The 210,998-nt window shown below is 44.3% G+C and overlaps 4 protein-coding genes across 11 annotated transcripts; 2 read left to right on the top strand and 2 right to left on the bottom strand.

Moving 5' to 3' along the window:
- Positions 1-12,228: 12,228 nt before the first annotated feature.
- On the bottom strand, positions 12,229-15,360 carry RAG1 (recombination activating 1). The gene has a single exon (XM_006195031.2). The coding sequence runs from the start codon at positions 15,358-15,360 to the stop codon at positions 12,229-12,231; it is 3,132 nt and encodes a 1,043-aa protein (XP_006195093.2).
- Positions 15,361-43,387: 28,027 nt separating this feature from the next.
- On the top strand, positions 43,388-62,410 carry TRAF6 (TNF receptor associated factor 6). Of its 2 annotated transcripts, none has more exons than XM_032488473.1 (7): positions 43,388-43,605; positions 48,726-49,041; positions 52,584-52,734; positions 53,637-53,795; positions 55,208-55,279; positions 58,097-58,174; positions 59,513-62,410. In XM_032488473.1, the coding sequence occupies exons 2-7, from the start codon at positions 48,743-48,745 to the stop codon at positions 60,380-60,382; spliced, it is 1,629 nt and encodes a 542-aa protein (XP_032344364.1). In that variant the 5' UTR covers positions 43,388-43,605; positions 48,726-48,742; the 3' UTR covers positions 60,383-62,410. The 2 variants fall into 2 exon arrangements, with proteins under 2 accessions (XP_032344364.1, XP_032344363.1); XM_032488472.1 differs by having other exon boundaries at positions 43,389-43,605; positions 48,721-49,041.
- Positions 62,411-79,323: 16,913 nt separating this feature from the next.
- Positions 79,324-210,510, bottom strand: PRR5L (proline rich 5 like). 7 transcript variants are annotated; one of them, XM_006195033.3, is made up of 9 exons: positions 210,320-210,510; positions 130,317-130,603; positions 128,333-128,413; positions 115,900-115,948; positions 103,549-103,606; positions 99,090-99,181; positions 95,488-95,628; positions 90,616-90,742; positions 79,324-82,121 (listed from the first exon to the last, which is right to left on the bottom strand). In XM_006195033.3, the coding sequence occupies exons 2-9, from the start codon at positions 130,478-130,480 to the stop codon at positions 81,727-81,729; spliced, it is 1,107 nt and encodes a 368-aa protein (XP_006195095.2). In that variant the 5' UTR covers positions 130,481-130,603; positions 210,320-210,510; the 3' UTR covers positions 79,324-81,726. The 7 variants fall into 7 exon arrangements, with proteins under 7 accessions (XP_006195095.2, XP_032344368.1, XP_032344366.1 ...); XM_032488477.1 differs by lacking the exon at positions 210,320-210,510 and adding an exon at positions 147,139-147,420; XM_032488475.1 differs by lacking the exon at positions 210,320-210,510 and adding an exon at positions 147,155-147,420.
- Positions 162,344-166,501, top strand: LOC102520672 (cytochrome b-c1 complex subunit 8). Its single transcript, XM_032488480.1, has one exon. The coding sequence runs from the start codon at positions 164,448-164,450 to the stop codon at positions 164,823-164,825; it is 378 nt and encodes a 125-aa protein (XP_032344371.1). The 5' UTR covers positions 162,344-164,447; the 3' UTR covers positions 164,826-166,501.
- Positions 210,511-210,998: the final 488 nt, after the last annotated feature.

Here is a 210,998-nt window from a genome sequence, read left to right as displayed (position 1 = left end):
TGTGTAAGGTACTATTGCCAAATTTAGGGGAAATATAAACCATACTGGAGATGAAATCCTGGAACAAAAGTTCTTCTGCTAACAGTTCCATGTCTCAGATACTGAAACTAATTTGAAAAAAATTAAACCATGCTTAACTTTGTTTCAGCGATGTTGCTTGATGAATTTTCCTTTTAAATAATTTGCTGTACTGTTGTTTCAATTTTTTGTTGTTTCCATCACCTATATAAAGCTAATAAAATATGAAAACACCTTCTGTTTATATTGATTTACTCCAATTTTACTCCAATTATTAACATTTGTAGTTACTTGGTTACAGGCAAAATTATACTATTTAATTTTCTCAGGATCACTCTATTTGAATTTCTTTTTTATCTCTTAATAGAAAGTGGCATCACTTGGAGCTGAAATATCCTCCGCAAGGTTCAGAAGGGTTATTCCCTCAAGTAGTATATGCGTTCTCTTATCTTGATTTATCTACAGTGAGAAAGTGGCTAAAAAATAATTACCCATATTTGTTTTGTAGTCAGTGAGATCATGTGATAATCGAAGTGATTCAATTAAGAACTCACAGGGTTCTACAAACTCAGGTCTTGTAAGCATAGCTGCTTTTAGGGTGTGTGTTGTGTGTGTGAATAGCAAGTTCTTTGGTTTTTCTTACCATATATTTGAGTCAAAATAGGTCTTTTTAAGTCATCTCACCAGTGAGTCCACCAGATGTGACTTTAAAATAATAAACCTTCTTTTTGAATAAGTATATGCAGACTTTCAAATGAAGCACATTAGAAGAGTCCTCATTTATTCCAATGATATAATGCTTTTGCCTAAAATATTTCTAGGACTTACTTTACAATCACCTTCAGAGCCTATGGTTCATTCCTTTGAAGATACTCAACAGTTGTGCCTCTTCCTCCGTTAGAGATGGATTTGTTTTCTGGAAACAGACAAATGTTATTCAAAGCCTAGTAGGGTGTAACCCTCAGTATTAAATTGCCACTTTAGGTAAAAAATGAAGCCTGAGTCCAAGCTAACAAAATAGATTTCTGATATACCTCACAAATCAGTTCTGAAAGTTAAGTCCCAAAACTGTTTACCCAAGAATATTATCAATAAATAAGTACATGGCTTTCCAGAGTGACCATTTTAACGAATACTCATCAAAAGTACAAATGAGTTCAGTGTGTTAGGAGAAGGCAAAGCATAGTTAGTCTAAACCCCGGAGGGTGAGATGATTGTCCCGTTTGAGGAACAGAAAGAACATCAGTCTGGTGAAACCATAGTAAACAAGGGTAGTGTGGACTGACACGAGCCTGGAGAGATGAGCAGGGCCAGGGCCATCAGTTTTCCATCAGTACAATAAAATCACATACAACTTCATGCATGTCATGTTGAACTGTCCCTTCCTGCCTACCTCTCTGTTTTACTACTCTCTTCACACTTTGTGCTCAATCTCCAAAAATGCTGAGCTAATAAGATTTCTGATGAGTACCTCTGTTTCAGGGATACTGAGGGCTTTGGGGAAATCAATTCCTTCTGTAGGGCATACCTTCCCTCTTGTACTTTATAACTCCTGCTAATACCCTGATCTCTCTGGCCCATTCCTCTCCACTCTTTCTATTCCAGTTCAGACACCTGCCCCCCACCAGGAAGTCTTCTCTGAACCCCATAACCTCCTTGATAGCTGTAATGCTTACAAATCTCTGTGTATAGACTCAGAAGTAAAAGAAATAATCCATTTTTTTACTGTGGGTTGCAAATTTAATTTTAAGAAGTTTAGAGTTCTCTGTCTTCACCCAACTTTTTCTTCAAGTTCCAGGTAGACATATAATGCTGAGCTGTCGAGAGCAGAAGGGAGTGAGTGTGAAGCATCTGGTACTTAGGGTCATCATCCCTCCTCACCAGTTGCTTCTACAACATCCACGCTCCCACCTGGCCTGAGGTTAGCTCAGAAGATGATTCCTGAGTTGCACCAGGTACCTTGTGGACTCACATGATGAGGAGGAGAGCTATCTGCCCCTTCCTTTCCCAGCACGGCCACAGTTCTCTCTGCGGGACAATCTAGGACTTGCCCATTTTCTGTGCCACTCCTGTGCACATCCTGCTCATGCACCTTACTGGGTCACAGAACCTCTTCCCAACTGTCTCTGGCTAAACCCACTTTACCACCATTTCACCTCTGGAAGTCACTGGCTTCCTCTACTCTATCAGGAAGGTAAGTAGCATCTTCTCTCTGCTCCTGAGTTCCTGAAGCTTATCTGGGGTTTCACTTGTTCTGCCAACTCCACTGCTTAACACAAAATATAGGATAATTTATAATTTCTATATACCTACTACTTAGCATGATGCCTGGCATATTGTAGGCACTTAAATGGTCATTGAAATGAATTAAATTCTTTGGTGAGTTGCATCTATATTTCAGTATGGGGAGCCAAAGTGACTTATTCATTGTCTAGCTTAACACTAAAATAAATATTTAGAGTAAAATAGAGTGAATAAATTATATTAACTGAATATGCAAGAGTTGTAAGAATAAATGGAACCAACAAGCCTCTGAATAACTACATAGATGAGATAACAAAATAAGTACTAGTCAGGATAATTGATACTGGCTGTGGTAACAAAAAATCCCAAACACCAGTAAACTGTCACAATTAAAATTTACCTCTCACTGAAGCAGAGTCCAATGCAGGTTTCTTTTATTAAGCGATTCACCTGAGTGGCTTTCCTCTAAGATGTGTCTCAGGGAATCAGGCTTTTTCAGCTTGGCAACTCTGCCATCTTTATCTTTACCTTGCATCCTCAAGACTTCAGATACAAGGAAAAGATACAAGGAAAAGAAGGAACATGGAGAAGGAACACCATCTTGTAAATGTTTCAGCCTGCAAGGGATACATCATTTCCTCCGATATTCCATTGGTTAAACGATAGTCATATGGCCCCAGCTAAATGCAAAGGGGCTGGGAAATACAGTTTAGCTGTGTGCCCAGAAAAGGTGAATAGATGCAGTAAGCGTGAAGCCAATATCTGCTATAGTACACATTTAAACCTCCGGATGAAATAGCCCCGTGTACCTTGAAGTAATAATGAAGGGTACTAACATAGTTCTGTTAAACTAGAAACAAAGCGACATGCTCTACACACTGCCCCACCCATATTATCTTCTACTTACAGTGTTGAAACAACATCCTTAAACAACCTCCCTGCCTCCACCATGCTCCACTTCAGTCATCTGACTGTTCTGAGACCACAGCAATCATTCTAAAATAAAAATACGATATTATGTAGGTAAAAACGCTCTAGTGATTCCCCATCTCCCATGGGGAAAAAAATCCAAATGCTTCAGTACTATATGAGATGATTCTCTAGACACATCCTCCTGTCCCCTTCTCCCTTTTGTACTTGATTCTTCATCAAAGCTGAACTTTCTCCATCTGGAAAATCGCTCCCCCTATTGAATAACTGTCATCCTTCAAGATTTAATTCAAACTTGATGTTGTCTATGCACATTTCAGCCCAAACAGAGTAGAACACTAACCTCTGTGGCCAAGACATCTATCTTCACCCACTGTCTCTCTTTATAGCATTTATCAACTTATATAACATTTATATGCCTTCCTCCCCTATTTGGCAATGGGGTCCTTGGAAACAAGAACAGTTTCTTTTTCAACTTTTATCCTTAATATGAAGCATGGTTTCTGTTACAATATAGTTGCTCTGAAAATGTTTATTGAATTGAATTAAGTGTACTGTATACGAACTAAAATGTACTCAGTTCTGCAGTTGTCTTACTATCTTTCCAATTCTTTAATAAATGAAGGATTAGATATGGAAATAAATCCCTTGTATTCTAAATATCTTGATCAGTCAAACCATCTCATCTCACAGAACCTGGAAACCAAAAGTACAGTGAAATTCACAGAAAGATATGAGGTGAAGTCTCGGGTTAAATTTATTCTCTATCTAGTGAAAAGAGTTTAGAATGAGTATCATGATAAGTTTAGATAGAACAGGCAGTCGTTCTAATCCACAGTGACAAGATTTCAAATTATTTATATGCCACCAAATTCCATTCCAGCATAGAATACTGCTTTTTGACTTGGAATTTACCATAGATGATATCATATTTTCCCAAACCTAATTCTGCTAGGAAACATCTAGTAGAGCCCACTTATTTCTAAGAGAACTAATATCTCATTCTATCTCTAGATATTAATCTATAAATATGTATTCATTTAAACCATCATTTGTGAAAATGGGAAGGAAAGGTTATCAGTAACACTCCTTTTAAAAGGCTGATTAGTACGTATAGCTTGAGGATAAAGATCCCTTGAATCTATGGCTTAATTCCTCTGTCAGTAGTCCTTTTCTGATACCCATCATTAAACCTTTATTAGAAACCCAAGATCCACAATAAATATCATGGGACCTGAAACAGAAACATAAAAGTTGAGTCTCATCTTTGGGGAAATTAAAAACATTTTTTTTTCTTCTTTTTGTGGGGGAGGGATTGGGGGAAATTAGGGTTTTATTTAGTTACTTATTTACTTATTTATTTTAATGGAGGTACTGGAGATTGAACCCAGACCTCATGCTTGCTAAGCGTGCACTCTACCACTGAGCTATACCCTTCTGCACAGGGAACTGTTTGTCTCTGAGTAGAACTGGACTAGGGCACAGGGCAGGAGAGTTATAGAAAATAAAATAATACACTTGGAGCTGTTTGGTGATAAATTTGAAATTGTGTAATGCAAGCTATCCATGTAATAACAGTTTACTTAAAAAATAAAACCTGGGATGCAGCAACATGGATGCTCCTGGAGAATGTCATTCTAAGTGAAGTAAGCCAGAAAGAGAAAGAAAAATACCATATGAGATCGCTCATATGTGGAAGCTAAAAAACAAAAACAAAAAAACAAAGCAAAAATACAAAACAGAAATAGACTCACAGACATAGAATACAAACTTGTGGGTGCCAAGGGGGCGGGGGGTGGGAAGGGATAGACTGGGATTTCAAAATTGTAGAATAGATAAACAAGATTATACTGTATAGCACAGGGAAATATATACAAGATCTTATGGTAGCTCACAGAGAAAAAAGTGTGACAATGAATTATATATATGTTCACGTATAACTGAAAAATTGTGCTCTACACTGGAATTTGACACAACATTGTAAAATGATTATAAATCAATAAAAAATGTTTTAAAAAGCTATTAAAAGATTTAAAATAAAAACAAAATATAACTGGTCATAAAAAAATGTTTTGTATAGAAAATATTTTTTCTATTTCTCCTGTTACAATGGTGGAGTAAAGAGACATTACATCCTGAGTTTTTGCTGGTGCTTATCATAGTTATAGGAAAGTAGGTAAATGATAAAAATAAATAGTAGTAAATATTTGTTTAATCAGTCTATATGTAAGTAAATAGTGTTGTCTAGATGTAATAAAAAGTCAATAGTTTAAAAAAAAAACCTGGGATATATTGGTAAAATTTAAAAATTGGGCAAATTATTCCTGAGCTTCAATTGTCACATTGACCTTTGCTAAAGAGACATTGTCTCCAAGATAACTGTAAAATGTAGAAAAGACTGAAAAGCCATGAAAAATGTACAATGATAACTCAAAAGCAGAGAGTATATGTGTGTGTATGGGAAAGATGACTGGATCATCAGTTTTGATTCATGTAAAAGTATGAATGTGGTATTGTAGAAAGATATTTGTTCTTTGCCCCTGGTTCCTGGCCTAGAGTTCTTAGAACCCTTGGAATTTCCCGAGTGATAAGGGTGGTAGGAACATCTTTTGTTCTAATGAGGTGACTCTTGAGGGGCCTCTAGATAGCTCCAGGATGGGGGCTGGTTACCCCTAGAAAGACCAAGCCTAGGTTTGAAGCTTGGAACTTTCAGCCCCACCCCCAACCTCCAACCCTCAACCTCCTAGGAGAGAGAAGGGTAGACATTGAGTTCAGTCATCAATGGTCAATAAATCATGTCTACCTACTGAACCCTCCATAAAACCCCTCAACAATGAGGTTCAGAGAGCTTCTGGGCTGGGAGGGTGGCACACCCCAATGCCATGAGGACAGAAGCTCCTGCACTCAAAACACTTTCAGATCTTACCCCAAGTTCCTTTCCATCAGGCTCTTCATTTGTGTCCTTTGTAATAAAGCAGTAAATGTAAATTATGTGGATTCTTGAGTTCTATGTGACAGAGCCGGGAGGGGCGGTAGGAACCCCCAAATGTATAGTCATCCAGGCAAAAATGTAGGAAGCCTGGAAACCCCATTTGTGGCGGTTGTCTTAAGTAAGGAGCTGTCTTGTGGGCATGAGGCCTTAACCTGTGCGGTCTGGGCTAACTTTCGATAGTCAGTGTCAGAACTGAATTGAATTGTGATACGTCCAGTTGGTGTTGGAGAATTGGATAATTGGTTACTGTGGGGAAAAAAAACCTCTCAATGAACTTTTGGAAGATAAAAATAGAAAGATGGCTGTGTGAGCACTAGGTATTTATTTAGACCTTGATCTGACCTCAGTATAAAACAAAGATCCCAGCCTCTCTGTGTATGTATTCTGTGCAGGCAGAAATATATTGTCATCATCAAGAAGGTGAAAAAAAAAAGATTACATAAAAGCCAAAGGGAAAAGGAAATTTCCATGAGAAACAAGGAAAAAGGTCAGTAGAAGGAATGCTAACTCTATGAGTAGATAAGGCTGCCAAGAACCTTCCTTCATCCCTCCTTGGGGCTGCACAAACTCTCTTCATCTCCTTTTTGGACACAGTCATCTGAGGGAGTGAGATGTGAATCAGCAGGCAGTGCATAACTGATGTCAAAAATGTTTGAAATTGCTACTCCACCATTTAAATTTATACGCACAGTCCTTCTCAATCTTGGATAAATCCTCTCGTATTTAATACCTTCCAAAAGCATTTCACTAGTGTCCCTCTCCTGGCTTGGTGTGGATTGCATCAGTTACCTGCCTCAAATTCTTCGATGGTTTCCATTTGCACTTAAGGTAGGAGTCAAGGTCTTGACTCAGTCCACCGGGGTATGTATGAAAGGGCCTCAGCCTGACTCTCCAGACCCACGCAGTCCCTCCCTCGTCTTCTCTCTGTCTGCTCCTGCCACAGGGACCTTCCTTTAGTTCCTAACCACCACCAGCCAACCGCTCTCCCACCTCAGAGTCCCACCCTCATCCCACATTCCACTAGTCCCCACTTAAACGTTTCTTCTTCCTTGATGCTTTCTCTGATTCCCCAATTTCAATTCCATTGTCTTGTTTTACTTTGATTGCACCTCGCACTTTTCCTTCATCACACCTACTAGAGCGGAATCAGGCACTTATCAGGTTTGTTGTTGATTTAATGTCTACCTCCACCTGGCTCTTTGTGAGCAGAAACAATGTTGTTCACCACTGTCTCTTCAGTGCCGAGCACACGTTGCCTGCTCACAGAAGGTAAAGGTTTGTTTAAGAAATAGGCTGACATAGTTACAAAGGGTATCAGGAACCACAGAGAACTTAGCTGCCCTTAAAGGGTAAGGAGATGCTTCATTCTCAAATGCAGGCATAATATTCAAAAACTTGGTCAAAGGGCCCAAACTTTCAGTAATGAGATGAGTGAGTTCTGGGAATATAATATACAGTGTGGTGACTAGACTAATGATACTGTACTGTCTTATACACTTGAACTTTGTTAAGAGTAGATCTTAAGTGTTCTCACCACACACACACACAAACACACACAAAGGTAACTATGGAGGTGCTGGATGAGTTAATTAACTTGATTGTGCTAAATATTTTACAATATATTCTTGTATCAAATCATCATGTGATGTACCTTAAATATGTACAATTTTATTTGTCATTCATTCCCCAATAAAGCTGGGGAAAAAATAAAACAAGGCAAGGATAGTATGATTTAAAATAAAATCAGAGAAGATGGTGCTGGAGCAGTCTCCAAGGCCCCCTGCTGGGCCAAGAGTTAACCACTTACTTGCTGGATCCAAGTTCCTGTGGGATGGGGCTGGGGCCGGTGGCAGGAATAGGAAGGGTACTGGGGACTTTGGGCCACACACTATTTACCTACAAGTAAAAACTTATTTTAATGTTTTTAAAACTGGTATAGTGGCATGGACGTAGCCACACTAAAATTCTGCTCTGAGGAGGAGAGGGCTGGGACTCCTCCGGAAAAGGTAACTTGAAAGTTCATGAATGATGTGGAGATGACGGACTAGCGTGAGGACGAGATGGACAGAGCTAGAGGGGGAATTGTGACGGCTTGGTTCTGCCATTTCCAGTGACCTCGTGTGTAACATGAAGAAAATAACAGTATGGACTCCAAAAGGATCCAGTGAGAAAACCAAATGCAAAGCTCTCTCCACACTGCTTGGTCAGTGGTAGTTATTATTACTGTTGTTGCTGCTTCTGTTGTTGTTGTTGTCATTAGGAAAAGCACTGGTCAAAAGTGGGCTCTAGCTGGGCTCTAGCTCGCTTCTGCCACCATCTGTGTGGCCCTGGACAAGTTAATCACGCTGACCAAAACTTTGCGTACATATGAATGTGTGAATTTTCTGGGAAACAGATTCATATTTTTATCAGGCTCTTAAGAGCTTAAACACTACTCATTTTCAAATCCTACCTTTTCAAATTCCACATTTACCATACGTGTCAGGAATCAAACTGTCTCTTTTTACATTAGTGTAAATTATACTCATTATTACTACTCCATTGTTTTTAATTATAAGATCACCAAATTTATTTTGTATTTCTTCAAGAAAAATACGTTACTTCATTTTTAAATGTTGCCTTCAATATTATCATTTGAATACAAATCACAATACCCACTATTTCCAAATTTTAAACTTTTATTTCAAATACTTAAACATAAAGCTGTTAACAATAACCATAATATTAGTGAGTAGAAATAATAAAATATAAAAATAAGCATTGAAACACATATTTTAATTTGAAAACATTTGACACAGAAATACAGGTCCCCTGTATCAAATAAATCTATTTCATCCTGGTACCTGAACTTTTCCTAAAACAAACAAACAAACAAAAAAAATGAAAAGAAGATGACTCTGAAAAGTCATTAAACAAACTTTACAATGATTTGTATGAAGGTAAAGTGAAATATAATTCCACAAAAAGAAAAATTTTGCCAAAAATTATTGAGGTATATTTATGTAAATTACTGTAGTTACATGAAAAAATAAGGACAAAAATATCTACTCTTATTTAAAATCTCTTAAGATTGAAAGAATAGATCACCTCTCATACAACAACTGAAGTCACATACATATCTGCCATCAAAAAACACTTGCATCTAAATGATGATTCATTCTCCGACCACCACTGGTGCTCACAAACCCTGCTTCCTAGCTGTGTGTAATTTGAATTCTGTTTGATGTAATGAGAGACCCACAAGCTTAACCCCAAAAAATCTTTATCTTCATCTATATTTTGTGAAAACAAATTGAGGCAAAACTAAATTCCAAATTACCTGGAAGGAAAAGACATCTTTTCCTCCTGGTCTTGCTTCTTGGTACATGTTTATTAATCCCAAAGCGCTTTTTGACCTCATACCGACTATTCATCAGTTTTCATCAGCCATTATCACTGGTCCCTGCAGTGCACCCCAGTGGGTTGGCAGGAAAACTTGTTGAATCAGGTTTCATGGGAGAAAAATGCATTGCACTTCTGAAGTCCCAGTCTATACTTGAAAAAAAAAAAGGTCCGTTCAGTGTGGTGAATTTCCCTAGAGTATGTGGCTACATTTACAATGGGCATTACCAAAACTAAAACTCAAGTATAAAACTAGAGTCTAGGATATTACAATCTCAACAATAAAGGCAAAAACAACCATAGGCAGCATTTCTACATATTGAAATTCCTGCAGCCGGATGTTCTTGGGGTTTATCAAAATGTGATCTGATTAAAGGACTATTGGGAGGGTTGTGCTATAAGTCATGCTGTTAGTCACATGCCTTCAAAATAGTTTCTGCAATGCTAGAAACGCTGAATTTAATATTGGAAAGTACTTACATTGCCACCAATCAAATAACAGAGTGAAAATGGGGGGGGGGGGGGCGGCGAAATCTACAAACCAGCGCCACCATGCTTCAGGGAGTGGGATGATTACATGATTTAGCTGTTTATTAGTGCAGACACGTGCTGTAAGGATTAAACTGGATGAAGGAAAGGGGTGGCTTCGAAGCCCATTAGTTTACAAAATGCAAAACTTAAATGTTTTCAAAAAAAAAATTAAAATATGCGTATCTTTTTGACAACTAAATTACAAATGTCTTTGTAATTTATATATTCTATATATAAAAAGCAAGGAACACTGCTGTGTTTTTTTTTTAAAATGGAAAATGCCGGGTTCAATCCCTGTAAAAGCACCAAATGCGTACCATTTAGGATAGTATCACTGATGCACGGATGTTTGACAACTCAATTACAAAGCTCTTTGATATACTGGGTATGAAGAGTGGCAATTAGGGCCAATAAAATCAAAGAAAGAAAAAAAAAAACTAATTAACACTAACATATCATTATGACTCACTAGCACATAAAATCCCATGCTTGCTCTAAATTGCCAGCAATTGGCAATTCTCAAATTCCTGAGGATACAGACAGTGGTTTCCAAAAACTGAAGCCACCAGAGGTTTAGGGGGCTCTTGGGAACTTTAGGGTTCTTTCTTCTATGAAAAGGCTCAAAGCACATCAAGGGCTTAAAAACCCACCCATCCCTGCCCCCAAGAAATATAATCTTAAGATTATGAACTGTAGTCATGAGTTGTGGATTCTAAATAAATTATGTTACTGTCTTATAAAACAAACAAACAAACAAAAAGGTTAATTTTTGCGTTAAAAACAACATGGAATTTGGAAAAAAGGCCTGAGTTCAAATTCCAGATCAGATTAATTACCGTCCTTGTAACTTTAGGCATATCATTTAATTCTCCACCAAATGGGAATAATAATAAAGTCTACCCAACAGAGTTGTTGTGAAGGAAAATGTGGCAAAATACACATGAAAATATTCTAAAATTGAAAAAAAAAGAAAACCCTCCACAAATGTTAATTCTTCCACTGTACCATGAGCAGGCTCTGTCTAAACTCAGCAGATGAGAAAAGTACAAAGATTTACTGCTACAAAAATCTGAATACACTGAAAGTAAACTGATCATAATAGAAAAAAATAGCACACTGCAGAGGGAAAGACTCCATGAAAACTGGATTTAGCAAAATTGACCCAGGCTTCAAATGGAGAAAACTTGGCAGAAATTTGCAGCAAGACATTAAATCTGTTTTTATACAGTGAACAAATCCATATTTTAAAAGCCTCTATGGCTTTGGGATTGTGTGGAAAAGCATTTGGAGAATCTGAATTAATTAAAATTGAAAAGTAAAAATAAAAATTATACTTGGCTACTGATAGCTAAGTAAACACGTATTGTCAAAAATTTTAATAACTAACTGCAGCTAACAGTTTTACTCCTCTAACTTCATTTTGAAAAACCCATGGTAGCAAATGATCTCCTAAACCCTGATGGTTACAGTGGACACATCATTTAAATCCAGAAAAGAACTGATTTTCCAAAAATATTCTGGATGTTTCCGCATAAGCATACCAAATAATAAAATGCATCAAGAACACTTTGTAAAGATCATTGTGTCACACAAATGTAAGGTATTATTATTAGAGAAATCTGAAAAGCTTTTTTTTTAATGTTGTAGAATAAGACAAAAATATATGAAATCTATAAAACAAAGAATTCTACAAAAATGACACAGAAAACACTTGTATCTCAGTATAAACCAGAATAACTTGAGTGGGGAGAGATGGAAACCACAAGCCAAATTCCTTTCCTGGCTTCACTGGCCGTTCTTCTCTGACAACCTTGGCTTTGATTTTCACGTCACTCCGTCACATACACAGATCTTTGTTCATCTCTGGTCCCCTGTGGCTACTCCTGTTCTGAGCTATTGAGCTTCCACATAACTGATTTCTCCTGTTGCTTTCCCAAACTCCCTAAACAACTCAAGCAATCAGCTCACCAGTTCTCCATTGCTGACATGGGTTGAGCATATGTGGCCTCCCCAACCTGCCACCTCTTGGGTGCTGAAGCCCCGCAACAGGAGTGAAGGGTGCCAAGAGCAGGTCTCCGTGCAACCCAGAGGAAAACTCATTTGCAAAACCAACTCATAAGCGTTTGCCCTGCTTAAAATTCCATTACATCTTGAGATTCTGGAGAGTCCTCTAGGTCTAACAAGTCCCCTAAGCTTCCTTGTGAGTTTAGGGTGAACCCCGAGTTTTTTAACGCATTATGAGCATTCATAAACTTCTGCAGGTATTTGGAGGTGTACAACCAATGATGCTTCAAGACATCTTCCATTTCGTAGTACTTGGACTGCCTGGCATTCATCTTCCGGAAACGCCTGAACAGTTTGTTGCCAGACTCATTTCCCTCGCTTGCCCAGGCCCCAATAGAGCCATCCCTCTCAATAATTTCAGGGACGTGGGCCAGGGTCTTGTGAAAATAATTGGTGATCTTGCCCTCATATCTGTACTTGAACTTGGTGGAGAGGAGCTCAGCAAAACGCTGTGAATTGAAACTGTACTGGCAGAGGGATTCTGGGCACTCCTTAGCAGGGCATGACGATCGCCAGACGGGTTTCATCTTCAAATAAAGGTCCATCAGTTCCCTCAGAGCTTCGTGCCTCTCCTCGGAGGGAACTAATTCACAGACTGCTTCAACCGTCTCTTTGGTCATGAGCTTCCTGGCGAAGTTGCCGTTCATCCTCATGATGGGCTTCAGGTTCATCTTCTTCCGGAGGTGCTTGTCCAGGGTCGCCTGCCATCTTTTCCTCTCCTCCCTGGAGGCACTGGGATTCTTATACACCTCCCCTATCTCTAGCTGGAAGATCTTGTAGAACTCAGCCGCGTTGCCAATGTCGCAGTGGAGCGCGTCGATGGACGGGACCGTCTCGATGAAGGGTTTGGCCGAGACCCCCTTCACCCGATCCCGCAGCTCTTCCACCGTCTCGTGGTAAGGGTTGGACCGCCAGACCTCGTAGCGCTCCAGGTTCTCAGCGTGGCTCCTGGTTATGGAGTGGAGGACAAGATTCTGAGAGGCTTCCAGGCGGGTAGCATCGCACAGAGTACAAATGTAGACTGAGCCAGAAGCCTCGAGGCCTTCCACTTCCCGGACAAGTTTCTCGTCATATCCGGTGCCCCTGAAGATGAACTTGAAGGTCCGGAGGATGCCTCCCATCTCCAGCATTAATTCGCTGCTCTTCATGGCCTCCCTCTCGGCGATGAGGGGGCTCAGGATGGCCGTCAGGGTCTCGTGGTCAGACTCATCGGCCAGCATCAGGCACAACGGCTTGCAACACAGCTCAGAGTTCGGCTTGGCTTCCTCGAACACCTTCACGTTCTGTGACCCATGCGCGATGGTAATCTTCATGATCGTGAAGGAAAACCGAACCGCCTTTTCCGGAACTGCAGGCCCGCTCCCGTGCTTCTCGCTCACGTCTCCCATCCCATCACAAGACTCCTTCACCACCACGGTGAAGGGGCCATTCAGGTAGTCATCAAGGTCCTGGCCTCTCATGCCTTCCAGGATGTCTTCTTCCATGTCCATCAGAGCAGACACCAAAGCTGAATCATAGCGGAAGCGCTTGGCAATGGTGTCCACCGGGTAATCATCCACAGAGGAGGACAGTCCGGACAGCCCGTCGATAATGCCCACGTCGGTGCTGGAAGCCACGTTCTTCAGAGGTGGCTGCCACTCGAAGGGGTGGTAGCCCGGCAGGAGGACCTTCTCAGCGTTCCGAAGGGCGTGCAAAGGCTGGAAAATCTGCCTCCCCGTGATGGCTTTCACAGTCCTGTACATCTTGTGGTACTGACTGCAGCTGAGGAAGGTGTTGACGCGGATGGCCAAGCAAACAGCTGGCTGTAGACCAGAGCCCCGTCCCTGCATGATGGCCTCCAGCTCGTCTGCTTGTCTGTGCTCATTCCTCGCCCTCAGCGCCAGCAGGAACAAGGTCAGGCACACCGACTTCACATCCCCACCTTCTTCTTTGTCAGCAAAAGCCTTGACTTGCAGCTTGAGCTCCCTCAGACGGTGCTTCTGAGCCCTCCGGGTCAGGGACAGGAGGTGCTGGCGGGGCCGGCCTCCTTTATTGATATGCACAAAAGTCTCTTTTGATTCCTTATGGCTTGAGACATGGTGATTGTATTTTTCCAAGCTGACCTCCTCATTGCACTCTTGTGCTGGACATTTCACAGTCAGGGAATTCAGGATGCTCAGAAAAGACCTCACTGGACTCTCCAGGTCGGTAGGGAAGCAGGGATATTGGCAAGAGGGACAGTAGCTGCCCGTGACTTTGATGCACCTCAGGATGCAGATCCTGCAAAACACATGCTTACAGCTGGTCTCCACAGGGTCAGCCAGAATGTGCTCACAAATCTGGCAGGAGATAGATTTCACAAAGTGTGCAGGGAAGTCCACTGCCAGGAGCTTGGTGCTAAGATGTATCTTACTGCAGCTGGCAATCTTCTTCATCAGTTCCTTGCTGCTGATCCTTGCCTGAGCTCTCCTCTTGCGCCGACGGGCTTGTTTTGCTCGGTCAATCACAGTTTTGAGTTTTTTGCTAAGTTGCAGGTTTGGCTGCTGACTCTTCCTCTTGAGTCCCCGACGGGCAGCGTGGCAGATGTCGCAGGAGGGTGTGTGGGGATGCCACTCCATGGTTTCACTCTTTGGGGAATAAACCTCACATGGGGCACTGCTAAACTTCCTGTGCATGAAGCTCCAGCAATTATGACAGAACTCAGTGGGGTGGATCGAGTCCACATCTGCCTTCACATCGATCCGGAAAACCTTGGCGATGAGGTCTGGCCAGGAAGTGGCTCTCTTTTCTTTCTTTCGCAAAAGGACTTGGGTTTTCCCGTCCACAGGCCCGTGGACTGGATATCTCCTGTTGTGCCCATCGCTGTTGAAAGAATTCCCACAGATGCGGCAGAGGTGTCTCAGGTTGGCTTGGTGGATGGCTTTGTCTCTCGCTTTCCCATCATCAGGGGGTTTCTTCAAAAACTTTGGGTGAGGCTTTAATGCTGGTTGAGTCAGGGCTGGCTTCTGACCACCAGCCTTGCCCAGGACTGCTGGAGATTGCTCGAGGGAGGGTTTCCCCTCGGAGGAATCTTGCTTTTCCTTTTGAGCATTTTCAGGGGCCTTTTCAAAGGATCTCACCCTGAATAGCTTAAATTTCCACTCTGAAAATTTAATATGTGGATGCTGGATTTCATCAGGGGTGGAACTGAGTCCCAGGGTCGGGGGCAAAGAGACAGCCATGCTGGCTGAGGTACCTGGGAACAATAAAAACAAGTCAGATTAGGAAAAAATTTCAGTATCCCACTGATGCATCTTGGAAGGACTGCAAATGTATACATTTGATTATTCATTTATTAAATCATCCAACAAGCTAGTTGTTAAACCTCCTATTTTAATATACTAGGTTAGGTGCTGATCATATAGCAGAGAACAGAGTCATTTCTTGTTCTGACAGTGCTGGGGTGATCATTTATACCATGTATCTAAGTACATGCACCACCATGGTTTGTTTTACATATATATGTACAATCCTATTTCTTTTTGTAATTTATTATTTTTTACTGAGGCATAGTTGATGTACAGTATTATGTATATACAATATTATTTCCTTTCTACCAAAACCCTAAGGTCTTTGAGGACAGATTCTTTGAGTGATTTATCTCTGTCTCCCCAAGGTTCCTAGCACACATCAGGTGCTCAATTGTTATTCACTGAATAAATGCAAGGAAAAAACTGGCTACTATAAACAAAGAAAAGTCATATTTTCTGCATTCTATCAGCTTCATTGCACTAGCTAGATGATATATTTCCAGCTTTTTAAAGCTGTCTCCTGGGAGGTTGGTTGTTTATTTCTTCCAAATGGGACGTTAAGGGATGACAAAGCTACAAATCCAAAGAAACTAATTACTCACTACTTGAAAGGATGAAGTGAATTTTGAGCTTTATGAAAGCACACTAATAATAAGTATCATGGATAGTAATTATGCTTACAATTTTAATTAGTGAACGCCACTGTAAATTATAAGGCTGTGTCTACATTAGGAACAAAAGCCACAGAGCTCTAAAACCTGCAACAAACCACAGCGTGCACAAACGAAGATTCCCGAAGATGAAAAATTCAGGTAGTTTCAGATAAAATTCACACAGGCCATCCTGAAAGCCATTAGTGAGCAACGGTCATTAGCTCTATAGTTTGTAATAAGAAGAGGTAGCAGTAATATTTTTTCTTCTACTGAAAAACATTAGCAAGTATATATTCCAGGAAACCCTAGCAATCTGGGTTGTGGTGTAGACATCAATAGCACTGTTGAGAAAAAAAAAAAAAAAAAGCCTAAAAATGCCACTTGAGTGTCTCTAGACCCAATTAGTCCAATTATCTCAAAATTCTCCAGTATCTATAACTGGAAAAACAGCAACTGTATTTTCAAACTATCATCTCTATTTCCCGAATTTGTCTGGGTTAATGCTCTTGACCTGACAATTATATCAAACAAATTTCCCCCCTCAATTAACTAACTAACCAAACTGATGATATTTTCATAGTCGTGTGGTCATAGAGACTAATTCTCTGAGGAACACACTTGGCCCAGGGGTGGGGACTAGGGGAGAGAGAAAGGAAGCCACAAGCTTTATCCTCACTACTGCTAACAAAGTTTCCTGTTAGGTCGTCCCTTTAAACTACGGAAGCTTTGTTCTATCTTGCGTGCATTATGCTCCAGAGATTCATGTTTTTCTTAAGAACTGAAAGCCAGCTTCCAAGTCTTGGTTGCAAAGGAAATCCTGTTACACTGTTCTATAGGCAGCACTGGGTGAGAACTAAACAGTTCCAAACCATTTCAAAGGTCTCATTAACCTCAAATGTCTTTCAACTTCAGCCCAACCAACAGCTCAAAGCTGCTTACAGTTCAGTTATGTTCCTAAATTCTGTCCTGAGGTCAGGGCTGTGATATTTCCATGTCTTCCTGGCCCCATTGGTTAGAACTCATTCCTAAGTGTCTTTTTCATTTTTTCAGCCTTTCCCTTCCCAGTCTTTTTCTAACATACTAGTTCTCTGGAATTCCAAGGTAATACTTTGATTTCTTATTAAGAAACTTCATGGCCATCTCTAGTGCTAATCAAGTTGAACTTTGACAATGAGTAAGTCAGCTACAAGGCCTGTTGGAAGGCTCCCTAGAATTGTCTCCTCTCCCTACCCACTCCTCTCCTGACTCCCACTGGCCTGAAATGTTACGTCAAAATCTGCCAAAATACATTTGTATAAATGCTCCCTTGGAAAGAGTACCATCGCCAAGCAGCTATTAGCCATTGACATCCAAATTCATTTGTTAGATTGTTGTTCTACTCAACTGCTAAAATTTTACCTAAACTAGAAGGAAGAAGGGAATAGAAGAAATGTGATATTCTTGTTTTTAAGAGAACACACACCAAGATGCTAACAGTGGTGATCTGTGAAAGCTACAAATGTTTTATATTTTTTACCCTTACCTATGATTTTTACTTCCTGTGACATAAACATATATTACTTTTAGAAGATAGAAATTTTAATGACCAGTTCTAATAAGATATCTTTTATCTATCTAATTGGCAAAGGTTAAAAATATTGATATTAATCAGCATTAATGAAGCTGTGGGGAAATGTAGGTATCTTCATATGTTCTTGGGAGAGATGTAAATTGGTACAATATTTCTAGTGGACCATGTAGCAATGTCTTTTAAAAGTTTAAATATATATTTGTTGCAATAAATCTGCTTTTACAAAGTTATTCCATAGAAACATTCCCACAGGTTATTCCCACAGTAATATTTCTATGAAGAGAGACAGAAAGAAAGAAAGAAAAAATAATTTAAATCTGTTTAAAAAATTGTTACTTTGAAAAATAGAAAACAGCATAAGTAATCACCAATAGGACATTTTTTAAATAAACTGTGGCCCATGTACACAATGGAAAGCAGCGCAGAAATTTAAACTTTGTATTTGCATTAATGCATAGGTGCAATTTATTTATGTATCAAGATACAGAAAGATGCCCACATGACAAAGCAGGGAACAGAACAACAATATCAAGTATAGAAAGACCTTATTTATGCATATTTGTTCATATTTGTATACACCTAAAAGTACAGAAAATCTGGAAGAACTTGCACCAAAATCTTAATAATGTTAACTCTCTAGAAAATGGAATTGGTGCTGGGAAGAAAGTCTTTTTAATTTTTTATTTAATTCACTTTTATATTACTTGAATTCTTCCCAACAAATACATATATTTCTTTAAATTTTTGTGATCTATTCACTTTTGGGAAAAATGTTCTAACGACTAGATTTCTATGTACCCATAGTCATTTTTCTATATTTCTTTCTAAATTTTCCCCAGAAAAGTTTAAGATTTGGCTAAGCCTCAAATTTGACCACCATTCTTAGCTTATCTTTCTTTTCTGGTGTACATGTAGAAAGGGGACTAAAATATGGACCTATAGACAGCATGAACTGAAGATTATGAAAGAGTTATCTTGTGCTTTTTTTTTTTTTTTTTTTGACACTCAGGAATCCTGCAAATGCTTGGTCTCCTCTGGTCTAACAGGAGGTCTCAGCAAGGGACCAGCCTCAGACCCTAAAAAGCAGAGCTAGCTCAGCCTTGTTTCCATCAGGCTCTGTCATCTTAGCACCACCATCACCTGCCATCACAGCTACAGAAGTCCTTCTCTCCACGGGCATGGATTCATTTTGACAAGCCAGTCTGGGTGGCTTGGCTGGGGCAGAAGCTGTCATTCATGCAAATGCATCATTAGTTACTTCGGGAGGCTGAGTCCCAGCAGTTCCATCCCCCACTCCCAACCCAGCCCCCCACCCTACACACACACATACGTGCTGGTACTTGGTCCACAATCTCTCTCTTAAGACCTTCAACTTGGTCCATACACATGTTCAAGTGACTACTGTGTGCCCAACCATGATCCTTATTGGCACACCTGTTTCATTCATTTATTCATTCACTCCACAAATACTACTGTCTACCATTTGCCAAATATCATCATCAAAGAGTTGACAGCATCAAAGCCTTTTGGGAAGTTGCAGCCATCCACAAAATGACCTCAAGATTCTTGCCCTTCCCCCAGGCAACTTCTTGCTTGAAGCACTTCAGATAGAGAAGTGCACTGTCATACCCCCTGTTCAAGGATCCTGTTCAAGAACATAACCTCTGTGTAGGGTCTCCACAGTAGCAATTCTCAAAATTGTACCAGAATCACTAGGGAGCTTTTGTTTTTAAAAAATAATAATGCAGATCATTAGGTCCCAAAGAGTCTGATTCAGTTTACCTGGGATGGAGTCCAGAAATCATAATTTTTAACAAACATTGCATGAATCCTGCTACTGGCCGCGCAACAGTCACTCTTTGAGAATTATTGGTCTCCTATCTAGTCTAATCTAGTTCAGGAAATTCCTGGCAATACTTGGCAAATACCTGGACAAGTATACATTTCCTCCCATCCTGGAATTTGTTCGCTCCTGATTATTTTTCTTGCCTGCACCAGCACAGTATCTCTTCCAAGAGTCTCACACCTTTCCTTCTGCTGATTCATTTTACAAACCCATTGAAGAGGCACTCCTTAAACCCTTCCTCTACCTGCCGCCTTCATTTACAGGAATTCGGATATTTTGCGTCTCCTTTATGAACCTACAGTGTCTTCCTAAACTTGCTTTCAGGTTCCTTTCCTATTTTTTGTACATTAGCAAGAAAAACCAAATGTATGTCAGTTCCCTCCTCTCATTCCCCGTAAGGCAAAAAGCCCCAGTGCTTCTAATTAGAAACATAAAAATGTAATAAATATTGTGACTTAAGACGTGAAAAGTATGTGTTACCTTGCTCAGCAGGCTGCCTGGGCCAACTGTTGGGATGTCTGCAATTCAGCTGATATTACTTGATATCAAAGAGAAGGCAAAGTGCGCTCTCCCATCCCTCAGGGCAGACCGCTGCATTATTTATCAGCCTCCACTGTCCTTCCCAGCCTGCCCCACCGCAGAGGGCTAACCACAGGTGATGGCAGCCAATCACAGGCCAGGAGCCCCCAGCTCCAGCTGGCACCTGGCTCTTCAGGAAGCTGAGCTGGGGGGAACCTGAGTGCAGAACCACACACGGGTGGGTGCTGGAGCACTGCCAAGGATACCAGTTCACTCCCGAGGACTGGTTGGTTGGAAATGATCTTGTCAATAGAAGCTCCGGCTTCTGCCAAGATTCTTTGGCTCTGTGCCTCAGTCTCCCCATCTGTAAGATGGAAACACTAATAGTGGGTATCTCAAAGAGTCAATGAGGTTATGCAATGAGAATTATTATAGGACAGTACTTGGGACATGCTCTGTCCTTAGTAGATACTCACCATGATAATTTTTTTTTATTATTATTTTGAAATGGTCTCCAAACCACCCCAGAATCCCCCTGCCTGATCAATTCTCAGAGAGGGAAGTTTGTGCTCCTTACAAAACCACGACATTTACATTACTAGAGTTTTGAAGTCAACAGACCTGGATTTAAATCTTGCCTCGGGTCTTAGCGGTATTACCTAAACTTTATGAGCTGCAATCGCCCCATCCACAACCTAGGGTTGATAGCATTAGCCCCTAGTTATCCACAGCAATAGGCCAGGCTTCTAAGTGCTTTACATGCCACTAACTTGTCACAACCCATCCTATGCGTTCGATATTATTTTCTCTAAAGAGAAGCCACAGAAGTTTAGAGCAATGGAGAAACTTGCTCATGGACACAGGCCACTAAATAGTGAAGTGGGATCCAAAGCGTATGTCTTTAACCACTTCGCTATTCTGGACAAGGAGATTACTGAAAGCCATTGGCAGTAATCATGTGAAGATGACTCAGTGTGCACTTCAGTATAACTAGCACTGTCTCTCCTTCAGATCCCCTTCGTAACTCTAAGACCAGATTTATCCCCGAAGTACCTCTGTGCTCAGCTAATATGTAAGAGGTTGCTTTGCTGTCATTTCATCTTCATCAAAAACTGTCAAAGAGGCAGGTGCAAGGACTTCTCTGTGCTGTGCTGCCCTCTTTAGATAATCCTCTTATATCCCCACTATTTTGTGCTCAGGACCTGTCCAACCATAAGACAGCCCCGGGGGACACAGCTTCTTGCTCACTAAAGTAAAGACTGGGGAGAAGACCCTGCAATAGTATTGGGAGAGGTGGCCTGTGGCTTCTGGGAGCTTCAGTGTGTGTATACCCAAGGTTTGTGTGACATTGTGAGGCTGGGCAGGTGGAAGGCTGAGAATTTGCTGAAGGTGGAGCCCATATTCAAACCAGCAGGAATCAGGGCCGCCAGGATGTGGCTTCATGGTCTTGATGTCTTTTTTATACAATGGGGTCAAGTGGAGAAGGGGTCACAACATACTGACATAGAAGAAGATGCCCTTCCCATCCGTCCTCCCACACCCCCAAACCCTGAGTTTCCACTGGACTCACAGAAAGAGAAACGTCCCGAGGTTCTTGACTCACCTTGGAGGAAAACAGTAATACCACACAGAATTGGAACAAAGCAGCAAGTCCCAGCTTCCAAGGGTCAGGCTCCACTACCCTAGACTCACTTACGAGTTAAGTGACTCCAGAGTGACCAACTGTCCCACTTTGCCTGGAACTTCCCTGAATTTAACCCTGAAAGTCCAGGGCAAACAGGGTCAGTGGGTCATCCTTCAACCCCAAGCCAGAGTGCGAACATTTCTCTGAGCTCCAAAATTCATAAATGGAGTTCTTTTCAGTTTTTCTTAGGAAAGTTAGATGCTCAAAGAGACTTATCAGAGAATATGTCCCCCCTAGGGGACAGGGACATGAGGGTCGGACCAGATTACAGAAGAGCTTTGTCTTTTTTTTTTTTTTATCATATTTGTCAAAGATTTCTGCATTATTTAATTTTCTTTTGTCATATGTTCTTTTTAAAACAGAAAAATATATCTACAAATAAAAGTATTAATGAATTTAAAATGAAGTAAAATAAAATATTGGGTGCCTATGAAGAGACACTTTTTATAAACATGAAAGTCTAAATTTTTATACATCAGATTCTTCAAAGGCAGGATGCCCAATATTTTCAGATCCTTCCCCATTGCACCTGGGGACCTCTTTCTCCCACCCATGTTGAAACCATGTGGCTGTCACCTGTTCCCTGCTGAGAAATGACACCTCCATTGGGATCACCAGGAAAAATTGCTGAGCCATGAATCCTTGTCCCTTTTTCTGGCCACTAAAATTCCACCCACTATTCTTTTTTCACACCTTTTGCACATGACAGATCCCACCTGAAGCAAACCTTGACTTCCATCATGGAACAGCAAAGCCAGAGCTGTCAAGGATTCCACGTTGCTCCAAGCAAATTAAAAATAAAACATGGCCGACAGACCATAGCCAATTTAGCAGGAGGAAAAGAACGAAAAAGGCAAACTAGAGTTTGGACGATTCAATGCCAGTTTCCAGCAATAAGCAGAGCCCTCCTGGCTGAGTGACTAGCTAGGGTTAATCCCACACTGGCCCTGCCTGGCTCTGGGCACAAGCCCCCCACTCTCCCTCCCTTCACCAGCCTCTCCATCCAAACCCCAAACCCTCCTTAGCAGGTTGCCTACACCTTTCTCCCCCTGGGCTCCCTGCAGGCCTTTTCAAAAGAACTTTTCAAATTCTATTTCCTCCCAGACAGCCTGGAATTCCAGTTGCTGATTTCAATCAGAATCTACTCCTGCAGCTGCGGTCTGAGTGTGTGAACACTGCATTTTGTGCCCTTATCATAATTGGGCAGATGTCGTTTACTGACACTGATTACACATGTAAGCATGTATCTATATATCTCCAGCTCACAAAACTCTTCTCGTCTAACATCACCGAACTGAATGCCAGAGCTAGGAGGGGACTTAGAGGTTATGTGACCCAATGGATGCATCTTATAGGTGAGAAACAGTCCCCGAAGGGCAAAGTGCCTGTTCAATGTCACATGAGGGAATTAGTAGCCGAAATAGCATGACAACCTTGTCTCTGGAGTCCCAGGGCAAGATTCTTTCCACTACACTGAAAAGCCAGCAGCCCTCCCTTCGCCCACCCCAGTGCCTTCTTGCTTCCCTTAGCCTGGAGAGGAACTCCACTTGGCAACGAAGCAGAACTGTAACAGGTTATTGCTAGGTTAGAGCCTTCAGTGACTGTGCAAACTTGCCACAGCACTGGTGGTAGGCAGCCAGCAGTCCCCACACGCTCATTTCTCCCCCATCCTCCCCAGTCTTGAGATTGCTTTCCAATTAACTCAATGTGGGTTATGCCTGTTAGTAAATTTTCTAATGTGTTGTTAATTGCTCTAAACGTCAGCTGCAGCTCATTCTTCGAAAATTCCGGAGTGCCTGGGCAGGCCTTCTGACACCAGCTAGGCTGTTTTCTAAACAACTAGTGCCATCGTGTGGGCAAATAAGTCTCTATCATTGCATTAAAGGGATAAAACGGTAGCTTGAGATTTGCAGATACTAACTACTGTATATAAAACAGATAAACAACAAGTTTCTACTGTATAGCACAGGGAACTATATTCAATATTTTGCAGTAACCTGTAATGAAAAAGAATATGAAAATGAATGTATGTATGTGTACGTATGACTGAAACATGCTGTACACCAGAAATTGACACAACATTGTAAACTGACTATACTTCAATTTTTAAAGACTGCTCATGGAAAGAAAAAAGGAAAGGAAAGGAAAAGAAAGAAAAGAAAAGAAAGAAAAGAAAAAAGAAAAAAAAAGCATTGGAAAAAGTCTTAGCCAGTCCATGAACCAGTTCAGAAGGAGTCAGTAACTTTGGTTCTCTTCCCTCTTCCTTCTATCCCAACTTCTATCTTCCCTACTCATCTCCTCCACCATCACCTACCTCTGCAGGAGTATTTTCACCAAGAAACATTCTCACTATAAATTGACTTTCTCCTAAGAAAATTGATATCAGTTACTTTTCCAACTGTCCAATAGAGGCCAGCCCCTTCTCCATTTTTAGTGACTCCTACATGGCTGTCAATCTCATGGGCCTTCCTCCCCCACGGAGCCAAGGCCAGCCAATCAAAGTCTCCCAACCCCTTAGATACAGTAATTGGCCAGGGTTATCTCATGACCCTAGTAGGCAGGTCCTTCTAGGTGACTGATATAAACAATGGAGAGAAGGGCCCTCTCCTCTTGACAACTGTACACCCAAAGGATTTCATAAATCTGTAGCTGCCAAAGGCCACAATGCTACCTTATGACAAAGCCTATATGAGAATGAAGTCCAACTAGACAAGAGAAAGAGAGAGGTAGTGGGAAAGAACCGATGACATCGTTTAAACTCCTGGATCCAACTATGCCTGAAATGAGTGAGATTCAACCCTCAGATGTCTCAGTTAAAAAAGACAAGAAATTCCATTCTCTGCTTAAGTTAGGTTGAATCTGGGATTCTGTGCCACAAAATTTTAAGTCCCAACTACCATATGCACAGATCTTTCCTCCTGCCAGTGTAGATCTTCCTTAGAAACCATGGCTTCCTGGAAATTTGGGGTAACATTATAAGTAAAAGTTTAATTCAACCAGTGGAATGTTTGGTACTTTAGAGCCTCTCTTGGTGCTGGAGGCAACATGAAGGCTGCAAAGTTTCCTGTTATAAGAGCCAATGGTTTCCCTTTTCTTTTTCTCTTTTCTTTTTTTGTTTGTTTGTTTAAGCTAGCTCGAATTTGGGTTTTTGGCTAAAGCAAGTATCTAGCCATCTTTTGATCACATGGACAGCTAATAATTGGAAAGCCATATCATTTATTTTTTAAAGTCTATTTAAAAAACTATTTTAAAGATTGTCCATTGTAACACTGTTATGAACAGCTGAAAATGACATAGATGTCCATCAGCAGAAGAAGAGAGGCTGGAAGAATTACAAATCATTCCAATCTGTGTGGGTGGCAATTTGGCAACACTTGTCAAAATTGCTTATGCATTGTATTAGCCTTCTCGGGCTGCCACAACAAAATGCCATAGACTGGGTGGCAAAAACAACAAAAAATTTATCTTCTCACAGTTCTGGAGGCTGGAAGTCCAAGATCACAGTACCAGCAGGCTTGGTTTCTGGTGAGACCTTTCTCCTTGGTTCGCAGACCATGGCCTTCCCACTGTGTCCTCACATGGTCTTTGTGTGCATGTGCTCCTGGTGTGTCTTCCTCTTCTTACGAGGATATCAGTCCTCCTGGATCAGGGCCTCATCCTTAAAATCTCATTTAACCTTAATAACCTCATTAAAGGTCCTTCCTCCAAATACAGTCTCATCGGGAATGAGAACATCAACACATGAATTTGGGGAAAACACAAATTCAGTCCATAACATGCCCTGGTACTTTGACCTAGAAATTCCATATCCACTAACTTATCCCAGGGATATTCAGCTGTACTTGAATGCAAACAAAATGATATACGTACAGAATTATTCACTGAAGTTCTGTTTGCAAGAACGAAATATTGAAAACAACTAAAGTTGTCACTAGCTGTATAAATTCAAATCTGTATTTTCAAAGGAATGAATGCAAACAGAAAAAGGAAACGATGTATTTGTATGAAATATTCTTCAAGAGTTATTGTTAGTGGGGGAAAACACAGGGTACAGAGCAATGTACATACTATTGTTTAAGTAAAAAAGAGAGAAAATATATAAATACATATTTTCAACCAAATATTTCTGGAAAGATGAGCAAGAATCTAGTAACACTGGCTTCCTTCAGAAAGGGGAACTGAAACTTTTAGATTCCTCTAGTACCTTTTGAGATTTGGAAGATTCTGGGGATAAATTAGTTGCTTTCTTCTTCCCTTCCACCCTCTAGAGCTGCATGCCTTGTGTTCCATCAGATTGGCCACAGGGTTTTTTTCCAACCTCTGCTTCAGGGGTCACATTGCCTTCTTCTCTCCTGTCTGTGTCAAACAATCCTCTGCCTCTCTAAGGACTCTTGATTGCATTTAGGGCCCATCTGGATAATCCAGGGTAAGGCCCCACTTCAAAATCTTTAACTTAATTACCTCTGCAGTATCCTTACCATCTAAGTAACATTTGGAGGTTTCAGAGATTAGAACCTGATGTCTGTGGGGACCACTATGCAGCCTATTATAACTACCCTAAAAGAATGGCTAAAGGAAGTTTACTGACTCACTAGTTGTGGCAAATGTATCATACTAACGTCATAGAGGAAACTAAGTGAGGGATATATATATAAGACTTCTCTGTACTGGCTTCTCTGTTTACTGTAAATTTGAAATGATTCTAAAAAAAAATCTATTAAAAAAAACTAAACATGCAGGTTCTGTATGACCCAAGAATTTTGCACTCATGGGTATTTATCCCAGAGAAATGAAACCTTCGTTTACATCAAAACATGTATTTGAATGTTTACAGCAGCTTTATTTGTCATAGCTGAAAACTAGAAATAATCCAGATGCTCTTTAATGGGTGAATGGATAAACAGACTTTGGTGCATCCATACAGTGGACTACTATTAGGCAATGAAAAGGAACAAACCAATGATACACACAAAAATTTGGATGAATCTCCAGAGATTATGCTGAGTAAATGCTAATGCCCAAAGTTTATATACTGTATGATTCCATTTACATAATATTCCTGAAATGGCAAAGTTACAGAAATGGAGAACAGATCACTGGTTGCCAGGGGTTAAGGAGGGAGTGGGGGTGAGGAGGAAGGAAGTGCAGCTAGAAAGGGGCAATGTGAGAGATCTTAGTAGCATTGGAAACCTTCTGCATCGTGATCAAGGTCCTGGTTGTGATATTGTACTATAGTTTTGCAAGAGGTTACCCTTTGGGGAAACAGTCAAAGGTGAGTGGAATCTCTCTGTATTACTTCTTAAAATTCTGTGTAAATCCATAGTCTCAAAATAAGAAGTTTCATTTTTTAAAGTGATTTTGAGTAAGAAATGTTTATACATCTTAAGTGAAAAAAGTCAAGTATTTTATTTACATGCAAAAGTATATGAGAAAAGTTTTTCAAAACTTAGGGTATACATCTAAATCCTAATAGTAATTATCTCTAGAAATACAGGGGTTTTTTCTCCTACTATTTTTTCTTCTACTATTGCATGCACTGCTAGATAAATTTTGAATCATTAACCAGTGTGTTCCTGTTACCATCTGGGGGCCTTCTCTTAACTCAGGCAGGTTGGCCACTTCCCCAGTCTTGGGAGGGAGAACAAAGACAATTCTTAACTTTGACTTCAATTAGCCTGTTGAAATGCATTATCCAGAAAATAACTCAAAAAGAAACAAAATGTTTTGATTTGCCTTAGCCTGGGCCTTCCGAATGTGGTGTATCGCATAAATAACTGATTTGGACCAAGCACTAGACCCGACCCATTCTCGGATGCTTTCAATATCCCCCGGGGGAAGAAAGAGGTTGGAAGGAGAAAGAAAGGGAAGGCAGGAGGCCAAGCAAGAGAGAGATGCTGATGAGAGCCTCCAAGAAAGGATGCCGCCTTTCTTGGCCCCAACTCGGACCAAGCTGAGAGGAGGGGAGGTGATGAAAACCACATCCCAATAAGTTTTGGGACCTGAGAGCACAGAGTAACTTCCAGAGTTGAGCCTGGGAAAATCAGCAGAATGCCACAGCTGCACTATGGCATGCCTGCACGAGGCCCAGCAGCAGAGTTGATAACCCTGTGTGGGGTGCAGGGGATCAGAGATCAGAGACAAGCCACGGGTTCTCTGATGCTGAAATGGTGGGGAGGACACAAGCAGGACTTCACCCCCAGGAGGAGGAGGCTGAGTTAGCGTCAGATCATCAGTGATGGAAAAATAGTTACATCTGGAGACACTGGGATGTGATCAAGACTACATCCAACACCCTGAGTGGATGTCAGCCAGGCCCTCGCCCTCCATCTCCAAGCCATGATGTCAGACATGGGGGAGCCACCAAGGAAGAAGGAGAGAGGACAAAAGAGAAAATCACAAGGGCTGACTAGTTTCATCTGAAATGACAGGGAAAACTAGGCATTGTTTAGACTAATTTTCCTGCCTTTGGATTGAATGGAGGTTCCGAATGGAGCGTCTGTGGATTCTGAAAATAAAGACATTCACTTATTTGCACAACTGAGACTTGTAAGCGCTCTGCACATGAATTTTATATAGAATTTCTACTTTTTCATATTTTTCTACATTGAAGGTATATGACATACATAACAATAATTATTTGGTTGATTGATTAAAAGGGAAAAATCAAAAATATGATTTAAGGCTTCAAGTTCAACTACTGACACCAAGATTTATTGCACTTCACACAGCACTACCAGCTCAAATGCCCCTTTGATATGACTGAAAGTCCCAGGTTTCTCATGCCTTTTAATGCCACGGAGACCACCCTCCCAAACTGCTAACATTCTTTCTTCTAGCAAAGAGAGGAGTGGAAGTGTGGCTAGTCGGAGACCTTCTCCGTGTGTCAGGCATCACCATCGTGAAGGTCCAAGCAGGATGCCAATGCCAGGCTCTGGTTACTTCTGGGGAAGCCTCTTGAGGGCATCCTGGTCATAACAGATGCGACCAGTCAATGATCCCAACTCTCCCAACTCAGCCTCTCAGTGAAACATTACAAAAGAGGCTTCAGTTTCTTCATTTGTAGAAGCAAAGGGGGAAGGGATGCCAATATCTCTATAATTTCACTCTGTACCACCTTCACAATGTTTGCCTTATCCAAACACCACCTGTACTATTATTTGTTTAATATTTGTCTTTAAAGGAAGTAATCTTGTTTACTTAAATTACGTAGATAAGGACTTTTATATGTTATCAAATGTTTGTAGCAGAAATACAGTGTAGGAAGGAAAATGCTGTCTCTGTTAAAAAGGTTAGTGAGTATAAGGTCTACCAGCATCCAAAAAAAAAAAAAAAAAAAGATTGAAAGAAAATTGTAAAAGCAATTCAGTGTTAACGTGCACCCAATATTAATATGTCCCCACCTGAAGTCATCTTGTGTGCTACCTAAACTCATTTCGTGCACCTCAGTGAGACTTTGTGATGTCTGAGAGTCCTCCCAATGCTAAGAAGCTATAGCTTGTGTCTGTTACAAATTGCCGCACACCTGTCACCGAGCAGCTGACTGTGGAGAGTCAGTTCAGGAGTGTGGCCAGTGCGTGGCAGGATCGAGACAGTGCCACAGACGGAGACTTTCTTAATATAGCGCCCCTTGTTTACAGCTCTCAGCCTGCGCTGCACAGCTCTTCCTCCTCACCTGCTGTTTGTCTACATCTGTGTCTGGGTCCCCGTGGAAAGCAGCAGACCAGCACATCACTTCATGTGGAAACCAGACTCGGGGCTCCAAAATACTCACATTCGTTGGAAGGAGTCCCCAGCTCCCTCACTCCTCGTGGAATCTGAATTTGCCATCTAAGCGTAGGAAACAGAAAGGATCAAGAAGATCCCTGTGCCCTGGACCCATTTTTAAGTTTTAAGACAATCAACAAACCCTCCACCATTTTAAAGGATTGTGGAACTTAATAACCTGCTGCTTGCAAGCTGAGTTAATTGGGCAGATGATATTCAAGCTGCTGCTATTAATGAATGGAACAGATATGGCATAACTGGTAAATTACATGCTAAAGACCATGAGAAATGTAAAATTTCAGAGGAGATGAAGGGAGAGCCAAGGGGACTCTTCTTCCCCAATGTCCCACGAAAATGTCCATAGAAACATCCAAAATGAGAGAAAATTTCAGCAATACCAGATATGTGATGAAAACTAGACATATGCCAAGATCCCCAGAAGAAGCGTCTATAAATCAGCAGAATGATGGGTACATAGGTCTGTGTCTGTCTGCTGGGGCTGTCGTAACAAAATACAGACTGGGTGACTTAACCAGTGGAAGTTTATTTCTGACAGTTCTGGAGGCTGGAAGTCCAAGATCAAAGCATCATCAAGTCTGGTTTCCCACGGAGCCTCTCTCCTTGGCTTGCAGGCTGCCTTCTTGCTATGTCCTCCCATGATCATTGCTGCTGCCTCTTCCACTTCTTAAAGGGACACCAGTCCTATTGGATTAGGGCCCATTCATATGGCCCCACTTAACCTTAATTATCCCTTTAAAGGTGCTCTTACCCAAATATAGTCACATTAGTGGTTAGGGCTTCAACATGAATTTGGTGGGCAATACAACTCAGTCTATAACAAGGTCCTGATCCACTCTTCAATTTTTGCAGAGAAAAAGCCTGAAAGGAAAACAGGCAAGAAAGAGGAGATAGGGGAGGGACGAGGAGGGGAGGGAGAAAAGAGAAATCCTACTGAGGACAGAATTAAAGCCCCCTTCTTGATAGCCTCAGGGACACTGACCAGCTTGGAGATGGGGAGGGAAGTGGCCCAAAGCAGAAAGATTTTGGAGAGCAGAGTAGAAGAGAGAATCCACCTCAGAGAAGCAGCTGTTCCAAGTATCTGGAAGCCAACTCCAAAGGCAAGAATAAAAATCCATTCCAGGCAAGCCACTATGCACTAACCAGGAAATCAGGCAGAGGGGATGGGTTAAAGAGCTCCTCAAAAAGCCTCTCCCTAAAACCTCTTCTGCCAAACCGCAGCTTTCGAGGCACATAAAATTCATTCTCAGCTCAGAGTCAGTGAATTTGTTTTATTATGTTAAAAATACATTATGACATGGAAAGGGGCCGACAGAATATACAATAAGCCAAGCAACCTACCCCTAGTTGCCTTCTTATTCTGTCAAATAAGAATCCATTGAATCAAGTATGAACCATTTCACTGTGCTTCTTTTTGCATTTGCATTGAAGTGTTTAACATTTGGAAAGAAAGGTGCCATTGTTTTTTCTTATACGGAGACCTCATTTTTATTGCTCTTCACTTTATTGTGCTTCACGCAGACTGCGCTTTTTTTTTTTTTTTTAACAAATTGAAGGTTTGTGGCAACCCTGCATTGAGCAAGTCTACCAGCACCATTTTTCCAACAGCATTGGTTCACTACATGTCTCTGTGTCACAATTTGGTCATTCTCGCAATATTTCAAGCTTTTTTGTTATTACCATATTTTGTTATGGTGATCTGTGATCTTTGATGTTACTATTGTAATTGTTTTGGGAGCACCACAAGCTGCACCCAAATTAGACTGTGAACATCATCAATAGATGTTGTGTGTGTATGTTCTGACGGCTTGACCATCCAGCTGATCCCCATCTCTCTTTTTCTCTTCGAGGCTCCTTATTCCCTAAGACGCAACACTATCAAAATTAGGCCAATCAATAATCCTGTAATGGCCTCTAAGTGTTCAAGTGAAAGGAAGAGATGCATATTTCTCACTTTACATCAAAAGCTAGAAGTGATTAAGCTTAGTGAGGAAGGCAAAGTGAAAGCCGACACAGGACAAACGCCAGGCCTCCGGTGCCAAACAGTTGGCCACGTTATGAATGAATGCAAAGGAAAAGTTCTGGAAGGAAATTAAAAGTGCTCCTCCAGTGAACAGCTGAATGATAAGAAAGTGAGGCAGCCTTATCACTGACATGGAGAAAGTTGTAATGGTCTGGATAGAAGATCAAACCAGCCACGACATTCCCTTAAGCCAAAACCTAATCCAGAGCAAGGCCCTAACTCTCTTCAATCTTCTGAAGGCTGAGAGAGGTGAGGGAGCTGCAGAAGGAAAATTTGAAGCTAGCGGAGGTTGGTTCATGAGGTTTAAGGAGAGAAGCCGTCTCCCTGACATGTAAGTGCAAAGTGAAGCAGCAAGTGTGGTTGTAACAGCTGCAGCAAGTTCTCCAGAGGACCCAGCGCAGACAATTTATGAAGGTGATTACACTAGACAACAGATTTTTGGTGCTGATGACATCAACATCAAACATCAGCCTTCTATTGGAAGAAGATGCCATCTAGGACATTCATGGCTAGAGAGGAAAAGTCAGTGCCTGGCTTCAAAGCTTCAAAGGACAGGCTGACTCTCTTGTTAGGAGCTAATGCAGCTGGTGACTTTAAGTTGAAGCCAATGCTCAATTTCGGTTCCAAAAATCCTAGGGCTCTTAAGAATTATGCTAAATCTGCTCTGCCCATGCTCTATAAATCTAATAACAAAGCCTAGATGACAGCACATCTCTTTACAGCATGATTTACTGTGTATTTTAAGCCCATTGTTGAGAACTACTGCTCAGGAAAAAAAACAAACAAACCTTTAAAACTATGACTGCTCATTGACAATGCACTTGGTTACCCAGGAGCTCTGATGGAGATGGACAATAAGATTAATGTTGTTTTCATGCTGCTGACACAATATCCATCCTGACCCCATGGATCAAGGAGCCATTTTGACTTCCTAAACTTATTATGTAAGAAATACATTCTGTAAAGGCTATAGCTGCCATAGACAGTGATTCCTCTGGTGGGTCTGGGCAAAGTCAATTGAAAGTCTTCTGGAAACGATTCACCATTCCAGATGTCATTAAGAATATTGGTGATTCATGGGAAGATATTCAAATACCAAGATTAACAGGAGTTTTGAAGAAGTTGAGTCCAGCCCTCGTGGATGGCTTTGAGGGGTTCAAGACTTCCATGGAGGAAGTTCCTGCAGATGTGGTGGAAATAGCAAGGGAACTAGAATCAGAAGTGGAGCCTGAAGATGCAACTGAATTACTGCAACCTCATGACAAAACCTGAACAGATGAGGAGTTGCTTCCTATGGGTGAGCAGAGAAAGTGGTTTCTTGAGATGGAATCTATTCTTGGTGGAGATGCTGTGAAGGCTGTTAAAATGACAACAAAAGACTTAGAATGTGACATAAACTTAGTTGATAAGGCAGTGGCAGAGTTTGATAGGATTGATTCCGAGTTTGAAAGAAGTTCTAACGTGGATAAAATGCTATCCAATAGCATCGCATGCTACAGAGAAATTATCTGTGAAAGGGAGAGTCAGCTAACATGACAAACTTCATTGTTGTCTTCTTTTAAGAAATTGCCACAGCCACCCCAGCCTTCAGTAACCACCACCCTGAGCAGTCAGCAGTCATCAACATCAAAGCAAGACCCTCCACCAGCAAAAATATTACAACTTACTGAAGGCTCAGATGATGGTCAGCGTTTTTCGCAGTGAAATTTAATTAAGGTATGTACATTGGTTTTTTTAGACATAATGCTATTGCACACTTAATAGACTACAGCATAGTATAAACATAACTTTTATATGCACTGGGAAACCAAAAAAAAAATGTGTGACTCACTTGATTGCAATATTTGCTTCATTGTCATGGTCTGGAATAAAGCCTGCAATATCTCCAAAGTATGCCTGTCCATGGAAGGTAGGTCCAGCCTTAAACTCAAGCAGATACTACAGGCAGCCCCTGGAAGGAAAGATGTGGGGGTTCTGATGGAAATAGAAATATTCTCTATACAGAATTCTCCTCTTTCTAGGAAGAATAATAGAAGACAATCAACATGGTATTTATAAAGGAATTCTACAGCACAGAGAAAAACCTTTTTAAATGACCAAATAATTCAGTGGGAAATGCTTTTTCTGAAACAGAAGAAAAATGGGAAAATACCTATTTACTCATGTTCCTATAAGGAATTGCTTCTGTTAAACAAGCAGGGGCCTTGAAGAGAAGATAAACCAAGGTAAGAAGGGAGGGCAATGAAACTAACACCCAGGGAGAAAACATAAAATAAATACATTGGATGCTATAAAAGACACATTTGCTGCTTACTGATACAGCAGACAAACTGGAGGAAAAACTCTCAGATCACATAGGAAGTGAATGAGGAGGCAAAACTAATGAAAGAAAAAGATAGAAATAGGTACTGTAGAATACATGAAACGGTGAAATGAAACCCAAAGAATGGTGGGTGGTCCGCCAAAGATAATTGAATCCAGTCAAATCACATGGAAGAAAAGCATTACTCAAGATCCTTGGAGTCAATTTCCCAGCACTAAACAAAGCTTTGGCTCTAGGAGAGCTCATATTCCTGAAAAGATACTGAACAGAGAGAGATCTCTTCCAAGGTGTAGGCTATTAAAACATTCAAGTTTAAAGAATAATAAAGAATCGTGACAATATTCACTCATGGAAAAAAATTATGTTTGAAAAGCAAAAATTAAGTATGATCAATATCAATGACCTTTACTGTGCTATCTGATACTCTTTCTTTGATGTCTACTATGGTTGGGATAACTCTTGCAGCCCTGCGTTGGTTTGCTTTTGTTTTTATTTTTAATTTACTATAGATAGATGATGATGATGAGAGACTCCATCCTTTTATCTATCTATACTACCTTTCTCTTGAACTTATTTGCTTTTTGAACACACTGTAAAATGTATTAACACATACAGAAGAGTGCATAAAAACATTCATGTATGGATATCTTCCCCTTGAATTCAGACAGAATCTGTGATTCAGTCTAAGCAAGGGAATATGGCAAAGGTGATAATCAGGCCTTTGACTATTCTACATCATACAAGAACCTGTCTTAGTAGTCTGGAGAAAGATTTTTCTGTCTTTTTGGGTGGAAGAAGTAAACTTCCACATTGTGAGAGGGCCTACAGAGAATGTCACCAGACAGGGAAAGGCTGGCAGACTCTCTTAACTGAGAGCAAGCCACTAGGCAATAGTAAGAAAACAGAGACCTCAATCCTATAACCTCAAGGATGTGAATTATGCCAATTGAAGTAGATTTTTCCCCAGTCAGGTCTCTGATGAAACTGCAGCCCAGGGAAACTCTGGGTACAGCTAAGCCTTGCTTGGATTCCTGATGTGCAGAAACAGTAAGATAATGAAATAGCCAAGGGGCGCAAGCAACCCGTGTCCATCAAAGATTGACTGGTTTTTAAAAATGTGATACTACATACAATGGAATATTATTATTCAGCCTTAAAATGGGAGAACATTCTAACATACGCTATAACGTGGATGAATCCTGAGGACAATATGCTAAATCTAAGTCAGACCCAAAAAACAAATACAGTTTGATTCTACTTAAATGAGGTACTCAGATTAGTTCAATTCAGAAAGACAGAAAGTATAGTGGTGGTTGCCAGGGGCTGGAAGGAGGGGGAAAATGGAAATTTGTTGTTTAATGGGACAGACTTTCAGTTTGGGAAGATGAAAAAGTTCTAGGGGCGAATGGTGGTTGATGGCTGCACAACAGCATGAATGTAATTAGTGCTGCTGAACTGTACACCTAAAAATCATTAAGATGATTGATGTAACTTGTTGTTAAAAAATTTTGTGGCCGGTTGGAAGTGTTAACTAATGCTATGGTGGTAATATTTTGCAATGTATAAATGGATCAAATCGACACATTTTACATCTTAAATTTACACAGTGTTATATATCAATTATATCTCAACAAAGCTGGAAAAGCCAAAAATAATTCAAAAAAGAAACTGTGAGATAATAAATAGATGTTATTTTAAGCTGTTAAGTATGTGATAATTTACTAAGCACCATAGGAAAGTAATGAAGCACTCGATTCATTTGTTTAAAAAAGTGTATACAGTCCGATGAATGCTTTAAAGGGAATACTGATAGAACTACTACTCAGATCAAGAAATCGTATATTGCCAGTCAGCACTGTAAACGTTCTTGTGTGTCCCTTCCTGTTCACACCTTAGAGGAGACACTTTCTTGTTTTATTTTACACTTTTACTATCTGGTAATACATTCTTAAGCACAAGTTTTTGAAGTTCATTTAAATAAAATAGTGATAACTTATTTTTTTCTGTCTGACTTTTTTTTATTCAACATGATGTGCGAAGATTTGGTCAGTTTGTTGTGTCTAGCTCTACCTCAGTCAATTTCGTTGCCATAAAGTTTTCTACGGCATGAATCTACCCTAATTGACTTAAGCATTCTACTCTTGGTGGCCATTCGAGTTGTTTCTAGTTTCGACTAATAGTATTTCATTTGAACTGGGCTTTTTGTAAGTAATATATAATTGGATTTAGTGGTTTTTTTCCAGATTTTTTTTCCCCTTCACAGTAGTTTCTTCAGGAAAGTAGAAATGAGTTTCAAAAATTATAAGGGGAAATTTTTTGCCTTTTATTTTTTACTTTCTGTAATGATTATTTTATCTTGTATGCATATTTTAATTTCCTCTTGAAGTCATTGGGGTATATGGTGTGATGGTGTGTGTGCATTCATTTGGTTTTTTTTTTTAAATAATACTCTATTATTTAAATCCTAGGGAGAATGAGTAAGATAGATACATACCAAGAACTCAATGAACAAAAATTGACAGTGTTTCTGGTAAGTCATTTGAAACAGAAGTCATAAGTATCCACACCTTGGACCTACCAATTTCCATTGAAGGAACTCATCTTAAAGTCATAATTAAAAATTATGACAAAGATTCATGCATAACATTCACCAATACATTATAAAAGCAAATACTATACTAGAAATAACCTGATGTTCAAGCTTAGAGGACTAGTTTATTTATTACAAGTGTAGGCATTTAGATAGGAAACTATGCATTCTTTAATATTATCTTAAGGTATTTTTAATTATATAGGAAATGCTTGATATAAGAAGTGAAATAAATACAAACTATTTCAAGAGCAACGGAACTAAAGCTGATGAATCATTTCCAATTTCCAACTGTGTTCCAATTTCTAAAACTTAGTTCTGAGGAATTTGCTATCAGTAAACAATGCCTCTCTGGTCATGGTAAAATTATCTTGTTTATTGATTTCTAGGATTGACCCTTCATATCCCTAGTTCACTGGTACAGAAAACAAAAAAGTGTAAATGACCCTTAATAAAATGCCTTGAGAAGAAACTACCACCACTAGCCTAAAAAAACCATTTTGGTTGTACATCTGAAATATGTGTAGTTTACTGTACAGGAACCATACCACAATAAAGCCGTTAAAGAACATTTTGGAAACCTTCCAGTATGCATATGCAGAATCTTCAAAGATTATTATTAGTTTAACACAGTTCTTAAATGTTGTATCCCCCACAGAATCTCCTTCAAGAAAGCCTAGAGTATTAGCTACATTCAGAACATGAAAATTACTTTATTATGAGAAAGTGGTCAGTCACGTGTTATTCATCAAAGTAGTATTTTACTTAGAAAATCCAGAAAGAAATATATTCTGTTCTGGCAGGAACAAGGATGAAAGCATGCTCTTTTTGGTGGATGAAATACTGTAAGTTCAATTGAAATGGAAGATTATGTTGTTTTAACAATCTCAAGGCATTAACAACAGCACCATATGAAGAAGGCAAAAGGGCAAAGGCTTCCGGAATGGAACTGTCCAACTGTATGTGATGAAAAACCAAAAGGTGTGATAGCATTAACAGCACACACACACACACACACACACCTTCCTTTTCCTTTTATAGTAAAGCAGCTTTTAATTTATTTAATTTTCTTATTATAATAATCTTCATTGTAGGCTGTTCCCAATATAAAAAGAATTATATATCCTCCCCCAAAGCATTTTTACTGAGTTGTTTGGGACAAAAATACATACTTTCTATAAAAACAATGTTATAAATTGGGACTCGATTCCCCATCTGCCCCACAAAAGACTATTTGACTCGTATTGTATCTGAAATACGTTTGCAATGAAGAGATCCAATTATGGAAAATAATACTGGTGCTTGAAAGACACACTATTTCAACTTCAACTGGGGGCAATTCAAGGAAACTAAACATTATTTAACTGCCTTTTTGAGAAATTATATTATAAAATCTAATGAGGAACACGGGAAACATTTCTCCTGTTCTTCCCACCAAACAAGCTCAAACCACAGTTCGGGACACTTCCTCTTTCGTGCCTCAGATTTTCTCTGCTTTCCGCTGCTGCTGTGAGAATCCGCACACCCAGGAGCCAGCAGGAACTCCCACAAAAGAGGCTTTTGAACTCAGAGCCTTCCTAAGTGATAAGCCCTTATTTATTTCAGAATATAGATAAGTCAAACACTTAACTATACATTTTTGGGTTTGTGTTTCAGTTTGTGATTCAGGTTGTTTTTTGGGAGGGAGGAGGGGTTTGTTTTTGTTTTTGTTTTTGTTTTTTTTAGGGATCCCAATGTCCTGAAAGGTTCAACATTGTCCCATTTAAGAAGTCAAACATTAATCATGCAAATCTCTGACTGAGCAATTCATTCAATATGCAAATGTTGGACAGAAGCAGAGTTAAGCAGGAATATTGTAATGTTAAAGCATAATTTTCAAAAATGTCAACACAAGACTGCCATAGACATAGAGAATAAACACATTCTAAGATTTTATTCAGTTCTTTAATTAATAGAGCCAGTAAGATGATAAAGCTGGTTCAAAGGAAAGTTGGAGAAACAGAGTTTATACAGTCTGTCAAAGGAATGCTGAATGCTGATTTACTAGCTTAGCAGTAGACACAGACTGGTTAATATCCCATAGTGCATTAACCTCTTGAGCTGTATTTTTTTTACTGGACAGAAATCTATGAGTTAATGTGTAACTTCAGTGTCTGGTCTCTAATCAAATAGTAAATAGCAAAGTCAAAAATGTGAATTCTCAGACACAGACAATTAAATAATTAATAGGCAAACATGTTCAACAATGACACTGAAAGGACCTTCTTCTAACTTTATTTCAAGCTTTGGAAGATTTTTCTTAACAGTAATTGTTTAAAAAGTGTTCAGAAGACAATGTACCAAGGGAAATCAAGAGGTATTATTTACCTTGGGGAAATAATCTGATCCTTAGCTCTATCAGTTCAAAAACAGAATTTTTTTTCCCACCCAGTGTGCCTGTACACTAACTCAGCTCACAGGAAACAAATATACAAATTAGACAAAAGCAGTTTGTTTATGTTAGGAATATAACTCATGAATAGATCGGATACTTACATCCTATTTGCTCGTGCATTCTTTCCCCCAGGAAAGCAGTAAATTTGATCAAATTATCACCTCAATGTTGCTTGATGAGCAGTGGTGAACAAGGAAAATCTGGCAGCAATGCCGCAGAAATGCCCCACCCTCCCCGTTTTTCCAAATGAAGCAGGGGAAGAGAAGATCTTCTCCTTTGTCTGAGAGCAGGAGAAATGAATGTGGCTACAAAAAAGTCCAGGTTCTTGATTGGGGTTTGGAAAGATGGCAGAGAGTTAAGGCAAGTATTTTTACTTTTTGCTACGGATGAATTTTACTAAAGAAAACTTATTGCCAAAGACAATATTGAAGGAACTTCCATAGATTCCAAGGTGGGTTTCAAAACTAAGCTTTTGCTTCCTGGTAGCTCAGAGTCTGCTCTCAACCTGGACAGTGAAATGAACCAAGGGCATAGCCCCAAAGTCTGTTATTACTGTCAGCAGTCTTCCTAGGAGCCATCCCATATACACCCATATGTCCGCACACCTCGCTCGTCTTCCTTCATTGCCCACTCCCGCTTCATTCCTCATTACCCATGCTCCCCTCTGCTCTGAGAACTTCCCCTTATTTTGGTGGAATGGGGTGGGAGGAGAGAGGGCAAAATGGCGGAGGCTACCCTGAGACTTAATGTACTTGGAGTATACATATTCCAAGGTGAGACCCCTCTATTGAGTAACAGTCCTTTGTGTGCTCCTCTGGCTTCATTGAGACACTGTTAGTGATCATGAAATCATTCGATAGGTAATAGCTTTTGCAACTCAAAGATTAATGACATCAGGCCACCTCCAAAACTCCTGCCTTTGAAAATGTCTAGCTAGGAGGAGATTTTGATCCAGGGCAATACCTCCTTCAAACACAATGGACATGGGAGATGCCACACTGGATCTCTTTGGCCTCTCTCTAGGGTCCATCATATCTAATCTCTCCTCTAATTGACTCAATCTTTCTTTGCAATTTTATCCAAAGTTCACATATTTACTTTCTTGCTCATCCTGCTTCTGGTGTGAGAAAGATTCTGACTTTAAAGAGCTTTTGGAAGATGATATATTCCATTGCATACTCTTAGGTTGGCATATGTAAAAAAAAATTTTATGTTAAGTTCAAATAATTGTGAAAGATATAATTCTACCTGCTGTATATTTTACAATGCCTTACATATTTTTTGACAAAACTTTGCAGCTTATTCACGTCAGATTCAATTTATGGGGGGAAAATTCACTATAGAACCTAGTTAACAAAGTCAGTCCTTATTGACAAACCAAGTCAACCAGTCAGATTCACTTTCTGTCAGTCACCAATCAAAATAAATATAATGATGTGCATCATTAAAACCATTGCATTTATGAATTTTAACTGTCAAATAGACATAGAGATCCTAGATAGTTAGGTAGACAAATGGATGGATGTAGAAAGAAAGAAAGAAAGAAAGAAAGAAAGAAAGAAAGAAAGAAAGAAAGAAAGAAAGAAGAAAGAAAGAAAGGAAAAGAGAGAAAGGAAGGAAGGAAGGAAGTAGGAAAGAAAGGAAGAAAGGAAGAGAAAGAAAAGGTAGGGCACTGAGGCTTGTCTAGAGTTTGTTTTCTAAATGAAATAAGATGGAATCACTCAGAATATTTCTTAATGAATCTGTCCTTGTTCACCAAGAAATTCTCCCTTAGAAGCTACAAATTCTTTAATTAGTTCTTTTGGAACCTTGGAGACAATGTAGCCCAGGAAGTCACATTCTATCATTTTCACAATATTCTATTGGTTACACCCTATTCAACGTGGAGGGGGATCACACAAGGGCATAAATGCCATCTTCAAGGCTGACTGTCACATATACATAATGGTTGTTCAATAAATACGTTTTGAATTAATGAATTGTGTTTTATGTTTATAATTTAACTCTTAGTCATCTTATTTCTAAATGTTTAGGGGGAAAAAATCTCTCACCCTCCCACCCTCACCTGGGACAGTCTACAAGGTGAATCCTACTTCAGTTTTCATGTAGAATGTGAAAAACAGCAATTCAGAAATAATATAGTGATGATATTTTTGTACATTTTGAATTACTTATATAGGACAACTAGAAAAATATTTTATATTAGCAGCATTTCAGAAAACCTAGGCACTGTGGTTACTGTACATACCAGGTAAATCTACTAATCAAAATATTCAGTTCCTTCCAAGTATAGCACTTCCTCGCTTACAAAGAATTTTCACAAATATGATTTCATTTGAACTCATAAAAGCTCTGAGGAAAAGGCAGGATAGATTTTATTCCAACTTTACAGATGAAAACACTTGACCAGGTCCCAATTTTAAGAGGCGGCAGAACGAGGAGTAAAACTTTGCTTTTCTGATTTCTTGTCCAAAAGGGGTATGAACTATCAGAAAAGACTTTTTTGCATAGGATAGGCTGGGTTATGCTGCAGAAAAGACAACCCCAACATCTCAGTGGCTTAAAATAACAGAGGTTTGTTCCCTGCTCATATAAGTCCAATGCAGGTGGGTTGACTTTCCAAGGCAACTGCCCTCCATACAGTAATTTAGTGACCCATCCTCTTACAGCTGCCCCACGGTTGCCATATGAGGAAGAGGGTCTTTCAATGAAAATCAAATAGTTTGGTCTTGAAAGGATGTACATCCCTTCCCCTCACAGCTTGTTGACTGAACTATTCATATGGTGCTGCCTGACTGCAGGGGACATGGAAGTGTAAGTTTCCTGTGTGCCCAGGGCATGGGTGAGCACTAATCCTCTCCACCATGTATAAATAGGGAGGAATAAATAGGATTTGTAGAAGCAGGAGGAGGCCCCTGGAGACTTATGAAAATGGTAAAATACACACAGAACATCTAATCTTTCTGAAAGCCCAGTGCTGGGTTCTCTGACATACATGTTTTTAGTTGATCCTGACAACAGCCTGGAAGGTAAATATTATCCCCTGTTTTACGGTTTAGGAAACTGAAGTTCATGGAAGTAGCATAACTTGCCCTAGTGCTCATATTAATAAATGGAGGAGAGTCTGACCCCCTTGCTCTTCCTTTTTTCCATCTCTCAATTCATATAATGATCTCTTTGTCATGGCATAGGGGATTAATTTAAAGGACCAGGGGGACCACTGGGGAGGGATATGCAAGAGCTGGTAATTCTACTGGCAATGTTTTATTTATTGAGCAGGGTGATGAGCACACAGATGTGTGTATAATTCTTTTTGTATCTTAAATGTTTCAAAATATTTTTTTAAAAGAGAGAGGGGGCCAGATGGAGTCTCAGAACTAGTGACAAGTTCTAATCTTAAAAACATAAGCATTTTTATCAATACTGGCAGTCAGAAAGCAGGAAATAACAGTATTAACATTTACTGAGAACATACTATATCCTAGATAGTTTTAAATAATTTGTTTCCAAGTACTAACTTATGTCACCCTTCCAACTGCCCTACCAGTGAAGTAGGTACTATCATTTTCCTGATTTTAATATTGAAGATGAAAAAATTGAAGAAAAACAGATTAAGTAAAATATTTAAGGTCATATAATTTATAAAGGGAAAAAACTAGACTGGAACGAAGCACTCTGGTTTCAGGATATTCATACACAAAAACCACCACCCTGTAATACCTCCCCTAAGAGGTGAAGGATGAGTCAGATTTGCGGAGGGGCTTGAAAATCTTTCATGCATATCCTGACAAGTGCCTTTTCCATTCCTTAGAGGCTTGCGTGCAATTAAACAGGAAATTCAAAATAGCTTTCTCATGACATTGACAAAAAGAAAAAAGGGATGGGGTGGTTGACAGCACTTTCAAAGAAATGTTTAATGTATGGGTTTGACTCCCTTGGACTGGTTCAAGGGGAAAGACCAAGTGATAATGAAGGGTTCTAACTATCATGAAACTTCCTTGGCAAGCAGGGTGGAGTTGGGGAGGGATTTATGAATTCCCGAAAGTCAAGTGATCTCGCCAACTTGGGGTTTTTCTCCTGCTTGGATACGGTAGCTATAAAAACACAGTTTGTGATTAGTGCTGTTGCGGCTGCTCCCCATATCACAGTTACTCCGGGACAGATCTTCTCATCGCCTCAGCTCTTATTTCAGTACGCACAGGGACACAGACACACACACACACACACACACCTGTTCAGGATAGCGCACACACAGGCACACACACACACACACAGACAAACACACACACACACACACACACAAAACCTGTTCAGGATAGCGCGCGCGCACACACACACACACACACACACACCCAGTTCAGGATAGCGGTGTAAGGAATTCCCAGGTGGGATTCCCAAGAGAAATGGAAGCCCCGCGGGAAAGCTGAGTTGACAGCGCACTCGCTGCGGCCCTCCGCTGAAGAGCGCGCCAGTGGAGGACTGCCGCCAGGGGGCGTCCACACCGGACTCCGCCGCTCTGTCTCCTCCCCTGCCCGCTCCCCGCCCCTCGCTGTCCCGGGGCGAGCAGAGAAGGCGGAAGTGAGGGCGTCCGCCGTCTGGGCTCGGGCTCCCGAAGAGCCGGGGACGCAGCAGCGGCGGCCTTCGGGTGAGGTGATTGGCGTTCCGGCCGCCGCGGTGCCCGTCGTCTCCTGGCGCCTTGGCCGAGTGGAGTCGTGCCGCCGGGTGGAGCCGGCGGCCCAGCGGACCGGAGCGGTGAGTCTCCTTCGGACGTCTCCCAGCGGTCGCGGCCTCCCTCCCCACAGGCTAGTGACGTCTCCTCCTCTCCTCTCGTTTCTCACAGGCTGGGAACGCAGCCTCCTCTCCCCCCAGGTCCCCCCAGCTTGGGGACGCCACCCGCTGACCCCTCACCTCTGCTCCCCCGGCCCGTGGGCACCTCCTCCCTGGCTCCCTTGATCCCCCCGCAGGAGTCCCGCGCCCACTTTCTCGGGGCCCCACCTTCCCCAGCCCCGCGCATTCCGCTTCCCAGAAAAGGAAATTGCCTCCTGGATTTTCCCGTCGCTCGGAGTTGATATCAGCCTTAAAAAAAAAATCCCTGTGAGTTCCCACAGACTCCCTCTGTCACTGTCATGAGAAAGCTATTTTTGGGTTCCCTGCTGAACTCGATAGACGTCCTAGGCAGCAAGTTAAAAAAAAAAAAAAGTTCAGCTGACACTAGTTTCCTCCCCCACCCCTGCACTTGGTAATTCTGGCGATTGTTCCAGACGCCGCGCTGATAAAGCTGTTCCTAGTATTTGGCTTCAGGGGAACTCCAGCTGAGAGTTAGGACTGTCTTGAATGTGAACAGAAAGCACCTCCGAGTTTTAGCAGCTTGAGTGTATAGTATGTGCGTGTTTTCTCTTGTTTCTCGGGAGAGTAAATTACTAAATGTTTTGCTACACAGGCATAGAAACGAGAAGAACTTGAAAAAATTTTTTTGAGTGTTGGCCTTGGAAACCTGGCCGCTGGCATTTTATCCATTCACCTGTGGTTACTAGGGGAGGTAGACGGGGCTTTTCTGATTTTGAGGTTGCAGGTGGAGTAAGGACGCTGTGGCCACTTTTGTGACTCCAGCAAGAAATGTGTCTCAGGCACTTGCCCATGTGACGACCTGCAGGCGTTAGGTACTTCACAGTATTCCAGAATTGTTACTTGAGGTCTTTGCTGTGATACATTTGAGGCCCCTAAGATTTTGAAAGAAGTTCAAATCCTTGCTTCCTGAAGGAGAACAAATAGTCCCTAGGAAAGAGAATGCCCCGCGAGTTTGTATTCAGACGTAAGGCCCAACGGTTGACTGTTTTGCAGCCCTTCGTGGCCATTGCAGCACTTTTGCAGGTCTTTGCATTTTAGGACTAGATTTTAAGGAGTTAGTAAATAGTTGTAGTTTCTAAAGGTAGTAACAAATATAAGATAATTTCTTTGTATTTCGTATTACACAGTTTTACTTTATACGAGTTACATGTTTGGCCGTGAGCAAGTATTCATTGACTTAAAGATTGAGCAGTTCAAGACACAACTTACTGATTTCTTGGGAATGTTTCTCTCATTAGCGTCTGTTGCTCTTAAAGGAACACATTTTTGTGCATCACCCTACACCCCCCCCCAAGATAATTTAACACTCTGCTCTTTGGATTATAATGTATAACCCAGATACTAATAGGTGGATTTAAACCATGACTTACTACAAGGCTATTTTCAATATTTATTCATTTTGCAGTCAAAACAAGTTGATAGTGGTTACATCCCACAATATTTAATTAAGGTAGTGCTTACTATACTAGATTCACAACTGCAAAAATGGAATTACAGTCTTGAAGCTCTTAACCTACAGGGTAAGGAATAGTTTAAACTTTGTTCTATCCCTTGAATTAATTCATGTGGAAGCCACATGAATTCTTAATGTTAGAGTGGAAAAGAGGCCATACGAAATCTTTATTTGCAAGTAAGAATATATGTTTACTCCTACTTATTCTAGTTTATGTAAAGTGAAGACTACCTCTATAGCATCTGATGAAGTGAATACCTAAGGCACCATATTAGGTTAAAAAAATTCTTAAAAAAAATTAAACATTAAGAAAAATACAATTGTGTAAGATGAAAAAAAGAAATTCGGATAGAGCATATTTTCTGCATGGTTGCCGGATCACTTCTGTTCACTTCTATAGCTAACTCAAAGCACTTTTTGTTCTTTTCTTGGTGTCAGTTAAAATAATTATTCATTGTAGTTAGGAGAGTGATTTTCACTTAAACCATCACAGTCCCTAAAGAGTAAAGGGGAAAAATGTTTTAACTTGCCAGAAAGAAAGACTAAACCTTAAAATACTGAATGACACTCAAACTACTGCTTTAGCTTACTTTTCCCTTTGCAGTGTAGTTACATGGGACTATATACCGTAGACACAGAGAGTGACTACCTAAAAAAGTTTATTTGGAAGATGTAAAGCTTCTGTATTACTTCTTAAAGCATGAAAAGTAATGGCGTCTCGATTTTTAAGAGTGCTGACTTTCATGTCTGAACACTGCATTCCTCTAATGGGATTCCTCTTGTGGAATTGTGACTGATTGGACAGCAACGTATGTGCTATAGAAGGTTTCTTTAAATCCAAATATCTTCAAGTCTTTTGAGCTGGACTGCAAGAGGGCAATATGTAGACTCTCCGATAAGCTGAATTTTAGCTGGACATTTGGGCAGAAAAGGTAGACTTAGCTCAGTGACTTTCGCTTTTGTCTTCTGGCTAGCACTTTAATATAAGTTGTACAACCAAATAACGGATATCAATTTCTCAAAAGTGATTTTACTTAAAAAAAAAAAAAAATGAATGGTTAAAGTTTTGTAAGGTGAATATACCTGGAATTGTCAAAGATATTTTGGGAGTGGGAATTAAAAAGCCTTTGATATTGGATAACCAACATCATCTATCAGAAACCATAAAAAGTTAAATACCTTTTGACCTAATAATTCTACTTGTAACAAATTTACCTGAGGTAATAAGTGAACACACAAGTGTGTATAGGAAGAAAAGTGTAGCATCACAGTGTCATCTGGCCTCAGATTTGGAGGGTGTAACAGAGGCCTTATACCCCATCCTGGAGCACTAATGACTAGTTTTGCCATTTGCCATTATCTTGCTGTCCCTTCCTTCTTACCAGAGTCTTCCCTAGGAATCTGCATTAGCTATAACAAGACTTTGCAAACTGTTTTTAACTCTTCCAAAATATTATATCAAAATTAAAAAAGTAAAATCACAACACCAGTTTTTCTATATTGATTCTTTGGAATTCTGTCAACCCAACCTAATAACACTGGGCAGCTCATGTTTAGTAGAAGCTGTGGTCAGCATCTTAGTCTAGTGTAATAAAAATAAATGGAAAGAAAATTTCAATACAGCTTTATAGACAAAGTTGTCCAAACACAGAGAGACAAACATAGGGTAGGACAAATTGCACAGGCTCTCGGGTCAGGTAGACCTGGATTCCGATCCTAACTCTTTTTCTTATTAGTAGGGCAGTCCTCAGCGAGTTACTTAGCCTTTTAAAGCTCCATAGTTTCCACTTTGATAAAGGGGTGTGGGGGGTGACAATAAAATTATTAAATAAAGTAACTTTATAGAGCTGCACATAACAACTATTTTTTATTTCCAGGCACAGTTCTATATATTAACACATTTAATCCTCTCAGTAATTCTGAGGTGGATTGGTTTGTTATGCCCATTTACAAATGAGAAAACTGAAGTACTGAAAGGTTATATAACTTGCCTAAGTCATACTCCAGGTGATGGAGAAAAGACTTAAACCCAGATCATCTGATTCCAGCACTTAAGCTCTTTACCATTTCATGGTACTGCCTCTCCAGCCAGAACAGTGCCTCATCCTTTGTAGGCACTTATCAAATGGTTCTCAAAATCCTTTTAAGAAGAAGAAAAAGGTATATATAGTGGTAGAAAGAGAGAAGATTACTATTTTCACCCACTATTTGGCTTGGTGGCAGCCAGGATTTCTACATAAAAATGAGACAGGCAGGGAGGAGATACATTGTACCACATTGCCTGGAGGCTCACGTTCTGTTTCTAGAACTAGAGTTGAGGGTTGAACAACATGGGTTTGAAGTGCATGAGTCCACGGGGATTTTTTTTGGTAAATGCTACAGCACTAAATCATCAGAGGTTGGTTGACCCTGTGGATGCAGAACCACAGATACACAGGGCACACTCTGAAGTTATACATGGGTTTTTGACTGCCCAGGGTCAAAAACCCCTGTGTTGTTCAAGGGTCAACTGTATATCTGGCACATACTGGGAATTTTCCTCGGGTGTGATTATCTACAACAGAGACCTGGTTACAGAGGCTGTGAATTGCTTTTAGATACTAGCTTTTCACTCGTAAATTCCATAATGGTCTAGAATTTGAAAGCATCTCACTTACCCATGAGAGCAATAGTTTTCCACAGGCAAACAAAACCTCACTTGTTTTTCCAGTCACTAATAATGAAACATAGTCACTTGACTTGACTAAAGGCACAAGGACATACAAATACACTTTTTCAATTCCATTCTTTGAACATGATAGAAATTGCCACACTGAACATTTGAAAGTACAGTTGACCCCTTGAAAAACACAGGTTTGAATTGCACAGATTTTTTCAATGAATGTTGCAGTACTACAAGATCTGTGGTGGTTGAATCTGCAGATGAGGAACTTTGGGAACAGAGGGCCAGCTAGGATTTTCTGTTGTGTAGGGGTCAGCACCCCTAACATCCACGTTGCTCAAGGGTCAACTGTACTCAGCAGAATTTTAGATCTGGAAGAAGAGACCAAGATCCAAATGGTTACATTGTCCAAAATCACATGTCTCAGTTTCTCATGATCATCTGATCCCTTGTGCTTTACTCTTCCTTGCACTGCCTGCTGGTCGCACTGTTCTCTCCAGCTCAGGATACTTGAAGGAACTTAAGCAGCCTAATTCAGTTCTTCAGCAGGTTCTTAATGAACACCTGTTATGTGAAAGATCTTGTGCCAAGTACTGAGGATATGAAAATTCTTGAAACTTCAGTTATAGAAGACAGACATTTAAGCACATTAATTATGCTATAGCTAAGTATTACAATTGAGGTACTTTTCCTCTTTTAACCTTGTTTTCCATCTTTCTATTAGATCATGAACTCCTTAACTTACAGTAGTCATGAAGCAAACTCAGAAAACTTTGAAAGTGTTCTATAAATCATATTAACACAGCTAATGTGTATCAACTAAAAGGTAGCTTGCATAGATAGCTATGATATGTGTGTGTGTGTATGTGCATGTTAGGACATTTCTTCCTTGCTGTCTCTGCAGAGCAGTTGGTCATTGTGTTACTATGAGTCTGCTACACTGTGAAAACAGCTGTGGGTCCAGCCAGTCTGAGAGCGACTGCTGTGCAGCCATGGCGGCTGGCTCCTGCAGTGCTGCGGCCAAGGAGGACAGTGTGAGCGGAACCGCCAGCACTGGGAATCTCTCCAGCTCTTTTATGGAGGAGATCCAGGGATATGACGTGGAATTTGACCCGCCCCTGGAAAGCAAGTATGAATGCCCCATCTGTTTGATGGCGTTACGAGAAGCAGTGCAAACACCATGCGGCCACAGGTTCTGCAAAGCCTGCATCATCAAATCAATAAGGTACGTGAGCATCAAAAAGACCCGTGTCCTAGAAGAGCCAGGTTCAAAGAACATTATTATGTAAAACACAGGACATCCCAAGAGTAGTCTTAAACGTAAAAAGCTACTTGGGAAAAAGAATACTGGACAGAAAACTAAGAAATTTACATTCTTATTCCAGTTCCTACTATAGTATGAAAGATAATTACTATCTCCTTCCCTCCTCTGACCTTCAGATAAGTAAACAATAAGTCGCTACTTTAACTACTTAAAGCAGTTCTATTGTAGACAAGGGTGTGTCTTTAAGCTTTAAGAAAACAATATAAAATAATGTACTTTAAATGATGATGCTGTTCGAATATGATCATGTCAGCTGTACAAAGAATGCTGACTCTGTAAATAATCATAATCATTATTCTGAATTTTAGCCACATTAAATTTTGTCTGTTACCTGATGTCTATGGACAACTATAAAATAACCAGTATTTTTAAGGAAAATATTAATTGATGGCTCCACCTTCATAGTATATCCAAAATTCAGTCCCTCCTCACTGCCTCCACTGCTGCCACCCTGTTCTGAGTCACCATCACTCTCTCACCTACCCTTGCCTTCTCCAGGCTGTTCTCAATGTTGCAGCCAGAATGAACTTGGTAAAATAAGTAAGATGATGTCATCTCTGCTCAGAACATTGCAGCCGGTCATCTGAGAGTAAAATCCAAAGTCCTTGTAAGGCCCTATATGATAGGTCCATAAATTTTTTCACCTCCTCTTTATTAAACTCTCCTTCCTTCCACCAATTCACCTTTTGCTGTTCCTTGAAAATGTCAAGTAGCCCTTGAGGGATTGGCTATAGCTGTTCCCTCTGCTAGGAACAACCTTACGTCAGCTAATTGCCTAGTCAATGCTCTTTACTCCCTCCAATGTGACTCAGTTCTCACCTTCTCAAAGGTACCCTGGCTACCATATTTACACCACAGCATGCCTAGCCCTGCTACTCCCCGCAGTCCTAATCTCTCTTACCTACTTTTCTTTTTTTCTTTAGCACTTTTCGCCTTTAAAAATGTGTTTATGGTCTTCTTGCCCACCTGGAAGATACACTCCTTGAGAACAGGGATAGATCTGTTTTATTTCTTGATATTTCCTAAGTGCTGGGAACAACTCCTGATACACAGTAGGTGCTCAGTAAATTATGATTGCTTTAGCTGAATAAAAGTATGTGGGATTCCCACAAATGTTTCAAATTCATCTCCTAAGTTAGAGATACATTTTACTATAATTCAGAAGTAGATGGGAATATTTTTAGGTGACTAAGGAGTTCTATACAGAACAAAATAATGGAAGAAGTGGGGGAATTTTACGTTCTTCAATGAATAAACACCTAGTTATATTGGTAAGATCAATGTAGAGCTGGAGAAGGATTGGTGTTAATTCTTGTTTAAATGTGTGATAGAATTCACCGGTGAAGCCATCTGGTCCTGGACTTTTATTTGCTGGGAGATTTTTGATTACTGATTCACTAACCTTACTAGTAATCAGTCTGTTCAGATTTTGTTTCCTTATGATTCAGTCTTGGTTGTATGTTTCTGGTAATTTATCTTACATGTTATCGAATCTGTTGGCATATAATTTTTCATAGTAGTCCTTTATGATCTTTTGTATCTGCGATATTGGTTGTAGTGTCTCCTTCATTTTTTATTTTATTTATTTGAGTCCTCTCTCTCTTTTTTTTTTTTTTTTTGTTGGTTTCTTTTTCTCTTTTGAGTCTGGCTAAACTTTTGTATAAAGTTTAAATTTGCATTTAACTGTATCCATACTTGAGAATTGGCTTAAGTTACAAGGGAGCATGTGTCTTGTTTCGATTTGAGGGAAAAAATGTGTTACCCAGTGGTGAACTGGCAGTATCTATTTAGGGTTGGTTTTCTCAGCCTCCACACTGTTAGCATTTTGAGCCAGATACCTCTTTGTTGTGGAAGAATGCCCTGTGTTTTGAAGGATGATTAACAGCATCCCTGGCCTCTGCTCACTGGATTAGGTTAACATCCCCACTTCTCCAGTTGTGAGACTCAGAGTGTCTCCAGACATTGCCAGATGTCCCCTGGGGGCAAAATTGCCCCAGTCAAGACCACTACCTTAGGGTATACATGAGAGCGGTGGTAAAGGTTCACCTTTTTTTCTATTTATAATGATTTTTACTTACATTGTATTTAGATAGAAATAGGACTATATTATGGATCACTGATTTTCCTGTAGGTAGAGGTATGTAGTGTTTTACCAGGTGTCACCCATGCCCAGGAAGGTAGCTAATCTTTAGCAGTTTTTTAATAGCAAAATACTCATGCAGGTAGTGGGACAGTGGTCTGAAAAGAAAGTAAAACCCACAAAAGGAAGTCTGGGGCTTTTTTTTTTCCTATCTCCCTCTAAGCTAGAAGTGATCATTGACTTTGACTTTAATGTTCTTAAAGGAACAGTTTGGAAATTTCTCATTGGTTATAGTCATTCAGAGAATAAAAATGCATCTCAATCCCATTCCATTTTCTTTTGAAGTGATCTCTAATCTGTGGATAATGGTTTCCAGCTTACTTTGTAAGGTTCTTCTTTCTTTCTCTTAGATATCCGTCACTTAGGTTTTGGGACGACATTTCAGTAAGTTTGTTTATGGCTTTCTTTGCTTCTCAAAAAATACCTGACAGTGTAATAATAACATACAGTCTGAAGAGGCCTCATAAAGACTGACTGTGTTTCTCACCTTTGTATTTCATTTGATGGCCCACCCCCTTTTTTAGCACCTTTCCTGACCACAGCAACTACAACTGTTGCTTAACACATAGGAGGTGCGCCACAAATGTTTGAGTGACTAACACTCTGCAGGCTCCCTGACCTGCCACATTTTGTGAGCAAAGATTGAGGCATCACAAAAATTTAAAGGGGAATGACAGACACCCAGGCTCCCTGGGGATAGTTTTTCTCATCATGAGGCGGAATAAACCGTTGGGAAGCAGGACACAGATGTCCTTCAACTTCCGACTGCATTGTCCCCGAGCTATAAAAATAAAGGAAGCCTTTGTTGCCCCGAGCCTGTGATGGTGACTTCTCAGAATAAACTTACAGAGTAAACTGGGTTTACTAATAACTACAGACATTAGTATATTCCGAGCAGCATATATTTAGTTACATCTCACTAGTATGTTGAATAGCTGCTGACAGAACAGAGGCCCTGTCCTTGACTGTCACTTCATCTTATGCCAATCAAAATATGATTTTTAGTCAATCAGTTTTTCTCATTTTTTGGTTGGAATCTATCCCAGAATCTAAAATTCCTTAGTTTTTAATAGGTAGTCAATATAGTGCCAGTCGTATCCATTTCATAAAAGAACAGTTCATAGCCGTACATTAAAAGGACAGTTTATTTTAGTAATATTATACAATATAATGTGTTAATTTATTTTCCATGGGAAGTAATACATGGAGGATTTATATGTGCTGAATTGAAAGTTATCTGTATTTTCTAATGTGAGCATTTGTTTAAATCTACTAAATGTATGTGTTTTATTTGTTTTTTTAGGGATGCAGGTCACAAATGTCCAGTAGACAATGAAATACTGCTGGAAAATCAACTGTTTCCTGACAATTTTGCGAAACGAGAGATTCTTTCTCTGACGGTGAAGTGTCCAAATGAAGGTTGTTTGCACAAGATGGAACTGAGGCATCTTGAGGTATTAAAGTTAACTTTCTAGCTGTAGCATATGTGCAAGGAAGTTCCTAGAGAATAGGGACTTCACTGGGTCCATCAGGGTATTGCCAGTGCCTAGCATGGAGTGGTTGGTTAATGATAACAACTCTTTCATTGTTGACTATAAATGTAAGTAGAAACCAGAAATTTCTTACTCCATTTACTCTGGCTTTGCCCCAGTGATAGTAAATAAGAAATCAGTATTCTTCTATAAATATTTTGGGTGGAAAATTATCTGCAGTAAAAGTGAAGAGCATTTTAAATACAAGTGTCACATTTTAATCCCATAACTTCCTTTCTTTTATTTTGAAATAAGCAGCAAATAAGCATCATCTTGGTATCCTCATCATCATACTTTTTTCCCTGGTTTTCTAAATTAATTCATTTTATTATGAACTCAATGGAGTTCTCCTATATCTTGAGATTAACTGAAACCACCAGATAAAAGAATTTGCTTTTAAATTAAACAAATCATTTTTCTTAGTGTGGTGATTTTATAAGAAGTTAAGTATTGTTTATGTTCCATTTGAAATTAAGCATTTAAAATATATTTGTAACTTACCCCTTAGCTCCTTTTGAAGGAGTAGCCTTTTTGACACAGGACTAAATAGGTAATCAGAAAATGTGACTTCTTTCCAACTCTCTTGCTTAACTGGATACACGAACTTGAGAAGTCATGTTCTTCATATAAACTTTGAATTCACAACCATTATTTGAAAAAAAATGAATTAAGGCCTTCATATGTGGTTCTGTGGTATATATGAGGCAAAGTATGTTCAGTAGCCAATTATGTAGAAAAGAACAGTATATTCTTTGAAAAGATTTTATGTAGGAGATTTCTTACGGATTGGCAAATACTAATTGATTATTTTCTCCTTATCATAGGATCATCAAGCACATTGTGAGTTTGCTCTTATGAATTGTCCCCAGTGCCAGTGTTCCTTCCAAAAATGCCAACTTAATTTTCATATTCTCGAGGAGTGTCCAAGGAGACAGGTTTCCTGTGTAAACTGTGCTGTATCGATGGCATATGAAGATAAGGAGGCATGTACTGACTTGAATTTGTTAATTACATTACTTTTTTTTTTTTTAATGTACGTTGGAGGGGGTTGGCAGTAGATGAGGATGTTAACCCAATTCTGAGTTTAATTTATGTTACCAGTTGTGAGAAGATTGATTTTTTAAGAAAGTAAGTTTAATAAACCATTTTAGTAAATGAGTGTAGGATTTATATTTGCATCTCTTCCTTAGAAAGCATTGTTTATACTATTCACCACTGTAGTAGATCTGCAGGTAACAAAAGCTTCCAGGAAAGACATAAGCTGATCCGTTTTCCTATGTGATGTTTTAATGACCAGTCTTGGATTAGAGACAAACATAAAATGATTACTGCATAAAGACTTACACTTTTCTCTTTGAGAAGGAGAATAAGTTATTAAAACTTTTATGGAGATTAAATTAAATCCCACAAAGTGTGTTCCTTGGGTGATAATTCATCAAGTTATACACATACAATGAATTCACTTTTCTGTTTGTATATTATACTTTAATTAAAACATTTATTTTTAAAAAGAAACTTCATGGTACCTGACAGCCTCATGATGATAGGACATTTTTTCCACTTAGAAACTGAGATGTAAGAAGTTAAGTAATTTTATATTAGTAATGTCAGTGGCAAAGCTAGCACTGAGATCCCCATCCTATGTCTTCTTTACTAAAATAGTATACATATAATTTATGTCCTTTATAACTATTGAGATACTTCCTTAGCTTTATTTCTTATAAATTCACCTCAGTAATTTTCCCTACTTTCTAATGAGATCCAGCATATTATACTCATTAAGTTGATGAATTTAAAAAAAAAAAAAAAGCTAGCTTGCTAAAAATGAAGAGAAGTTTGAGGCATAATTAGAGCAAATTGGCATCTTCCTAAACTTCAGTAAATTAAATGGACCCAATCAGAAAGGTTAATTATTTCTTAAATTCATTGTATTCTAGAAAACAAGGCTAACCTTCCTGGGGCCTGTGAGAACCTGGGCACCAAGGCCTCCTGCCCTAATCATGCTTCTGTTGTTTAACCCTCCTGAAAAGAGTTTCAATTAAATCATCATTGCTGCTGCTGGAAATTTTTGGAAGGTGCCTTTGGAGAATTATAGTGCTGGTGAATGTTGCCTCAGCTAGTCACAGTCTCCGCCTTTAAAAAAAAAAATCTCTTTTGTATACTACTGTATTCTTTTAAAGAGCTAGAAGGCAGGATGAATCTTATAACTACACTGGCAAAAGGGCAGAAAATAACCTTTACAGATTATGCTCACATTTTTGTTTTACACACACCAATGTCCTTAATTTGTTCATAGTGAAAAAAAAATTACTTTTTATACAAATAGTATAAATAGGTTGTTTTTACCTTTGCAGGTTTTCTCACGTTTTTCTTACATTTTTCTCATAAAATTTAGATTCATGACCAGAACTGTCCTTTGGCAAATGTCATCTGTGAATACTGCAATACCATGCTCATCAGAGAACAGGTATGACGATTCCCTTTCATAAATTGGTGTTTCCATAATAGATTAAAGAAGTGAATTAGGTTTTTAATTGGAAATTTAAGTCAATAAGGCAAAACAAACACAGGTTGAAGAAGAGTTAAAACTATGTGCATTTTAAATGCAAATCAAAATCACTATGTGGTGTCACCTCACACTGGTTAGAATGGCCTTCATCAAAAGTCTACAAATAATAAATGCTGAAGAGGATGTGGGGAAAAAGGGAACCCTCCTACACTGTTGGTAGAAATGTAAATTGGTGCAGCCACTATGGAAAATAGTATGATGATTCCTTAGAAAACCAAAAATAGAACTACATACATGATCCAACAATCCCACTCCTGGGCATGTATACCGAAAAGATGAAAACTCTTATTCAAAAAGATGAACATGCACCCCAGTGTACCCCATAACAATACGATTTGTAATAGCTAAGACATGGAAGCAACACAGGTGCCCATCAACAGAAGACTGGTTTAAGAAGATATATATTCAATAGAATATTACTCAGCCATAAAACAGAGTGAAGTACTGCCAGGTACAGCAGCGTGGATAGACCTAGAGATTATCATACCAAGTGAAGTAAGCCAGAGAAAGACAAATATGATATGTTAATCACTTATGTGTGGAATCTGAAAAATAGTACAAATGAATCTATATACAAAGCAAATAGACTCACAAATAGAAAACAAATTTAGGGTCACCAAAGGGGAAGGTGGGGGAAGGGATTAAATAGGGGTATGGGACTAACAGATACAAACTACTGTACATAAAATAGATAAGCAACAAGGATTTACTATATAACACAGGGAACTATATTCAATATCTTATAAGAACCTGTAATGGAAAATAGCCTGAAAAATATTTATATGTATATAACTGAATCACTTTGCTGTACACCTGAAACTAACACAATATTGTAAATCAGGTATAGTTCAATTTTTTTAAAACTATATCAATTTTTTCAAATAAATTAATGTAACAGATACTTTCAGAAAGAACAAAATACTCAGCCCTAAGTACTTAAAATTCTTAAGCCATTAACAGTGCCCGTGTTTATATATATTCATAAAAGTTCCAAACAAAACCAGGTAATTTTAAGATAAAAATAATTTAATATGAGAAATGCATATTTACATTCTGTGAAATAAGGATCTTAGATACCCAGAAGCCAGTTGAAAGAGTAAGATAGAATACTGAAATAGAAGGAAGCAATTCTGTTCAGTAGCAGAATGTTATTTGTAGCTATGGCCCCTGAGACATACTGGGAGATGTTGAGATTTCCAGGATCTGTAGCCACCTTCTGTTCAGTTGTCTGTAGACCAGTGATGGGGCATCATCAAAACTAGTGGTTCTAATAGAGAACTATTCATTTTTATTATTAGTAGAGAAAGGAAAATTCCATCTGATTGCTATCTTCTGACATTTGGAGAGTTTACCCACAAAATATGAATATTAGTCACTAAATATTTATACACCCATGAAATCTGCAAACCCAGAGATCATAATTGATCACTTTACTAAATGGGAACAAGCAAAACCTGTCGCTCGAGTAAACTTTTCCATTCATCTGTTAACAGAGTCCTTTAGTTTGTTTCCAACAAAACCTTAATTTGAAGGTGTTAAACTTCTTTTTGCTTATGAAGTCTCACCTCCCTGGTTTTTCTTTTTGCTCTGTTTTAATATTTAAAGGAAACCATTCAGCACATCTAAAATCCAGCAAAAGCTGGAACTTAATGTAGGAAAAAAAAAAAAAACCCTAGGTTAAAAGTCAGAAAACCTAGATTTTGACTCTGATTGTGCCACTAACTTGCCCATTGATTTCTGGCAAGAAAGTTGACATTCTGGATCAGGGATCAGCAAACCAGCCCACCAACCAAATCTGGCTGCTGCCTGTTTTTTGTAAATAAGTTTTATTGGAACCCAGCCATGCCCATGTGTCTGTATGTTGTATGGATAGAGTTGAGTTCTTGGAACAGAGACCATAGGGCCTATAAGGCTGAAAATATTTACTATATGACCCTGTACAAAAAATTTTGCTGACCACTGTTCTAGATGATATGAAATGAAGGATTGGATTAAATGGTCTCTGATGTTGTTTCTGCTTGAAATATCTATAACTATAGCTGAACTAAATTTCTAAAGGAAATGTAGTACCACTTTCAAAGAACATGATTCTGTATAAAGATCTCACCTTAAAGAGTATTTTTTTTAAGAGTCCCCAAATGCTGGGATTTTCTTTAAAATTTTATTATAGTGCTTAAAATACCTTCTGACATCTGAGTCTTCCCATTATAGTCAAAGTATGCCCAGGTTAACAAAAATAAGATTTATGAAAGGTGGCCATGAGGGAAGTACTAGGTACAGTCGGTGGCTCTAATGTATGCAGTTTACTGGTCCCCGTTAAGTGTCCTGGACCACAGGGAGGGTCCCTGGGTGTGTTTACGGTCATGGTTGACACCAGAAGGTGATTTTTGTTTAAAATGCCACTAGAGGGTGCCAGTTCCCCAGCACTAGGAATAAATTTATTTTCTTAAAATGAATTTTGAGTGATTTCGGGGAACGTATGAAATGATGATATTTTCTTTCTCTGTGACTTTCGGAATTAATTATCATTTTAATCTTTGTGGACTAATTAGTTTTTGTTGCAGCTATTCAACTCAGCCATTGTAATGATAGCAGCCGTAGACAATACATGATTTTGTGTAGATGAAATGTGATTCTTGATTTCAAGTGTGGTCTCATCAAACTAGGACATGATAGCAGGGGAAAACATTTTTCAACCTCTGTTTTGGTTTTCAGATTCCTAATCATTATGATCTAGATTGTCCTACAGCCCCAGTTCCATGCACATTCAGTACTTTTGGTTGCCATGAAAAGGTAAGGTGTGTTTTTGTTTTTTTTGTTTTTAATTCTTAAATATAGATCAAGAAAATTAAGTTCTGTAGTGTAGTGGAGAATACTGGTGGGGATGGAGCTGGCTGACATGCATTGTACATGTGGTCTTAAGCTCTGAAGAGAAATTGGGACTCAGAATATTGCTTTGGGAGAGTGGTTCATGGTGATGATGGAAAGTGTCATTAAGATCATCCTGAGACAGTGTAGTGTGTACAGGAAAGAGAGGTAGACCAGGAAAGGAGCCATGAATGAACAGTCTTAGAAGGTGATGAAACAGGCAAGGAGAAAGTATTGTTACGATCTCCAAAATTAGTCTCAAACCCCAGCCATCAGTTGTGTCAAAAATCTAAGAAAGATCATTGTTTACAATATGTCGTTCTTTCTGGAAGTGCAGTTACACTTTTGCTTTTCCACTGTGCTTTTTTATGTGACTTTTTTTTACAGTAAGTATGCATTTGATTATAAAAAATAAAATGAGCAAATAGGGAAATGTGGGGAAATTCTGTATTGTCTGTGTGCACAGAGAAAAAGACTTAAAGGAGATGTATGAAAATGTTAATGATTGTTAGGTCGGATAATAGGTAAATTATTTTCTTTTTGATTATCTGTGTTTTTCTATTTCTCTATAATACACATGAATTACCCTTACAGTCAAAATTGTTATATCATGAAATTTTTTTTCATATAACAGTTAGGATATTCTTGATGCCCTTAGCAGAGAATGAAGACAGACAGGAGTCCATTTTGCCACAGAGCTATAGAAATAAGTGAGGGATTGAGGGCAGTGCAGGTGGACTGCTCTTGGTTATGAAAGGAAGAGGGAGAAAGGTATCAGCTAGAGGGAGATAGAAGATCAGCAGAGAGGTCTGCCCTTTTCTTAAATGGGAAAGACTTTAATTCTGAGAGAAAGAGGGAGAGAATGCTTGAAGATAAAGGGAAAAGGCTGGATAAGCAAAATCTCTGAGGGGTTGGAAAGGGTGGGTCAGAGCCCAGGTGAAGCGTTAATTTAGGACAAGAGGAGAGTCATCTCTGATCAGAAGAGAAGGAGGAGTACAGATCCTGACACTCTTACAGGTGAGAGGGAGGGAGGTTTATCTGAGTGACAGCTGAGAGAGCGTTCAGCAGGTGGCCTCAGGTTTTCAGGGAATTAAGAGGCAAAATCATCTCACTGGATCAAGAATCTGATGAAGACAAAGAAGGTTGAAGGAGATCGAGGGAAGTGATGACGTGACTTAAAAACCTCTTCTTTGGCTTGGCTAGGTCCCTTTCCTCGTCCTCCCAGTATCTGTTCCTAACCTGAAGCTCGTGCTTGAATTTTAGATGCAGAGGAACCACTTGGCACGCCACTTGCAGGAGAACACTCAGTCACACATGAGAATGTTGGCCCAGGCTGTTCAGAAATTAAGCCTTGCAGAAGCTCCCGTACCTCAGCGTGAAATGCTTCCATATGAGTCTCCCTTTGTGTCCCGGGTTTCCTCTGGGTGTCACTCAGAGGTCCAGAATTTCCAAGAAACTATTCAACAGTTAGAGGGTCGTCTTGTAAGACAAGATCATCAAATCCGGGAGCTGACTGCGAAAATGGAAACCCAGAGCATGTATGTAAATGAGCTCAAACGAACCATCCGAACCCTTGAGGACAAAGTTGCTGAAATAGAAGCACAGCAGTGCAATGGGATTTACATCTGGAAGATTGGCAACTTTGGGATGCACTTGAAATCTCAAGAAGAGGAGAAACCTGTTGTCATTCACAGCCCTGGATTCTACACTGGCAAACCCGGGTACAAACTCTGCATGCGCCTGCACCTGCAGCTGCCAACTGCTCAGCGCTGTGCCAACTACATATCCCTCTTTGTCCACACGATGCAGGGGGAGTATGACAGCCACCTCCCTTGGCCCTTCCAGGGGACGATACGGCTCACGATTCTTGATCAGTCCGAAGCTCCTATAAGGCAGAACCATGAAGAGATCATGGATGCCAAACCAGAGCTGCTTGCCTTCCAGAGACCCACAATCCCACGGAACCCAAAAGGTTTTGGCTATGTGACTTTCATGCATCTGGAAGCCCTGAGACAAAGAACCTTCATCAAGGATGACACTTTATTAGTACGCTGTGAGGTCTCTACCCGCTTCGACATGGGTAGTCTTCGGAGGGAGGGTTTTCAGCCACGAAGCACTGACTCGGGGATGTAGCAACCCCTCATTTGTTAAAAAAAAAAAAGACCCATTTGGAGAAAATGGTGCCTTTCCTTGCCCTGTTTGCAGCAATGATGTACAAACAAAAAATGCAGTGGGAAAGATATAACTACCAGTGAATGTGGTTTAACTTCTTCCTGTTAAAAATATCTGAAGAAGTTTTTTCTCGGGAATCTCCGTATTCCCTGCTTTTTCAAAACTGTTACAACCAGAGTGCCTGTGGCCTATTGCAGCGGCTGTTCATCAGTTAGGATACCTCTTTGTTGTACTTCCATGGGCTTTTGCTCCAGGGTTTTTTATCGTCAAATCCAGGGTTGGAGTAGTAAAGCTCAAATCTTTTAATAATAGTGGACGTTCCTTAAAACTTCAGTGTATTTTTATAGTATTAGATGTAATATATTAAACTTGGAAATCACTACCGTCTCGTGCTGGTGCCAGCAAGAAGAATTATTACTCTTGAATTCAGTTCTCATTTTATTTGACATCCTGTAGGTTTCAGAGGATTTGAACCATAATCCTTGGAAAGCTTAACAAGTTCTCATTCACCCTGGTTTCTTCCCCCTCCCAGGGTGTTACTAAAGATATTTAGGGACTAGTTTAAACCCTAAATATCACCTTGCCTGTTTAGTGTGAATATGTTGTCCGTCAAATAATTCTTATTTAAGTGTTTCATTCTACCTTGCTTTCTTATTTCCTTGAGGCAACAAAGTAGCGTCTTCTCCAGAGTATAGAACTCTGAAAACATGTGGAAACCAGCTACTGGGTGTTATGCTGTGAATCCTTTTTTGTCTGTTCAAGCAGAGTGAATTCCACAGCCCTGTGTATGCTCTCTGCTGCTTAATGCTTATAGCACAAGGAGATGCACACACGTAATCACCAACATAAAAACTAAAAATGACTCAACTAGTCAACCAATATGGCAGCTCATTGGTGGTGGCAAAAGCTATTTGAGCCAGAAGTTTTCAGCTCTTTTGAACACCTTCTAGTTTAGTTCAATTAAAAGGAAGAAAATTGCTTTCCTAAAAGCAGATTATTGGCATACCTGAGAGGCCACCGGATTAAGGTTGGAAGTCATCGTGGTTTTATCAGGACTCGCCAGGAGTGGGCGGCATCAGTCTAACAGTTCATACTGAGGAGGATCATATGGAATGTTATTGAAGTGACCAAATGTTCCAAATAGGGAAAGATGTATTTTGTGCCATTATATATTTATTAAAAGCCTATAGATATTAAAGATTATGGTGAAGTTCAGTGCTCGGGAGTCCCACAGCGAGTGTAGGCTCTCACGAAGAATCTCCGAGGACCCACCCACCATGCAGTTTATATGGGATCATTTCCAGTTGTCTGAGATGGTGCTGCACCTCCAGAGCGGCCAAGTCAGAACCCCCTGACCAGGGTTCAAGATCAGCCTTCATTTCAAGAGGAAGCCAGGGGACTTTGTGCAGAAGAATGGTTTCAGTTCCAGAGACCCAGCCAGCGACACTGTGACTTTCCCTTTGCTTTTCTCTCTCCTCTCCCTCCCCACCCCACATTGCGGCTCCTGCTCTGGGCTTAGGTTATAAGGTGGAAAGAAAGGTCATACAGAGATCCTGTTCCCAGAGCCACCATCAGTGGCACCTGCCCAACACTGGTTTCGCAGTTGGCTTGCTGGTAGTTTGTGTTCCGCAGCTACGGAGCTTTCCAGCCAGCTCCTGAGCATCCCTGCAGCGTGACCCTGTAGGTGGGGAACCCTGCATCACTGCTATTTGCTATGATTGTTTTTCAGTCTTGTTGAATTCTATGTAAAAAATAAATGGCAGTTACTCTTTTTGCATAGAAAAAACCTGAAGGAAATACATACTAAGCTATTTTTGATGACTTATTTTCTTTGTGTTTTCTTGTATGTTTTACCTTTTTTACAATAAACATGTCCTTTTCTCAGAGAAAAAAAAAATATTGCCACAACACATTCAACCCTACCAAAAAAGGAAATAATATTTGAAAGCTTTCTGGTCAAATTTCTATTAAAAGCATGGTTGTGCATTAGGTACTGAGGTGAGTCATTTCCTGCTTTGGTTTTATTATTTTTTTTCTATTAACTTGGGAGCCTTAATCCAAACAAAAACAATTTTTTGCCTACCTTCAAACTCATCTAGCTTCAGGTTTCCCATCTGTAAAGTAAGGAGTTGGATTAGATATTTCTCAGGTCCGTGCCAACCATAAATTTCTGTTTCAAGAAATGAAGTTCTAACTAGCAAAATGTTGACCATACTTAGAAAAGTATTTTGCCAGTAGAAAAAAAACTTGCTTTTACTTTTTTTTTTTTGCTGATGTAATCATTTACTTCAATTTAGGGTCTCCTCTTAATTTTAACGAGCAATTTTTTTAACCCCCAACATTTGGCATTTTTGTAATAAACCTGCCACTTATTTTATGCTGGTCATTCATTGTGATAGAGAATAAAAGTAATGGTCAGACTGTCTTTCCAAATAAAACCTTGTTGATTTCAGCTCAGAATCAGGTCTTTGCTGGAAAATGGGTCTCTCCCTTACATTTTTCAAGTCTCCTGCCCCACTCCGAAACATGCTGATTTCATCCAGTTGGCCTGCAAGTATTTGGGCTGCATATTTATATTTTATTAACCCGTTCACATTTATCTTTTGATATCACTCTTGGACATGGCTAAATTAAAAATTGTTTCCTCTTTTCCCAGGGGTGTCCAACCCAACGTTGGATGAAACTTAATGCAGGTCACACCCTTTGCTATTGGAACACAAGTCAGGATGCTGGTTTGCAGCTGAGTTGTTTTTTTACTATCCTTTGGCTGTTGCAGCAATGTCAGTTTCTGGCTCTACTACAAAATGATTCAGCTTTTATTTAAGGGAATAAAAATAGAAAAGAGTAAACTAGAGTGAAAATTGAGGTTGGTTGGTTTGTCTTTTTCCCCTTATGGACTATTAGAGAGATGTTGGATGATCTCTAGCAATTAGTTTTTGTGGCAGGTATAAAATTATAAAACTGTCCTCCATTACTGTTTTTATCCTGTAAGTCTTAGATAAGCTAAGAGCATATTTGTGAATTATGCATGCAGTTGGAGTACATTCTCGTTAAAGAGGAGCAGCTGCTTGTCATTCCTTTATCCAGGGAATCTTCAAGTCTCTAGTGACCAGAAAACATCTTTAATTGTTACAGAGGTTTTTCTAATTTAAGACTGTGAAATACTTTTCCTTTTTTCAGTTACTGCTGCTTTTTCTTGTTTTGCCCCAGTTGAATGCTACTTACTGTATTATGTGAAATACCATTAGGTGTTTTTGTGATGTCCAGTTCCATAGAACCCTAGCAGTGCAGTGCCTTAAGGAAGTGAACAAGGGACAATAAATAGTCGTTTGTGTTTTTCCTTTGAAATGCATTTTAAAAAAAATTCCCGGGTGCATGTGATAAACTGTAGTTAGTTTCAGTTACTGTCCTTGAGTCTGTAGAGTGGAGTTGGTACTTCCAAATTCCAGCGCCCAGAAATGTGACCTGATGAAAGCAAACCAGATTCATCTCTGCACACTGTAATGTTCAGTCACAGCCTTCACTTTTGGTCAGACACTTGCAAGGAGATGCCTAGTTGTTTCACTAAATGTCACCAAAGCCTTTAATGTTTAAAGCTTTATCCTCCCTGAAAATTTTGAGTTGTCATTATAAAATTATAAAATAGTGAAAAATAATTCCTAGATGGGGAAACCACTTTGAGGAATGAGGAGATGCGGTTCTCCTTTCTCTCAGGTCTCTGTCAGCAGGACGCTGGCCCTCCCTTTAGGACAGGAAGGAAGCGGGGCAGAGACAGCTCTCACTGCTCTGCTCTTTCAGGGCTGGAGGCTCTGAGGTCGGTGCAGTCCCGCTTCCCGGGAGTCTACAAAGCACAGCTGGGGTGCTGCAGTGCTGTCTCCGAAAGGGAGACGCTCCTCTTGTCAGAGCTCCTCGCCTCTGCTGACTGATTGCATTTATCCCAAAGTCCCAGACCGATTTCAGGATAAGAGCTAAACAGCACGCCAGTGCTGGAAGGGCAGGTGGATTTCTGTATTCCAGGAGAGAAATGCTGTCAGTGGTCCTGGAAGCACGTAACAGTTCTAATGTGCAGAAATGTTGAAAGAATTGTACAGTGAACATCCACCACCTAGAATCCACAAGTAACATTGTTACATTTGCCTTATCACTTAAGAGATGTGCTGCTTTTAATGAGACTTCTTCAAGTTTGATTTCTCTTTAAAAATTGTGTTGCTAAGATAATGGAACAGCTTTAATCGAGTGGTTTTAAACTCTTTGGGGAAACTTGTGATATTTGCATTATAGCAGGAATTGTATTCCTTACTTTAAGCTAGTTTTAAACTTGTTAATCTGTCATGCTGAATTTCAATCCTATTTATTTTGCTGGAAGGGATATTTCTTACAATAGAATTATTTGAAAGCCCTTGATCAATTGTGCAGAATATTCTAATGTTATTTTCACGCTTGACAAATTATCCAATTAATTCCTCTGGTGAGAATGTAATTTTGGGCCCGTTTTGCTTATACAAGGTTCCAAGATTATGTTCCCAGAGGGTTTGAAGAGTCAGGGTAATTTAGCATGTAAACCGCTAAATTAGGAGCTAAGAGATTGAGATTTTATTCCTGTCTGACCATGGGCAAATCACTTCTCTTTGTCTTTGTGTCCATTTATCTACTTGTGGGGGCTAGAATCTGAAATGTAGACATTATTAAGTAATGGGTAACATTTATTAGTGCTTGGATCTATTAAAAAAGACACTATTTTAAAAAGAAAAAAATACACTCTGGATCCAGGGAGGCTCTCAGAATTCTCTATTTGACAAGCTATGAAATGCACTTGACTTTTGAAAAGTAGAAGCACGGGCCATGGTTAGAGTGTCATCAAGAAGCCTGCTATTGCTTAGAACTTACTATTGCCGTGAAATTTGTGAGTGGTTTTCCTAATCCATCTGGACTCAAAATAACTTGTTTTGTGAGGGGGGTGGTGAATGCAAAGATGGAAAGAGGGGGACATTAATCATAGAATGAACATCTGTGATCAGTTTAAGAACAGATTGTGTGGAGGGGCGGGGCTCTAAAGAGTTACCCTGATTCACTGCCACACTCCCTCCACTGCTCCCCCAACCGTCACCACACACAACCCGGAGCGCCAGTCCTGTCCTGCCAGCTCAGCCTCAGGTGGTCTCCGTCAGGGGATACAGTTGAATTGCAGGGTCGACCAAGGGCTAAGCAGGGTCTCTGTGCTCCGTTTAGTAGATGAGTGTGCCATGTTCTTTCTAAACCCAGGTGATGAGCGTAGATTCACATTTGTCTCACAGAGGCTCTGGACTTTTTACTTTAGATCACATCTTGCAAGGTTATAAGCAAAACAGTTCCTTAAATGGCCCTTGTTGACTATTAATTTAGAAGAAAACAAATGCCAGACTGGCACACCTGTCCCTCCTGTCGGTTGTTGATAGTCCCTTAGCCTCTGCATTCCACCAGTATATCCAAAAAGGTACTCTTAATTCAAGTGAAATACAGGCATTAAAATGTAAGCACTATTACAAGTGTTTTCTAATAAAACAACTAGAGTGCTTTGATTTTTTTGCCTTATCTTTGTTCTATTTTGGAAACTCTGTAACTCACTATTTGGGGAGGAAAGAATGATCCTAGGCACTAGTTTTCACTTGAAATAAAATTAGTATTTTTCTCCTTCTGGAAAGAGTAAATGAGGATTCATTCTAGTCCTTGGTTTAGGCTCTGGTTTCTGCTCTGGGGCCTGTAAGACTGCATTTTGCAAAACAAAATTAGGCCCAAAATAAGGAACTAAACAAGTAAAAGTGTGAAACCACACAACAGGTTGATCTTATTCCCAAAGCAATAAATGAAGAGTCTCGGTTCTCCCCAGTTCCTGGGCTGTGGCTGTCCCCACCTCTCCTTAGTTAGCATTCTCCCTGGATGAGTTCTTAAGTAACGGCTACCTCTACTGTGGGGCAATTAAAATCATTTTTAGTAGGCTTTCTGTGGGTCAACCCCTATCTCTTCTAAAATAGACTCAATTTCCCTAAGTGGAATATAAAAGCTGGTAAGACATGTAATTAATTACTTTACAAAATTCCACCTTAATTTTTAAAGTTCCAAAAGTGAAATACTGCTATTAATCCCCGAATAAGCCATCAATTTTTTTTAAAACATTCCACTTCTATTCTGGGTTACCTTCTTGACACTGTCAGAAGTTCAGGAAAAAAGCAGAAGTAAAACCAGTGAATCACTGAAGTAGTTCATTGGTCAAAGTTTATCTTGCTTACACAAAAACTTGGCAGACCAGGAGCATTCAAACCAAAACTTGGGAGGCTCAAAGAGACATTGTTACAGTGCAGCTTGTCTAGTGTGGAGCAGTGTTTATTCTTCACAGTTATTAGTTACAATATTAGAATTTTCTTAAATGAAAGGGAATTGGTTAGTGGTTACTTCATATCAATTTTGGGGAACACTTTAAGTTTCGCTTATAATTTTCAGAGGCATAAGCAAGAAATGACTCAGGTCAAGTTAGCCTCGCTTGTCTTGCAAAATAAGCTAAATTAAGCTTTGCTTGTATGACTAAACTGGTTTTGTCTGCTCAGGGAGTTTTTCAAGTGCGATCTCCATTTGTGTTTGATTTTAACACTTATCTTCTAGTCTGTTCTTATGAATGTCTGTTACACTGTTGTCACATTTAAGAAATTAACTTTTGTATAGGACCAGCAGGGGCTGGATTACTTTAAAAAATGACAATTGTAGCCTTGGCAGAAGATGATGCAATACTCACAGAATTTTTGCTTGGTCTGGGTAGGGAGTTGTACATTTTAATAAAAAGGTGAGTCAGCGAGTCTAAGCTTCACAGTATTTATACTGTTGAAAGTGAAATAATAAAACTGCACTGAAAAGTAGATCCCCAAATCCTGAAGAATATTTCTTCCCCTCCTTAACCCCGCCTTCCCACTGACTGCTCTGTCCTGACTGGCAGAGGTTGATTTAAAAATAAAGAGTGAGTCCCTGTCTGAGGAGGGCTGGCCTCTTTGTCTTAACCCCAGGTTCCTTTTCCTGACTGGTCATTTCACTTGAGGTGTCTAGATGCAGTACACAAAGCCCCACCAAACGTGCTTAAAGACTGTAACTAGTCATTCCCTTTAGAGCACTTAGGAGACTGAAAGGAAAATTTATTTTCAACCTAATCTGACATTCCTTTGGAGCCACCATGAAAGAAGAAAAGGAAAGAACTCAGAGATTTTCTGAATACTAAACTAATAGAACTGAAATTGTTTTTTCATGCTTTTAGGGTCAGTGTTTTGCAGTCCTTTTTTTCTTTTTTCTCACTACCCACAGTAAATTAAATAGAGATAAATTATATGTACACCAACTCACCTGACACAAAAGGTTTATGGAACACTTGCTTTTACTACGTCTGATGCATTCTGATATTTTCTGTTCTTTTCTTCACTTTTAAAAATGTAGCTCCAGAACACAGAGGAGTTTATCAGAATGCAGCCTGCCTCTTGAATCAAGATCTGAGGATTTAAAATAGCCCGTGGATTAGAGGCCACATTCACTCACACACACACACACACACATACACTCTCTCACACCGTCAAGTGTCCAGTGGGGGTCAGTGAGGATTTCCAGGCCATGCCTTGCTCTCGTTCCTCCCAGCCTGGGCTTCAGCCCATCTGGCCCTTCAGCCTCGCCTCTCAGGGCCCAGTCCTGATGCTCCTGCCCCTCTCTCCCTCAGCCTCGGGTGACCTCATGGTTTTGTGGGAGGAAAGCTCCGTCCCCTGCTTCTCCAGGGCGTGGTCCTCTCCTGTTCCACTGCTCCTCTAAGTTCTTCTATGGAATGAAGCTTTAGGAAAACAAAATCCAGAAAGATTTACAGACTCCTTTGTTGTTTTGTTTTGCTTTGGCCGTATACCTCCCCTGAGGCAAAGAGGCAGTGTGCTACCTGAATGAGGCAGGTGGGATATGGGGAGAGGAGACGGATTTCTTAACATCTCAAAGAGTTACTGGCAGTATTAAGTGTCTTCTTAATCAGACCATGAGCTGTCAAGGAAAGGAACCAGATGTGAATCAGAGTTCTTTAATAGAATCCTGGCTTTTGTTAAAGGATAATTTTCAGAAAGGGTCAAATTATGGCTCTCATACAGATATCGAGTGAGCATGGGTTAAAGACTTTAACTCTTAATCAGGCAGATGCTATAACCCATTCAAAGGAGACTCCAAATAATAGACACACTTAGAGACCAGGAATATTTACAGGAATGTCCAAATGGAGGCAAATACTCGCTTCTTTCTTGGTGGTGGAGGAGGGAAGTCATGCAAACGTCTCCCCACAGGACATAATTTGTGTTTCTAGAAACAGGAATTACTTTGCATTGCTCTTGGTTATCTACAGGACAGAGCTGTGAACTAGCTTCCCTAGAATTGGAATCTAATAACCCTGAAGGGTGTGCTCTAGGCTAGACAGTGCACACTGTTCCATCGAAGCACAAAGTTCCCCTACACCCTGTACTAACAATAACTCATTGCAATGTGTGAATCATAAATAAATACACCCGTGGTGCCCATTCCTGCCTAGAACTGGATGACTCCAGTTGCTGTGAGCTAACAGCTTGTTCTTGCTCCTACAAAACTCCAGGCATAATAGAGCAAACCCCGCTGAAGAATTGTTTGGCAGTAGGGGGCAGCAAAGCTTCATCCCTAAAGAATGCAGCCTTCAGAAAGAAATTCGTAAAATAGGATTAACCTGGAATCCTAGCCCTTTTCAGGAGCCCATAAGCCCCCCTAGATTATAATGCATTTTTATGGGAAGAGAGTCCTTAATTTGTTTGCTTTTGCTTTAAGTCCAGTGAAAGCACTTTCCCCCAATACTGGAAATTACATGTCCCAACTGTCATTGTCACCAGTTGGTTGCCATATCAGCTTCAAATTGGAAACATCTGAGGAATTATTAGGTGGAGCCATACAAAATCACCGTTTTTGTAAGGTCAATAGAGAGTATGAGTAATTTCTTGAGGTTCAGTCTATGTATGTATTCAGATTGCTGGTGGCCCCCGCTCCCCTGCCCCTGTTCTGATACACCCATGGGGTAGAGGAACATCTGAGCTCAGCTGCCATCACAAAACAGAAGTTTAGGAAGATGAACTGTTGCCTCAACGTTTAACAGCCCCCCTCCCCCGACAGTCGTCTCTGTTCACGCTGAACAATGAGAACCACGTTGGCATTAGGACCACAGCCACCAGGCAGTGCACTGGGGGGCTTTCCCACGGTGTCCTCCAACCTGAGGGCTAGCGGCTCAGAATCTCCCGGACTGCTGATTAAAATGCGTATCATTAGGCCCCACCCCAAACCCCCAGAATTAGACTTTTTGAGGAGTGGGCTGGAGAATCTGCAATCTAAATAGGCTCCCCAGGTGACTCTTCTGTAAAATAAAAAGTAATCACAGGATTTGGGAAGAGAGTATGATCTGAGGTCTGTCAGTGGAAATCAAAGTATAATTGTTAAAATGGTAAAAATCATGCTCTCATTCACGTATAGAATGGGCACGCGTCAAAAGTTTTGTTTAGCTCATTAATTTATGATGGAACCATTTCATGGTAAAGCTGATTACAAGAGCATTTGGGGGAAAAAAGTTTATATAATCTAGCAAGAAAAGCATTTTCAAAACAAACAAAGTTAGAATAAGATTGCTAAATTATAGTAGAAACTGGGTGTCCTGAAAGCTAATAAAGCCGTAACCTTTGGGGTTATCTTTCCTACCAGGAAGAAAAATACAGATTAACATGTAACTTTGCAGTATCTGGGCTATAATCAAATAATAAATAGCAAAGTCAAACACAGATAAATTCTCCCAGGAAATTAAATAATCCTTGGGTGAACTTGTTAAATAACTCCCCAGTGTGACTTTGAAAGGACAGACGGCCCAACTTTTTGCTTTATTTTCGAATTCTTTTTTACAGTGAATGAAGACAGCAAAACATGGAATGTGTGGACTACCAACTAAAACTTGGCACTTGCCATCTAACTCTGCCTGGGTTACATTATGAGGTGCTGCAGCGGCTGACCTCCAACACTCCCTGAAAGGAGTTCAGGCATGAGGCGCTCTAGGCTCTAGAAAACTGGCTGAATAGGCCTTCAGGTACTTAGATATTTTCAGGAGAAGGTTTTATGAGCCCAAATTCTTGGGTGTCCTCATATCTAGAGAAGCACTAAAATCATTAACAGTGACATCTGCTCCTTGTGACTAGCAGCAAGCCTCTGCCTAAGTGTGTGCCTGACTGCACGTGCCCCCTTCACTAAAATCATATAATCCTGAGCTCCCCCCTGCCTCTTCGGAGCAGCTCCTCAGAGCTATCTCAGATGCTGTCTTCTGGCTATAGTCCTTATTTTGCCCCAGATAGAACTTAACCCACAACTCTTACGCTGTGTGATTTTATTTCAGTCAATAGGACACTACACCTCTGGGTGGGAAAATTCAGGCTGGAGCAGATAAATTCAAAAACAAGGACCAATTAATTCAGAGGGAGGAGAAAACTAACTAACATTTAGAATTCATGTATAACTTCCTTGGATTTATTTTAGACACTAGCAACAATCACTGCCTCCTGCTTTTTAAGTCACTAATTTGTCATCTTTGTAGTTATTTGGCTTACAAACTAGTCATTTGCTAATAATTTCTCTTAGAAGTTTATCTTAAAAGTTTGCTAAGGTTTTCAACATTTTTCTTTGTTTTTCATCTGAAAATTCAGGTACTTTATATTTTTTTAAACATCAGAAATATCCTGATTTTTATGAAACAGTTGTCTGCCTGGGAGATTAAACTTTGACCATTAAGAAACATGAACGGAAATAGAAAAACCATGAGTCCCAAGTCAACCTCAATATTTTTTCATAACTTTTTTTTTTTGTCTTTAGAGAACTAGTTTAGGAATGAATATCTCAGTTCTGAATAAATATCTGAAGTTCAACAACCTCATTTCATTTCATTTCAGTTCCTCCTACTAATTTCAAGTAAAATTAAAATTTGGTAATTTTTGTAAAATAGTCCTTCAGTATGTATCTTCAAGTGAGATTACAGATATTTCTTTTCTTCTTTGTACTTTTCTGTAGTTTTTTTTTCTTAAACCAAGAACTTGTCTTTTTTATTAAATTAATTTAATTTAATAAAAAACTCACTTCATTGATCAAATTTACCACTCTTTAAGTTATTGATAATAATAGCATCTACCATGTATTGGCTCTTTAAATTTTGGAAAACTTTTGTTTTAAAACAGTTGTACTGTGTTGTACATATCATAAAACCCACCGATTTCAAGATATTTACACAGCAATTATTATTATTCACAAGTCAAAAGATGGAAAAAAATGTCCATTAACAGATGAATGGATAAACAAAATGTGATGTATACATGCAATGGACCATTTCTCAGCCTTAAAAAGGCAGGAAATTCTGACACATGCTACAACATAGATGAACTTTGAAGACATTATTCTAAGCAAAATAAGCCAGTCACAAAAGGACAAATATCGTTTGATTCCACTTACACAAGGAGCCTAGAGTAGTGAAATCGATAGAGAGAGAATGGTGGCTGCTGGGGGAATGGGGAATAATTGTTCCCTGTGTACAGAGTATCAGTATGGGAAGATGAAAATATTCTAAAACTGGGTGATGGTGATGGTTGTACAACAATGTGAATGTACTTGATACTGAACTACACACCTAAAAATGATTAAAATGGCACATTTTATGTATATTTTATCACAATTTAAAAAAAATGCAATTTCAGATGTGTGGTTCAAATGACTTGGTAACTTTATCAGTGGTGCTACCATCATCATTAATCAGTTTTAGGACATTTTCATCCCTGCAATAAGACCCCTGATGCCCATTTCTGGTTAATCCTCATTCCCATTCCCCACTCTAGGCAACCACTAATCTGCCTTCTGTCTCTATAAATATGCCTTTTCCGGGCAATTCAGATAAATGGAATCATACAATAATATGGCCTCCTGTGTCTAGCTTCTTTCACTTAGCATGACGTTTTTGAAGTCTGTCCATGATGTAGCATGTGTCAATAAATAGTTTATTCCTTTTTTTTTTTCCAAGTAGAACTTCACTGTGTGGATTTAACTAGTTTTGTCTATCCGTTCATCAATTGATGGATGTTTACGTTTCCAGCCCAAAACTTCAGCCTGTTTACTCTGTAGGCTTTTCCAGTTGTGCCTATCCAGGAAGAAAGAGGATTGGCAGTTGATGACAATATTCTGTGAGATAAAATTTCCCCTTCATAGCTCAAGGGCAGCGAGACCTCAGCCCCAGGCTCCCAACTTTAGGAAATGCTTCATTTGTGGTTACCTTCAAGTTCCTCCCTCCCACCCCCCTGATGATGGGCCCATTTGTCCCCTACTCTCTCGGGGCTCTCCCAGCCCCTTCTGCATGAGCCTGTTACCTGTCCTCCCCTCCAGGCATCTTTGCAGTTTAGGTGAGGGCCAATGCTAGAGGCAGGTTGGGAATGATTCTCTGGGGTTTTTCTGCTCTGGTTCCCACTACCCACATATGCATGAATTCAGAGACACATCTCTCCTTTTCCCTGAGAACTGTTGAACCCTCCCCTTCAATTCCAAGGGAAGGATTTAACAGTTAAATCTGAAGCCATGTGAGATGGCACTCCTTAGCAGCAGCCTCATGGCTGAATCAAGGGTGGATACATGATTCTTGAACTAGACCAGATTCTTGAGAATTCCTCAGAAATTCGAAGAAGTCAGGCTGCAGTAGTCCATGAACTAGAAGGTCCCTGTACCTTTTGGGGAATCATGTGTTTGGAGAGCAGAGCATTTACACAGAAGCTTGTGTGTGTGTGTGTGTGTGTGCGCGCGCGCGCGTGCATGTGCACATTGTGTGTGTGTGTGTGTGTGTAAGAGAGAGTCAGGCAGACCTTAGTTCTATCTTAGGACCTTATTTCTTGAAGGGTTTCCAGCCCAGAGTTCCAGGAGATCCCATAGAATATCCTCCCCTTAGGTTAAAATATACTCCTGTGCTTTCAGGGGCCTCACCAATTGGTTCAGGCAAGCATACCACAAGCAATATGGTGCTTAGAAAGCAAAGCAGTGATTAAAAACTCTTTGGGTCAGACAGCACTAGATTTAAATCTTGTCTCTATCGTTTTCTAGTTATGTGATCTTAGGCAAATTGCTCAATCTCTTTGAGTTTCAATTTCTTCATCTAATGAGTATGATAAATTTTACTTCATAAAATTTCTCAGAGGAATACACAAAACAATGAACATGAAGTACTTAGAGTGGTCCTTGGCATGTAGTTAATGACTAATAAATGATAAGTTATGTATTACAACATACATCTTTCTTTTGACCTTTTATCATTATGAAATTTGCATAGTTCTAAATTAGCAACACCAAATTTCTTTTGCTAGCATTTACATGGTATATGTTCTCCATCATTTTATTTTCAATCATTCTGTGTCCTATGATTTAAAGTGTGTCTCTTATAAACAGCATGTTGTTATTTTTTAATCTAGTCTGGCCATCTCTGTCTTTTCATTGGAGTGTTTAGTTCATTTACATTTAATGTAGTTTCTGATAATCATTGTTTTAGTCTACCTTCTTGCTACTGGGCATAACCCTTACTCCCAGAATGTGGCCCTTCCTGGGCCTCAACCAAAAGCCCAGAATGTTTGCCAGAGTCCCTCCACTTTCAGTGGGACTTGAACCTCTGTCTCCTCCGCATGCTTTCTGCAACAGCTGCTGTTTTCTGCTGGGTTTCTTGGAGTTCTCACTGCATACTCAGATTGGGATTCAGCCAAAAACTTAAGGGAACTAGTACGCAGATTCCTTATCCAGTTCTCTCCATCATTCTCCCTTCAAGTTCCAGCAACTCTGGCAGCCTTAAATTCTGATCTCAGCCCAGTAACACTGCTGCTTGCTGCTATCACCGACTTCCACCCACCTCCACTCCTACCAGTGATTTGGGGAAAAACCCTCTGGAAAAGCCAGGATGAATATGAAGTTTTGCCTAATTTGTTTCCCTTCTCTTTGGGATTATCCTAGTTCAGATTCTGCCTGCACTGGGTGCTCTCCAGTTCCTTCAACAGCTGGTTTATATATTTTATCCAGCTTTTATAATTATTTTGGCAGAAAGTTTAATCTGATACGAGCTATTTCCCTATGGCCAGAACCAGAAGCCGCATGCTGTTTCCACTTACTGAGCCCTTTCTCAAAAGCCTTGAAGTGGGCAGCAGAAGTTTCTTTTGGCAAGCAATTGACTTGATCCTAGTTCAGTCTACAAAGAATGGAATGACCTCATAAGTTGGACCCCAGACAAAGCTATCTGAGATATCTAACTGATATCAGACTGAAGTTTGGGTATTTGTTAAAAGTTATGTGTTCCTAAGAATATGAAAGAATTCAGGAGCCTGCTTAGGATTCTTCCCAAAGGTGATTAGACTTCGGCCAGAAGAACCAAGGAAGTTAAGAATCAATTTAATGAGTGACTTAGGTGGGGAAAGCATACTTCTGAAGGCAGAAGGATGAAGAAGCAGGCAATTGTCTTATACTTCTTTTAGGTGATGAAGTCATTGACTAAGTGATCATAAATAGCACCCAGTGTCTCTTGGGGCTGCTGACAAGAATCAAGTAGGCTTCACTGGTAATTTCAAAAATGTTGAGGAACAATCACCAGAATTACTTGAAATACTATGGTTTCCTTAGGTTACATGAGAAGAATCACTCAGAGTCTGCAGGTCTCTGTCTCACATCCAAAGGAAATTTCTGATAATGAGTAACCTTGGTTAACTGAGATGGTTACTGTGTTCTTTAGTGGATGTGTAGTTTTCAACCCTGCTCATCAGTCTGAGTCTAGTCAGGGGCACAAGCCACATCCATCATTTTAACAGAGAGGATTTAATACAAAGAGTTATTAGTCAGGTATTGGACCAATGAAATGGCAAAGAGTGGAAATGAGGAATCACAGAATTAACCACACAAAGCAACTACTCCCCTTGGTAGTGGGGAAACAAAAGGAAGAGTTGGGGATGACTGAGGTATAGAGGGTTGGAGGAGGGGCGTTGAGAGCTGGACAGCGGACTTCTAAGCAGGGCCCAGGTCAACCGGTGCGGCGCGCTCTGGGGTGGGCGGGGGTGGGGTGTGGAATGCTGAGACGGGTTCTGGGAGGAAGGAAAACTTGTAAACTGGAGCGAGCTACTGCCAGTGCAACACTGACAAGGCAGGAAGGAGAGATGAGCGCATCTCATCTCACTCCACCAGCCTCCCAGGCTCCCTCTAGCGCCCCCCTACTGGCAGGGCTAACAGGGACCCAGCTAAGAAGACAGATGTGTGGTGTGCAGAATCCCAGCCCTAGCGTCCCAAAATACAGAAAAGGCTCCAAGCTGAGACAATAGTTTAACAACCAAAACACCAGAGAGATTTAGGCTTAACTGGAGAAAGATTTAAATATTTTTATGTTAGGAAGGAATCTGTGCGTATTTGGTTTTTCACACACATGATATTTAAGAGAATGAGACCCGTTAGAATGACAGTTTTATAGCTCCACTTTAAAATGTATAATTGAGTAATTAATTCAGACTTGTGATTTTTTTTATGGTGACATCTAAGTTTAAGTAGAGTATAAAAACACTTAAAGTTTCCCTTATTTATAAGTTTAATTTATTAGTTTCTATAAGAACTTAGGATTGGGGAAGACTCTGTATGCTGTCAGAAAAACTGAAGTACTTAAAAAAGCAACAAATAAATTTATAAATGCATTTAAAAGCACTTGAAGTGCTGAGCTAAGCTTGTAAATAGAACCACGCATTTTTCAAAGCCTCCTCCAAAATTACTGCTACAATCTTCTAGACTTATAAATAGAATAATAAAATTTGTAAGCTGAACTTAAAAGCCTAAAAGTTTTAACTTGTATCTTAAATTGGAATATTGATTTCAAAGACAAAATTATATCATGTATTAAATGATTACTAATTATTAAACTTATTAAAATATTTTTAAAGCTGAATTTAAACTTACTAACTTTTAAAGATAAACAATTCATTGAAAAAATTCATTGAAATCTTTTCTACATAAGAAATTCACTATCCAGGACACCAGGGTCCCCCCACCCCTACTCCCTATGCTAGGAGGTTTTCTAGAAGTGCCTAGAGAAGAGTAAGAGAGGCAGCTTTGTTTTCTGCACTTTTCTGGAAACCCTGAAACCATCTCACCTTGCAGCAGGCAGAGGAGAGTATGCCCCTGGTCTGTCTGTTTTGCATGCTCATTTGCTATCAAGCCAGGATACCCTACAGAATAGATAGGGGTGACCACTGGACTTGGGGTGAAAGCAGCTGGGGTCGAGTCCCAGCTCTACTCTTTAAGGAACACAAGTCTCAGTTTCCCCATCTGCAAAACAAGAGGATGCCTGCCTCGCAAGGTTGCCATGAGGGCCAGCACAGAGCTGGGCACACCAGGGCAGCAGCACTAGAGTCGCCCTTGTGCTGGATTGTGAGTGCCGGGGGTTAGGACGAGGATGTCCTTGCCCGAGCACGTGGGCCTGGGCTGCTCAGTCTTGCTTCAGACCACAGGGGCTCTCTCTCCCTCAGGCGCATGGTCCAGGCTCCGAAGGAATTTCTCACTACAGACAGAAAGGGGCCAAGAAAGAGGTGGCTGGCTCAGGAGCAAAGCAGCAGCCCCGTGCACAGGGGGTGACTGTGCAGGGACACGGCAGCCACTGGCTGGAGCAGGAAGGGGCAGGGCTGCAGGAGGGCTCAGACCTGGCCCCCACCTGTGTTCACAGGGTCACCTGCCCCCACAGCCTCAGCTGGAACATGCTTAGAGAAGCATCACAGGGAAGGTCCCCACCTAGGGAGAAAGGAGGGGGGTGAAGGTCCTTTCTGAAAATTCCTGGGAGAGGTGGGTAGAGATCAGAATTATCACCACCTCATTCATTCATTCGACGCACTCTGTACCGCTAGGCCCCAGGCATGCAAACAGAAATCCTGCACATCCTTGCCTTACTAGGACAGCACCTCAGACTATGTAGAGGCAGAAGTGCTCCTTCTACCGGGATAAGTCAGAAGGAGCCACAGGAGCAAGGCGGAGGGGGCGGAGGCGGAAGTCAGCATCCTGGGACAAGGAACAGCCAGAGAGCGGTAAACGAGGCAGGAAAGATAGGTGGGGGTCAGCTTGGGAAAGACCCTGAAGTCAAGTTCAGGTGTGTGGATTTTATTGGAAGTCAGGGAGAAGTTTTGGGCAGGGATGGCATTTTAGAAACATCAGCTGAGGGGTGTCCATAGGGAGAAATGGAATCTGGAGACAAACCCAGGAAGTACCAAGCCGTAGAAGTCCAGACAGTGGATGATGAGGGCCTGGCAGGCATATGGGTCGGGAAGGAAGATTTGAGTGGAGACTCCAGAATCATGGTCACCGTGGGAGTCTGGGCTTAACACACCCCTAGACCAGGCAGACCAGTGTCCCTGGACACTGAGACCAGCACCCACCCGCCAGATGCAGCCTCATCTTCCTGAGGTCCCCAGCACCACTTGGCTGGACTTTCTCCTACTGAAACATCAGCAGAGGGGGCAGAGAGGCAGTGCCCACAGAAATCTTGAGATGAAGATGATCCTGGTGGGCCCAATGGAATCACAAGGGTCTTTAAAAGTGGAAAAGGGAAGTAGGATCGAGGACGGGGTGACGCAGTGTGTAAGGTTCTCAATCCACTGTTGCTGGCATTGAAGATGGAGAGGGCTGCAAACCAAGAGATAGGGGCAGCCTGCGAGAAGCTGGGAAAGGCAAGGAAGTGGATTCTTCCCTGGACCCTCCAGAAAGGAAGGCAGCCCTGCCAACACCTGGATTTTAGCCCAGTGAGACCCAGGTCAGACTTCCAGCCTACAGAACTGTTAGATAATAAATGCGTGCTGTTTTAAGACACTCATCCGTGGTCATGTGTTACGGCGGCGAGCAGGAACAAGAGCAGATCATAAGGCTGGCTCCTGCTCACACGGGTCTCAGCCTGGGTCAATTTCAGACAGACCTTCTCTATCCACCTGACCTTGGGTCACCCTCTCATCACCCTCTCTCTAGTCGCCGCATTTGGCCATTTTATTTTGCCCAGTGTTGTTGGTTATTTGAAACGACCAGATTGCCAGCCTTCCCCCTTTCAACTGTAAGCTCCCAAAGAGCAGGCACCCAGGTCATCTGTCCATCACGGCATCCCCAGCACCCAGAAACGTGTCTACAATGCAGTGGCAATTCCACAAATATTTGATGGGAAGATGAGTGTCTGGATGAGTGAATACAGGTGGGGCACCGATGGTGTGAAACTACCGAGGCAGAACACTTCTGTTCATAGGTCATACTTACAGCCTCTGAAGGCTCAGCAGAAAATATGAACACTCTCCTTTACCTCCTCCAGAACTCTCAATCAGTTCAGTTCACACCTCTTTGAAGGCTCTCACGCAGCCCTCAGAGGCCTCAGGCTAACACTGCCCCAGCCCTCCCAGGAGAATATACGCAGAGAGTAAAATATTATAGATTGCCTCTGCCAAACAGAACCAAAGGGGAGTATGTGAGGAGACAGTCCACGAGTATATACGGTAAGTGTTCCCTCCAGGGCAAACAGTCCGGAAAAGAGACCAAGCTGGCTTCAGAAGAACCCTTGCCTTCTCAGACTTCAGTATATTCCAAGCTCCACAGACAGGCTGTTTCTCTAGGAAATGACTTGCCAATCCAGACAAGGATGGCAAGCAAAGCCCAGGGCAGACTGCCTGAGGTCAGGCTGCTGCCTAACCCTGGGGTGGGGGCAAAAGGAAATGGGACGTGGAGGCAGGGAAGGCAGGCTCCTCACACAGGATGCTTGAAAGATCTATCGGACCCGCTGCACTTGCAAATTCAGTCAAGACACACAGCCTGGGAACAGGGTAACACATACAAAATGATGTTTATTGAATCTGTCTTGGAAACCGGCAGCATGAGAGGTTTCTGGTTTGTGAGCTCACTCGGAGTTTAAGAGCCATGATCGTTTCCTGTCATTAAACCTCAGCCACAGGAAGATCCTAGCTTAAATAACAAAAATGAATCTTCATCTCACGAAGAGGAGAAAGAGCGTTTAAAAACACCATGGCGGTCGCTCTTGGAATAGCGCTGATGGCTAGAATGCTCTTAAACATCAACACAGTCCTTATATGTACAGTGTTAAATATTTACTATACAAATATCAGGCGTGTGCATCAAAGGTAAAGTTGTAACCTGGCTAACAGTCATTGGCAATTAAGTACACAGGGCCTGTACTGACACTCCCATTCTCAACCTAAGAGCTTACATATTTAACTGATGTCTGCTGTCCTCATCAGGGGCATTTAGTATATGGAAAAAGCATTTAAAAACATATGTCATTAATGTTGTAAACTAAAAAAGGAAACCCAAGCATGATTAATTACCTTGCCTGGATCAATAAATACAAGTCCCAAGTGCTAAGTGGACCAGTGAGGACAGAAGCCATCAGTTAAATAAATCATCATGTTGTTACCTCCTGATATTCCATTTGCTAATGCATGTTAGTGAATTTGTGGATTTTATCCAACACATACAATAGAGATTATTTTTTGTCTGAGACTCTAGGAAGATCTCCTTTGGACATTTCTCATCCATCACTCTCTTAGAAGGATGAAAATGAAACAACTTTTAAAACAAAATTTCCAAATTACAAGCCATCAAAAGCACGACTCCAGTCATATTTCAAATCAGAAGGGAGATGCCGTCAAGATTTAGATGAGCTTAGAGCTCTTCCCCTGCTGGCAGCTTAAACTGTCCTCATCCTCTCCCGGTCACCTCCTGCCATAATGGAAGCCAAGCTGGCTCACGTCTCTGACATTTCATAAATAAAGTTTCCAAAGACTAACAGGAAACCTAGAAGGTGCCAGAGGGTCCAGGGGCCTTCTCTTTTTTCTAGAGCTGTTATCCGTGGGGCCAACAGACAAATATAAACAGAACAGGGGGTCAAAGGAGAGAAAAACCCCAGGCTTGAGTAGAGGGAGCAGTGCTGAGAATCTATACAGCGTAGTGCCAAAGCCTGCTGCCCCCAAGTGCAACTTGAGACCCCACAGGTTAGAAATTCCAGGCACTCTGGGCACTTCTTTAACCACAGGGAATGAACATCTCTTCAGAAGGTCCTGCCCACGTCGCCACAGTTTTCCCCCCCACTGTGAAACACTGAGCCATCCCTCTTGCTAGGACTCTCTGCTCACGAGGCAAGCTGATTCTCCCTACCACAGTGCAGCTTCTCCTATAACCCGCGACACTCACAAACACAGGCCATCCTGGAGCTCTGCAGCCTCTCCTCCCCGCCCACCACTGCCAGTCTCCTTGCCTGCAGGGGGGCGTTGCTGATTTTTCAGTTTGAAGACACACCCCATGGGAAATGAGCGGTGCAAGATCCTACGTGTAAATATTTGCAAGCAATTTATTTTTGAAATGATGCACATTTAAAAAATTCAAGTCAAATCCAGGCACAGACTAGTTGGTGGGTATCAGCTGGCCCCACCCCCACAACAGGAAAACGGTCCATCTCTGAAATGAGAGAGGGAGGAAGGCACCAGCTACTCCACCAGGGAGGTTAGTTCCTCGAGCTGTGGAGGGGGGCTGAGAGGGGGACACTGAGACTTCGTCAAAGATGGGGTTCCTCCAGCCATGTGGCCCTCCTGGGCCCAGAGCCAAAGGCAGCATGTAGGGTCTGGCTAAAGGTGAGGGTGCATCCACACCCGCCAGTGGGGCAACTCTCTCCTGGTAATTCTAAAAGCGAAGGATGCGTCCCCAGAGTCAGGCTTGGGAGGGGCTGCAGCTACTTTCACACCACACAAGACGAGGGAGGAGGGCACCTCCCGCCCGCCTCCTTTCACCCATCAGCTTCTGTATCACCAGAACCTAGAGGGGAACTCCATCTGCCAACACAGCCCTGCTGGCTTTGCGTGTGGCTTGGACAACCTCCTGCTACAGTAACACCAGGGGCCCTGGGGCAGGTGGTTGGGAGCATCAGATAGTCCAGTATCTGAGGGGAAAAGCCCAGAGAGGAGGAGCTGAGGGGAGTCCGGCGGGCAAGACTGAAAGTCAGAAGGTGAACATTAGGCAGTCAGGTCAGTGTGGCCGCAAAGGGTTGGGGTTTATGACGGGGATTTCCCATAGAGCACTAAGACCAGGCCTGTACCCGAAAAGGCAGAAGGCAGCATTCCCCAAAGGGAGAGCCCCCATGGTGATCCTCAGGACGAAGCCGCCCTCATCCTGGTTGCTAGGCCGAAGCCAAAAGACCCGGAGGCGGGTGCTCAGCTGAGGGAAGCACAGTTCAGCTCCGAGTCCTCCTGGCTGCCCGCTGCCACCTCCTCCGGCCCCTCCGGGCTGTCGGTGATGTTGGGCTCGCTGGAGCACTGCCGGTGGGGCGGCGGGAAGCTGGGCGGCAGGCGCAGGCCCTTGTCCTCACTGCTAGGCTCCTCTCCTAAGCCTGAGTGCATCATGGTGGCCATGGCCAGCAGCTGGATGTCGGAGTGGGCGTTGGCCACCGTGTGTCGCCGGACGCTGCCACACTTCTCCAGGTAGGCCTCCCCCTCTTGCTCCGTCAGAGGGGTCAGGGCCATCTCGTTCAGAGGCCGGCTGATGGTGGCCACTGGGGTGGCGTAGTTCAGGAGAGTGACCTTGGGCCGGACCCTGGAGTGGCGCCTGGCTGCAAGAGAAAGACCAGCTGAAGGCTGTAACTGGGGAGGGGAGGGCGAGGGCCCGAAACTCAGAATCAGTTTGGGAGGTGGTGGCTCCCCCTTCGGGGGCAGCTTTAGAGGCAGCCCTGAAACGCAAGGGAAGAACTTGGCGATGTGTGTGTGCACTGCCGCAATGTCACTGAGCGGGGGTGACAGTGTCCAGAGCAACAAGAGCAGCCCGAGCACGATGCAGAGACCGCCACAGCCCGGCTGGAGCACTGAGGACGTGCAATGGTGCAGAACGTGCCCAGGCAGGCAGGATGAGCCACGTCACGGGAGGGCCCTGGAAGGCCAGGTGGGACCATCTGCGACCCCTCAGACAAGACTTGGGGCAGTGGGGGCAGGTAGCTCTGCAGATCGAAGGGCAGGGTGGAGGCTGTGCTTCAGGAAGAGTTACCTGGCAGGAGCGGGCAGGGTTGGAGCCTGAGGGGCCAGAGTGGGGAGAGCCAGGAAGAAGGCTCATGCATGATTTTCTGAAGTAAGTATGGATTACATGTGGAAAAAATCAGCACCAACATCAGAGCCGAGGTGAGCAGGGCAGGAACTAGAGCTGTGGTGGTGACGAGGGAAAGGTGAGGAAGAGGGTGGGCTGGGGACACCAGCCTGACACCACAGGAGCCAGCAAGTAAGGCTTCCAGGGAGGGGGCGGGGCAGGGAGGGGTCCAGATGATGAGGCAGAGGGAGACAGTGGGAGGGGCTGCGGCTGGGGGGCAGAAGCAGCAGCTCGCCTCCGGCCACACGGAGTCTGAGATGCACCCCTCCACAGATGGATATGCAATTTTGAAGCTGGGGAAAGACATATGGCTAAAGATAGAAATTTGTGTATTTTCAAAGAATACTGAGGGGAGCGTAAGGAGATGTTCACAGCACAATATTTGGTGACGACAGCAGAATACAAACAGTATCATTATATGCAATTTTCTCCTTTTTTCAACAAAATGGGGTTACACCACATACATCCACACATGTATAAAAACCAAGAGATCTAGACATCAAAATATTGATAATAGTAGAAGGATGACTAGCGATTTTTAAAGCTTCTTTTTTATCCATATGTATTTTTCCCCCAATTTCATTTCACGTGCACGCATCTTTCATAATGAGAAAAAAAGCTTCTGGGATATGAAGACCGTGGAGTCACCTGGGCCTTGGTAGTGGCTGGGGCCCTCTGAGTGAACATGACCTCTGTGAAGATGAAGAGGGGGTCAGGACCAAGTCGCTGTCCTGTGCACCTGTGTGTGGGGTGGCGGGGTGCGGTGTAACAAGAAGGGTCACAGAATGACAATAAACTAAGAGCCAGCACACATGCATTGAAGAGCTTCAAGCCGCTACTCTGAGCGTCTCACATAACTGAACTAACGACATCCTCTCAACCCAGCGGGGTAGGACCGTGACCGTCACTGCCACTTTACAGATGGGGAAGCTAAAGCACTGAGAGGCTACATAAGCCACCTGATGTCACAGAGGCGGCCAAGCTGGGACTAGAATACAGGTGTCGGCCTCTAGAAGTCAAGCACCTTTCTCACGGGCCCCACCGCATCCCAAGAAGGGAGGCAACTGTAGGATGGGCCGGAAAGGAGGGAGAAGAACAGGAACGCGCAAGGAACTGAAGGCCAGGGAGAAGAGCCAGAGGAGGAGGCGTGTGTACCAGCGACACCCCCGCTCCGAGGCCCTCCTCCCTCCCGGCTTCACAGGGACCATGCCGGTCCAGAAGTCTACAGTGTGGCCGGCCGGGGCAGGGACCGGGGCAAGTCTGCCTCCCTCGGTCCCCGGGAAGCCTCCGCTCAGGTATCGGCCTCTCCTCCTGCTCAGGCGTCTGCATCACGAGCTAGATGAAAGACCTCAGCAGGGCAGAGGAGGGGAGGGCGGTGCGTTCTAGTCAAAGCCCCTTCTCCTTTTCAGCCACCCTCCTCCTGCAAGTGCACAGGTCTCTTGGCCTTCCAGTTGCCCGCCCCACTGTGCCTGTCACTGCCTTCCACAGCTCCCCCATCCCTGAGACCCCGAAGACCCCCTAACGCATCCCTCTGTCAGCAGGGCATGCTGCGGGGAGAAGTGGAAAGGGCCTGACTGCGTGGGTGCCCTCCACACTCAGACAGGATCATGGGGGAAGACCCAGTCTCCGAAGGGCAGGAAGACAGCGCTCGCAGCTCACAGACTGGCCTTGGGGACACGGCCTGTGCTGCTCTGGTTCACTGTCGCCTCTTCCCCTGGATCTGGAGGCCCTGATACAAGCAGTCATCGCTCCCAGAGTTCGTGCTCCTAGACGGGCATTGTATTGAGAGTGCCGTGTCTGTCCAGCTGTCCCCATCACTGGGCGGTTTACATGTCCATATATGCACGTATGTACATGCATATGTGGGTATATGTGCATACGTGTCCATGTGTGTCTATACGTGTGTGTGCGTATATATGTATGTACAATGACAAGAGAGTGAAATCCTAACCCTTAGGACTAAGTCTCCAAGACTACTGGCTTGCAGCCCCAAGGGAACTGTTTGAAGGTAACAGCAATTATTTCTCAAAATCAAATAATAATACATAGAATTTAGAGTTTACTGAGTGTGTTCCCATCCACTGTCTCACTGCTGAGTCCCAACCTCCCTCTGAAACACTAGGATGGCTCTCATTCTCCCCATTGTTCAGGTGAAGAAGACTGAGGCTTGGCCCCGTCCTCTGAGAATCTAAATGACAACGCCCAGACCTTCACCGCTACCTGCTACTGAGTCTCAGGGTGCTGCTGCGGCCCTTGGAGGACATGCCCCTGAGCCAGCCCGCTCTCTGAGGTTAGGGAATAGCACACGCGGCCTCCAGCAGGTGCCAGACAAGGCGCTGGGTCATCAGCCCCTCTCTTTGGGGAAGAATAGGGTACAAAACGCAAGGGAGCCACCAAGACAGAAGGATCTACGCCAGGCGTTGGCAGAGGTCCTCTCTGAAGCATGGGTACCTGGATGCTCCAAGCCGCGTGTTTCTAATAATGTTCCCACATTTTTACAATAACCATGTATTACTTTTATGATCACAGAAATCAATAACTGTAAAGCAGAAGCAGCGGAAGAGTTCAAAGCAGCACAGATCCCCATTAAAGAACCATCCTTTAAAAAGATGCCCTTGAAGACAATTCACTTCTCTCCCGCTGCTGTTAAAAGCAAGCACTCTAGGTGGGCAGTTGCAAAACCCAGGTTGTGGCCTGAACCCTACAACCAGCCTGGCAGGTGACTGGGCCAGACTGTTTGGTGAGCATTTACTACGTGCAGATCCAGGAAGAGGAAAGAACTAGAACAAAGGCTGCGTCCAGGACGTGGAGGAAGGCGAGGGCCTGGGGGATAGACGTGCATGGTGGACACACGCAGCATCTCTGGAGAAAAGGAGAATTTGTTTGATGATTTCCATAGTTCCCAGCCCAGTAGAAGGAGCGAGCAAGGTGTCTCAGATGGGTGCCTGGACGGTCCATCTCTCTCACACCGTTAGTCCAGCAGCCCAAAGTCCCTGGAGGCTCAACAAGCAGCCAACTGACAAGAGAGGCCACTTGGGCTGCTGATGAGAACTGGAGCCCGAGTGAGGGCGGCCAGCCTGGAGGAGGGGGTCCCCATGACAGCTGCCCCTTCTTTCAACAAATACACCTTAAGCTTTGTGCAAGATGCTGTGCTCGCTGCTGAGAGCAAGAGAAACACAAATCTGACGTGGGACCTGCCCAAGGGCTGGAGGGGTGTGTGTGTGTGTATGTGTGTGTGTCTGTGTGTGTGTGTAGACAACGGCATGTAGGGTCTTAGGAGCAATCACTAACTGAGCACCTACTCAGTAACGCAGCAAAAAATGGGTTGCTTCACTGACACGATCTCCTCCTGATCATTTTGCAAAAAAGGAACCTGAAATTGAGATGCTAAATCATTCTACTATCATGGTTAGTGCTGAAAAGTGGGATTCAAGCCCCGGGCTGACAGCAGAGCCCCTGACCGCTGGGAGGCCCGACCACAAATCGTTGTTAAAACGAGCTCAACGTGGCGAATGTCAGGGCTGCAGACAGAGCGCTCTGGGGATTCAGAGGAGGAGGAGTCGCGGAGAGAGGGCGCTCCAGGTGGGCCTGCCCCTTTGGGAGGGGACTGACAGATCGAGCCCCCCACCGACCGTGCGCTCACTCCCTCCCTTGGAGAAGAGGGCTGTGCTGGGCCTGGGATGCAACGTGGGCCACGTGCAAGGGGGAGACCAAGAGACAATCAGGCTGCGACCACACCACAGGGCAAGGGCCAGGACATGGCTGGGGGGTCCAGAGAAAGAAGGGAAGGGGAGGCACGAACAGCTCCTCCTCTGGAGTGATGCCATGGGCCCAGAAAATAGCGGGGGGCAGCTCTGCCTGGGCCCTGCCCTGAAACAGGGCAGCTTCTTCCTCCACTGTGCTCAGCCTTCTGTGGCTCAGAGATGTTCAGTAACTTACTCCAGGTCACACAGCTGAAGCCCAGCGCTTGCGGTTTCCAGGGCCCGCCTGGCTGCCTCTGCCTCTCTCTTTAGGGCTGCCGATGACTGGAAGAGGCCTCCCACTCTCCCTTCTGCTTTCTGGGCAGAACGTTTTGGCTCCCAAGACTGGGTGCGGGCACAGCCAGGACCACAGGGGCCGCTGGGCTGCAAGAGTCCCCCGGGCAGACAGTGTTCCCTCGCGAAGCTCCCATTGGATGCCAGAGCCAACCCCCAGACAAGTATGCTGGCTACATCCCCAGTGAGGTCAGCCCCTTGGGGGCCCTTGGGAGGCCTTAAAACTGAGTATGAGGCCTAGAGCTGACAGTCTGCTCCCACACCCTTGCTGCCTGCTCTCTTCTCTTCTTCTCTTTTCAAAATTTGCATCAGGGAACGTGAGGCCCCGCCACTTTGAGAAGGAAATCTCCATTAAGGGACTGATTAAGTTGTGGATGCCCATCGCAAGGGTGCCCTTTGAGCAGGGAGAGGGGCTGGGCCGGGCCACCTCCTGCACCTACCTCCCAGCCTCCCCCTGCCTGTCACATGGGGTGGGGTGAGGGGAGCCTTATTTCTCCCTCCCTCACTCCCCAGGCGCCCTGCAGAGCCCCGGCATTCATCCCTGGCTCCGCTCCAGAGCAGCCCTGGCAGCTCCTTTCAAGCCCCCAGAGAGAAGCAAAGCCTGGGGGAGGCGAGCCTTTGTGGGGACTCAGTTCCCAGGCCTTTGATCTCTCAGGCTTGCCGGTGGAGTGATCCCCTAAGGCGGGCATTGTGACCCCTGCACCCCACGTCCACAGGTGGGCATCCCTCTCCAGGCCCCGCACCCAAAAGCCATGAGGAGGAGAAGTTACTGTATCTTGGGGGAAAGGGCCCTCCCCCTGGAGGCACAATGGAGAGAGATGTGTGGGAGGCCAGGGCTTCTGTGGGGGAGAAACCCAGCGCTACCAGAGCCAAGGCAGCAGCTGGAAACCTGGGAAACTAGAAAGGTGGAACGTGGTCTGGCCTCTGACAAATCGGCCTTTTGTTTGTTTTTTAAGATTTCATTATCCTCCTCCGCACTCCCACACTCCCTCTGCCCTAGAAAAGTGACAGCTTTGGAGGGGAGGACACACATGTACGCACACACACTCCATCATGGACTTGAAATCATCTTTTCTCTCTGAAGCAAGCCTTGCACACCCATGGGGTGAGGCCTAACTCCTCAGACCCGTGGGCCTGGCCGGCAGGAAGAGGGCCTGTCCCCTGAGTCCTGGGACTGACATGCTTGGGCACGTGGGTCAGTGAGGAGCCCCTAGTAAACCACCTCTCTGGCTCTGGTCCCCTACCCCATGTGACACCAGGACAGTTCTTAACAGCGTTGTGTCTGAGGTCACAACAGCACAGCCCCCCACCGCCGCCCTAGGAGTCAGGCCAAGTGCTTGCTCGGAGCCCAGAAGGTGATGGACACTTCACAAGGGGTGGCTTTTGAGTGATGGTCCCAGCTTCTCTGGACCTCTCCACCCCAGTCAGGCCCGGAGGGGCCGCGGCAAAGCCCTCCCATGGGTCCAGGGGTTTCTCACATCCATTGTGTCTCCTCAGTCTTGACATGAGCTGGTTGTCACAGAGCTCCTCTCCCACAGGCAGGAGGAATGTTACTGCCTCCATTTGACTTGGCGGGGGCAGGGGGGGAGACTGAGGCCCATAAAGTCCTCCCTTTATCTGGAAAGGGGTACCCTCAAGAAGGCAGGCACTATTGTGGCCATTTTAGCTTTTCGGCGTCCAGAGGCTTGGGATGACATGTCGGCCTTGGACCCCTCTTGGGGGTTAAGGTGCGATAGAGAAGGACCAGCCCCTCTGCTGTCCTCAGCAAAATCACAGTCACCGCCTAGGAGTTGACAGGGGCAGGTGGGGGAGGGGGAGGAGTGTGGGACAGCCGGTAAAGTGCGAACAACTCGGGGCTTTAAGGCCTGGCTCCCATAGCCAAGCGACTCTAGGTGGGCATCTGCCTCACCTGTGAGTGGGAACATGGTACCCGGCCCACCCTGCACAGTGCCCAGGACAGGGTCCATATCTAGTGGCTTCCGCTGCCGTCAGCCACTCTGCAACTCTACAGCTCCCTCAGTTCCTCAAACGTTACACCCTCCTGCTTCCTGCCCCTCCACCTCAAAAGTCCCTCCCAAAGATCCTTCCCTTTGCCTGGGACAGTCTTCCCTCCTCATTTACTCAGCTAACTTGTATTCATCCTCCAGGTCCCATTACAGATGTCACTTCCTCCAGGGAGTCTTCCCTGATTTCCCAGTCCAGGTGCAGTCCCCCTGCCATGGACCCTGTACTTCCCCGCTCAGAGCACCTGTAAACTGATGAGTCATTGTCTATTGTTTGTGACGGCCTCACTGGACCATGCGTGCCAGGGGGCAGGAATGGGTCGGTTTTATCTCCGATGTACCTGCAGCACCTCACAAGGTGCCTGGGACAAGGTCTCAGTACTCATTTGCTGAAATAATTATGTAACTTTTTAAAAAATCAGAAGAGGGTCATTTCCTCTCCTCTCTGCCCCTACTGTGACAACGCCCGAGGTGAGGATTGTCTTAGTACAGGAATAAAACCTCAGGCCTTTGCTGTATAATTTGATGAAAGTATGTATCAGTCTTACTATAGCTGAAAAGTTGAAGGTAGCCCCTCTTAGAGTGAGTCCTCACTGAACAAACTTCAGAATCCACTCTCGTTCCCAGCTCCAGGCCCAGCGGATGGTGGCGTCCCTGCCAAGGCCTGGCTAACCTGCTGGCGTCCAGATATCTGCCTGGATCCCCCAGCCCCAAACTCGAGGGCCAGTCAGCCCAGCTGAAGCAGGAAGGTGGCACCCAGCTCACGGTCGGGGAGGGCAGGGGACTGTTTTCCTTCAGCTGTCATAGCTACGCCGCCTTGTGTTAGCTCCCGCGGGGAGGGAGGGATGGAGAGAGGGTGGAGGACCTGGCAGGCAGCAGGCTGGGGCCAGCACCCTCTGATCTGTGTGGCGGCTGTGGTTAAGCTGGTGTCTCCAGAGAAACGCGAAGGAGCCCTGAAAACTGCGGCTGGCCCTGCCTTTTTCTGCAGCAGTGAGGCCCAGGGAGGGGCGGGCACCTCGCTGGAGTCTGCTCCTCTCCCCTTTCCTTTGAAGCTCAGACATGTCTTCATTCATGCAAGAAAGGGGGGAAAGGGACACAAATTCACTGAATCCCTTTCTCTGTGGGTGCTGGTCACCCTGGCCTCAGGTGCAGACATCACCCATCCGTCTCACAAGTATTTTTGAGCTCCCACTGTATACCAGGCATGATTCCGGCTGCTGGAGATGGAACAACAAAGAGAAACTTCCTGCATTTGTGGGGCTGACATTTCAGAGGGTAACCGAGGGACATCTTTTATGATATTGTATAGCTATTTCCCCATCTAGACCGTGGTCTCACTGAGAGAAGGAACACATTCAGTTCATCTCCAGATCCTCCAGGGTGACCAGTACACAGCCTGAATGTGAGCTCTACAGCCACTGCAAAAGGCCCCAGTCGGATTTGTCCCCCAGTCCGAGAGCCCCTGTCCTTGGTGTGAAAGCCCTGGCAGTACCGACAGAAGCCGAGCGGGGAGCCGGCAGCTCAGTCTCCAGCCATGCAAACAATGAGCTGGCTTCACATTTCGAGCTGCTGTCATAGGGAAATTCATCACACGTGGTTTTTCCACTCATGGGGATGGGGGGTGGGGTGCAGGAAGGTACAGTTTCTGGTATCAGAAACAGGAAAATTCACATCACAGGCACAGGAAAAGATCAAAGCCACTGATCAAAGATGCGGATCAGACAAGCACCACCACAGAGGTACATAGGTATCGGCCCCTGGGGAGGAATTGCCAAGCAGGGAGGTTACCACGACACAGGCCAGCGGGAGACGTGAACCATGAACAGGCAGAGGTGTGCACGACCCACGTGGGAAACAAAGGCACTTCATCGGGACCCAGTAAAACACGGCCGGTACCATTATCACCAAGGCTCCCGGCGAGCCATGCCCTTACCCAGCGTGTACGTGGGGCCTGAGACACCGCGGTCCTCGCTGACGCCCAGGAAAGGAGAAACCACCTGCTTCACCAGCTCCTCCAGCTGCAGATAACCTTCACTTGGGCCTGTGGGCTCATGAACGCTCTGGAAATAAACAATCAAGAGAGACAAAGGTCGGTCCAAGTCATCATGGCCAGCCGATCCTGACTGCCCTCCTGCTACATTCAAGTCAGTGACATGGAGGGCTGCACCCTCGTGGCCGGAACCAAGGAAACCCAGGCCTGAAGCCCCAGGAACCTGTCGGGAGCAGCAGTGATCAGAACCGTACATGGAGAATACCATGGCCTCTCTGACGCAAGGGCAGTGGGACTGTCCCCACCCCAGTCCCGGGTTGAGGTCTGACCATCCCACCCTCACCATCCCAGTGACTCCTCCACACCTTTCACACAGCACATTATGTAAGCACTTTATACGTTTCAGAGCACAGAGGCCTCCCAAAACCCCAGAAGAGAGGCACCCTCATCATCCCCTTCCACGACACGGAAAGTAAGACCCCGAGAGCGTAAGTAACTTGCCCAGGAAAACACAGCTGGCAAGTGGCAAAACCCTGGGACTGGAACACAAGCTTTCTGGCTCCGAGCCCATCTTACAGTCGCTTGTTAATAGGCTAGAAAGGAAAGGGGGTCTGAATACGGAAAAGTCCAAAACAGTAGAAGAAAGGGAGCATTATTGTGGAACTAGACACACATTTAGCACCAAGATGAAGAGTCGGTTCAAAACCCCAGCATGACAAGAGTCCTCGGGGCTGAGAATGGCCAGGAAGTCACCAAGGTTTTCCAGAAAACCAGCAGACTCCAAAGGAATTTAGTTTCTCACGGCAAAGAACTGGAAGCTCTCATCCTCCTGCATTGAGGGGATGCCAGGGAGCAGAGACAAGACTCCGCAGGGGGCTGTGCTCGGCCCAGCCGGTTGTCCCCTCAAATCCTCAAAACAGAATAGATTTTAAATCACCCCCACTTGAAAAGTGAAAACTCTCTCCTGCATTGCAGTTTTAGAGATGGGACCATGAAGTGGGAAGGGCCAGCCCAGCAGGTTGGAGACCCCTGGCCAAGGGTAAAGCTCCCAAAGAAACCGGCTCCATCACACTGAGACGGGAGGTGGCGGGGGCAGTGGGACGGAGGGGGCGGCTTCAGGAAACACTGTGGAGGCTGAGGATGGGGCTACGGTGCAGAAGACCTGGAGGTTAGGACTCGGAAAGTGTCAGAAGAGAAGAGATACAGAGAAAATGTGAGTGGGGCTGCCTGGCGCTTGAAGAGGGTGATGACGGGGAGACGGTTTGATGGTTTTTCATGCTCCCAGGTTTCCGATACAGCTCAGCAGGAGCTGATGCACTGGAAAGGCTTGCCGTGGAAATAAGGTGCTTTATTTAGGAGTCTGGGATTAATAGATCCACATTACTGTATAAAAAATAAACAACAAGGACCTAGTGTAGAGCACAGGGAACTATATTCAATATCTTGTAATAACCTATAAAGGAAAGGAATTGGAAAAGAATATATATATGTGTATGTATATGTATAGCTGAACTGCTTTGCTGTACACCTGAAACTAACATTGCAAATCAACTACCTGTCAGTAAAAAATGAAATTAAAAAAATAATGGTAAAATAATTTTTAAAAAATGCTTCACTTAGGAAGGTTCACACAAATTTGCCCAAAGGGAAGGGAATCCTCAAGGCTCTACAGGGAGCAGGGTGGTTACTCATGTTCCCAGGGACACACCCCAGGCTTCAAAAGCAGAGCAGTTTCAGCCCCAAAACCACCAGGGTTGGGTTGCAGAGCCGAGGAAACTTTCTCTGTCTCATTTTTTTTATGCCTGGATATTTTCCATCTGACTACTCCTCTCAAGCCTTGCCCCGCCTACAATCCCTCAGTGCTAAACAGGAAGGGAGCCAGAGCGAGGAGCGAGGCAAGAGGTGGGAAGAAAATGGCCTATGAACACGTGATTCAGAGCTGACGGTCCTCTCCCAGGGTAGCTGCTGAGAACTGAGCTCGCACACCCGGTAGCCGGGATAGGCTGAGTGGGAAGGTAAAGAGAGCAACAGCCCGGGAATGGGTGGCAAAAGCCAGCTCTCTTACAAATCATTATGTGACCTTGAGCCAGTTTGCCCACCTCTCTGAACCTCCATCTCATCTGTGAAACAGGAAAACAGGGACTGTTTCCTTGCCTGACTTCCCGGATGTTCGTCACGGCCACGGAGTTTCTCTGACTGTTCCTCCCTCTGCCAAGAGAAGGGACCCCAAGTGAGGGTCACCACCATGGGATCTGGGGCCAGAGACCTGGGGTCAGTTCTCCTCAGGCTCTTATTAACCAGGGCCATCGTTCACTGAACAAGTGTTTAATTAACACCTACTATATGCCAGAGACTGCACTGGGTGCCTTGACCTGTCGAAGTCATGGGCGCTGGGAGACAATGTTCCAAGCAGAGGAACAGTGAGTACAAAGATCAGCTGCAATTTGCAAATATTAGCCACCATATGTAAAAATAGATTAAAAAAACAAATTTCTTCTGTATAGCACAGGGAGCTATATTCAATATCTTGTAATAACCTTTAATGAAAAAGAATATGAAAACTACTATATGTATGTATATGCATGACTGGGACATTGTTCTATATGCCAGAAATTGATGCTTTGTAACGGACTATACATCAGTAGGAAAAAAAAAAAGATCAGCTGCAGCAGAGAGAGGTGATGAAGGCCAGTGTGGCCGGAGGGCCGAGCAGCAGGAGTTGAGTTCCAGGTGAGGCTGGAGATGTGGGAGGGGCCAGAGGCCAGGAACAGACTTGGGCTGTCCTCCTGAGACCAGTGGGGACCACTGAGGAGTTTGAAGCTGCCCCATGGAGAGCCCACTGGTGGGGGCCAGGGCGATGCAGGAAGATTCTCGCAGGCAAGCAGCGGAACCTGTCTTTAGGGAATTCAGGGGGACGATGACAGCTTTTGTGAATGGTCATTGGGTGTCTAGCATGGGGCCTGGAATGTTGGGACGTGGTGAATGTGTTTCATGATCACAGAGTCAGGCCCCTCCTGGTCAACTGTCCACAGGGGAGAGCCTCACCTCAACTCTCCTTCCGATAAAACAAACCAAACCACAGCAACAACGAAGGATTCGCCTCCCATCCCCAGACTATAAATGAAAATGGGAGACTGGAAGACCGGCTCTCTTTTCCCAGTCTTCCTCTCTGAAGCCCAAAGAGATCCTTTTCCTTTTTAAATTTTTTTGGGGGGAGGTAATTAGATTGATTAATTAATTAATTCATTTAATGGAGGTACTGGGGATTGAACCCAGGATGTCATGCATGCAAAGCACACACTCTACCACTGAACTCTACCCTCCCCACCACAAAGGGCTCTTTTCTAGACTCCTTATTCAGGATCCAAGCTCTATTTTTTGTTTCTCAGACCTGAGCTCTGCACACATAATTTCTCTCCCCATTCCTTCTCCTTCCTTTCCATAAAAACACTTGACCTGACATTCCAGCCAGTTTACACCCCCTCTCGTCCTGCTAGGCAACTCCTCCTCCTCTCTGATTTCAGGAAAGGGGGAGAAGCCCAGAAGGACAGCTGAGCTAGGGAACCAGGAGAGAATGGCAGCTGGGGGCGGGGCGGGTGGGCAGGGAGAGATCGGAGGTCCCATGCCCGACATTCCACCCCTGCTGAGAGGGCAGCCGGGGGTCCTCACCAGCTTGCTCAAAGGTGAAACTGTCTTCCCTGAGGACAGGCTCAGAGCTGACGCTGCAGCATCTGAACTTGGTCCAGAGGTCAGAGAGGCTTAGCGGCCACGTTTTGGGAGTGTCCCTAGGCAAACAAGCCTTATTACTTGGAATTGTGCACCTTTATCCATGGATCTGGGCTCGCTGAGGCCATGTTTATCCTACTTGCTCCTTCCTACTCAAGGTCACAGCCGATTGGGCAAAGGGAGTCGTGTAGCACGAGCTGGACCGATCCAAGTCTTCCCCTGAGTGTACACAGTTTGGAATCTTACTACCTCGTGCTGAGGGACCTCAGGCAGGCACATAAACTTCCTGGGTCTCAGTTTCCTCGTCTATAAGATGGCAATGACAACAGGGCCCAACTCATGAGGTTTAGATTATTTGATTCAGAAAGCAACTCACTTTTAAATTCTGACATTGACCCGGGCCGGGCACGTAGCCAGGAACCGGAAAAAGTCAGCCCACCTTCCTAACGTTGATTTCAAATTGGGATTGAGAGACGCTAGGCGACCATCTGGGTCGTCCCCTGGTGGCAGTACACAAGCTGTGGGATTCCAGGTTTCATCACGTACAAAGCAAGGTACTGAATGCAACTGCAGAGAGAGGGGCGGGGGGAGGAAGGAACAGAAACCAAGCCCCAGAAGGACTAGGCAGGGCTGGGAGAGGCAGCGTCAGAGAGAAACCAAGTAGACCGGATACAAGTGGAGACCAGTCAGTGGAGAGAGGCTGGCAGCTTTGTGGCCCGACGCGGTCTTACTCGTGGCTGTAGCCCCTGAGGACCTTTCCCATGAGCTCCTGTTCTGGCTCAAGCTGGGCTGCAGTGGGATCTGGTTGCGACTTACAATGAGGCTCCTTGACTTGACAGGGGGCGGGAGAAGGATGTCCGCTCCCTGAAGGACAGGTGGCGCTTTTCTTGCTCCCCACCAACCACCCCACCACCACGGGGAACCCAGTAGCCAGCACAGCACCAGGGACCTGGACGGTGCTTGGTGGATGCACAGCAAAGGGACAAGTGAGCTGGACCGTCAATGACAACACTACAGAAGACTAAACTGGACTCTGGTCACTTGGTCCCCTCCCCCTTGTCCCTCAGCGGCCTCTTCACTCTTCCTCACCTGCAGGACCAGCAACATCTGGATGATGGATGAGGGCGGCTGGGGCTGGGCCAGCAGCAGCAAGTCGTCCAGCTTCACCTTCAGCAGGACCAGGTCGCGGAAGCCCAGCAGGGAGATCTGGCGGATGGTCAGCTCCTGGCCCTGAGGAGGAGAGAAGAGGCAGGGTTGGAGGTGAGAGCTCACAGGATCCGCCATCAACCACACGGTGGCCAGGATGACAAATGAATGGGGCGAGGACAAGGTTCCAGGGAGGCTGTCAAAGATTCGAAGACTTGGCCCCTGTTCTTCAGAATGAAAGCCTTTATTTAAGGTAAGGTGTGACTCCCTAATTCAAAAAGATAAATGTACCCCAGTGCTCACAGCAGCATTAATGACAATAATCAAGACATGGAAGGGTCCATCAACAGATAAGTGAGTGGATAGAGAAGATATACATGGAATATTACTCAGCCATAAGAAAGATTGAAACTCTGCCATTTGCAACAACATGGATGGATCTAGAGGGTATTAAGCTAAGTGAAATAAGTCAGACAGAAAAGGGCACATGCTGTAGGTTATCACTTCCATGTGGAATCTAAAAAATAATACAAACAAATGAATATAACAAAACAGATATAGAGAACAGACTAGTGGTTACCTGTGGGCAGAGGGAAGGGTGCAGGAGCAACATAGGGGTAGGGGATTAAGAGATAAAAACTACTACGTATAAAATGAATAAGCTACAAGGCCATATTGTACAGCACAGGGAACATAGCTGGTACTTTGTAATAACCTTAAATAGAGTACAACCTATGAACATACTGAATCACTATGTTGTACACCTGAAACTAACATAATATTGTAAAGCGATTATAATTCCATAAAAAAAAAAGATAAGGTGTGACTCAACCTGCCGAAATGACTCAAAGGTGATAGCAGCCTGGCAGAGCGGGGGCCACGCTGTGCTGTGAGTGGTCAGGAAGGAGGAAGAGAGGGGAAGGAGGGGAGAAACGAGAGAAAAGGCCAACAGCACCTCCCTACATCCAAGGCTGCCTCCTCAGCGTCACCTGTGAAATTCCCGAGCACCTATTGCACGCCCGGCAAAGAAGGAGACACGGCACCTGTTAGACTCGGACGCAAACGCAAGTAACTTAGGAAGAAACATCACTGGGAAAGTAGAGGAAAGGGATCTGTTCAGCCATGTAGGGTGGGGGCCGAGGATGAAAACAGTAACTAATCTTCATTAAGAGCCGACCCTTACTAAGCCGTGACCACGTGCCAGGCGTGATTCTAAACTTCCTGGGTGTAAGTAACACGTTTCATCCCCATGCCCATCCATGGAGACACACACTATGGCAAAACCCGCTCCACAGATGAAAAACCCTACAGCCCAGAGTGACAGGAATTGACCCAAGGTAGAGATGGATTTCAAACCGGCACTGTTGGATTTTAAGGCTCCTAAAGTTTCCCAAAACAGAAAGGGGACAGGGGGCTCACTTCCCAGACTCTCCTTTGCACATGTATACACAGCACTCCCCAAATCCTGGCTGCTCTTGGTAGACATCAGCTATCATTAGGGTGTCCTCCCAAAAAGGTACCTCCCATGCCTCCAGCTGGCTAAGGTTTAAGGAAGTTCTGCATTTCCTGTAACTCCTTAGGGTTTTACAGCAACTCCAGAAAGGGTGGTTCTGCCATCCCCACATGCCCCCACCCTCTGGTCCTAGGAGACACATTCCACCCACGCCTTATAGGCTCCATTTAACACTCTTACCTGATGCCTGTCCCAACCATCTCCAACGGCAGTGGTCCCCCCACTCATCACTTTTCCAAGTTTTGATTTTTTTTAACACCACATCCCAGCACTCGGCACTGACTTCCTCTCTCATACCTATCTGTGCCCTCACTTCATCTCCAGGACACCTTTCCTGTACAGGATAGAAAAAGAAGGCAGAGTTCCACACCCCAGAGCACAGCGGGCACTGAAACACATCTGTCCAAAGAGGAAGCAGGTCTCACGCAGACACTTACACAGGCAGTTGTGAGAAGGTCCTAGCTGGACTTGAGAGAGACCTCTGGGGATGTTACTATCAGGAGTGGGAACACCCAATTCAGGGGTTCTCACAGTAGGATGTCTGGGTCAGCAGGAGCACTTGGGGAGTTGTGGGGGAGGGGTGGACAGAGGCAATACCGGCTGTGGTCAGATCTGACCATTTTCCAACTGCATCACACTCAAAACTGTACAACTGAGCTCCTGCCTGGATCTGAGGCTAAGAGGGCCCCTCTTGGGCCTCCAATGATCGTACAGGGGCCATGCCCACCCAGATCCCTCACTCTGCATTCTAAACCCAGCTGGGTACCCGCACCTTGGAATTCCCCGCCCAAATGGTCTTAAGCGGGACCTGGGACTACACACCCTCTCCAGGAGGGTGGCCAAATAAAGCAGAGGATGTCCAGTTGAATTTGAATAGTTTTCTTAGTATAAGTGTGTCTTATACACATCTTGCATCCTTCATTGTAAACTTGATGTAACTCAGCATCCTGTATTTTGATTGGCTAAATCTGGCGGCCCTACCTCCCAGGTGTGTCTTCTCAAGACCCACTGCTGGCCAAGGAGTGGGCACTGCATGGAAGGGAGAAGTCTGCAGGCACAGGGGGTGAATCGTCCACAGAAACACTATAAATCCTCTCGCAGGGTGCAGGATGGAGCTGAAGTTGGGATGAAAAGAGCAGTGGGCTGCAGGCCTGAAGCTTCTCCTGGAATTGTTAGGGGCAGGACTGAAGTGGCAAATGGACTCGGTGGGCATAACTTCCCAATTGAAACACATTTGACATGTATTTAAAAGCATTCTGAATTCCTTTAAAATACGATTCAGAGCAAAAAAAAAAAAAAAAAGGACATGGGCCCTTACGTGTGGTACAAGGTACCTTTGTGAATGGCTGTGTTATTGCTGTGCCCCGTGCCTGCACGTCAACAAACCTGGTTACTGTGAAGCCTCCACCTCAGGGGAGGAAGGGGGCAGTGAGCTCCTGGCAGTGGAAGCAGATGACAGAGATGTATGTTTTGGAGAAGAATATCTACTGGTCAATCTGCCTCAGGGGGTGTCCATTCTGGCCTGGCACTGGCCAGTCTTGCCGCAGGAGGGTAGACGGAAACCAACACACGTGGTGGGATGAGCTAAGGTCGCAGGAGAAGGATCATAAGAAGTGCTATTTACTCGATTTCGCACTTTGCAACAGAAGAAATGGAGCTGTGCTCAGAGAGGTGAAGTGAGTTTGCCCAAACCCAGCTACTGAGTCTGAGTCTAGCGTTCTTTTGGCTACATCTCGTCTTCAAGAAAGAAAAGGGCAAGAAAAAGTCTCCTTTCCCCATCTTCCCTACTTCTGAAGAGTAAGAAGAAACAAGCCACTCCAAGAATACACAGACATACTCAAAACCAAGAGGGTGGACAAGCACCCACGAATTACTAGTTACGCAGGCACTGTTCCTTGCTTGAGGTTATATGCTAAATATAGAACAGAGAGCCCTGCAAAGATGTCCGAGGTCCTCGGCCCAGTCTCCTGGCTCTCTCCCATTCATTGGCAGGTCCCAGACCGGCAAGAGGTCATTCCCCAGTGAGACTGACCTGAACCGGATAGAATATTGCCTGCAGGGTGGGGAGAGTCTCAGTGAAGAAGTGGTCCCAGACTTCAGCCAGAACCTCAATGCGATTTTCACCTACACAAGGGCGAGAAGATGGGAGGGGAGAAAGAAAGAAAAGAACTTGGTCATTACTTGCAGGAGACCCCAGGAGACAGTTCCATGTCCAGTGGAGCTTGGGGGTGGTTGGCGGCAGGGGGAAGTTCATTACCTACATTTGATCTGTAAGGTGCTACCACAGTAAACGTGGGATTGGATGGGAAGGCTCAACTGAAAATATGCAAATAGGCCTTCTCTCCTTTAATTCAGAAAAGGGAGCTGAATTTTGAGACGCACATAACTGCTATCATCACGAGATGGTTACAACACTATCAGGCACTGTGCAAGACCATCTATTTGTAAGATATCTCACGAGTAGACTCTATTACCCCACTTTACAGCTTGGACAGGCCAGCTATCCGGGCTCAGAGTCACACAGCTAGAAGGCAGAGCTGGGATTCCAGAAACCACGCTCCTGACCAATGTAATCCAGGAAGACCATATGCACAGTTATATATTATTCTGTTTTTGTAATCCCAAGAGACTGGCTTTTTAGTCTAGATTTGAGCTGTCAGTTGAGGGAGATAAAAAGAGGGCTTAGAAACTGTCACTTCCACCCACGGCTTTGCAGTAACCGGCAGGGCAACAGTCTCTGAATAGTCTCTGCAAAGCACAAGACCCACCCCCAGACACTGCTTATCCAGGCCCTGGCCAAGGGCCACCCCCAGGGTAGATGGACACGGGCCACCCAACGCCACCGGAAGGCTGTGCGAGGAACTCTGCACCTGCAGAAAAGGCAGGCACTGGCAGAGGGGAGCCTGCGCAGGGGCTGCCGTTTAATGACCTAGATAACAGAGATGCCTGGGCACCGTCTCTGCTCAGCTGAGGCTGGGAAACTGGGTCAGCCAAGATTAGACACTGAGATGCGTCTGGTAAAATGTTGCCAGTTCCAATAAACAGGTCTTGATTAATTGAGCATCGCCCATCTATTGACTTAATGGACAACAAAAGCAGTGCCTGGGAAAGAGAACAGAACAAGGCATGACGAGTAGCCAGCAGGGCCAAAGACGTGCAGATTTTGAAAGGTCAGAGTGAAATACACTGGGGGAAAATGCAAAGCCACAGCACCCTCTACTTTCCCCTGCCAAGCGCCAATTACACTCTGTTGGAGTCACTCATTTACTTCTGTCTCCTCCACTAGAATGGGAGTTGAGGGCACCAGCCCTGTCTGTCCTGCTCACCATTCTATTTTAGCACATAGTGTGGTGCCTAGTGCATCGGTAAATCAATATTTGGAAATCTTTGAATGAATGAATGGCAAGTATCAAATGTACTGTTTTTGCAGATACAAGCACTGGTGAGTGGAAGGAGGTTACCTATCAACCGAAATATGAGGCTGGACAGAGTAGGACTTAATAATTAGCTTCAGAATTTCCCTTTGCTCTTAGATAAAGAAAACCTCCACAACCTGGGCAACCTGGTGGGAGTCTGTTTCCTTCTTCTGTGTTTTCATCCTCTTCTGTCTTCCCCTCAGCCATTGGGTCCTAACTCTGTGAATTTATTTCAGCCCCTCACACTCACCATGATCCTTCATGCCACAGGGCCTTTGCACATGCCAGTCCCTTTGCCTAGATTGTTCTCTCCCTCCTCTCTTTGCCTAACCTACATTTGTTTATCTCTCTAGGTTCAACTCCAGCCTCAATTCCACAGGTGAGTCTCCATCACTGGTCAAATCCCCCTACTATGGATTGTATTCTTTGTACTTGCCCCGGTAGCAGTTTTATATTTGATGGTGGTTTGATTAGTATCTGTCCCCCCCTCACCGGGTTGTAAGCTCCACGAGGGCCTGTAGTCCTACGAAGTTTTTGTTCACCACTGTGTCCCCAGCACTAAGCAAAGTATCTGGTAAACAGCAGCTCATCAATAAATGTGTGAATCAATCACCATCCTCGTCTCAAATGTAGGCTATGCTCGTTCACTGCAAAGAGGAGTCGGGAAGTCAGGAGGACCATGTGAAACGTTAGGTCATCCTGGTACCTAAAACCAACGTGGACTCCAACTCCTGGTTAATGTATCTCAAAGGAGAAAAGGCTATTCCAGCTCATATATTGATGGCCTTTATCCTAAGCTTTCCATTACAAAGACCAGCAGAGGCCCTCCTGACCGAAAGAAAGGGAAGGAGAGTCCTGTTGGTCACTGCTGGTGCCTACCTACTCCCCTTCCCCGCCAGGATAGAACACCCATTGGCACATGAGGTAATCCTCCAACCCGGCAGCAGGAAGGTGCCTCTCCGGGGAACCTGCGTCTAATTGCTGGCTGCAAACTTCAGAGAGTGATGGGGGTTTTGGAAAGTGTTCAGAGAAGAACATCAGAGACACAGGCTAACAAAACAGAGTAGCCCTGGGAAGAAAGGGTTAAAGGAAGGAGATGACTTCACCTCCAGGAACAGCCCACAAGTCAAGGACTTAGCTCCCTGCAAAGATGAAGGGGGTTTGGATGGAAGGTTCTAGAGGACTGCCTATAAAAATGATCCTCTAATTGCCATGGAAGTTTAGATCACCAGAGGTATACAGAAGAGGTACGAGAAGCTTCTTTAAAGCCATGGGCACTAAAGTTCTAGAAAAGATTACTGAATGTAACCAGGCATGTTCTGTCCACGAAAGAGCAACACGTGGGTGAGAGCTGCCTCTGCCCCACTGCGGACCGCAGGCAGGGCAGACGTGCACACACTACTCGGTCAGTAAAGTCTGATCAGTGATACGATGGATCCTATCCGTTGTTTCCAAACTCTATTTTATAGCAAGAGAATCCTTTGAATCCAAACAAAATCTTTCTTGGAGTTATCACACATAAATTAAAAAGTGGAGATGTTCTGGTTGAAGTTGTGAAAACCCTACAGATTCCCTACCTGCCCCCTTCACTGTGCAAAAAGGACCCTGACACCTGGACCCCAACACCTGGACCCCAGGACGGCAAGCGACCCAGAGAGAACACCTTGGAGCCGAAGCACAGAACCTTGGATGCCCTGCATTTAGCCCATCAGCTCCGTGCCCAGGTTTTCACTCTGAGTGTAGCTACACTGGGTGTCACTTGGGCAAGAGACATTCAACTTTCCCTTTTAAGGGTCTTTGAATCTCTGGGTTTGCTCAGTGTCTCTTTCATAACGCTGGTTTCCCACATTTCCAGGAGCATGGAATAACTCCCCAAGGGATTTACAAATAATGTGGGCAGAGACCAGGCAGCCACCTTCCACCCTGTGTACTCGCCTCACTCCTAAATGCAAAAAAGGCCATGAAGCCCTCGTCAAAGCAGGTCATTCAGAAACAAGACCTTGGGTTTGTGGGTATTTCTAAGGTTGAATGAGTGTCAACGTAGTTGTGTTTGAGGGACACAGGGCTGCAGATTCAGTTAACTCTCAAATACACAGAGGTCAATTTCGAACCTCTCTTTTTCCAAAGTTTTGGTGAGCACTTCCTGTGGTACCTTCCAGTGTCAGTTTCTCATTTTTCTTCCCGCTTTGTCTTTCTAGGAGACACTTCCCTGGATGCCAGTGTCTTTCCCAGGGAAGGGGGAGAAAAAAGGGATGACCTACTGCCTGATAAGTCTGAATCTAAAAGTAAACTTGACCTACAGATAGAGGCCTCTCAGCTGGAGTAGGAAGAAAGGAAGGCACAGTTTGCACACCTACCACGTGCCAGGTCTGAAACTAGGCTGGTTATGCTCTGTATGCTCCCTACAACCCCTAGTCCCATTTCATCATTTAAAAGTTATTAAAGGAAAAACCCCAAGGCTCACAGAAACCATAGTCTTGCCAAAAGTCACCCAAGAAGCAGATGACAAGCTAAGATCGGGATCCGTGTTTGTGGAGTCACGTGGTTGGCCAGTCTCGCCTTCGCCCCCATCTCCCACCTTCGTTCAGTAACTTTCTAGCCTGTCAGTCAGATTCTAAAATCCTCCAAGGCTGGGAAATTTTTCTTTGCTTATTGAATCACATCCCACAGAGTGGGCGCCTGCCCAGACTCCTGTCCCTCTAATGGGTAGACCTCCTGGCACGTCTGACTTCAAGAAATCACACAAAGGCCAGCAGGAAAGAGCCTGGCTCAGACAGGATCTGCAGGATCATTTTTCCCTCCAGAGGAGAACCACCACCAAGCATCCCATGAAACCCCCCTTTAGTGGGGTCTCCAAAGAGGCCACCCCAACTCCCCCTCCTTCCCCCAAACACAGTCTGACTTGCACGGCCGGGAGTGGCTGGCTCAGACTGCAAGGCCGCCGCCCAGCTGGACGGGCAGTGGCTGGAGCCTCCCGCGCGGGGAGCCCGCCTCCCCTGGCCGGGAGCGTTCAGCTGTCCAAACCCCCAAGGCTGAGTCGGAGGCCCCACCGTGCCAGCGCTGCCTTGTACTTGCCTTCACACAGCTGAACCTTCTCCTCCACAAACAGCAGGCCTTTCGCGAGAAGCTGGTTCTGCCAAGAGAGAACAAAGGACACAAGAGTTGGGCTACTTCACCGCGTGGCAGACCCTCAGCTGCTTCCAATGGGCGAGGGCACGGGGTTCTAGGCACATGGGTGCCAGTCACGCCTCCACGCTGAAGATGTCTTTGGTCCTCTGGGAAGGCCAAGGCTTCCGGAGGAGTCACTGAGACATCCCACAGCAAAGGGAGGAGGCGAGAGCCAAACCCAACCACCATCCCATCCCTCCAGCCACAGGTTTGGCTGAGTTCTACGGATGGACGAGGGTGGACGCCCGATGTCCTTCAGGCCCTTCCTCTGAACTCAGAAAAGGGAGCATGGAGGCAGTGGGATATTATTTAGAAATAATAGATTTTTTTATAAAAATGAGAAATTTGGGGTTTCTCACACTAGCAGGAAAGAATGCCTGAGAAATTTTAAGCAGCAGTGAGCATGTGTCCACCACGAGCGTGTGAGTGGGAGAGTCAGGGAAAGAGAGGGTAAGCTTAAGTCCCTTTGCAACTGCAACTAACAGACCGCTGAGCATTTTGCATCAATCAGAGGTTTATGTTCATCTCATCTAATTCCAACCCTCCCAATAATCCTACCAAGTTGATGCCATGACCCTGATTTTACTGATAGTCAGTAAAGAGACTTGCCTGCAGGAAAAAGAGCCAGTCTTCATGGCTCCAGACGCCATGTTCTCCCTACTCTGCTTTGCTGCCTTCCAGCAGGCCTTCCCAGACCCCTTCCTTCCCCCAAAAAGGCTACGGCTGGTCCCATATGACACGGGAAGCCTCCCTAAAGGTCACAGAATCTCAGAGAGCAAGGAGGCCTTGTCACTCACCTCACATCTTCAGATTATCAAAGGCCTATTTTCATGGGGTGGGGGATCCACAGGGGTGTTCGTCCTACCAGCCCCTAATGCATTTCTTAGTACTCTCCTTGATAAAGCCCTAAAACCCTGCTACAGTGATGCTGAGAGCTTACATGTCAGAGCGGAAAGAACCTGGACATCAGACAGGGGTTCAAGTCTCAGCTCAGCCACTTTCTAGCTGTGTGACCTTGGACTTCATCTCCTGGAGTCTTGAGTCCCTCATCTGCAACATGGCATGACACTAGCAATGCCATAAAGTTCTTGTAATAATTAATCATTATAAACACACACACACACACACACACACACACACACACACACACACACACACACTCACTAGGTATTTTATGTTCTCAGTCATCATCATATCCTGTCTGTGGTGCTCTTAGTCAAATTATCTTCACAAAGGGTGTGGGAGATAAAGATAGTGATGAATGGACCTACATCAAATACATTTAAGTATTGTATCAAAGATATTATTACATTTCTGTGACTAATACATATGAACCAAATTTTGTAGATCCTATTAAAATTCACAAGATATAATCTAATTTTTAAAAGCAACTGGCCACTAGTTAGTTTCAACATGGAATCCCAAATCAAAGTTAGAGTCATATCCTATAGGAGTGCCCGAACTCTGTTAAAGGACAAAAAAATATCCTTTCCCTTACCAGGAATCACAGCACAGACAGGTCATGAAGGTGAACTCGTCACTGTGTTCTCTGTCTCCCCGCCAAGCACAAGAACCCCAGCAGCAAGAAAGCCCCACGGCACCCAACAGAGACTAGCAAAATCAGGACAGCTGAGCTGGTCAGGGAAGGGTAGGGGGTTGTTTCCAGACGGCAGTCACCCCACCTGAATGTTTCTGAGCAAAAAAAAAAACCCCATTTGGGGTAGACCCTGTGGCCTACGCCTGGGTCCCTGTCACTGGCCCAGATGAGAGTCTCAGGACGTCCCCTGGGCACTCTGTGCAAGGCCTTCTGAGGCACTGTTCTCTGTCACCAACTCTACTGCCAAGACAGATGCCCCGGCCTTCTTCCAGAACAGCCTCACAAACCCTCCTTGATTTCATGTTTCTGAGATGCACCTCCCAATGGAAGAGAGACTCCGTCCTGCGATGCAGTTTTCATAATCTACGTTTTAAGGGTGGGGGGAGGGGAACTAAGGCACCAAAAGAAATAAAATCCTGGTCCAGGTTACATACTGAGTTAATTACAGAAGATTAATTCAAACCCCATATCCTATGTGTTAGGATTTTCGGTCCTTCAGGGTGAAGGCCATTTATTTCAGTCCTTCTGGCTCTGAGAGGGCCTAGAACACAGTGGAAGTAATAAATATTCACTGAGTGTATATTCCCTGTTTTGGTGCTACAGACCACTTTCTGCTTTTAAGAAATCCAAGTGAAAGACAGAATATTTTTAAGAGGAGAGAAAATGATATAGAGTCCCTGAAACTCTCACGCTCTTAGGAATATGTTACATTCTGCTCTCACTTTACAAATGGCATTTTCTTCGTTTGATAAAAACGACTCTGTATCTGAAGAGATCAACTTTAAAAATTGGCCTGGGTTCTCCTTCCTCCTCTTTTCTAGGTCTTACTCCTTCAAGGAGACATTTGGGGCAAAAAAAAAAAAAAAAAAAAAAAAAAAAATTCTTTTTTCAAGGAAAAGAAGTTATCTGTGTACTATGGAGAAACGGAAAAGAAAACATTCTTTTTAAATTTCTCATGATACACAGCATGGAAATTCTGTAGCTTCAACCAAAATAAGAGGAACAAACTTGGGGTTAGAAGGGGCCACAAGAATCATCTAGTCATGCTCCCCTCTCCCTGGTCCTGTGGTCCAAATCAATTGGTCACACGCAGTTTCGATCATTTTTAGGTGGACCCATTCTCCGGGAAGCTCAAGCACCTTTCAAAAGCGTCTTGAAAATTCTTACACTCCTAGACCTTTGAAGGTGCTGCTCTTATCTTTCAGTTGAATAAACTGCAGCTAGCAGTATGGTCTCCGTCTTTTATTTGGCACCTGCAAGGTGAGTCAGGACCTTTGGGACCAGCCTGACCACAGCCCCACTTCTCTGGAGAACTGCCCACCATCTACTCAGCGGAGCTTTGCCCACCGGGCCTGCCCGAGCCCCTTGAACCCAGCCCACATCTTCAGCTTAGCTGATTGGCCTGATCCCTGCCCTCCATCCGGCCTGAGTCCCAAACTGAGCCAACTACCTTCTCTCCTGGGAATCTGTAGTCACACAGGCCCCCTCTGCTCCAAAGGGCCCTGTAATCCTAAGAGCCTCATGCTCTGAAGGGCCTCATGCTTGGGAGTTAGTACTCCCCAGTGACAATCTGCACTTCTTAATATTCTGTGTTTTGCAAGTGAAGCCTGATAGGGCGGTTGAGCAATGCCCCAGGGCCTTGGTCTCAGCTCATCCCTGGTCCTGTCTCCTACAGCCTCTCCAGGAGGGGCTTTCGGTCTCCTGCTTCCCACCGCCTGCTGCCTCTTGACCACCCCGATCTACGCGTACTGAGAGCAGGAAGGTTACAGTCTCTTAGGGGCCCTGTCTACGGTGGGTTGCAGCAACAGGTCCCCGGGAAGGGGAGTGGTCTTCCCCACCCTAGTGGGAGCCACGTTTTCATTGTGCACCAGGCCCTGCAAATTGCAAAGCCCACTCTGTCTGCTGGCCACTTCACCTAAGGACACGCCAGCTGGACACCCGTGGGACTTAAGGCTGCTGAGACCTAAAGGAAAAAGGAAAAAAAGAAAAGAAAACCAGCCTTGATTCAGACAGCTATCTTGCATTGTTTTGTCTTTTGAAGCATCTGTTCTCCCTGGCCCTCACCTGCCCGTGTTCCCAGCCCTTGACACATGCCTGACTCTAGAAGCTGCTGAGAAGATGTTTGCTCCAGGGCAGTGGTGATGCTGTGTGGGAACAGAGCTGGAAAAGATCCCAACTTTGCTCTGGTCCCACTCCCTGCCCCATGGCACCAGCCCCATCACCTCCCCAGTCCAAAGGCTTCAAGCCAAAAGACAGTTACATTAAGTAGCGGCCACCTGGGAAATGATTCGGGACTTGGAACTGGGCCTGTTGTTACTGAATGCTTCCCCCCCACAAAAGCTCGTAGACAAAGAATACACAGCACTCTAATGAAGCAACCGAGGATCCCAGAAGTGAAAAAAGAACTAACCTATCTGCTTTTATTAAGACATTGAAAAGTGGGCTGCCAATAGGAGAACAAGGCTCAGAGGAAAAATGCAAAAAAAACAAAAACAAAAACAAGGATGTCTGCAGAAGGACATCCAAAATAAACGCAGTCCTCAGCGGGCTGGAAAGATCGAGCTCATTCTAGGTAATCACAGAGGGGGCGAGAGGAGGTGGGCGAGGGCAGAGGAGAGGGTGGGCGGCTGGAGCACAGAGCTTGGCAACAACGTGCATCTCCCATCAAGCAGGCTCCTCCCCAACCCGGCCAGAGGGACTCAGAAAAACAGGGAACCAACAAGCTAGTGGGCGGGGAGAATGATGCTACTTCCATCTTCCCAGACGGAAGAACTTTCCATGCAAGGTAGGAATGCTGTAAATGCTCAAGGACCCCCTAGCTGCCCCCGTTGCTCCTAACGCTTTAGCAGTGAAGATGATAATGAGCAAAGGAAGGCTGACAGTAGAGGTACTGGTCTTTGCGCTGTGTCAGGCACTGTTTTACCCCTCTCGTTCATCAACTCACTATACCTTTGCCACAAACTTATCCCCTTTACACAGAGGAAGAAACTGAGGTTCAGAGAAGCAACTAATAAATGTGAGACCAGAATTTGCACCCAGGTTGGCCAAAATCCAGCCCAAGTCTTTCCCCCAGCCTATTTCTCGGGTTTACTTTAGCAATAACGATAAAGATGCTAAGATATGACTAGCTATCATTTGTTGACTGCCGACTATGTACAAAGAACTTTACACGTCACCTCATCTGTAACTGCATCAGCCTTTTGAAGTAAGTGCTATGACTGCAACTAGATTACCACTAAGACAGCTGAGGCTCAGAGAGGTTAAGTCACATGCCTGCAGCCACACAGCCAGTACCTGTTCTAGCAAGGATTGGAATCCAGACCTACCCGGCAGAAGGGTTTGGTGTTTTTAGGCATTGTGCTCACCTACCCTGTCAGCTGGAGAGGTTTTTTATGCTCTTGCCCACAAGGGGAAGTAGGCGAGATCCCTTCAGTTCACAGATACTGGGGGCAGCGGGCTTGGCAATTTCAGGCCATGTAACTAGATTCCAGCCAAGCTTCCATGCTGTCTTTCTGCTGCCCAATGCTGCTGCCAGCTCCCCAACCTCCACCTCTCCAAAGGTGCTATCCCATAGCCTTCCTCTCCATTATCCACACTTAATACCTGGCAAGGGGCACACCTGGCTCCCAGGTGGAGTCTCTTCCCAAATGAGACATTCTTTCCTACCCCCGAGGGGTCTGGGGGCATGTGACTCTGCCCACCGAGAACGCGTATTAAGCGACAGTTCCATTCCAGGCATGCATCTCCGGGGCAAAGGTTGCTGTGGTTGGTACCAAGCCAGGGATGGAACTCATGGGCCACCTCCATTTCTTTTCCCTTCTGTGACTCTGAAAGGGCAGCTGTCATCTCTAAGGATGTCTACATTTCCTGTGAACCTGGATGCCTTCCTAGATAATCAACAAAAAGTCTTACAAACACAGCTCACCCTCAGGCCCAGAGAGTTCTTAATAAGCCCATCCTGGGGTGGGGGTTGGGGTGTGGGTGGGTGTAAGGAAACCAGAGAGAAAGCCCTAAATGGAGACTCAAAAAATTTTAAAACTTGGTACAAATGCTATTTCTTCATTTAGCACCATTTAGCTGGTAGTTAAAAGGGTGAATCTGACCTTTTTAAAAAGCTGTTTTACAAGGGAAAATAATCCCTTGTCTGTCTTGCTGGAAGTAAGAAAATAAAATTTAAATTTAAAAACATAGAAATTTCCTTCCTCTGAGGTTTTTCAGGGGACACCTACAGGACATTTTCAACATTTAAAGTACAAATGTTTTTCTTCTGGGGCCAAATGGCCTGGGTGTGATCTCTGCTCTACCTTTTTCTAGCTGTATGACCTTGGATAACAACCTCCCTTCTCCCAGGTCCAGTTGCAGTCTATGCAAAATGGGAATAACAAAATCTTCCTCATCAGCTGTCAGGAGGAATAAATGACTGAGCGCAGGAGAAAATGCTCTTAGCAGCTTTCAGACTTAAGCACACATGAGAATCATGGAGAACTTGCTAAACACAGACTGCTGGGCTGCAACCTCCCAGTTTATCTGCAGTTAGTTAGTCTGAGGTGGGGCCTGAGAATCTGCTTTTCCAGCACATCCTCAGGTGATGCTGAAGATGCAGGTCCAGGGACCACACTTTGAGAAGCACCGACTTAGAACAATGCCTGGCACATAAATGCTTGAAAATAGTTGCTGTTGTTACTATGACCATTGTTTTTTGGCCTCATAGCTCTGAAATAGCCTCCGAGAAAGTTGCCCCGTGGCTTTCCATGTCCAACAAACATTTCTCAGCCCTCCCACCTCAGTCTTTACTTCTCAAGAATTGCTGGTGTTTTCACGTATTTTTGCCCCACTGTTTCGTGTCTATCCCTGGCTTCCGCCCCTCCCCGCAGTGATACCCTGACCCCATCTCCTGCCATTGCCCGCCTGGTCTCCTGGAAGTCACCCAATTTCACCTACAATGGGTTCCTGAAAACACGTACTCCACAAGACACTCGGGTGACATTAGGAAAGCTTCTATTCCCGTGGAGCTAAGAAGGATTATAAACTCCCTAATTACACCTCATCTTTGGAGCTCATCTTCGAGTGATTTATTTGCGGCATTTTGTACCTAGATGTTCTTTCTTTAACAATTGAACGTGCAATAAACTCAGTCCAACGAGGCTGAAGCTTTGCAGTTTCAACATGCCCATGGATTTCCACCCTGATCTCAATTATATTAAGATCTATGGTTATCAATTTCAAGACTCATTTTTTTCCCATTATCTTCAGAAAATTTGAGTAAAGTACAATAAAAATATTCAAATTAATGCATGAAATTCGTGTAACTTGCTGAGGAGATTAAGCCTGGAAAAGGGGCTGGAAGGAAAACGCTGGGTGGTGGGCAGCCCCACAGAAGGCAGCCTAAAACAGCTGGGGATCCTCCTGGGAGCCCCCAGACTAGCATCACCCCATCCTCTTCCTGCTTAGTGGCCAAGGGAAGCTTTAGGCCACCCCAATATCCACAGACTCCACAAGGCTTCTCTTCCAAGATCTGGCCAAATAAAAAATGCAACCTCTAATCGCATGCTCCTCTCCCCTATTCCTTATCTTCTCACTGGAGCCCAGCTCCTCTTGTTCAGAATCCCTTTATACACTGGCCCCAATTTTACCTTCAAAGCAGAGTACATGTGAATTGTCCCTTACTACCTCCTGTCCCGCTAATTACCTTTTTCCAATTTCGGGAATCCCACTTATTTTAGAAGCCTTCTCTGGCTGGCTTAAAAAAAAAAAGAGGTGACACTTTTCTCCTTTATTCAGTTTGGGTTTGGAAATTGCAGAAATAATTTCCCCCACTCTTTACTGTCTCTCCACCCAGCTTTCTGTGGATTCTTACAAGCCCACACTTGTAAGAAGTCCTATCTTTGTCCCTACAAGTCCTATCTTTGTCCCTACAAAATGTATTTATTCTGGGCCTGTTTTTTTAAGCCTTTACCATCCATTTGGGTCTTTAGTTAACACTAGGCTGTGTGTTACCCACATGGACACATCTACATCCCTGCACTTCAATTTCAAACACTGTGGTGACCAAGATGCTTCTGTGGGTCTCTCCTTCAGAAAACTGCCATGTGCTACATACCTTCAATGAATCTTCTCTGATAATGATGCATTAAGGGGAAACTGGCCTCCTGAGACTCCCACAGGTATGAGCAATAGATGGAAATATTTATATCAAACAGTACTAGGCTATCCGTGACCTACTGACGCGTATGGTGGCCAACTTTCCCCTTTTCTCGGTACTCTCTTGTTCAAGGCCACTGACAACACATTGAGTCTCTGTGTCAAGCAAAACTATGATTCCACCAAAAAGGAATTTAACATTCTGGGCTGGGGAAAAGCTTTCAACAGACACAACACAGCCAGCAGATGCAGAGGCACAGAAGGTGTTATCTTCGACCCCTCCCTCCCATCCCTGTACCCGAAACTACCAAGGTACCTAGTCAGGTAGTAGAAAACTTCAGAGCATTTCATATCATCCATTTTCAAAGTTAAAAGGACCCAATCATCCCTCAGAGCTGTCTCCAGGACAGAAGAGTCCCTGTTGGAAACCCCCATTATTCTTTCGGGCACACTTCAAAACAGACAGAGGAAGAAGGAAAATCAATGCTGGAAATGTCAAAGATTTAGCTGGCCAGTGTCTTAGGAAATCTCTCTGGGCTTTTGCCCATCAAACGGCCTGCCTGTCTTCTCTGCGTGCAGACACGAGATAAGCATAGTTTTTCCCACCTGCTTTCCCCCTCCCCTCCCCTCAGGTCATTTTCATTACTCTTCACTGAAGACATTCTTTCTGTGAGTCTTTCTTCAAAGCTGCAAAACGAGAATGTTCACTTTCCAAAGCAGAACACCAGTGATGGCTTTTCCAAGTAGTGGTCTCTGGGTTGGGGGTTCTGGGTCTCAGGGCACAGACCTCACTGCTGAGTGCGGATGCCCGGGCGGGGGCTCGGGGGCAGTCATCTGAGCCTCCACGTTGAGGAGCCCAGTCATCACCTTCCCCAGTAACCACGTCTGCAGCTTTGAGGTTTTACCTGTCCACTCCTGGGTTCTGTCCCTCACTTGCCCCCAGACCTTCCTCCCTCCTCCTTGCTGGAGGAACGTTCTTTCCAGAGCCTGCTCTGAGCTTCCTTCTTGAAACAACATCTGATAGTTGAGCATGAAGGCTAAGGGCGCCTCTGTCAGCCTTCTCTCCCGGATTGCCCTCCTTACACGAAGAGGTCTTCTTGGTGTAGCTGTGGAACCAGCCCATTTTTTAAGCAGTGCCTAACATGGGACTTTCCAAACCTGAGTCTCTCGTGAACCGCCTTCACCACTCGGCCACAGGCCGGGCCACTTACACTATTATTCTTTGTCTCCTATTTTTCTTAAATCAATCCACTTTTTAAAAACACACATATGTTTAAAAAAGAAACCACAGCAACATCATTTACCGTAAACAGAATGTAACTCAAGGATCAACTCAGCGCAAACAAAGCGATGTTACAAAATCCTAATCAGGCCATGCTCCTAGCTGAAGACACAAAGTTTGAAACCTGCTCTCTCTTCCTTAAACGAGAGATCACCAAGTCTCGCAGAAATGTAACAGTCACAAGGGCGCAAACCAAGGTTCTCCCTGGCATGATGAGAAGAGCTAAAGGAAAATGAGGAAGGGAAGCAACTCCCAGCCATGAAGGTGAGTGTCATTTAATGCCATTGCGGGCACCACCTAAAACCTCTCACCTAAAATCTCCGTGGTGGACACCCCCTCCCTCTCTCCCAAGAAAGTTTATTGAGCGTCTACTATGTACTCGGGAATTTCTAGGGACTGGGGAACCAAACACAGTTTAAAAAAAAAAAAAAAACTCTTTGCCCACATGAGACTTAAAACGGACATTTCAATAAACAGGGTCGAAGACAGACTTTTCTCCAGTCTAGCACCTTAAAATAAGGAAAAACCCAGATTCAAAACTATGAAAACCAGTTGCCACCCCACACCCCTAGAAAGAGACTGACTATTCACCGAGCAGTTTCTCTGATTAAGCTCTTGATAAAAATGACATGTGGTTACCAGCTGTTAAGTGTCTAATACACTTTGTAAGCAGTATTAACTGCCCCCCAAACCTCAGGGCTTCCCAGATAAACATATCTCCACCCAAAAGCTCTCCCCCACCCATCCGAGGGGCAGCCCCCAGTGCCAAGAGAGGACTGACATTTAAAACCCGACTGAAGCCACACAGAACCCTGTCTATTTTAAATGCCAACGAGGAAGGCAGCTGGGCCAGATTTCTCCAGGAGGGACTGAAAAAACCACTTCTCTGTAGTTGGATTTAAAACTCCATCACCAGAGACAGCAAGAGAAGAGAGTGTGGGCACGACTGACCTTTGAGTCAAGGGCAACAGAAATGATTCACATTTGTGACTAACTATCTCTTTCTTAATCTTTGTTTGTCTCTTTCTGGACAGGGGCTTCCTTTGAAACAGCTAAGACATTTGACCTGATTGAATTCCAGGCTTCTGCTGGGTCTTGCTTTGTCCAGATTTAGAGTGACCATTCTCTGGTGTGTGTGTGTGCATGTGTGTGTGTGTGTCAACTGACATTTGTCATTCTTTCACAGTGCACATACAAGTTTAAGCTTCCTGATTTATGGAAAGAAAAGGAAAGGATGCCTGTGTTGTTTTTAAAACCTAAAAACTTGCAACAATCTAAAAACTATGCTCACCTTAGAGAATATCACCAACCTGAAACCAATTTGTTATGTATTTTTATGTTAGTTTTCCATGGAAGGGGATGGATTACACTTTAGAATAACAAGTATGACCCTCAGACAACACGGTGGGTGAAGGGGGCCGATCCTCCACATAGTTGAAAATCTGCATATAATTTATAGTTGGCCTCCATACCCACAGACGCAACCAACCACAGATCCTGTAGTACTACAGAATTTACTATTAAAAACAAAATCCACATTGGGAAGGGGGAGGGTATAGCTCAGTGGCAGAGTGCGTGCTTAATATGCATGAGGTCCTAGGTTCAGTTCCCAGTACCTCCACTTAAAATTAAATAAGCCTAATTAACCCCCCCAAAACAAACCAAAACAAAGAAAATGTAATAAAGCTAAAAAAAAAAACTTAAAAAATAAATTAAATAGTATACTTGAAAAGATAATTGTTTAAAAACTCACCCATAAGGGCGCCCCACACAATCAAACCCATGTTGTTCAAGGGTCAACTATTTTGTGAATTTAATAAACAGTTATTATCCTGTCTTACTCTGCACTAGTCACTGTTCAAAGCACTTTATGAATCATCATTAATTTCACAAAAACCCACTAAGATTAGGTCCAAGACCCTTGTTTTTACAGAACAGGACACTGAAACAGAGAGGAAAAGAAACTTACCCAAGGTCACATAGCTAGGAAGTGGCTATGCTGGGCACTGAACCCAGGTAGTCTGGCTCTAAGCATTTGTCTATGCTGCCCCAGCCCCCCTTACACTATGCTGTGTGCTTTGCATGTGTTATTTTGTGTAATAAACCATACAATGACCTATAAGGTAGGTCATATTTCTTATTCCATTTTACAGATGGGGAAACTGAGGCACAGAGAATTGAAGCACCTTGCCCAAGCTCTCTTGGCTAATAAGTGAAAAGTGGGGGGTCTGACTTCACTAAAGTGTCACCCAGTCAGTTACATGACACCTTCCCCTCAAGCCTCCCTCCATGTGCCTTTGGTTGGAGTCAGGAAGGCAGCTCAGGTCAGTGGATTAGAAACCAACCTCTAACTGAACCTGGAATCTTGAACTCATTGGCCCCATAACAACAAGTTTTTAGGCAGGAGGGATGTTAGATTGTCTGGTCCAATTCTGTCTTTAACAGAATAGACCAAGAGGTTTAGTGACAAGAAAACTTGGCTAAAGGGACATATAATTAGAATTAACTAGATACCATACATGGGGGTGGGAGGGAATGGCATTAGAGAAGCAGATCTCAAAGTGTGGTTTGGGGTCCCCTGGGGGATGCCCCAGACCTTTTCCACATGGTCAGAACGATTTCCTTAAAACACTAAGCTATTATGTGCCTTGCATCCTCCCTGAATGTACTGGGGAATTTTCCAGAGACTACATGACATGCAATAACACAACAGACTGGCTGTGAGACAGACATCCTAGGCCCCAGGATGTCACCTAGGGTGTCTGCGCCTCCAGTCTACAGACAAAGATTGGCCAACACATAAAACAATGCTCCCCTTCTAACAATTTTTTAATTCTGAAAAAGTTACTTTTCATAAAAGTGCTGTTTATGCTCACGTGTGAATGGGTTTATTATTTGAACGAATTAAGACACATTGTAAAGTTTCTCAGGTTTAATTTCTAATACAGTGAAGACAGCTAGAGGTCACTCAAAATAAATGATCATTTTTAAGAGCATAAAGGAGTCCCTGAGACCAAAGAGCCTGAGAACCACTGCCCGAGACGGCAATCCCCATAAGAGCAGGGACCAGGCTTGCCCTGTACCCCTCCACAGCCGCTGCACCACAGAGCCCATAGTGAGAACTAGCGATACACAGTTTTGGATGTTAAAGTCACGTCCGGGTGCACAGTATCGGCCATCCCTTTAGGTACGTGTACCCAGATGCACAATATGACGTGCTCAGACCCAAGTAGCTTACCTGGAAATAGTCTGTAATGAACGATCCAAGTTCACTCTTCAGCAGCCGCCTGGAGAGAGAGAAAAACCATCAAGCAGCCCTTGAGGCTACAGCTCAGGGAGTCCCGTTCACGGATGCATGATAAGCTGGTGTGCTCACCAGGGGCACAGGGACTGAGGCCAGGCCTGAGGAGGGAGTGTCCTTTCCTAGGCCCTAGTAACCTCCCACCTCTGCCAAGGTCACTGAGGAATCGGGGTGATGGGAATCCTAGAGGGGGATCCATTCTTTAGTCCACTCTACAAAGCCAACATTTCAAGAGGGTAGCCACAGCAGATCCTAAATCTAATAGAGGCGGAGGCAGGCCGAGGCACCAGCTTCATGTACAGAAAAAAAAAAAAAAAAAAAAAGGAAGAGAAAGAGCCCAATTTTGTAATCCCCTACATTTGCAACTTTATGGTTTAAAATGCATTTTTCATACATTCTTCAACCAAGGATTGCAAAGTGTGTGTGTGTGCGTGTGTGTGAGGGGATTATTATTCCTCATGTATAAAGAAACTGAGGCTCAGAGAGGTCCCCAAAATATGTCAGTGGCGGAGTTAAGATTCAAGCCCAGACCTTTTGTAACTTCAACATTTTCATGTATAACCCCACCCCGTCCCACCCCCAGATCCATCAGAGACATTCAGCTGGGTGCCATGGCTTGAGTGGTCTTACTGCCCATCCCCGAGGAACTGAGCAGTCCTTCACATAGATCTTACTTATCCAGCACGAACATTCACTTGGCTTCCCTTTATGTGCCAGCCATTGTTCTAGCACCAGGTATACAGAAGTGAACAGGACAGGAGGTCTCTGCCCCCAAGGAGCGTACATCCCTGGGGAAGGGTGTAGAGAGATAGTAGGTTAATCAACCCACTCCCAGGATAAGGTTAAAGAGTCTTAAGTGGTAAAAAAAAAAAATTAAAATTGGGGGGAGGGTTCAGCTCAGTGGTAGAATGTGTGCTTAGCAAGCATGTGCTTAGCATGCACGAGGTCCTGGGTTCAATCCTCAGTACCTCCATTTAAAAAATTATAATAATAATAAATAAATAAACCTAATTACCTCCCTTCCAAAAAAAAAACCTGAATGAAAAAATGAACAAAAAGCAAATGTTCAAAAAAAATTTTTAAATAAAAATTAATAATGGGGGTATTGGCACCAGACCCCCTTCTCCCTGTGACAAATCATGGGACCATCTCTACTGCTTGTTCTTTAATTTGATCTAAACAAGGTGAGCCAAGAATAACTAGTTCATCAGCTCCAATGAGCTCCCTAGGGAATAAAGTCTTCATGACTTCCGCTGATTTCATTTACACATCCCACCAGCCATGGTTATTAAGGTGCAAACACTCAAGGTTCCGACAACATCTGCTGGGTTCTAACTCCTCCAAAAAAAAAAAAACATTCCCAAGTGCCACTGTAGGATAAACAGGAAGTTATAGCCAGGTGTCACAAGGCGCAGAAGATAGACACAATTAAGATTGAGTCAGAGGAAGAAGAGACATCCATGATCTAAGTTTCTGTACCAGAAAGAGCCCTGGAAAGCTGGAAAGCAAGGAAAACACCTTCCTTTTCCCAGGACAGAAAAACGTGTCTGTGGTGGACACTGCATTTTGAGATCCAAGTTAAAGGCAGGCTCTTGGAAGGCCACCTTGTCCTCAGAACCTGGGGGTTCGCCCAGACTGTGGGCGGGTCTGACAGAGACAGGGAAGCCTTTGCCAGTCACTGAGCCAAGAGCAGGTAGGTCACGGCTGGTGTTCAAGGCTGGAGGCATCTCTCAGACAGGAAACAGAAATCACGTGGGCAGCCCTGGCGGGGAGGCTCTGAAACAGGAAGAGGCAGGGATGCAGCTTCTGGCTGCCAGAAACACTTCCCAACAAAGTCTTCATGGCCTCTGGGAAGTCCCAAAACCATTAAGTGAAGAAGCCAAGCTTCATCAAAAAAGTGGGAAAAAAGTTAATAATGGGCTACTTGTAACAGTTTCTCAAGCATATCTTGGGTATCACGACGTAGAGGGACCAACATGGTTCTGAGACCAAATTATATGCTATGGAATTGGTGTCTTGAGGAACTCACACTGGAAAAACACTGAACTAATGATGATGCTTCAGGCAAAACAGAAAGAGAGAGAGGTCAGCGGTAAGGGTAGGCATTTCAAGGTCAAGTTATGGAAACTCCCCTGGATCAAGGCGGAGGAGAAACAATCGTGAACTGCGGCTGGACATGATTAGTTAGTTAAATTATTGCCCAGGGACTTTCACAGTGGTACCCAGGAGAATGGTGATGCTACCCAACTGAGGACCCCAAGAAGTCTCCTCCCCTGTCTATGAGGAAGGGCAGAAAGGCTGCAGTGACGGGGATGGGAGAGCACCCTTATATTATAGCAGCAAGCCATGGCCAAGGCCAGAATTCTGCAGCGCATTCCAGGAAGTCAAAGCTTGAGGTAGAAATCAGCTGATGAAGGAGCAGAGACTAAAGAGTGAACTTGCAATTGCCAAGACAAAGGCATAGCAAAAAGGACTCAGAAGCGCACAGCAGCCACACCAGGGGCAGCAAAGGTGGTGATGGATGAGAATAAAGAAGCAGAGTATGAAGAAATGCCTCCACCACAGCGAGAAGGGTGGTCCTCAGTCCTTTACTGAAGCGGGACCAGACCAGGTGTGGGAATCTGCTTCAGGTAGTGGACTATATATAACCAGGTGTTAGAGAACCACACAACTGTCCTTTTACCAAATCCTGAGTTCAAAACCCTCTCCCTCTCCACTTGGTATCATTATACTGAAGTATCATGACACAGTAGACCGTACCTGATCACTTACATCAACATTCTATTGTCCTGGGCAGGTAACTCAGTAAGCTGCTCTGTCTCTTACAAAATTCTGTCGTATTTCTGTCTGAGCGTGAGATAGAAATAGTCAGTGCATATATGTATAGTGCTTTCACCACAGTGGAATACAGGAACCAACATAAATGTGCACCAATAAAGTGCTCATTAAAACTTATGGTTCATTCATACAATGAGGTTTTAAGTAACTGTTAAAAAAAAAAAAGGAAGTGCTCTAAGTAATATGGAAAGATCTACATAAAAAAATGCAAGATACAGAACTGAGTATATAATATGCTACCTTGTGAGAAGGGAAGAAAAAAGTATATATAATTATTTACACAATACCAACAAATTCATTTGTCAGATCTGCTCTAACTTGCTGTTCCATCACAGCTATGTGATTTGGTTTCCAGGAAGCCCCTTGAAGTGAAGTATTTGGTACCTTGATGTTTAAACACACAAAACACACATGCATTTTTTTAATTACATATAAGTGCACTGGGTTTTATCTCCTCCTCTCCATCTTCCCCAAGTAGGAGGCTGGAGAAGGTTGAAGCAGCTGCTGGAAATTAAGTAAAGCAATGAAACAGGTTAGCAAACTTTATTCCTTGACGTTGGGAGACACTGTGCTGTAGACATCAAACCACCTCTTCAGACCCCAGTTTGTGGACCTTGTATAAAGTGTCAAGTATCCCCAGCTGCTTTTCCATAAATATTCCTTATATATGCATAAAGAAGCTCTGAAATAATAGCCAACAAACTACTGTAATAAAAGGTATCTGATATGTATGTATGTGCATCACTGGGACACTGTGCTCTGGGACATTGTGCTGTGCACCAGAAATTGACACACTGTAACAGAATATACTTCAGTAAAAATAAGAAGACGAAGAAGAAAAGGTATCTTTGGCATAGGAGTAGGAACTGGGTTTCTGGAGTATAGGGGAGGGAGAGTCTTCACTGTACATCTCATTATATATTTAAAATGTTTGTACCCTGTGGACATATCCTACTCAAAGATATTAAAAAAAATTTTTAATTAACAATAACCACCACCAAGGTTACCAGCAGATGGCTTAAAGCCGAGAAGGAATTGTGGGAGTGTGTTCCCACATCAAAGGCACCATATCAGGAAGCAGAACGTGCTAGAGGAACAGAGAATCCCACAAGGCTGAGAATCTGCCAGTGCAAACCCACCTCAGGCTGGTAATTCGAGAATTTAGCTCGGGGTGGGGGGTGGGGGTGGGCAGGGAGTGGCAGTGCTGGCCGAGCCAACCTGAGAGCAGTTTGCAGCTGAGTCATAGTGCAAGATCCACCATCTATTTCTATACTCTGCTTGCACTTGGCTTATAAGGAAAGAGTACTTCTGAACTGAGAGAAAGGGATTTTCCACCCCTCTGCCTTGATGGACCATCTCAGGGGGCACTCGGCAGTAGTTTCCCTCATAAAAAGGAAAGGGTGACTGATAGAGCATCAGGACCCCATGCATGAGTCAATTCGTTGAATCACAGCCATTTAGCGAAAGCCTACTCTGTATTAGACAAGGTGCAAGGCACTAGAAGAGAAGGATGGAAGGGCTCAGACAAAGACTCCTGCCCATCGGGGCCCCTCTCTCACGAGCAGGGGCACCATCTTGTCCAAAGATGCCAAGTATCAAGGCATTGCCGCTGCACAGATGTGTGGCTAGTGACAACCTTTGCAGGTTAACTGTACAGGTTAGCCCCTTGTACCTACTTCCTCAACTGGAACATGGGGATAATAAGGACACCCACTTCACAGGATTATTGCAAGGGCCAAAAGAGTCAATCCTAGAAAAGGGCGTCCTTAGAAAGGGGTCCGGCACGCAGAAAGGCTCAGTAGGTGTCAGCTACTACGGTTCTCCCCAAGTCTGCTGACCCCGAGCCCACACTCCTAAGAACTCCATCCTACTGCTTCTCAGCATCTTCTTAGAAGTACTGCCAGACCAGCATTTCCTAACCCAGGTGAAACTCATGAAGGGGGCCGTCTATTAGGGCCAGACCACCCTCCAAAAAAAGGGCAGAAAGGTAGGACAGTTGGGGCAGAGCTTGGAGGAAAAGGTTGCTGGGGCCTGGGGGCTGTGACAGAGCAGCATCCCAGCGGAAGCAGCTCCTGCTTCATCTGTTTTCGTGGATGAGGCTCCAATGCTGGGTTTCACTTGAAAACAGAATCCCACTGTTAACCACCACCACCACCGCCACCATCAGCACTATCAGCACCATCAGCACCATAACCACCCACCAACATCAGCACCACCACCAGCACCACCACCAGCATCATCACCATCAACACACCACCATCAGCACCACCAGCACCAGCCACTGAGCTAGAAAGAGAAGGAAGTGGGGACCTGGGAGTAATAAGGGGATGCTCATGTGAGACTCAACCCAAAAGAGAAACAGGGTACAAAGTTCAGTCAGAAGCCGAGAAGACCATAATAGGGAGAAAAGGGGAACCACTCACTCCCTGGTCTGCATTATCTCCCTCTCTCTCCCTCCCAGGCTGACCGGGTGAGACATCACCCCAGATGACAGAATTTCCTGTTATTACACAGACCTGCCATCTCACCCCTCACCCTCCTGTCAACTCAACTTCCCACTTCTGTGGGCTCGAAGGTAAACAAGGCTCAGCCCCAGCTGGATTCTAGCTGGTTTAAGGGCACAGGGAAGGCTGGAGGGCAGGCAGGGCAGGGTGTGGCAGAGATGATGTAGAGAAAAAAGCACCTTGGATGTGGGCCACAGCCTCCCTAGCACACAGGGAAAGCCCCAAGGCAGCAAAATCCCAAAGGATGGTGAAACAGCTAGGAGACAGGTGCCGCAGGGCTAAAATTTAGCCAGCACGAGTCAAGACAGCCATATCAGTTGTGAAGTATTTCTGTGCCATTTGGCAATCAGGGGCTGCCCCAAGGACCCAGCCCCCTTGGTGGGATCCAGGCAGTGCCCTGATGGTCTAGGAACAGCAGGGGGCCTCCGGGGTCCCGTGCCTGATGCTGTAGAAGGGTTAGTGCCTGTCGGACCTGACCGTTAAAGTCTCCAAGATCACCCACCTTGCTTCTGCAACAGGACGTGTTTCAAGGAGGCAGCATCTTTTAAACAGTGACACATGAAAACGCCTCTTTCCTCGGCTGGCCCGTTCTATGGGGGTCTGTCAGAGGCGGGGTGCATGACTCAGATAAAATGCTAGGACTCTCACCCCTCTCTGTTTTTTGCACCCCAATGAGTGGCAGCTGGAGACAGCAAAAAAGATGGAGAAACCCAACAAAGAGCACTTACAGAGCTCCTAATTATGTCGCACCATTGGCACAAAGCATCTCGAATTCTCCAATAGCCTCTTAGGTAGGAATTTATCTTTGTTTTGAAGATGAGGAGACCGGTGCTCAGAGCCTTGCCTGGGGCCACACACTGGCAGACTTGCATCTCAAACTGAGGCCAACCTGAACATCAGGCAGTGGTACCCCCACTCCCACAGGGGCAGGCAGGGAAGGTGAGGGAGGGAAGTGGGCAGCCACGGACAGTGGGGGCTACAGCAAACTCCGCCAAAGTCAGTAGCCAGGCCTCGCTCCCAATGACCAGTCCAGGTCCAGCATTGCCCGATGTGAACTTTCCAGAGAGATCTGGATTTTTAGGGGAGATGCCCTGATTTCTAAACGCTGTGCAGGCCAACACTGTGCATGGGGCCAGCCCCGAGGTTTCCGAATAGCCACTTCCCTCTAACTACTCCTCCCACCCCCAAAGACAAGTGTCTCTCCACCAGAGCAGATACAAGATGTCAGCACACAGGCAGAGCGAGCTGGGCCAAAAAGGGAAGATCTCGCCTGAATTCCTCCCAAACTGGGGTGCCCAGGAGACAATGCCCCACTCACTTCACGATCTGCTAGTGAATCTACATCCTCAGCCTTAAATCTGGACGATGCCGGCTGGGGGCCTCTTGCAGCCCACTTTACTGGGTGTTAAGGAACATGAGAGGTTCAGGTTCAAGTCCCAGGGCAGCTACTAACTAGCTCTGTGACTCTGGGCAAGTTATTCCCCCTCTCTGTGCCTCTATTTCCTTGTCTGTCAGATGGGGATACGGTTGTACCTGGCTCATAGGGTGCGGTGAGTTTCACAGGAGTTAACACACAGAGCCTGGCCTGTACTAAATAAATGTACGCTCAAGTTGGCTATTAACATTGCCTCACGGAATCTGTCTCAGACCGGTTTCCTCTGCCAGCCTGCCCCGGGGACTCCATCCAACTCTCCTCTCGCCCCCTCCCAGCTCATCCGCCAGCTGTGGATCCCCCGACAGCCCACAGACCCCCTCATGGCACTGGAACAATCTGGGGTGGGGCTCCCTTTGGGGCTGCAGGCAGCCAACTGACTCAGAAGGAGGACGTTACAACTCCGACCCATCACAGATCAAGCTCACTTCTTGGAAGCTCTTCTTTCCTTGAAAACCTCTGGGGTTTCCTTCACAACACCTCCCTCCCAACAAGAACAGAAGCAGGGTGGTGGGAGAGAGAAGGAAAATGTGAGTTTCCTGCCTCAGGCCAGCTGCAGATAACTCATCTCTGGTTTCCGGAAACCTCATCTCTGAGCATTTATTTCTGCTGAGAAAAAAAAAATGCCCCCAGGAAGAGGGAGGGGTGGGAGGGCATGGAGACGCCGGTGGCAAGATGGTTAGTTGTATCCTCCCTTGCCCTTTGCACCTGACCCCCGAGTGCTCCGCCTTCAGATTTCAACTGAGGAATGGTGACACCCAACCATGCGCCCATTCCCCGCCCTCCCTCCGCACATCCCCCGCATCTGGATTCTCCCATCACCCCACTTAAAACATCGTCCCTGATTAAATGAATAAAAGCATCAATGACCCCTTCCTCTACATACCCCCGCCCCAGCCAATCAAAAGGTGGGTGCACTTTTAAGAACCTACTTGCATGGGTTCTTTTAAGAACCAGCACACACAAATCACAACTTTCTCACCCTTTTCTAACTTTCTATAATCCTTGGAATTGTTGGCTGAAAAGAGTGTTTAGGAAGAGCATGCTTCAGTATCTGAGTTTGGCCATTCCGGTTCCGGGGAAAACTCGTGAAAACCCAAACCTCGAACCCAGACTTGTCCCCACTGCCAAAATGCAGCCGCATCAGGCCTGAGGCTGGAGAGGGGCCTCAAAAACCACAGCAGTGTCCCAAAGAGAATTTAAACCAAGAAGATATCCAGGCCCAGCCCACGCCACTGCAGACAGACACTTGGGACAGGCTGAATTGTAGATTGTGACGACGGGATTTCATGAGAATATGTCTATTCTGAGGGGTCATTTTCTCTCCTGTTGGGATAGAACCATCTGCAAGCCCTGTTTTCTAAGGTAGTTACAATAGAAAATATTCTGATTGATGACATGTCTTAGAAGAAAAGACCAATTATTTGCGATGACTGCATTTCAGGACCCAGTTACATAAAAGTTACTTCCCTGGACATCCTTTGCATTGGCTAATCTTTAAATGAGTTCCCATTTCCCAGGGAACACACTGAATCCACAGTCAGAAAGACGGCCAGGGCTGGCTGGGGTGACCTGGGGAAGCTGATTTAGGATTTGACATTGGACTTGGATAATCCATCAAAGTTTATTACTGTTTGGCTGGAGTTGAATGAAGAACTGGGATAGTCATTTCCTCTTGTTCTTTCCTCTGCAGAAAGGAGAAACAGCTGGCTCTCCTTGTAAGAACTTAGCCTCACTCAAACTTCCAGCCTAGTACATTCCTGGAGGAGCCTGGCCCGGACCTCTCTAGTTCAAAGTCAGCTCACCTCATCCAAACAGCCAGAGAACACTTGATACAGTACTGTTCACAGGGCAGTTCACCCCTTTGCCCTGGGTTCTGGTGTGTGGTACTCGTCCATCATTCATCACTTTATTGTGGCCAAATTTCCACAATAGGAGTACTAACCGCTAACATCTATTAGGCACCAAACCTTGTATGAACAACATTTCTAGCATCATCCCAGGCCTCCCAACCATCACGAGGTGGATGCCACTACTATCCCCATTTTATAAAAGAAAAAACAGAGACTTAGAAAAAGGAAGTAACTCACCCACGGTCACACAGCTAGTCTAATCTTCATCCCTAGTCTCTCCGAATCCAAAAGCTACTCTCCTAACAGGTCAAAAAATTCTCTTAAACCTGGCACAGATCTTCCTGCACATGGAACTGTCATAATTGAAAACTGGGCTTGAGAATAACAGCCTTCTCTCCTTTCACGCCTTCTTCCTCCATCCCTACCGCCTGTGCCCTCCCCCACCTGATGGGGCCTCAACCCTGGTAACTTTACCATTGTATTCTGCAAACAGGCCTTGCCAAAGACAAAAAGAGAGAAAAGAGAAATCAAAACCTGTCTATTTGATTGTAACCAGAGAGTAGCATGTCAGTTTTGGCATTTCAATTCCTGAAATAAGGGCAGCTGTGTTTATTTCCAGGTCAGCTCTTGCAAACATGGGTTCACTTTATTCAGCTTGGGACACCAGGTCACATGTACACCTGGGATGTGTTTCATGTTCTCAGCTATATTCTCCAAGTGTCTGTGATGGGAAAACCCATCTCCATCCTAACCACCATCCTAAAGAACAACAGGGGATGGAGGGTCCAGAGCATGGCTCATCGAAGCTCTGGTTTTTGACAGCTTTGACTTAATGCTGTGCTCCATTCACATCTCGGGCAATTAGCTTCAAACCCAACCATATGTGTTTCTCTGCAGCTTGAAAATTGCTCAAAACAGAGTGAGGAACATCCAGCAGCCCCCTTAAACCCAACAATGGAAAGGAGGGTTGGGGGAGTGTCGTGGCCCTCAGAGGAGTGCTAGAATCACAGCACATTGTGAGAGATGGGGTCCCGGAGGCCTCAGGAAAGGAACAAAGGCAGAAAGAGAGATCAAGACCATCGGCTTAACCCTTCTTTCAGCCTAGAACCTCTCTTTCTGACCCTACAATATAATGCAAAGAGCGTGGGTTTTACTCGGACTGAAGATTGTCCCCCTCATCACCAAAGTCACATGTTGGAGCCCTACCACCCTCCCCACCCTGGGCAAGGTGATGGTATTTGGAGAAGGGGCCTTTGGGAAGTTCCACCAGGAACCCAATCCGCCAGCACCTTGACCTTGGACTTCCCAGCATCCAGAACAGTGAGAAGTAACTGTCTACTGTTTAAGCCACCCAGCTGATGGCATTTGTATGGCAGCCTGAGCAAACTAACACAACTGACTTAAGTCAGAGAGGGGCTTACATCCTGACCACCGTTCATAGCTGTGTGACCTTGGACAAGTTATTTTGTTTCTCTTACCCACCATTTTGTAGCTAAAATACCTACTGAGAAAAACGGTTGCCTCCCAGGACTGTGAGGAGGGTTGAATATTACATTCAACGTGAGAGGCGCCCACCGCTTTCCCTGGCACCTCCAGCCACGTCTGCTCCCTTCTCGCCTGCCGGGGTGGCCTTAGCGCCAGAATCTGGGGTGCAACACCCCTCACCAGAGAGGCCCGCCCACTCGAGCTACAGCTCATCTCATAAACAGGCAGCCTGTTGATCAAATTCAGCCCACAGACGTGTTTTGTTTGGCCTGTACCAATGTTTGGGGGCATTTGGATTATTGACCAGCATTTAAAAGACAGGACATTTCACATAAAAACCTCAATTTCTGGTTCTTCTGGGGAAATAAGATGGCATGTCACTGGACCTGCATTCTTCCAGGGGGACGGGGAATCCTGGACAGAGGGAGAGCTCTCACCTCCATCCTCCAGGCCGGCTTCACCCATTCAGACCTGCCGGGTACCGGAGGACTCTGACTTAGCAGCCCCTGGGTTAACAGGGCTGGGGAAATCTGCGTGCCTGTACTTTTCCTAGCTGCCCATAAACAAAGGTCTTAAGTACAATTTCAGGATCAGTCTCCTGATGTGAGGAACAATTAGCACGTCCCTGAGTCACTGTTTTATTTACTCATACGTCTCTTGTGAGCTAAGGAACACTCACGGAGAGGCCAGGATCTTAGTTCTTGGAGGAAAACTCACCTCTTGCAACCAGGAGGTTGGCTGACCCAGCTTTGGCCCTGTCACTCAACTTTCGGGGCCTCAGTTTCCTCCTCTGTAAAAGGAGGCCTTGGGCTAGATGACCTCTGTTATCTCTTTTCATATTTGTGTAATTATTACGTGAAATTCAAGCCCGTGGGTAGAACTTTAACACAACTCTGTTTACTTCTGAGCTCAAAAGGCTTTAATGAAAGCAGGGCTCTTAAAACACCTCAATGGCCCTTAACAGAGGCCTTAACTAAGTGTAAACAAGCCCCAAATAATGGCCTTGTTTAATGTTCTGCCCACTCCAGGGCCGGGTCTTTAGCCTTGATGTTCTGCACTTAACACACCCGAGAGGAATGAACACCAGAGCATTAAAAGACCTGCTGTTCAACCTCCTGTCCCCGGAAGACCCCGGGGCTCTGGGCCCTGCCTGCCTCTCTGCCCTCATTGCACCAAAACACAAACCCAACCACACCACCACCCAACCTTCAGTGCTCTGTGCACGTGGGTTTTCTTTAAGTTCCTTGCTCACTGCCACCACAGGACCTCTGCCCCTGCAGTCGCCACCACCTGCAGCCCTGTTCACCTAGTTAATGCCCACTGATGACAGCACGAAGCATCACCTCTCCATTCCCAGCCTCCCTGGCAAGATCAAGTCCTGCTAACACACACCTTCATCACATCAGCTGTGTTGCAGCAGCCGTCACAGGTGCATTTTTACATTTTACCCGTGTGATCAGTTGACTAACAATTATCTCCCCAACGGAATATAAATTCCAGGAGAGCAGGGTCCATGTCTGTCTTTGCTCATTCTTGTCTTTCTAGTGCCTGTCTAATAGGGAGGCACTCAGATATTTGATAAATGAATGAATGAATGAAAAGCAGACACTACTCTCCCGGGAAGATTCTGGAAGACATTAAACTCCTCAAGAACCATGTCTTATTGAGGGTTTCATCACCAAAACCTATTAGTAATGAGAGCAACATCCCTGACAATGATGGTAAGAGCTCGTGTATCCCAGCCCTGCTCTGGTAGACAGTTTATTTAATAAGTCAATTTAATCTTCGCAAGAATCTTATGGAAGTGGCCACATTTCCCATCCCTGTTTCTCATTAGAGGAAACTGAGGCATAAAGAAGTTGGTAAGCCACTTAGTAAAAGGAAGAACAGCAATAAAACCCAAGCAGTCAGGTCCCAACCGCCAGGCCCTCTTGCCTACTGTGGTCCCTAAAGACCAAGCAGGGGACAAGAAATGTTTACAGAATAAATGACAGCTACCAGCTGTCAGCCCTCTACCCCCCACCACCCCCCATACACACTATACATGCGAACCAATGGACAAGCCCTCTCTGGAGCACACGTCTAGACCCATAAGGGCCCCAGAACTTAGCAGCCATAAGAGCATCATAAAAGCCAACAGAAGCAGCAGCAGGAAACAAGCAGACAGCAGAACTTAAGGGAAGGCTCCCGGTGGGGTAGCCCCCACCCGCCCCAGCTCAGCCCCACGGGGGAAGGGCCCCGCCTGGCCAGCCACGTACCTGATGTTTTCATTCAGTGCGTAGAGCTCGTTGCTCTGCAAGCCGCCCCCTTTAAAGACGTTGATCACGGCAGTCTGGACGCTACGGGGGGAAAGAGAAACGACCCCTGGTGAGAGGCTTTCTCCACAAGCAGTTCAGGGCTGAAGGCAGGAAGGGCCAGGGAGCCCGTGCCACCAACACGGCCACATTTTCTATCCCCAGAATCCATCACTTCCAGCTGAGGGTCCTTGGAGAGCAAGGAAGACTGAGGCCAAGAGGACCACAAAGTCGCCTCTCTCCCCCCACTTTCTCAAAGGCTGGCAGGCCCTCCTCCCTCGCCTCACTGGACCCGCTGGTGAACAGCATTCCCGAAGGGCAGGCAGGGGGATCTGCTCTCAGGCAACTGCGTGGCCAGCACCACCAGGCCTGCAAGAATCCAAAATGGCATTTCCTGCAAGCGGGAGCTGCCCTAGGCCTGGGGTTCTTTCACTCAGACCTGTCTTCACAGGGCAGCCTGGAGGCCTGTGGCCAATGTGAAAGGATAATTCCTTGCCTTTCCTTGCCTTTTAAAATTAAAAAAAAAAAAAAAAAATTCAAACATGGACTTTAATTGTCTTTGTCTCTTAATAGTACTTTCCTTGGAAGAACTTCAGAGGGGCTGGCCTCAGTTTTCCTTCCCCTCCCACTCCTGCAGGGGTCCAGGAAGAAGAGTTAGTCCGTGGAGGGGCCGCAGGGAAGTCTTGACTCCACATTCTCTGGACCCCAGCCCAGTATTTCAGCAAAGAGCTGACCACAAGCTTGTCGTTACCAAGGGTCCCAGGCCTTTTGTAAAGACGAAGCCTCCACTTAACCTCAAAACATTTCCTATTTATTAATAAAATACGATTCTGTTTATGACTTGCTTCAGAATACTATAGGAGAGTGGAAGATACAGATTAAACAAACTTGGCCAGGCATTTATAATCTCTGAATTTGGGTAATAGACACACAGAGATGGGGTCTTATACTAGTCTCGCTACTGTATATTTGCATGTGTGTGTTTGACATTTTTCATGATAAAAAGTTCAAAAAAATGAAAAAAAAAAAACTATTTCTGAGAACCCCCTCCCTCCTCATCATAAGAGTTGTGTATTCACTGAAAAAAAGAAATCCATAATGATCCAAACTACAAAACTCAATAATGCTTTAAAATAAGCAATGCACTTGATTTATCCAAAGGGGAAAAACAGCAGCTCACAGAAGGGCAGAATATAATATGGGTTCAGCCTCCACGCAGTGTTTGGCGCACAAACGTTCAGCCAGACACCTTACAAAGGCTGCGTCTTCTCTCCCACCACCTGCGGCTCAGAGGTACGAATCACCCCTGGATTATGCTGCTTAGTTAGCTTTTCATAGATTACGTCTTATTGTCCCAAATAGTTAACAGGTGACTTGAGGTTACTTCTATAGCCCAACTCAGGTCAGCTGACAATTTGGCACATGACTAATGGGCATGAACAGGAACAGTAAGTTCAGATCCAATTGTCCTGGGCTGGTTAACTGACTGTGAGAGCCCAGCAGTCCGCTTTCCCTCTACTAAAACAAGGAAAGCTGGGGAGAGGAAAGGAGAGAGGGCCAAATTAGGAATATGGGTTTAACAGATACAAACTTCTACACCTAAAATAGGTAAGTAACAAGGTCCTACTGTATAGCCCAGGGAACTATATTCAATATCTTGTAATAACCTATAATGGAATATAATCAGAAAAAAAATTGAATCACTTTTCTGTGCCCCCTGAAACTAACACAATATTGTAACCAACCATACTTCAATTAAAAAAATGCATATTAAAAAAAAAAACAATAAGGAAAGCTAACAGATACAGGCTCTGTGGGGAAGTGCTCTCTTCAATCACCCCTATGCCCACGACCTCCTGAAGCTGAGATCTCAGGAGACGCTAAAGCGCAGTCAGCCCCTGGCCCTGCCCTGGCTCTGGCACCCCTACCCACCCAGCGCCTCCTTTACCTGTTCCAGGCTGAATTGGAGCTCAGCTGCAGAGCCTGGCGGGCTGCCTGGAAGCGGGGCAGGTCGCTGAGCGCCGGGGAGCTCATGAAGCGCGGTCTCGGCCTGCGGAAGGAGCCCATCTTGGGGAACTCGACGGGCAGGCTGGGGGCGAAGCCGCGGGTCATAAGTCTAGATGAAGGGACGGCTTCTCCTCTGGACCAGAAGGTTCCGACTGCTCACGGAAAGGGCTTCTCCCAGGGCTGCCTTCGGGCCCTCAGGCTTTCCAAATCCACGACGTTAGCCCACACCTGAAAAAAGAAGGCAGCTTTTATTGAAAACTCCTGGGCTGGGCTGAGCAGCCCTCCTCTTGGAGGAAGTTGGCTGGGACTTTCCGGCCAAACCATCCTAAAAACAATCCCAGGACCCCACAGTAATATCTATACCCTGCCGGTCCCATTCACAAGTGTTTGCAGGCCTCTTTTTGATTCTAACAGTGTGGTCACCCCAAAGTGAGAAGGCAGCGACCGTGGGTTGAGGCCAGTCCTACAGAAAAATGATTTCTAAACTGTGCTTGACTGTGCCGGTGAAGTCATAACAGGCCTGCTCAGTTGCAGAGGGCCTCAGGATCTCCACATGTGCCCCTGGAAGGTGGAAAGATCTATGCAAATCAGTGAATATGGCAAAGAAGTAATAAAACCACGCAAGCCCCTTCAGCAGCCTTAAACTAGCTGGCTTTGAGATTTAACTTGCCCGACAAAGGTCACCCAGTAAGAGAGGCCCCATTTCACTGCCCTTCTTTAAATGGGCCTGCTAAGTGCAATTCATCTGGATAATTATGGGACATTAACTCCTTTTATGAGCATCTTAAACTCCAGGTGACGGAGTTGCCACCCACTCAGTGGCACTTGTACAGGGAAGGGGAGAGGCGAGCAGAATGGATCACTCAGGTGTTCGCCTTCCAGCTTCCTGTCGAAACAACCACTGCTCTGGGAAGCTGGTCAGCACTGAGGGTCACAGGGTGGGCTCCGGTCTCCCTCCACTTCTCCATTCGCGACCCTCCAGGCCTCCCACTCCAAGCCATGTGTGCGCCCAGCAAGACACCTGGGCAGCCCCAGCCACACACAAGACTCCTTTTAACTAAGGGTGGTTTTCAGCCAAAGGGATGATGACTGCAGCCTCCTCAGCCTTGCGTCAGCTGCCCAGTGACACACAACGAGGAGATGCCTCTGACTCATGTGTCCCCTGCAAAACCTGCCACATTCAGATCCAGGCAGCCTGCAGCTGTCTCCGTCTCTGCCATTCCTACTTCTAGACGGAGCCAAGAGGCCTCCCCGGAGCACAGGGAGGAAGTGGGCTGACCAGAGTGGCCAGAAGGGAAAATCTGACACACCCTGGATCCACCTGCTACAACGCTGGCTCCTCAGACACAGGCTTGTCCTAAATAGAACTTGGAAATGACAAGACAGATGGAGCTTTGGAGTGAAGCCAGTCCAGGCCCCCGTTCACAAGTGACCAAAGTGAGGCCCGGGGGGGGGGCAGAGGAACGTCCAGCATCTCTGAGGGAGGAGAGAGGACTGGCTAGACTCAGGTTCCTTGACTCCTGATCTAGAAAACTCCCCCGCTCCCACCGAGGCCATTCTGTAAACTCCTTGAAGACAGGCATCGGGACTTAGATCTGTACTCCCAAACCCAAGTGCACTGCTTAAGATAAAAATGAAGGAAAGGATAGCAACTAATAAGGCATCTCAACCGCCTGTCTGACGTGATGACAAGCACCGTCCCAGTGGATAAACTTACTCAACCCTCACAAAACCCCATTTGAAGATCAGAGAAGTTAAGTAACCTGCCAGAAGTCACACAGCTAATAGTGGCAAATCGTGGACTGATGACTGGCCTAACTCTACAGCCCATTTCCACTTTGCCAGGCTACCAAACTCAGCCAGAAAATCAGAATCAAATCTACCAAGTTAGTCAGGAACATCCAGTTGCAAGATTTCATATCAAAATTCAAATCTCATGCTGCGGAGATAGATAAACAGACATGAGGAACACGAAGACCACATTTGATGGGGACAGGAAAGCATGAGGAGAAAAAAAATCAAAGGATAAAGCACTGACTGCCTTAGTTAGACACTCCACTCCTTACTGTCTGTGTGACCTTGGCAAGTTTCTTGACCTCTCTGAGGCTCAATTTCCTCCTGCATGAAATGAGCTTACTAGCATGACAACCTCAGGGTTGAGTGAGGACAAAATGAATACATATTTGTAGAGCACTTAGCTAGAACAGTGTGTGGCAAACAGCAAACGCCTCATAAGTGCTTGTTAAACAAATAAAATACCTTGCTGTTATTTCTAAATCTCCAAGCAAGGACAGAAGTGGAAACTCAGCAACACTTCCTCCTGCTTATGGAGACCTCAGGCACGTCTGGAAAATACTCCACTGGGGAGCAGGTCAGGCCTCGGAGCCACGGTGGTGGTCACAGTGCATTAGGGCCCTCGGTGGCTCACAGTGTTACTGTGGCACGATGCCGCTCAACTCCTTTTCTGCAGCTCTGTTTCTGGGCTGCGGGGGGTAGGGGTGGTGACAGTCACAGAGTGAAGCAAGCAAAGAATTTCCAGCCCTCTGGCCCAGCAGTTCCACTTCTGAGAACGCACCCTCCAGAAGCGGTCACATGGTCCCCAAGACTGGCAGATACGCTCATTCTCTGCAGTAATGAAAAAAAAGGAAACTCCAAAATATCCATCCAGAGCGGACAGGTCATACCAAGTGTGGTACCCCCTAAATGGAACAGTTAAGATGCCATTAAAAATAACGCGAATGCCTGTAGTTCTGAAGGGTGAGTGGCCACTGGATGCTTTGGAATCAGACAAACCCTGGCATCAAGGCTCATTCTGATACTCACTGACTGTGGGAGGCAGAAAACCGGTCCCCAAAGACAGATTCACTTCTTAGTCCTCAGAACTTGTGACTATTACCTCATGTGGCAAAAGATGTCATTAAGTCAAGGATCTTGAGAGAAGGAGCTTATCCTGGATCGTCTAGGTGGACCCACAGATACAGTGTCATGTATCCTGATAGGAAGGACGCAGGTGACTGGAGACAGAAGAGGAGACACAGACACACACAGAGAAGATGTGAAGACGGAGGCAGAGACCAGAGAGATGCAGCCACCAGAAGAAGCAGCGAGAGGAAAGAAACAGATTCTCCCAATGCCAGCCAGAAATTGGTATCCAGGGGAAAAAAAAAAGAGATTCACCTCCTAGACCCTCTGGAGGAAGTATGACCCTGTGACACTCTGATTCTGGACTCTTGACCTCCAGAACTGTGAGTGAATATATGTCTGTCGTCTTAAGCCACCATGGTTGTGGGGCTTTGTTCCTGCAGCCAAAAAAAAAAAAAAAAAAAAGAATGTAGTCACTGTGTGGCCTTGGACCACTCTGAACTGCACTCTCTACGTCTAAAAAATGGGAACTTGGAGAGCTGTGGTGGTGATGAGAAAGATGATCTAAGAGGTGCTGGACCTGGTTCCTGGAACGTGCAGGGGCCCCACAGGTGCAGTGGAGCAAAGGTGCCAGAGCCAGGCTCAGTGTCACAAGTTCCAGCCGAGGCACAAGACTTAAGATTGGTAGGGTGGCTGGATGAGATGATTCAAAGAAGGTTTGATTAAAACAGGCTTCGAACAGTCTCAGAACGCAGGAATTGCTTGATACGTGCTGATTCTTGTTTATTTTTTTCACCACCACCACCCCTGCTATCAGTCTTGCTCTCCCTGGCTCACCTCACTGGGGTGTCTTCAAAAACCTCCCCACTCAGGGTCCAGGATGTGTTTCAATGTGGTGTCTTGCTTTTTCCTTCCAGTTTCCAAGGCCAGGGCACAGGGAGGGGGAGCAGCCTGCAGGCTGATCGGGGTTGGGGGGTGGGGCAGCAGGCAGAAGAAGGTGGTGCATTTAGTGGAAAATGCAAATGAATTCCACCAAGGCTCCAGCCCTCGACTCAGAAGTGGGAAGTAGGATCATGGCACAACTTAAAAGCAAGAAGTGGGTGGCTTCTAACGACTCTGAGGTTTCCAGGAAAAAGCCATTCTGAGCGTAAATAACAAAGAAGTCAAAGGAAACTGGGCACTCAGTCTGATGTGGCTGCCCGGAAAACGAGGAAAAACCAGTTCCCAGGGAAACCAGACAGACCGTCCATTGGACACGCCCCCTGCAGGAGCCCCTGCGGGCAGGAAGCCCAGCGGGGAGATCCTCCCCTGGGACACGAGCACAGAAGTGAAGAGCCAGCATCCTTCAGCGCCGTCAGGATGTAGACACTGCCATTTAACTCCACACATCCATTGTCTAACTGCGGCCAGAGGGACCCTTATAATGATGACACTGGAGAATGACCGCACATTTACTGGGTGCCAACTGTGGGGCAGACACTTGACACGTGTTATCTCAGTGTTTCTAAAGTGAATTTAGAGGGTCTTGATAGACAACCTTTAATGAAATGGATCAGAATAGAAAATATCAGAGTGCACCGCATTTGGGGGAAACGTGTATATTACACGTGCACTCCTGTGTACTGAGTCTAAGTCTATCAGGATGTCCTCTTGCATGTAGCACTCAAAATGTTTGAAAGCCCTGCGTGTATTACCATTCACACCTTAGAGAAGGAAATGGAGCTGCACTTATGACAAGAACCCAACAGCCCAGTGCCCGTGACATTCATGGAGCTGTTGCTTCAATGCCTTCAAAGGCTCCCCACAGGTCTTAGAATAAATCCTCTAACCCCATCCTCACACCCTCACCTCCCTCCACTCTGCATGCCAGCTCATTGGCATTCCTTCCTTTCCTCCCTCTGACACCACCTGCTCCTCCCTGCCCCAGGACCTTTGTACATGCTATGCCCACTATTTGAAATACTTCCCACTCACTTCTCCAGGCTCAAACCCACACACCCTTTATCACCCAACCTTCACTTGCTCAGACAGGCCTGCCTCCCCCTTCCCCCCCCCCAATTAAGTCACATCACCCCATAAAACACCCTCCTCACCTTCTTTGTTGTCCTATCACAATCTACCTCAATAATTGACTACAGAATTATTACTTATTGTTTTTGTGAGATCCATAAGGGAAGGGACTATGTCGTCCTCAGATGCATCCCCAGAGCTTAGTATAGTGCTGGAATTCCACAGATATTTGACAAGCGAGCAAATCAATCAGCCCTGTGAGATGTACTATTGCTGGGAGACACAGAACCATAAGCAAGTGTCAGCTGAAAATAAACCTCAAGTTACATAGGGCTTTACCATATGAAAACATCCTGGTATTGAAATCTGACAAACCCGTTCGAATCCAGCCTCTACAGCTTCTTAGCTGGGCGACCTGGATAAATGACTCAACTTCTCTGAATCTGTTCCCTCATCTGTCAAATGATTGTGATACTTACCTCAGTGTTGTTCACATTAAATGAGATAGCGTAGACCATGGCCTGGCCCCCAGATCTAGTATGAATACTTTTATAAAACATGGTTCTTCACAAAGCCCTCGGAGGCTCCCAAAGGGGGCATGTGGCCATGGTGTGGGGCGAGGGGCACTCTCCCACACTGCTGGAGGGAAAGCAGTCTGAGGCCGCTGCTATGGACGCAAATTTGACAAGATCTACCAAAAATGACAAAGGCTGTACCTTTGTCAGCAATTCTACTTCCAGGAACTTTACTCCAGGCCTGTCAGGTGGGTTACGTAACAAGGGTTTTTACTACAGCTTTCTTTGTAACAGCAACGGGTTGGGAATACCCTAAAGGCTCAGCGACAGAGGACGGCTGAGTAAACCAGGGGCTCCCATGCTCTGGGAGCCTCTGCGGCTCTAAGACAGAAGGGGCGAGAACTCCACGCACTGGCTGGGATGCTCTCTAGGGGACACTCTGAATGAAGCGTGCTAAAAACCTAAGTCTAGAATCATGTGTAAATTAGGCTCCATCTACATAAAAAAGATGAAGAAGAATATTTGCATATTTCACTGTAAAGCATATAGTATCTCTGAAAGGACAAACCAGAAACTGGTAACACTGGTTTTCTGCAGGAAGGGAGCTGGGTGCCAGAGACACAGAGGGGACCGCTTTTCTCTATAAACCTTTTTGTCCCTTTTGAATTTTGAAACATGAAAATGTATTATTTATTCAAATAAATAAGTAAAAACAACAGTGACTGCCCCCTTCTCCCCTCCCCCCGCAAAAAAGTAAAATAAAGTAAAGGTTATTTGATCTGTTAGAAATCACTCAGCTGTTAGGAGGAAGTTAGGATTCAAACTTAGCTCTGTGATCCCCAGTGCAGCGTTCTATCAATTACATGTCCCATTCGTTCATTCACGCAACACACATTTATTTATTCAGTACATTTTCTACTATAGGAGCTGTCTTGTGTAGGGACACATGGGCCAGAAAACAAACCCCGGTAATAAAAGAAGGTGAAAGGCAGAACCTTCTTTCCATTTTTGCATCATGCATTGCAAACTGGTCCAAAGGGCGGAGCCTGGAACATCCCAGAGAGTGGGCAGGACCGACCCAGGCTAGAGGAGGCAGCCACTGCTCAACCCAGACTGGTTTCTGCCATCTCAGCATTAAAAGCCCAGCTTTCCCAGATCTGAATTTTCCAACAGAATCCCCAAATCCAGACTTTAAAATGTTGAAATCATTTGACGTGTAAGTGTTGGTTACTCATTCACCAGGCGGACGGACACCTTAGGGGCCTCACAGGTAGGTTTGTGACCTTTGTTTTATCCTTTTGTAGCTGTGACCACCAGTCTTCTCGTGCTTTTCACCCAGAGCCTAATCGGGGTGTAACATAAGCTGGTACCAGCCGGCCTTGGGTAAGTCACCCAGTCTCAGTTAATTAAGAGTTTGGCCTTCCTGATGGCCAGGATTACCTCTCTGCATCGCCAGCCATGCATCCAGCCCCTAGCCCGTGAGCCCCACAAACCTGGGCACCTTGGACAGGCGAGGAGGGGGATCAGATCCTGACACAGCACAAACCCAGAGCCAGCCCCACCTCATCTAGCTGACCAGTCTCTCAACTAACCAACTTTCTGTCTTCTCTCACTTCCCCATCACAGACTTCTCAATGGAACCACAAGCCCCCCGCTCAGTATTACATACACACCCAAGACACTCTTCTGACAGACAGGGTAAGCCAGCAGCCCCTGGCATTTCGCTAAAAGAAACACACAGCAAACAGAATTCTCTAAGCCAGCCTAGGAACCCCGATCTGAACTACCCAGCACCAGTCCACAGGATGGAAACCAAGCCAGAAGTAGGGTTTTTTTTTTTTTTTTAAGAGTGGTGGGACTATTTTGCCAATCAACTTCCTCCCATGATGATTTTATCATTGCTGTTGCTGATAAGAATATACTAACCATCATCAGAGGCTGGCCACAACCGTGAGATGGTGCCAAGCCTCAACGGGAATCTCTCATTTTCACTCTAAATCAATGAGGTACGTTTTGTTATCCCCATTTTGCAGATGAAGCAACTAAAACCAAAGAATTAACTTGCCCAACGTCTGAAGACTAGTAAGTGGAACCAAAAGTCAAAGCCAGTCTGGTTCCAGGGCCCGAACTCTCAACCCTCTGTGCCAACAACACGCGTGTTTGCCACATGACCACCACCTGCGGCTTCCCTGAACAACCATTTCCAACAGCTGCTTACCTGGTTCAGGCAGCCCGCGCATACTCTGGCCCTTTCAGGAAGGAGGCTTCATTTCTTCATGGTACTTCCTAAGCAAGCTGAAGTCACTGTGTTTGTTACTCATTCACTGTCTGACTGGTCCTGAGAGCATATAAGTTCCTTAGAGACCTGAAAGACCTTGGCTGTCTTGTTCACTGCTGCATCCCACCACAAGCACAGTACTGGGCACATAAAAGGTGCCTGGGAAATAATTCTGAATGATAGGAGGAAATGTGGACTTCCAAGCAGGCAAGAAGAACAGCCCTCCCATTTCTGAGACAGAAAAACGCCCTTCCTTCTGATTGAACTGGGGTCCACCAAAGCACCATGGGACCAGGGGCCACCAGCTGGGCGAGGAGTCCTGGGTCTGCATGCTGGTGAAACCTACAAACACGGCAGAGGGAGGCGCCTGCTGCAGCGCACAGCACACTTGCTTGGATTAAGGACCAAACTTCGCAACTTTTAGGGGGCAAAAGCCAGCCAAGAGACAGACACTCCTACAAACAAGAAAATGTTAAGGGTCATGTTTGGACTATGGAAAGGTCTCAACAGGAAGAATGAGACAACTTTCTCAGCGCTCCGCTGGAAACCAAGTGCAGAGGGAAGGGTCTGGGAGTCCGAATTGCTGCAATAATAATTCCATCAAGTTGCAAGCTCCGGTTTACCTTTGCTTCACAGTGTTGACTAAATGTCCACAGGACTCAGCGCTGACAATTCCGAACCATCTAGAAGTAATTATTTCGTCTGATCATCATCATCACCCAGGCCTGCAAACCACAGTCTAATTACCAGAAAAAATCCCCTCCTTGGGTACAAGTCAAGCAAAACTGGGGGGAAATAACCGCACATCTTATTTGCATCTCTAGAAGCCCCATTTAAGTATTGAGTTTCTTGGAGGATGAATTGTTTGGGTGTGCCCCATCCATGCCAACCAGAGTGATTCTTTCTGTAGTCCCTACCAGGTGATAAAGCAAAAAGTCTAGACACCAGCGCAGCCGAGACTGACCATTATGTGAGCAATTACACTGCTGACATGGAACATACATGAAACCCTGGTGGGTGACAGAGCAGTCAAAAGCTACCGTCTGGCAGCCAACCAGAGCTCTCAGTGTGGGGACATGTGCTCCAGATTAACATGTGTGATTTATTAAAAGTTGGCTTCCCTCTCTCTTTGCAGGAACAGGATGGAGCGCTGTTTCATAAGAAAAGGAGACGACGGGAAAGGGCCCATCCCCCCATGTCACACTGCCAAGTGCAAAGAGCACTGGATGGAGAGTCAGAGGCCTGAAGGGGCTCTTGGGACCTGATCATTTCCCAGGGGGGTCATGAGCTCAGTTCAGGTCCATTCAACAACCACACGTTAGATGGTGCACTGCGTGCCAGGATCTGCGTAGAGGAAGCTGGACCAGCAAAGAAGAATAAAGTACCTGCCCCCAAGGGGCACAGGGTCTCGAAGGAAATACTTAACATCATGTTATATATGCAACTTGACACCGAGGGCTGTCGCTGAAGACAGACAGTTGAGACGAGACTGAGGGAGGAAAGGTTAAATCACCTTCTCCAATTACAAGGCAGAGTTAACGAAGGGTCAACTGAAAAATACACATTCTTCATTTTCTTGTCTGTTCCTCCAAAGAATGTGGGCGCCGGTTAGAAAGGAAGTTTGGGGAAAGAAAAACAAGCATTCAGAGGTAAAGCTCAACAAGTATCCTTTTTTATCTGTGACAGGAAAGGATGGGACAAAATGTCTCATTTTGACAAATAGTGAGCACCCACGGCCCACGACACAAAGGTGAGCCAGATGTGGTCCTACCCATAATAAAGAAAAGAGAAAAAAGGAATAGGAATTTGGTCACGATTAAAGAAAAACACAGGAAGACCTAAAGCAGAGATGGCAAACTCAATGCCTACCGGACCCAAGGCAGAGAACACAACCACAGCTAGACGGCCAAGTGGGGACAGTGCCAAACTAAAGAGAACCCTCAATCTTCTTTTTGTTTTTTAGAGAAAAGTTGGAAAGCTGAGTTTCTGTCAGATCTCCCAATTTATAAATACTGGGAAAAATAAGCTGCTGCTGCTTCTTTTTTTTTCAAAACATGACTCAAACCAAACAAGACATGTCTGATGACAAAGGTTGGCCCCCTGGGCTGCCAGTTTGAGACCCTTGCGTTAGAGAGTAACTGGAGAAAAACACACACAGCTCCTCACTGCCGGGGTTGGAGGAATAATGAGGCAAGAGCATGAAGGTCACTCAGGCAGGCCTGTGGGAAGGTGAATCCAGTCCTGGGAAAAATAAATAAAGTAATTGGACCAATAAAATAAAATTCCGTAGGCTCCTGTGATATAACACTCACCACTGACATCTATATAGCACTGTATAGCGCTCTATACTGTCAGCCTCATGTACTCACGGTTCTGAGCCTTGGGATACAGAGGACCGAACTCAGAGGATTTGAGCATCCTTGGATTTCAGGATAGGGAGGCTGGGGAGAGGTCCTGGAACCAATGCCCTGCAGATACAGACGACTATAGTATGACTATAGTTTCTAAAGCTCATTGATCTCCCCAGCAACCCTCAGAATAGGCATCATTATTACCCCTGTTTTTTAAGTAATATTTTCTTTTGGGGGGTAATTAGGTTTGTTTGTTTTGTGTTTGTTTGTTTACTTATTTACTTACTTATTAATGGAGGTACTGGGGACTAAACCCAGGACCTCGTGCTTGCTAATCATGCTCTCTACCACTGAGCTATATACCCTCCCCTAGCACCCCTATTTCAAAAGTGAAGAATTTCTGGGTCGGAGGCCAGGGGAGCAGCTTGCCTCTGGTCCCACAGCTGCAGAGGGCTGGCATGAGGACTCAAGTCTGAGACTATGACTTTTCCAGAATTCAAAGAGAAGAACTCCATGCTATGGTACTTTCTAGATAGCTTCCAGGTGATTCTGAGAGACAACCAAGCTTGAAAACACTGCTCTAGTGAGAACCAATGTTCTCAGCTAGGGGTGGTTTTGCCCCCTTCTCTTCCCATGGGAGACATTCAGCAAAGCCTGGAGGCATTTTTGGCTGCCATACTGTGGGGAGGTGTGAAGGACGCTACAGGCCTCTGTAGGGAGAGGTGGGGAGAGGTCAGGGATGCTATTAAACACCCTACAATGCAAAGGACAGCCCCCGCAACAAAGAATTATCCAGCCCAAAATGTTAAGAGGGCCAAGGCTGAGAAACCCTGATTCAGACTCGAGTGCCTGGCGACTTAACCCGTGACCTGAGAACCAGCAGAATTAGCATCACCTGGGAGCTTGTCAGACCTTGAGGCCCCAAACCCGACCCACTGCATCAGCTTCTGTGGCTTAACAAGATCCCTGGGTGATTCATATGCACTTGGAGAAGCACTGCTCTAGACCATGCTTCCTTGGCCATCACAGCTTTTTTAGAAAAGAAACTTATTATTATTTTGTAGGCAGGAGAACACAGAGCAGCTGGCCCAAGGTCAGACAGCTTGTCCATGGCAGAGTCGAGATCAGATTTCCAGATCGCAATTCCCTGACCTGTATCATCTCCAAGATGCCAGTTAGGAACAATGTGTGGACTCTCTGAACAACTCTCCCCTCTGCAGAGTTGATACCGACCTTTGTGGCTATCTTGGGGGCTTGTCTGAAGCCTGAAGGGAATCAACTATTCTGGCTGGTCGAGATTTTTTCTTTTTAATTATCGCCGAACACCACAAAGGATGACCATGCTCACCCACTACTTTTGCCTCCAGATATTTTACAATGCCAGCTGCCACTCGGCTCCCACGGTGGTGGACTCCATCCAGCGGCCAGCAAGCTGGAGCAGAGTTCTCCAAGATGACGGCAGCAGCTGACGCGGTCTTCCCTAAAAACATCTGGGAAACGATGCTGAACCCGTTCCAGACGAGTATTTAGAATTAAACGGCAAGCATAAAAGGATTTACACGGAGGAATCCCGCAGCTGAGGTCACAAGCAGGTTGTAACAGGGTTTGAGGCAGCTTGGTTCAGAATAATACAGACACACATCAGAGCCCTTGCTGGATTTTTGCCCCCAGTCCTTGGGAAGAAGACAAAAACAAATTCCTTCAGATGTTCTCCCAGGCTCAGCTGAAACGGACATCTACTCTAGTTCCTGAATGGCTGGGGGAGCCCAAAGTGGTCCCTTAATCCTCGTATTTGCTAGAAACCCAAGCGCTGTCACAGATGCCTTCCACAAAGCACAGACCTCAGCCTGTGTCCGAGAGAACTGGCGAAGCGGGAGAAAGCTCTGCAAGGAGTGTGGAGAGAAGCGAGGACCCGGAGGTGTGGCTGGACCTTGGCCACCAGCTGAAGTGAAACCAGAACACTGAGGAGTGCTTGAGAGAAATCTCCTATCTGCACCCCAAAACTGAGGTGACGGAAAGCGAATGAAAGCTGAGAGAAATAAATACATGTCTTTATGTAACACGTGATTATACGTGAAATAAACTGTACAACTAGTTATGAGAGGCTGTGTGGGCAGGGGCAGGGGTCGATGTTGACTGAGGTTTTCCCAGAGGCCACAGTCAGGAGTGGGAAAGATCTGGTGACTCCACTGCTCTCCAGTACCCTCCTGGGCACGATTCACCCATAAGCACAGCAGGGGAGGGAAGAGTGCAAGGCGAGCGAAACACTCTCTCCCGGCGGGGGTGTAGGGGGATGCTGTACCCTCAATGCCTCACTTGCCTTACCCTAGTCCCAGCCCGAACCACACACACCACCCACTCTGATAAACAATACTCATCTTTTTGATTTAAAAGCTGACACACAGAATAAAAGTGGCTGATTTTCATCCTAGACCCAGGATTTATTACAGAGTAAAACAGACAAGCCAGTCACACTCCATCCCAAAAGCCTTGCACAGGTGTCCCTACACTTCTGACCAAGAACTCAGTTAGTTAACTGGCTTGCCCGCCAGCCAGCCAGAGCTGGCGCACCTGGCTGCAAACTTTCTGCTTGTTAATGAAGCCGGTATATAATACTATCATTTATTATCCAACTACAGAAATGGAATATTTTTAAAAAGGAAGGAGGCAGAGAATGTCTTCCACAAGTTTGAAGAATATCAAAAAAAAAAGCCCCCAAACTCGCAGAATGTGTTAGAGCTGGAACTATCAGAGGGAAAAAAAAGAAAGAAAGAAAAAGTCAGCTTAAATGTAATAGACCATTTAAATTCCTAGTTGACGGTAATTAGAGAGCAAGCAGTATTTCTTTAAACGGCTGCTAGACAGAACTTAATCCAATTTAGGTAATCACTAACCTTTGGTTTTTTTTTTTTCTTTTCTCTTTCTCTCTCCTCTAAATGAAACCCAAGGATTGATCTACAAAGGCCATAAACTGGCAAAGCATAAGAAAAGAATATTTAAAGAGAGATTGGGCAACTGTTACCTCAATTGGCCCAGTTAAAATGGAAACAGGTCTCTCGGGCTCCCTAATTTATATTGACTATAACCTGGGGTTTCTAACATGGCCACTTCACAACAGAAGGCCTGCCAAGAGAGGTGGAGGTGCTTCCTCCCCGACTTTTCCCCTCGGGCACCTGGAGCGGCAGGCCTCTGCTGCCAGACCAATGCCAGCAATCCTCCATTTACAGTACCTTCTGGACCTCTCTCCTTCCAGGGAGTAACTACTGTCCAAATTATCCAGACTGTCCCTTCAGTTCCTCCACTGTTCACACAACTCCTGTCCCCTCACTTTCGTGCCCCCGCACTGCTCTGCTATCAACTTCTGATCCAGAAATTTGCATGTGAACCACTAGGACCTTCCTGAGTACTTGGAAGCCTGGGTTCTTCATTGGAAGGCCTTCAAGGGTAGATATCAAAATGTACTAGAAAGACCGAGGGGCTTAATAGCTGTGTGACATCAGGAAAGTAGTTAACCTCTCTGAGCCTTCATTTTCAACATCTAGCAATAGAAAAAATATCTACCTGCTTCATTGTTGGGAGGTTCAAATAACATTACATGGCTGTACTGGACTCATAGTAGTTACCAAATAAATAGATCGGCTCATTTGTTTTAACTGTACAAATTTCAAGGTAAACCTTGGATCTCCAGCCTCATGCCAAAAATGTGAATTAACTCAAGGTCACCTCTGATACCCCCTCATTGCTTTGCATTATCTATCCTCCCAACCTCCTTCTTGGCTCCAAAGGAGAATCTTCCCTTGTAAAGAGTACCACTGTCTCTGTTCCCCAATTCCTAAACTCATACCCCATACAGAACCCACAAAATATTTTATTCCCAACTTTCAGCAACTGAAAATATCAATTCACATTGACTTGTTAACAAATGATCCTTTCTATAAGCATTGCTTTTAACAAGTATTTACATTTTGCATACCGAGGGGCAACTCTAGGGGACAAACTTTCAATCATGAATGCTAAATGTAGTAGGGACATTTCAGAGGGCCTCATGCTCTATTTCTCAAATCAATTCTGTATTTGTCTAGCTCTGCAAAAAAAGATTAAAAGGAAAAAGTTTACAATTCAAAAAAGATTTCAGTACACTTTACCTTGTTCAAGGACAGTACAAAAGGAATGACCACAGGGAAATATACACATGCACACCTACACACCCCTAGGATAGAGAAATAATTAAGAAGTCCACAAAGTCTTTTCTGGCTTCATTTTTCTACAGATGAATGGTTTAAACGTTGCACATACATCGTCCATGAACAAACTGAAGATTGTGATATTTAAGTATGGATTACTAGCGTGAAGTTTTTAGACAGTGGTGTACTAGTTTTCTAAAGACAAGATCATGATTTTTTTTTTCAGTAATTGAGCCATTCTGTGATATTATGTGACTTTTGGGGGAAAAAAAATAAAGAAAGAAAAGAAAAAAGTTACCAGAATAAATCACGTACAAGATGATCTAATCAGCAACTGAGGACCTGAAGGGAAAGACATTTCCAGTCCAGGCTGGCACTACAAGCCTGGAGTACCAGATCTGAAACCCATTCTCAACTCCACCCCTGTGTATGTGACTTTGGACAAATTACTTAAATTCTCTAAGCTTCAGTGGGCTTATCTACATAATGCAGATATGATAGTATCTATATCATCATTGTTTTGTAACAGATTATACAATATTATCAAAGTCTCTTAGTGTAAAGTTTAAGATACAGTAAGACCTCAAGAGGTATTTGCCCCCTCCCCCTTTTTTAAATAAAGGGAACATTTTTGTAATGTTCAAACACAGACTACTACTGAAATTTCACCCACTGAAACAAATATATATCCATGACCCTTTGGATCTGAAAGAAATGAGGTCTCCTCATTGAGAAATAAGCTCCTCTAAACTAGGCCCTTGAAAAATAAGCCAGTCAAACTAGCTCATTTCTGGGTTTTTTAAAAATTTTTCTTTTTCATTGACGTGTAGTCGATTTATAATGTTAATTTCAGGTGTACAGCAAATCGATTCAGTTATATATATATACACATTTCTTTTTTACACTATTAATGGTTCTGGCTGTAGAAGCATCAATAAAATACTGAAAGACAATGTCTGGGGTTGAAAAAAGCCAAAGACAACTTGTGGACTGACCAAGAATCGTTTCCCTTATCTGCTGCATTCTTCAGAAAATGCTCTGAACAGCACCCTTGGTAAGATTCTAAGGCTCAATACAACCAGAGAAGACTGATCAGCCAGGTTCCACAGAGAGGAACGCTGCGCGCCTTTCTCAGTCGTACTGGGTACCTCACCGGGGCTAAATCTAAAAGGTGACTAAATTAGTTTCTGCAAGTTCCATCTCTCCTCCTGACCCATTTGCTGCTTCAAGTTGTCAAAAACTGCGCCTCCCACCCCGAGAGCAATTTACCAGAGGCAGCACTGTGACATTTTGCGGCACGTAGGCCAATGAAATGTCACGACTGTACCCACGGTGGTCAGGATCACCAAAGGGAAGTAAAAAAGGTCAGTCTCTAAGGCTTGATCAGTGAGCACCCTTCGGTGGAGAAGAGGGGGCAGAGGATGGAGACAATCTGGAGTTGGCGTCCTTGACTGCAATGGGTCGTTTGGATTTGCATATATCGTCTGGGCAACAGGTCCAGAACTCCATCCCGACAGGAATGCCCGGAGACTCCAACCCAGAACTTTATCCAAGCGGGTCTCAGGAGCAGACGTGCAGCTGAGCCGCCTCGCGTGAGCCTTCCGTCTTGTGGGGCGCATCGCAGTAATTGAAACCTTGCATACCGCAGGACTGAAGTCTATAAATACTCACTGCCTTACTGCTGACAAACAAAACGCGAGCTCCCGGCACCACGGAGGAAGAGGCGGCGGCATGTGGCTCAGGGCAGGGACTGGGCAGAACAGGGGGAAAACCCTGTTGCCAACCATGCAGGCACCCCAGAGCCGATTCCTGAAACACTGTTTGCAAGTACACAACTTGGTCCGACCCAGGGCGACTGCCCCTAGGAAACGGGGCAGCAGCCAGGGGACACGAGGGTCAGAGATGCAGGGGCGGGGCCTCCAAGGCGCCCCCTGTGCTCGCAGCAAGCTCTCAGTGCCGCACAGTAAGCGCGCAGGCGAAAGCCTGGCCAAAAGGAGGGCGGGCGGGAAAGACGAAGCGGAAAGGGGATGCTGCCGGCGCAGAGAGTCGCCCGCCCCGCCGGGTCTCCGCGGGCTGCGCCCGGGCCCCCCGCCCCTCACCAGTCGGCGGAGCGCGCCCGTCCAGCGGCTCTTTCGGGGCACCTAATCGCCCGCGCCCGAATAGGGGCTGCTCTTTAGATTTGCCTCTCAGGCCGAGGGAGAGCGCGAGAGAGACAAATAAACTTTATTTTCGATCTCCTGGCGCAGCCTGGGTCCCACGATCGGCGGCGTTCCGCATTCCCCACTCCACAGCGGTCCCTCGCCCACACTAAGCCACCGACGCGGAGCGCGTTTTCCCCCCGCCCCCGCGGTGGTCGCGAGCCGGGTTCCCTACGCCCGTCCGCAGCTTCTGATTCGAGGATCCTTAGCCACGCGGGGATCCCCACCGGGTTGCCCCCGATGTAACGCTTTCCCCAGGCCTCCCCCCACGCTGTGCCCTGCGGGATGGTGCCCGGCGTGCCCGACGATTCTGTTCTCAATCCTGCGCCGTGCTGAGCTCAAGACTCCAGCCCCTCCCGAGTCACCTCGAGTCTCACACACCCGCAGCTCGTCTCCGCTCCAGACTCCGCGCGCCTAGGGAAGTTTCCGGTCTTCCCGAGAAAGTTTCCTCACCCGAGAGAAGCGAGCGACCTGGATGGCTCTCGCCGCCGCGCTCTCCTCCCTCCTCCCCCGGCTCTGCCCTCTGCGGGTCTGGTCCAGCCTCGGGTCCTCTCGGGCGCGAATTCACAAACGCGGCGGCCGCGGAGGTCCCAGAGTCGGGCTGGTGACACGTTTCCCTCCTCTCTCATCTTACGACCTCCTCCTCCTCCTCCCCCTCCTTCCCCTCTCCTCCTCCCCCCCCATCCTCCTCCTCCTCCTCCCACTTTTCCTGTCCTGTGCTCATCGCTTTAGTTTCTCTCCTGCGGCCCCCATCCCACCACACCTCACCCCATCCCACTGCTCCTCCCCAGCAGCATCTCTCACCCTGCTAGGGAGGGGGCGGGGGAAGGGGGAGCCTGCACTTATATCCAGTCCAACAATTTCAGGAAATCCAACTCTTTGACTTGAAAAGCTGCGGAGGATGCAACAGGTCATGGGAGCTTGGCGCTTCGTTTCCCTCACACCAGACGAGACCCCCCACCCCCACCCCCACCCCCACCCCCACGACGAGAAACTACCAACAAACCAAGGGAGTGATTCTAGGGCTCACTAGAGGGCTAGAGCCCGGGGCTTTTGCTGTTTTAAGCAACAGTCCTCAGGCCGATTCCAGGAGAAGTTGTTTTAAATGCATCGATGAAAATATAATCCCAGTGATGTCTCTCCTTCACATTTGCAAATCTCTTAAAGCTCCCCTATTCTTTTTCCAACTGAAGGTTTACTGAATTGGAGGGGCCTTCAGAATTTGAAACAGCAGAAAACCAACCAATCTGAAATGTTTTTTTAAATGTAAAATTATTTTCAAAACTTTTTTTTTTTTTTTGCAGGTGTTAAGAATCTGATGCAGCTGTTCTCAGGACTCACTGGCTTGCATAGTTTCACCCTATGGTTGAGCAGGAAATACTTGACAAATACTGCCCGTTCACACATCACACTTAGGCTTTGAAACCACAGTGACATTTGCTGAAGAAAAGATGTGTCTTTTTATGTCAAAACCGAGAAAAAAGAATTGTGTTTATTTTGGTCACTATGACCTTACAAAACCGAAGTCAGGGTTTCTGGTCAGAGCGTGCCCAAGAGGGGTTTCATGAAGCTCTAGGTGCCTCACTTGACCAGTGATGATCGGATAAAGCTAAACTATTCTCAGCAAACCCCGGGATGATGAAGAGACTTTAAATCCCATCCCAGGAATCACATTCGATGGAAGGGACCGGGGACAGCACTTGCCTGAGAAAGAAATGCTTGAGGGGGCAGTGATCAGTGAGGGGACCCAAGAGATGTGTTCAAAAGGAGCTGTGCTGAGTGCCTGAGAGCCAACGCCTGGAGTCAGAATGTCAAGGTTTATTGACCACCGGCTCTTACTAGTTGCAGGATATTAGCCAAGCTGCTTAACCACTCTGCCTCAGTGTACTCCTATGAAAATGAGGATAAAAGTGGTAGCTAACTCAGGGTTGTTATGAGGATTAATGAATCCATACAGAAAATGTGCTTAGAATCTCTGCTAGGATTTAGATGATATTATTATTATTATTATTATTATTATTATTATTATTATTATTATTATTATTATTATATTACTATTATACTATTATTATTACTATTATTATCCTGCAGGTCTGGGAAGTGAAAGAGGGTCTTTTTTCAGTGAGGCCTACTCCATTCAGTCTACTTAGAATTATAACTCACTCCTCCCTTCCAATCTCCCTCGTTCGAGTTTACTTTTTCTTTTTTCCATTACATCTATCACTGTGCAACATTATCTGTGATTTACTTTTTTTAAAAAAATTTATTGTCTCTCCCACCACCTCCTGCTTCCAGGCTAGAATCAGCTCTACAAGAGCATGGATTTATTCCTTTTGCTGAAATTGCCCAAGGTCCTGGAAGAGTGCCTGGCACAGAGTATGTGCCCAGTAAATATCATGTGAATGAATCCATGAAAAGATTCATTTAGCAAATTTATGCTGTACTGATTGCCTTTGGTGGATTGGGCACTGTGCAATAAGAAAAAACTTAATCACCAGGCCTACCCAAGGATAAAAGGAGGCTCCCTTTACCAGTACAGTCCCTGGTAAAATGAAGTACTCACAATATAGGCGATGCCAGCTTGGTGGGGATGCCATAAAAGAGTATTCAAGGAGATTTAAAGAGATTAAAGTCTCTTCTAGCCCTGATTACTGATTTTGTGGACAGAATTTTCTTAAAATAAGAAGTAGCCAACATTTTGGTGCAAATCAGAGATTCACTGTAAGGGCCATTAATACCAACATATTATGCTTGTCACCACCCAAATTTTTTTTACCAAAATTCTAACTAAATGTCTATGGAACATTGACTTTTCTTATTAAGAAATAGAATTTTGTTAGGAGAAACCAATACAGATCATTCTATTTAAACATTCATTTATGGAAGAGGAAATTCTATGTCTTTTTTAGACATATTATGTACACAGCCTCTGAAATTGAAGTTGGCCCAGTCGTGGTCCCTGCTGAAAGGGCAGGCCTTAGGCAGCCTCATTAAGACCAAGGGTGAGTACTGACCTAAATGCAGCCAAATTCTGTGACAGACTCCTCTGAGAAACTCTGATCTGAAAAGTTACACTGAGCCAATCAGATTCCATTTCAAGAATGTGAACACACACACACACACGCACGCACATGCACACACGCATAAACACACACACACATACTCACCTGTGCCCACGTAGCTAGTATCCAGAACAAAAGCAGAAAGGTCATATCTTTACCCGAACTCTAGATTCTAGAAACTGCAGATTGGCTGCCTGTAGACTAGCTGCATATGTATTAGCTATATACTATTTGAACCCTACGGTGTCAACATTTTAAAAATTACATGCCAACATGTAAAACTCAGAGCTCTTCATGCAAAAATACGGATTTTCAGCTTGCCTTGGGAAGGCTGGAAGACCCGGTGTTTTTCACACTGCAGGCCTGCCCGGCCACAGTTAGCGGCTGCCATGTGCTTCTCTCCTGTTGGACAGGGCGTGTCCTTTCCAGTTTGCCACAGTCCCAGCCACTCCCTGCTCTCTGCTTCTCTTGTTCCCAGCCTGCTTCACCCACTTCCCTGCCACTCCGATGAGCTAGAGGAGGGGTGCTGGCACACAGTCAGGGGGGCCAGAGGTATGAGTAAGCAGAAATTATGCAAGAGGATGGCATGGGTTCAAGCCATTTTTCTCCCAGCAAGAGAACCCATTTATAAACAAGACTTTGCTTGGAATTGCATCATTTGAGTACTGCTGAGGTAAAGGAAGCTGTGGGGTAGTTATGGAGGCAAGTGGGTATCAAGATGGAAAAGCAGAGGGGGAGGGTATAGCTCACTGGTAGAGGGCATGCTGAGCATGTACAAAGTCCTGGGTTCGATCCCTAGCACCTCCATTAAATAAAAATAAATTAAAAAAAAAAAAAAAAAAACCTAATTACCCCCGCAAAAAACAGATGGACATGCAGAGGCCCTCCTTAGGGCTGCCTTGGGAGCAAAGCCACCATCCAGTTCCTGCTCTTCCAGAGACCTGTTGTTCTACTTTCCCCTTGTTCCCATGACAATGCCTGCCCCCCCAGCATCCTCATTACTCACTTCTGTCCCCCAAAAGCCTGATCAGACCAAGTTTAGGAAGGGTTAGGTGACTTGCCTGAAGTTATACACAAGCAAGGAAGGACAGGGCAGGGACTCCCTAATGCCTATTCTCTGCCCTTGTTCTGTACTGTGCTCCCTCTTGGTCTGATTAACTACTTTCATCTCTAAATAATAATTAAAATCACTTCAGTTTACAGAATCATAGCATTTAATGCCTTAAGGATCTGGTATACAATAGGTATGAAATCAATGTCTTGCTGAATTTAGGTGTTTAGGGTCTGATCTCCAGTTCAGACCTCCCTCCATGACACCTCAAGGTCTCATATCATGTCATCAAAGTATTCCAATGAAGAAAAGGATCACTTCCTTCCATAATCTCTCTCTTTTTTAGTAGATAGAAAAGTAGAGGCCCAGAAAATCCAAGATCCTTTGCTAATGCCAGGTACAGAGCTTGTGAGGGGCACAGGTAGGTCCCCAGGCATGTGCGGCATTAGAAGACAGAGCTTTTCAGGTCGTCAGAGCTCCACTCATAAAATAAGTTAATGTGGTTACTCATGATAAATACCAATCTAGATACAGAACTTGCGTAAGCACTGGATATACATCCACAGCACGGCACCATCCATAAAAACAGGACCATTCGAGAAATAAGCTCAGCATCTGGTCTAACACTGGGGTGTAAAATCCATGACCTTTGGTACACCAGGAAGACTTAACACACATATGAAAAACCTTGCCCACATTCTGCCTTCTTTTTAACTTGCACAGTAAGAAATATTGAGAACCTTGAAGTTTGTTTTTTGGAAAAGTGTTGCATGATGCAAAAGAAAAAAAAAAGATTTTGTCCTTTTCACACTTTTCTGGATAGCAATGGGCTATTCCTTGTCTGTTGGGCATTTTTTCTGTCAATTTTATCTTTTGGTATTGGGAAGGGCCTCGCCTTCTTTCTAAAGGGGTTGGTATTTAATTCAAGCTGAACGTATTCTGAGAATAACTTGAATAAGTAAATCTTAAGAGCAAGAAGAACTTTAACAATCCGACACGAATTTTCCCTAGATAATCCAGATTTCAGTTATTCCTTCCCTCAGTTCCAAGTCAGTTGGTTGCTTGACAAATATTAACCAGTCACTTAACTGGTGTCGGGTACTGGGGATGCCATAGTGACCAAGAAAGACAAGGTCTCCACCATCAAGGGGCAGAAAACAGACAATCAACATGGAAACAAACACATGGCGGTAGTTTTGCATGATTTCAGGTACTGATCTGCACTATGACAAGGATAAAATGGGGTGCTAGGGTGAGTGAAGGGAAGAAGGGTCATCAGGGATGGTCTCAGAGAAGGTAGCTTTGGAGCTGAGATTTAAATTATGGCAAGATCATCACAGGAACAGAGGAACATTCCAAACAGAAGAAATACCAGTATAGAGGGCAGTAGAGAGTCAAGAAGAAGCCTGAGAAGTTAGAGGGATTAAAAAAGGCCAGCATGGCTGAAGCATAGCAAAGAGGTCCAAGAAATAGATCAGGGAGTTTTTTTTTTTTCTTTTTCCTCCGTCATTGTAGCAGTCATTTGGGAATGCTTGCCCAGACCACATTTCCTTCTCTAGGAACCATCATGTACCTCAGACTCTTCAGGACAGAGCAGCAGATCATCCTGTGACTTGTGACAGGTCCTGGGAGTAAGCAAGAGTGTCAATCAGAATGCCCTCTCAAAATTCAAACTATGGGATCCAGATACCATATAAGGCAGCCAGTTTCCTGGCTTCGTACCTCCCACAGTAGAAGCTGGCTCTGTGTTCTCCAGGCTTCCTGGCAAGCTTCACACCATTCTCTGCCTTCAACAAAAGAAGCCAGGGCTCAAGGTCACACTAATCCTCCAGACTGTCATCACTTCATTTGGTAGATCCATTCCCATTTCTGACCTGTCTCCCAACCCATCCCCATTCCCTAGAATCTTCTGTTGTGTGCTCTGGAACCCATAGTCCATCATCAGCAAAGTCCCCTTTATCTTCAGCTTCCTCTCCAAACATCCCATTAGCCTTTATGACCTAAACTTGTAGTTCTTGAATATTTTGTTCTCAGAGAACTCTTAAAAAATATTGATGACCCCCAAGAGCTTTGGTTTTTGTGCATTGTATCTATCAATACTTACTGGATTTTAAAATAAACATTAAAATTAACTTATTAATTTTAGAATGACTATAGCAAAACCATCACATACTTTATGAAAAATAAGTACATTTACAGTTTTATGTCATGGGAAGAAAAAAGGCATTGTTTCACATTTCTGCAAATCTCTAACTTCCCGTCTTAATGGAAGACAGCTGGATTCTCCCATCCACTTCTGCATTCAATCTGTTGTGTTATCACACATCACGTAGCCTCTGGAAAATTCCACTGGACTCTTGTGAGAGAATGAGAGCCAAAAGGCAAATAAGATCTTACTTAGTTATTACTATGAAAGTAATACTAAGAGAGACTTCTGAATCTCTGACAAGGTGTTGGAGACTGGCTGGGGTTCCTGAACTACACTTTGAGAATCGCTGTTCTAAATCAGTCCTGGTTCTCCCCTGAGGGACCTTCCTTCTCCCAAAGCTTCTCAAATGGTGGTGGTTTCTCTCCAAGACTCTTTGTATCACTGGACTTCAAGGGACAGTAGTCATTTTCCTTGTTCCTTGTGCTACTTCCAGACTACAGTCCCTCCCTAGAAATCCCATCAAACCATCAGACAGTTCTACTTACTCCCCCTCCTTGTTGCAGTCTCCTCCTCTTTCCTTGAAGCGTTAGCTCCCAGGTCACGGTCACTCTTAGATATTGCTCTTGGTGCTTTCAATATCCATTCAATATCCACTTGAAGAATTAGCTTGGTAATTTCAATATCCATAGAAAGAATCCTTCCAATATCCTCCCAGCTCCGTTCCTTGACCCTTGCTCCCATGACCTTGTCCTCCATTCTATCCATGGCCACCCACTGTCGTGGTCAGCTTTGAACTTCTCATTTCCTGCTGCAATCCTCTCCCACTCTCTAGCTTTCCAGTTGTCTCCCTTCAGTCCCCTGACTCCCATAATTCTTCAGCTCCCTGAGATATACTACCTTGTCAGGTCTCTCAATCCCCTCATATTCTCCCTCCCCTCCTCATCCAGATTAGAGTCTATTATTATGTTAACTTCTTGGTATACATCCTAGACTGCCTTGCCCCCTTCTTGTTTCTTTGCTTTGCTAAGTCAAGGTTGTTCAATCCAGTTCTCCTCTATGCATCAATGTAGACGTAGCTGGAGAAGTACAAGTGACTGTGTATTCACGCCCTTAACCCTCCTGGGCCCTTAATGCCTCTCAGCACCCACTCAGGGACCCAAATGACTCTGGTCTTTTCACACTCCCACTGTCTCCAACATGCCAGGATTTTCCTCCACGTCCTCCTCTCATCTGAGAACCTTCCTTCCTTCTTTGCATGATAATATTGGAACATCTAATAACAATTTCCACAATGCTATACGGACTGAATATTTGTGTCCCCACCAAATTCACATATTGAACTCAAGTCCCCAATGTGATGGTCTTTGTAGGTGGAACCTTTGGGAGTTAATTAAGATTATTCATTTTCCATTTTAATTTAAATCTTCCTCTGCAAGATGAAATTTCCGTTATACCCTAAACATTACATATGCCTCTCCCTTCCCTTCTCCATCTCTTCTCCCTCTCTCTCTCTCTCTCTGTCACACACACACACACACACGTGGAATCTACAGTAGCAACAGTTAAAACTAATATTAATTGCAGACATACTATGTGCTGACACCACATCAGGTGCTTTGCAAGCAGTAGCTAGTAGCTCACTTACTCCTTAGATAAGACTAAGACATCAGTTCTATTATTACCCCCATTTTACAGATGAAGAAATTGAGGCTAAAGCAATGGTTTCGTACTTTCCCAACGTCACATAGCTTGTAAGAAGTAGAAATAACCACAAATTATGAGGTTTTATTTCCCACTGTAAGTTCTTCCCTACCCTGAGTCATCTTGGCCTCCCAATGTAGGGAGAGGAAGTTGCAGAGCTGTTTGGGGAAGATAAATATTCTCATCCAAACCACCAACTATACAGAGGTTTTCTGCTGGATGTGGGAAATGAGGAGAATTCTGCAGTAGGAGAAAGCAGGTAGAGCCAGGATGCCCTGTTGCCCTGGACAACGGTCCCTAGCAGGGCTGGAACGTCTCACTTGGTCAAGGTAAGCCAAGCCAGCAAGTGGATGGCCATGGCTCACAGAGGACTCTCTGTTCACTCTCTGGCATTAACTAGGGCAGTTCTGATCTGACATCACTCAACGTCTGTTCCTCTTCTTTTCCTAAGTGTGGTACTCATGTTACCAGAGTTTGGGTGTTTCAGTATGGCTGTCATCTAATTTAGGGCATTGCTCAAACTCTTCTCTGAGGAAGAGTAAACCACAAGATGTTGCTGGTGTTACTTGGGAAAGGTTCCTTTCTTAATTTTTGGAAACTGGAGGTGGTCTGCAGGAAAGAAACATTCAATAATTTAATTTCTTTTCATGGAATACTATTAACAGTTTAAGGATAAAATTTTCCATCGAACACAGCTGGGGAAATGCTGTCCTACATAGAAGAATTGCATGATGGTCAAATTTGCTTTGAAGAGGGCTCAGGACTAAATAAGATCCGGGGGAGATGTTCACTGAGTCTACTCGGTAAACTCTGCTTTCTGCCTTTTTAGTTTCTTGGATGACTACTCTACTGAGAGTATCCTGAATTTACAAGGGAAGACTCTCCCTGCTTCACTTCCCACTGCAGAAACATAATGAGTGACCTTGTGTGAGCATTCCCTCTGACCTGCCTAGGCATCTCCTCTGGGCTGGAGAAAAGAATGAGAATCGGCCACCTCCTTCACGAGAAAGGCTGACGAGTCCGGATGTAGATATGATCAAGGGCATTTGATAGTAAATTAGCTTAAGCAGCCATTTTTGCTGCAGGCACACCAGGCACCAGCCCTGGGCCAGGCACCCAGCAGACGTGGGTGACCTGTTTAATCGATTCAGCCTGCTTGTGATACATCACTTGCCGGTTTGTCCATTTGGGGAATACCCAGCACCTAGCACTGTGCCTGCATTGAATAGACACTCAATAAATATTAATTAAAGGAAGGAAGGGTGGGAGGAAGGAAACAAATTGAGGTTTGGAGATGCTAACTTGCCCAGCATCACACCTCTAGCAAGAAGGAAAGCCAGTACTCAAACACAGAATGTCTAAGCCCTTCTATATCTCTCCAACTGCCAAGCTCTTTGTTAACTAGCACACAGCCAGCTTCTAGGAACTGGCTTGAGGCTCTGGCCACATGTGTTCCATATGTTAGCTTTGGCATTATCAAAGCTCCTGCAATCCAAACTGCTGTGTTGATACAGTACTTTTTTTTGCGGAGCGAGTGCCCAATAATAACAGTTAAAATTTAATGAGCGCTTACTGTGTACCGCTTACTACACTGAGGACTTGACACAGCTCATTCCTCATGACCATCCTAAGATGTACCATTATAAACTCATTTCACAGATGAGGAAACTGAGGAGCAGAGTGATTAGATGACAACCTCTAATTAAGTGGTGGAGTCAGGATTTGAACCAAGGCTGTTTGACCACCCCCCCCCCAAATCCCTGTTTTGAGCCAATTCGCTAAATCTATTCCCTCTGTGGATTGACAGACATCCCAAGAGAAGGAAAAGACAGAAGCAAGTACCACTCACAGCTGGATAATTAAATATATTTATTTTATTAATTTAACCCTTAAAAGTGTTTACATAGCTCTAAGCACACCACAAAAATCAACTCTGATTCTTGTAATACCTCTAAACAGTATGAGGCTGGTACTATTATTATTTTCATTTCATAGATGAGAAAACTGAGGCACAGAGAGTTTAGTAACTTGCCCTAGGTCACACAGCAAGTGGTGGAGTTGGTCCTCAAACCCAGGCAGTCTGGCTCCATAGTCCTTAGGCTTAACCCCGACAGGGTGTTGCCCGACAGGAATGAGGAGGCATCTCACTTAAAAGTAAAAAGTCTCAGAACACCAGTGGCTAACATGATCTCAGAGAGGAACTCAGAGCCTTCTGCAGCCCTGAAACTTAAAGAGGGGGTGGTGGTGGGGTTGGTGAAGGAGTTAAATGACTTAATTGCTGTTCAGTTTAGATTTCCTGGCTGAAGGGGTTCCTGTTCATCCTACTGGAAATTAATAGCTGATGGTTTCTTTGTATTCTTGTGGGAGGGGTGGGCCATTCTCCCCAGGCCCCGCAGTTTCTGGAAGAGTAAACTCTCAGCCAGCATCAGCCAGGTAGAAAGGCTGGTAGGTGAAGGGACCAAATCTCTCTGTCGAGCGAACCTGGCAGAGATGGGTCAGCTCCCGTTTATTCCGCTGGTCTAGGAGCTGGGCCCCTTCCTCCTCTCTTTGGTGGAAACCTGCCGTGGGTCAGCTCACAGCCCTCCTGCCCCTTAGAGGGGCAGGAGGAAGGAAAGGAGAAAAGAAAAGACGTGAGTCAGGTTGTTTGTTAGGAGACGGGGCAGAAGGTCTTGGAAGGAAGCAGCGAGAAGCTGCAAACACAGCAGCTACAGCAATGACGTTGAACTATTAACAGTGAATCCTGCTTAGCCCAGTAGGTCTGCCCCCAGCTGTGCTAGACAGACGTGAGCTCCGAGACGGGGCGGGGAGGGGGGGCGGGGGTGATGTCTGTCCCGGCATGGGGGAGGTGCTCAGTAAATGAATACATGCTAAACAACTTGTGACACGAATGTAAGTTAATAGCACCTCAAAATGTTGGGTTTTAACTTTTCTCTGCTCTGTAAATGTCTGTCTCCTTTTTCTGTTTACCAGTGTGACTAAAGGGATGCTACGTGCAGGCTTGACCACAGCCTCGTTCCCAGCCACTCTTTCTTTTTGCCCACCTCCCCCTGTGCCAAGTCACACTAAGCTGCTTGCGTTCTTGGAAAGGCAGCACTGCATTCAGGTCAAGGGTGCAGGCGATGGAGCCAAACCAGATTTCAGTGCTGGCCCAGCCACATACTATTGTGAACTTGGGCACATTGCTTAACCTCTCGGGGCCTGGAGCGCCCTGTTCTCCTGCTCCCCCTTATAAACAGGTCAGGATCGCCCTTGTCTCCACCCCAGGCAGGCTGCCCTGGCACTTTGCACACCCTCCCCTACAGCATTTGCCTCAACACATTACAGGGATCAGTTCACCTGTCTCCGCCCACAAATGATGTAAGCCATGCCTGGGATAAAACCGAGGCTCAGTTAAAGCTTTTAGGGACGAATAGGGGAAAAGTGGAAATGTAAGAAAGAAGGATAGATGAAAAGAGGAAGGGACACATCATTTACTAGCCCTTAAAAACAGCAGGCGTGGTGGGAGAAGTCCTAGAAAAAAATATTCTTACCCCCAAAATGTCTCTACTGCTTGCCCAGTGTCTAAAATTTCCTGCTTGGGAGGTTTGTTCCTGGGGCTGAAGATACTGATCCCCTTGTTTCTTTTCCCAGGGTAGTGTGTTCAACTGTTGCCAGCCAAGCACCCTTGCGTTCCTTTACAAGATGGATTTCCAAAAGACAAGTGGGGGGGGGATGGAGCATGTCAGCACTTCGGTGCTAAAAATGGAAGAAAGGGGCTTTAAAAAGGGAAGGGAGGGATCAGTGACCTAAAAAAAAGGTCAATCTCAGTGAGTCAGAGTCATAAGAATGAAAACATGCAATTCCATTTCCCACCCTGCCCTGCCCGCCCGGTTCTCCCTTATGTCTGTCACTCAGAGGAAGTCCTCTTCTCGGGCTCCAGCTGGTGCCGGGTCTTGTATGCAAGACCGGAATCTCTAGTGACTGCTCCACAGCTTCAGTGCTGACAGAATATTCTCTCTCTCTCTCTCCTCTTTTCTTTTTTCCTTTCAAGACAGTACCCCATTCATTATTACTTCAGCCCTGTGAGTTTGGACTTGGTAAGGGAAAAGACTCTCTAATATTCAGAAGTGCAAGGGATCTGAGGTCACGTTATCCAACCCTCTGCCTCATGCCAGAATCCTCTCCAGCACCTCCTCCAGAAGTGGACAGCACCCCCTCCAGAAGTGGACAGCATCTCCTCCAGAAGTGGCTTTTTTCCCTTTGAGGGAAAAGGTGTTCACTGTCTCTCAAGGTAGCCATTCTATTCTGGAAAGCTCCAAGGGTTAGATATAAGCTAGAATCTGCCACTCTGAGACTTCTCCAAAGGAGAAAAACAAGTAGAAACAAATGACTTGTGTTAGCTGGCACATTGAGAAATTCTGCAGAAGTTCAAGGGTAAGGAAAAGATTGTGTCTTTGCCTCATCTTTTAATGGACATAGGTTTACCTACATAAATGAACAAGTGTGATGGTTAATTTTGTGTGCCAACTTGACTGGGCTAAGTGATGCCCAGCTAAACGATAAAACATGATTTCTGAGTGTGGTCGGTGGGAGTGTTCTGGAAGGGACTCACATTTTTAAAAGTATTTTTTAATTTTTCTTATTTTAAAAACTTTAACTTATTTTTAGCAATTTACTTATTTCTATTATTGAAGTATTTTATTTTGGTGTGGTGGGGGAGGTAATTGGGTTTATTCATTTTTTTAGAGGAGGTACTAGGGATTGAACCCAGGACCTTGTGCATGCTAAGCATGTGCTCGATCACTTGAGCTATATTCTCCCCCTGGAAACAACTTGCATTTGAACAGGTAAACTGAGAAATGAAAATTACCCTCCACAATGTGGGTGAGCCTCATCCAATCCACTGAGGGTATGAATAGACCAAAAAGGCAGAGGGAGGGCGAATTTGCTCTTGGCTTGAACTGGGACATCCATCTTCGCCTTCCCTTGAACATTGGTGCTCTGGTACTCTGGCTTTCAGACTCAGACTGAATTACACCACTGGCTTTCTTGGGTCTCCAGCTCGTATCGTGGGACGTCCCGGCTTCCATAATCATGTGAGCCAATTCCTATAATAAATCTCCATTTACACATACATACATATACATGTCTCCTATGGGTTCTGTTTCTCTGGAGAACCCTGACTAGTACAGGTATAAACAAACACACTGTACATTTTGGTCCCATTCCTTCAATGGTTTCTTTCCTCTAACAGAAATAGTAAATACCTACAGAGCCGTGCACAGCTTTCAAACATTTTGGGTTCAGTATCCCTTTATACTTTTAAAACTCATTGGTGACCCTCAGAACCTTTGGTTTTTATGAGTTGTGTCTATTGATAGTTAATATATTAATAACTAAAACTGAGAAAAAATTAAATTGTTGTTTATTAATTCACTTAAAAAAACATTAAAAAAAAAACCCATGACATGTTAATATAATTAACATATTTTTGTGAAACTGGCTAAGTTTTTCAAAAGCAAAATATGTACGGCGAGAGGACTGTCATTGTTTTTCAAGTCTGCAAGTCTCTTTAAAGCCCTGGCTTTACTGGCTTTACACTAAATTGTTGAATTCTCGTATCTGCTTCTGCATTCAGTCTGCTGCAATACAGATCCAACATCACGTAGCCTCTGGGAAACTCCTCTACATACATAACTGTGAGAATGAGAGTAGAGAAGGCACATAATGCAGTAATATTGTTATTATTATTGAAGTAGTTTTAAGGTCATGGACACCATAAAAGGGTCTCAAGCAACCAAGACCGGCTGCATAATTTGCAGTGCAAACTCAAAATGGGGGAGGGGGCTCTTGCTTAAAAGTTACTAAGAATTTCAAGACAGCCACAGCAGAGCATTAAACTGGGCAGGGGTCCTTCTGAGCAGGGGGCCCATGTGACTGCACACATCCTGAGGGCAACTTCAAAGGCCCCTGGACCACACTTTGAGAATTGCTACTGCAGAGCAGCATCTGCATCTTGTATCAGATGGTTGACTTAGGGCCATGAGTACACACCAAAGTGCTACAGAGTTGGCAGTCTGTGTGTGTGTGTGTGTGTGTTTTTGTGTTGTTTGAGCTACTCGGTCACTGGGCATAAATGCCCTTGATCAACAACATATCCATAGCAAGATAAAAACATAACTTGTGCAGGTTTTCCCCCCGGGTGCCTACCATAAACCTGCCCTGCTCAGCCTATTATTATACACACACACGCACACACCCCTCTAGCTGAAATGTTGCACCTCTTACGTTCTAAATGGCTGCACACCAGATATTCAGATATGCATCATGGTTTCCTGTATTGTGTTTTTATTGTGGTCACAGGCTTTGATCAGCCAAACCGATATCTAAGGTCTCCATTTTCCTGTTTGGTGCCTGACACATAGTAGGCAATCTATGCTTTTGCTGAGTTGAATTTTGAGGTTCCGGTGGCTGGAGGAAATTCTACTTCTACAGATAAATGCTGTTAACAACTGATGGTTAGCAACACAAATATACTGTCTGGTCCTCCTTTCTGAGAACTAGGTCCTCAGGAGGATCAGCAATCCCATTACTAATGTGTGGATTGTGTATTCGAATGATGATGCGTCATTTTCCAGCAGCAAGGGGGCAATATTTCCTGATGATCCTGAGGCTCAGATATGTATACAGCAAATAAAGGACATAAGGTTTTTTTTATAGTATTTAGAAGGTTACCCCTAGAATCCTGGTAACAGATTAGTCCATTTCAATGAATATTATAATGCTTATAAATATAATGCACACCTGTTTACAATTCTGGTCAAATCACCTCTTTCGCCAGCATAGAGAAAAGAGACCATGGCCTCCGTCTCCCACTCAAAGACAAAAATTGCACAAAACAGGTATTAATCCTTCATCTAAAAAGGCAGAACCTCCTTCTGTTCATATTAGAAGTTAATAGTGCTGTAAGTACAAAGCACCCAGGATCTTAAGTTCAAGTCTACCACATTACAGGATGGGAAAATTGAGGTTCAGAGACAAGAGTGACTTATTTGTGTAAGATCACAGAGATATTTAATAGCAGCTCTGGGACACACACCCAGTTCTCCAAACAGTTAGATAAATGGACCATCCACACCAGGAGAATGTGGGCTTTCAGGACAATGTGGGTCCAGATTACTGAAATTATAACCACTGCTTCACCAGGGGATCATTAACAAGTCAAGCCCAAAACATTCCGTCCAAATCCAGCTGGATGTGAACCCTCCACTAGTGCCCTGGGCACCACCCCTTCCCAGATGTTTGTCTGAAACATCTTTCCTCCCTTTTCAGCACCTATATCCTCTTCCCTTCCAGCAGCCCCTTCTCTTTCCTTCCAATATGTACTCATTGCCTTGGGGAGAAGACAATATAAGCTTTCACATGGTTAAGCTGCTCCTTGTAGTTAAAATTCTATTTCTCTCTCGATCGTTACTGCCAAAATCCTAGAAGTGATATACATATCAAGTCCTCCCTTTTCTCACCTCCTTTGACTCCCATAAGCCCTTCCAGTCTGGCTGCCATCCCAGAGCTTTACAGAAACCGCCCACTCAAGGGTCAATGATGTGCTTGTTCTAAATCAAATGGCTTTGACTTGGTCGTAATTCTCCTTGACGTCAATGATGGTGCTTCCCTAATAGTGATGGTCTTCGTGATAATACAGAAGCTTTTATACTTAAAAATAGGTCAGGTCTTAAACAGCCATTTGTAAGTTCAGTACTTAAAAGGGCTGGAGCCAGACTGCCTGGTTCATCTCTTGGTTCCACAATTGACTAGCTGGATCCCTAAGCAGGTTGTGACTCAGTTTCCACATCCATAAACTGGGAACATAACAGTACCTAGCTCACAAAGGTTGGCTGAAAGTCCATGTAATATGTTTAGGAACACTGTCTGGTACCTTCTTCCTGCTCAGAAAATGTGAGTTGCTGTTGTTGATCTAATATTTGTAAATCTAAGGTGATGGAGAAGAGTTTTAAGTTTGCAGTATCCGTTCCCATAGCCGCCAAAAAGAAGTGCTAGTTGATGTTCTGAAGTTTCTGTTTCTCCTTGCCACTGTCATACATCTCTCTCAGGAAATATCCTTAAAATAGATCAATTTAGAAATCTGTTGAGGCAACTGACACTCCCTCCACAGATGGTCTCCATCAGTGCCTCAGAGACCTTTGGGATCCATCCCCCAGTCACCCAAAGCTCATTTTAATGAGGAACAGATTCAGGTTAGCTTTAAACTTATGGAGCACCATGGCTTGCAAGAAAAATTTCCAAGTGGCACTTTCCACTTCCTGCAAGTTAAGCCCCTGTGTTTGCCAATCCCTCACCGGCTCCTGAATTTGCATGAGGCTTCTGGGGTTAATGCTCTGGTCCAGCCACCTTTTCGAGATTTTTTCCATTTTGCGCTTCACTTTTTCTTGCCTCAGGCGGGTAACTGTAGCGTGCACGATCTCAACATTTTCCACATACTGCACGACTCCCTCTTTGTTCCACATGGTGATAATGATGATGATGATGATGATCGTGACGAAGTTGGAAGATATTTCTTGAGTGCTTACTATGTGCCAAGCTCAGTTCTCGACACTTTAAATGTGTCATTGTCTCCACTGTCCCCACTTCACCTCAACTGCAAATATAGATTTTTTTTCTCACTTTCAATTAAAAAAAATCCTCTCTACTTTCATTTCCATTATGAGTGAACCTCTAAGTAACAGGTTCAACACTCTCCCTGTTTTGTGCAGATAGAAAATAAAAGATTTAGTAATACTCAGAAGACACCTCAAAACCAAGCACACACATACACAAACGGCAAGCCATAAATAAGGGACCATCAAAAGGCTGAAGCTAAAATAACTGCCCCAATGACTTATTCTTCTCTTGGTGGCAGTGGATGTGCTTTGTTTAGTTCAGAGCACAACTTTATTTCGAAGTATTAAACAGCAGAAACTGAAGGATGATTAGGGGAGCTTCTGTAGGACCGTTGAGTATTTACCAGGTCCCAGGCTCTGTGCTAAGAGCTTTATACGCCTTATCTCATTGAATCTTCAAAATAATCATGAGCTGAGTATTGTTATCATCTCCATTCTACAGATAAGGAAACTGAAGTTAAGAAAATAATTTGCCCAAGTCATATTAAGCCAAGATTCAGGCACAGGTGCATCTGACTCAAAGTCCATGCTTTCAGCAACTCAATTCCAAGGCTGACTCCTGCCTGTAGTATGTTCTCTGGGTTTTCCATCCACATCAGGCTCTCGCTGGCTTCTCTGCCATCTCTCTCTTCTCTCATTCCCTGTAGGACTCTTCAAGCGAGAGAGGAGATCATTCATTTTCACATCATCACTAATCTTGACTCTAACGTTTTAAAGTCATCTCATTCACCCTGGTCTCTCTAAAGACTTCTACAACTCCTGGCTCATAGTCCATAAACAATGTGTATCTGTTGAATGAATGAACAAATCACATTTCTAAAGATTATTTGGAAAATAGTGATCATTTGATTCTTAAGGAATGACTGAAGAGCTTCAACCTTTATGATTTTATGGGTTTTGGCCCAGGCCATGCTGGAGCTCATGGTAAGCACATAGATGGAAGGCGTTGGTTCTTCATCCCGGGGTGATTTTGTACTCCCACCTCCACCCCACCGGGGACATTTAGCAATGTCAGATACACTTCTAATTCTCACGACTGGGGGTAGGGGAAGGGATGAGGATGCCAACGGCATCTAGTGGCAAGGATGCCACTAAACATCCTGCACTACTACCGGAAGTGGCGGACGGAGGCCGGTGGATCCCGTACTGTGGAGGGCGAGGTGACCTTGGCACCGCCGCGACCATGGGCCGCGAGTTTGTGCACCTGACGCAGATGCGGCATGTGATCACCTACAGCCTGTCGCCCTTCGAGCAGCGCGCCTTCCCGAACTACTTCAGCAAGGGCATCCCCGACGTGCTGCGCCGCACTCGGGCGTGCATCCTTCACATTGCGCCACCGTTTGTAGCGTTTTACCTTGTCTACACGTGGGGAACCCAAGAGTTTGAGAGATCCAAAAGGGAGAATCCAGCTACCTATGAAAATGACAAATGAGCAGCTCATCTGGATAATAGTTCCTTGACTCTGAAAGACCCGTCTCTGGAAGAGGAGTCTACATTGTAGTGTCCTGAAGACACAATAAACTTATGGGCTGCACTGTTGTGATTTTGCGTTTTTATGAGCAGAGTCCTTGGATGTGGCTGCTAACTTTCAAGTTCATAAACTCCCCTCTCCAGCATGAGGCCTGAACAATTTTGGCCAGTCTCTGAGTTTGGTGAAGGATTGTGGCTCATCCTTTGTTCTGTAATCTACAAAACAGTAGCTGCAGCTACTCCTGTGGATGGCATGAATTGTAGGGAACCTTGGGTCCCGGCCCTCCGCTGCCATAATGACAAGAAAATCTAGTAAATATAAAAATAAATAAATAAATAAATAAATAAATAAATAAATAAATAAATAAATAAAATAAAATAAAATAAAATAAAATAAAATAAATATCCTACAATACACAGGACAGTCACCCATAAGAAAGAATTACCTGGCCCAAAATATCAATAGTGCTGAGGTTTGAAAAACCCGATACAAAGGTTTGTTCTTCCTAAAGGTGGTGTGTTGGTGGCTGAAATGGAGCAGGGATGATATATACGCCCTACTGTTTATCTGAGCACCAAGTACTGTATCCCAGGGTCAGCCCTGTCCTCTTATTTGAATGCAAGAAACGGGAAAATTGGGAATCCACCTTGAGTATCCAGAGGTATTAACTTCTGGTCCTGAAACTTGGAATTAATATGATAAACTGCTGTAGGCATGTGCCTGGGCTCAACTTTTCATCTGTAAAATGTGTGTATGGGGAGGGGTGAGCCCTTTTAGCTCTGAAATCCTCTAGTTTTAACAAATTTTGGGAGTTGAATTTATCTTTATTTTTTTTTAGCTCATCTTTCTGATTTCACATCCAATCCCAAGTCAAGCTTCATGCTTACTTTTAACAAGCTCCTGCAACTGCCTCTTCTCATTCCTCTGCCACCTCCTCTTCCCCACCCCACACACACACACACACACACACACACACACACACACACACACACACGCTCCACCCAGGCCCTCATTGTCACCATCTGGATTACAGAATGAAATCCCTAATTGACCTCCTTCTCTTCAGGGCTACATCCTCAAGAGAGTCAAGAGCTTGACCTGGATGCCCCATGGCCCCTAATATGTGACGTAAGGCACCTTCCCCTTCTCTTCATCCTCTCTCCATCTCCCCTGAAGAGCAGCTGATGCTTCAGAATCTTTCTTCATGGAAGTTTCCCCAAGTCAGTGGAATTCCCTCTTCTTTGCTCATGCTCTAGTAACCCTTTCTACCTAAAAGCAGGGCATAAATTTCCCTTGAGAAAGGTGCCCTCCTTGTACTGGGAAGAAAAGAACATTCTTGTTACCCAAGACAAGGAGTTGACATTAAGATGAACCTGCACAAATGAACATAATTAAAATAACCCTTATCTTCTATTAGTTTCCCCCATATATTTCCTAGTCACTTTCCCACAATTTACCACTCCAGAAGGCCAAACTCCTTTCCTTTTGTTAGAGCAGGCAGATAGTGAGAGATGAGCAGAGAAAGGGGGACACAGGCCAAATGGCAAAAATTAGGCAGAAAGGGGGGAAACAGGCCAAATACAGGAAACCACGCATCATGTAAACACCAGGGGTCCCTGGGCAGAGAAAGAAAAGCAGAAACCTCTGGGCTGATAAGTGGTCACACCTTTTGGGGTGATGAGCAGACCCGGAGGCTGATAAAGAAAGGTGGGAAGAGGCAGGAATTTCCAGTGTCCAAATGTAACTTTTTGCTCATTATGCCCTCATTTAAATAAAATTAGCCTTGCAGGTCAGAAGTACCCATCACGCATCGATGCCATGACACTTCTGATCCAGACTAAATAAGGACAAAAATCCCTCTTCCCTTTAGGAAGGTGGAGTTGGGGTGAAAATCAGGGAACACGACCCCAAACCCTTCCCTCCCTAATGAATATTCCACCCATTCATTTTTACACTCTATGTAACCAACTTGCCAAAGAAACTCAGGGCAGCCACTCACCTGAGCCTGCCCGCTCTCCCCCTGAGAGTGTACTCTCCATCCCTTAATAAAACCTCACTTTACTTTCTTAACCTCTGTGGCTTGTCTCTAAATAACTTCTGGGATGGGACAGGAACCTGGACACTGATTACATCTATCAGCAACATCTGGTCTAATAACTTCTCACAATTTATTGCCCTTTGTTAAAATGGTTTCTAAGCCTCCAAATCTAACTGCTTCTTGGAGACGTTTACTTCTTTGCTATGAAGCCCCCATAAAAATTTTAATATCAAATACATAACAAATGAAATCCGTGTGCTTTTTCTCCAGTTACTCTGTCATTTGTCAACTTAATTCACAGTCCTGAGTCTCCGAACCTAAGAGCATAGAGGAAAAGTTTTTCCTTCCCTGCAAAGGCAAAATTATTAGGAAACCACTGACCACAGCTATTTCTACAGAATGAGCACATTTAGGGGTCATTCTACATAATTTAGCACATTGTTCCAATGGACAATGGGGAGCAGTGAGCTGATATTTTATTTAGGAAAACATGGTGATGAGCCTTTAGGTATAATAGTTTCTCTGGCTCAGACCAGAGTGAGGTAGCGGACACTAAGGAAGCTACAAGTGTTCTCCAGAATAGAGTAACAAGGATTCTCCATTTTTCCCTTGTAGCCTGGTCCACGGGTGTACTGGAGAGGCCCAGGAATCATGTAACAGGAGAAAGTGAAAAGCAGCTGCTCTTCATGCTGAGGGCAGGCACAGGCCCCAGCAACACAGAAACTCACCAGGTCAAAGACAGAGATGACCTAGATGCTCTGGTAGTCATTTAATAACTGATTACCTAGTGCTCACTATGTGCCAGGCAAGGTTCTACGCTCCTTACAAGTATTAACACAACAATCCCATTGGTATTACTTACGATCACTGTTTTATAGATGAGGACCCTGAGGCACAGAGAAGTTAAGTGACTTACTTAACATCACACAGCTGGTAGAAGGGGCAGGTGGGATTTGAACCTGGGCAGTCTGACTTAGAGATCTGTGCTTTTCATAACTTTACTATATTGCAGGGGGGTGTGCCTGCTCTCTGATGTGATTCTGCTGGCCCAGAAAAATATGGAAAGTAAAACTGAGAGAGAACAAAATATATTCTCTTTACCCTTGGGGCTAAGTGGTGCAGAGAGCTGAAAGTAGCCCCTAGCATTAAGGAGGATGAGGCTAAAGGTGATGGAGAAAAAGCCCATGGCAGGGGGCAGGAGGTCAGAGCCTGAGACAGTGCTGGGTTCTCTCCTTTGCTGAATCCTCAGTGGGGATGGGTAGGTCTCATAGTATTTTTTCTGGTTATTAAAGGAAAGAGTGAGCCAACTTACACCTGTATCACCCCCCAAGATGCCTTAAGTAGAGTAGGGTTCAAAAAATGATGCTTTTTTTTTTTTTTAAGTAATAAGCCAAACTTTCTTGTCCTTGCCGTCAAAGAGGAAATAAGGGAACCTGCAGCCCCAACCCCCTCTTTGACCCCCATTCCCTCCTCACCGTCCCCACTCCCCAGGGCGGGGAAGACGCAGAGAGCTCCCTGGTGCGGTTGTTATTCTAGCGCGTTGAGAAGTGCGGGCATCCCCGCGGTTCCGGAGCAACAACAGAAGGCCTCTTGCCTTCCCTTCTCGTTAACAATCGACCAGAAGGAAGCGGATGCTCAGTCCCTGGACTTTCCCCGCAGGAAACGTGGGCCCTCCTAGGGCCTCCCGCTTCCCCTCCCTCACTGGCCCTGGTTCACGATCCAGGTGAGCGCTCTGCCTGTTTGGTAAACAGACTTCAGAAAGGGCCAAGTGCAAGCTCACATGGCTTGTTGCTGTGTTTAAGTGAGTTACTTTTGGAAATAACAATTTTTTAAAATCTCAAGTTCTTCACAGGAGGGTGCTGAATATTACTTCGTTTTTACCCTGAACCTACAATGTCCTGATTCTCTGCTCCACTCTGAGAAAATGGGGAAGAGCCTGCCTCTTAATATACTTGGGTGGTGCTTAATTACTTTCCTGGACCCCATTCTTCATCAGTAGGGTGGGAACATGGATACTTACCTTGTAAAGATGTTGTTAAATTTGGAATCTGTGCGAAGGCATCTAGCACCATATCTGACACACAGCGATCTCCTTGAATTTAGCATCTATGATTAGTTTTTAATTAATCTCTTATTAATACTTATTCACCTGAAAATCCATAAGACAAAGTCCCAACATTCCAAGATCTCACTTTAGGCTGTGGCTGACATCCACGTGAAATGATTCGTTCATGATAGAAGGTAATACAGCAGAGCACACCCCACACGGACCGAGTGCCCAAAAGTCCAGGAAGGGAGATACTGTGTGGTCAGGAGAAGCAGGACTTGAGTTGGTTGGAAGAGGAGCAGGATTTGGATACAAAGAAAGGTGAGGTGGGCAGCTCCGGGCTCTGGGTACCACGTCGCCTCCTGTGTGTACCCTGCCTTCGACTCTCCCAGCGCACATCCCTGGGGTCTGTCCTACATCGTCTGCCTGATGAGGTAGGGACAACAGGTATGATCAAGTCTGTTTTATAGATGTGAAAACAGAGTCCCAGAAAAAGAAATGCAGCTGAGCCAATACCAGCCTGGTTTTGGCAAAGAAGATCCTGTCAACTGGAAAAAAATGCACGACCTCATAAAAGCAAGTTGAGAATTATGTTTTATTTGGAGGACTTTCTGAGGACTTCAAGCCTGGGAGACAGCCTCTCCGATACCTCTAAGGGACTGTTCCAAAGAGGTAAGGGAGGAGACAGGATATATAGGAATTTTTGCAACAAAGGGCAGGAACATCAAAAGATTACAGTTAAAGAAAACCAGGGATCTCAGATTAAAGGAATTTAGCACTTTTCTTTGTATGGGAAGATGCAAGAGTCTGGGCTCATTGAAATCATTCCTTTGATATGCACCTGAGCTACCTGGGGCCAAGATCCTGTGCCTTCCCAGCCCGAGTCCCCTCAGGGTGCCCCCTTGGGGGTGGCTGCGGTGGCTGAGAGCTTGGCAGGGGCAGCCTGTTTGTTTCCATCCTGAGTTTCCTCAGGGCTCACCGTGGGGGCAGCTGTAGTGGCTTGATGGCTGCAACATCCTTTGTTTACTGACAAGGCAGGCAACATTTTTCATTCACATTCGGAAGGCAAAAAGTCAACAAAAGTTTAACACAGTTTCAGGATTAAACCAAAAGACTAGCCTGGCAGCTGCGGTAGCGGCCACAATGATGAATATCATGACCAACTGTTAACATGCACGAAGCACTTAGTGCCTGTGCCCGGCGTCATGGAAAATGTGTCTTGACTCAAGTGGTTCTCACAGTAAGCCTATGCAATAGGTGGCGGTATGACTGTTACTGTGATTATTATTTTCACTCATTTATGGAGGAAAAACTAAGGCTAAGAGAGGTTCAGAAACTTTCCCCAAGGATGCTGGGCTCTTAACTTGTAGGGCCAGTTAGAAGCCCAGTTCTGTCCACCCCAAAGTTCAGGCCCCGAGCCACCATGGAAACTGCCTCCAGAGTCCTGCAGAGGCCCAGGCTCACCTAGTCCAATCTCATCCAGTACCCCTGGTGGCTGGACTGGCCTCTGCTTGACCAGAGATGACGGGTCGCAGCGGTTCAGGCACAGACGCGGGAGCTGGGGCTAGCGGATGCTTTCTCCTCCCCACCAGGGCAGGGCAGCTGTGCGCATCCCCACGCCGGCCCTCTGCTTCTGGCTAAGCACCCGCTGCTCCTCTTGACACAACTCTCGGGCCCCACACCTTCCCAGCCTCTGTCCTCAGCACTCATCTAGTTTATCCACGGCTGCCTTACACCCCAGCACCCCCAGCTCAAGAGGGAGCCCCGGACGTGGCTTGGCTGGTACAAAGACTGACCCTCTATTTATCAGAAAATCATGATTTGTAACATTATCATTGTCTCAAATTGGGTTAGGTTTCTGTGAGCAGTTACTGATTTCTCTGTAAACCTCCTTAAAGCAAGTCACAACTTCCCCACTTTACAGGCAGAGGTGCCCCTGTACAGCTGAGAATTCCCAATGCCTAATTACATCATTTGAGGAATTCAAAAACAGAAATGACAAAAGCAATGCATGTGTTCCTTCTCTAATCACACAAAACGGAAGTGACTATAGAAAAGCTAATAATCTCCCCTTTTTCTCCCCAGGGTGACCAACAGGAACAGCTTGGAGTCTAGCTTTATAAAATATACACACAACAGTTCAGGGTTCTTTTCAAAGAGATCACACTCTGTGCCAAGCGTCGGCAAATTATGGCCTGTGGACTAACCTGACCCACTGCTTTTGTGAATAAAATTTTATTAGAACACAGCCAAGCCTGTTCACTCACATACTGCGTATAGCTGCTTCTGCACTACGGGGACAGAGCCTAAAATATTTGCTATTTGGCCCATTTCAGGAAACATTTGCCCATTTCTGCTATCGATGGAAACAAAATACACAACCTGAAAGTTGAGAGTTATGTTTTTTGGGGCAGACATTTTGAGGACTCGAACCCCCTCGAGCCTGGGATGACAGCCTCTCAGATGGCTCTGAGGGACAGCTCCCAAGAGTTAGGGGAGGAGCTAGGATATACAGGAGCTTTACAACAAAGACCAGGTAGTCGGAACATCAGAAGATTACTTGTTAACTAAAGAAAACCAGACATCTCAAGTTAAAGAACTTAGCGCTTTTCCATGTATGGGAAGGTGCAAACGTCTGGGCTCATTGAAATCGTTCCTTTGATAGGCACCCAGTTGTCTAGGGCCAGTACCCTGTTCTATCACGTCCCCGAAGGGGCACCACTGGGGGCGGCTGCAGAGGCCGGGCTGCCTGCTGGTGTGCGTCCTGAGTTGGCAGTAGCAGCAGATGACTTGATGGCCGCAGCATTCTTGGTTTACCAACACGGCTTGCGGTGTTTTTCCTTCACACTGCCTAACGGGCTACACTCCAGCCTGTTCCTTCACTTAAGAAAATATCACGGCCACCTCTTATGTCACTGCTATGGATCTAACGTCCTTTTTTAAAGCTATTTAATGTTTCATGATATGGATGAGTTATAATTTATTCTATGACTTCACTATTTGTGATATTGTGATGTAATAAGGAATATGTATTTTATCTTTCTCCCTCATTCCTGGCACAGAGCTCCTAAACCTCTGGTAATTGCCTGCAGTGATGGGGGTGAGAGGAGTGTCTTTTGTATTCATAATAAGCCCCTTTCCACCAAGCCTGAGCTTATGTTAATGGGGTGGCCCTTATTGGGCCCCTGGGTCAATTCAGGATGGGGCCAGGTTGCCAGAGGAACCAACCAAGTGATTAGGGGGGTGGAATTTTCTACCCTGCCCCCTACCTCCAAGGAGGGGAGAGGGGCTGAGCATCTAGTTAATCACCAATGACTGATGATTTAATTAATCATGCCTAAGTAATGGAACCTCCTTAAAACACTCAATGAAGGGGTTTGGAGAGCACTGGGTAGGTAAGTACATCCACATGCTGGGAGGGTGGCACATCCCAGCTCCACGGGGACAGAGCCCCCTGTGTTCAGGATCCTTCCAGCCCTCACTCTGTGTACCTCTTCATCTGGCTGTTCATTTGTACCCTTTATAAGATCCTTCACAATAAACTGGTAACAGTAAAGTGTTTCCCCAGGTTTTATAGCACTTATAGCAACACCTGGGGAGCGGCCAGTTCAGACAGACGTGTGGGTCACCTGGGGACCCACTACTTTCAACTGGCATTTGAAGCAAGGCAGGCAATTTTGAGGGACTGAGCCTTTAACCTGTGGGGTTGGGCTAACTTGGGGTCATTAGTGTCAGAATTGAATTGACTTGTAGGACACCCAGTTGGTGTCCACCAAGAACTAGAGAATTACTTACTGTAGAAACCCCACACGTTTGGGGTCAAAAGTGGAATTGGATAAAAGCACATAGCAGTAGGACTATTGATGGACCTTGCAAATTGTTCAGATTTCTGCTGCTATAGTCAATGCTATAATAAATGTCTTTTTTTTCTTTTTTCTTTTGTAGTTGAAGTATAGTCAGTTTACAATGTTGTGTCAATTTCTGGTGTACAGAATAATGTTTCAGTCATACATATACGTACATATATTTGTTTTCATATTATTTCTCATTACTGGTTACTGCAAGATACTGAATGTAGTTCCCTGTTGTATACAGTATAAACTTGTTGTTTATCTATTTTATATATATTAGTTAGTATCTGCAAATCTTGAACTCTCAATTTACCTCTTCCCATCCCCTTTCCCCCCTTGTAACCGTAAGTTTGTTTTCTATATCTGTGAGTCTGTTTCTGTTTTGCAAATAAGTTTGTGTCTTTTTTCTTTTTCAGATTCCACATATGAGTGATACCATATGGTATTTTTCTTTCTCTTTCTGGCTTACTTCACTTAGAGTGACGATCTACAGGTCCATCCATGTTGCTGCTAATGGCATTATTTTATTTTTTATGGTTGAGTAGTATTCCATTGTATAAATATACCACAACTTCTTTATCCAGTCATCAGTTGATGGACATTTAGGTTTTTCCCATGTGTCGGCTATTGTAAATAGTGCTGCTGTGAACATTGGGGTGCATGTGTTTTTTTGAATTATATTTTCCTCCAGATAATATGCCTAGGAGTGGCATTGCTGGATCATAGGGTAAGTCTATTTTCAGTATAAATGTCTACTTTTTAAATCTTCCAGAAGAAATGAGATATAATGAAGAGATCCGCAAGGCTCAAACATGAAGCTCCCACCAGGCCAATAAGCCTCTTTAAGCAGCAGTTGGAGTCAGCCCTGGGCGTTGCCAGGTTTCCATGGGAGGAATGAAACTTTTGGAAAAGAGAGTATGTCTCCAAGTGGAAATTTTGTCCTGATAGATTCACCTGGAAGCTCCTCAGCTTTCTCTTGTGCCAGAGAGCCCTCCCCTGAGCATCCAGTCTCTGCCACCTGGCCTGCCCACACTTTCTGCTAAGCCCTCCACCACCGCTCCATCCAGCAGGTTTTTCTGCCACTTGTAGGGTAAGAGGTGCCTTTGAAACAGGGCAGGAGGAGTTCAGTTCAGGGAAGAGAGTGCCTTTGGTCTCAGGGATGGAAGAAATGCCCACAGATCACCTGTTCATAATCTTTTAGGGTCATAGACTCCTGAAAGCTATACATCTTTCCCCGCAGAAAACCGTGTTTGTTTTTCAGTAAGAATTCTTTAGTTCAGGATAGGCGTGAACTTCCTGGAGATGCTGTCCCTGACACACAGTCCTCAGGTTAGCAACCCCGGCTCCAGGTACCCTGTAGTCACGTTCCTTCCCGAGGCTCACCCAGCCCTTGTCATTGGTTTGACACAGCATGTTTCTCTGTGATTCATTAACGTTTCCCTTCCTCGCATCACTGACCTTGTGCCTGCCGTCCCAAAGGTCTTCCTGGCTGGCTGTCATGTGCCTCCTTCTTCCTCCAGCTATCCGGCTTGGGAAGATAAACTCATTTCCCAGCCCTCTGACACCTCTCACTGGGCACAGAATGCCACCATTAATCCCACTGACCAACACCGTTCTTCCTGGGGCTGCTGTCACCCTGACCTGCTTTCCTAGCCTCGGGTGCAAGCCCACACTGGAAAGATGATTTTCTCCCTAACATTTTGCCATCTGGATCAGTCTTCCGGAACATTCCTGAAAGCTGTAAATCTTTCAAGTAAACTAGATTAAACTAGATTTTCCTCTCTGGCCACTGCCTGTAAATGACTTTGTTGTTTCTAAATTGTTACAAAGGAAGCTTAACCAAAAAAAAAAAGCTACAAAATGTCAAATTCAATGGCCAAGGAAGATCTCCATTGGTATTTGTGCTGCCCCCTTCTGGTTAGAATAGAAGCACTTAATAAACCTAATTGCTGGTCAGTCCTTTTTTTTTTTTTTTTTTTTTTTAAATTTATTAAAATTTTCTTTCCCTTAACAGAGGCACTGGAGAGTGAACCCAGGACCTTGTGCATACCATACACAGGCTCTACCACTGAGCTATACCCTCCACCCACTGTGGTCAGTCCATTCTTACTCAAAATCCTCACAGTTTTTATTTATCTCAATTTTAATTAGAATCTTAGGAAAGTAATGCTGGTGTTTGTTATTTACAAAGGCAGAGGACACTGTGGTCTATTTTAATGCCTCATAATGTCCATTAAATGTTCCTGCCCTTTGATCCAGAAATTTCCTTTCCAGGAATCTGCCCTGAACTAGAAATATGAGTAAGAGATTACGTTCAAAGATGGCCATCTTGTTATGATGGCAGCAAAATACAGAACGAGGTCAAATGTCCAACCGTGGGTGGTATAACACAGCCATTGGGTGGAATATTATGTTCACCTTAAGTGATGTTAATGGAGACTTTTTAATGATAAGAAGAACTATTTACAACATATTAAGTAAGCAGGACACAAAGCCATAAGCACTGTACAATCTCAACTAAATGTGCACAGAAATAAATCTGGAAGTAATACAACGAAGATTAATCTGGTTTCTCTGAGCAGTGGAATTAGGCTATTTTATAGGCTTGTATGTTTTCCAATTTTCCTGTATGTGACATATTTAAAATGAAGAAAAATCATCTTAGAAGTTATTTCTGCATGGTGGAAAGAGCATGGGCTTTAGAATCAAATGATTTAGAATTATATCCTGTGTCCTTGGATGAGTGACTCAATCTCTCCAGACCTGTTTCCTCAATAGTAAGTGGAAGTAATAATAGTGCCTGCATCGCAGACTTATTGTGAGACTTGAGTCAGCATAGTGAGCTTCACTAAACAGCCCTTATCTTCTGTTAATTTCTCCCAGATATTTACCCTCCCATGGCTTACCATCCCTAGAAGCCCAAACCCCTTTCCCTTTGTCTTGCTACTTCTCCACAATATATCAGCCTTTATTAAAATGGTATATAAGCTCCCAGGCCTCACCACTTTTGGGTATTTTCACCTCTTTTCTGTGAGGCTCTCCATGTTCTCCTGTTCATCTTTTTGTCAGTTTAATTCACAGGCCCCAGAGACTCAACCTAAAAAGATGGAGGAAAAGTTCTTTTTTTTCTCCCTTACATTACCAACACTTGCTCAATGTTGATCAGTGATCAGGAATAATGTCGTTCCCAGAACCTGCATGCTCAGTTGGTTTCCTTTCTTGCTGTCTTCTTAACTGCTCAGACCAACCACCACCTTGCATGCAAGTGTCCCCACGACAGCTGAAACAGTACTTAAGAGGCAGCACTGTAGAACCCTTATGTTTGGCCTCAGACAATCGAGAAATGTTCCAAATAGTTAGATAGAGAGCCATTCAGGGGTTAACACTTGAATTCTTATATACTCTACACACAAGGGTCAGGGTATCAATAATGAAATATTTTAGCCAATCTACAAATCTTAAATGCCACTCAATGAGAGTAACTGAGAGCCCCTTTCTAACATCCATTATCCCTATCAACTAATTTCACCAATGAAAACCCATTTCTGACACTTAGTTTGCTAATTGGTATAACATTTGGTGTTTCTCAGAGGTAAAGATAGCTGAAGCACTTAACATGACCTCTTCTGAAGTGAGATTTTTCTAGCATGATTCTAGCTGACTGCTTGTGGAGAGTGGATTCCTGATTAGAGTGGTAGCTGTCCTGGGGTGTCACTTCAAATAGTATACATTTAAAAAAAAAAGTATACGTAAGGATTACAAGATCTATTCTGCAGTGTTTCAGAGTAAATTGCACACATAACACCTGTAGGGCAATAAAGACTCAAACATGTAAGCACACAACAGTTACATGAATATTAAATCTGATGCAAAAATTCTAGGTAGCTCCATATTCTGAACTTTGCATGTTTTACATGTACTCCCTTTCAGATTTTGAACTATGAAACTGAAAAAAGGAAACCTTATTTAAAACGGAGTCAGGAGGCCAGAGAGGAGCTCTCCTGCCCTATCATTCCTTGCTCTCTGCAGACCCCAAACAGGACCAGACTGCCTTGCATCTCCAACTGGATGAAGGTTACTACTTTAGGACCCCAGCAGGAGGAAGATTTTCTCTTTGCCCAGCAACAGCTCAGCCAATGAGAGACTGCCACAACTTAGCCAATGAAAAGCCACTATACACTGAACTCCCAGTTTCCTCCAATGGACTTTTTATTTACAACAGCCTCTCCCAACTTCCCCTTTTCCTCTATGAAATAATAGTCCTCTCCTTGGTTTCTCAGGACTTGCCTGAAGTTTTTGCTAGAGCATGCTTGTCCCAAATTGCAATTTTCCTGAATAAACCCATTTTGCTGATAAAATAATTCGCTGTTTTATGTTTAAAGTCAACAGATTAAGGTGTTTTTTTTTTTCCCCAATGAATTTATATTTTCCCATTCTCTTTTGAAATGTGGTCATGTTGACTGGGGCAATAAGCCTGGATGGTAAAGGGTCTCCAGTTGGAACACTGAGAGAAAGGGTCACTGCTGATCCCAGGTCCCTAGCACTGCAGAGGTGCCCTCCACCCCCACCCACTCCTGGGCCCACTGCACCTCAGGAATCCCATTAAAAGGCCTTCTTTGGTATTGAGAGCTCTTCATTCAGGGTGGTTTTATCAGAGGAATTAAAGCAGAAAGTATGCAGCTCAGATAACAGGATTAATTAACATTCTCCTCATTCTGCAGACAACCGATCTGGGAGGAGCGCCACCTGCGTTTTACTGGTCTTACTGGGGTGGGCCTGGCACAGTCCTGGAGCAGCCCAAGGCAGGCCTGGGATCTCCTGAAGTCGGCTCTGCTGAATGCTAGCCTTCTCCTGGAATGGTGTGTGGTAATGAAACACCCCTTTGTTCTCATGGGGCACTTTCCCCCTCCTGTTTGCCCCGCTGGTTTTCAGCTTTGTATTTCCAGATTGGTGTTAATAGAATCTGGAGACATAATAAGGATTGTTGTAATAGGACCGGGTGGTGACATTTATGGAGCCTTCCTGTGGACCCGAGTGAGGCGTTCACGAACTCCACATGGAGTGAGGCTTCATCAGAGGGTCTCAGCTCTCACCTCCAGCCCAGGTTGAGGCTGTGGCATCCTCCCAAAAGATCAGCCTCCATCATGGCTCTTGTGAGCAATGGTTCTTCTACTGAAGCCTTTAAGCCGAGATGGGCATGTGGATTTGGAATCACAGTGTATACCGTCTAGTGGTAACTTTAAAAATTTCCCATTATCTGTCTCCTTACCACCATCCCCAAATTTCTCTCCTTTTCCAGTGGTCTCTTCATTTCTCCTCTTCCTCTTCCCTCGCTCAGCCTCTGTAATTCCCTTGGTTTTCCAGAGCTGTAAAGCACTAGCTCTCACCTTGCGACGCCCACCTGACATCTCAGCTTCGGAACACCGGGTTCATCCCCAGAGCCCCACTCCTTGGCCTCAAGCACCTCCCTTGTGAGGATGGGTTCTCAGCACGTTCCAGCCGCTACATTATTGTTTATAATCCTCACGACTTTCTTGAGAGGGAAGAACTTAGGACTGGAATCATTCCCATTTGACACAATGAGAAACAGGCTCAGAAGTTAACTTGCCTACAGTCACTCGGTCAGATGCAAAATCAGGAAATCCAGAGCTACCTATGGTCTTCATGGCTCGGCTTACTGTGACCATGTGTCCCAGTTAGCCCTGGAGAGTCTCAGTTTAAGCCAGTGTTTTTCACTCTCCAAAGCTCCCTGGAATATTATTATTTTTTTAAATTATATTTTTACTCCCTGGAATCTTATGATCACCCAAACTATACCATAGATTGGTCCATCTTTGCATTCACAGTGCTCGGCACATAGAAGTGCTCAATGAATAGCTTCAGAGACACTTCCGGGTGGGTCTTGAGACAGCCACCGCCCACGCGAACCCACCGTACTTCCCCAGCCTCTGCTTCAGAGCATACAATGAGGGCTGTTTCCCAAGGCTGTCAGGTAGTTAGCCTGACTAAACGACTCTCTCTCTGGGCTGCAGGCTCCATGGATCTCCCGGTGGACTCTGCAGCCAAGCGGCCAGTGTGGACACCTTCATGAAAACCGAGATTCTTGTTCAGCCTGGCATCATATTTCATCCCCACCTCCCTCCCTGGAAGGCATTCAGGATTGAGATGGATTACACTTGTTCATGGGCTAATGTTTCAAGTGAGAGTTGGATAGAGGCTTAATGGAATTAATTAATTCTCTCTGTTCCAAGAAGGAAGGGAAAGGGGGATCAGGGGAAAACTCTCCACCATAGCTGGCTCTCAGCTGGTCCCAAAGACACTGGAAGGTGCTCACTGCTTCTTACGCTGCTTTGATTTCCTCTGGGGCAGGGTCAGCTTTGTTCAGAGCAATAAGAAAAGCAGCCTGTTGTTTGTATAGGAAATCAGCTCTGTGGGTTTGTAATTTCAATGTGTCAGCATTAGGCAGCACAGGGACCAGGTCCCCTCTCTACCTCCCTCGCCCTCTAGAGCAGGGACATGAACTCCAATGCCTGCAGTGAGAGGTAGCAGGGTGATGCTTAAAAGCAAAGACTGTGGGGCCAGAACGCCTGGCTGTGAGTCTCAGCCCTTCTGCTATTATTAGTGTGGGCCTTCCTGTTCTCATCTGTTAAATGGGGATAGTAATAGTATCTCTTCCAAAGGCAACTGTGACAATGAAAGGTGAAGCTCCTAGAACAGTGTCTGACATATAGTGCTATACATATGTGCACTTTGTGTTACTGTGACTATTTGCTGTGGGCTGGTGAGAAAAATGAATGCGGCCTGGGTAATAGGGAGGGGGGGCACTGTGCCAATCTAGACAGAATGTGCTCCATCTGAACTTGACAGCCTGAGCCTGTGGGCATACAGACCCAGTGTGTGCAAAATCTTCCAGTTTTTCAAAAGAAGTCCCTAATCCAGATTTTGTGTGACATCTTCTAATTTGTAAATGCTGAGGGTGCATTTCAAAAACATTAAGCCCTGGACTGCACAAGACAAAACAAGTCAATGGGCCTGATCCAGCCGGGAGCCTCCAGCCTGTCCTCAGTGACTCCATGCTGTCGCTGCAGAGCAGAGGAGCTCAGAGCCGTGCAGTATTCACAAAATACAGAGGTGAATGAATCGCTTTTATTGCATCCCAAGTAGGATTTGACAAACAAAAGGGAAGAGAGGGGATGGAGGGTGTGCAGCTGAGACTTGGATGGGGAGGGTAGGTTGGCAGTACCCAACCCAGGGGCACTCCGTGGGGAAAATGCATCCCAGCCTAGGCAAGCTTCTTACTGGGACAGAGTGGTAGACAAAGTCCAAATTGTGGATGGCTATTTAATGATGCCACTAAATCTTTAAATTGTGAGGCCTCCCTTACTTTTCAGTTACCTTCTTAACACATAACTAAGAGCCTGGGCTCAGGAATCAAGCTGCCTAGATTAAACCCTGGCTCTACTTCTTGTCAGCTGTGTACTTTCAACAAGTAACTTAACCTCTCTATGCCTCAGTTTTATTTGTAAACATTAATAGGGCCTATCTTATAGCTGTTGTAAGGAAGAAACAAAGCGATACATGTGAAAAGCTAGCATAGTACCTAGCACATCGTAATTACTCAATAAATATTATTATGAATATAAGTAATAGTCATTTAAATAAATGTTAGCTCTATTACTCACAAATCAACGGAAATTTATGAAGCATTTCATGTGTCCAAGTTTTAAAACCTGACTGCATGGGAAACATTAGGACTTTGAGGAGAAGCCCTGAGTCTGAATCACTATTAAATCTCCAACATCGAACAGTGTGGAATATAAGGTAAGAGGCTGATGAATATTCATGGAATAAGGGGTTTCTGTCCACTGGGGAATCTATAGAATCGGGGGTGGGGGAGGGGGACAAGATCGAAATGTGTAAAGAATTAACCATGAAAGATTTACACTGCCTGAGTCATCAAAGGAAGGACAATCTGAAGCAGAAGGGTGTGGGCATCTGAAAGAATCAGATATAGCTCCATTGCTGGAATGTTTGGTTTCAGAAGAAATCATCTCTGATTCAAGCAGTCAGGGGAAAGTCTCATGGAAACAAAGATGCGGCTTGGATATGAAGCAAAAAGGCATTTCAAGAGGGCTGAGTAAACCGAGAGAGGGTGACAAAGTACTAGGTGTGTTTCAGGGACAGTGAACAAAGGAACTCGATGGGGACAGGGTATCCAGAAGAGCTAGTAGGTGAACAAAATCTGGAAAGTTGGGTTGGCACTTTATTGAAAAAGAAATGATAGGTTATGGTAGAGATGGCTAGATGGCTCTTCTTCCTTTTTAACAAAATATGTAGTTTATTTGCCCAAAATGCACTATACTTCTTGGCCTCACTGGTAGCTGGCTGCAAAGTTCTGATTTTGGTTAAGGCCAGTGGAACCCAAGGGAAACTCTTATGTGCAGATTCTGGGATGTTGATACAATGGCTGGAGCTTTAGCAGCCATCTTAGATCATGAGACAGAATGCTGTTGGCAGAGGAAGGAAGGACCCAAGCTCCCAGCTAACTACATGAGCTTCAGATATTCTACCTCTGAATGATTACACAAGAGAGAAATAGACTTAATTGTTTAAACCATTGTTATTTGGGGTCTATTTTAACATGCAGCCAAATCTAATCCTAACTGATATACAAGCCAAAGACAATGCTTTATCCTGGTGCATCAGGCAACTACTGGAAATTCGTGGGTAGTCAAGTAACAAGATGAATATTTGATGTGGAGGATACAATACGGAACAATCTGGAAACCACTATGCAATGGGGATGGGAGGAGGGAGAACCCAGAAGCTGAGAGTTCAGAGAAGAGGGTAATGCAATAATTTAAGCAAAATGAATAAATGAGTATATTAGGTTGGGCTCTTCAGAGAAACAGAACTTATAGAATTTATATGTATTTTAATAGAACTAGTAGAATTCTATATATAACAAGGAATTGGCTTACATAGTTATGGTGGCTGAGAAACCCCAGATCTGCACTCGACCAGCTGGAAACCCAGGAGAGCCAATGATATAGTTATAGTACAAGACTGAAAGTAGGAAAAGACCAATAAGAATGCTCCCTTAGCTCTTTTGTTCTATTCAAGCCTTCGACTGATTGGATGAGGCCCTGTCCACATTAGGGAGGGCAATCTGCTTTACTCCATCTGTGGATTCAAATGTTCATCTTATCCAAAATACACCCTTACAGACACACCCAGAATAATGTTTGGCCAAATGTCTGGGCACCCCCTGGCCAGTCAAGTTGATGCATAAAATTAACCATTACAAATGAGCATGTGCTGAAACCTGTTTTGAGGGAAAGTTATTCTAAGAATTGGGATAAAAAATAAAAAATACACAGAGTATTTTGTTACTTTGTACTTTGATAATGTTGAAGAAAGTTGTTGCTTCTTAACTGGTCTAACTAAAATTGACAGTCATGGTGGTTCAGGCTTGACCAGAGAAAATCAAATAATATCAGATAAGATTTTAAAAGGAGGGCTACTGAGTTAGATTGCTCGGGTTCAGATCTTGGATCCTTCCATTAGCAGCTCTGCAGCCTTTGGTAAGTTATTTAATTCTTCTGTGCCTTGATTTCTTCTTCATCTATATGACAATAAGGATAATCATTTACATGCTACAGTTGCTGTAGGAATTAAATGAGGTAAAATATTTATTTACAGGTTATTGTTTTATGCCTTTTACGTGCCCTGCACTGTGCTGGGTGTTAGGGATACAGGGATGGACAAAACCATTAAGAATGGGATTGCCTATCTAGTAAGTGAGAAATACAGTAAGTAAATGATGAAATGAGATCATTTCTGCAGTGACAATCGCTATGTGGCCTAGAAAAGTACGATGCATAGCGTATACTGCTGGTGGAAGGTAAGAAGATTTTATGTGGGAAACATGAACATTTTGAATTGTTTGGACAATGTAGCTTAGAGAAATACTTGCTTTTCTGTTGATGATAATGACATTTACTCATTCAAGAAACCTTGAGTACCAACCAGGAACTTTTTATTAAGCACTAAGGGAGTACAGCAGAGAGCAAAACAAAAATCTTTGAGCTGCTGGAGCTGGCATTTGACATTTTCATTTATAATTACTATGCTTTCCCTGTCCAAGTAAATTTAACTTGGAAATATAGAATCTATCTTATTAAGGGTACAATACCTTGTTGGCAGGCAGATTTGCCAAAAAAATGGTGGAATGTGCTATAAAATGAGCCATGTCTGGGACACACTGAGCCTGAAGGCAGCTCATTTAGCACCCACTGGATGGAGTTTCCAGACTGGCACTCTCACCTACCATCACTTGGCCACATCCCCACCCCTACCACCCCTCTTCTCTGTTTTTATCTCATATCTTCTCTTTATTTCTTTGATTGTGTCCTAATAAGAAGAGGAGATTAGGACCAAACACGCAAGATTAAATCAGAGTATTTCCACTTTGAAATTACAAGAAAATCCACTAATTGGATTAACTGTGGCAAAGCTTTGTAAATTAAGTAAACTTTGAATAAGAAAATATTTATAAAAGAAAAGTGGTTTTCACTTTTGCTTATCATCTAGTTGGCTAACCAGAATTGCACTGTGGGGAACCTGTTTTTCTGAACCTATTAATATCCTATAATTATCCTGTCAAAGCTCCCACTTAAGCTGACCATATTGTATCTGCATTCTAGGTAACCTCATGTACGTGAGAATAATTTGTCCCTCAGGTAGATCTCTAGTGTCTCACCTCCCCAATTAACTAAACAACATAAATGTGTTTTGGAGTGTTGCTGCCCCCACCCCCATTCCATTATTTTGAAAATAAGAGTAATCTTCCTTTGATTATGTGTGATCAGAATGGGGGTGATTGTCAAGAGAAATTTTATGTTTCAATGAAAAACCATAATCCACCCTTGTGGGTTACCAGATGCGAGTTCTGTCCTTGTCTTTGAGCTTATTTCACCTCTTTGTGAATTGGATCCAGCTATCGTACCTGTTTTGTCAGTAATTAATGTTTCCAATTTTCTTCCACCCTCTTCTCTTGGCATCGCTGAGAACTAAAATGTCATTTCCCCAAAGCCTTGAAAGCTGAAGCTGGATAATTCAACATAACTTCAAAAGATTTATCAGCACAACAGTGTGGGCCACTCAGAAGGTTCACCAGAACGCATACTCCTCTCCAGGGAATAGCCTTTGACTGTGACATTGCCACCACCACCCTCACTCTACCTCCCAAAGACATTTTGAGCTTCAGAATTTAGAAATCCCAACTGGCAACACTCTGGACTAAGAAAAAACAAAAGACAAGAAAAGAACTGGGTTTATAATCGGCTTCAACCATTAATCTTTGTTTTCCTTTTGTTTCCATAGAAATGATCTTCATTGCATGCCTGATTGCTTGCAACAAATAAAGGTCTCATTTTGGTGGTCACCCTGCTTCCATCTGCACCATCACCTCCTGAAATGAGACACAGCTGTTTAACTGGACTGCTCTCTTCCGTAGGACTGAGAGTCGGTTCCATGGGCTATGGACCAATCAAATAACTCAGCTCCTTGTCTGTGAAACTCCTAGGGAAGTTGCAGGTGGGAGTAAAAGAAGGTTTCTGGAACATACAACCATAAAGAGTCTTTTCTCTGAGTTCCCCTTATCTGCCTAAAACCACAACTTTCCCAAAGAATTCAACGGTCATAAATCTCTGCCCCAGGAATTCACAACCAGGAAAGATCGACTCCTATCACTGGAGATGAGAGGTTGGCAGTGGGATAAGGCATTACTTAAATAGACCTGGTCACAATACTATCATATCTCCCAAATAATCTCCTAAGGGCCCATTTGTCTTTTCTGAAAGTCATCTGTTTTTCCCTAAGTGCCCTGCCCCCTCCTCCTATTCCTCTATTAAGTTGGTTTATAAGCTCCAAATTCCAACTGCCTCCTTGAGTCACATTTTTCTGTGAACTCCCACATAATTTGTGAATAAAAATCTGCCTTTTCTCTTGCTAATCTGTCTCATATCAGATTAATTTGCAGAGCTCCAAACACTGAACAGAGGAAGGTGGATGAAAAGTTTTTTTTTTCTCCCCAACAGGTTAATTGAAACAGAGACTGCCATACAGGTGGCGTTAAATTGCTAGCTACCTGAATTATAGTCATTCTTCTGTTTGTCCAGGGGATCCAGCTGTGGGCACAGAGATAGAGAATTCACTAAGTAAATACAGAATGACAGATCCTGCCCACCCTACTTGGGCTTATGTCTTAAAGACTTCATACCACCTTTGTATTTTATCTCCCACTGGCCTCTGGGGAAATTTACCCAGACGAGGATAACAGGGTTTTATATTTATAGCCCCTAACTAAGCAAGGTTTTAACAGTCACTTACCCTGACATTTAATTGGGTCCTTAAGAATGAATTAGATTCTTTAAATAGTCACAATCTTTCCAGGGGACATTTAAAAAGTCATTTCAAGAGCTTAGCAACTTTAAGTGAAACAGTCTAATGGGGCCAGTGCCACCGACCACCTGATAGGGAGATAGAGGAGGGAGGAGCATGTTAAGGACACCACAGGGGTGCAGTCCGTCAGATGAGGAAGATGGGGCCCAGATGAGGAATGTAGGACAAGTGACTGACCTAGCAACTTCAAACAAATGGAATTTGGGGGGAAAAGTGGAAAAGAGAGGAGAAGGGAAACTGTTAGTGATAAAAAGACACTATAGACAGATCAATCAAATGCAACATTGGTTTGGATCTTGATTCCAATAATTCAGGTGTTAAAATTTTTTTTTGAAAAATATAGGAAAATTGAATGGATTATGTTAATTTAATTGTGTGTGATATTGGATTGGGGTTTGGTTTTTTTTTTTTTATCCTTATCTATTGGAGATACGTAAGAAAGTACTTATGGATAAAGGATGCTAACATCTACAATTTACTTTCAAATATACCAATTTACTTTCAAACATATCACTGGAGGAGAGAGGGCGCAGATTAATCAAGGATAGCAAAATAATAATTATTAAAGTTGCGTGATAGGGACATGGTTCACAATACTATTGGAATTTTGTATGTTAGAGATTTTAAACAATTAAAAGTAAAAATGAAATGGCCTATATCATTGCTGTAAAATTAATATAAAATTTTTGGAAAGCAATTTGGAATACATATTAAAAGTAATGAAAATGTTTACTTCTTTAAAAAAAAACCTTGTCATTGTTGCTAATTCAACAATTGACTCACAGGAAACCGTCATAAGGAAATAATCCCAGGTATAAGTGAAGATCACTCAAATGATATTTGTTCCAGAGGGTGTTATAATGTCAGAACATGGAAAACAATCATAACAATCATCAATAAAAAATGAGTTAAAAAACTTATGGTGAAGGAATATGTTGGTGTATTATGCTGTCATAAAAATGATATTGCTGAAAAATACTTACTGCCATAAAAAATGCCCACAACAAACAAAAAATAACAAAGCAGTCGGTACCCTATAATAAGACTTTTGCTTTTATTAAAAGAGAATGACAAGAAGTGTTGCAAAAGTCAATAATGATTTTCTCTAAAAAGTGAGAATGTAGATGACTTATTTTCTCCTTTTTAGTTGTCTGCATTTTCTAAAATTCTAAAAAATAGGTATTTGTTTTCAGGTAAATTAAGACTAGGTTGAAAAAAACTTTCAATGTTAAGTATCATTTTTTACAAACTAAAAAATCACTTTTTTTCATAGAATGTTTTGAGCAATAATACACGTGAAGTTGGGCACACTAATTTTAACTGCCCAACTTGATGAACTTTTACATGTGTACACACCCATGTAACCACTACTCAGATCCAGATATTGAACATTCCAGCACCTCTTAAGATACCCTCATGCACCCTTCTAACCCTAGCCTCCCCACCCTCCTCTTAGAAGTAGCCACTGTTTTGACTTTTATAAACATTGACAAGTTTGTGCTGTTCTTGAACATCATATAAATGGAATTGCGGAGTATATGTCTGGCTTCTGTAGAACAACACAATATATGTGATTCATCTATATTCTTGGATGTTCCAATGATTCATTGTTTTCTACTAACTGAAGAGAGTTTCGTTATAAAAATATGCCATAATTTATTTATCTATTATCTTGAAACCTACAATAGGAGGGCAACTCTCCTCCTCCAATTTCTAAGATCCAGATAAGTCCTGACTTGGGCCAGGTGCCCAGTCCTTCAATTAATCACCATGTCCCGCGGACGCAACCACAAGCTGAACGATGTGATGAGGTGGGATGTATCTGGTGGTGGGCGGTGGGCTGATTTGACTGTCAAATATCCAAATGTCCCGTGGAGTAGAGAAGGAATTCCCCAAAGAAACCAAAAGAAATGGTATGACCAAAGTGTGCTAGGCAGATGGAAGTAACAGCCACTGTAGTTCACTCTAAACCATTCAGTTAAATCGTTCCATTGTCTGGGGTTCTATTTATTACCAATTCATTTCGAGAGGTTTACCAAGAATTTCTGCTCTGTATACTAGTGTGTTTTACTGAGATACTTTTAAAAAAATGGGTACCCAAATTACTGGTAACACCTGCCTCAAACTTTTCTAAGGTGAAATTGTCAGGTGCGTGGAAGATTTCCCAACTGTTGAGAATCTCATGGATAAAACAGTTGCCTTAATCTCTGAGACAAAGTCAGTGTAGGTTCATTTCAAAAATCATTTTTGAATTCGTTGTGAACTATAGATATGTACCAAACCACTAAAAATAGTTATTCTGAGGAGTAACCTTGGAGGTTGGGAATTGTTATGGGCTGAACTGTGTCGCCCAAAACGTGTGTGTTGAAACCCTAAGCCCTAGCAGCTCAGAATGTGGCTGTATTTGGAGACAGGGGTCTTTAAAGAGGTGATGAAGGTAAAATAATATTCTTAAGGTGGGTCCTAATCTAGTATGACTGATGTCCTAAAAAGAAGAGGAGATTAGGACCAAACACACACGGAGGGAAGACCAGGTGAGGACACAGGGAGAAGGCCTGCCTCCCAGCAGCCTCGGAAGACACCAACCCTGCCAACACCCTGATCTCGCGTTTTCAGCCTCCAGAACTAGGAGGAGATATATTTACGTTGTTTAAACCACCCAGTGTGCAGGGCTTTGTGACTGCAGCCCTGGCACACTGATGCAGGGACTTAGAAACAACACAGAGGATCAAAAGAGAGGTGGTGGACGGAGTGGATGCTCTGCCCTTACCAGCCAGTCACGGATGATGTTCCTGGAGGCCCTGCCTCTTCTGCATCCTCCGTGCGCTTCACGGACAAAGGCAGGCAGCTTCAGACGCAGGTCCCAGTTGTGGGAAGCACAGAAGTGACCAAACTCTGGGGATGTGATTGCTTTCAGGAATGAGTTCCTGACCTAATCTGGGTAAATGAGGCTTGACAAGACATTTGTTAGACACTTATGGGAAAGCAACTTTCTTGCTTTTCTGAGAAAGCCACTGGGGAAGACCTTTCCTCTTTCTGAAGGACATGGAAAAGGAAGCAGGTAGCCCTAGGTTCTACTGGCAATCATCTGATGGCTGTGATCTGACATTGTTTTAACATGGAATAGTCCACACAAAAAGACAAAGTGTAGTGAGAGGAGGAAAGCTGCCTCTGGTGACATTTTAAAGTGCTGTATTAAGCCTTAGATGGCTTGGCAATTGCATGGGCCAATAAATGCCCTTCCTCATATAAATCTGTTTCTTTAACTGAAAGCGTTCTACTATAATGGTTAGAAAGTCAAATACTTTTTTCAAATAGGCCTGGATTACTTTTAGAATTTTAGAGAAATAACTAACAGCAACCAACAGCATCAAAACCCAAAGAACTACTATTGAAAAATTCCGTAATAAGAAAAGCGAAAAGCAGGAGGAATTTTCTATCAGGAACTTATTTCTAAAAACCAGATGAAATCATTATAAGCAAGTGTAATGAACAATTACTCTTTACAGATTATCTACTATATGCCAGGCTCTGTACTAAGCTTGTCACGTGCAGTAGCTCATTTAATCTACACCACACTCCCATGAAGAGGGTTCTCTAAATATCCCCATTGACAGATGAGGAACAAAGATTCCAAGAGTTTAAATAATCTGCTCAATGTTAGAGTAAGAAAAAGGCAAAAAAGATTTGGTGGAGGGTGGGTATAGCTCAGTAGTAGGGTGCACGCTTAGCTTGTATGAGGTCCTGGGTTCAATTCCTGGTACTTCTATTAAAAAAAATTTTTTTTAAGAAGAACTGGGCCCTGGTACTCTAACTCCAAAGCCCCACGTTAAGCAAGCACACACACTGTCTTCCAAGCATGTAGCATACATAAATCTAATACTCACAGCACCTTCCAGGGTGGGGCCAATAATAAATGAGGAAATTCATCGTCACAGAGATGAAGTAACACGAGGAAGCTCCCACAGCTGGTGATGATGCAAAAAGGTGAAACACAGGGCACAGAGTATTAAGTCTTAGAGATTAGCAGGCAAGATAATTGATATGTGGAAAGAACCACCAAACCTTGGCACTCAGTCAGCCCTTAAAGGTTTCTGGTTTGTCACCTCCTTTTTGTACTTGAAGAGCTAAGTCCCAGAGAAGTTTCATGTCTTGCCCAGGGCAACACAGCAGGTTAGTGGCAGATGTATGACTAGAACACAGTTCTTCTAAGAGCTTTTTTCTAACACACAAAACTGCGTTGGCTACACTGCCTGTGTAGGGCGCCTGCTGAATGTGCTTGATTTGGGAACTTTGCCCTGTCTAAGTGGAGTAGATCCAGCCTCCAGTGCCTGTTCAGCTCACAATAGCCTCCTAATTTTCCCTACAGAAAAAAACTCCTTCCTGCTTGCACATGGTCTTTGATGGACTGTTAAATCTCCCTCCCCTGGACAAGTGACCAGAGTTAGAACAATGGGAATCTCTCTTGGGAATTTGAATTTTGACTACCCTCTATTTTGATAATAAATCTGTTTTTCCTTAAGGAATTCAGAGTTCATTTCTCTTGTTCACCACACAAGAACTTGGATCAGCTAAGGCTTTTTTAGTTACAAGTGTCAGAAAACCTAAGTCAAATACACTTAAGCAAAAAAGGGAATTTAGTGCTTTAGATGAGGGATCTGCAAACTATTGCTCTTGAGCCAAATCCTGCCCACCACCTGTCCCTTAAAAATAGTTTTATTGGAACACAGCTATGTCCATTGGTTTATATATTATGTATTGCTTTTTTATGCTGCAATAACAGAGATGAGTAGCTATGACAGAAACATTATGGCCTGCAAAGGCTAAAACCTTTCCTATCCAGGCCCCTTACAGGAAAAGTCTGCTGATCTCTGACTCAGGTAGATTCAAAGTCAGGTGTGGCTTGATCCAGGGGCTTAATGATATTTCCAAAATTCCACATCTTCCATCTCTCAGCTTCTGTCTGCTTTCCTCCATATGTTACCTTTATTCTCAAACTAGCTCTCCCCTTGTGGTTGCAGCCCAAGCAGAGACAACAGTTTCATCCCCTCCACAGGCAAACAAAAGTCTTGGGTCAGATAGTCATTGGCCCAAATCAGCCTATCACTGTGATCAGAGGGACAGGACTTACTGACTGGTTTAAATCAATAAACACTCACCACCTGAAGTTGAGAGTGGGGTAAACCAAATTCTGTGGGTGGGTGTGGGGAGCTCTGATTTGCCAGATTGCTGAATTCCTGAGTGTAAATACTCCTGCCGTGGTTGGCTTCAAGCTGTCAACATGTCACTGAACGCCAAGTTGGAGGGAGACACTGTAACATGCCATTATATAGTATTTGCACCACAGATACAGTAGACACAAGTACTCTCAAGGGCTGAGAGAATAACAAAGTGTAGCAAAATAATTATGAAGCGATGAGCTTTGACCATTTATTACTTTTGCTCTTAGTATGTTATTTAATTGCATGTTTATATAATTTAATTTTCAACAATGGCTGTGTCTGACAGCTGGCTTATACGTAATGGCCAGCTCTCACTCACAGCTCCAGCACAGCACAAAGCATCATGGGGACTTCTTTTACCAGAATTAAAATAAACAGATTTTAGATGGTAAACAAACAAACAAAAAACAAACAAAATTCCACACAAGTAGCCACTGTGGAAAGATGGATAAACCAGGTAAGATGGGAAACAGCATGTGAGCCAAGGAAATAAAATGTATACACCTTTGGGTGAATCCACAGTCCTGGGGAGCGGGAATCAGGACTTGAGAGGCTCCAGTTATGTGCGTCCATATAGGCTGCCCATTATCCCTCAAGGAGCTCTGTAAAGCATCAGTTTACGCTGACTTCAGGCAGGCCCCCAAAGTAGGTAGAGTATCCACTGTGTCATACTGAGAGTTGATCCAGAAAGCTCCATAGGAAGAAATCAGGCCATTTAGAAGGGCCAGACTCCAAGGAAAGTTAAAAGCACAGGACCATGGAAATACAGATAAGTATTAAATGCTGTTCCTATGGACTATAATTCATTCATCGCACAAATGTCTCTGGGAACGTTATGAATAAGAAAATTAAGACGTGCCTTAGATCTAGACAGTGTTTAAAAGCTCTCAAAGGACAGTCCTCTCCACCATCTGATTTTGGCCCCAGGCTCACTCTCTGGAGTAGACACCATCTCTACTTTACAAATGAGAAAATAGATACGTGAAAGGGTTATAACTGGTCATTGGTTGAGCTGTGCCTATAATTCTAGTCTTTGGATTGCAAACTCTTTCTACTCTATGAGCTGTAATCCCACAAATAACATGCTTCTGCCTTGGGATATGTACACACACACAGACAGGTTAAAACTAAAGAACCAAGTCACCACAAGAAAAAATACCAACATCATAAATGCTTCTATTTAGGTATTTATTTCCATGGGCTGACGAGTCTATTTATGTATTTTGCATTAGTCAGATATATTAGTACACAAAGCGGTGTAGGTAAATTTGGCTCCATCATTTGACTTGCAAAGTGGTATATTTCAACGCTATTAGCTTAGATAATACAGCGGTTCAGAGTTCAGGTTATAGAGACAGGCTGCCTGGATTTGAATTCCAGATCTACCATTGCTAGCTAGCGAATGTTGGGAAGTTGCTTAATCTCTTTGTGGCTTGATTTCCTCATCTTTAAAATGAGGACAATAACGGTGCTTACCTCATAAAGTTGTTTGAAGATTAAATGAAATAATACATGGAAAGTGCTTAGAACAGTGCCTGGCACATGGTAAGCCCTTGATAAGTGCTCATGGCTAGTATTTTTATCATAATCAACACTATGATCCTGATCATTGCTACAAGGTCCAGCCAAAAGTCTACTTCGCACAGGTATTAGCTTCAGAAGTCAAAGTGTAAATGGATAGGTGGCGTTTGGGATTTGTTTATTCCTGCTACGATTATTTAATACTAAAAACACTATACCTTCATATCCACATATTTTTATATTGTCCAAACTTTCCTGAAAAGATTCTCTCATTTATTCCACCAGTAACAAGAGGACTGGCATCACTTCCACACTGGACAGATAAGGGATCTGACACTAAGAAAGGTTGGATAACTTAATTGTTAAGAATTGGAGTCACATCCAGCCAGGTCTCCTGACCCCAACAGTTACCAAAGGAAGCTGCACATTCTTAGCCTTTTAGCTCCTAACTCACTGGGCTGTTCTTTCTTCACCAAGCTTCCCTGATGTTCCACATTCCCTTGCTAGGTTTAATGGCCAGTCTCTGATGCCTCTTCAGCATCAGCACCCTTCCTTTTGTTGAAGAACTCACTCTTTCCCGATTCTCACCCGTGCAATTTGTGCAGGACCAGCTCCACACTCAGCTCCAGGTTGGATCCTGGGCGCCTAATAAGTTAGCCCGCCTTAGGCTCTCACCACGTGAGTGGGTGTCGTCTGGGCACATGACCAATTTGAGCCAATGAGATGTTGTGAATCCTCAGTTTGCAGCAGGAGACCTTAGACATGAGTCCCCGTCTTCCTGAGTCCAGGGCAGGGTGAGGGCTACGTCTGCTTTAGTTGTGTTGTTCTCATGATAGGGGAGCAGGAAGTAATCAGTGGGTGGGGGGTTGCATATAAACAAAGGATGAAGCCTACAGTAATGAAGGCAGAGTGAAGATAGGGCAAAAACCCCAATCCTTGACGACATCCTTTGAGCTTGCTGGAAGTAGCCTCACCGGAGGCCAGCACCCACTCTAGACTTTTTGGTTATTAGAATAAAAAATTTCCTTTTATCACTGAAGCCTTTGTATTGGGTTTTCAGTCACTTGCAAGTAAGACTTCTGTCTGATAGAATGGGCCTTCCAATATGACCCACGCAGAACCCTTAAAGGAAAGGAGGGGTTTAGGCTAGACTAGTTCTATAATCTTGAAGTGGGATTTGTACTCTTCACAGTGATTGCTTCTGCTTCTAAATTTATTCTCTTTTTTTCATACAGTACCTATTCAAGGGTTAATAACCCATTTTATTTCCCATCAGGAGAGAAAAAAAATGATAGCTATTAAGTGCCTATATTTAAAAAAAATTATTGCGATGTGATTTGGACTCTCAGGGCTTTTCTAGTAAAAAGAAAAAAAGGAGAAAATTTAAGGAAACCGCTCTCAGCAAGCCAAACTCCCAAGAACACCTTCTTTTGCTACATTTGAGTCTCTACCAAATTTAAACCTTTTTTCTCCCTTTTCCCCCATCTCCCTTCCCTCTCACCTCTCCTGTGACCCACCCTTTCTTAATTCCGATACACTTCCAGATATCCAGGACACTTCCCTGGCTGTCCTGCATGGTTGCTCAGGACCTCCATCTCATTATCCTCCTTAACCTCATCCCTGAAATCTGGTCCTAGGGCAGGCTCTACACTCCAGAATTGCCACCCCCAGTGTCCTCAGTGATTCATAGCTGACAGCAGCCCCACACATCCATAGCCATCCTTTTCAGGTGTGTTGAAAATAAACCCAAATGAACACCAACCGGCCGGGTTTCATGGATTCATCAAATCTCAGGATTGGAAGGAAACTGGCTAGCTAATCCAATGGTTCTAACTGGTGTGAGTTAATCAGCTATGTGAAGTGTTACAAGCAAGGGGGTGAAAACAGTACCAAAGAATTTACTTAAATCATTGAACCTAAAAAGATAAAACAAAGATTAATAGAAAGAACTATATTAAAATCAGGGACGTCTGTTCATCAGAAAACACCTATAACAGCTAAAGCTCTCATATCCACTCTACATAAAGAACTTTCGCAAATCAGTAAGAAAACTTGACACTTCAACAGGTGACTCTCAGAAGAGGGTGTTCAGATGGCCAATAAGTACATGAAAAAATTGTGCAAACTCATCACTCATTTGCAAGATACCAATGAAAACCACCAGAAAGCAGAATGGTCAACAACTGAAACTCTCATAAGAAGTCTCATGGGAATGCAAATAGGTAGAGCCATTTTAGAAACCTATTTGGTGTCTACTAAGTGGTTAGTATCTATTACAGCTGAACATACACAACCCATGACCCAACAACTCCACTCCTAAGTATATATATATCATGGAAATAATCAAATAATGCTAAACAGACCCAGCTTATGGGGAGTTGTATTCTGAAGTCTGTGTGAGGTAAAAAAAAATCTCCAAAAGGCAAAATTACTCTTAAAGCTCATTTAAGTTGCCCATAACATACAGTTTGCATACGCACTATGTCTACCATTTAGTGCAGACTGGACACTTTACATCGCCAAGTTTATTTAACCCTCATAACTCTGAGACAAGTTCTATAACCCCAATTTTACAGATGGGCTCAGAGGGGTACAGTAATTTGCCCAAGGTCACACAGCTAAATCAGAAGAGCATTAGGATTTAAACCTGATCCAGTCCATCCCCACACTCATACCCATTCTGTACCACCTTTGCCACTGGTTGCCTTCACTGAGATAGACAAGCCCTCTGATGGAGGGGAAGCGGAAAGGGGGTCCAAGGCTTCCCTGTGCTCTGGGTTTCTACATCCCTATTTCATCCACCAGCCCAGATACAAGCCTGCTTCAGGAAAGTGTTGGTCCAGGTTCTTCTCTTTTCCAGGTTCCCATCCAGAGCCTTAGCCTAGACCACAAGTCCACAACTACAGCCCAAGGGCCAAGTCCAGCCCATCACCTGTTTCTTTAAATAAAGTTTTATTGGAACACAGATCCAACAGTCTATGTATGGACAGGAGGAGGTTGATTTCATTGTGTCCTGGTTCTAAACAACAAGGCTCCAGGTCACCCAGGCAGGCCTCATCCGAAAGAGAGACATCTGGATGCTCTGGGTTCAGGAGAATTCTGAGGAGCCCCAAAGCTCCTTTCTACTCCTAGCAGACCCACCCCTTCTTCTCTGGTAGCCAATCCTGGAAGGACTTGTTTGGGGGCAGGGTGACTACAGTCATCTGTGTGGACGCATTTATGCTGAATTACCCCACAGCACAATATTGATTTTGTATATCCTTTACAACGTCATATTAAATTTCTGGCAAGCCTTATTTGATCCCCTACACTAAACTCTCCTCATGCATATTCTGTCTCCATAACTAGTTGCTCATTGAATGTGGTCAATTGCTCACAATTTACACAACATCAAAGGGAACACTGGTCAGGAGTGCCGAGCTATTAGCTTGTACCCCAGATTAATTCTTAATGTGGCACTGATGAAAGGAAATGACTAACAAAGCTAACAGCCTAAAGAGAAGTTATGGTTCCCAAAACTAAATATCAAGACAGAACCATTAGTAAGTTTATGAATTGTGTAGTGATTTAAAATTTCTAAAGCCAAAGTTATCAGCTTCAATCAATCAATTTCTAAATTGACTAAAGCTTTTAGTAAACTAGCATTGGGATTTCCTAAATACATCTGAACTTTGCAAGCATGCAGTTTATACCAGGAAAGGAGGCAAATATACTTTTCTATCCAAATACTTCAATTCAAGGCATAGACTTATAATAACAGCTACAGTTTCTTAAACTTTTAAATTGGACAAGTCTTTGTTGTTACATTACTTTATTTAATCTTCCCAACAGCCATATAAAAAGGTACATTATTATCCCCTTTTTACAATAGAGGAAACTAATGTGCAGAATGATTAAGTAACTTGCAAAAAAGTTCCCAGTGTCATCTAGATAAACCTAACTGTCCACACCTCTGTGTTCTGAGTGCCTCATACACATCTCATAAAAAGTTATCGATGTTCATGTCTCCTGGGAGGAACCCCATTTATGTTTAGTGAGAGATCAGACTATTATTTATTCAGAGGCGTAGATTGCATTCCTGTTAAACACGAGGCACTGTTCTGTGTTTTGTGGGCATGATTTCACTTTGTCTTCACAACAGCCCCGGCAGTCCTATCATTATTTTTATTCCTCAGAGGAGTAGCCTGGGATGCAGAGAGGCTGAGTAACTTGCCCACCGTCACAGAGTTAGTAAATAACAGAGAGGTAGGTAGTCATTAGGGAAATGGGCATTCGGATGTCTGCAAAGTACTTTCAGGCCCCTTCAGGAGGGCAACATCTTGGTCCATCCAATGAATCAAGCTGGAGATGCCGGGCTATGATGGGTTTGACTGTATCAGTTTGTGCGCTGGAGCCGGGGCGGGGCCAAGTGGCGTGGCTTATTAAAAAGACTAAGGAACTGAAAGTTCCCAAGAGGCAGAGAGAGAACAACATTGGAGGCTGGTGTGGGGAAAAGGGTACCAAAGGACACCCGCAAAGCACAGCCGAGTAGGGACTTTGGAGGAGAGGTTATCCTGAGGGGGGTGTTGAGGTTGTCACAGTGGTGTGTGCGCATGTGTGCGTGTTTGCATGTGTGTATGTGTGAGTACACACTCAACACACACCCTTATCCCCTCCCCAGACCTCGCCAGGATATTCTCAGTAAAGTCCACCTTGCTCACTGATGTATGAGGAGATTCTTTTCGGCTAACTCAGTCAGGCTCCAAGATCCAGATTATTGCAAAGCGAAAACAGAGGCAGCTCATGTGGATGCAAGATCCCAAGCCCAGAGGGGCCAACTGACATGCATTCAAGTCACATCAATCATTCACAGGGAGCTCATTTCAGTGCCTTCTTGCCAACCACTCGATTCAACTGTATTCTAGTATTCCTGAGTACCGAATTAAGAACTCTTTAGTACCAGGTACTATAAACAAGAAGAAAAAAAGGAATCATTACAGAGTGTTTGAGACTAAACTTCTGCATCATCCACTATGAAATAGGTACTTTACCCATTATTAACTCATCTACCCCTCACCATTACAGAAGAAACTGAGGCACAGAGAAGTTAAGCAACTGGATCAAAGCCACACCACTGCCAGTAAGAAGCAGGGCTGGGACTTGAACACAGATAATCTGGCTTTGGAGCCCATGATCTGAACCACTACACCAAATCGCCCAGCATGTGCTGCCTGCAGCACAGGGCACTGAGAAGTCAGCAGTGACAGTAACTGCAGGGCCCTCTACCTGCCAGCCTCTGGTTCCTGAGGTGACAGTGTCCAGACTCTAGCCAGCCTTCTTCTGAAGGTGGGTTTCATTGGCAATGCAGTAAGGTCAGTGATGTCTGGCTGCTGCTGGGCCCCTATTTTGAGGTGTTCATAAAGGAAGAGACACTGGGCTATACAGTATAGTCTTGTTTATAGCACAGGTAAATATACACAAAATCTTACGGTAGCTCACAGAGAAAAAATGTGACAATGAGTGTGTATATGTCCATGTATAACTGAAAAATTGTGCTGAACACTGGAATTTGACACAACATTGTAAAATGATTATAAATCAATAAAAAATTTCAAAAAAAAAGAAAGAAAAAGAAAGAGACACTGGGGATCAGATGGGACTCAGGGGCCAGATATCTGGTCCCCAGGCCCCTCCCTGCCCTGAGCACAGCCTTCTGGGTCCGATTACATCTGCCCGGCAGGCAGGCTTGTCTGTCATTGGCTCACCTGCTGCTTCTAAAGGAGACAGCATTTGGCCACACAACAAAGCAAAGCTTGTCTCTCCCCAGAACCTGGGGACCAGGACGAAACTATCTCTGATGTATACAACTCTTTTAAAACCCGAAACACACTTAACTCTTTGAACCTTGGACATCGGTGTGGCTTCAAAAGTCTTTCACGAGGCGGGGTAGAAACCGTAACAATATTCAAGGTGGGAAATCCCCAACAACACGGCCAACACCTATTTTACTTTTTCTGCCCCCGACCAAGATTAGATCATCATGACACCAAACTCCAAGTAAGTTTCTCGCCCAGGGTGCAGTTAGGGTTTGCTGCTTCTTTCCATGAGACAGAAAGAAGATGGAGAACAAAGGATCTGGTGCCTTTGAGAGGTGGGAGGAGGGTTCTCCTATTAGGGGAACCATTAACTTTTAGAGTCATTTTCACGATAGCATTAAGCCATTCACTTTGCCATTATGCAGGGAATAAACACTGATAAGGGGCCCTGTGAGCACGGTTGCACGCCAACATCTGGCATTACCTCTGGAATCCTAGAAGACACATCTGCAGCAGAACGGCTTCTCCAGAGAGCCCCTTGGAAATTGGACTGGAAACTCAGTTGCTGCATCAGCTAGTAAAGTCAGGAAGGGGCAGTTTGCCCCAACCACAAGAGAAGCTGTAGACTTTGGTTTGTCTTAAGTGGAGAGTTCGGGTCTGTGCTCCTGGCCACAAAAAAGAAATGACTCAGCTCGTCAAAATAAACCCCAAAGCGACAGGGCGTCTGTATGGGCCAGCCCTGCCCTGTGTACTCTGTATGTGACGCATCGTGACAGTGAGGTGGGTGCTAGGATTATTCCTGTTTAATGAGGGAGGGAGGGAGGACTTAGATACTCACAGCCACACACATATCTAGTTAGTGGCAGAGCCAGGACTTGGACATGGGTTTATTCTGATACCAGATTGTATGCTCTTAACCATCATCCTTACTAACTCCCAAGTGGGTGGTGATAAGGAGCTGTGCCAACAGACGCTACAGCACCCTGGGTGGCTCGGACCTCAGCAGTCGTACTTCTGAGTGCCAACTCTGTGTCAAGCACACCCGATGGACTGAAGTGTAGGGAAGACACCACTGGCACACTCAGCGTGGAGACAGTGCTCAGTACCACCACTAAAACACAAACACAAACAAAAACATTGTCTATTGTCATGAAATCTCACATAACATTGCCTTGACAATAGACTCGCTTTACAACAAACATATTACAATAACCATAAGACCTACTGGTCTTACCTTATGTCACATCACCCAGAAGCCATTTGCCTAATATAAAATTAGAATGACCTCCTAAAAATGCAGGGAAAATGCCAGCCTCGAGATGACACCTGTGGAGTGGGGGATGCTTCAAGATGTAGTGTGTACTTTGAACCAATGATCATTATATGGTGCGGTGTCCCCAGGAAATGGACCACATAGGTTCAGATACCAAGGAGTTTAAATGAGTGGCTTCTCCTGCCATCACTCCCAATGATCCACTTAGAGAATTTGTACTTCTCATTCTCCCATCCCCAGGATCTGCTGGGTCCTGGTGCAGAGACCATGGCAGGGACCATGTTGTAATTATGGCTGACTTGCTGAGTGTGGCTGAGTACTGTCTTCATCTCTTCAAGCTTAAAAGTGCCCCGAAATACTTTCAAAAATTTTTAATCACAGCTTTCAGTTTATAGTCAACGAGAGAGATACTGGAGAAACAGAAGTCGAGGAAACATTCTGAGAGACTGAAATCATACACCACCACCACTGCCATTTAGAGAGGGGTTTCACTATAAATTGTTTTCAAACTGGGCTGTAGGGAGCCCTGAGGATTCTGCCAACAATGAAAGACATGATGCTAAACAATGAATATTTCAACTGACTGTGGTAGCTAGTTATCAATTTTATATATTGCTTTTGAAAAAAAACCCCACTCACTAAAAGTACAATTTGAAACCCATAATTATACATGGCCATGTTATTTTTATAACCACGTCCAACTTGCAGATGAGGAAAGTGAGGTTCAGAGAGTTTATGTGACTTCACCAAAGTCACAGACTAGACATGAGCTGAACGGTGGTACAAAACCACACCACGTCCAGTGCTCTTTCCCTTACATTCTACTACGTTTGAGCATGGATGATGAAACATGCAGTGTGGCAACTTCTCGGCCATGAAGCTTATTTTGGTAAGAATGGGTCAGAGAGCAGTTTATAGAAAGTTCTTAGAAGTTGAGCCGTTTCAAGAAATTCACCAACACATCTCCAGTTTACTCCCTCCCTGAGTTATACTCAACACACGCTGCTCTGGGGGCTGCTTGGATAAGACATGTCCTCACGTCTTGTCCTAGGTGTCTGCTACACCATCCATACTCTCTGGGCAACACTTGAAGATATCACCTGCAGTGGTACCCTAATGCTGCAACACTGCTGCAGAATAAAAGCTTGTGACTTAGGAAAATGAGCATTTATTTTTCTTGTTCTCAGGTCTGCAGATTGGCTAGGATGACTCTGCTTCAGTTTGGATTTGGGTCTGTTCCATGTGATCTAGAGAAAAGGGGCAGCGACTGCACAGGGCATGCTCTTCTCGTGATGGTCACAGGAGCACAAGGGAAGCCAGATAGTGGAAGCATTATTTAAAGGCTCCACTAGATTCACAACCACTCACATTCCATTGGCTAAAGCAGGTCAATGGCCAAGGCCAAAATCAGTGGGGTAAGAAGTGTACTACGTCCCAAACTGCAAAGGAGATGAGTGAAGATTTGCTGAATGATACTCCAATCTATCATGTCAGCTAAAAGTGTGATTCCCAGGAAGGGAGGTCAAGTCCATCTTCCCAAAGCCCTCTGAATCTACAAACTGACGCTGTCTTATTGATTCAGTCAGTCCTGAAGCTGCCAAGAGGAGACCCTCCCAAAGGAACCTTTCCTGAGAGACCCAAAGGCAATGTGAAATGGCAGTCTTCCAGAGTGGAGATCCCCAACACGGAAAGTTATCTGGTTGAGCTGGGATATTAAACAAACAAACAAACAGAAATACAAAACTCACTACGTTACTCCTCGTGATCTGCCCTCAGTCAAACTTTCAAGCCCCTCCTTCAGAGAGGGTGGGACCTGCAGGCAGAGAGAAGAGACAGATGTGGATGATTTATAAGCTTCACCTTAAATAATCAATGTCTCAGCATTGGAAGTCTTGGCTAAGACGCAGAAGAGTGCAGTGGCTCAGAACAGATACTCCTGAGTTTGACAACATAAGTTTGATTCTCTTCTTATGCTGGGCACTGTCAGTTTCTCTTTCTCCACTCAGCTTCTCTACATCCATGTCCTCTTCTGCCTTCCAAAAAGAGTCCTAATTTCGCTCATGGAACTCCCCTCCTCGGGGACAATGACTCACCTCCAACACAAACCTCAGCTCAATTAGCTAAAGGTAATTCTATTCCCTTTGCCAGCGACTGGTTCGGGAATAGGTAAGTGACATAGAATTGGCCAATGAGACAAACTGTGTGACTGTGGGAAAAGTTTGCTGGAAGTGAGGTGGGAAGCCCCATAAAATAGACCAGCAGGACCCACAGGCAGCCATTACTCTCCTGCCAGCACCATCTGGTTTCCTGGCCCAGCAGCTTTATCTCACTTTTTGCCTCTGAAACTGCTTACTTCTAGGAAAGTGGAACTTACACCTAAAATTCTATTGGTTCCCTGAGCTAACTCCTGATTGGTCCATTTGTAGTGATTCATTTGCATGGAGCCCACTCATGATTGGTTATTTCTCTTACTCCTGATTGGTCCATTTCCCTCACTCCTGATTGGTTATTTCTTTCACTCCTGATTGGTCCATTTCTACAAAGCTTGTTCTTAATTAGACACCTTTGTTATACCTTATTTGCATATGATGTTACAAAATATTGCAAAGTCTAAACTGGGAGCCTATAAAAGCTTGTGTAAACCTACAGACAGGGTCCAGAACTTAGAGTGTTAACTCCTCTGGGCCTGCTGGTGTAATAAACCTGAGTTCTCCAACTCTCCGAGTACTGCTTGGTCTCCCTCCTGGATCCAGACTGCTGTCACAACTGAGCTGTAATACCGAGCTGTAACACTGAGCTATAAAATGAGCTGTCACATGCTTTTGTACAACAGAAGGAGTGGGGAGGGGCTCCTGAAAAAAGTTCCTTCAATATAAGGAGAAAACCCTAGAGAGAAACTGACCCTCTCTTCTTCCTCTGAACTTTGTTATGTCTAAATGTCGCTGCTGGAGCTCTCTGTCTTCCCAAAGATGAAAACAACAGGAAGATGACAGAGCAGAGAGCTGGAAAGAGGAAGTGTCCTGAGGACATCACTGAACTGCTGAATCAACCTCCCCTGAAGCTCCCCCTAACTGTGTCCTTGCCTTTAAGGGCGATCATAAAAGATCCGGGTTCGTGACTCTTGACTCACAGCTAAACCATCGTAATCAGTATCTACATCTGCCATGTAACAGCAGCAGGTCCTTGGGCAAATCACTTAATTTCTCTAACTCCATTTTTGCTCCCTGTGTCATACAACTGTTGTAAGGATTAAATGTCAATGAATATGAAGCATTTGAAAAGTAGTAGTGTCAGTGCCTGGTAAGGGTGCCAATGACTCACAGGCATGATTTTTTTTATGGGGCTTTTGGGTACCTTCAAACAAGGAAGGGTAGGCTTAGGCTAATAAGTGCAACTTCTATAGTTCTCTGTGTTTACAGTTGTTGCCCTCTGGCTGTTTCTTCTAGAAAGTTGCCATAAAACCTGTGTCTGTTTATGACGGACTGATAAGTATAAGGTCTCCTACCCTCACCCTTGAAGCCTGTGAGGAGTAGAAGTCCCATGGCGAGGAGTAGAAGGGGCATACTTTTATGTTTTACTTTTCAAACATTACATAATTAATACATGTTTTTTTTAATATGAAAAAATGCAGATAAGCAATATGGGGAAAAGAAAGTTCACAGGATCCCATCGCCCAGAGGAACCCACTGTGAACACTGATGCATGGGTTCTTCCAAACTCCTTCTAGCACTGGCTTCTTCGAAGAGAAGAAGAAAAGAGAAAAATAGGCATCCTTGTATGTTACTCTTGAGAGCAAATTGGTGAAGACTTTTTTGGAGGGCAACTCTGCAGAGCTTTTGAAAATTAATTTTAAAAAAAAGCACCAACATTTTGGTTCAACGGTTCTTCTAGGAATCCATTCTCCAGAGACAACTAAAGTGTGGTGGATACTTAGACGGAGCTTACAGAATGCCATGCACTGTTCTCCACATTTTTATGTTGTCTTGGTTAATACTCACCACTCATGAAGGAGGACACTATTTTTTAATAAGAGCTCTGTTGAAGTACAATTCACATACTACACAGTTTACTCACTTAAAGTGTACAGTGCAATGGTTTTTAGTATATTTCACAGAGTTGCGTAACCCTCACTACAGTTTTAGAACATTTTCATCACTCCCAAAAGAAACCCTCATGGGTAGTTGTTCCTCGTTGTCGCAACCCTTCAACCCCCTGGCAACCACCAGTCTATTTATTTCTGTCTCTAAGGATTTGCCTATTCTGGACATTTCCTATAAATAAAGTCATATGGTATGTGGTCTTTTGTGACTGGCTTCTTTCAGTTAACATAGTGTTCACAAGGTCCATTCATGGTGGGGCACATAGCAGTTCTTTATATCTTGTTAATGCTGAATAATACACTGCATTTTGTATATCCATTCATCAGCTGATGGGCATTTGGGTTGTTTCTATGTTTTTGTTAATATGAATAATGCTACTGTGAATATTTGTGTACAAGTTTTTGTTGGACATGTGTTTTCATTTATTGTGGGTATATGCATCGGTGTAGAATCTTTGGGTCAAGTGGCAATTCCGTTTAACCTTTTGAGGAGCTGCCAAACTTTTTTCCAAAGCAGCTGCACATTTTACATTCCCACCAGCAGTGTACAAGGATTCCAGTTTCTTCATATCCTTGCCAAACAACACTTGATATTATCTGTCCTTTTGATTATAGACATCCTAGGGGATGTGCCTAGTGGCATCTCATTGTAGTTAGCTTGCATTTCTTGACGACTAGAAGAAGGTGCTATGATTACCTTTATTTCATACATGAAGAAACTGAGGCACAGAGAGGTTAATTCATTTATCCATGGTTACACAGTAAGTATACAGACTTTTGAGGATACAACAGTACATGTAGGAGAAAGTTCACTATGGTACTGTTTGTAAAAAAAAAAAAAAAATTTAGAGCAACCTGTATGTCTATCTGCAGGGGTTTATCCCTACAGAAGACCATTATCCAGCTTTCAAAGAATAAGGGCGGTCCATATATGCTGACATGAAATGAACTCCAAGACACACTGCCAGCGGAAGAAGCCGGTCACAGAGTCACATGAACCTATAGACACAGAACTACAGACATGGATATAGTTACAGATATAAATGACAGAGATTGGAAGGCTGCACAACACACTCCTCGGGAAGTAAGACCTGGGAGAGCAGGGATCTTTTCATTTTGTGCCCTGCTGAATCAGCCAACACCTAGACCTGGATGTAGCATACAGTAGCAGCTAAATAAATATTTGCCTTTGAATGAACGATTCCTTTGGAGTAACGAATGGGAGGTAGAAATATATACAGGAGAGCTCATGTTTCACTCTGCAGAGCCTCGTCCTCTATCCATGGATTCATGTAGTAGTTGCATCCTTTTTGACACAGAGAAAAACAACGGGAATTTTGGGGGACTTTAGCAAGAAGAAAACAAGGCCCCCAGAGAATTGGTATGGAGTGAGAAGTGACCTCGGTGGCTTCCCCAGACACCTAAGGACCTTCCTGAGCCACGGTGCCCCTTACTTGAGTGAGTTCAGCTCCCTCCCAGTGGCTCTCCATCTCTGGGGTTGATTACCTGCAGGGGAGACAGGCCCACCCCTGCCCTGCTGGGGACCCCCTGCCCTGGTCGATAAGCTGCTTTTCCAGTTAACAGGAATCCAATGTCAAGGTGCCAGCAGTGAATCTTGTTTTCATGCCTGAGAAGATCTTAAAAATCAATAAGCATTAGAAGGACACGGCCAAGTATTTTTCTTTCTATTGTTTTTCAATATTTGTTGACTTTGTCGTCCCTGTTGAGCTCTCCGAAGAAGCCCAAGGATCAAGGGCGTCTGGTGAAACAGCACAAGTGTTCACATCCCATCACTCGAGGCTAACAGGGTGGTGAGTGGGTTGGGAGACAGTTAGGAGAGGGACTCAGGGCTGTGGCCTAACTGTGCTAGTAAACCTCGGGGGCAGGACCGACCTCAGAGCACAACAGTTGCAGGTGACAAAATTCAAACCGTGAAAATGGCAAGTGGCACCGGAACCAATGGTTTGCAGAGACCTGGGAGGGAGAGATTCGAGCTGGGTGCACAACAGGCTGCTCCTCACAGATGAAGGGGATACAGGGGTGTGCGAATACCCTCTCGATCGTTTATGAAGAGGCTCTCTCTTCTCTGACTACGCCCCATTGCTCGGGCCAAGATGGGGCAGGTCCTCAGTGGGGTTGGGTTTGGGCACCATCTTGGACTCCCCCTGCACACAACTGCTCAGTCACCGAGTCCTGTCGACTTCACTCCAGCATAGCTCTACCCTGTCCATCTTCTCCATCCCCACTGTGACTGCTGTAGCGCCAGGTGCCATCACCACAGGCCTGAGTGCGGGCAACCACTTTCTGAGCAGTCTCCCTGCTTTCCGCCCATTCCTTCTTCACACGGACAGTGACTGGACTTGAGCGGTACTGTGGCCAGGTGTTTAAGAGCCACTCTTCCAGGCTCCTCCGGATTTGTGACCTTGAGCAGGTTATTTAACTCTGCTGTGCCTGTTTGCCCCATCTCTAAAACAGAGATGCTAATTTTGTAAGTCCCTGGAAAAGGTACAGTGAGGGTTCAGTGAACTAGTATAGATGAAGTGCTGAGAACAGTGGCTGCTGGATGCTGACAACTCAATACTCATTGGTGACATCTTTCTGGAAGGCAACCTCCTTGCTTACATCAGCGTCAGGACAAAATCCAGCCCTGCTACCCACCCCACAGCCCTGAAGGACCGGCTGCCTTTCCCTTTTCACCTCTTGATGCTTCAAATTCTACACTCACATTAAATGTCTTTCTGTTCCTCCAGCAAAACAGGCTAACAGGCCTTCACTCATGCTGTTCCCTCCACCTGGAACATCCTCCCACAAGTCTTCCCCATCCCCCTGACCATCGACCACTCATCTCTCAGGTCTTAGATGCTATTTTCTTTGGGAAGCTTCTCTTACCCAACAAATCCAATTAGGGGCCCTTCTTGGTGTTCCCACAGTATCCTTACTTTCCATGAATGCACTTGCGACTTTATATTTTTAATTTTTTTTTAATGAAAGATTTCACATAGAAAAGGCAAAAGCCAAAAGAATGCTACAACAGTACAATGAACTCTCATATACTCCCCCAAATGGATAACATTTCACCGTATTTGCTCTCCCTATATATATTCATTTTGTTTCCAAGTACATTACAGACATCATGACCTTTCAACCCTAAACATTTCCACTTGCGTCTCCAAAAAAGGGAAAAAGCTGATGGGTGTTTTCTCCAATCCAGACTATAATACCATAATAACACCCCAAAAAATGAATCATTCTCTAACAGCTGAATTCCTGGTCCATACCCAAGCTTCCCCTGCCCCTCCCTAATTCCCTGTTAGTGTCTTTCTGCTACATTGCAATTGAATTGCTCCTTTCCTGGGGCTGTGAGCTCTGAGCGGAATGGAACGTGTGTCCTTTGCTTCATTCACCCCAGCACTCAGCCCTCAGCAGGGATTAGTTGAAAGAACAACCCCCTCACTGTGTCCTACTTCCTCTTGCCAAGGTTTTCAGCCTCCTCCAGTCCCAGCCCAGCTGTCCCCCTCCACACACACGTGTGTGCACACACAGACACACACCCCCCGCCTCAGTAATGGCGCAGCATCTCTTCAGTGGCCCAAGTCAAAAACCAGAGAGAGATTTCTAGAGGCCTAGGCGGCTCCCACACTCTCTCCCCTTTTCATTCTTGAGGCCAAGGCTTCAGTTTGGCCCTTCACCCTCCCTTGTCCAACTCCCGTAGTCCTGACACCTCCACTGCTCCAGTGTGTCCCTGTCCTGCCTCAGAGATCGCTCTGAAAGGCAAACCCAGTTGGGTCACTTCTCTGCTCAAAGCCCTTCTGGGTTCCTACCCCAGCCCAGCCTTCCCCTCCAGCCTGAGGTATAAGCCGGCAGCTCCCAGCTCCTTCCTTCTCCTGTCCTGACTTCCTGCACCCCCACCCTTGATCTCTGTCCATTCCAGAACATCGGCCAGTCTCCAGGCACACGATGCTTTTCCAGACCCTCCACCTGAAACACCCTCCTTCAATCGTTTCTTCTTCCTCTGAGAACCCAGAGTGAAGCTCGGACCTCACTTTTCCCCAAGCTTCCTCAAGGACCCACCCCTTCCTGGCAGAGTGTCCTCTAAAGCCTGGGCATAATAGTTGTTCATTAAAAAAATTGCTGAGTAGATGAACAGGAATATCCAACTCTCCTTCTTCCCTGGTCCAAGTCAGTTGCAGCCCCAGCTCATCCCAGCCCAGCCCCTGGGCTGCCTCCAGCAGACCCTGGACACAGCCTTAGCACAACTTCCAAACAGCCATCAGGCCCGTTTGTCATTCCCTCTTTCCTAAGAAATTGTGCAAGGATGGGCAACAGCAGGCTTGGACTTTTTATATTTAAAGAAAATAATTAAAAATTAAACAAAAACGATTTCTTAAAAATAAATATCTATATAATTTAAAGTTTTTGTTAGGTAAAGTGCCTCCTGGGAGACAGAAGGTGAGATGATATGGCCCCTTCTGCCTCGGGTAAGGTTTTCAGAACCCAATATTGCTTTGATGCACTTCTACAGAAAAACATATTCCATCCCTCCATCATTATCCCACTGATTGAGTTATACCAGTGGAAGCGGGGGTGGCAGGGCTTTCAAGCAGAGACCCCGTGGTACCCAGAGTCCGTCTCATACTGTATTTCTGGGAGTTCTGGGGGGTACTTGTCACCCATGGGACCAGCCCCTGCATTACAACTGGAGCACAAGCAAGGATTTTGCCTTTTTACCTTTATCAATTCTGCTTAGAAGGAAATTTTTACCAGCACAGAACAAACTCTGGCAGGCAAAAGCTTTAAGAACCCGGAGTGGTGAGGGCCCAGAGAAGAGTCAGGAAAGTGGATGAAAGCTGGAACCTGCACCCTGCCCCTCTCTCCACCAGCAGAACAGTCTGCCTCGGGTGAGTTCCCTAACCTTTCAGAGCTGCAGATTCTTTTTCTTCAGCTCTATGTGGATAATGCTCTTTCTCACAGGAATCTTTATGAAAATTAAATGAAAGCAAGATGAAAAAAGACAATTATAGTCTCATTTTGTGCTGAAGCCACTGGACAATGGGTGGTGTATTCCAAAGTAAGCTGTGACACCATTACGCAGGACTTGTGAAAGAAACCTCTTTCCCCCTGATCAGATCACGTCCAGCCCACAAGGAAGGGTTGGATGATGGAAACAGTGCAAGAGCAGAGCAGGAATTCTGGAGTGAGCAGTGGGTCCCCTCCCAGTCCCAACTGCCCCGTCCCTACTCCACAGGACTAGTGTCTTTCTAAGAAGAGGGGATTTGGACACACGAAGAGAGACAGGGATGCACGTATGCAGAGCAAAGTCCGTGTGAGGACACAGGGAGAGGACAGCCGTCTGCAAGCCAAGGCGAGAGGCCTCGGGAGAAACCAGCCCAGCCCACACCTTGACCTCGGACTTCTAGCCTCCAGAGCTGTGAGGAAATAAACTTCTGTTGTTTAAGACACCCAGTCTGTAGTATTTTTTGGACAGCCATAACAAACTAACGCAGACTGCTCAGACACTGGGGGACTAATGGAAAAGGTCTTAGGCATCTGCTTCAAGGGACCGGCAGTTTAGAAATCCCCAAAGATGAGGAAGGAGGGTGTTCTCTGAAATATCCACAAAATCATACTGAGAGACCAAGAATCGGGTTTAAGGCCTACCAGACCCACCCACAGCTTCCCACAGTGTTAACTGAGAACTTTCGACTCCTCTCCATCCTCCTTTCCCCACCAGGGGTTAGAATCCTCAGCCAGCCAGATGGAAGCTGAAGGTGGGAAGTGAGAAATGACCACAGACCCCCTTTCTCAACTCCAGGCCCAGTCGCAGGAGGAAGAGGAGTCTCCACTTGGAACGTAGTTCGAAGGTCTGGGTTAGTGCACAGACCTGGACGTATCAGTAACTGAACTGAGACAGTGTTTGAACCAGAAGGATAATCAGAAGAATCAGGGACCTGCCTTCATTTACATCCTTGGGGCAAGCAAAGAGTGGGGCACCCCCCTAAAAAAATTTAGGGGCAATGATAGACAAAAATGAGGTTGGCTTCCTGAATACACCAGGGAGTCCTGTTTATTTAACATCTGTCCTCTTTCATACGTGGCAGCTTAGCCATCTCTGGCCACATAAGACAGTGGCATTTATTGAGCAATTATTATCATTCCAGGTTCCTTCCCTGCCACCATCAGGCAATTCCATCTTCTTCAAGCAAGGCAAACGCTAATGACCATAGGCAAACCATGGAAAAGCTTCTGCGTTCCTGGAGCTGACAACTTAAGTGTCAGTGTTCTATAAAGTCAGGGACAGGACACCACCCTCATGTCCCAGAGAAGAAGACTAACTCCAAACCAGCCGCAGGGCAGGGCAGGCTTTAGATTTATGCAGAACTCCGGAGAGAATGGAGCTCAAATCCTGACTCTGCTTCCTGACAGCTGTGTGACCCTCGGCGAGTTACTTAACATCTCTGTACTTCAATATCCTCATCTATAAAATGGAGATGATAAAAGTACCCATCCCGTAGAGTTACTATGTGGAATAAACGAGGAAATTGATGCAAAACATTTAGAACCTTGCCTGACACAGGGCAAGGGACTCAGTATACAAAGTTCTCATTATGGGTTGCTGCCCCTCAAAGTGAAACCTTGCAATAACCTTGGTTTATTGTTAAAAAAAAAATTACACAAGAGACATGGTGATGAAAAGCACAGATTCTAGAACCAAACAGCCTGGGTTTCAATCAAGCAAGAATGGAAAGCACATTGTAGAAGCGTTTGCTATAGTCACTATCAGTACAGCCAGACACACGTGGTCCTGTGTATACACATACAACGTATGAAGTTAGAGCTTAATTATGGCGGCTGTTAGCAGAGGAATAGTCATCTCAACAAACCCACGTGGACCCTAGTTTCTGGCCACCCAAAGACATCAGAGGCATTGAATGGGGGTCAGACAGGAAGAGTGCTTCCCTGCTCCAGAGGCTGCAGAACGTGACCTCAGTTGCTTTTGCTTCTTAATTTGTTTACTAGCAGACAGCGGCTCTCAAGCAAGCAGGGTGTCTTGGAAGCAGAAACCCATCCGTCCCAGGCTGGACCCTCAGCCATGACATCCAGCCCCCGCCCCCACCTGCAGCTCTCAGCCACTCTCTTGTGTTACCTGGTCTGGTTCTTTCCTCGAGGGCAGGTGCCACCTGGCAAGGGAGAGGTGAGGTGCCATGGCCTCTCAGCCTTCCGAAAAGGTGACACCTCCATGGGCCCCAGGTCGCCCTGGGCCTGGGTCTCCACTTAGTCCCCACTGCCTGGGGCCCTGAGGACTGGCGAGGGGAGCAGGCGGGAAAGATGAAAAGCTGTCCCCTCTCCACCCCACAGGAAATAATTGTTTGGCTGATTCCAGAACTGAAAAAAAAAAACCAAGTGTAACATTGGAGAAACGAGAGCAAAGTGCAATTCAAGGCCCTTGTTACAGCCTCTTCTCTGTGTATTGGGGAAACAAAGAGCCCCTGTGTGTGTGAGGACAATGCTGTGTGTTACCAGCCACCGCGGTGTTACTCCTGGGGACGGGAAGATGGGAAATGAGGCCACAGTGCCCTCCTGGGTCTGGCGCACTCTGGACTTGGCTAATCACAGCGCTGGGCCAGTTAGCGCTGGGAGGGCCACTTCGGGCTCCCAGCCCGTGGTGCTCCGTAATGGGGGCAGGGGCCCTTTCCTCACGTGTGACCAACTGGGTCTGTGCTAGCCTTCCAGGCATAGAGAATTGCCAATTGCCCCTTTCTGTGGAGCCGGCTGGCACTATCAGGAGTCATAAAACCCTGACCCCAGGGCTCTCTGTGTGCCTG

This window comes from Camelus ferus, chromosome 10 (genome assembly GCF_009834535.1).
Source record: "Camelus ferus isolate YT-003-E chromosome 10, BCGSAC_Cfer_1.0, whole genome shotgun sequence".
Classification (NCBI taxonomy): domain Eukaryota; kingdom Metazoa; phylum Chordata; class Mammalia; order Artiodactyla; family Camelidae; genus Camelus; species Camelus ferus.
The sequence above is the reverse complement of the archived record's forward strand: the minus strand, read 5'-3'. Positions and strand labels throughout refer to the sequence as shown.

What these genes read in the sequence shown, in the direction of transcription:
- PRR5L (XM_006195033.3), bottom strand. Translation starts at nt 130,480, where the DNA reads ATGACCCGCGGCTTCGCCCCCAGCCTGCCCGTCGAGTTCCCCAAGATG. An exon ending in GAAGGTTCAGCTGTGTGAAG is followed by an intron (nt 99,182 to 103,548) that starts GCAAGTACAAGG and finishes GCCCTTGTGTAG; the next exon opens with GTGAAAATCGCATTGAGGTT. An exon ending in AGGCCCCACGTACACGCTGG is followed by an intron (nt 82,122 to 90,615) that starts GTAAGGGCATGG and finishes TTTCTCTTGCAG; the next exon opens with CCAGGCGCCACTCCAGGGTC.
- RAG1 (XM_006195031.2), bottom strand. Translation starts at nt 15,360, where the DNA reads ATGGCTGTCTCTTTGCCCCCGACCCTGGGACTCAGTTCCACCCCTGAT.
- TRAF6 (XM_032488473.1), top strand. Translation starts at nt 48,743, where the DNA reads ATGAGTCTGCTACACTGTGAAAACAGCTGTGGGTCCAGCCAGTCTGAG. An exon ending in TGGAACTGAGGCATCTTGAG is followed by an intron (nt 52,735 to 53,636) that starts GTATTAAAGTTA and finishes TCCTTATCATAG; the next exon opens with GATCATCAAGCACATTGTGA. An exon ending in CCATGCTCATCAGAGAACAG is followed by an intron (nt 55,280 to 58,096) that starts GTATGACGATTC and finishes TTTGGTTTTCAG; the next exon opens with ATTCCTAATCATTATGATCT.
- LOC102520672 (XM_032488480.1), top strand. Translation starts at nt 164,448, where the DNA reads ATGAGGATGCCAACGGCATCTAGTGGCAAGGATGCCACTAAACATCCT.